Source organism: Acipenser ruthenus, chromosome 10, assembly GCF_902713425.1.
Source record: "Acipenser ruthenus chromosome 10, fAciRut3.2 maternal haplotype, whole genome shotgun sequence".
NCBI classification, from domain to species: Eukaryota; Metazoa; Chordata; class Actinopteri; order Acipenseriformes; family Acipenseridae; genus Acipenser; species Acipenser ruthenus.
Window position 1 is genome coordinate 43,921,562 of NC_081198.1, and position 288,358 is coordinate 44,209,919.

Here is a 288,358-nt window from a genome sequence, read left to right on the forward strand (position 1 = left end):
GTAACCAGGAGGTCCCCGGTTCAAATCCCACCTCAGCCACTGACTCATTGTGTGACCCTGAGCAAGTCACTTAACCTCCTTGTGCTCCATCTTTCAGGTGAGACGTAATTGTAAGTGACTCTGCAGCTGATGCATAGTTCACACACCCTAGTCTCGGTAAGTTGCCTTGGATAAAGGTGTCTGCTAAATAAACAAATAATAATAATAACTAGAGCAGACATTTTAAAAAGAGCTTTAAAACAGACTTTACAGTTATATGTGTAAAAATTTGTCAGGATGTTAACAATGAAAAGAAACATGTACAGGTATGTTTTAAACAGTTGTAGCAACATGTGGGGACGTGGAACGCTATATTTTTCGGAACCCCGCTATATAAAGATGACTTCCAGATTCCACCTACTGCAGCAAACCTCAGATATCAGATGTTTAATAAACAATGTCACTAAAAAATGCACTGACTAATGTGCAAAAACCAAATTGCTATCTGCAAGTGGGTGCAACGGAAGTGGCCTTAAATTTCAATGTAAGGTTTTTCTCAGAAACACAAAGCGCCATTGCTACCAGCTTTTTTGGGTGTACTCTGACGTGATATATTTCTAAAGAAGCTCTCCATAACCATTACCTAAAGTGAGTTTTAGATGAAAGAATTACTGTTGAGAATCTATAGAAAATACCCTGCAAAGTTTCTAAAAATGGCCACCAGTAGTAAATGCTTCACTGAATAATGAGACTTGGACAAATACATTTAAAAAAGCATGACATACAGCTTTAACTAAGCTAGAAATGTGACTTTTTGTGAACCAAAACAAGCTATCGCTGCATGCATAATCTAATGGGAATGTCATATGAGATCAAATGGTTTGTAAATATGAAGTAAAATGTATATGTGAAAACGATCTGTATCATTGTAAAGGCCAAAGGTTAAAGCAATGTGTCATTTAAACTGTTAATATTCACTGGACACCACCATTCATGGAGTTTTAGCTCTGAACCCCTAACTATTGCCGTGTTCACTGCATCAGACATAAATGCTTCAGTCATTCGCTTTATAGAATAGAAACCCTATCCCTAGTCTGTGTCAACGGGGAAACGGGATATAAACCTGGTTATTCTATCATTCCTGTTTGTTATTACAGCAAGACCAGTTATCAGACTACTCTTTCCGGAAAATATAAATCAATTTTAAAATAATCAAAGGTTCCAAAATCTAAATAATCCTTCAATTATAATTCTACTTGTTTGAAACAGTTTTTTTCGAGTTTTTAGTTTTTTTTCAAGTATGTTTTTGTAATCGAGGCCCTAACCTAATGTTTGCAGTTCTACAGAAATGTGTTTGCTAATGTACACGGTAAAGAACATTCCACTACAGTAGGTAGTAGATTGATAATGACAGTAATGAGAGTTCAAAAGTTCAGGAGTCCTGACAGAAGCATTCTTTAAAAAGGCCAAAAGACCAATATGCTTAAAAGTTACACCTAACATGGAGCGTCTGAAGTCTTTTTTGGGCAATTTACTAAAACAGCTGTCTTCTTCAGTGCTAGTCTTTTATATCTTCTGTTTATAGGACCAGATGTTTACTGATGAAAAGAGAGGCTGACCAAAAACACAGACGTTATTTATCCAAGGTGGCCTGTCAATGGGAAAATACTTATTTTCATCCTTCGTTCAGTGCTTCGTTCAGATAATAGATTTCTCCAGCCCCAGCAGGTCAACAACTGTTCTTAAAAAAATGTAATAATGGTGTATACAACTATACACACTTCATTAGTATAGCTAAATAAAAACGGTATGAATTTATGAAGAAATCGATAAGAATAATGTGTTATGAATCATAAAATACCTAACCGCTTCCTAGACAGGTTAGACATGTGTGGTGGGGTGGTGTTAAGCATGTGGTATTATTTTTTCAAATACCACACATTTTAAAAGCCTACCACACAAGCCGTTATAAATTAACATTTTTTTCAGCACCAGTCTCTAAAAATGTTTTACTTCAGTGATCACACAAGATGCATAAGGGTAGATTTTTAAAGCTACAGTATTTACTCCAAAACGTGGTCAGCATGATTTTTTTCATATAGCACCAACGCACACAATACATTTACCAAATCAGAAATAAACAATACAGACATTTAGATTTAAGGATTTGTGAGAAAAATTCTTTCTTATTAATTTTAGAATTGTAAATCATGTTTTTTTTTGTTTGGTTTTGATTCCTTTCACACCAAAATAACGCAAATGACAATTTGGAGTAAATAGATCTGAGAATCTAGAACATAGAGTTTCATGTCGTTTCAGATCTAATAAAATCTGGATAAAAACGCCAGATTACTGGTCAAAATTGTTATTGAGCAGATCTTGTAGGAATAAAACATGACCAGGCACACAACCAGCACTGGTAGTATAGATGAGTTATTGATGACTTGCAGCCTTGATGTTAATCAGAGTACAGAATGATAACACTCCATCAATAATCACAAGTGTCACAAAGAGAATAGTATCATATGTTATGTCTAATATCCCCATATCAAGAGTATGGAATGAAACACCCACACACAGTAGATTTCAATTGTGATTATCTGAAAGTTTTCTTTTAACGCAAGAGACAAAAATATGGGCTGCCCAAACAAGATTCCAACAACACAATACCAGTGACACATTTTTCAGATGGCGCCAGGTGGATTTTGAACTTGTTTAAGAATAGAAATGACTGATTACAGACAGAATGTTTTGTTGAACTTTGTTATTACTGTTGATAAAACAAATATTCTACTGGAGGTGAAACCTCCCTCCAGCAATTTTAACAAACTTCCTTATAACTTCTGCCAGATTTCAATCGGTTTCTAAAGCTCAACAGTCCAATATACAAAATCTACAACCCTGGTAGTATAAGTAACTGATATTGTGCTATCTTGAGTCTTATCTTGAGTCACAGTTCAAACCAGGTTGTTCTTGATCTGCTATCAATGGAAACGAATGGGACTGATTTAGAATTGAAAACAAATCCAAGCTTGCCTAATTCACCAACAGGCTGTTTTACAGTTTTACAGTAGATCATTTCTATAGTTTGTTACGATTGTTTTTGTTATTCTCCAGTATCTTTGAACCTGATTCAAAATAGAGACCATTATGTCAAAGCAGCTGTTCAAAGTCTCTTTTTTTGTCATTATAAACACTAAAAAAAAATAAAAAAAAACACAACATTCACTTTGACACGTAAATTCTTAATCTTTAAACAAATGTCTTGTTGGAAAGCATAACATATTTAATAAAGAAGAAATTATGGATGAAGCCTAGCTAATTGCTGTTGTAAACATCTTCCTAGAAACAAAAATAACAGTACAACAGTAAATGGCAAACAAACTGTCTGAGGTCTACAAGGGAAGGACCCATTGACATCAAATGCTTCCCTGCGTTTCTATAACACAATAAAGAAGGGCTCTCGCATTGTTTATTGTAAACATTTTGTGATTTATCGGACCTTGACAAATAGTTCTTTATAGTGTCACCAGCCTATGACAGAGCTCTCAGCAATATTTTTAAACAGGAGAACTTGCATGTAGACACATAAGCAAAGTGACTTGTAACTCTACTTAATTAGAAGTAAACAGGCATTAAAGGTAAAACTGGTCTGTCCAAATAAGACACTTTCTTTACCAGAAACAGACCATGCAGACCCAGCATGTTTACCAGTAATGAATACAGTATCTAAAGTTGACATAACCAGCCAGCAAGACCATCTCTTCTCTGTGCTTTGCTGCTTAGAGGCCAACTCAATAGACAGCCAGTAGCAACACATGGCCTCTGGAAATGATACAAGTCATGCTGAAGCCCTGCAGACGGGCCAGCAGAAACACACAGCTTTTCACTTAATTATGTTTTGTAATTGTGTTAAATCTTTAAAGCTATGGGACAGGGAAAAGGAAAGAGGAGTGAAAGGAATAAAAGGGGGGGGGGGGGGCAGGGTACTGAAGCATTAAATGTAAAGTTATTGGCTATCAATGGGTATCAACTGTAGGCTGGGAGTTAGTTGTGAACTTTCCATTGACATAAATTAACCCATAAACAAAGGTTTTTATAGAAACAAGATTTTAGGGAATAGAGCCAATTATATGAATTGGTAGTGTTTAAAAGTTGCAGTAAAGCTGATTTTACTTGCTTGCAGTACCAGCATATTTTCTGGTGCCAAGCAACATTAAAATTACCAACTCCCATCTGATAAACAGACGGTACATAGTTAAACTACAAAGAAAGCATACTTCAATATGAGACTATTGTTGTTTTTAAGTTGATACATAATTAAAACATAGTACACATAATAAAAACACATCTTTTGGATGTTAAACTTAAGTCCAGTCTTCTGTTTAAGATGCCACTGACATCATTTCAAGAGCAGGTCACCAGTGTGTCATGAATACATTCCAGTACAGGTCAAGAAAACTCTGGCCTGGTAAATTCTCTCCAGCCTAATTCTCAAAAGCAAGGCTTCAATTCGCCAATTCCTGTACACAAGGCCAGGACTTATCAAGGATATGTAGCATCTTAGTGGAACTTTCCTGGTCAAATATCTTCTGATAATACTAAGCATCCCTAGGATGAATCGGAAGGAAAATATATTTTTTACCAGGGGTATTTCAGATGATCTTCATTAACTTGCTAACTATCCTCTTCTTAACATGGCAAATCACACCAATGTGCGTTCGCAAATTAGTATGCTCATAGATCTATTAATAGCTAGTGTGTGGGTGTTTGGGGGCACACGGTTTGTTATAATAGCCTGTAACTGTGCCTGTTTGGTTCTGCCACCATTATGAAACTATATACAAATGTTCAGATATTTAGGTGTTCAGAAGTTATAAGCCTCACAAGTTTCATTGAAATAAACAAACACCCAAACATCCAAATAAGAAAATGTATAAAAGACAGTTTGGGCACTCATTTGTGACTTTCTACAACAGAGCAAGTTTGGGTGATCGAGTTCGGTCAGTCCAAAATCTTAACTGAGGTTGACTAAGTCTTACTTTAAATCAGGTTTTCTTGATATGAGGAGCGTGTCTGTGTGTGTGTGTGTGTGTGTGTGTGGGTGTGGATGATAGATCTGTAGGTTTGTTATAGAATAGTACCCATTTCCTGCATACACATACATTAATTGCATCTTAACTGGCTCCCTCATGGAAAGACCCAAGCAGTTCTTAAAGGGATAAGTCGACCATACTTGGTTTTATACTTTTTTTAAACGAGCTTATAAAAATGTCATGCTTTCTTTGAAGTGTCTATTCTCTCTTGTCCTTGAATGTTATGATTTAAAAAAGTGCATTTACTCATCAGTGTATTTCAGCCAACAGAACAGAACGTGAAAGCTTTAGACATCAGCCACAGGGTTTCATAAAATAATACATTAAAGCACATTCTGTTTTATATGAGAGCACCTGGGTATTATATCATTCCTTTCCATAGGGGTATGTAGTTCATAGTCAACCAGACACATAAATCAAGTACTGTAGGGTATGGTTATTCCAGTCTTTTAACCTCAAGTTAACACCTAACACCTGTTTTGGACCTAGCTTTGAATGTGGCTTCCTTTCTTTGGCGTTGCAGATGTTATTTCAAAGATATGTTACCTTTAGCATTTTCCTGTGAGTTAAACATCTCATGCATAACTCAGTCTATGTTCCACATTGAGACCTTAACAAGCATACTCTAGATTAGAAATGTATTGTTTTTCTGGCCTTAATTCAGGATGTACAAGAAAGAGCACGTCATGTGTCCACATGACCTGCATTGTGCAGATTAAACACATCTGCTATCTAAGACATTTCAGAAATATTTTAATAGCTGAAAGTACATAAGCTAAAAAGACTTTCCAGTTTTATACAAGATGTTCAGATAATTCTGATAGGAAATCTGATTTGCAGCTCCCAATAGTTGCTTTTCAACCTCACAAAACAATCTTTAAATTATCATCTTTTATTTGGAAAGTAGCAGTATCAGACTTTCCTTAGACCTGAGCCAAAATAACATGGTGTAACAATTTTTTTTTTTTTTTTTTTTGTTCCTGGGTAGTAAGTGTTATTTCCTAATTGCTTATGCCTCAAAAGTATAGAAAATGGCTATTATTCCCCACAAACTTTGCTTTTGTGACCAGGACAGTGATATTTTGAAATTTACCTATTTTCCAGAACATTCCAGATAGATTCAGTGCTGAGTAAACTCGGAGTAACTTCTAGAACTTTCTAGAACTTTCCAGTAATATAAATAGTAGTATAAATACAGGGGCCTTAAGCCCACCAGTTCAGTTTAGTTCCAGCTGCCTAAGTGGATACATATCTGCATTTTTCTGAGATGGCATCAAGGTCATAGGAGACTTCAAAATGGTGGCATTCCTGATGGGTCTCCAAGGTGGTTTTACCAAGTTTCCCTGCTATCTTTGCCTTTGGGACAGCAGGGACACCAAGGCGCACTACCACAGGCGGGACTGGCCACAGCGGACTGAGTTCTCTGTGGGGAGGAACAACGTCAAGTGGGAGCCACTGGTGGACCCCCGGAAGGTGCTGATGCCACCACTGCACATCAAATTGGGCCTTATGAAACAATTTGTCAGAGCTCTAGATAAGGGGTCGGCAGCCTTCAAGTACCTTCAAGACTTCTTCCCTAAGCTGTCTGAGGCAAAGGTCAAAGCCGGTGTCTTCGTCGGACCACATATAAAGAAGATCCTGGAGTGCAATGAATTCCCCAAGAAGCTCACTAGTAAGGAGAAAGCGGCTTGGAACAGCTTTGTCGCAGTGGTTTGGGGCTTCCTGGGCAATCACAAGGCCGAAAACTATGTGGAGCTGGTTGAGACTCTGGTGAAGAACTACGGCACAATGGGCTGTAGGATGTCCCTCAAAATCCATATCTTTGATGCTCATCTTGATAAATTCAAGGAGAACATGGGAGCGTACTCGGAGGAGCAAGGCGAGCGCTTCCACCAGGATATACTGGACTTTGAACGCTGCTACCAAGGACAGTATAACAAGAACATGATGGGAGACTACATTTGGGGGCTGATTCGTGAAAGTGATTTACAGCATAATCATAAATCTCGAAAAACTACTCACTTCTAAATCTTTTGTAGTCATTTTTGTATTACTTTAGTATAAATACATGTTCATTTGGATTCATATGTTGTTTTTTTCTGACTTTATGTGAACGAAAAGACACAGATTCGCCCGTTTTCTCATTGGAAATAGGTACATTTCAAAATATCACTGTCCTGGTCACAAAAGCAAAGTTTGTGGGGAATAATAGCCATTTTCTATACTTTTGAGCCATAAGCAATTAGGAAATAACACTTACTACCAAGGAACAAAAATTGTGTTACATAGTGTAATCGAAGATAAGGAAGACAAGTGGCTTATAAAAGTGTACTTGTAGTTGGAGCATAGCACAATGTAGTAATGTAGTGTGTAAATTACATTTGTGAGTTACTGTTAATTAAATATGGCCCAAACAGACAGAAAAGATGAATTACTGGATATTACGTACCTCAAACCCAATTTAAAAATAAAAAAATATGTGCTACACAAATTTAAATCGCAAAAATAAAGCCAGCTTTTCTTGCAGAAAGGGCCAGGTAAATGCATGTTATAAGCAGTTTCTTGCAATCTGTACACAGTTTTTTGTTATTATTATTCCTGAAATTTAAAATGATTAATTATCCAGTGTGCTTACTAAAGAAAGCCTAATGCTCACTCACTGACTTAAGTGTTCCTTTAAAAAAATAATAAAAACAAAGTCCAATAACACTGGTTAATGTTTCACTGTAACACTTTACGTTTCAAAAACACAAAAATAACAAAACCTTTTTGCTACAATACAACAGGAAAGTTTAAGCCTCATACAAGAAATTAGCACACAGTGCTATAGTTTATGGACTCACCTAGGTCCCCTTTGAGGTCTCACAATGCAGTGAAACAGCAGAGAATGTTTCTGTTTAGTGTTCAGAAAGCTTGATGCTTTGAGGAGGTTAAACCAGCTGTTGTCCTCAGTGTGTCAAACTAGTCTGCAAAAAACAAAATAAAAAACAATACAGAGATAGCATCAATTAACTTTTCATTTTCATAATATTGATTTTGAAGGCCAGTTAACCAGCAGTAAAGCACTTGTATGTAAACTTAATGGATTATCTAATCTGAGTTAAGTACTAATATTTCACAGGGAGACAACGCTCTTGTAAAGTGGACTTCCTGCAGCTGTTCCAAGTTCTGATAATATATTTGTTTATATATTATTAATTAACAAAGATAATTATATATGTTGTTGTGACAGAGCGAATGAATCCGAGTCAACAATCTCCCTCCCGATCTGTGAGGGTGCTGTATAATCGGAGCAGAGCGCCCCGTAATGGATGGTTCGGCAGTTCATTCCAGGGACAGCCGATAGCCAGCCATCCAGGAAAGGGGCGAGGCCACGATGCCAGAAGTGTCAGTCACGGATTGGAGGAGACGTGATTGGCCACGCCACCGAAAGAGGGCGTGACGGAGGGTATTTTGGGGAAGTGGCCCAGCAATCTGTTCCTTTTGATGTGGTTACCACTAGGACAGAGAAAGGAAGTGATCAATTTGTGAATCGTGAGTGTTAAGTGTTTTGTTTGTTTCTAACTGTCTGTGCTTGTCATGATAGAAGGCTAACCTCCGTGAGCTGTAGCTAAACCGCAAGCAATTAAACCCGGACTCCACTTCACCATTGTACATGAATAAACCTGTAAATCACCACTTTCACTAAGAGCACTCACTCTGGACTTGTGACCGTGTTGTGTTGTGTGTGTCTTGTTTAGTGTATTATTATTTTGGGACTGAACCCCATGGTTTGCCTGAGAGATACACATCATTGTGTAGAGCCAGGTATTATTATTTGTCAGCAAATAAAGAGCTTCTTGTGTCTACCATTCCTGAGCACCGCATCACCACTGCACCTGTGCACTACAAACCACTTTGCCTCAGTTGTATATGGTTATATATTGCAATATTACCGGTAGTTTAGGATTTTACCAGTAAACAACAGAGATTGCTATAATATCTGGCCAAAAGAAGATTAGCTTCCTTTCTGAAAAACTGGATTGGAATTACGTATTTACACAAAACGGAAGAATGATCTAATGATGGAAACAAATTCCACTTCTGAATTACATTTTGATATTCTGTGTAGTTTATAGATAGTGTATTAACACCATGTGTTATAACTTAGTAATGAATTACTGGCTTTAATGTGTAGGTCTCTTTGAAGTTAAAATCAAAGCACTACCAGGAACTTACGTTTGTCTACTTTCAGAAAATACCCATGTACAAACACTTTGTTTGCTGTACTATTCTACATCGTTTTCATCGACAAACATATTTAAGATACAGTATCAGGTACTAGCAAGCAGCAGCATTTCTTCAATACAATAAAATGGTGACTAGTGACTAAAAAGATGTATGAAAATGGACTGAAAAACTTGATTAGCACTCCTTAAACATCAATATTTTAACCAAAGATTTTAAATAAATAAATACATTAATCCTGGTAAAAGGTCATTGTATTAAACTGTATTAGGAGAGCAAAGGCAGGAATGAATGCAAAGCAAAAATCAGCTGCACTTTATTATTTGGGGACAGCCTGTTGCCATGGTAACATAAATAAATGAAATTCACACCAGATAGAAGAACATAAAAAGCAGGGAATAAAAAGTGTACCAGTTTCATCCAAGAATGTGTAAACCTCATCCATTTCAGATTCAACAATATCACTATGGAGACCGGTTTAAACCTATGTGTGGAGTTTAAGTTGCTGTCCCCTTTATCCCCATTATGTTTTGAGTCTTCATTGCAGCTGGCCATTGAGGTGTCACTCATTAAGTTGGAGGCATTAGGATAGCCTTGTAGTATAGCTTAGAAAATTAGCCACAGAGATAGGGAAATGCTTTAGTCTTAATGAATAATCACAATCCTAATTGTGTACTATGATTATTAAAAAACAACACATTCTTGTTTTGTGAGCTAAACTACTTTCTTGAGCACATCCTCCTCAAACCTGAAAAACCGACCACCCATGACACACTAAATGGTAGTGTACTAAAACAAACGTATAAAATTATACGTCTTTATATAAGTCTTTCCCAATGTCTTCAATGGAAAACTACTAATCAGGAGATGATCGCTGAAGAATAGAACCCAGGTCTACTCCTAGCAACCAGTTGTGTAACATCCACTCCTATGTGAGTTTGTTGGCAACTCTGAATTAAAACTCTACCAAAGTCAAGCAGACTTTTTGGTTAATGCCTTCATCAGGCTTTCAAATCACATTATCTTGAGAATACAAAAAAAATAATAATGCCACCTTTACAATTCAGTCTTCTAACTTAACATTACCTGCCTCGTTTATACAGAATACGTTGTGATGCTTTGATTTTGCAGTTGCACAGTTAAAACAAGGTCAACATTATGTTCAAGACTTTAATCAAGTGTTGGCCATTGAAACATCTGGCACCCATTACTACACTCAATTCAATGTAAAAACTGTTTAATTAGACTTACAGTAGATTGTCATGAGGCACTAAAACCATGGATGCTGGTCATCAAAAATATAGATGCTGGTGTTAATTATGGCCAACACACTAAACTGATTGGCTTTAAATTACATATTATTTTGGCCATTCCACAATTGTAACACTGAATTTAGTTCTATAAACACAAGTCTCATACCTACGATCAACCCAGTGAAAAGTTTACAGAATGTTTAATGGAATATTATGTACCCTGATGCTAGTACATATAGTAGAATTTCACTTTATAGTTACAGCCTAGTTAGTTTAAAGTGTTTGATGTTTAATTCCCAACCATTCAAGGCCAGAAGAGAGTTCACTATTCAGTGATGTCAATCATCTTCAAAAATATTTTAAACTGATTAAACAATGCCTGACACTTTGTACCTGTTTGTGTTAGTTTAGTTACTCTTGTACAAACAAAGAAAGTTGTGTTGTGTTGCAAAGGGGTCATTTACCTGCAAAGGAATGTAGTAACATCAGTGCTATGTCATTAAAATGGCATGCCTTTGTATTCACAGGTTAACCTTGTCTAAACCCTGTGGCCCACAATTACATGTGACAAAGTCAATGTAATTAGAATTCAACCTGTATAACACACTGTGGGGGACATGTATCAAGATTGACCGACACAGCGTTAAATTGAGTGTAAAGTATCACTCTGCCACGGCACAAATTTTACCCCATCCCGAATGTATTAACTGGCCCAAAATTAAAGAGGCGTGGCGTAAGCTGCCATATTGAAATGTGAACATTCTGCTGGCAATTGGGGCTGCAACGGAGCTGGGATTGTGGCCGGGGTCGCAGGTGCCTGTTCGGCCAAGAGCTCCAGGACGGCCATCTGGGCTTTGAGGTCCATAATGTCCCTCGCCTGCCTTGAACTCTTCACCCTTCTCGACTGCGGAGATGGGGAGCGACTACGGGGGGGCCTGCCATTGGGGATGTCTTGCAGGGGGTCCTGGGACAGTTCATGGAGGAGGAGCTCTGGGGCTCCGCGGAACTCGCCTTCGTGGCCCTCTCCAACCTATTTTTCTTCACCCGGGGCTGAAAAGCCACACAGATGCTGCAGGCCACCTCCCTCTCGAGGGCCAAGGTGGCGTGTTGGACACCCAAGCACCGCGCACAGAGGGTATGCTTATCCTCCTGTTGGATATTTGCACTGCAGGCCGTGCAGGGGTGGAACCCCGACTTGCCTGGCATGAGTTTGGTGTTCTGCATCGGCTGTGCACCGAACACTGCTTGCACTGGTTGTAACGGTGCTCAAGCACTGATTAATAGTGAGGCACCGTGCGTTCACCCACTAGCGCTGTAGCGGAGGGCACCGAACACCGTGCGCACCGTGCGTACTGAGCACCGTGCACACCGAGTACAGTGGGCACCGCATGCCCGTACAGTAGTGTAGCGGTCAGCACCTAACACCGTGTGTCCCGAGCACCGTGCGCACTGGGTACCGTAAGCACTATGCGCACTGTGTACCATGCTGCACCGTGCCCTTGTGCACTGACGCTGTCGCAATCGGCCGATCACCGTGTGCACCGTGCGAACCGAGCACCGTGCGCACCGAGTACCGTAGCACTACGTGCACCACGTACCGTGCAGCACCGTACATTCTTGCACTAGCGCTGTAGCACTGGGCACCAAGCACCGTGCACCTCGCTCATGAGTACCGAGCACTATGTGCACCGTGTACCATGCAGCGCTGTGTCTGTGCACATGAAGCTGTAGCACTGGGCACCGTGTGCTGCATGCAATGAGCACCTTGCGCACCGAGATACTGAAGTACTAAGGGCTATGCGTTCTCCGCGGTACCGAAGCACCAGGGGGAAGCTACGCAATTGTACCTACCCTAACCGCGTGGTCACTGGTCAGCGCGTAGCATGCACAAGGGGGACACAAGGGTCGAAGCCACGGCAGGCAAGTTGAAGCAGACAGCAAAAAAACACGGTAGAATAGATAGATAGGGGAGAGCACACTGTTTGTTTACAAGGCCCAACTCACAGAGGTGGGCAGGCCTATGCAGCCAGCGAGGTCTACTCGACAGCGTGAGTGCGGCAAGGCCTAGCCCCGTGGAGGAGAGCACGGCTGGAAGAGTCACTCAACAGCGGGGATATGGCAAGGCCTAGCCTTGTACTCTCAAGAAAGAAATAGACAACCAGTCACGGGTGACTGCACAGGCAGTCTCTCATACACGACAGACAGATAACAAAGAGTGGCCTACCATGCAAGCGAGGAGGCCGCTGAAAGACAGAAAGACGAAAGGCTTGGTCTTCTCAAAGTCGTTGATTCCGGGAAAGCGGCGAGCCAGCTTCAAGCATGAATGCAAGGGAAATACAATCGACTCGATTCGACTCGAGAAGCTCTTTTCTATCAACACGCTCAGCTCAACAGAGAGGTCTTACCTTACCGTCTTGAGAAGGAAAAAGAGAAATGGCTTCCGAAGGATGACGGTTTTAATCCCTCGGTGGGCAGAACAGAGTGCATCATCCCAGGAAGGGGCCTGTCAGCAGCTCTGGTATAGAGAGCTCAACAATTACCTACCCAGTGGGCAGGCATATCCCATATATAATGTCGTTGGTGGTCGTCTTTGAATTGAAAGGGAACACATTTTAGGCAACTTAAATCAGAAGAATATAATGTAAATAGAATTTTTTTTTCTTCTTTTTTTAAATAAAATGTCGGTTTACTGACATTCCGTGAAATTCGTTGTTTTTTTTATTGTCATTTGTGAATTTCTTTTAAAAATACTGTGAATTTTTCAGGCCCCTATGACTGCTGCCATAATGCTCTTTCGTATCAACTGCTTTCTGACTTTTTCTTTGTGCCCAAATAAGACCAATTTGAAATCGGTTTTATTTGTGGACCCTTTTAGGGCTGGCGCTGTTGTTCTGCCGCTTCATAAATCTCATTTTAATATCACAGACTTCATTTACAAATGAGCCCCACCTACAATTTGCACATGCATATAGTTAAGGTTTGACACGCCTTAAAATGCATGGCTAATGAGCGACGGAGCGCATTTTGGCGGTGCTAACACGGCCTTAACTTGCCAAAAGTGTCATGATACATACGGGGCAATTTTGAGGCCGGCGTAAAATAGGCTCTATGGCTTTAACTCTGTTGCAAATGCTTGATACATGTCCCCCCTGTGATTTTTTCTCCATAGTCTTTCTATTACACACAACCCATGTTGGCTCACACAAGGAGGGGGCTGAGATATGTACTCACATCAGAACACAACCACTAGCGGGATCTTGAATATCCCAAAGCAATTCTTCCCACATGTATTTCCATGCTATCCTCTTAATTACACACCCACTGATGATATGCAGACAACACAAATTAAGCACAATGCAGACGGTTATGATGGTTCCGTTAAGTTCATATTATGAATATGCAAGTAATATGTACCAGATTGAATTGAAATGAACTGGGGTTTAACATAAACTGGCAATTTCAGAGTGTTTTTTTTTTGTTTTGTTTTGTTTTTTTACCAGGAGTGCTGCTTTTGCAAAGAGCCAGGGAAAATGCCACATTTAAAACATTTTTAAACAATGTGTGAGGCCCAACAAAAGGAAGAGTTATCAGTAATGCGCATGTGCAATATTCATGTCCAATATCTGGAGTCTAATGAAAGAATAAGAATGATATTTGGTGATGTAGCTGAAAATATTAAATACCATATTCAAATGTTTAAAAAATGTTTTCCACATTTCTTGATATTTACAAAGACAAAGTACTGTAGGAATTCCTTAACATTGTAATATCAGATATGGAGTGTAGTGTTTGAGGCTTCATAACAGTTACACCTGTACACTTCCTAACTCCCCAGAAATGAAATAGCATTAGATACTGAAGTAATTATAGAGCCAAAATATCATATTCTCATATTCTATGACTGGCATGATAGCGTTTTCAGAGATATGGTAGTTAATAGAAACCATTGTATTTTAATTAGTACTTGAACTACGTGCCATCTATACATGGAGTTACCCAAGCATGGAGTTATTCTGTGTCATTACTGATAACAGAAACTACTGTTACACTGTGTGTGCAATCCTTATCCTTAAAGGTTGCTATACAAGTACAAATTGTTTGTTTGTTTGGTCAAGGTCAGCAGACTATATGAAGTGTTTTCTATTACAGTATACTATATATATATATATATATATATATATATATATATATATATATATATATATATATATTAGAAGCGCAGATTTCTGTTGTGTGCTATGCCCTTGTGCAGTTTTAACAGTACTACAGTATATCTGTCAATATGGACATGATGCTTACTGTACAATAGGAACCCAAATTATATTACACTAAGAAAGTAAAACAGTGAATAGCATGTATGTAAAATCATATAGCCAGCACTGGGCTGGTCTCTGGTTCAAAAGGAAATTGATCTAGTTTCTGTAAGCCTTTGCAGTTTTTTTTTCTTTTTTTTTTTTAACAGACCAGCTGGGTTCAATAGATACCAATAAACAAGTTTTGATTTGATTCTTCCAGGTCATTGCAGCTTTACCAGCAGTGGCTGGAATTTAAAGCAACAGCAAAAAGAAAAGCTGTTTTGTGTGTGTGTGTGTGTGTGTGTGTAATCAGTGAAACACTGTGACAGTCCCGGTCCCTATCACTAGTAGACAAAACAAATTAATTAGTATGGAGTCATCACATTGTATCAAGTCAACAAAACCAACAGATATATATCCACAGCTTAGAACATGAAGTCCAGTTTTTCTTCCGTTAGAGTGCCTCTTCGTGCAGTCTTTGTAAAAACCATTTGTATGTGAAAAGAGAAAAGCCACTGAATAAGGACTTTGTTGAAAGAAGTTGTCTTGTACACTAAGGCTGCTGACCACCATTATGTCCCACAGCAGTGCTGTTCCCTATGGTGAAAGTAGTTTTATTCTTCTTTTTACAAGACATTTTGAAACATTCCTAAATTCAGTGGTTTATAAGGGTAGTTAATGTCTGCCAGGTTTTTCCAAAAGACATCCTGCTGTAAATGTGGCTCGGGCATGGGACTTTAAAATATAGCGTTACACGTCCCCATGTGTTGCTACAACTGTTTAAATAACGTACTTGTAATTTTTCTTTTTATTGTTAACATCCTGACAACTTTTTACACTTATAACTTTAAAGTCTGTTTCAAAGCTCTTTTCAAAATGTCTGCTCTAGTGCACTGATAGTATAAGCATTATTGCCTACATTGTCAAACAGGTAACACAGTAATAACGATCCATGAGGGCAGCAGTGTGGAGTAGTGGTTAGGGCTCTGGACTCTTGACCGGAGGGTTGTGGGTTCAATTCCTGGTAAGGGTCACTGCTGCTGTACCCTTGAGCAAGGTACTTTACCTAGATTGCTCCAGTAAAAAACCCAACTGTATATATGGGTAATTGTATGTAAAAATAATGTGATATCTTGTAACAATTGTAAGTCGCCCTGGATAAGGGCGTCGGCCAAGAAATAAATAATAATAATGATGTGGTATGGAACAGAAAAGCCAGAGCACTTGTTGTTATGTTTTTTGTTTTTGTTTTTTATCACTCTTCCTGCAGTGATTTAGAAGACAGATCTCAAATCCCAATGCACTAGAACGGACATTTTGAAAAAAGCTTTGAAACAGACTAAAGTTATAAGTGTAAAAAGATGTCAGGATGTTAACAATGAAAAGAAAAATTAGAGGTATGTTATTTAAACAGTTGTAGCAACACGTGGGCACGTAAAAGCTATATTTTCAGAACCCCGCTACTTACTCTTTAACAAACTAATTAACTAGTAATAATGAGAAAAGTAGTTCTCACATACTGTGCATTAATGTATTCAGGTATTTAAGCATCAAACATAGTACAGCGCTCCCTCTTTATTTTACTATCACATAAAAAAATGGTGAAATCTTGAAAACTGAATTAGTGAAGGGCCCTTTTACAGTATAGCACATGACAATTTACTGTTGACATGGTCTATCTGAATTAACTGAATTTGTGAACTACTAAACAGTGAAATAACGAGAGAGCACTGTATACAAAAAGACTGAAATCTAACATTGATTTTTAAATACATTATTGTATTCCTGAGCTAGCATTAAAAGTATGGTAAACTGAACATTTAAGCAATAGCAGCACTGGCATAGCAAAGTAGCTTCTGTTATCAAATGCATTTATTCAGGTAAAATGTTTGCGATTTTATGGGTTCAGCTCACAAACCATAACCTATAATGCAGCACATGAAAGTAGTTTATTACCTCAAAATTGACACACAAATAGCGAAAAGCTGTGGGGAAGCTACAGCAAAATCATCATTATCTTCCCTCCAGGGAAGCAGTACAGATCATAGCTTAATTTCCTCCATTCACATTTTATTAGGAAACACCAGGCACAGCTTTGTATTTTGTTTTGAATGATCCAATGCATCAAATTGCTGTAATAGTAGAGTATTAATGGCCCTACCACAGACAAATCTTTTATTCTAGGTTTTCATTGGTAAGCAATGGTTTTATACTCACAACCAAAGCAATGATTCAAATCTACGGTCCTAGTCTACTGATTTAAATCATGTTTCTGTTACTGACACTGCATGGTGGTGTGTTGTGTATGTTTACCTCACCTGCTGCATGTCTCTGGAAATGACTTGCTCATTCCTCATCATTTGCAGTAACCTCTATGTATCCTGTAATAAATGCTCCACTGTCACAGCTTTATGTTATTTAAAGTGTCCTTTAGCACACATGCTGGGGTCAGATGCACTTAGCCAATTTTTTATGGCCAAGTTTTGGTCCTGGAAAAATACAGGCTAGGGGCCACCATGGTATCCAGACAATCAGGTAGGAACCATGGTGTCTCCTTGCATGTACCTTTCCTGAAATTGAAAAGGCACTTCAATTTGTATGGGATGGGGGCTAATTTCCTTAAAACTGGCTCATTTACCCTGCTGTGTGGCCTGCTGATATAACTCCAAGTTATAACGCACAGTTTAACATTATTGATATGCTACTTCTCATTTACAGTGGAAATCTGAAGGTTGTTGAAATACATTAACAACATCAAATGGTGGAAAAAAAGATCATACAGCACAATAAATTACTTTTACAGCAAACACAGCCTTAGCGATTTAACAGTATGGCCTGTTTTTTAACTTACCAAACACTGCCATTAATGATTCTAATAATTCCACCATTAATTGTATTTGATCGGAAAAAAAACCTTGAGCAACTGTAAAAACATCAGCATTCACTTTATATAACCCTGACTGCAACTTTATAAAAGTGATTTCGCAAAAAGAACATTACAACATAAATCACTACAGGTATTCAGAAATTCGCACCACTGAATTCATTGATGGATGCTGATTCAACATAGTTGTGAAGAGTTTGGAAAAGAAACAGCACACGGAGGTCTGACACACTACAGTGAAATTCAGCAATGTTCAGGGCTGTTTTAAGAAATGGATGCCAGCAAAGCAGCTGTCTGCCAGTACACAGCTGGAAGAAAGGGATTATTTAATTTTTTTTCTTACTATTGAGTGCTACCAGTTAAACCATCTTTATTTAATTGCTTTTAGAACAACTACTAACAAATGATTTTAATGTGAGCGGAATTAAGTGCAATTCATTTTTTTTAAAATAAAAATTCCTAAAGATAATTACAATACCGATATATGCTAATTAAGCCATACAAAACAAGAAGTGCACTTCCTTTTCTTCCTTTATACTGATAAATATAAGATATTGAGATTGGTTTGATTTATTTCTTATGATAAAAAAGAAAAAAACAAAATACATTCATGTGAGGAACTTCCACATGGGCAAACACTCATACGCACACACATTTTACTGTAAATCATGAATCCTACAAAGCCTAGTATTAAGCAACGGGGGAATGAACTTAGTATACATTCCCAAACAGGTCAAGAAAATTCAGACTTAAATAAATCACCCAGACCTGGATGAACATCCTTGTAAAGCAGATCTACTGTAGCAAGTACAGTGTAACAGAGAATAAGCCTTCCGATGCAAAGGGGTTAAAGCCTCTTCAGGCTTCACTTTGATTTGAATTGGTCACATGTAAGCTCTCTACAGTGTCAAACTAAAGAAGCTCAGGTGTGACCCACTAAGATCACAGTTACACTGAAAAGCTGGAAATGTTTTGCAACTCACTTTCTCCTGTGGTGTAATCCATAATGGACAGGCTTTTTTGTATGATATGGACTAATTGGGTATATGAAGCAAATGTCCAGGAATTATGATTGTCTGCAGGGCTCCAGACCTTGCCCCACTTCTACTGCAGAAGTCTTTAATGGATGGCTACTGTGTTTTATTGTACCAGGAACACACAGTGTAGCAGAAGGCTGAAGACATGCATAGTTCTCAAATATAATATAGATTATATTATGTTGTACAGACAGCTCCCCAAACTCATACAAAAAATAAAGGGAGGCTAAACTTATTTGGGTCAATTGAAAGTTAATACACACTGGTCTCACTGATGTACAGTATAATACATACATGAATGTACAATTTAGTTTTTATTCATTTAATCACAGTTGGCTTACAAAACCAATAGGTAAAGCTCTTGTCAATTTGGAGCTCTTTATCGTTCATAATTAAGGCAGAGGGCAATAATCTCTCAAATTTACTGTCAACCCACACCCCCTGCAGAGACAGTCATCATAACCCTGGACCTCAGGACCAGTTTACCATTCCTAAACCGTTTACTGTGATTTTTATAATGCGTGTCTGTATTTTACGTTTTAGTCCGTACTCACTTTGCTTACACTATACTTAAACTTGCATGGGACATATGGCAGGTTTGAATCAACCTATTAAAATAAATTGTGTAGACACAGTGTACCTGCACATAAAGTTTATTTTGTACACAGCAACCGTAAGATGTGTTGTCAGTCAAGTAAACACATCGTGAACGTCAATGAAAAGTAACTACAACAATCTACTTAGAAACTATGCCATTCGGCTCATTACAAGCCGCTCGTTAATATTGTTCATTTAGTTTAGATAAATCGTAAATGTAATAAACAGCAGAGGCGTTTTAATTTAGTCAACATGTAAATCAACTCGATTTCTGCACAGATTTATATCTGCTGTAACCACCACACGTTTTTATTGCAAAACAAAAAGGTTGAATTCAATTAAAAGTGCTTTGAATGAAACTGAAAGAACAAACAAACAAACACACACACAAATCTTTGTTGTTTAAAATACTGCATAAAATATAGCATGATAATTAAAGTATTTTATCAAGACTTGTATATTATACTGTATATTGGCTTTATTACTAGTCTCATAAACTTCAACGCATCACCAAGTCAACTAGTGCTGCCGTCAGATGTAATCTGAATGCTGAGAATGTTGCTCTGTATTGGGATGATTTGTCCAATTTTCTGTTACAGATTGTCTAGGATTATGCTGCTTCTTGATTGTAAATGTTATCACATTTTACTAAATATAATTACGTCCCATTGATCTATTATAAAACATTTTCTGTGACACAATAAAGTTTTATTTAACTTACCCAAACTGAGAGTGCACACGCTGTTCTGCAAAAATCCTGAGTTTTTCAGCTACTGCAACTGCTTCTCTGGTCATAAATTGCGCTTCACTCTAAGACCGTACAGCCCAAGAAAAAAAAAAAAGCATTTCTGGGATATTTTGCCCCACGACAGAAATATGCACGATTTGGTGTTTGCGTTACCATCGACCTTATTAGGAAATGTTTTGATCTTTTTTCTTTTTTTTTTTTGCTGCTAAGTTTCAAAACTAGCTGGCGTGAAACTATTTTGACAACAAACGCTTGTGACCTATCAGAGCTCGGGAAGCGAGAGCCAAGTGAAGAAGTAAGGAGTTTTTGAGGCATCCCACCCACTGTAACACAGTGCAGGGTGCTGGATGTGAAAAAAAAAAAAAAAAAAAACTGTTAACCATTATTATATTAAAAAAAAAGAAATAGAATGCATTTTTTTAATATGTATGTTTTCTTTTGTGTGTGTATACCCCTCTTCACTTGGCTTCAAATTACAATCTAGGGAAAATGTATGACAACTGTCTGACTAAATCAAAAAAGATTAAATTATGTGGAGCCACTGCAAATCTGTGCTGATTTCTGTACATATATAGCAGGCATGTCAAATGTCAGACAAATCATAGGGTTATTCCCCTCTGTGATATCCAGACTTTGATCATATTACCAAGATTTCAAATAACAGCATGGGCAATACAAAACTGCTTACTAAGGGTTAAAGGTGCTACACAGCTGTAAATGAGTACACTGGACACTCAGAGCAGGTTTATATGTCTTTGAGGTCCTGAAGCTGCAGGCAGAATAATGTCTTGTGTTTATGAATATGGCAGGCACTGCTGGTAAAAGGGTACGTAAGTCTTAAACATGTCCCAAAGTAATGCTTAGTTCTACACTGAAATATAATTAATTGATGTTGGTTTAGTGTCTTCTAATGTACGTATCCAATCTCTATACAGTATAATAATAAATAAGTCCAGTTTCTTGGCATTCCCCAAAGGTTTGCTGTTGTCCACAGCAGTCAGCAGTTACCTCCTCCCTCCTTTTGTTAATTGATCCCCTGGGAGCACAAGGCTTGCAGAGACGCTCTCAAACCCGTTTTTACAACATATGACAAAACTAGGAGGTCAAAACTGAATTGGGTTAATTTAAAGTAAATATTACAGTTTATTTAGAGCAGGACTTTGCAGCTCTTATCATTCTTAATTACATGCGTTCTAGTTTGGAGCAAATGGCAAGAATCAAGTCCAGTTACTGTAAACCTGTAGTTGTCAAACGCTTGCAACTCTCCTACATCAATCAGTCATCATAACGTATAGGTGAAACAGAAGGACAAATAACCAACTGCAATCTGCTCAATGCCTTTATTTTCAGTTTTTACCAAAAAAAATCCTAGCAATGTAAAATATAGGGCTGTCTGTTTATTGTACTCTTGTAGAGAAAATTGGAAACATCACCAGCTTTACACAATCACTCAGTTGTTAGCATTCACAGACAATAGAAGCTGGTGAGCTGATTCTCCATCTGTCCAACAATATTAATGCAATATTTAACCAGCAAACGGATACATTCCCAGGAAATGTTATATCAAATTAAAAAAAAAGCTTTAGCATAGCCTTTAGAAGTTTCTCAGGCATACTGTATGTGAAACATTTAATTGATTTTTTTTGTATTAGCAGGCCCGTCATGACTTGGACATGTCAAACAGAATGGAATTTAGTTAGCTGGCACTAGTAAACTCCCAGTCCTCTGATCTTAATCAGAACTGAGCACCTTGCTGGTACAAGCAGAAATCTGAACCCAGTGACTATCGGGCATGGAGTTAAAGAAGACATAACACAAGCCCTTAAGCAAAATAAGCATGGCTCTGACATCCATTTTCAGAACTACAATAACAACAAGGGTTTATTTGTGCTTATATGATATGCACAGTATTATTGTAATAAAAATAATTAGAATAGAATAGGGAATATATTCTTTAAAAAATGGTTTTCATGGTGGACAGTGCATGAATTGGCTTCTTCAAGTTATAACAGTTTAATCAGAAATAACTCATAATTAACTCACTTGGTGAGCAATTTACTAAGCTTTACAAACTTGTAAATAGAAAAAAAATAAAGGATCTGCTCAAAATGAATATTAACATTTTTACTTTTTTAAGATGATTGGTACAAATTTAGATTATTGTTATAAGTACTATAAAATGTGATAATCATAAAACATTTTTTAAATAAATAAGAATGTAAACTTTGTGAATAGAGCCCAATACCAACAACACATTGGAACAACATAAATCTGGCCTTCTGTTCTCATCATGGCTGTGCTGTGAAGACAAAGACTGTGCTGCCTTTTGTCTTGAGACCAAGTCACAGATGAATCTAGGTTGATGTGGGCAAGCCACGGCATGCCCAAGTCTGACTTTAATCTTACAATGGCTCAGGAAAGATTTCAAACTTCAGATCTCTTTTTTATATGAATATATTAAAATGGTTTTAAATGAGGTATTGTCGGTTTTTTTCGTCAAAATGTAATTTATGAAATGTATTATATTCTTAAAAGCAGATTATAGCCAAAAGAAATAAAATAAAAAAAATGTGTTCAGAGGCAAGATACAGTAGAACAGCAGTACAGCATATGGTTTGGTCATTTTGTCTGTAATATGGGATTTGAGTCGAGTATGGATGATTAAAACACCTGCCAAATCTCCTGGCTGTCACTAAATCCAACATAATGTATTTGTTGGCTTGTAGAAGCACATAAATCCAGGCCTGTCAACGCTAACTGATGGTTGAATACAATTTAGGGAAGGTTAGAAAAAATGTAAGGCTTGTTGCTGTATGGTACAATGCCATCCAAATGAAAGTATTCAATTTCTTACACAATACAACTTTTAAGTTTGGAACTGTCTCTCATCAGTTTGCAGTTTGTCTGAAATGGCAATGTGGATATCAAGCTGTTATTTCATTTGTTGTACTGTGGATTTAAATACATTCCTGTGGAGAAAAATACCTTAAATTAAACAATTCAGTGTAAAATTAAAAGGTCACAGTCTCCAATAAATGCTACTTAATAGCAACCAAGTCTGATCAAAAAAAAGGAAGAGGTGAATTACCATGCACAATAATCGCAATCCCCAGACAGTAGTTTAAAGGCATAGTGGTACTAAAAAGGTTTCTATTCATACTAAGCACACATTGGGATTTAACATACTTGACAACCTAACAAGACTGTGTGCTGCTCGCCTAATACATCATCAGTGTAAGTAGACAGTGGACAGCTGCAGATCATTGCGGCTACGGCTTTACAAAAGTAAAGAAAATAGCCATATATACAGTACAGATAGACACATAAACCACCTATATAATCTGGAGATTAGGAAACCATAGGCTACAGGAAATATTTTTTGTTCTGCAAATGAACAACCCTCCCCCCTCCTAGCCACGCACAAGCTCTTAGGTGTGACAGTATGTATTCACTATACAACAACAGCCCCCTCTGCTGGTTTAAGAGAAACCGCTGAAGTTTTTGTTTTAAATAATTTGTAGAAGTAAACATTTTTAGAAGTAAACATTTTGTGTAACATAAAAAATACATTGAACCAAATAAGAATGCATCTGGTCTAACATTTGTCATTGGCGCCTTATAGATTAGTATAAATACCGGTATGTCTTTACAGTCTAGCCCTTCAGTGCCAGAGAAAGCACATCAAAGCACCTAATTGAAGGCAGTGGACACCAATCAATTTGTAGTCAGGTCAGCTATAAGAAATTGTTCTGTCTACAAGGCAATGGTTGGTAACAGACAGATATTTACGCCTTAAAATTGTTTTTAAACATTAATGCTATACATTAGTAAAAACAAATATCGTCGTCATCTTGCCTGAACTTCATTTACTTGATGTATGTAGTATGTATACCAATCCCACAATGCATAGTGACAACATAAAAGCTTAAGTACGTGCATTGTTCACCCACAGATTAATATCAAACAAGGGATATGGCCAATTTGTTAAAGGTGCAGATCCTTGCTCAAACGTAAATCCCACTAATCAAACAGAAAATAACACTACTTGCAATGTCAAAAGCCATATGTACATTTGAACTTTAATTTACTAACTTTGGAAAATGTTCACATTTTCAGTATGATTTAAAAAAAAAAAAAAAAAGTGAAACATACTGCATTGGTAATTTTCATTGCACTGTTAAGGGTTTTATTTTGAAGCCAGTGCAAAGACAAAGGATTAAAATAAACCATCAAGGAGCAGTCCAATAATTCAAATTGCCATTTCTTGGTAGAGTTTTAAAAACAAAATCTGAAAATGTGTCTTTGCCATTGCACCTTTTCTAAAACAAGGTGCTTAACATTCCAATTTAAAAAATAATATCTGTACCAAACACACAAATTATTCACAGCAGCAACTGCATTTAATCAACCACTAGCAACCTATAAATTAACTTGAGCCACCCTAATCGCCATGACAGTAAATCGTGTTTAGTAGAGTATATGTACTGTATGTATACACACACTAGCACTGTTCCTCTACATATTGTATAAATAGACCTACTTTCAACACAGTATGATTCAGTAGATTTAAACGTGATCAGAGAGCGAGAGAGAGAGAGAGAGAGAGAGAGAGAGAGAGAGAGAGAGAGAGAGAGAGAGAGAGAGAGAGAGAGAGAGAGAGAGAGAGAGAGAGAGAGAGAGATCAGTTGTTTCCTTGTCTGGTCCTTTATTTAAGGAGTTTTCCAAACAGTGTTTTTTTTGCAAACTTTCCAAACAGACAACTGTATTGAATTAGTTGCATAAACAGAAAATATCTTTCTGGCCCAGGATTCTGTCCATAAAAGGAAAAGTCTAATAAACAGAAGTGATCTGAAGGAAATAAAGAGTATTTCAAGTGGGCCAAAACTCCAATTTTCAATTCAGGTCAAAAAGAATGCATTTTTATCAACCATGCAGTATTTGAAAAATGGTTGATAAATATTTTATGTTTATAGATTTGTTTTTCTCAGCATAGGGTCAAGTTTACTTCTAGAATTTGGCAAAAGCAGTTGTGGTTATTACATTTTTCAAAGGGCTTCTTTTTTTAATGTAAGTAGGTTACTGAAACTGGATATTACAGGGATATATAAGACCACCACTGCTACGGCATATTGAAGCTCATTCACTGTTTCAAGGGACTGACAAAATTACTCAGTCACCCTGAGTGTGACAGCTGCTTTTAAAACAAAAAGAGACACTCTATACACAACATGTTACATTTAACAACTACAAAGACATTCACTTCAGTACCTGTAGAGTCCCAGGTCATGGAAACATGTCAATAATACAAAAAGAACATGCCAAAAAAACTTCATTGACTGCCAATAGCCCCACATTTGCATAGAGTCACTAAACAATATCTGACCAGTTGAATATACAGTACCAGTCAAAAGTTTGAGTACACTTGCTGGAAACTAGGTTTTTTTCATAATTGACAATGTTTTACGTCGTATACGTTTCTGTAAATACTTGAAAATGAAAACATGTTACAATATACAAAACAAAACATAAGGAGTATCAAAGCAATGTTCAAGAAAATCAAAATAGCCACCCTTTGCCTTAATAACAGCCTCACAAACACGAGGCATTCGGTTAACAAGTTTCAGCAGGAAATCACCCGACATGTCTTCCCAGCTCTTCTGCAGCAATTCCCAGAGATGTAGGGCACTTGTGAGACTGGGCAGGCCAGGTCATTAGATTGAGCTGTCCTTCATTTTCCTTCTTCGCCAGATAGTTCTTGCACAACTTTGAGGTGTGTTTCGGGTCATTATCTTGCTGAAGAATGAAGGACTGCCCAACTAGCCGTAATCCTGATGGAATGGCATGCCTCTGAAGTATGCTATGATAGCCATGCTGGTTGAGCTTGCCACGGACTTGGTAAAGATCACCAACTCTGTCATCAGCAAAGCAACCCCAGACCACGACACTGCCTCCTCCATGCTTGACAGTGGGAACCACACATGCAGAACTCACGCGCTCACCCTCTCTGTGTCTTACAAATACTCGGCGGTTGGACCCAAATATTTCAAATTTTGACTCATCGGTCCATAAGACGTCCTCAAACGTCCAGTTTCTGTGTTTTTTGGCCCAGGCAAGTCTCTTCCTCTTATTCTGCACTCTTAACAATGGTTTCTTTGCAGCAATTCTTCCAGTTAGGCCAGCTTCACACAATCTCCTCCGAACAGTTGATTTTGAAACATCTGTACTTCTAGCAGCATTTAGCTGAGCTTGTATTTCAGTGGCAGTTAATCGCCGGTTTCGCAGACTTGTGACTCGAATGAACTTGTTCTCCGATTCTGAGGTCACCCTTGGCCTGCCTGACCTTGTTCGGTCCTCATGAGTGCCAGTTTCTTCAAATCGTTTGATGGTCTTGGCCACAGCAGTTACAGACACTTGCAAAGTTCTTGCGATTTGTCTTAAAGATTGACCTTCATTTCTTAATGTAATTACGGACTTTTTTCTTTGCTTAACTGAGCGTATTTTGCCATTTTCTGCTCCCTTACATTCAGGAATGACAAACTTGTGCCTATGCTACCTATATTTATAGTAATCATGGACCCTCACCTGTTAACAATAATTGGTGACAAAAGGTTAATTAGGTAACATGCTAGTTAACTTGGAGACATCTAACAAAGACACTTTTATAATTAGGCCAGTGTTCTAACACCGTGTTATACACAGTTCAGACTTTTAACTGACCTGGGCTTCAGACTGACTTGCTTTGGGTGACCATTTCATTGAAATGGACAAGATTTACATTTTCATTTAAAAATAAATTTTTTGAATGCAATTCACTTATGATTATCAGCTTATATAAGTACACGTATCATATAATGAAATATTAAGTGTTTATAGACAAGTTTATACAGTTAAAAGCATAGATAATCATGAAAAACCTGGTTTCAAGCAGATGTACTCAAACGTTTGACTGGTACTGTATATATATTTTTTTATATACAAATGGGGAAAAATTGATAATCCAAAATGTTAGAGATACAGTAATTTATCCAGGCCGCACTTGCACATAGCTGAAGTGAGATGTTTACTTTGTATCCATGCACACTGTAAGTTCATGTGCATGCAGATGGTACCAGACCAGACTAACTTTGAAATCTCTGATATTTGACGAGGTATTTGATCAAATCTTTCTTTTGGTTCAAATGAAAATGTAATGTGCTCTACATCAGATAACCTGGTAATCTGACTTGCCAGGTTGGCATTTTCTGATAAAAAAAATGACAGCTGCGGAAACAGGTTTCACATTTAAATAAGATAGTGTTTATACGTTTTCCATATATTGTTTAAATATTTATAATTACATTTCAAATGTTGGCTTTACTACTGTAGATGAAAACGAAGAAAACATGTCGCTCAAAACTTCAGTTCTGAATTTGCTCTGCTAACTTCAGGCAGTGATAAAGCACCAAGCATATTGATGGGAAATGGGTGTGCCCTACATTGGCATTGGTTTAGATCATGCAGTGACTGGCTTGCAATGTGATCCTGGTTCCAACAAAGAGGAATGGCCTTCCACCTCACCACCAGTTTGTTGCGTGGAGAACAAACGTGTCTCCCAAATTTGGGGGAGTTTCAGAGATTGGGGAGTTTCAGAGATTGGGGGGGCAGAACTGGTGCGTGCATGCCAGTTAGGGGTAATATTGGGGCTAACTTGACCACTCATTTGGTTTTGTTTTTTGCAACAGGAATTGCTACAGCAACATGAATACAAACAGAAATACAATCTTTATATGGCAAATCCTGTTATGTTAACTTGACTGTTTCATGCATATAAATGTTTTTGGTTAGATTTTACTTTTTCCTGTATCCATCAGCTTTTATAACTCCCCAGTAGCCACTGTGGTAACTAAACATTAAATTAAAAGCATGAACATTTTTTTTTTTTAATGTGGTATAAATGCTACAGGGTTCCATAAAAACAAAAAACAAAACAAATCAAAAACACACAAATTCATATAAATCCTAGTAAGTATGCCATTTCAGCTTTTCACTCCTAACTTAACAGTAACATTTTGTTTTGCATATTGTGTTCAATCAAACAATTGGAATACCCAAGTTTAACCATCAAGTCCTATATAGAGACATCTTTGCTCTTGATCTCAATTGAACATCCACTTGTCATGAATTATTACATTGTACATTGTATATTATACTGTAACTGCAGGTCCCGAGGCGAACTGGAGAGATGGGCGGGGCCGGCGAGCTGACTGGTTAACAACCCGGAAGAGCCCGCGGGTAGGGGGCGTGGTCAGAGCACTGGAGTGAAAGGGAGAACTCAGCCTGTACTTTTCCATCCAGCGAGATTACCCGTGGTCAGGCTGGGACCCCGCCCCCTTTCATCTAGAGTGTTCCAATCCCCAGACTGAGACACCTGGGCTGGGAGATTTCCACACAGCTGCCATTCTGGAACCTTCCAGCAGGGTGAGGTGTCCGTTCTTGATTGGCTGGAGCTGGCGCTGCCTCCCTACAGCTCTCCTATAAATGGGGATGAGAGCTGGATCCTGGGGTCAGACTGAAAGAAGGAGAACAGAACAAATAAAAGGAGCTAAAGAGAGAAAAAGAGAAAGAGCTAGAGAGAAAAATAGCTAAAGAGAAGAAAGAGACGACTAGTAGAAGAACGTAACAACATAAGAAAGTTTACAAATGAGAGGAGGCCATTCGGCCCATCTTGCTCGTTTGGTTGTTAGCAGCTTATTGATCCCAGAATTAGTATTTGTTTATTTAGCAGACGCCTTTATCCAAGGCGACTTACAGAGACTAGGGTGTGTGAACTATGCATCAGCTGCAGAGTCACTTACAATTACATCTCACCCAAAAGACAGAGCACAAGGAGGTGAAGTGACTTACTCAGGGTCACACAATGAGTCAGTGGCTGAGGTGGGATTTGAACCAGGGACCTCCTGGTTATAAGCCCATTTCTTTAACCGCTGGACCACACAGCCTCCACAGAATCTCATCAAACAGGGGAGTTGATTCCAGACCCTCACAATTCTCAGTGTAAAAAAGTGCCTCCTATTTTCTGTTCTGAATGCCCCTTTATCTCCATTTGTGACCCCTGGTCCTTGTTTCTTTTTTCTGGTCAAAAAAGTCCCTTGGGTCGACATTGTCAATACCTTTTAGAATGTTGAATACTTGTATCAGATCGCTGCGTAGTCTTCTTTGTTCAAGACTGAATAGATTCAATTCTTTAAGCCTGTCTGCATATCACATGCCTTTTAAACCCGGAATAATTCTGGTCACTCTTCTTTGCACTCTTTCTACAGCAGCAATACCGTTTTTGTAGTGAGGTGACCAGAACTAAACACAATATTCTAGATTAGGTCTTACAAATGTATTGTACACTTTTAACATTACTTCCCTTGATTTAAATTCAACACTTCTCACTATATATATGAGCATCTTGTTGGCCTTTTTTATAGCTTCCCCATATTGTCTAGATGAAGACATTTCTCAGTCAACATAAACTCCTAGATCTTTTTCATAGATTCCTTCTTCAATTTCAGTATCCATTTTGGATCTTATTATAGTTTCCATAAGTTTACATATAATAGAAGTCAGGCTTATTGGTCTGTAGTTACCTAGTTCGGTTTTGTCTCCCATTTTGTGGATCGGTATTACGTTTGCAATTCTCCAGTCTGTCGGTACAACCCCTGTATCAAGAGACTGTTGCATGATCTTGGTTAGCGGTTTGTAAATAACTTCTTTCATTTCTTTGAGTACTATTGGGAGGATCTCATCCAACCAGGGGATTTGTTTATTTTAAGAGCTCCTACTCTCTTTAACACTTCTGCCTCTGTTATGCTAAAGTTATTTAAAACTGGATAGAAGTGTGAGCTGTGGCTGACAGCAGCTTTCTTAAGCAATAATTGAAGCTAAAGCAAACAAAAAGTTTAGCCTTGAACCCTTGCCTTGCGTCCTTCTTGACACCACCACAATACAAACAGCTTTGCAGAGATTACTTTCATTAGCATTTTGATGCTGTCTTTAGGAAGATGCAGTGTTCAATCTGATCATCTTACAAAGCAGAAAAGGCTGAAAAGAGAAATGGGCAAATTATACACAGCTTCTTTTATAAATAAAAAAGATTTTTAAAAAATTTTGAAGAACTTTGGCAAGCATACAAAAGACTTTATGACTGACTGATGCTTTAATGATATGTCGTACTGCCAATAAATACCCTCAGGATCTTGGATAATGGATTTAAAGCACAAAATCATTATAGTCAAAACCAAATTGGCACTGAATGGATCTCCACATATTTACTATTTCAATTAACATTAACTGCATTCAGATATTGTATCACAAATTGTTAACTGTCATTTGGGTTTAAGAGATGTTGCCACTTCATCAGTATGTTGGGTTATAAAGCAGATAATAGACCTCTTGGGCCTCTGTCCTTAATTTTGCATCTAATAAAAAATAATATTGACGCTGTTAAACTATTATACCCTGTGGAATGTTTTAAACAAAGGGCAATTGGGAGTTGTATTAGGTGTTGACAAGACTCAACCTCCGCTACAGCAATAATTCTCCGCTACCAATGAAGTTCATACAACTGTGCGTTAATCAATGAACAATGAACATTTGGATAGCATAAAACAAGAAAAAAGGAAACATTTAACATCAAGGTAACACATATTAACTTAAAAGTAGCCTGTTTTTTTTTTTGCACATTCCTACAAAGCAATTTTTTCCCCAAAGCAAAACATTCACTCGGGGAAACACTGTTATCAAGAATACATTCATTTCTGTTTTTACCCCACCCATCGAAAACATTACACCACACTCGCCTTGTTTTTGTAGCTTTGGGTTTGAGTGAGAATCGAGTCGGCTCTGAAGGAGCCGATGCAGTGTGTGGAACGGGGAAGGGACATCTGCCTGCTGCTGCTTGCAAGCGAGGAGGGAAGACCGGCTCAGTGGATACAGCATTGCATACATGTTGTGCACAAATTCAATTAAGCCAATAATTACTGTCTGTCTCTGTGAAAATGCACACACACACAACAGCAGTGGACAACTGTACAATAGCAAGCTATTCTTACATGAGGATCTCTGAAATAGTGTTTTTCTTTCTTTTTTTCCCCCTTCCTTACAGTTTGAGTGTTGTGGTGCCATGAATTACACAGAACGGTTCAATACCACGGTTGGAAAAGCAGTCCCAAGTTGCTGCGTTAAAGAGAAACCACACTGTGGGTCTGCCGTCCAGAGCGATGCCAAAGATAACATTCATTTTTCAGGCAAGCATTGCTGTATTGTAATGTGTCTTTCAATCCAGTTAGGGCTTATTTGAAAAGCTTTTCAGTTGTGTTATCACCCAGAAGTGCTCCTACTGCAACAACATGGCATCCTGTATCAATGTGAACTGCCCTGTGATATATTGATGCTGAACACCATTTATTGATACTGTGGAGAAGTATCCCTTAGGAAATCTCTTTGCAGAAATCTATATTAATAAATGCTGGCAATGTTTGTTCCTTCTTTAGATTTTGTTTGGAAATCATTTTTATAATTTATTTATATTTTTTTTGCATTTTGACTTACGATTGTAAAATATTGTAATGCAATCTTCATCTGTGCTGTACTTTATTTTAAATGCCAAAAGTTTATTTGTTTTAGTACATGTACTACTATTGGGTGTTTTAGTAGTTATGGATTCAATGTTCTATTAACATCAACAAAACCTACTAATTCTTGTTTTTACATTATTCGTTTTTAGGTCATTGCAATGATATTTTCCTGTCTCTTACTGCATATTCTTCTAACAGACTATGAAGAACTGTGATCTTTTCTTTGGGTGTTCTGGTCCATTTTGCATTACATTTGTCCTCCCCGTGACAGTTATTGAACAAAAGGGCTCTGATTTTTACACACCAAAAACAAATACTGTGTGTGGAATTTAACAGTAGAATCGTCGTGTAATGTAAATAACATTTTTGAAAGCTGAAATATTTGTTGACAATCTTCTTTTTTTTTATATGGAGGATTCAAACACGGGTTTGTAGTTGATATTGTACATCACCTGACATTTAAATACTGTATAAAGAATACTTAAAACAAACTCAACTGTAAATAAATGTTATCCTAATAAAGTGTTGATTGCACTTTGTATATTATACTTGATATACAAAGTAGTGTTTGTCATTAACACCAGTGAGTAAACACAACTTCATATTCACACTAAAAAGTCTTTCTACATCTGTGCTCTGGACTGTTTTAAGATAATATGCATTAATTTGACCAGTGTCTTAGCATGTGTATTTAAACAAGTCTTCTCTTGAGCACTTTGAGTGGTAGAATTTCATTGGTAAGGGTTTTTTTTTTTTTATATAAAATTTGGTGTTTTCTTATCTATAGTGGATTAAATACCAGACATTAGGACATGCCTGTGGTTTGTTCATTCCTTTGATTTCTCACTCCAAATTTGGAAATCTGGAGTACCAAGGTATGGTCCTATTTCTAGAAATAGAATATGATTTAATTTTTAGTTTAGCAGAAGCAAACCTTGCACTATTCAGTTAACAAAACAGAAGGCTTTTTATTCCCCACCTGTAAATAACGTTTACGATATGGTATACATTTAGCCTCTTGAGGTAAACCTATTAGTATTACTCACACTTTGACGGTTTTTGTTTTATTTCCCTTTTAAAAAACGACCATTTCAGAAATCGTCTCAAGCGTTTTGAAACTGGTAAAAAATGTAATCAGCACATTAGTCAACAATACACATTTAGGTGTATAGTAATTGAAGAAGACATATGTCCACTATTTGTTTTTACGAGTTTATTCATCGTGTGACTTTTCACTCCATGTCTCTGCGGAAGCTCAACATGACGGCTGCACCAACGAAGAAAAAAAACAGAGTTAATACCATTAATTATCATAATTAGGGCTTCTGTTTTTCGGGTTTTATTAATTGTATTTTTCGGTGCTTATTTTTAGCTATTTTCGAGTTTTATGTAAATCGTTTTTTGTTTTTTTTTCGGGGCTTTCGTTTTTGATATACTGTATGAAATTAGAGTTTTCGGTTACTTTCCAAAATGCTTGAGAATTTTTTTGTGCCTGTGTCAAAATATGTATAGTAACTCGACAGTACTTGCACACTTAAGTTGTACCTTTCTTCCTTTGCTGTCTTTCCCAACGAAATCCCTGTGGTCACGGGCACATTCTTCTGGGGGGTTTCGTGAGTCCGCATTTTTGTACATTTCCCCACAATTCTGTTTTAAAAGCCTGCGTGTCTTAACTGTAATACATCTTTAAATCCCGCTAACTACCCACCATCCTAATTGTAATCTCGTTTTAAATCTCGCAAGCGGAGTCTCCAATAGAAATGTAGGAATGTGCTGTCACTCAGTACTTGGGGCGGGTTTAAAGTATTCAGAACGAATCAATGACAGATACAAGTCAGGAAGGCGGGACATTGCCCAGCAGCACAGGTAAATATATTCATTATTATTTTTGTAGTAGGATTTAAAAAAAAATCTGAAAAGGGTAAAGTCAATGTGAATAGATTAACCATTTCCACAGTTTTTGCGGTGTTTATTGGCTATCCACCGATTTTTTTTTTTTGTATCGCGGGTTTTATCGGTTAAAACCGAAAATCGGAAGCCCAATCATAATCCCAGTCGTAAACACGTAGAGAATAAAAAAGCAAATAAGACGGCAACAATAGCAATAGCATTCTCTGGTGAAAAACCTAAAACCTAAGGTACTGCGCTCAAGGCGGAGATTTCCCGAAGAAAGTGAGCTAAATCAATTGCCTCTTTCATTGTTGTTTAGTTTAGTTCTTTCCACGCTAACTGCCTTTAATGAAGCTATAATTAGCCATTTTAAACCATGGCCGTTTCTTAATTGAATTATATTTTCTGACGACGAACAAATGAGCTAAAAACTATTTTTCTAGCTATACAATCCTTAAAGAAAGTTGATCACTACTGTGTAAGGAAAGGATGTAGTCACTACACTACACACCGTTGGTTTAAAAGACATTCTGTCTGGAGGAGCAACGTCTCTTTTAAAATCTTGCAAATAACACTGCAGAATTAGGAAAGAAACAATTGAGAGGATTAAGTATGCGTTTACATTAAAAGGGGCGCTATTTAAATTACAATCGGGTGATACACAGCAGTGAACCTGTTTTAGAGCAACGAGTCAGTCAACACGCCTTTATCAGTGTTTCATATTTCATCCTGGTTATAATGCCAGGAAAGCGCTAAACTTAGTGTACATAGGATTACTCTCACATGACATGCTGGACTGTTACTAAACTGTTTCATATTTTTTGTTATTGTAAATGCCAGCAATAAGCTAAACAGGTATTTTCAAAACACCTTTATTTGTAGACTTAAGTACTGTGTTAGTGAAAGACTGTAAATATGATTCTCACAGCTGTGCTGGACATTTGGTTTTCTTAACTGTTGTAATGCAATTCTTAGGTTTTCCTGCTTATTTTAATGCCAGCAATGAGCCAAGTTACATCTATAAACATTATGACAGGTTTGAAGTGTCTTCAGGTGCTTTACTTACTATTACAGCAACAAGAGTCTGATTGAAAAAAAAAAAAAAAGTGAATTGTGTTAGTATTTATTAAATGTACTTATTTTAACTAGCAACATTATACTTCTGTTCAAATGCCATATTTAATTATTAATACATTGATAAAAAGTGGGAACAAATGAAATTGGCCATTTTTGAAAACAGAATTTGGTATTCCCAAGAATGGAACAATTAATAGCCCTAAAAGATGGTTACAATTGAAGGCAGTGCAGACGTCAGCGTTTTATGCAGTAGTATAAAGCAATTTTATGCAGGCCACCAGTTAAGCATGCAGTCTATATCTATGATAACAACCGACAGGGCTGCATAGGATCAGAGGATGTTTCAAAATCAGAGGCAGAGCTGCAATAAATGTCGTGTTTAAATTTAAAGTAAATTGTAAAATTGTTGAGATACTTGTGTTGGAATGTTGTTTCAAAATTGTATGATGCAACAAAAATATATTAAAAAGGGTTCATGCGTGGCCGAAGGTTTCTCACTGATAATTTACCGTTTATCAGTCAAAACGGCAATTTTCTCATATCTAAAAAGCTTAGAGGGAATGTTGCCGTTAAGTGTAATTGTAACAGTACACCAAGTGTCATGTAATAAATTAATGTAACAGTTTTTTGTAAAACAAAGTCTTAATAATTCTAATAAAGGCTTGTGCCAACATTTGTATAGCAATAACTTACAAGAGGAATTCCTGTTTTAAAATAATCATGCTGAATATTTTGTGGTTTTTTCCAAGAAAAGCTGTAATATCTTGTTTCCCAGGAGTGGGATATTAAATTGCCCACTGATCCCATTCTGGTTTATTTACTAAACATCTTGGTATTCTTGACTTATATAATCATTTCCTCTTCAAAAATAGAAAAGAGATTTTAATAATCAAGATGCCCCTCAAGTGCATTAACATTCTAAATGGTTACTGCCAAGAGAGGAATGTTGTACCAGTCTTGGAAGTAACTGTTGCAGAAACCAATTCAAATGCACCAAACAAGACTAAAATAAGGTTACTAAAGCAATAACAGGTACCACAAGGAGTAATACTGTTGTACGGAATGTTTTCCTGTAGTGTTCATTCGTTAATGCAAAAGCATCAAAACATCCTTCTGGAATTACATTCTAAATGTAATACAAAAAAAAAGTGAAAAGTTACAAGATGTGCTACACAACATTTAACTTTATTATATACATTCTTCTGTAATTAAATTAATTATAAAACATTGACTATTGCACTTTTGCATACAAAAATACAGAAATATATCCACACTACAAACCTTACTACTCAAAATTGATTTCTCTACATTTCTTAGGGGAAAAAAAATAAAAAATCCTGTTATCGCTTGAGATCAGTCTGTATGGTTTTTTGTAAGTTAGCTATACTGGCATCCAGCGCTGCAAGTCCATTTCTGAAGTCCTGTTCATCACCAGTGTTAAATGTGGATGCAGACATCAGGCTCCAATCTGAATTTACTGACTCTCCATCAAAGGTTGAAAAAGTTGAGTCAACTGCTGCTATTCTACTTTTGTACATCTGCCCTCCGTTTCTTTGAAGCGGTAAGGAGCTGTGAGAACGTTTATTTATCTGAGGCACCTCTCTCTTGTTTCCTGTGATGCTGGTACGAAAAGTGTCCATCGTACCTAAAGGTCTTACTGGAATCTGACCTTCAATCCTGCTCGCAACTTGACTTGAATTTTCTGGTACATTTGATTCACCCGATATGTATGAAAAAGGCTCGATTCTGGAAAAGGTTAACTTCTCAAAGGCATTAGTTAAGGGTTTTGATTCATCACATTGTACTGATTCAAATGCATGGATTTCATTACTGTAATCTAATCTTTTTAAAACGCTGTCAGATTGCAAAGGAGGCGTTTTCTTCCTCACCTCGAGGGCCTGTTTCTTTGAACTGCTGATAACTGGAACATATGTGGTCTCATCTAGTTTTGGTTTATCACGTAAAGTAAAGCAACCATCACTTTCAGATTCTGCAACTTGCCTTGTGATACTGCCTTGGTTGCTTGGTGAAAATCTTTCAGAGGAGGATATAGTACTGCCCTTGTTCCACGATGTGCCTGCAGATTCATTGGCATAACAATAAATACTTTCCACGTTTGAGTTTTTATTTGATGATGCAGTGTTGACTGGTGATGAACCCCACTGGTCAGTCTCTAATGTGTTGAGGAACAGGTGTACTGAATTTGTGACAGGATCTGATGCTAAGCCAACCTTTTGTTGGTTTTCATAGAGTTCTAGAATGGTTTTAGTAAGGTGAGATCCTGCTTTGGATCTGTTATTGTCCGTATTGAGTTCTGAAAGAAGTCTGGTCATACTGCCCTGCAAAGTCCTGTTAAGGTAAGTGAACAGGTAGAAGATGAATGTTTGTTATGTGCAAATAAATAAATAGAAAGTATAAAACGCATTTTTAAAAAAGCCCATTAAAAAAATACTACTACTAATAATAATGGTGCCCCCTAGTGGCCAATTTAATGTTATTCTTTTTACTGTAACACTGATCAGGATATGATCAGTAAACACTGTAAAGACCCTTGTCAAGAAGGTGACCACACCATGATGTTTCTTTACTTATGAATACATGAAAATGTAATATTAACATGCAGGTAAAATGTAGTGATTGAGCTGCATGATTAAAACAACAGTATTTCTCACCTGGTTAACTCTCGCAGTCTGTTGATCTCAGCATCACGCTGTTGAAGACTTATACTTAAAATCTGATTTTCCTTTTCTGAGGCTTCAAATTTAAACTGAAAACTCTTCATTTTTGACAAAGCTTCATCCACATCTACAATGAAAACAAAACAACAAAAATCAAATGTGTCATTAATGCTTTGTGAAAAGCAGAAAGAACAACGGACATCTATGAAGTTGACCCCTTACCTATCCTGACCCTGGCTGTGTCCACCTCATACTGCTGTCTGTTCTGCAGCAGCACTTCTTTTTCCTGCATCACTGTCAACAGCTGTTTATTCTTCTCTCTCTGATCATCAATCACTTTAAGCAGCTCTTCATTCTTTTTCTGTAGCAGTTCCACACTCCTGTGGGCTTCCTTCAACTGGGTCTGCAGTGTCATGTTCATAGACTGCAGTGAAATAACTAAAAAGAGAAGACCATGTATGTTACTGTTAATAAGACGTGTCAGCACTAACAAAATAAACTTGCGTATCCATTTTAAACAAAATGCATAACTATTAGTAAACAAGTACAACTGAATTAATCTAGAAAATGTTAGCAGTAATATACTTATCTTTAATTATGACTAATGGCAAGATAAATATACAGGTACTATATGTTACTTAAATATAAACAGTTTTGTAGTGTTCCGCAACAATTAAGATTAGAATATACAGTAATAAAGGCATATAACTTACTTTCAAAGTTACAGTCCACAGATCTGGATTCTTTTTCTGCTCTCTCTCTCTCCTTTAACTGTTGATTCACTATTCTCAATCGTCTACAGAAATACAAAGGTTAGTTCAGACGTTGCTGTCTTGCCGATTGCTACTTTTCACCCGGTGAATCTAAAAACAGTGGATGTTGTCATGCTTCTAAACTCTGCATTAAAGAGCTCAGCTGGTCTCTGTTTGGCCCTATTTTGTACCTGAACCAGCAATGGTAAATGATGCAAACCAACCCCAGCTGATATTCCTTCCCTAGCCAGCCAAATGTCAATCCCAGTGGGCTTCGACGAAAATCAACAACACTGCAAAACCTTGATTCAACATTAAACTAATTGGAGTATACAAAGGGTTATTTTTCATTACTGTTTTTTATTATGGTAAATTATGGTAAATTAATGTGCTTATTTAGGCACTCAACGACTTGACTGGGGAAAGATAATGTAGGGTTATTTCTTTTTAGCTTAATTATTGATCTTATTGCTTCATTTAAATAGTTTTCTTTATGTTAACATTTCAGGGCATTTTGTTAATGCACATCTATTTTTGTTTTTCGCTGTTCTACATTTTTTTAATGCAACTGTTCATTTTAACCTTTTTTTTTTTTTTAACACAACAGTACTCCAGCTAACATAATCCAGCACCTCTGCACTTAAGCATTTGTATGTCAGCTGACAAGTGTTCAGCTGATATCGCACCATGCCTTTCTTCTTAAAGGCATACAGCCTCTATATATGAACCCAATATCTCTCACAAGCACCTCAGTACATAGTTACGATATCAAAACAAACGGAATACGCTTTTTTGTTTTGTTTTTGGTGCATAGGTATAGCTATTATGTACTATATATCACCTTACAGTACAATAATACAACAAAAACTGGACTGAATGATAATACCCGAAAATAATCTTAATATTTCTTTAATAAAGTTGCCGGTGCAAATATAGTATTAGTTGGTGGATTGCGCTGATCACCGGCTTATTTTGACCCCCTGCATTCATTGTCACTATTTTTGCTTTGAAAATAATTAGTTATTTTTTTTAGCAGTCATTTATAACGTTTTAGCCTCTCAAAGTGCACAGAAAACCCGCCCCTTCAACTCTCCGATTGGTTAAATGCTGTGTCAAGACGTAACATGGCTGTCATGTGGTTCCAAGATTTTTTTTTTTTTTCAGACAGCAATGTGCAACTTATCTAGTCTGCTAGAAGCGCAATCAATCCTTATTGTTAAAGGCACAGTAGCATCTGCAAGACGGGCGGATCGGGTTTTTTCAGTCGGATGGCGACAGACACTTTGCCGGGTGACCCAGCCGGCTGAAAAGGCCTGAGGAGAACCCTGAATACACTCCAAGACTTTTGCAAGAACTGAATATTTAAGGCAAACAAGTAATCACTGCTAACTGATCAAGAACTGTAACTGCATTTGGGACATTTCATATATTAAGAACTATGTTCCTGGAAATGCTATACTGCAAATAGGCATTGGCTCCAGACAAAGTCAGTTTTCTAAGTCACTTTCTAGCTACTGTAGTTTGGTTCTTAAGTGTGTCACTGACCTGCGCAACTGTGCATTCTCACTTCGCTGGGGCTGCAGAGCCAAAGCTATTTCTGCCTGCACGTTTGTACTTCCAATCACAGTAGGTAGCAAAGACACACTCTCCTCCACCTCTCTTATCAGCCGGTGAACTTCAGAGTCAGCTGGTAAGATAAGAGAAAATTGCTACTAAAATCAAAATCATCATTTCGTTTTTATAGTTTTCAAATGTCAATATGAATTATGCAATTTTTATCTGATCTGAGTAAGGTTAGAGTTACAAAACAAATAATTGTGCTGTAAGAGTTTTGGAATAGTGGCCACTGAGGATCAAGCAGAGACCACCTTTTAAAACTACTGGCTATTCTGAGCAAAAAATAAATACAACACCTTGATCAGCAACAAGTGCCTTTAGTTCTCCTAGAAGATATTTTACAGTCGCAACTTTCTTCTTAGTCTGCTCCGGGCTCATCTTCTTAGTCTTTAGAAGCCTCTGGTTATCAAAGCTGGTTTGACAGCTTGTGTCTTTCACTGGTGTGATATCTACACAGTCCAGGTCATCATCTTCGCTTGTATTTCCTTCACTGTGCTCAGACTCAGATTCTTCACTGGAAAGTTGGATCCGAGTTTGTGAATTAATAGGCACAGCAGGTTGACGGTTTTCTGCCTCTTGCTGTTGAAGATGGGAAAGATGTCTCAACAACTTGTGCTCCTTTAACAGCTGACGGTTTGACTGCCCAAAGCCTGCTTCAGTGCCATACATTTGCTGGGGTACACCCTGCACTTCATTTCCACTAGACACAGCAGGTGGTGGGAATGTAAATACAGCTGGAGTTGTATGGGCAGGCTGCATTGATGGGATTGCTGTAGCTGGACCTGCATATACAGGAAAGTAGTTGATCCCTCCTTGTGGAGACCCATGGCTGTATACATCATCATTGGACATGCTCTATAAAGTTTAAAGCAGACATGAAATAGGTGGAAGTTTAAAACTAAGTTTAATACATTCCAAAACACAGCATTGAAATATTTTATATTGGTTATGAAGTCTGCAAGTAATTTTTGCACCAACAAACCATACAGTGGAAGCAACAAATGATTGGTAACAAGATTCTACTACCATAGGCCATAATAATAGATCAAATAACTTGACCAGCTTAATATGACCACCAATTATCATGAGGAAGGGTTAATTTTTTTAAAAAGCAGAATGAGCATTTTCACTGATGCAAACCACATATTGACAGATGGTGTCCTCCAATTTTCTTATCAGTGTCCATCTGTATTCATTATCAAAACAAACTGTCAACTATTCTTGGATACTTACAGTCGGAATACACAGAGGATTAGCTGAATGTTGTGGAGACAAAGCAGGAGTGGAAGTTGTCAAGCGACGGTTAAATACAGTTGAACTTTGTTTTCCTAAATGGGGGAAGAATTAAAAAAACCATGATTATGTTTAAATGCCTCACCTTATTTTAAATAATTCAGACATATATATATACCTGAATCTGCACCTGCATATACTGGTTGTGTAAGGGGAGCACCATGCATTGCAGCCTGGCAGTTCAGTACAGACATCTGTGTTTGAACATCATCAGTCAGGGCTGGCTGAGCCTCAGGGGAGGGCTGAGGGACTGGGATAAACACCGGCTGACCATTTGGAGACTGTGCTGTATTTAAACAGCGCTTTTCTTTCATCACAGGGTTTGTACTGGAAAACAGGTTCACCTTTTCCACTGCAACAACAAAAGTGTCCAAGATTCATTTTTTTAAATCATATTTTTTCATCCAGTTTAGTTTGTACTACATACTTCTACATTTGGATGGGTTTAGTTTGTAGAATTTTATAATGATAACAAAATAATTGAAAACTAGCTACAACTTACTAATATGAATCTGCTTTTGTGTGAGATGAGTACTTGTAATATTAACATTGAAATAAGTGATAATGTACCTCTGCACTACATACCTGCTCCCTTCTGAGTTACAGAGCCAGTTTTGTGGTGGTCTTTCCTTCTGCCATTCTCTCCTTTACCAAATGTTACTTTGGTCTTGAGTTTTGAAGCAGTTACTTTTCCTGGTTTTGAGCATGAAGGCTTTACATCTGTTAAAGGTGTAATATATATATATATATATATATATATATATATATATATATATATATATATATATATATATATATACACACACACTGGTAATAATAATAATAATAAGCTGCTAATAAAATAACCTTACCAGATTTCTCTGTCTGCAAAATGCCTTGTAATAAAGCAGCACAGCGGTCAAGTCCTTTATGTATAGTTGTAACCTGAAAGGGTACATTATTGATTAAAATCAGGTTCCTGCAGTAATACACAGCCACATCATGATTTGGTACTGTGCCTTGAAATGCTGCTACTATGTTACGTAATAATGACCTGGTCTTCAGAGTCTGTGGAGTACAGAGAGTAGCCAGAATCTACAGAGGCAGCAGAGGGTTTCCTCCCAACTATCCTGTAAATAGAGAAGCGTATTTTAATATTTGAGCTAAAATAAACACAAATAAATAAATAAATAAATAAATAAATAAATAATCTGCTCACTTTGCTAGCAAACAAAGTACCGTGTTAATTTTTGGACGGACAAGTTACCAGTACACGTTTGTCAATATTAAACTGTCAGTACACTAAAGTAAGTTATTCAAGTAAATAAAATAAAATTGCGTTATTTGTATTTTTAAAAATGAATGGGCTACAGATGAAGATCTACGACATACTTACCTTTTGTTTCCCACTATTGCCTTGGCAGAGCCTGCAAGCCTTCCTGAAGAGACTACCTGTCAGTAGAAACCCATTTTCAGTATTCTTTTATTTCTTCCTATTCATATTTACAATAGACTTAATCTAGCTTTTCTGAATTTGAATTTAAAATGATACAATTATAGATTCGGGTTTGTAAGAGAATAAAACACTTGTTACTGCAGTTATACGTAATGAGTATATCGATTTTTTTACTGATATAGGCACTACACTATGAGCTTGCAGTACGCGTCAATATAATAATAATAATAATAATAATAATAATAATAATAATACATGATCATTCTTACGGAACCCAAGCAGTTACAATCTTACCTTGCGAGGTTTATTAAGACCTTGTCTTGCCATTTTATTTTCTTATTAAAAATAAATAAATAAACAAAAAAAAAACAAACAAAAAAAAACGCCAGCAAAACTCGGAATAAAACTAAAGAGGTGTACCCTTGAGGTTACATTAACATTACTTTCAGGTTTTTGCTTTTGTAGGAATCGCAGTTTTCCACGTCTGTCGATAAGAAAATAAATAAAAGAGTTTCAAATATCACCGCCAGAAAAGAGTAACCAGTCATAATGACTCACAGTGACAAATATGTGTACGGTAATTACGAATTAAGCAACACATTTATCAAAGAAACAATTGAAACAATTTGTGCAATTTAGTCGAGAACAACACTTCTGCTTTCTATAAGAAACTGCAGTGCTTCTAAGTTCTTCACTTTAATTTTTTTTACTAAACGGAAGTAACTTCACAAACCTTTAAACCAATCATCATATAGCAATTCTGACGTTCCTTTAATATAATTGGTCAGTAGGACGACAAAACTTAGAGAAAAACCCGCCTCCACAGGAATGCCCTCGTCACTTTCCTTTCAAGTGATTGGTGCTGAAGCATTACATTTTGTTTGAAAGCAAAAGGAAGGATTCTACGTTATTTGCGTACATAAAGCCAATGGTAGTTGTGACCACACGCTCATTATGTGGTAAACAACGTAACTATGGAGACAACTTGTTATTATACGGTAAAAAAAAAACGTTGGTTCGCGGCTTCAATCCAGTTGTCCCGCTGCGTAGAAAGCAAGCGCGAAACAGTAAGCATATAAACAACACTGAACTGTTCACTTATATTCTGTAAAGTCACTGCAGTTGTAGTAAATACTGCATATATACTGTGAAACGTGTCAGTCAATCGGATGGTGGATGTTGGGCACAGACAGTACATCATTATCTTGATAAAACCCTGATACCAGGTCTCCTTTCCAGTGGTGTCCCTACACAAAACAGTACAACATACAATCTGAAATAAAAACAACAGAACAACTAGGATAATATTCAAGACAGGGCTAGACAAAGTTTAAACAAGAAAATTAGTGTTGGCAGGTACAATTATTTCAATAAATGTGATGGACCATTTTTTCAAAGCTGGTGCAAGACCCAAGTTTAAATCTAAATTGCACAGACTACAGGGATGGAATGGAAACAACACTCCTATTGCATAGCAGTTGCATCCATTGAAGATTTTGATATGAGCTTCATTAGCCACAGTGTATTATAGGTAATAACAAGCAATCGCTACAAGTATATGGGGTTTGTCTACTGCTGACAATACAAATTTAATTTATGTAATGATGAATGCATATTTTAACAGTCGAATTGAATTATTTTGAATTTGTGTTGCCTTGATGTTTCTACTGTTCTTTGTACTGCTTGTTCACTTTAAATGTTGAGTTTGTAACATTACACAATAAAGTTAAGTTATAGTAAGAAGAATTTAGAACTCTAGAGTATAACATTATGGAACTTGATGGTTTTTAACATGCAACTGTAATTGTTCAATGTACAGTGTAAATAGTACATAACATTACTACTGTTTACAAAAGTATAGACATTTATTTGGTATGGACATTTACTTGTTATTACACCCATAACTCACCTGCATCCAGGTTGGAGTTTTAGCATTGACAATGCCATGTGTTGGGCAGGGTAGCATTCAATGATAAGGGGAGCAGTGAAAAATATTTTTTAAATATTTCACACAATGAAAAGCTGGTTTTCGTTTTACAGAGGTGTAGGCTTTGAATATATGGCCTTGGTTTAAAAGGGAGCACATAGCTGGCTTATGGTCTGTGATATTCAAACACACAATTCTGTTTCATTTTTTTCATCACGTTTATTAAAATGAAAGAAAGCTTAACAACGTCTTTCAACAGCATGTAAAAGTGATTTTATCCTGATGAGTTCATGATCTTCTAAATTGCTCTCAATGGATAAGAATTACTCCAATCGCATTCTTGGATTGTTGACAAAATCACGCACACTAACTAACCCTTCAGTACCAACACTGTAGAAAATGGAAGACAAAACAGTTAAAAAAATAAAATTTTATATATATATATATATATATATATATATATATATATATATATATATATATATATATAATCACTTGAATTCTAGTGAGACGCATTTGTATAAAGATTGTTTTCTGTGCATTAGTTATTGTATGATTTGAAGTATTTTACTTTTAAAAGTATGTTTACTTACACTTCCTTTTCCAAATAAGTTAATGCACGGTCGATGTGCATCTGAGAAATCTCTCCATCAGTGTCTGCTAAGTAAGTGTAAAGAAACCTGAAAAGGTGGTAAGGAATACAGGCTTCTTCGGTTAGGCAGTTAGGATCTGAGGTCAGTATGCAACAGGCATATTTAATGGCATTTGTAATAGTCTGTTAAAAAAGTCAAATGAGAAAAAAATAGCACATATTTTCAGAAAAACATATGAAAAATAAAATTAAAAAAATCGTGATTCATTTTAATTTTAAGATTTAATAAATTGAATCTCAGTTAATCTTGGTTTTAATCAGATATAGATACAATTACTGCATCCATCTCATTTAAGTTTATTATTATTATTATTATTATTATTATTATTATTATTATTATTATTATTATTATTATTATTATTATCTAAAAAACAACCCAGCATAAAAACCCTGTTTTCCTATTTCTGGATTCTCTTTATAGTTTTGTATTTATTTGCAATCCAGAAATGTTGTTCAATTGTTTGAACCAAGTACTTTGCAGTGATCCTCAATTTCTAAAAAAAGTACTTTATCAGGTTTCATTTGGTGTTGTATTGTTGTCGCCTGTAGCAGAAAAACTACTATAGTGTATTTTCAGAAGTGAAAGCATGTTTAGCACGTAGGTGGTGGTACAGCAGACTAGATGCACTTCTGTGACACTGGAACTCACTTTGAGTAGATACAAGTAACCCTCTTTCTATCCAATGAACCGTCAGAAAGTAAAAAAAAATAAATAAATAAACATCCCATTCACAAATCCTTCAGTGCTTTGCTACATCATGCGGTTCTGTGACTAATTTTATATTCAAATGATGACTACACTCATTCAATCCTGGCATGCACTAAAATGGTACCACAGGAAATTAATGATGGTATGCTAAGAAAGACAAGACAGGAGTGCGATTAACATGCGTTAAAAAAATGATCTCCCAAAAAATGATCGCGTTAATCGCAGAAGTTAACTGAGATTAATTGACAGCCCTAGTTGCAATATATTAACTTAATAATAATTAGTTTTTGGCATACTTCAATGGAAGCGGTGTCCACTAATTATCCTCTTCCTGAGGAATTATCATACTTAAATGCTGGAAGTGTCTGTGTTTGTCCATGTTAAGCTGCACCTTCATAGACTATTTTACAAACTGTATAAAACATGCCAGAGGATAGTCTACATAGTACGTATAAAATCACATTGGACAAGTACAAGTCCATATTAACAGACAAAAAAGTAAACAATAATGCATATACGTTTCAAATTTACATTTTCTAGACCAAACTTACCCCACCAAAAGCACTGCAAGCTAAAGCAATAAATTTTAGCCAATCAACTTCTTCGCCAATGTTTCCCACAGTCATGATATCTCTTAAGAGTTTCTCTGGTAGATTGAGTTCCTTCCACTTCTGTGCAAGTTCCTCTGGGTATACTGAACATCTCGATCCAAACTTCAAAGGAGTATTATGACAAAAATAATGTAGCATTATTTTCAAAATGTTTTTGTAATTTCTGATGTATTCTACAATGTATAAATGCGTAAACTGGAATATATACTTTTACCTCTGGAAAAAAAAAAAAAAAAAGTTGAAACATGGCAACATGATACCTTAAATATATATTAGTATATATTATATAAATGGTGAGTGTTCAATGAGGTAAACATTCTAATAAATTGAAATACATCTAGACAATTTTGCTATTAGATTGTCTCTGCATTCAATGTGGTCATTTGGCAGGTTATGTAACCCACAACCTATTTTCACTGTGGCAAAGCATGGAGAAGCATAACTGGGTGCCTGCACAGCCAGCTAGTGCCTCAGCAAAGCATTAACCAATGGTTCCATCAAGGCATTCTCCCTGGGTGTTCCTGGCATGGTAACATTGGCAGAAAAGCACTGCTGGTAAGCACAACCCTTTTGCAATCAGGCCACATGAATGAATGTATTGTGACAAGAAAAAGTAACAGTGGCCCAAATCACACTGGACAAGACACACCTGATCCCTTAAGAAAAATGCACTGGAGTGGGTTTCAGTAGCAGGCCATTCAAATGTTTTGTCCAGTCAGTATATTATGTGACACTATTGTGTTAATGTTATTGCAATCCACTCCCAGCTACACTCATAAGTTTGTATAACTGTGTCCATGGAGTTTGAATGGTGTGACATCATAAGTTTCATCATAATTGGATGGCAATTACTGAATGTCAATTTCTGGGGATATCTACTCCACCTTTAATGGTAGATGCCAGAAACTGATCATATATAAGATAATCAAAATGTAAAATGCCCAATATTTCTATAATTTGTAATTGCTGCTATAACTACAGTTATTGGTGAAGCTGCCACCAATAATACATATAATTCTGTGACTTGAACCACATGTACAAGTGGCTATCCTGGATACAATTCAAATAAAACCTACCTTTTCATGAAGGGTTTTTAGATGATCTATTGAAAACTCGGCATGACTTGGTGATGCAAGCCTTTCAGATTTTATTGGTAGAGGCTGTCCATTGGCTAAAGCAGTAAAGTACCTGCAAAAGTAAAATAAATAAGTAGCAGCAGAGACTACAATAATATTTCACATTATCTTTCCTTGGTCTGTTTATTGGGTTCAATTTTGTAAACACTTTAGTACTGTGCAACTGCGGGTACATTTTGGTCAATCTGAACTTTAAAGTTATAGACACACTTGATTCCCTGCCAGCCCAGGCAACTTCAGACACTAAAGCACACTGACAACTCAGTACTGAACAGTGTTTGTGTTGTATTCCCTGGTTCGTTCCAGCTACGGCTGCCATACTATACATGGGATTTAAATACTAATATTTTCTAAAGATTAATAGACACCCTTATTTCTTTCACAAGTTTTGTTCATGTTGTAATATTGCAAGAGGCTAAATAACTTACAGAGCAGACCAACGAACAATATCTGCAGGCTGGGTCCTAATAGCAGCTTTTGTAAAGGCTTTCAGGATTTCTGGCAGTTCCTCAGGGACGGTGACCTGTTTACCCGGTGGAGGCATTTTCTCACCAAAGCTATAGAATCACACAGAAAAAGAACACTAAGGCTTACAGGACTAGCATTAAATAATGCTCTACATACTACAGGCTACTGGGTTCTGCTGCTGTTATTTCGTTTTTTCATTTTTTCCTTATATCTTGTTCTCAAAATTGTTGAGTGTAGTACTTGCATGAAATCCAAGGTGTACTATTGATATTGAGGTGGGGATTCCAGTATTAACAAAACAATGTATTTGGATTGGAAAGGATTTCCATTATATTTCCATTATGTTATTATTTTATTGTCTATATTATATTACTTAATTGTCTTAATGAATATTAAGACAATTAAGACAACATTGGCTCAATATGTAAGTTTTAAAATACAACCATGCTCATGAAATTTTTTTTAAAAAAAATCTTAAAAACGAGGTGCAGCTAATATCATTTGAACAGAGAAACTTGACCTTTTGCTGAAGTACCGAGGCACTGTAGCCCTACCTTCGTAGTTTCTGAACTTTGCCCCTGCTTTTGTAGTTGTTTTAGATGAGCCTATTTTACTGGATAAGCATATTGTTATAACATGGAGGGCTGTACTTGATATTGCTAAGGTTTTTAGCAGCAAATTGTGGTTTCCATGTAACCATATGACGACATGTATTCACAACTGCCTATCATTGTGAGGTAGCTATGAGCAAATATTGCTGTCCTACATTATTCACACATTCTGTCTACGGCCTATGTAACTTTTAAAATAGTGATACACTTTGACATAACAAGGAGTATCTCGGTGGATTAATCCTGAATATATACTTTCTAATAAATATATGTTACAGTATGGCTCTTAATTGGACATCACCATTTTGTGAACAGTTTGCTTTTTTGCGATGACAAAACAATAACTAGCACACAACTAAAAAATAATTTTATTTGCACGGTCTTACATTTGCATTTCAAATCTGTCATGTGATCAACTGGAATTTGTATTCTAAGCCTGTAGGGCGCCACCGTTCAGCACCTGAAGAAGTATTTTTTATCAGACGCGCTTGACGGAACAAACCGAACACTTTGTACGGCCAGGACTTTAGATCTCTGGTCTTTTTACAAGACCAATCGCTTGCTTCAGGGAACCCAAGCTGCAGTCAGTCACTGATTGCTGTCTTAACAAAGATTGGTCTAAATGTAAGTCAGCAATTATATGTAAGTTTACGGTGGAAACAAATCCTCCAAAATACGTTACCTTCACGTTCAAGTGGAACCATGTTATAGCATTTGTTCACAAAGTAGGTTTAGGGACATTGTCTACGTCCAATGTTGATATAGAGTATAAACACATGTCTAAATTGTGCATGTTTAGACAAAATGAAGACAGAAAAATGTAAACTATGGTAAACTACAAAGTCGCAATTAATTTAATCTTTCCAGTCAACTAATGCTTAATTATAGCCAAAGTGAAATTTACTTACACGGGCTGTTATAAATGACCTGCATTTTTTTAAAAATTTTTTTAGCTGTTTTAGTTTTGCTTCATTGCATGCACAGCATATATTTCACTTGAAATAATAATGAATTATACCAGCTTTTAAATATCAGACCAGAATTAAATATACTTTATAATATTAATAATACGTATATTACTATAGCTGATATAATTAAACTACATGTACCACTAATAATAATGTACCACATGTCATTCACAATAGTCGGGACTAGGGGGCAGCAGAGGACAACAACTGAAGAATAAGGCAGGCTTAGCATTGCAAGTGCAGTGATAAGAGGAAGATAAAAGGAGAGCTGTGTGCTCTTAATGATGCAGCGGCATTGTAATATGGTTGTTGGCTGGGCATATACAGGTAATGCATGCAAGCTAATATTGGTATCCTTGGCTTCTGACAATCTTGAGAATCCAGAGTATGACAACAGGGCCAGATCAGCATAACACCCCAAAAAACGTGTGTCTGCATGAATTCATTGAGATAAAGAAAATGAATACAGTATAGTAAATAAAGTAAGCAATTGACAGGGCCATGTCATAATTTCATCAACCTGTGGGTGAATGATTGTGAGATTGTTGTGTGCTCACAAAAATGGAACAGCGGAACTCTAAATGATTTCTGGCATGATACTGTCAATTGTGTACCAGGGATTCTAGGCAGCGATGGGGTCAAAGCTGGTGCAGGAAATCAGAAAACGGGGTGCAGTAGTCATGTTTCCTGACAAAATGAAGACAAATATAAAATGCATTTTTTTAAAAAAGGATTTCATGTTAACACACCAACCCAGTTTATCCTGTTATATAGAACAATATGTTTAGGAACGCACGCAGTATTATGTGTTTGTGGAGGGGGGGTTATGAGGGAGTGGTGCCCACACGCGTATTATACCAGCTCTCCGCCTTGGTTTGTGAGATGAAGATATGCTATGATATTACACACGCGAAACCTTTTCATACTGCATAGGCTGGTAGTGCATCATTTGTTTTTTTGTCATACAGTACAATAACTCTACAATTGGTCTGCAATAGATGAGCGTAGGGACAATTGAATTATAGTCTGTATTTTGTTTGGAGAATGGACCTCTGCTTATCACCAGTCACTTAGATTGTTATGACATCACTGAATCACTACCAACTGGTACGCATCAAGCGAAGGATCCCTACTCTGATGCTTCATACTATAACTAATTTGGAGTATGCCTCAATTATATATTTTTGAGAAATGTATCTAAATTAACAGCTTACTGTTATGTATCATCAGATTGTTCCATAGGTATAAGTGCATCTCCCTGTGTGTCACATGTGCCGTGGATTGCTTTTGTGGCGCCGGAGCTGCTAGAAAGAGGAGGGTGAAATCTAAACAATAGAGTATTGCAAGGCTGTTCTTTGTAATAACACGGACGGAAACCCACGACTGGAAAACGAACTGCGGCGACTAGGAACACCAGAATATGGAGGAGATCGTGCACTGATTTTTGTAATAATCATCCCTGGATATACTTCGCGTTACCCTTTTCTTAAATCAACAAGGGGAAAGATGAATTTGGCAGAAGCAGCCGAGGAAGGGCTGAATGACTCGGACACAGATGCGTTTTTTAAAGCAGGTAAGAATATTTTCTGTGATATCACATACATAACTGGAAGGAAATGATTTTGCAGCATCCTGTGTAGGCAACAGTGGTGTATAGATGTTTGTATTGTGTACTGTTGAAAATGCTGTAAACCCAATGGTTAAACAGAAAATACAGTAAACGTATTCACTAGGATTCCCACATCACTTTATTAACCTAGCTTTTAGGGTACGTATATTTCATAGCATGGTTTACAAAAATCTTTCGACAGAATACAAAGATCAATTTGTATCTGCAATGACCGGGGGATGGAGAGATGGAACTGGGATCTGCCAATAACGTTCTAGCTGTACATTGTACATAGGCTTGCTATACATGTATCTTCATGTGCTTACACAACATCGTTTTTTGCATTATGATTTGGTTGTAATTGGCTGATTTGTTTTGGAAGCTATGGTTTGGAGGAAAACTAAATCAATCAATCAATCACACACACACACACACAAACACACACACACACACACACACACACACACACACACACACACAAAGAATCTGATAACGATGCATGTATGTAGCCTATTAATAATTAGCGCAATATCCCATGAATGTAAATGCCACATTTCCACCGAATTTCGTATGCAATGTTTTGTTTTTACTGATTTTCACAAATGCAATTGTTCTTTAATCAGTGTATTTGTTACTACAAGTACCAAGCAGCTCTTATTCACAAACCCTTGACAATTAATTGCAAGCTAATCACGCCTTCAGTGATGTTTGCAGCTTAGTATTGAACATGGCACGCCAATAACAAAATAACCACTACAATTAAAATGGATGATAAACATGATTAGGATTGGATAACACCATTTTATTTCTGTTGGTCAACCTAAGTTTTTATTTGGTACTGACATTCTGTTCTGCGCCCCCTGCTGGTAGTTCTGATTTGACTTGAACCACCCTGTTGCGACGGGTTCGTTTAGTTACTGTACAGTCACAAAGATTATGGTATCCCTGCAGTTATGTTTTCACTGGGTCATGTCATTTTCCGCATTCATTGATGTTATTTGATGAATGATTAATTAAACTAATATATTGCATCTATTCCAATAAAGTAATCATCTGTACGTTATTAAAAGATGTAAATGGCTGATCAATTATCTTTTTTTAAACTTCAATAGCACTATTACTACTTAGACTTGTAAGGTTTACCATTCTTATGGTGCACCCTTAGAAAAACAGACTTCCTGGACATTTTATATGGTATATGATTCTCTGCAGCTTTCTCTGGAACCCTACTTGTGTTTGATTCCTTCCCAATTCTATTTTCTGTTGTTCAGCATAGAACAATAGTTCTGTACAGAACCTAAACAAATGTGAACACCTGTAGAAACCATCCATATATATATATATATATATATATATATATATATATATATATATATATATATATAACCCAGGAACCCTAGACTCTGAAAGTGCACTTGTAAGATTTTAAAGCTTGACCTTTCTGCTTTCATTAGACCCAATGATTGACATGTGCTCTGCGGTATGAAAATGAAAGAATGATGCCAAGTGTTCTATCTTGAAACCATCAGATAATTCCACTCACTTGCACTGTTGGCTGTTTGCTGAAAGACAAAGGCCTGCATTTATTATGGTGATTGAAATACCCTGTCACTACACAAGGTGATCCCTCCATGGCAGAGATGAGACCCAGCGGCAGTGCAGGGGAGACCTGGCACGTCACTTTCTAATATCCTGTGGACAGAAAAAGCTATAAGCAGTAAGACCTATCTATCAATAGTGCTAGGGAAAGGACAGTTCTAGAGCAAAAATGATATTAGTTGTCTGTAAGACATGATTTAAAATTTGACATATAAGCTACCTAATTAATGAGCAAATGAGGGTTCCTTATTGCATTTGCAGGACTATCTTAGTGGGTATTGCCCTCTCCTTATGCAGGGATCACTTTCTGTACTTGTAGATTCCATTTGGTTTAACATTCGATTGAAGGCATGAGATGCTCACAAAGCAGATTCCATGCTCTTGGTGGCCTTGAAGTGAATACAGTATACTTACTGATCATCACATGTTTGCATTTATTTAGATTGTTTTCTGAAAGGAATAGCCTTCTACAGCAGAGCATTGTTTAATATCTAGGAACAATGACCATCATGCTTGAGTTGTTTTGATGCTCACCCCTTCAAATGCAATATCCTGCTGTTACACATCTGGACTGGCATCATGGTAATCTGCAAATCCATTATTATTTTACGTTTGAGAAATAACACTGGATTATCATATGGAATAGATATTCCTGTTACACTTTGTGAAATGGTAAAATTGAAATAAAAATAAAATACTTAACTGTTGCTTGTGCTTTTTCACAAAAGAGACTTGCATATTTTAATGTCTTTTGTTAAAAGGAGCATATGTCTATACAACAGTATAAAATAGTACTTTCAGACCAGATGTATCCCAGAAAGTTCCAACAAGACACCTGTATCAAGGTTCTTTAGTAAAATATTGCAGCACATCAGTGTAGTATCATTTTAGATAATTTTATATCAAGCTGGCTCTCAGATGGTAAATTCTATTTATTAAAATGTAACTCTACAATTGCTACATTTTAAACATATGCTCTCATTGAACTTAAATCTGTTGTAGTTTTCCATGGCACCAGTAGTTTACATTGATACATTGTGACATTCCATATCCTGAGGCAGTAAGGGCAACAAAAAGACATGTTTTCAATGTTTGAACCAAATTCAATACATGTTTACACTAAGATAGAAAGGCATTATTTGCCTGGTTAAGCTTGGCTTCTTTTCTTAATGTGAGGTTTAAGACTGTGTAGTACAACAGTAGGCCTATCTAACATGCACACAACAAAGCCTGCATTTCTTCAGCAGCCATATTTGGAGTAGCAAACCACTAGAATATAGATTTCATCTGACGATAAATGTTTACATACCAGTAATATCTGTGCACAACAATAATGGTGTCTGAGTGTCAAATATATTTCCACGGACCCAGATCATTCTAATATGAAAACATATTACTTACCCACTAAGAGTAGGCATTTCAATTCTTCATTTTTATGTAGTCTTTATATTGCATTTTTTCCACAGTGAAATGACTGTCACTAATCTAGCTAATAACTACCAATGATTGGCAGCAGCAGGTTCGTGGATCAATATCAGGGTACTGGAGTTTAGCTAGAAATAGTTCCTGTTGACTGAAATACAGTAGCCGAGATGCTGGCAGTACAACTACTTCAATTGATTGAGTCTCTCACTCACTGATAGTGTCGCACACAGTCTGTAAAAAGCTTTTGAACCTAATGAATTCATTACAACAGTGCACCCATGGCTATAAAAACAGAATTTGGAATTAAGCAAAACTTTTTTTTAAAACAACACCTTAATTTCTGGGATGGAGGGTATTTAAGGAGGCTGTTTTTTCAATGTTGGGATCAGGGGATCATCACAGGAGGAAACGCGTACATTGTGCCTATAGAATCTACACAAATGTGTTTTTGCAGCTGCTTGGACTCTTATGCCCTGAGGAACTGTGATATAAATATCTAGTGGCCTCAATTCTCCACATGATACAGTAAACTCAAGCTTAACATTAGTGATCTGCTGTAAGAACGCATTCGCTTTGCAGTTGGTTACAAGTGAAAGAGTGGTGCAGTCAGGGTGTTAGGAGTACAGTAGTCTAGTTTGTTTAATCTTTTTAAGTTTAAAAGCAGCCTAGTTTACAGTAGATTAATTAGGCTAACATCAGGATTCAACCGCTGCTGTTGCTCACAACAACTAGCACATGGTCACATGCTCTTACAGTTTGTAACACAGAGAAGGCACCTAATGTTTCTTCTGACTAGAAGTTCACTTGCATCTGGAGGAATCAATATGATCTGTAGGCTTAGTTTAAAATAGTGGTGTGGAAACCAAGTCAAGTGAACTTAACGTGTTTCCATTATTAGTGGGAAGGGGTTTTAGAAAGAAAAAAAAAATCACTAACTAAAAAATAATGGTTATTAGTGCAAATGTCAGTATTGCAGATCTGATTACATTTCTTGTGATTACTAGGCTCCATCTAAAATATGGTTTGGCATCCATCCCACATCACAGGAGGACCTCTAGTACCCTGCTGGCTGATCACACATGGCGGCTATACTCTGTGTAACATCATGAATCAGGAACAATGGGGTGCGATTTGTGATTGTCAGATGGAACAACGGCCCTGCTGATGGCATGTCGTTGTCTCCACTGATGGGAGTGTGCTGCATTTGTATAGCAATACAGGCATGGCAGATGGCTAATTGGACAAGATAAACCACTAGGGTAATAGGGAGAGTAAAAGAAGATTTGCAGGGATTATTGAATCATGATCTGACGTGGAAAACGAAAGAAGTTCCCTTAAAAGCAGCAGGCTTGATCTTTTTCATGTCTGACCATATGCCACTTAAGGAGTAATTGTTCTTTTGTCTGTGAGGATAGATGGGATCTCATTAGCTGAAATAACCATCTCATCACCAAACAAAAGTTTAAAGGGAAACAATGAATGAAGGTGATCTCATGTTAGGCACAATTTGTTGTATTTAATTTTATTTAAGACAGTAACAGATATGTTACATACCGTATATAAATTAAACACATGTTTCTGAAAATGACACAGATTTTATTTATTTATTTATTTATTTATTTATTTATTAATTAATTAATACTATGTTCTTTCATGATTCCGTTAACAAATTAGGATCAGAGCTTTATCTGTAGCTGCTATATGTATTGATCTATCTAATAATGAGTTTGTTGAACAAATCTTTCCAATTCTTACAGGCTTTTAGCCCCCAGGGTGTAAAACTTACATTGAACAATATGTGGTATCACAGTTTGCCAAAAAAAACACACACATATTCAGCAGCTACACTAAGTATTTTGTTTACTTTAATAAAACCAAGTAATGTTCCATACAGTAGCAAAGCAGCCTTTTATGTTTCTCTCAAAAACTATTTCTTTAAAACATATTAACTCTGCTGTGTGCAATACAGTACTGAATATCTAGTGTCATAAATTATTACAGCTACTAGGCTTCTATAAAATATGAATACACCTTGAGATATGAGGGTCGAAAGGTTCCTACAAACTGGACAACTTAAATAAAAGCTTGAAGATACTGGTTAGGTATATTTGGAATTTTTTCTGGAAAATGTATGTGTAAAGATGATTAGTACATTTTAAAACCTGCCAGCTTTGACTAACACCTGCTTAGCACTATTACCTCTTATTTACTGCTATTAGTGAGAAGTGTTAAGTGGATCACCTGTTCTGCCAGTTGCTCTAACCCACACAATCCTTTTTTAAGTCTTAATAAGTCTCCTTGGAATTGGGTGTATTTCTTTTCGAGCTTCAATATGCTGAACCTTGTCTAATAAAATCCGATAACATTGGGAATAAACAGATTAGTTCCAGTGCAGCAAAGTGTTGTGACTTTTTATCCTTATTGAAAATTATAGATCTAGTCTGTTTTATTTTAACATAATTGATTTTGCCTTGAATTAAAGGAAAGTAATTGAAAGTTCAAACAAAATATAAACGTGGTTAGTCTTTTAACCATTAACAGTGCAGACAGATGCAGCCACCTCAGAGCTACAGCGTCGGAGGACAACGCAGTGCTGGGCAGCTTACAAGCCCGCAGGTGCCCGGCCAGTCTACAGGGGTCGCTGATGCACAGTGAGCCGAGGACACCCTGGCCAACCTAAGCCCTCCCCACCCGGGCGACACTCGACCAATGGTATGCCGCCCCTTGGGAACTCTCGTCCATAGTCAGCAGTGGAATAGCCTGGACTCGAACCGGCGACCTCCAGGCTATAGGGCGCTTCCTGCACTCCACGCAAGGATACAGATGTTTATCTAAAATATGAATTAAAAGAAGCAAAGAACCAGCAGATTGTCAGGACAGTTAAAGGGGAACAGCAACAGTCTTGATCCATCTAATGTGGTGCAACTGAATGAATTTCTTGCATTGCATTGCCTTTATGAAAGGTAGAACATATGTTGGTAATTAGGCTCATGCACAAGTTCACACTACTGAGAGTACAATCTGCTTTCTGCCTGAAGGGAAAACCATTCTACCGTTTAGTAGAAATCTCAGCATATACAGTTGATTCAAGAGTAAGTAAACCATGGAAATCTGTACTTAACTATGTGTTTCACTTCCCCAAAATATGTACATGCATACTCCCATGCATACATGGAATTTGGATACCATAAGGTTAGATAAATCCACTTTCCAGAATGTCTTTTTTTTGTTAGTGACTTGTGTAGATTCCTTCTCTCTGTACAGTATTTATGGCATCATTCCTTTGGAATGTTCTCCAGACTTGCACATTGCTTTCCATATTTAACTAATTTTGTTTTGTTTTCAGCCTCATGTAATTAACCATTACTCATTAAGTGAGTCAGTCCATATTACTTCAGCTTTACAGAGACATTTTGATCAGTAAATACTTCTGGCCTACAGTCTTATCCATAACTATGGTTAAAGACTTCATACCTTATTAATTGCTAAACCCTACCAGTAAAACTTTACTTTTGTTAGTTATGCCAGAATAAATGAAATATATTGTGTTTAATCTGTTGAGTGAGAATCATAATACATTTCTTTCTGTTTGGCCTTAAATAGTGCTGCCCAAAGAGTGCTGACATGGTTAAACCTCCTTATTGATTTGTATCCATACAGTATCATATTGAATGTTATGGCTGTATATTATTTATGACGGCCTATATGTAAAAAAATCGATGCAGTGAAAAACGAGGGTAACACTGTACAATTAAACCAGCATTGCAAATAAACAATTGTTATAAACAGTGTTCTACCATAACATCAGTGTAGATTTAATCCCTGTAATAATAATAATAATAATAATAATAATAATAATAATAATAATAATAATCCAACATGCAGGCAACATTCATACCAGTGGTCAAATCTTCTTGCTAGTTTTTCTAAATACATGTAACACTAGATGAGCATGAGCCCATAAGATAATGATCACATTTTCAAAAAATTTGAAATTTGCACATTTTATTTACTAACAGTGGTTTCTCAGCTTTGCTCATGTAATTTAAAAATCGACATGTTTAGACTTTGAATGCCTTTGGGTACAGTGTGGTTTAGTTTAGTCAGCTCAGACTGGTTTGGCGTGCAGTTTAAATTGTCAGACTGCATTGCATTTCATCTAAGATATGACCTAGAAGTGATAAACTAAACAACATTTTTGTGAAAACACAAAATCAACCGTGAAACAAGACTATCACCATACATGATATGGAATTCTACTGCATCTACAGTATTGTATTTTAAAACAGTTGTCAGTTTCATATTCAAAATGTAGCAAACAATGTTGTCATGGAAACTTTTATTCTGATTTCAGTTCTGTATACTCTTTCAAAACCACCTTTACTGAATTACAGTAAGGAATTACAACATTATGTGTCGGATAACACTATTGGTGTATGCTCAGCTGTGTGTCTCCTTGATACGGTATATCTTTTTTTGTATGTGACAAATACAGTTGGGAACTCATTGGCCCAATGACGGGACCTGTTAATTGAATAGCTGCATCTGGTTGGCTAGATAAGATATGACTGGTAAGGTTTTTGTGACCAGCTGGCCAGAAGACTGGAGATCACAAAGGGATTTCTTGTGACTGGAATGAAAGTGTCTTAACACAATTGTTGTTACTTATTCCAATGCAATAATATATTTTCCATATTTTCTGGTTAGTATGTTTAGGATTACCTTAGTATTAAAAAAAAAATTCTTACAGAAGGTACTTTTCTCTTGTTATCTTATTGGTAATTCCAAGCCACCATGTAAGAAGATAAAGTCCCTTGAATATAGTCATCATTTATACAAATGCATGTTCAATTGGGAGACCAGACCTTCCTCATCATAAGTGTCATTCATCAGCAGTGAAAAAAGAAGCCATTTGTGCTCCAGTGGCAACTGCTAAAGAGCTCACATTACTATGTTTTGCATTGCTTTGCATTCCAGAAACATGCTTTCCTATGCATGTGGTCTTATGAGTTTATGAAACTGAGAAAGGATGTTTCCGAAGCAGCTAAACCTTATTGGATCAGCTTCTGTAATATGAGTTTTGTCCCAATGCTTATGCATTGTAAGTTTGTTGTACTCTGTTTTGCTGTAGCCTAGTATCCTCAGTTTCTAAGATGAACATATTAAAATCAAATGGCATTTAATACCTGGATTATACAACAGATTAGTCAGTTTATACTGGGATTTAACAATGATTACACAGAGCAATTCTGCTGCGCATTTATAAATTGATTTTTTCCCCTTTCTGGTTTATATCAGATGAATAATTTATAAGATATTCTGGACAGAATTGTTAGTTTTCAATTAAAAAAAAAAACTTCCATAAAAACCCAAAGCATCTGAAATTAGGTATACATTGTAAGACTTTACTGTATCATGACAAATGGGTACATTTCGAATAATGTAATAATTAATATCAAATATGACATTAGCATTTAGTACTTTCACAAATAGCAGACAACACAATGGAAAAATACATTAAACTGTATGGACAAAAGCTTTTACTTTAATTAGGACAGCTTTCTTAGATAGGAGAAAATACACCCAATAAAGTTACTAAACCTGAAATAAGAACGCATACATTTCATCTAGGAGCTTTTAAGCAGTCTTAAGTGCTCTCTTATTAGTTTTTAGAGTTTGAATTAGTTTTTTGTTTTAAATTAGCTTTGTGAATCTTTCTTCTGGACCTGTGTTGATGATTAAAAGATTCTATGTATTTATTTTAAAAAAAAATAAATCTTTTGGGAATAAGTCATCTCGTTTTCATTGTATGTTCCTTAGCCTTCAAAAAAAATAAACACTTCAAGAGGTATATTTTTAATCTTAAAAATGTCTCGGTATAGGCTTACCTCCACCTTGTATTTCGTGTTCCCTTGGGCCTGAACTCGGTATGCCCAGGAACCCAGGCCTTTCTGGCTAGAGCTTCTCATTCTTTTGAAAATGGCAAGACTTCTGTAAATAATGGATGAATGTCGATAACAGATGTGCAGGACATATTTAGCCTCCCATTAAGCCTCAACCATCAGAGTACTTTTTTTGTTTTGTTTAAATGCTTGTTTTAAATAGCATTTTGGAGGTACAGCGACTGCCCAAAGATAGCTAAAACTAGAAACCCTTTTTCCCTCATTAGTATTGCTAATCACCATCCAAATTAGAAAAAAGAACAAGGCATAAAAGCACCAGTGATAAAACAATGTAGCACAGTAATGTTATTTCTTGACTGGGGTTTTTTAAATGCTACATTCCCCACACAGTCAAGTCCCAGCAATCTTTTGTTTCTTCTTCATAATTGGCACAGGCATGTACAGTATTAGGTGCTGTGCGAGCTAACAGTGTACAATAATGGCTTTCCAATTGTTTCCTTAATTGCACACGTTATGTTTTACTGTGATTCATCTCAACCTGTTAAAGTGCTGAACATTTACATCCCTTTGCCTTATAATGTTTTCCCATTGTTCCTCCTTGGTGTTCTGCATCTCATTGATGCATGCAGGTGTGAATCAATACTTCAGGTGTCTGGGGACAGACAGTGATTTACCTGTGTGTTTTATTTATTTATTTATTTTTTTAATCTGAGAGCATGTGGGAAAGGGAGTGTGTTTGCAGTAGCAGGAGGATGTAGCTACTGTATGGAACTTTTTAATTAATCAGTTTATTTGTTATAAATAAACAATAAAAACAATATTGGTTCGTATTGCATCATATCATACAGCCCTCTCCCAGAAATACATTGTACAGTGATTTCCCTGAAATCAGTGGAAGTTTAAGGATGTGACACAGCCCCACACAAACATGCACCTCAAACACTGCCTATTCGGTTACTGTAAGCAAGATTTGCATTTATTGAGGAATAATACAGAGGCTGTTGTTTGATTGAATCCACCCCTGATTGAAGGAACTTATACATATTAATAAACACTTTCATGCATCAGATGTCAATTTGAACTTATCAAGATAGCCTTTTAAAGACATTTTTGATTATGTGTAACAGGATATATGTATATAAAGATAGATTTGTTTAGAAACAGTAATGAAAGTGAAAACGACTATAACACAGAACACAGAATGTGTAACAACACATAATGAATAGTGCTCACTGTACAGTAATGAAAGGGCTGTGCTCACTTAAACCAATTGTTGTGCTTTTTGATGCTGCAAATATAAAGCTAATTAGAAAGTGGTAGACATTATATCCTTATTTTAATTTATTTTAATTTATTTTTTTTTGTGTGTGTGTGGATCGCAAGATCAAAGAGACCATAAGTGGTTACTACCCCTACACACACTTTCCACACTGGTCTGGCCGTTTGCAACGTAAAAATTAGACTTTGCCGCAACAGGCAAAAACATTTATTTTAAATTGTGGCATAGGGCACAGAAATGTAAATATTTCTATGATTCTTTTAAATATATCATTCAGTTGGCAAATCTTTTTTTTTTTTAATGTGCGAGTGCTGTTTTTTTTCATTATTATTATGAGTAAGTATGGATAATAACACTAAAGAACACCAGAAGTTCATACTGCCTGTTTTTTTATGGCCAGACAGTCTGCAGGTATGACTAATACAGGATACAGATGAAATACACTATGACTGATGTCATCATTTGACACAGATGTCATTAAATTACCATGATCCTGATGCAGAAAAACTCTCTCTCTCTCTCTTCCTCGTCTGCTTAAATTGTCTAGCAGCTGAGTAACACAATGGCAATGCTTTGTTTAACTTATGACCTCACTGTGAACGCAGTGTAGTCCTAACAGTTTTTATTTGTCACCAGGTTGTTCCAATATATTGTACCGATTAAAATCAGAACTAAAACAGCATAAAACTCAATGCTCCAGATGTCTGCCACTGATCGGGTTGATAGGGCCCTAAAAGGAAATGAAAGGTAGAGTATGTGAGATATTGGTTTTGGAAAGCAGAGCAAAATCACCAGTGAGGCCTGCTGGGAGCAGCCTAATGCAAATCTGCAGGCTGCCAATTAGCCTGACCTACCTGCCTGACCTTCACTTGCTCCTGCACCAGAAAATTCTTAGCCCCCCCCCACCCCCCCCATAAGTAAGGAGAATGATTCCTTTTCTGGGGTTATTCAAACAGGAAAACCTCAGGGGTTTCACGTTTGTGTTTTCTTTGTCCTTACTTATCTTCACTTTCCTTCATGTTTAACTTTGAAACCTTGAGGTTTTCAACATGTATTTAATTATTCTTAAGGTATTGTGTTCCTCTATATAAGGTAGTTTTTATATAGAGGAACACAATCTTTTCAAATTCAGGTCACAGGCTACAGTATGGCAAATTCATGTGAAGATTTGTAGACATTTGTGCAACAAGTTCAGCATATGTTATAGATAAAACCAAAAGAAATAGCATACCAGTACTAAGCTGTCCATATTTAACCAAAGATAGCAAATCTAAAGCTATTGCTCTGTCAGCCATAATTCAATTGCTGACTGTGACAGGCTGGCTCGCAGTGGTGAGGTGTGGTGACGTCACGGACCAGGAAGTAACTGAAACCAAAACAGTGGATGGGCGGGTGAAGCTGAATGCAATGGCACTCAGCGTGTTTAATAAACAAAACAAATGATTTTTACAAAACACAAAACAAAAAGGCACAAGGGCCAAACGAATAAACAAACAAACAAGTAAGTGTCGTGCTGGCTAATCCAGCACGTTTTAGCAATTGTTAATTATGTATTATTCTCCTCGCGCTCTCTCTCTCTCCGCTCTCCCTTACTCTCCTCTCTACACTCAACACCGCAGCACGGGCAGCTGCCGGTTCTTATACTCTGGCCGAGGGGTTAATTATCTTATTACCCCTCAGCCACAGTCTGCACGCGTTTGGTAAGGATGCATGACTGTCAGCTAGTTAAATAATCAGTAGCTGATCAGTCATGCATCCTCACTGGGTTTTAAATTATAAATAATAAAAGACGCGGCGCTTTTAACTGCGCTGCAAACAAAAATACAAATAATAATACATAGGGGCGGGACACTCCGCCACACTGACCTATCACCCATATAAACTGTGGATTAGGGTGCGGGTTCAATTTAAAAAGAAAGTGTTTTAATATGACCTGCATTGTTTCCCTATTCAATCACATTTCCAGACCTAGACAGCTCCTTATTAAAATAAAAACAAAAATAAATATATACTGTGTGTTGGTCAATGTCGCCAAATACAGCTGAATACCTTTAATACAGACTCAGTGCATTATTTTTGTGGAATTCACCCCCTAGGTGATGGAACCCATGCTTATTGGACTATAAATATTTTCAGATGTAAGTAATGGTTAACTTTGACTGGATTGAAAAAAAACACAGTCAGTGTAATCTGTTTAAACCAGGATTTATTTGAACTCCACTAAGCAGTTTAGCAATACTGTCTGCTAAACTTAACACAGTAAAGCCACATGACTGAATATGATCTATTACTATCATATTCTTTGTTAAACCTTATGTTAAATCTGTATTTTAATGAATAGCAACTTGTGTACAACAAGTAGACAATATGTAGAGTTTCTGCAATACTGCGCAGAAGTGACTCATCAAGAAACACATGTTATTGTTTTGTATACCTACTGAATAACCGTTACTGTATTGCAGGTCTGATTGCACATTGACTAACCCTTTTCAATATACATTATCTGGTTATGAAGACTGCATGCATTATACATATTTTTGAACAGTCTAAACCTGTGCAGTATTTACATACATGCCCTATACATTAATTTTAGTGGAGTTTAGATCACGTTATTAACATCTTATGTTCTGAAACCTTTTCCTCCTACTATTCCCCCTACTCCCTCCTACTATTGGGATTAAATTGTGGTTGCAGATATGCTAGGGAAATAGTGCACAGCGAGGTAAATGTACGTTCTTTGATTCTGTTTTAAATCTGCTAAATGAATATGAATTGTTCAGTGGAACATGCACAGCTACTGAATGTACTACGAGTGTAAAATTGATTCTGTGCAGCTGAAAAAACAAAGTCAAGGTACAGGATAGGGTTTCGAAGGATAGACAGCAGACTGAAAAGGAGGTACAATTTGGGTCTCTTGGAATACATTTTGGCTAGTAATTAATGATGACAGTTCTAATTTCAACACAAAAAAAAGGTTTCAGGTTGACAGCAGTAGAAATATGTACATGTCAGGTCAAAGGAAAAAAAACAGTTTTCAATTTAGTCAAGTTGTGTTTCCAACATTGCAATTTCAGATTTAAACAATTTAATTGGGTAAATAAATATGTAATTGTTGCTCAGAATCCACACAGAATCCACTTTAAAAAAATGACTTAAATTCTACCTGCATCACTATGTGTCCAGAGAATTCAATAATTACTTTTGGGATTTGTTTTTGTTTTAATCCAAGACCAACATAACATAAATAAAACATCATCAATCAATATGTCTCTCTCTCTCTCTCTCTCTCTCTCTCTCTCTCTCTCTCTCTCTCTCTCCATGTGTAATTTCAAAGTCATCCCTTGCGCCGTCCTGTCACATGTGGTTTTAGAAGTGGGATATAGCGCTGCCAGGAGGCTCAGAGCAGTACTACAGGATTTTTTTTTGTGAATAGCGAATTTTTTTTGCGAGGTTTTTTTTTTTTTTTTTGAAAAACAAACAAAAAAAAACAGCACACAAAGAAAAACACCCTTGCTTCCTCAGCTACCTCCTACTGAGGTGCTGAGGCCTCGTTTTATGTCAGGTGGCTGGGTGCTAATTGATTAATTGATTGCTCCCACCTGACGCAATAAACCTGGGCACGGAGGAGAATTTAACCCCATCCCTGCCAATATTTACCTGCTCTGCCACACACCCATTATGACTGAAAACAAACCTGTAACATGTTTTACATAAACAGAATTCATGTCAGGGATGTATTTGTACAGCAAATTCATTGGTGAAGTGAGGGACAGTACATTTACAATAAAGGTTGCACTAAATGCTTCTATTTTTCTTTTGGTATCACTGTGTGCTTGCTTCTCTGCTCCACCTAATGTTTAAATCACCTACCTGATTGTTAAGAAATATGTGTTTGCAGTAACAGCAGTCTAACGAACCCCTGTTAGATGTGTGCTTGACAGAAGAGATCAGCATCATTTCACTCTTCTATCCTCCAGATACCACTCTCACAAAACATTCCTCTAACAACAATGTACTGTAGCTGTTGCTTCTCACAAGTCACCCCTTTCCACCCCTCTAAAGAAATAAATCCTTACCACAAAAGATCACCTGAAAGAATTCTTGTAGAGCTGAGAAAACAGTTTTTCCTCCCAGCAAGAAGATTAAAATGTTTGAAAGCAGAAAGTGAAATGAATCATTTATAATGACTTGACAATATTGCAGAGGCTTTCAGTGATAGCATAAATAAATGCTGAAAACCATTCAAGATTCACGTACATGTACAGGGCAGCAGTGTGGAGTAGTGGTTAGGGCTCTGGACTCTTGACCGGAGGATCATGGGTTCAATCCCAGATGGGGGACACTGCTGCTGTACCCTTGAGCAAGGTACTTTACCTAGATTGCTCTAGTAAAAACCCAACTGTATAAATGGGTAATTGTATGTAAAAATAATGTGTAAAAAATAATGTAATTGTATGTAAAAATAATGTGATATCTTGTAACAATTGTAAGTCGCCCTGGATAAGGGCGTCTGCTAAGAAATTAATAATAATAATTCACAACTAAAGCCACTTGCAGTTGAAACAACCAGAGACTGCGCCTGAGCCGACAAGTGTTGTAGTCAAGTTATAGAGCTCTTCAACGAAGCCAGGTTATAGAGCTTTTCACCTATTCTAAGCCACGACTTGCAATGTTTTTGTTGGGCCCCATTTTAGATCAAACTGTTCAGTATATACTTTATTTATTTGGTTCAATATTGAGTGTGTGTGTGTGAGTAAGTGGCTGTTTCAAAGGTTGTCAGTTGATACAAAGTGATGACCGCACATACTTTGTATATTCACCTTCTATAAACATTGATCTCACCTGCTGGTATCAAGCTAGTGCACCACACAATACTGCTCCCCCAACCGCCTTAACCTTACACAATAAGAAACTATAGAAGAGCACGGTGGCTGTAGTGGTACTAAAATCGAAAGTCATTAATGCCATTGATTACAATATTTACAAAGTTACCATATAGCCATTAACACAAGAAGGAGTCCTGATAGATTTGCTCTATGCTCCTTTTCAGCACTGGTTTGAAAAGTACAGTAATCCTGTCACATATCTACCCTAACCATTTATCCACCATGATCAACCCCTTCAGCAAGGTTAGTTTATTATTGAACAGAGAAGATTAGTTCAGATTTTGTAGATCCTAGCAAAGTTGTCGTACACTGTGTTGTATGTGCTCCGTGCGCTGCCATTGCTGGTAGTGTCATGTGAGCTATTCTGTGTGTTGATATGTAAATAAATCCTGTTAACCTGTGGGGCGTATCAACTTCAACCTCCGTCTTGATCTCCTGCTTGTCACTCAGCAGCGAATGCATGCACCCACATGGCAGACGGCTACCCTGTCACAAGCATTCATTTCCTGTATCTTTCTCAACAAGGGATTTAGAGGAGCTCCCTAATAAAAGCTGAATCTCAAAACAATAACTGTGTGAATATAGTAATTGTTACAGCTGTGTATAATGGTATTTAAAACAGGATTAATTCATCCGACTTTTTACATATCCGCCCTTACTCTGGTCCCACCGCAGTCGGATATGCGACGGATTACTGTAACACTTTTGGTTTGCTATCCCAAAATTGCTATCTATTAAGACAGAAAACTGTTCAAGAAATCAAGGAGGGAAAGTTTGTGTTAGTTTCTCTGAACACTATTGACAAGTCTGAGAAATGGTGCCAGCTATTCAGCAGAAAGACACATTTTAAATTCTGTGCATGTATTTGCAGCAGTATCTTGTGTGGGTGGACTCGATTAAGCTTTTTATTCTCTCTTAATAAGTCAGCCCTTAAGAAAAGGGATTAAATACAAAAGGCTTTCAAGGGTCTTTGCTATAAAGGAGTTAATGTATATTTATAACGTTTTCGTATTTATTCATTGCTATGAATCTAAATGTAGAAATAGATTGAAATTGTCTGTTACCAGGGAATTTGAAAACAACAGGTGCAGTCCATTAATAGGCCTATATATGTATCGATTGTTTTTGAACATGTATTGTGCACTGTACTTTATAAAAAAAAGAATATATTCACCAAAGGTATCAGCTGTAAAGTTACAGCCTATTTTCATCACCATTTTAACTGTCGCTTTACATCACCTTGTGAGCCGATATGGATATCCTCCTTGTAAACTACCAAAACAACACCACGAGCAAAACAAAAATAAATAAATAAATGGTGTTTTTATTACACTGGAAATATTTTCTATAGAGCTGACATTATCACCAAAAATAGTCATAAACAAAGTGACTTAAGAATATTAACCTCTAACTGCAGTATGGCTCTATTTGTGTGTGCCATTACTGTATATCTTCATTGTGTTTGGATGCAGCATGGGTAGGGGAGGCATGCTAGGAAACGCGGTTTGCTATGAAAGTTTAAATGCCGATCCCCTGTTTCTAATGACAGCTAAAGACACGTCTCAGTGCTGCTTCCAGATGGGAGAGCCTCCTAGACATCTAAGCTTTGTGTTCTTCTGCCCACAAAGGGTACACTGTGATTGGCTGATTGTGAACTAGCATTGACAGGCAGGGTCAAAAATAGCCAGCTGTCTTGGGCACTTCTTCCCTGTTGAAAGGTTTGAAGACAATGAGTGGACTTCAGGGAATTTAGCACAGCTGTAGTTTAATATTAAAGGGATCTAATATAATGTGTAGATACCTAGTATTTTGCTACAGTGTTTTTTTTTGGTTTAAAACAGTTTTAGCCTAGAGCTGATTATTAAGTATTAAGTAACTTTGGCAAACGCGTCAAATGTAATTTAATTATGATTAGGTATTTTTAATTTTTAAAGAAACAGACGGTTTACATAATCTGTACATCTGTATGGCTGTTTGTTAGCATAACCTTACACATAAAGTCACAGAAACAGTAGTCCTTTGTACAAAAATAAGTTTCCATGCACATAATGATTTGCTCATTAGGCCAGGAGCTGAAAAGGTAAATGCTGGAAAAAAAGCAACACGGTATTTTTGGAACCGATTTCCGTAGCAGTTAAAGGATACCCTTTGTGCTGCGGAGGAACAGAAGCGCTTTGTGCTGCCACTCACTGTATCTAATTGCAGAAAGATAACAAAAGCCAGGCCTTTTGGATGAGACTGGAAAGCCTAGCACAGATTGGATGTGCACATGCAGAGGGAATAACACTCCAGATGTTGGTGAACAAGGGGATAGAAGCCTGATGATTTGTTTTTTAGCTTTAGAACATAATAGTTTATTGCCATATTGTGTTAATTTGGCTGCCCGTCTGTTAAAATAAATATTTATATGTAACATATGTATGCGTCCATCTTTTGGCCTTTTCTCTCTGTTGATGTTTTGATTATTCTCCTCCTTTGTTCCAGATTGCATTTTTAAGATTCCCCAGTGTTACCTAAATACCTTCCAGTTTTGGTTGTTTCCCACTAGAGCCCCCATTGTATCCCCAACTCAGGGCCTCTCTAGACCACTGTCTAGATTAATGACAGTGTGGTGGTTGAGTTGTGGTGTGGTGGAGAAGTTGCTGTATCTAGGGTCGGCCTTCCCCTTTTCTTTACATCCCATCACTGTCTAAATTCTCTTTGTCTCCAAATGGACAGCTGGATTCATCTTCACTCTAACTGTCCCCACAGTTATATTGCTACACACACCTCCTTTCTGCAGCCACTGTCTCACTTTTTACCCATGGTGAGACACTTCATTTTGTATTTTGCCAGATGCCTTGGCAGTTGTAAATATTTCCATAATTTAGATAATTAAAATAGGTCCCTTTGTGTACCAAGGTTATGAAAAACAACTCTCAGTGTATGTCAGCTTGGAACAGTGCCAATCAAAACATACACTTTGAACTTGTATTATAGATTCTGATTCAGGTATTCAGACATATAACACAATAATCTTTACATATTTATTTATTTTACACAATCTCCCTTTTATTGTAAAGCTTTTAGTATAGGTACTTTTAATATCCTTTCATTTCCTGATATCAGTTGTGAATAAGTCATTCTGCCTTGGGCAACTCACCTCCCTTCACGCACCCTCCTGTCATTTAAAAACATTATTGATACTGTGGTTCAAAGAAAAGTATAGAAATATATTTTCATTACTCCAATCCTGTAGGACATCTCTGAGAACCAAGCAGCATCATTTAAAGATATTGCAATTCTGTAAAGTACTCCTGCATCTAATGGCCCTGAAGTTCTGTACAGATTAATGACAGTGTGCATTAGTTACAGAGGTTTCAAAGGGACCAGTGTCCCAGTATCGGAAACAGACCATTCATTATGCAAGAAGCACACTGTCAGGATCAAAAATAGACAATTCAAGAGTAATAGAGGGCAAACAAGAATGGAAACTTTTACAAGATGATATACAGCTATGGCCAAAAGTTTTGCATAAAATTAACACATTTTATTTCATAAAGTCAAATGAAACCTGCTGAATAATGTTACGCTAACATATTGAATTACATACCACTTTGTAATTTTCTATATACTGTACTTAACGAAAAAACATAAAACATTGAAATAAAACATCAAGTAGCGACTTAGATTAAAGAAGCTGAATGATTAGAACTATTACAGCTACATACCAAATACTGCGAATGTGAAGAATGAGTTCACTCAGTTTGTAACCTGCACAACTCTTACATACATGCCATGCAGTTTATGTTTCATAATAATCAGTTTGCTGCAATTCCATGTAATTAGCACAGTGATTACATGCTGTTTAATAGAACTTCTAAACATTGTAAGCACAGGCTTTAGCTGAATGTTTAAAGTGTGTGTGCACAATGGGTGTAGGAATTTTAGACCAGTAATCCTGTTTCACTGTTTTAAATAACATTCCTTTTTGTTTTAAAAGAGCAATATTATGGACTTTTAACATATTGGATATATGCAGATTACTTTTAATATAACAAAAGATCAAAAGGGAACAGTGTTGTTGAATCTCAGTGTAAATATTCACTAACAAGAGGGTACCAACTATAAACAATAGCATAACCTGCATGATGAGTACTAACTTCTTATGTTGAAGATTGTTTTATTTATTTTTATTTTACTTCATACTTCAATTTGGCATATGCAAATATTTTAAAGATAATACTAGATGAAAAGTTGCTGCAGCTTCCTGTTACCTAACTTCATGTATTTAGAATTCAAAATGACTTCTATAGCTGCTTCCAGAAGATAGTATGACCTACAGCAAAGGTACAACTGCAGGATGCAGCAGTTTATCTGTAGCGTTGCATTTCAAACGCTGGCCTATCATGAAGTCAAGAGGAGAACTAAATGATTTTCAACAAGGTAAACCAAAAATTATGTCAACAAAGCTAATATGAGGTGACAATTAGACAATGGAAAGCACATTAATATGGGTGCTCTAGAGCTAACAATTTGCATGATGGATGAATACAAAATTAAATAGTGCTAATCTGGGACATCAGCTGCTCCAGTTTCTACAAAATTAAAATATTACTGTGCTTTTGAAACGCATAATTACCTCAGAATATCTATTACCACAACATTATGAAACATTTTATGATCCAGTTAACACAGCACGCCACAAAGCCATTGTTCTGACATTCTGATATCTTTAGATATAGTGTCAAGATTATATATATATATATATATATATATATATATATATATATATATATATATTAGATGTCAAAGAACTCTTGGTTCTCAGTGAACACAAAAAAGTGACCTTTAAAGGGCAATATTGATGGGCTTTTACCACATGTGAATATATTGACCAGATGGCCTTGCCGGGGCAGGAAGTTAGATTAGGACCTTCATCAATCTTCACAAGTTTGGATAAACAGCAGTACATCTCAGTGTATGTTGATAATGGTGTTTTTTTTATTTTTGTGTCATTTGCCATTTTCTATAGAAACAACTAAAGCAAGTACCATATTGAAAGTGAGCATTAACAAAAACACATTCAGTTAAATATTTAAACAAGTTTGCTTGATAGTTATCTTAAATGTAAGTATTATGACCCAAACACATCTACCTATAAATATCTAAGGAAAAATGAACTGACCTGTGTAATGCTTCTGTGACACCACTGGTGTCTTATAATGAAGGAAGCTGGAGGCGTTAATATAGTTGATCAAACTATTTACTAATAATTATATACACAGTATTAATTCTATACACAGTTACAGGATAGGAGGAATACAGTATATCTCTGATACATGTCTTTCAGTAACAACCGTGGCAATTCTGCCCCTTGAATAGTAAATGTATCCAGTATCACATCCTCTGGAACTACTCAGGCACATTGGACCCGGATACAATAATGCTGTGCCTATCATCACAACCTGAACAACAATTTTATGTATATTAAATAAAATTGTATAAAAACTATTTTAATAACAGTTCCTTGTAATAAAGTGTAATATCAGGGCAATACTATTGTCAGAGAAATACAGAGTAATTTGAAGTGGAAATCCACAGTTCAAAATAAAAAGGCCAGAAAAGAACGTTTTCTTTTCAAATGTATTCAACAATAAATGCAGAGATGCTGATAAGAAGGTTACAGTGTGAAGGACTTCTTTTTTGAGAGGAAGCAGCGTGGAAAGTCTCAGCAGTGAATGACTGACTAGCCTCTTCCCTGACTCCCAGTGAGGTGCAAGTGGCAGAATGTTGCCATGGGTGAGCCTGTGGCTCTTTCTGCCCCACTTTTCCTATCTACAAAAGACTAGAGGGACAAATCACAAATACTTGTAGTTGCACACAGAGAATATGCTCAGACTACATATAGAATAACTACAGCAGACATGTTGAAAATGTTCACTTCAATAGCTGTTCATGGTTATTATTTTTATAGGAAGATTTAAAGGAAGATTGTCCTTAAACCCACAACTTATGTTTCAGCTAAACACCAACAATAACTAATCTTTTTATTAGTGCCAGCAATGTGTCTCTTATTACATCAAACCAGGGCAGTGGTGATAGGACTCTTGTGCTAATGAAAGGTTTCCTTGCCAGTCACAGACAATGAATTACATTGATCTGGTTGTAATTTGCAAATATCTAGGTACAATGTTGTTGGTGTATTATTTAAACCTGTTGCGAATTGGTTTCTGCAATTCAAAACTTTCTTGTGTTGTTTACGTTTCAATACCAGACAATGCAGCCTGCTGGGGAACTGGGAAAAAGGTTCTACTTAACATTTGTTTATTTTAATATTATATTGTTAATAAAAATAAAAGACTACCAGTTCCTTGCCTAATAAAACTAATGCTGACATACCAAATCTCGACGCTTCACACGTGCTTCCTTTTTTGCTTGATGAAACAACTGCACAGTTCCCCAGTTCTAAAGCACAACAGAAGGGTAGCCCAGCACAGAGCCTGGGTCGTCTATAGCTCTCAGGGATAATCTGTGTATCACCTTACATTTAAAGAGGTGTTTCTTATTGATCATTTCTTTTCAGACAAATGGCTTCCTGTAAGGGAGTCATGGTATGCCATCATGATGTTCTCCATTTTAATTGTAATTTACATAATGTTTTTTGGAGGTTGACATTTGTGGTATTATTTTTGCCAAGATATTCAGAACACTGCATGTCTATTATCTAATAGCTTTAAATCTCACATTAAATCTACTTCTTTGTTAGTCAAAATCAAATGCAGGTCATTCACCAGCTCTTTGGTGGGTGGAGTGTAGCCTGGAACCTGTGATGCACAGATCAGCTGGTACAGTGGCTCATGGAGTTGTCCTGCAGGCTGAGCAAGGATGCAGATATCTAGATCATGATGTACAGTAAACCCTATATTTGGAATTGTATGGTGTATGGTGAATGTTGCATAGGGCTACATATATTATGGGCATTCCCATAATGTTAGGAATATGTATAAAACATTTTCTGCTATCAGATACAGACATGCTCAAATTTGTTGGTACCCTTACAGCTCATAGAAATAATGCTTCATTCCTCCTGAAAAGTGATGAAATTAAAAGCTATTTTATCATGTATACTTGCATGCCTTTGGTATGTCATAAAATAAAGCAAAGAAGCTGTGAAAAGAGATGAATTATTGCTTATTCTACAAAGATATTCTAAAATGGCCTGGACACATTTGTTGGTACCCGTTAGAAAAGATAATAAATAATTGGATTATAGTGATATTTCAAACTAATTTGTTTCTTTAATTAGTATCACACATGTCTCCAATCTTGTAATCAGTCATTCAGCCTATTTAAATGGAGAAAAGTAGTCACTGTGCTGTTTGGTATCATTGTGTGCACCACACTGAACATGGACCAGAGAAGGCAAAGGAGAGAGTTGTCTGAGGAGATCAGAAAGAAAATAATAGACAAGCATGGTAAAGGTAAAGGCTACAAGACCATCTCCAAGCAGCTTGATGTTCCTGTGACAACAGTTGCAAATATTATTAAGAAGTTTAAGGTCCATGGAACTGTAGCCAACCTCCCTGGGCGCGGTCGCAACAGGAAAATCGACCCCAGAGTGAACAGAAGGATAGTGCGAATGGTAGAAAAAGAACCAAGGATAACTGCCAAAGAGATACAAGCTGAACTCCAAGGTGAAGGTACGTCAGTTTCTGATTGCACCATCCGTCGCTTTTTGAGCGAAAGTGGGCTCCATGGAAGAAGACCCAGGAGGACTCCACTTTTGAAAGAAAAACATAAAAAAGCCAGACTGGAATTTGCTAAAATGCATATTGACAAGCCACAATCCTTCTGGGAGAATGTCCTTTGGACAGATGAGTCAAAACTGGAGCTTTTTGGCAAGTCACATCAGCTCTATGTTCACAGACGAAAAAATGAAGCTTTCAAAGAAAAGAACACCATACCTACAGTGAAACATGGAGGAGGCTCGGTTATGTTTTGGGGCTGCTTTGCTGCGTCTGGCACAGGGTGCCTTGAATCTGTGCAGGGCACAATGAAATCTCAAGACTATCAAGGCATTCTGGAGCGAAACGTACTGCCCAGTGTCAGAAAGCTCTGTCTCAGTCGCAGGTCATGGGTCCTCCAACAGGATAATGACCCAAAACACACAGCTAAAAGCACCCAAGAATGGATAAGAACAAAACATTGGACTATTCTGAAGTGGCCTTCTATGAGTCCTGATCTGAATCCTATCGAACATCTATGGAAAGAGCTGAAACTTGCAGTCTGGAGAAGGCACCCGTCAAACCTGAGACAGCTGGAGCAGTTTGCTCAGGAAGAGTGGGCCAAACTACCTGTTAACAGGTGCAGAAGTCTCATTGAGAGCTACAGAAAACGTTTGATTGCAGTGATTGCCTCTAAAGGTTGTGCAACAAAATATTAGGTTAGCGGTCCCATCATTTTTGTCCATGCCATTTTCATTTGTTTTATTATTTACAATATTATGTTGAATAAAAAATCAAAAGCAAAGTCTGATTTCTATTAAATATGGAATAAACAATGGTGGATGCCAATTACTTTTGTCAGTTTCAAGTTATTTCAGAGAAAATTGTGCATTCTTCGTTTTTTGTGGAGGGGTACCAACAAATTTGAGCATGTCTGTATATAGTAAATCACCCTGCTGTATGCAATTATATGATATAATTAAAACATGTATAGCAATTTGAGCCATTACAGCTTTTAGTGTAAGTATAATATAAGAACAGACACAGACCAGAATTAGACATTCCATTCCCATTGTGTACAGGCTTCTTTCAATTAAAGCTCACAGGAAAATCTGGAATGGCTCAAACTGGTATGCAATTGCATAATTTATTATGTTTAGATTCTGTGGAAAGGATGTTACTGCCCTGTTTGTTGAAGTCCTCCTACCATGACAGCATCCAGATCAGGGGCACTGGGACAATAAACGTGGGACAGATAACCAAATGATTTAATCGCTGATTAAAGAACAGCAAGCAAACATACTTGTTATCAAAGAACATTGAAGTTACTTTTACTATAAGTCAATAACCATGCATATGACATAGTCTGAAATAATTGGAATTACTGTAATGAATAAATTGGTTTTTTTTTTATAAGCATATATTCAGAACAATTGTAAGTTTTCTTTCTAGCTGCTTCCTGCCAGCAGAATTCAAGGCATGAGGCCTTTTCATTATTATCAGTCAGTCTCTTTTGTTTAGTTTCCCAGCTATTGTTCCAGGACAATGTGAAAGGGTCCTTTTAAATGCTGTGCTGTTTTGAATAAATAAATAGGGTGACCTTGTAATGAAAAAAGTTGCACCAGTGTTTTTTTTTTATTAGTGCTTCATAATGTTTGTAAGCACTGTCTACAAATCCTTACAGTGTCCAGTGTTTCTATTAACTTTAGGTCTCCTTGACAACCTATTCATGTGGGTGGAAGGTTTGAACACTGATCGATTTTGGGTGGGGTGGGGTGGGGGGAAGCGTAGCCCCAGGGAAAGTTCACAGCCGGTTGTGCAGTTGTACAGTTCATTATCAATATTGTGGATACAGTGGCACACAATGTTATACTTATGCAAGCAGTGACACAAGGTGCCATGCACTCAGGATGGGGATACTTTTTGATTGCTGTGACACAGAAAACAGGAACAAACATTTTCTATTTTTCATTTTCTATATTACATACATATAAATACTATGCAAATTTACATTTCAGTCAAAGTTATTTTAGTGTAGTGTTTTTTATTTTATTTTTATTTTTAAGAAGCAATTATTAAGTAAAAAAAAAAAAGAAAAGAAAAGAAAAGCATAGTACTATGTTGGTATTACTGTGCCATTAGGATTCATAGCAGTATTGGTACAGCTTTCAGATATTGGAAAATATATTTATTTTCTCCAAAACCCAGTGCAATAGACATGAGCTGCACATTTAAGCAGCTCAATTTCCATGATGATTAATATTTTCATATTGTCAAATAATGAAATGTGCTGAGGCTTTTCCCAGAGAGCTTTCATGACATCAGTGCTACTAAATAAACCCTTTCTCTTCCAAATAACAATTTTTTCTTAAACTGTCACATGTATGAAGCAGGTCTAAAATAATGAATTCCTTCACCTTCAGATATGTTATGACTAGAATTACGCACCCAAAGAGCATTCTTAAATGTGTCAGTAAAAATGGACCCAAAGTTCATTTTAAATATTTTTACTGTGTTATTGTAGCTGCATTGAAAATATAGTGGAAACATTTAAGTTATTAAACATATAAAGAAACCTGATCTTAAAGCCCATGCTGTGCCCCACTACCATGTTCAGGTTAATCTAACATATACTTCCTTGTTGTCAGTTTACTGAACTTTTCCATAGTTTAGCCTCCTGTGCCCTTAAGCGGCAAGGAAACATAATACATGATTAATTATAGCACAATATTCAATATTAGAGTAAAAATTATTAATACATTTGGTCAAGCTTTATATTGACTGGGCAATAGTAACCAACAATTACAGACTAATTAACATATTATTACATAGTTAATAATGATTGAATAGATTACAGTTAGGATTGGGACTTGGGTAATATTTTTACAGTGGCTCGGAATTTAAGTGGGTTCCATCAAAAGCTGCTTTCAAAAAAATATGTAAAAAAAAAAAAAAAAATCAAAATGCCGTTATATACAATTGTGAATTTGAGCGCTTCAAGAAAGACTTCTAGTCAAAATGTTTGTGAAAGAATTTGTATTTTTTTAATACTACATGTTCTTGTGACTGGCAGTCACTTCAAAAACCTGCTGTGCATTTAATTGTCCACAGTCATTTCCAATATACAGTAGCACAAAAAATAATAATGCAGCCAAGCATTCAGATATCTTTTTCTCTGATGTTTTACATCTTCCAATTCATGACCAACGCTGCAACCATTTTTAATGTTTCTGGGAAGGTTGTAAAGTATTAATATTCAGATCAAAGACATCAATGTTAATGGTTAGTGTTGGAATAAAATGTCAGGCCTTTAACCTAAGATGGCACTGACTTGCCAAGAATAATTTTGCAGTGTTGTGTTATAAAGACAATTATTATGGATTTGGTCAGTAATTTCAATTTTGAGATAAAAGCAGGTGTGCTGTACATGCAGCTATTTAAAAATATATTTATATCAGATATTATTTGCATAGTTCACGCAGGGAAATGCCCACAAAATGTGTTCTTTTTTTTTTTTTATAAGCAAGATCCCAAACAAATCTGTTGTGTGGTAGCTACCCTTATAGTTTACCATAGTAAAAGCATAGCAAAGCCTAATAAAGCGTAATGAAAGCATGGTAGAGCATAGGAAAGCAATGTAAAGAACAGTGAGGTATAGTACAGCATATTAATAAACATGGTAAACCAGGGTAAATACGTTTTATTCCATGGCTAATACATGGTATTACCATGGTAAAAGTGCAAGAATACACTGCAAAAATATCATGGTAAATTTGTATAAGGGTAGTGTTGTTACACGAAGAAAGAATAGCAGGACTTTGATGCTTTCTCTAGTTGATTGATTTCAAATTGCACACATAGACCATGGTGGCATGTCTTCTGTGCCAAAATAAACAACTGACCCTGAATCAATTAGACATTTCCATGTACCTCTGAGTAAAATGCATGTACAAAATACAGTCCACTACTTAGAAAGGTGCATTATGCCCTTGATATTTACTGTCCTTGGTACATGTGTGATGTACAGTATTCTGTTAATAGATGGCAGGTTTGCAGCACCATGTTGCAGTCCTCTGCCTGTTTAATAGAGATATTCGTGTCAATGACACAGCATGTTGGCTGAAGACTTTATGTGAATTTACCCTTGCTTTAGAATGTCAAAGTATACCTCTAGAGTGTTGCTCTAAATTTGTATATTTATATGCTGGTGTATATATATATAGCTGATTGCAAAGTGCTTTGGAATCATTAAAATGTATAGTTGCTGTGTTTTATTTATTATTTTTCATATACACCAATAAAGATATCGATCTAATTTAAAAGACGTACGCGGGAACTAAATCTGTTTGGCAATTGGAAGCGTATGTGTCTCCCTTCAGTTCCAATCAAGTACTGTAGGATTGAATACATAGGGGGCATGGAGGACCACACAGGGAGCAGATTCAACCTCAATGCAGTGGGATGTGTTTAGTGAGTGATGGAAGAACCACAGGTCTCATTCCTGCTACTTCCATTAAAACATTAAATATATCTCACAATACGCAAATCAGTCATTTTGTTAACATTTTATATATGTTCTCCAATCCATCCAGCTTAGGCTGTTCTTTCTGTTGTCTTAAAGGATTAAGTGATAGAGTACATGGCTATTTTGTGAGCAATGTTAAACAGTATCCCTAATGCGATAGATAATCCCTTCTTTCCAGAAACCTTTGCTAGAAGTGCATAAAGCTGTAGCCTTTAAATATACAGTATATATAAAAAAAATGCCTACAATCTCAGGTGGTAGACCTACAGACAACTTTAGTAGACATTTTTGAAATCTACATTTTTCTACTTTGCTTGGTTTTTAATTAAAAAATGTAAGCAATGATTTAGCTATTTAAAATAAACAAGAACATAAGAAATTTGATTACTGTACCATGGATGGCCAGTTACAGTATCATTATTTAGATTTATACAGTTGTATAGAATACTGTTAATCCACCAAGAACCACTGATTTGTATTAAAATGAAAGAGAAACAAGTGATACGGTTGCTCACACTAATACGAAGTATGCTATTGTTAGATCATTACCCTGTCTATAAACATTACTATGTCTAATAAAACCACAGTAGAATTGATGTTATAATGTAACAAGCTTCCAGTATTACTGAAATGGAGGCAGCCACCTTCCTATCTTAATCTTTGTTAATCTTTGGCTTTTCATTTCCTATTTTGGCTGCCCCTGAAAAGTGTCTCTGTTGTGGAATGCCCAGAGCTGCCCGATATCAGAGGCTTGGGTCTACTCATCTTGCAGAAGGAATTTTCTATTTTCCATCAACATTTAAAAATATGTTTCCAATATTGGAAACATAGATTTTGTTTCTGTAGTACAAGCACTGCAGGAAATTCAGCGCTCAATAATAACATAAAATGACTTAGCGACTGCAGTTGGAGGGGAGTTCAAGACTGGGACAGAAACATGGACTGCAGCCACATGCATTCCACTCGGTGATAGGAGTGGACAAGAAAATATTAGCAGACCGGAAGAACCTGGCTGAAAAAAATTAAACAACTGTACATGGAAAATACTTTGTAGTGTTGTAGATAAAACTAAATTGCTCATGAGGTAAGAGGATAAAAGCATGGACACATTCTTGGCAATATGTTACTGTAATTAAACATAGAACAGTTCCATGCTGTTAATTTCTAAAGCAACGTCTTTCACTGTGGAATTTATCAGATTTTATGTGTATATATTTAGGTTGTTTTATCTTTGCCTTTATAAGAATGTGGGCTTCAACCTTTTACTCTGTGTTAATTATGGTACAGTACCTAAAACCGTTGTAATGGGAACCAAGAATGAGACATGCCAAAATGTGCCGAGTTTTTTTTTTTTTTTGGGGGGGGGGGGGGGGGGGGGGGGAGGTCTTGTAGGACAGGAGGCACTACTTCATAATACAGTAATGGTGTTTATGGTTTGTAGTTTTAACCCCCTAATTTTAAGTAGAAATGCTACTGTATCAGCACTGAGCCATTCCCTGCCAAGGTCTTGCTTCTATTAATACTGTAGAGGCAAGCAGTGAGTCAGAGATTAAGCTGAGATTTGATACCAGTATCTGCAGGATTTCAGTCTTTTGCTCAGGTCAGTTACCATGTAGTAGACACCACTGTTTAGGGGTGGGTTAGAGTACTTGAGTACTCTAAATAATTATAATTACTCGAGCACTCATTTATTACTTGAGTACTCAAAAAAATGTAAATAATATCTCCTCATGAACGCAAGTTCAATATAATGTCGTGACCCGGTCATTTCAGGGTGGCAGATTTTTGTTTAATCTGGTCCTGTGCATTCACGTTATCTGTACTGTTCCGAGGTGGGACCATACCACTAGTTTCGATAGTGTGTGTGTGAGCCTCTGTTGGGTGCGGACCATGAAGCCCTTGCTCTAACCTACAATATTCTTTATCTATCTATCTATCTATCTATCTATCTATCTATCTATCTATCTATCTATCTATCTATACAATCCTGTTGTTATCTCTACTGGACCTGGCAGCCATCAGTTCCTTCGTTTTGTACAAGGAATGCACCAGGGAAAATATCAGTAGGAGAGATTTCATCTTGAAGCTGGCCACAGCGCTTCAGCAGAAACATTTCGATCAGAAAACTGCAAAGCAGCAGGCTGCAGCAGCTCAACCTGGATTCTGTGCTGCACCGAATGACACACAAGAGCTAACACGTTACTTTCATTTTAAATTAAAAAACTACTTTCGTTTTTACAGTTTTGTATGTACATATACCTGTTTACACACTAGTTTATTTTAAAATGTTTATTTCTTTCATTTTGTGAAGTAGTGCTTTATATGTGGTAAGTTAGAAAATAAACCCTTTTATGTTTAATTGTTCATTTAAATACAGCATTTCGGCTGTGCAGATGTTTGACATGATGTGCTTGAATAAAACTTTTGAGTTGTATCGGATAGTTGTCTTTCATTTTAATACTGATTTTTAAAATGTACCATCATAATGACAACAGGTGTTCTGAAAATCTGACACAGTTTCCATAACAAATTACAATCATTTGCAATCATTGTTGTTTTATTATTCCGCTTAGGATAATACTGAAAAAAAATCGTAAATGTGAGCTTGTTAACTGACTCCTTTTCAAACCTAGTAATAATCACGGACCTCCAACTGAGAAACTAATTGACAAAAGTAATGTAGGCCTACATGGGGGTTCTGATTTTCGGGTAATTTTATTTTATTTTTCAAATCTTTTTTTTTATTTTTTAAATCGGGAAGAATTATTTAATGAAAAAAAAACAAGCGAAAATTTCTAACTATAGCTTTTACAGCTTTAGTGGGTTAAAACCTGTACATTTCAATCAAAACACAGGGTAGCCCCTTTGGAGCAGTCATTTCTGCTTCTCCAAATGAGCTTCCTTGTACTGTTCTATTTAGGTACTCATTTGGAGGGGAGGCGCTATTTATCCGACTAGTCTAAAAACCTGTGCTACGGGAGGCGCATTTGGAGGGGGAGGCTCAGATTGTCAGAACACAGGCAGCGGTTTTAGGTATGAGTATAACCGTGGCGGTTGTGGCTCATATGTAGAATAGTACTGTCTGGCATTAGGTTTGAGTACTCTAAATTTTTAACGCTTGAGTACTCAAGCACTAAATTACTCAAACCCCCCCCCCCTCGTGTTTATAATAATAGTGTATGCAGTATAGACATCCACTGCAGCATACACAGTGAGAACCCAAACATTTTTGAAAAAATTTAGCCTATGGCATATCTCTTTCAGGTTTTTAGTGACGAGAAGTGCGGCTTCTTGGGAAGGATAAATATTGGTCTTGAACCTCAGTCATGCACAATCACTTTTTTGACATGTGCTTAGCACATTTTATGTTCACTCCACAAACATTAAGACCTTTAGCTGCACCATAGGAGAGTCTGTCAGACATTGTGACTTAAGAAAATAAATAAACAAATCCTGGTTGTATGATTTGTATGTGCTCATCTATGAACTTTATAATTGACTCAGTGACATTTATTACCGGTAATTTAGCATGCATATTTCTTTTTATTAACCAGGGAAACTCTTATACAACTGAATTAAACTCTGCATTGTAAATCCTTCAGAAAATTGGGTACTATTTTTAGTAGATTCTGGATATGTTGGTTGCATACTATAGTTAAATATTAATAATGTCTCTCTATTTTAAATTAATTAAATCAAGAGTAATTCCTGCCTGTGGTTAAAAAAAAATGAACCTCTATAAAAGTGTGTGTAAGGCTCTGCGTTTTTGTCTGTTAACGTATGTATAACTGCAGGATTTATGATTTATATTTGCCAACGTTTGGCTGAATCAAGTAGAGATTATTTTCCACTTGAACATTTACAATGGATATTGCAGTAGTATATGAAAAGCTGTAGCAAAGCTCTGTTTTAGCAGTTTCTTGGAATAGGATTATCAACTTAATGGGTTGCAAATGCAGAGCACTAAGCTACACCCAATAGTTTTTTTTTCACTATTCTAGGCAACCACTGAGAAACAGAAAGGGTTATACACATTAATGTTGGTGAACATTGTAAAATTATCCCTGTAAATGTGATTGATGGAAAGAAATGCAATCTGATACTACATTATAGGATTATCCAGACCTAGACAATGTTTAATGCCAACAGAAAGCTATAAGCAGGGTCTATTAAATCTATGAACCGGGTAGGTGTGAAAAGCTGATTAATGTAATTTTGATGGGTTTTGTGATCTCCTTGTTGACCAGGCAGCTGATTCTTAATTGACATGACTGCTCCAGAGTGGAGGGATAAACACTTGTAGATCTGACCCCAGTGGGGAGCCATTACAGACAAGATACTAATGCCAGATTAGTCAGTGGGAGGTTACCCCACGTCTTATCTCTCAAATCTCACTGACAGCCCTGACACTGAGGTGAACTCAAAAAGTTAATGCGCCATTAACCTCACTTGATCAAGAGGCATGTCCCTGATTTTCCAGGCAGGTACTGTATGCAACATGTACCAGAAAAAAAAAAAACTCTGTTGTGCAACATTCTAGTGGAATGACTGCTAAATGCTATTCATATTCTCCAATGTTATTGTATTTCTAGTGGCAGTAAATGAGGACATCAATTGTATAGCCACAATATCGAGTTACAATGGAAGCGATACATCGCAAAACTGGAGGAATTTCACAGTTTTTTTTTTTCTTAAAACCAGCATCAGAATGAGATGTTTCCCGGCAAACCATTTTATTTATTGTGTTTTTTACATAAAGATAGATAGATTGTGCCGGCACGAGGCAGAAACGTGAGCCAGGTGGAAGCCATTGTGGTGGTTTATTATGATTCTAAACCCCAGACAGTAGGACCATGGGAATTGATAACACAAGGCTCCTGACACCCAAGTGGAGCACAAGTGCATATTCTGCAGGTTTCTGATTTATGACTTCCTTACTTAGAAGCTGTAAATGATGCCCTTTCAGTCAGCATTCAACTTTTATTAATGTGCCACCTGGGAGGGAAAACACAATTGCTGTACCTAAAAAGGTGTTAATTAATGCAAGAGCATAACAGAACAATCCCCAATTCATTTAATGATAATATATTATTACTGAAAACATTATACGTTTTGTGGCGACATCTGGTAGCAGTCCCGGCACAAATGTAATGTGATTTACAATGTCTGCTTTTTTACTGATGGACTTTTTTTATAACTGTCACATGGTTTAAAAGCAAGAACTGTTTTTAGTATCCCAACTTTAGAATGTGCCTTCATTAGAATGGACCACATCTGTCATGACATTAGGAGCTTCTTTGGCTCTAAAGAGATGAGTGCTACAGTACTATTCAAATCGAAATACCAAACTGAAACAACTTTAACATATACCTGAAACTAAAGTAAAACATGGCTGAAGTAAATTCCAACACTGTTTAAATAAAGGACCCATGTTCATAAAAAAAAATTAAGACAGCCAACAGTGGATTTTAGTCTACGCAGTTTATTTCTGTTAGAAAAAAAATGGAAAAAGGACCATGTTTTAATTATTTAAATAGCAGATGTTTTGATTATTTGACTGTACCACAATGACTATGATAGTAAAGTTGGGTATCAGCCAAAGTGTTTAACTGAATGCTCAACTATAGTTAAAGTATTTGATGGCAGCCTTGCAAGTTTACAGGCCATTCTGTGTTTTACACCATTGTTTATATGTTGACAAAGATCATCCTACCTAATACCATGTCTACCAAATGCAAGGCACACTTTGTGTGTGTTAGAGTGAGCAAGACTTCTAGGTTTGACTTTCACAAGCTCTTAAAAATATGCTGAAAGTGTGTGATTGACCCAGATTTGGTGTGTAAAAATAAATTGTACTGTAAAACATCAACAGAAAAAAGAAGGAACAGCAATATATATATATATATATATATATATTGTCGGTGTGGGTGAGATGTTTGAAAGGATTTTGTGATCAAGGACATTTTTTGTGCAGCAGTATGCAGTTAATTATTATACAGTAATAGTGCTTTAGTTAGTATATGCTTTACTTAACGCAACATCATTCTAATAAAGGGGTAATTTAATCTAAATTATCAATTTTATATTTGAACATTTAAAAGTGTGCTTTTGTTGCATAGCGATGTCAAGTTAAATGCAGTTTTAAAATCAACTTAGCAGTTATAATCATTTCTTGCAAGTAAAACTCCAGTTTCCTGTGTGTGGTTTACCACAGTCTTGATTTTTCTTAAATTCTGGCATTCTGTGCTAAAGCAGTAACATTTTAAACATGCACCAGACTTGGGGTAACTGCTTACCAACATTTAAAAACAAAAAAGCACAGACATGGTTAGAGGTAATTATTAAATATCGCCCCGACAAACAATTCTTCATTTAAAACATTTACTGACTAAATAATTCAACTTGTAATTTGATCCTCTTTTGTATTAACATGGCTGCATATTTTTGCAATTTGTTCTGTTTATGTGTGTGGAAGCGAAGTCAGATTGCATTACAGTCAGTGAAATGTGCTGTGAACCGATCAAGCCACTTGACTGTCAAGCGATGTAATGCATTAATGGTCGATCTCATTTATATTCATAGATTCAAATATCTGGTCCTGATGAGAGCCACCCGTTTCAGAAGGGGGTATCAGAGTACTTCTTATAGAACAGCAGGGGGTTCTCTTCTGAGAATGATATCAATGCCTATTGTTTAACATGGAGCCATTTTGTTCTGTCTATAGATTCCTATAATGGGTTTACTGGTCCCAAGTGGAGGGAATTCAAACTAAAGATGATCTTTGTGTAGTACCAATGACTTCAAACCCCTAGTTATATTATACCAACTTACTGTACTGTATATCTCATTCGTTCTTGTATGAATAGGCCTTTGAATAACAGTCCTCAATTACCTTAAAGCTACGTGGTGGCTTCTAAAAGAAAAAACTTTGGAAATATGTACAAAGAATCTATCTAAAGTAATTTCATAGTGATAATCAATGTCAAACAAGGAAAAAAGGGCAACTTTTCTGTGACCACAAAAACATCTGCTAATAATTGTCTCAAGTTCGAGAAATGAATCAGAAGAGGGCCTGGCTCAATCTCCCAGCTCTTCAGATGAAATGCAGTTGGTAGTACAGAATACGTAGCCACATCGTTTGGTAAATCTTTAATTAAATGATATTATAACGTCAATGAAAGTATGCTGATTGGATGCAATACAGATGGGTTTTATCTTTCTTTTCTGTTCCTAGTAAACAGCTTTGTTTAGGAAAATGAAAACTGTTGAAGCTGATTATATGTTTGGGTTCTAATTGTTTTGTTGACAAGGCCAACATTACTTTGTGGAGCCCAGTCATTACTGAAGATATATTCAACTATATTTTTTAGCTCTTTGAGATTATGTTTAACCAGGCATGTATATGGCATGTACCAAGTAGTTCTGAAGGCGATTTGTGTGTTACGTGTATTTTGTATTGTACTGAGTAAAATGGCAATTTTTAGAACTGTTATTTGCATAGAACATATAATCCCTGGTAAGAAATGTAAAGTCTGGGAAATGGGTAGCAAAAGAGGCTTAAGAATCATCCCAAGTTCAGTAAAGCCTAGCATAGTGTAGTGTTTTTGTGATTATTAAGGTAGCCAGGGCTTTTGGACAGCCTTACTACCCTGAAATGGTCCAGTGAAATGTTGGGAATTTACAGGAGTCAAGTAATGAATAGGTTTTTAACCACCAAAAGTGGTGTAGACAAGTCATCCTGGGCCAGGAAATCTCAATAAAAAATCACTAATTACTCTACATATTAGATGCTTTTTAAAGCCCTGTGACAATAGTTTCAGGTTAGACTATTGCAATCCCATCTGGCCTCCTCTTCAGTGGGGAATGGATGTACTGTATATCCCACAAAACACACATTTTTCTTTAGTCCAAGGCCAGTGAACATGAAAAACAACTGAGGTTATCTGAGTCAATTTGCAAACTGAGCTCAAACAGAGTGTTGAATCTAACATTCTCTTGAGACTCTCTGAAGGTCTAGTTAGTTATTCCTGGAGCAAATTACTTAATCTGCCAGGAGTTATAATTTAAAAAGAAAATGTAATGCACTGCATACAGGGCATTGTGTAACAAATCCTGTATACCAAGGACATCAGGTCGAATAGAATGCTTGTGGCAGAGAAGATTTCGGCAGGGCTACAAGAAGGTGTTTATTGATATACTAACACTAAATGTGCTTTTTTGTAAGTGAAATGAAAAACTACTGATATTTCAAAACTTGACATAAACAACCCAGATTGTTAATTTAATGGCCTCTACACACCTACTGTAAATTGATATTGTCAAATACATTTTTTCCCACTATGTAAAAGTGGAGCAAGCTTTCCATTGGACTAAAAGCGTAGTAAATTTGGCCCAACATGCTTCTTTCTATCCCTCGTATCTTTTCTTTAGATGAAATTGGACATTTCTAGTGAGAAGCAGTCAGCATACATACAGTATACTCAATATTAGGTATCATCTTAAATTTGCCAGTAGGGACTATGTGCACTTTCAGTTGAGGATTCTTAGGCCAGTGTTCTTTACTGTTTACAAATCCATGGCTTGTGTGAATTATGGGTGCAAGACTGTTTTTGGAGGACCATCTAATAACATCTATTCATTTCATTGTAATTGCTTATTTCTGTGGAACTTTTTGTTTCACAAACTTAGGGTCCGAGCTATTTTCGCCTGTTTTTTTTTTTTTTTTGCTGTTGTTAGATTTGTGGCTAAAACTCTTTAACTATAAAGGTTACAGGTACATATCACACACTAGGCTTCCATAAAAAAGTAAAATAGTCTGAAACTCACCCTGTTCAATACAGTTAACAAAAACCACAGAAAAAGGGTGACGCTTTTTAGAAAAAAAATATGATTTATTGTTTGTAAAAAATATTTTAGCGTGACAAACTCAAATCTGACAGTGTACAATGAAACTTCAACATGTAGGGAACATGAATTATTATTTTTTTTTAACAAATTGGATAATAAATAAAGGAATTATGGCCATATACAAAAGGGACCAAAATCAACACAAAATATATATTTATCGGAACATAGGTCCTTGTGCCTTTGATTCCACCATTTCGCTTATTTTGTAAAGATTGTGTGTGAAAATGTTTGTTTACTGCACCAAAGTTGGTCTGTCTTACAGCGCAGCAGTAACATTGCAAAACACTTGCATTCACGGCTATCTCCTAACATGGTCCTCTACCGGAAATACGCAAGTAGGACCTTGTTTTAAAGCACTGACTCTCCTCTTTCCAATGGGGGCTGTCTCTCACAGTGCCTGAGTTAAAAGAGTTAAAGGGCCAGGTTGCCGGCGGGATATTTAACATTGGGCGGACCCTATAGAGTTAAACAATACCAATTTAATATATACCTTTGGAGAATTGGTTGAGTAGAAATAATCGGAACATTTTACTTTAAAAATCAAATTACGGTTTTACCACAATGTCTTTCATATAGGAAAAGGTGATTAAAGGTTGAGGTAATGGACTATTTAATTAACAATATAGCTTTATATTTTTATATGTATACCTCACTTTTTATTGGATTACTGTTGCAGAAAATGCATCTTAATGTGAGAGTTTAAATATGAGTATAATCGTGATGGAACATGATGAACTACTTTTGAGCAGGCTGCATAACATGATGTTGGTTTTTCATAATGACTGACTTTTTTCCTGTTGATCTAGCTGTAAAGTGTAATAAAATTACTGTGGTTGGAATAAGTTTACCTAATGCCCTAGGAACAGAACAACAGAAATAGTTTTCAGTTTGATTAGAAACATTTGTCACTGACATTAGGCTACGGTATTAACAGTTTTGTTTAGACCGTATGTTTAAATAATCTACATGTGTTTTTTTTCCCTTGTTGGTTCTTTTTAATTCAATGCAACACTTCTAGCAGGCTGTGATATACATATTGTTTTCCTTTTAAATCTTTTGAAGCTGGCTTGACAGTCAACACTACAAGATTGATGTAATTAGATCGCTCTGTCAGACTGTTTGCTTTGGTTAAAAGACTGTTTGCCATTTTACTTTTGCCATCATACTGTACATACTCAGTTTAATTGAGGTGTGATGTGTGGGTGCCTTGAGATGAAACTGTTGTCTGTGTATGACAATCAATAGGAAATGTGCTCCAGCTTGTCAAAACACATTTGCACCTTTAATCATTTTCTCTCGCTTTATTCTACTCATTGCTTGAACAGATTCGCTTCCTGAGTAGGAAGACATATTGGACTGTTTTACACTACCTTTATAAACTGGCAGCAAAGCTCGACAGATGGTTGGAAGTTTATCCTAACAGGAAGGAATTTCCCTGACAATCTTTTCTTACTCAGAATATTGTACTACTGATAGGACTGTATGTGGTTTACAGAAAATATTTCTACAGCTGCAGTTTCATATACTTACCAGTATCCAGCACACATGACGTTAATGCTTGTCTCAGTTTAAATGGCAAACAAGTTTTAACAGAGCAGTTTTTCACTATAACCCTGTACCTTCTTGAAATGAATCAACAGAAATTACTGCCCCATTGGAAATAATTGTCAGAAGCCTTTTTTGGTTAACTTCTGTGGGATTGTCAGAAATTGTCATTATGTTTCTGTGTGAGCTAAAGCTTTAAAAACTGAATTGTAAAACAGAAAGAAATAAATGTTTGAACACCGTAAAAAACAGTTTGACAAATAACCTACAGTATAGTTTTGTTTAATTGACGTTTAGGAGGACATATTGAAAAAATAGTTCTATAGAGGATAATATCGCCATCTGGTGAAATGTGTTTACTGGTGATGTGAAACCTTGGATCGGGTTGAAACATGTACTCTTGTATTGTTAAATCATTAAAAAATCTTATTCTAGAAAGGTGCCATGATGACAGAAAGTACGATGCATTAGTAGTAGGTGAGTGAGACATGCTAGCTGTTTTTTGTCACTTGCAGCTAGCAACAGTATAATCTGCAATATACTGTAGTGCAGTAAAATGGCTTGGGTGTAATGGAGGGCTGCCTACTTCTGAGAAACATTTTAATTTCCTGTTTTTGTGATGTGCAGAAAGGCTAACCCAGTTGCTATAGAAACAATTTGAATAAGCAGAGTGAGAAAGATTGGCATACCAGCGTGGTTGAATGGATCTAGGCTAGATCAAGGCAGAGGCTGATAGATAGTAGAGGTGATACAGGAATCTGAAGGAAATTGATTTTGAAATTTCACTGGGTGACATTTCAAGCATTCCTTTATTTTTTACCTCCTTCATAAGCAGGTTGCTGCATACATGATGTTGTAATGGCACTTAAGAGAATACTGTAACAATCAAAGCATCAGATCTAAACCAAAAGGATGTATTTGTTGTAGCAGCTTTGACCATGGCTGAACTAAACAAAGATATATAAACACCTGCCATATGTAGCACATGCCTGCTTAATCTTCTATGCATTTAATTACTTTCAGGTGTGATGACTCTGTGGGCATTTATTGAGGCTTTGCTGCAGAGTTCCACCCAACATCCCTTAAGGAGTTAATGTAGTAGTAATCATAGAGAAACAATTTAAACACTCTTCAGAGTATTCATATAGAATAAGACCCCATAGTGGCCCTGCATCACACTGACGTGTTGGCTGGTATATATATATATATATATATATATATATATATATACAGTACTGTGCAAAAGTTTTAGGCAGGTGTGAAAAAATGCTGTAAAGTAAGAATGCTTTCAAAAATAGACATGTTAATAGATTATATTTATCAATTAACAAAATGCAAAGTGAGTGAACAGAAGAGAAATCTACATCAAATCAATATTTGGTGTGACCACCCTTTGCCTTCAAAACAGCATCAATTCTTCTAGGTACACTTGCACACAGTTTTTGAAGGAACTCGGCAGGTAGGTTGGCCTAAACATCTTGAAGAACTAACCACAGTTCTTCTGTGGATTTAGGCAGCCTCAGTTGTTTCTCTATCTTCATGTAATCCCAGACAGACTTGATGATGTTGAGATCAGGGCTCTGTGGGGGCCATACCATCACTTCCAGGACTCCTTGTTCTTCTTTACGCTGAAGACAGTTCTTAATGACTTTCGCTGTATGTTTGGGATCGTTGTCATGCTGCAGAATAAATTTGGGGCCAATCAGATGCCTCCCTGATGGTATTGCATGATGGATAAGTATCTGCCTGTACTTCTCAGCATTGAGGAGACCATTAATTCTGACCAAATCCCCAACTCCATTTGCAGAAATGCAGCCCCAAACTTGCAAGGATCCTCCACCATGCTTCACTGTTGCCTGCAGACACTCATTCGTGTACCACTCTCCAGCCCTTCGGCGAACAAACTGCCTTCTGCTACAGCCAAATATTTCAAATTTTGACTCATCAGTCCAGAGCACCTGCTGCCATTTTTCTGCCCCCCAGTTCCTGTGTTTTCGTGCATAGTTGAGTCGCTTGGCCTTGTTTCCACGTCGGAGGTATGGCTTTTTGGCCGCAAGTCTTCCATGAGGGCCACTTCTGACCATACTTCTCTGGACAGTAGATGGGTGTACCAGGGTCCCACTGTTTTCTGCCAATTCTGAGCTGATGGCACTGCTGGACATCTTCCGATTGCGAAGGGAAGTAAGCATGATGTGTCTTTCATCTGCTGCAGTAAGTTTCCTTGGCCGACCACTTCGTCTACGGTCCTCAACGTTGCCCGTTTCTTTGTGCTTCTTCAAAAGAGCTTGGACAGCACATCTGGAAACCCCTGTCTGCCTTGAAATCTCTGCCTGGGAGAGACCTTGCTGATGCAGTATAACTACCTTGTGTCTTGTTGCTGTGCTCAGTCTTGCCATGGTGTATGACTTTTGACAGTAAACTGTCTTCAGCAACCTCACCTTGTTAGCTGAGTTTGGCTGTTCCTCACCCAGTTTTATTCCTCCTACTCAGCTGTTTCTGTTTCAGTTAATGATTGTGTTTCAACCTACATATTGAATTGATGATCATTAGCACCTGTTTGGTATAATTGTTTAATCATACACCTGACTATATGCCTACAAAATCCCTGACTTTCTGCAAGTGTACCTAGATGAATTGATGCTGTTTTGAAGGCAAAGGGTGGTCACACCAAATATGGATTTGATTTAGATTTTTCTTCTGTTCACTCACTTTGCATTTAGTTAATTGATAAATATAATCTATTAACATGTCTATTTTTGAAAGCATTCTTACTTTACAGCATTTTTTCACACCTGCCTAAAACGGTTGCACAGTACTGTATATATATATATATATATATATATATATATATATATATATATATATTTTCAAACTCTGTCTGTGTTGCGTAGAAACTCTCTGCTCTGCATAGCTAGAACACATTTACAAGAATTACTTAATTTATCTGCATTTTCTGTGACCTATTTGCAATGAGGCTTTAGTGAAAGGCAAGGCTTTGTGTGATACAACTACGGTACAGACTTTCCTGTGGCTATACAGTATACAGTGACCTTTTCTGATTTGCAGTCACCTCAACAGTTCAAACTATTCTGTGGAGATTTTTTCAGTCTTATTATGTTAACATCTGAGATAAGTGCACTAAGGTTATTAGAAGGTTATAATTGGTATCAAACAAATTGACCAGATATTTATTACAAGAATATTCGTAGTCCTTGACCAAACTGAACCTACACAGCAATTGCTTTTTTATTTTTCATAACATTTAGTTTAACAAAAGCCAAAGATGGGTGGAACAGTACATTTGGTTCGATGATTTAGAGCAGGAGTTTTCAACCGGGGGTACGAGTACCCCTGGGGGTACTTCTAAGAGTCATTGGGGGTACGCAGGACGACTCAGAAATGCACAAATAAAAATGAAAGTAAGAGAAAATAATTATCTTTATTTTCAAATAAACTTTTAAATAAAGTTTCGTTTTTTTCTCTCGCTCCACTCGCTCTCTCCTCTCTAACACCCACCCAGAGTGCAGCGAGCTGCAAGCTTTTATATCGTGCGCCGAGGGGTCTAACTGGCTAGTAAATTATTCCATTACCCGTCGGCCACAATCTGCACGAGTCTATTAATACAAAACAATAACAAACCCTGCGGCGTTTCGCCGTCATATTTATAATAAATAAATCATCCTATGTACTGTAAACCAGTAATACAGAGCAGAGAGAATCTATGAAGGAGTCTGGCGAGGAAAGGCGACAGTGTGCGTATTTCGTGATCTGTAAAGTTTTTTTTTTTTTTTTGTCTTGACATTTTTGCTTATAGAATGCGAAAGCCAACACGTAAAACTATGGCTATTTCCCTTCTCTGCTGTGCCTCCGTCGCAACGCGGTCACTACGCCAGGAATGATTTTGCATCAAGCGGAAATTGATTGTTATCAGTCAGATAATTCATATGATTTAGTATATGGAGAAAGTGCATGACTGGAAATAGTTATTAACCTATTTACTCCATTTTTTTAAATTACATGTTTTATTGATGTGTTGCAATTCCAAAAAATAAGGATGTCTGTTGCTATTCGTTTGTTGCCATGGACACAACATATGCTGCTTATATCTTAATTGTTGTCGACTGTACGCAGATGCCATGGCTTCAGCTGTACATGGTGGATTGAAGCCAGGTGTTGTAACTTTTTAACACCTGGCTTTAACCTACCATATTGAGGATGTTAATTCTAAACTGATTGCTGAAGGGAATTCATATTAATAGCGAGACTTAGTCTCAAAAGCTCAGTGGACTGTATTTGGATCCTCAAAATGATTAGCTGCTGAACTGCAAGGAAAAATAGAGCTAAGAAATAACAGCTGTCTTAAACTATTTTTCACCCTTCAGCACATCAAGATAACACCTGGTACCTCACTATGGATGAGTTTAGAGGTCGCCTTTCCTCGCCAGACTCCTTCATAGATTCTCTCTGCTCTGTTTTACTGGTTTACAGTACATAGGACGGTACCCTTCAACAGCTATGATAATACAGTGCCTATAGAAAGTCTACACCCCCTTTCAAAATTGTCACCTTTTGTTGCCTTATAGCCTGGAATTAAAATGCATTAAAATATTTTTTTTTCATTTATCTACACATCCTACCCCACAACTTCCAAGTGAAAAAAATATTCTAGAAATTTGTAGAAAATTAATTAAAAATAAAAACTGAAATAGCTTGGTTGGATAAGTGCCCCCCCCCCCCCCCCACCCCCCCTTGTAATAGCAATCCTAAATTAGCTCAGGTGTAACCAATCACCTTCAAAATCACACACCAAGTTAAGTGGCCCCCACTTGTGTTAAATTGTAGTGATTCACATGATTTCAGGATAAATTCAGCAGTTCCTGTAGGTTCCCTCTGCTGGGTAGTGCATTTCAAAACAAAGACTCAACCATGAGCTCCAAGGTGCTTTCAGAAGAACTCCGGGACTAAGTTGTTGAAAGGCACAGATCAGAGGAGGGGTATAAAAAAATATCAAATGCCTTGAATATCCCTTGGAGCAGTCAAGATGATTATTAAGAAGTGGAAGGTGTATGGCACCACCAAGACCCTGCCTAGATCAGGCCGTCCCTCCAAACTGGATGACCGAGCAAGAAGGAGACTGATCAGAGAGGCTACCAAGAGGCCAGTTGCAACTTTGCATGAGCTACAGGCTTTTATGGCCAAGATTGGTCAAAGTGTGCATGTGACAACAATATCCCAAGCACTCCACAAATCTGGCCTGTATGGTAGGGTGGCAAGAAGGAAGCCATTACTCAAGAAAGCCCACCTTGAATCCTGTTTGAAGTATGCAAAAAAACACTCAGGAGATTCTGTAGCCATGTGGCAAAAAGTTTTGTGGTCTGACGAAACTAAAATGGAACTTTTTGGCCTAAATGCAAAGTGTTATGTTTGGCGCAAACCCAACACAGCGCATCACCCAAAGAACACCATCCCTACTGTGAAGCATGGTGGTGGCAGCATCATGTTATGGGGATGTTTCTCATCGGCAGGGACTGCGGCACTTGTCAGGATAGAAGGGACAAAGTACAGAGAAGTCCTTGAGGAAAACCTGTTACCCTCTGCAAGAAAGCTAAAACTGGGACGGAAGTTCACCTTTCAGCATGACAACGACCCAAAGCACACAGCCAAAGCTACACTGGAGTGCCTAAGGAACAAAAAGGTAAATGTCCTTGAGTGGCCCAGTCAGAGCCCCGACCTAAATCCAATTGAAAATTTGTGGCATGACTTGAAGATTTCTGTCCATCAACGCTCCCCAAGGAACTTGACAGAGCTTGAACAGTTTTGTAAAGAAGAATGGTCAAATATTGCCAAATCTAGGTGTCAAAGTTGGTAGAGACCTATCCCAACAGACTCACGGCTGTAATTGCTGCCAAAGGTACTTCCACCAAGTATTAACTTGGGGGTGGAGACTTATCCAATTAGGATCTTTCAGTTTTGTATTTTTAATATATAATTTCTTTATCAATAAAAAACCTTAACAGTGTGGAGTATGGTGTGTGGATAAGTGGACAAAAATCCTCATTTAAATGCATGAAACACAGAGGCACTGACGCAACAAAATGTGAAAAAAGTTCAAGGGGGTGTAGACTTTCAATAGGCACTGTATAACCATTATTTTATTGTATAAGTCATTGCTTTGCTGCCATATCAACGCCTTTGTGAAAAACCTCAACGTGTAAACATTATGCATTAAAATGTAATGTGTCCACTAAGATTAATTCTTTGACCTGCCATTTGCTGTGGCAAGCCCTGTGGTATCCAAAGCCTGCAGCTTTTCTACCTGACCTTGGTAACTGCGTTGCAAAATAGAGCTGACAGTGTTTCCATATCATGGTGTTTGTTTGTGAATCTGGATCACTGCCTTCACCATGGCTCTTGACACACTGTCTCTCAGTCAACAACTCCTGTAGCCTACTGTTGTGAAATAATTAAGCAGCAAATGACTTGTGCAGCTGAGATTCATAAATGTAATTGTGATGCCTTGTGATTTTTTGTGTTTGACACTGAGCCACTTCCTTCACTCTCATTTGCTGACAAGATTTGACAAAGAAACAAGCAATTGGTGTCTGTCCCGGGGACGAAATAAAGAAACTAAGCAGAAATGAATAGATTGCTTGTGATGTAGACTGTGGGGAGTCTGGGGATTGATTTATTTTTTGTCGGATGGGGTGGTAAATAACAGTATTGGCATTTTAAATCTTTATTTATTCAATTTTGCTTTAGAGAAAGCCTCTTTATTGCTGTTAATGAACTAAAATGACACAGCATATTAAGTGGCTGTCTTGTGAATGTATTGAAGATACCTGTCAGCCTACAGTGTAAGGTTAGGGAGAAATAATCCGTTTCCATAGCCTGCCTTTTCCTATTAACATAACCATGTATTCAATTAAATGTTCCACTATATTCCCCCATAAACTATGAATGAATTAGATGTGTTAAATATTGTCCAGTAGTGACAAGTTGATAATACTGATATCTTAATGGTAGTAAAGTATCCACTGCATTATTGTCTACTTAAAGACTGTCTCACTTTATACAACACTGGCTGCCTTCCCATTGAAATTATGGATTTTTCTGCTGGAGCCAGGAGAGGTAATATGTTTTCAAGGCTATAATTCTTTCAGAATATCTGATGGGCCTTGCTGAGTTTCCCTTTTTAATGGAGGAGGATGTTGAGGATAGCATGTCATGACTGGAGACAGCTTTTACTTTTTCTTGGCTTTGCTTCTTGAGTTAATCTGAGTTCTCCGTATTCTCCAGTTCCCTTTGGGAGTTTCATGTTTGTGTAGGTAGCCTGGCACCCTTCCCATAAACTATGAAAACGCAATTATAAAAGATAGGGATTAACATTTTGCACAGGGTTAGTAGAATCATATTTGTAAGACATGCCTTCTAAGGTGTTATATAAGTGTGCAGATATCTCTGCTGAACAGAGTAGGTGAAACACTGAAGATCCTTGAAATGTCAAATTACTTCATTGTTACTGTAATGTTCTCCAGTGCTGTGATAACAGATTAAGTAAGACACTAACCGTTGACACAGCCGATACACTAAGCATCGTTTTTCTCTAATCAGAAATAACTCTTGCTGTTTCTTGCCTTATATCTTCTATAATATGAATGGGAGGGAAAGGTTAAGGTTAGTAAAGATGTATTTAAACAGAGATTGCTGTGATTCCTGGCAAGGGGATTGGTCACTCTTGAGTGAATTCTTTCAGGAAGTGTTTTCATGGACCATTATGGTCTTCAGATAATTAACAAATCCAATTTAAGGACCTGGATAATGTAAGGAGGGAAAAAAGAAGGTATTCAGTAGCTTCAGGAATGTAGTTCAGGAATGTAGATTTACAAATTGATGTACAAATTGATCATTTTTTGTGTTATTTCTGATGTCTAAAGTTAAAACCATTACCAGTGTTTTTTTTTTTTTTAATACAAGAATGATTACTGTTAAGTACAGCTCATTTACAAACGAATCAGTCTGATAGAACCTGGCAATAATTGTTTACAGCATTTTATTAAGATGGTTGCTGTAGCAACGCTGACACTGATGGTGCTTGCAAGAGATTGTAATTCATAGAGTGATATCTAGAATACAAATCCTTTGTTCAGGATCAGGATATGCTTTGTAGTTACTTATGGATGACTTCACTGCAGAGCAAAAGTCCACACTGCAGTGTGTACTGCAACAAATTGACTACACTACACCTGATATTGTTTAGATAAGTATTCCTTTAGGAAAGCCTACCTCTGTTGGATATATTACAAGGTCTATCTCAATCAGACAGGTAATGCCACACTAATTTGCATGTCTGGCGACACATCTGGGAATACACTGACGAGGTAATTCTTCTTTTTTCCCCTTTTTATTTATTTTTTATTATTTATTTCTTAGCAGACGCCCTTATCCTTTGACTCTGGTGATAGGCAGAACACATGTGCTATCCCTTTGCTTAGTTTGATTTTTACATTTCAAAAATCACAATTGCATAAATTACTTAGATGTCAAAATCACTTAAGACTCTCATCTGGTTGTATTAAGTTAAACTTTCAGTTATTCTTTGTATGTGTGTTTGTATTACTCCTCCCTTCCATAGTAAGAGGATTCCGCTCCTAAGAAATTCCTTCAGTAAGAGGATTTAATGAGTTGTGTCTTTCAGGGTAAACTGCACTTGAAAAAAAGGAGCTTGTGAAAACTTTTTTTTTAGATTGACAGTGCCTGTTTTCCAAAAAATCTTAGGAGCAACCCATTTCTGTATGTGGTGTGGTGTCTGTATGTATGGGATGCCTGTTGGTTGTGAAAGGCTGAGGCCACACTGAGAGTGCCTCTGCACAGATGCAGTATTGTATACATTACACTAGAAGGACTGCAGGTAAACTGTGTTTCCTATCTGATAATCTAATCAGTTCAAATCCATTTCATATGTTTTCCCACTGGAGTGCTGAGGAACATTCGAGCATCCAGCCATACATGAATGCATTACATGCACCTCAAACATCATGAAGTGACATCCTGTGTGAATGGCTGAAAATGCAGTTTAATACGAATGCGTACGCTTATAAATGCTTTACTTAATTTCACATTTGCTGGCTGCTTCATTTCACATTAACTGATTTGCTTATTGCTTTGAATAGAATGTATTTGACTGGATTCTTGTGAATCCCAGTGAAAATAAAGTATTAACACTGAAAAGCAAGGCACATTATACTGTAGGTCCTGAGTTGTTTCTTTCTGCCTGTTATCTAATATTTAGCTGTTGCATAAGAACCATTTGATAGTCATGCTTCCTATTGTTGTGAAATCCCATAATTCTAGCTAATTGGATCATCCAGGCCCAAGGCCATTCCTCATACTACCGCAGTCTGGTTTCTGTGTGCATTTGCCAGTGTGCTGAGAAGTATCAGCAGCTTGATTGGATGGGGTAATTGCTCTTCAGTGTGCCTGTCGTAGATTTTCCACAGAATTGTGAAGTGGCAGCTCACAACTGAACATCTGTTTACTGGGACATCAAAGTGACATGCTTGCCAGCTTTTTTATGACGCTGAGAAAGACAGGTATGTATTGTGATGAGATAAGTAGCTTTAAGCAGTTTTCTATCAGAGGAAGACTATGACTCCTGTACTGTGATATTACAAATGGTAACCTTTATTACATTAGCATAGACAAATAGTTCAAGATAAATGGAAATTGTTTATGGTTTTATAAAACTGTACAACAAAATTAAATATGTATTTTTAAAATATATTACTGTACAATGTTTGCTTTTTATCTGTTTGAATAAAAACAGAATTTAATCAATTCTGCATTGCTAGCAAACTTTTTCAATAACCAATGTCTTACATATTTACAGATCAAACAGTACAAACAATGCATGAACAATTTATACCGTTATAGTAATTTTAGTTGCTGTTATTGCTCTTAAATGTATTTGTGAAACAATTGTCAGGTTTAACTGACTGTGCTAATTGACATTAAATAAACCACGCGTTTCTGTATCAGGGGGACCCTGATTATTACACAGCTGTAAATGGTGAAGAAAACAAAATTACTTGCTGACGAATGACTTTATATTCTAATACAGTACAGATGTATTTGGATGAGTTGGTCATGCTGTTGGACCGGCAGTGATTTTTAGGTGGTTACCACTATCTGGATTGGAAAGTAATTGGATAACAAAAAGTATATGTGGAAGTGATCCAAGAAGTTTTGACAAGAAACATTTACTTGTTTTGCTTTGGCTTTTTTTATGTGCTTATCGTTGTCAAATAAATTTTTCACTTGGTTAGTCTATACATTGATGGAACAGTCTAGATCAGTTTCATGAATATCAAATCTTATTTTCTTAACTAATGCAATTTTAAAAACATTCTTTAATAACTCACATAGGTTAAAGTTTATGAACCATGCTCGGTATGTCCTCTTGTGGAATAAAATGTGTTTTTGAAGATATTAAGTTAAAAAGAAAAAAAAAAAAAATCCTATTTATCCAAAGAAGAGATTGAACTTTTGATTTCTGGTGTGCTACAGTATCTTTGTTGAAAGGCACCTGATACTTGGAACAACTTGCAAAATATTTTTCTTGGCAAATAAAAGTGGATTTTTGCAAAGAACATTGAAAACTGATTATTCAGTAGATTATACACTCTTGAAGCTTTGGTCTTAATACAGTAAGTTAAAATGTTATGTTTTTGTTATGATGCATATCATTGTTACTACAACAGAAAGCACAACATGATTAAAGTCGTGTAATTGGGATGCTGAGTCGAAAACATCAGCATTTCCTACTCAATCATGTGAAAAATGTCCGGAACTGCAGGAATGAAACAGCTATCCTGCTTTTCTCAAGGTCATCACTATTGATCAAAAAAGTATTTCAAGGCTAATTAATGGTAGATTTCCCAGCACCAGTACCTCAGGGGCTATGTGATGAAGAGATAAAGATATGTTCTTTACAACCTAAATTGTTCCCTTTTTTTTCAAATATTGATGTAGTTTTAGCAACCACTTTTTGATGATCATCTTGTCATGCTCCATGTAGCAATCTATAATAACTACTTTTGACAACCGATGAATCAGTTCACAGTTACTAGTGATTGCTCCACCAAGCAGCCAGGAAACACTGTTTCTGACTCTTGGTGTTAGGCAATTGGATGCAGCCTTTCTTTTTAAGAGCAAGTCCCTTCATTGCATCAATTCTAGACAAAAGAGGAACAATACATTATTTTAATAATACTGATAATGAAATAGAGGCAGAAACCTCATAAAACAGGAAAAGCTCATCAAATAAAATGTGTTTAATTGTTCACAGGTTAAGCATTACAATCATAAACCTATTTTTAGTCAATTAATATAATTTGGAAATGTTATCCCTAAAAATTGACCTGTACCTGACTAAAATAATGTGGTTTTGGTATTTGAAAGAGTATTTGAAAAGTGGGCAACTAGCAAAGGAATAAAAACTGGTGCAGATAACTGGTGCAGTTGTAAGTTTACAGTAGAAAAACAAACATTCTCCAAACTTAAACTGAGGCAGTGCAGTGCTGGAGGCCAACAATGGTCCCTTGTTGATATGTCTAGTTTTTATATGCAGCTTCTATTTACGTTATTTCTTGGCTTTTGCTAAGCTTAATAGCCTGCCTATGCTTTTGGTTAAAAACATACTTCTGTTGTTACAGTATGAGGACTCAGTCATTATAGTGCTAGATCTTCAGTTAGTAGATTAACTTGTTAGCGGTATTGGTTTGGACATATTTAAGTCTTTGACCTGGTTTTAAAATGTTAATAACACCTATTCAAAACTTACTCTAATGCCTTTTGAAATACAGTTATTCCATTTTTATATGAATATCACTGTGTGTTATCTCTGAAGCCAACCATTCACTAAATGCTAATTTTAGCTGCTTTCTTCTTGCCAGTTTCTTTCATTTGAATAGGGCTAGATACTGTGAGCCAGCGAGAGATGTCTCCAGGGAAATTGCTGTAGGATTTCTGTGGGATCTAATCAACTCTTTAATACGTTATGAGCTTTCATTTGCATACCAAAAAATATAATGGGAGTTGATGTATTTTCTTTAACAGATGCTGTTCATGGTGTGCATGTTATGTCATAAGGCTACAGTTGTGTAATTTTTAATTTTAGGAAATACTTGATATTAAAATGTACACAGTGTGTGGGATCTTTTTAAAGTAAGCTACAATACAGTTTAATTTTGGGCATCATTTGCGAAATATGTAATCAACGTATCATTTTTCCTGAAACAAATACAAAACACCAATTTACTAAATAACCCTAACTGTCCATGGGACAACTGTGTTACTGGTTCTAATCAGGTAACCCTGAATGGCTGGCTGCACCATTTTCTCATCTGTACCATTGTGTGCTTTTTAGATGACTGCTGTTCGTTAGCTGTAGCTGGTAGGTATGCTCCATTAGTAGAATTACAGTAGGCAGAATATGTGTAATGCAGATTTGAGAATGAGAAGATAAAGAAAGGGTTAATATGACTTAAACATGATTCCTCTATAAGAGATCTATGTAATGTATAAAATTAATTTTAAAAAAAATAACAATTCCTGCAGCATCCGTATTGGCAATGCTTCACTGCTTTCACACTTTTCTGATTCTCAAACTGCCCAGAGCTGAATTCAAGCAGGAGCAGGCTGGTATAGTATATTCTATATGGTTGCCTGGAGCCATGGCAGGTTGTACAGAAAATGGCATGGAAGACATTCACCTCAGTATGCATCGCAGGTGCACAGAATACCCATGGGAACACCACGTAACGGCTAGTTTGATCGAAAGACAAGGCAAAGCCACCGTTTACTACATCTTTCTTTTTTTATCCTGATAAATTTGCTTAAATGTTTAATTCAGGTTCTTTGGTTTATTCTAAAAAAAAAACATACAACTAGCGAAAAAATAAATAACACTAGCCCTTCTTGATTGAATCTGCAGTGTTTTGAATATCCAGAACGACAGAATTACAGTAATCTACAGTGTACAAAAACATGTGGACTCCACTTTAAAAATCACACATGTGCTTGTAAAGTAAAGTCAATTCCTGCTATTAAAGGTTGCTCAGTGGACAATCAAAGAGTGGTCTTTATAAAAAAGGTGGTACTAGCATACAGTAAAGATGATTGAAAATAATAGGCCTCCATTCAAAGCAGTCCTTCTGTACAGGTGGTCTATAATGTAGGTTTAACATTACTGCATCTGCTTAGGACTATTTTAAGATGGATGTTTTGCTAGGGCTGCTTTAAATTACACTTTTCGGGGTAGTAGTCTTAAAACACATATGTCAGCGCTGATCCAGCATACTATATGCACATGTTTTTACTGAAGACTCATCAGGGAGATGGGAAGCTTGGACTGCACTTCAGCAGAGCAAGAAAAGTGCAGTTATTTAGTCTTTTGATTTATGAAGAATCGTTGGGGATGCATTTAGAGGTTTTCACTGCTTTTAGTTCTGGCTTGGTGTGTACAAGATAACACAGTGTTCTTTGTTCTGTGCAGTGAGAAACGGATGGTAACCATTTGTCCCACATTCATTTTGGTATCTTTGGTTTAGCTTCAGGGGTTGTCTTTATAAACCCATGCAGTATCTTAAAAAAAAAAAAAAATATATATATATATATATATATATATATATATATATATATATATATATATATATATATATCCATAAATAACATTTATTTTATCAGAGGAAAAAACTAGCAGGTTTGTAAAGGATGTGTCGCAACGGGTTACCCTCCTGGTTGTTCTTAATGGTTTTCCCAGGGGCTGCTCATGTGGCAGATTGCACACCTATCCTGCCCTAAAATCTCATTACGACTACTCAATCTGTGTTGTGTTCAGTAACTGCATCACCTGGTTTCCTTTGTGTAATCATTGAAGCAGATACAATGGTTTATTACATTCTGCTTTACATGGCAGGGGGAAGTCATTTCATTGGCAAATGTCACTTTGACATTGACTTTTATATGTGTTTACTATATATTTTTTTCTTTAAAATATTGGCCGTAAGAACCGTAAGAAACCCTTGAGAGATAAATAATGAAAAAAAAAAAATGTAGAGTGCCTCTGCTCTGGAACAACAGGTGTGAATAATGTAGAGAGGTGAAGGGAACCTGTATTAACGCTGTACTGAGGTGTCAATGTTTTACAATTAGATGTAATAATTGGAACAGTTCTTATTTTTAGACCCATATAGAAGAAATAATGTAGATAAAATAAGCTAAACATTTATTTATAAGATAAAACTAAATCCCAACAAACAAATAAAGAGTACCTGTGCTCTGACCTTACACATCTTTTTTTGCAAACGGATGCACTTCTGTTTCAAAACCTTAGTCTTATTAGCTCTAAGCCGCTTAATAGGACAGTATTCAGTAAGACAAGCTGATTCTGGACCAAACCATTCAATATACGAGAAGGGGGAGTGGGGGAGTGTTACACATAGTATTAATAATAATAATCACTGCGTTTAATCATGTGTGTATTAGTGTATTAAACTGGTTGTGAAAATATGTACAGTATTTGTTTATTTATTTATCTTTAATATAAATAGCTGTAAGTCTAGTTGCTTTACAATAATACCTCAATACCTGATTGTATGAATTTGTAATCAATTGGTACACTTGTTAGCCCTTTCAAATGATAAATGGTTCTGTTGAGTGTATGGGGAAACAGGGACTGCAGGTGGCGTGGTAGGGTGGAGAAAGCGGGGGTGTTGGGTAGATAATAGCAACCCCTCACTTCTAAATATAGCACTACACCACTGCCTGAGCTCCCCCTGACATTAATTTTGTGTCACAAGCAGACAATTGTGATGGTGATGACTTTGTGTTACCAACTAATGCCCAGCGAGGGTTAGATTGAGAACAACATGCTTATGATCAGAGATGAAAGGCATAGGAAGCTACTGTAGTGAATGAACACAGTTGCACCACCTAAAATGGTTGCATATCATTGATAATTTAAATGGTGTTTTGAAAAGAATACCACTTATCATCTTCATTTGAAATATGCAATTCAGTATTATGGCTTGCAATGGCTTACTATTCATGGTTTCGTGGCTACGCTTGTTAGGCTTTATAAATCCCCAAAAGAATTGATCTTCTACATAGGATTTCTTCTAGGAAGTATGGGTTATAACACACACACAGACACACACACACACACACACACACACACACACACACACACACACACACACACACACACACACACACACACACTTTGATAAGATTTTATATTACAAATAATAGAAAATAAATGCAGAACCAGATTCAAATTGAAAAGTTAAATCAATCATTTCTATGCAATATCAATTAATGCATGTCCATACTAGGTTTTCCACTGTCTAGAATCACATCTCCAGACCTGCCGTCACTAATTTCAACACAAACCAACCTACCGCTTTTTTTCTTTTCTTTAGCCTGGATCTTTTTTTCACCTCATTAAATGAAATAAACATCAAGTAAGATATATTGTTTCTGAACAATTATCCTTGCTTGCCAAGTAAATATACATGCGATAGATGTCCAAGCTGCCCTCTGACACTAACTTTGACTCTCCTAAATGGGAGACTGCCTTTTCTAACCAACTGTGTGCCTTTTATCATCTGCGGATCCAAAAACAGTGCCAGGCACTCTAACTTTAACTGTAGCCATATATTATTTTTTATATGACAGGACAAAAGCAGCTAACCATGGATTTACAGTTTCTAGCACCACTGTGTGAATGCTTTTGAACTTGCTTTTGAAAAATCTTATCACAAATGCCACACACCTTCTTATTACTACAAAGAGGTTATCTGCAATCTTGTACGTGGGTACAGTTTTAACCATCAATTGCTTTTTTACTAATAAGCGTTGCAAATCTGACACCCTCCAAGTCCAGTCTTTGTTTATTTTTTAATGGCTTTGCAACTGCTTGTTAGGACTATTAGCTTTTATAAAAATATTACAAGCTCTTTCTTTTCTTAATATATGCCAGCAAGCTCTCATAACTTGCCATTTTTTAAGTTGTCAGGCTTTCCTTGAATGTCTATTCCACATATAATAAACAGTGGATATATCTGTAGACACTGTGACTCATTTGGGTGAGTTATTGCTTACTTTAAATGTATTACCAGCACTCAGATAATGTGGGAGTAAACTTTCTTTAAAACCCCTCGTTCATGGCTATGGTAGTGAAGATGTCTCCTGGTCTTTATATCCCAGCTGCCAGATGAGTGATTGTAAAATAAACAGATTTCATCTACTAATGAATGGTTGCCACTGCAATTGATCTGAACTTGAGAACACATGGCACTGTACAAGACTATGAATATGAAACATCTTTATGAGCAACTCAAAGTAGATATACAATATATTTTGCAGTTGTATTTGATTTCTGCAAGCAAACAAACACAAGCAAGTGAGACAAAGTATCCAATCATTAGATTTACAGTATCCTTTGTAACATTTGAAATCCCTGTACTTTTCCCATTTCTACAATTACTACAGTTACTATTATTTCAGGTCCAGGATCTTGAAGGATAAGCATTAGAAAAGAAAAAAAAAAAAAACATCAGTGTTGCCATACTATAATAAAGACCAGACTTATAAAAGTGATTACAATATATTCAGCATTCAACAATATATTTTAATGAAGTGTTTCGGTTACATATGTATGATTAAGACTAATTGTTATGAAATTTATTTATTTTCCCTTTTTAAACTAAAAAGAACTGTTTAGTTACAGTTTAAAAGATTAGTTCCGGTACTGTTTCCCCTCGCCTCAATGATATCTGGCTAGAAAACTGTAAGCAGTTCAACACTAGTGCTGGACCGGTGCTCCGTAAAGTTTAGGTTTTGCGGATACACAGAAAAAATGTAAATGATATCCAGAGGTTTTGAGTTTTTGGAAGAATGTTATAAAACACAAATATTTACAGTACTGTGTGGACTACTGAAGTCTAGTCTTATTTCTTTGTGGGTAGACAGTGTTTGGAAGCAGATTTTTCTTTCTAAAAACGGTATGGTATTCTCCAGTTTTTTTTTTTTTAATTATTATTATTTTAAACAAAAACTGTAATACATTTGTATTTTACCATGCTATTTGTTTGAGAATACACCCATAACTATAAACCCTGAATCATAGTACCATTGAGCAAGGTATTTTACCTAGATTGCTCCAGTAAAAACCCAGCTGTATAAATGGGTAATTGTATGTAAAAATAATGTAATATCTTGTAACAATTGTAAGTCACCCTGAATAAGGGTGTCTGCTAAGAAATAAATAATAATAATAATAATAATAATAGTAATAATAATAATAATAATAATAATAATAATAATAATAATAATAATAATAATAGGTAAAACTCTCTAAACCTTATAGACAAACATTTAACTAATGCCTGGTAACCCCACCAATTACACTGATGAGGGCATTAGCTAAATAATTTAACTTATTTTCTTATTTTCTTATAGACTTAACACTGTTTCCTGACCAGATATTGCAAGTGGGTGGTTTGTGCAATGCAGTTGTATGCATGTGCTTTGGAATGATTTGGCAGGCCTGAGTACAAGTTTCATATTGTAATGGAAACACAGAAAGCCATTGTGGCCGGCTGGCGTGTGTGGTGACGTCACAGACCCCGAAGAAGACAGACACAGACAGCACTATGGTATGAAACGCACTGCTGTGCGTTTATTACAAATTAAAAGGTTTAAACAAAACAGAACAAACAAAATGGCGCAGTGGCCAAAACAAATAGACAAACATAAGACACTCATCCAAACAAGTACCGTGCTGTGGTGTTTTAGCAACAGTAGCAATTGTTATTTATATTTTCGTTTTAGTTTTCCTTTCTCCTCTCTCCTGTTCTCCACTCACCGAACACCCAACCCCGAGTGAGTGAAAAAAATTTTTATGCAGCTGTATCGAGACTCGATTGCTAATCAATCATTCAATTGGAATCTCGGTACATCTGCATGTGAACTAATTATGCTCCCTGTGCTTCCATACTAATACCCATTTTAATCTGCACATGGAGTGATTGTGCAATCCCAATGCCTAAATACAATTATACATTTTAAATCACCCGCGCTACATAGCCCCACATTATATCCCATGCACCACATTAACACACCACATACAACATAAAACACAAAAATACGCACAGGGGGGGCACAGCCATATTTTAGCTTACCTTTGGGACACCACTTTAGCTTAGCTATGCCTGAAAGCTTACAATTAGCTAATGTTATGAAGCTTTTTTATGTGTCATACAAGAAACCAAACCCTTGAGACTTGAAGGGTTTAATACACCGTCTGAAACAGATGGCTTGGCATGGTGAATTGGCTTCATTTAAACTGGTTTTGCTGTAGGCAATAGACCACTGCATCCATGGTTTCAGTAGTGCTGTGAATGTATTTACAGGAAATATATAAAAACTGGATTTAATTTCACAACATCAACATAACTTAGTAGAATATAGCATATACTGTACTGCACAGTATATGCTATATTGAGAGCATGTCATATACAATGACGATTGACTATAGAGTACAGATTGTATTAACTAATAACACCGTAGAGTAAAGATTGGGCAAGGAATGTACACTGCTTTATACAAATACTATTTTAGTTTAAAATTAAATGAAAATAACATTTTATTTTGAAGTACCAGCATACTGCTGCAGTATATGAATGATAATTGGTAAAATGCAACTGCTGTTATTTCATTTTCTTGAACTAATGTTCCCTCAGTCCCTGCCCAAAATATAATTTATGTACTATTGCTTCCACTGCAAGACTCCAGTGGTTTAGGTACTGCGGTACGCAGAAATACTAAAACAGCCTAATATTTGGCATTGCAGCTGACATGCAGGCTGCCAAAACAGTCCTTAAAGAAGACAATATTTAACATTGACAAAGCCGACAATGATGTTTGATATCCGGATACAAGCTGACAGATCTTCACAAAAGTCAAATACACGATTGCCCAAACTTAAATGGGTGAGCACACACGTTCTCCTTTCAGTAATGCAAGTCTGTTGCTTGGTTTTGGTGCCATACAAAATCTACTAAAAAAACAAAACAATGTCTTCACAGAACTGAAAATGTGTCTGCATTTGCAGTACAAACCAAGAGATAATGAGGTATACAGTAGCTGCCAAGCACCTTGTCAGCCAAGAAAGGATAAATGTCCTGGTCTTTGTGCTTTTATACTGCTACTCAGGCCTTGTCAAAGTTTAATAAATGAAAGAAAAAACAATACTTTATCCATAAATTATGAAAGAGAATACTGTAGATGTTTTCTCTTTTAAAAGAGTATTTTCCAGGCTCTGCTTTCATAAAGATTGTATACAAATGATTTAGCGTGCAGTACTGTATATGTAATATTTGGATGCAGGATTCTGATTGTTGCTGTAGGTATTCCTTTACTTGGTAGCCAGGTTATCCCTCCCAATCATGGAACTACATGTATATGCAGAATATATAGGAAGAGTCCATACATTCTGTGTAAGTACAAGGTAGTTTTTATTACAGTACACCTATGCATTGTAGTGAATCTTTTTGTTATACTACTTTACACATTGGGTTTTGTCAGTCTGGCTCTTGGGGTGCAATACAACATTTTGCATTTATACTGGCCCCGGTGACTTAAATAGCAAACATCACATTCTCTATTGAAACATTTTCAGACATCTGTCGGGTAGACATTTTCAGGCAAACCTTATGCTCTGGTTTTCATGACCTCTGCCCTGAACTTCTGGTCCCAGAGGAAGCTAATTCCTATGAAATGTTTGAGGCATCAGATATCATATATACTCATATTCATCCTTGGGTTTTACAGTGTTTTTAGAAAGCAGGATGTAACTGATGGTAATTAAACAGATCATTAGAAAACCTAGATATTATTATTTTTAAGGAAACATTGTATACACTACCATTAGGTGTATAGTATGCTATTTTACTGCATTACAATATATTCGTTTGTGTTGTATGTACATCTCCAGTATATGCAACAGGGTAGTCTTTCAAACACATTTTTGTTCTTTCAATTTGGTAAATAATTATAAAAAGTAGCAGCATCACAAATCATGGTATATCAACTCTTACAAAATATTTTTATAGCTTCAAGCTCTGTGCAAGAGTATGACCTTCCCTGCAACAGAGTCCTTCCTCATAAAAGTCATTTTGAAATGCTCCTAGACATATCTATGTGTACTTTAAAGGACGGTTTTGTATGAATCCAGCATTAGATGGCTCGCTGCTGTTATGAAATTGTGAGTTTTTTCAGCACTGAACATTGTCTCAGAGGGATTTGCCTAGATAAATAAATAAACTGAGCAGTGGTAAATCCTGTTTTTAGTTTCTAATGAGAAAGAAGGGAAAACCCTTCATGCTGTTACTATTACTAATATATAAAATAACAATTTAATTAAAAATACCGCAAATATTTTTACTGTACCTATTCTAATTATGGGACTACTGGAATCATTAAAAAATGACTCTTCAATGACAACTAGCAAGTGCAACAGTAAAAGTGAGCTTATTTATTGTCATTCTTTCTGTTACAACATTAAAAACTACAGGAAGTAGTTTTTTTTATTGATTTGAATGGCAGTCGTATTAAGACTAGCCACTTTTAGACCAAATGAACAGACCCCCACTGTGTGTGTTTGAGTGTATGAGTTTGTCACATCGTTTGCATTCTGCTGTGGTTCTTGAAATGTCATCTGATTTGTACTTCTCTGTTTCCTTGCAGGGTCTTTCAGAAATGATGGGATTAAAGCAGCTGATGTCTTACCTGTTCTAAAAGAAAAAGTGGCCTTTGTATCTGGTAAGTAAGCCATATGAAGTGGTGCATCATAGTAACAGGATGTATAGATTAGCAGCAGTGGCATTGCAGTGGAATCGTTTTGGAAACATACATGGCACAGAGGAGCAGTTTGAGACAGTGGTGTTTAGATGCTTTGGAAATAAATGAAAAAACAAAGTAAGCATAAACATAGGCAGTGTTGTTATGTTAGTTATACTGCAAATTGAAATGCGTAGTCTAGAGGCATTATATAACACACATGCCCCAAATGAGATTTACTTTATATATAATTAGCCTTAGCTGAACTTTATGGGTAAATAGTAATTTCCTCTAAAATGCAACAACACAGTTCTCTGACCTCACTGATTCACTGCACTCCAGGCCGAATGTGTGTATGGAGGTCAATGTGATGTAAGTTGAATGGAAGGAATATTTCTTCCACATAATGTAAAGTAATCATATTTACTTAAAATGATGAGGAAACGCAACCTCTTCAGAGGAGTCAAGAATTGTTTTCATTGTAATTGCAGTTCGGTTGTTCGTTGGAGATGTTTTTAAGTGACTTGTCCCCTAAGTGTTTGATTTGGTGTACCTTTATTTGCCTTTTATGGAGTGGGACTGGAAAGCCTTAGACTTAACATATACTGCATATTACAAGAGGTGTGCCATAGTTCACATGCAACTCTTGTAAACCTTGCATTGGAAACATTGTATTTAGAGATGAAAGGGTTTTTGCTAATACATTTGGTGTACAGGATCTTATTATTTCCTTCACACATTTTTAACCTCTGCAATATGTCCACTACAGGAGGCCGTGACAAAAGAGGTGGCTCGATCCTGACGTTCCCAGCAAGAAGTAACCATGACAGAATAAAGCAGGAGGAGCTTAGAAGACTGGTAACATATTTGGCAAGTGTGCCAAGGTAAAAGCAAACAAATAGTGCTGAGTGTAGTGGGAGCTACAGTGTATAGTGGTCCGTTTTTTTTTTCATCTGTATAAATATGCAACTGAAATGACTATACATGATATATGTTTTTTTATTTGCCATCATAATTTCCTTGTATGTTTAGTTTTGTTAGTAGTTATATTTTAAAATTCTTTTTTAGCACTTGCATACATTTTAGAGTAACCAAAGACATTTGTAATATTGGATCAGGACCTTCTGCAACATGGATGTAGATCATTTTGTCAGTGTCAGTTAAATCATAAATCATTTATATTACGTGGAAAGTGTCCTGTTACACCATAAAGTAGCTACAAATGTGTGCATTTATGAAGCCTTTCAATGACAGTGTAGAGAAGAAAAGTTATTAAATGATTATTATAAATGTAAGTACTATGGGGTAGATGTAAGGATACACGCAAAGTGATTTGCAGGTGCAAATCCCCCACAATGCGACCATAAATCATGTTTAGCAGTCGTAAAGTTTGATTTTAGCAGCCGCTAAAAATGCGGCATATGTAAAGAATGGTGTTCACCTGGCGTTCTGCATCTGCTGTTAAATTTGCATTTTGCCAACATTAATCCATTAAAATTATATTGAAATGCATTCAAATGAAGAAAAGAGCATGGAATTGGGCGGGATCTGGATACTAAGCTGGCACAAACATTATAATGAGATGTAAGGATTTTGCTTTGCCCTGCTGTGGTACACTTCCTGTTGTTGAGGAGAGGCGAAAACATTTTCTGCAGAGAAGGGCAAGACGAAGAGGACCCTGCATATTCAATCTCAGGGTCACTTTGTTTGGGATGCCGGAGAATGCGGTGGTAAAGCGTTATCATCTAACTCCACAGGTCATCCTAGACCTAATAGCTGAATTGAGGGACGAGATAGACCCCAGCATCTAGTGACCGCTATCCCTGCATATCCCTACTTAGCCTCTGGTTCCTTTCAGACCACAGTTGGAATGTCTGGAGGGATAGCCCAATCCACCTTTTCCAGAGTGCTAGGCACATTTCTAGATGTCATGCTGAAAGGGGCAGGTCTATACATATAATTTCCTAAGGATACTAGCATAACTGATGTCGACTGAGGCTTTGCAAATAACTCAGTTTCATGTGACCTCAGCCGTAAGGACTCTTAGCTCTAAAACTTTTCTTTTCTGTGCGCCAAGAGGACTTTGCTGCCCTTACTCTGACATTTGTATTTTCGTGCTCCACAAATGTCATGCAGCGCCTACTGCTCTCTGTACTAACTCCGTCACCTCGGGGCTGCACGTGCGGTCGCTAAATAGGCCGATGCTCTCATTGAGACCCTCATTATCATAATTGCAGACCATTATTTGTGCATGTTGAGTAATTTGCATTGTTTTTAAGCTTACATAGGGCGTAGTACAAAATAAGTGCCTGGCTGCAATGCAATTAGAATTTTGCATCCGCAATTATTTGCACTGTGTCTTTACTTACATCTACCCCTATGTGTAGTAATTCTTTGAAATGAAATAATATAGATTTTCCTTTAGTGGGGAGCAGGAGTGGGACCTTAAATAACTCAAGCTATAATAACTTAAGAATAAACAGCATCATATAAAATCTACCTCCTTAGAAAAGCCCAGGTGACAAATGTTTGATATTATAATTTATGTGCTTTTCTTATTTCTGATCTGTATGTCATCTACTTAACATCTACTTTTTTTTACTGTAACTTAGGCAGCATCTCTGTGTCGTTATCCCACGCAAGGGTGAATATTCCTGGCAACAGGATATAGTGGAGGCTCCTGTGTGTCCATATGTATTTCACACTTATATTTTTAGCTCGAAAACCTTCATCCAATTGTACACATTTTTAACAGTGTCAAAACCAGGTCACAGTAAATGTTTGTTCTGGCCTGTGATTGGTTGGGCTAATGAATGCCCACATTTGAGCTTCACATGAACATTTGTGACAAGTCCAAATGCCTTGGATGAAGGTCACTTTGACTTGTTTTTCCATGGAGCTACTCATGCCTGGAATATCTTCCATAAGAATGTTAATGTTTCTTAAATGTTTCTTAAATAACAACAAACACGTTTATTCCCCTGCACTGTCACACTGCTAATCGCTTCCAGCACAGAGATGCTCTTTTCTCATAAAAGCTGCAAGCAGTAGACACTAGACCTTTTCTGTTCAAACGCCTGCTGTTTCTTTTAGTATTCATATCATTTTTAAAGAGAAGCATATTACAGTTTTTCAATAAAGCCTGTCAAAAGGCAGTAAAAAGTACAACCCCCAAGATAAAAATGTGGGAATGGATTTATGTTTAATCCAGGGAAGCAATATTTATTTATTGCTTTGGTTTTCTATTACATACTGTGTGAATTAATTTTTATGGGCACACACAGGGCATACACCTACCTTAAAGCTAAAAGGAATGTATTATATATATTTCTCAATCCACTTTTCTGGGTTACTTTTGTATGGGTATATTTTTGTCCTTTTAATAAGAGCATGTGTAAGACTTCCACTCTAGTAACTTGCGTGCATTTAAAGAAAATCACTGTATGCTGATCCTTAATCCATTCAGGAGGAATGACAGGATTCAGTGCTGTTCAGTCAAGCATTGATCACTTTTGGCAGTGCTTCTGCAAAGTAAACTTCAAAGCTCTCTGTAGAACAAAGGCTTGTTAATTAGAATTTAAACAGCCACATACACCACAGCAAAGTAACATAAGTGGGCTGCAGATAATTCCTCAGTCTGATCTTTCGTTATTGAAACTAGAGAGGCTATTTTGCTAGTGAGAGAGGGTGAATGTCTTACAATTTTCTTTTTGTCAATCCACTTAAAAAAAAAAATAACAAAATACATACAAATTTGAATAGCTTTGCATACAATAGGGGGTGGAATTGCATTTGGTCCTGTGTTATGAGCTGCTGGGTTTAGCATATTGAAAAACATTTATAGGAATTATCAACATGTGGCAATGAACAGTACCATATGTGAGGATTGTGATGCCACAGTACAATAATTATAATGACACCACTTCTGAGATTTGAAACTAGGAGCTGTTTATTTTTAGAAGCATTTGTAAAGCTTTCAGGATGTTCATCAAATTGGATCCTCTTCAGTACCATACCACAGTGTGTTTTTGGTGTCCACTGGAGTTACCAAATCGGATTCCAAGCATCAATAAACAAGCACCCCAATCAAATTGCAGAGGTCTAAACCAGATGTATTGCCTGCTGTAGACTCACTTCTTGAAATCTGACCCTTTTTTGCTGGAGCAGATTCTGTAGGAGCTGATTTATGTGCATTGCTTATTTGAAAGCATCTCCAGTATCATATTAAAGTGTTGCGGTTTAATGATATGTGCTACTACATGCAGCAAAGCTTTTCCTTTTTTTATTAGTGGGTGAAGACCCTGTTCACATCAAATAATTACACAATTTCTTGAAAATTGATGGAAGATTTCGAATTATTCCCAGCTGGGGATGGGGCACGTATGTATGTCATGCTTTTTACTTATCTCTTGAGAACCACTTGTTGAAACTTGGTTATGACAATTGTCTGTCTGTCTGTCTTTAGCTACCTACATATGTCACACCTTTTTACAAATATATTGAACCACTTATCCAATTGTGTTTCTAACATACTTCCTGTGGAGTAGCAGAAATACATTTTGGGGTAAAATCCTGCTTGGGTCAAAAAGTTTACATATCACAATATTATCTCGCATTTTTTTTCCTTAGTTCAGAATTACTGTCATTTTCAAGTTTGCCATAGACATGCATAATTGTTTTAATGTTTATTTAACTTGTGGTAGAAGCAAATCAAAACCTCTAATTGTAATCCAAGCTTGTGTTTCCTTTCGTACAAGAGGATCAGTGCCTTTTCTTTTTCCTAATATTTGTCTTTTTAAGTAATGTGGTTTGCTCAAATGTTTTTTGTTGGCGCTAAGTGACCCACATATAATTGAAGATAATATGGTTGCTTTTATTGTTAAAATAACTACACACTTATGTGGAAATTACAGTCATTGTATTCTGTGCAACTGTAGCCTCTAAGCAAAAGCAGATTCGTTTCATATTAATTCCAGCAAGTACAATGGTTCGGTAGGTCAAAGAAAGGACTAAACAAAGTATTAGTTATTTAATTTTTTATTGCTGTGAAAACAATGTTTGACAATATCATTCTTAATTGTATCTCATTGTTTGCTTCATCAGCTGTGTGAACAGAAGGATTGTATCACTGGGTTCCTTAAAATAGCCCTAATAAATACAAGGGAAACATTAATACCACCCAATTGAGCTGGCAACTATGCATTGCCTCCATTGACGTGAAGAAGGTTTTTGGTCTATTGCATTGCTAATACATTTCTTTAAACCCTGCCACAGTTAAAACTAACGGTCCCTTTCAAGGTGTTGACTGGAGGAAAGTAAATGATTGTATCCAGGGTATATTTAGTCACACTAGTTGAAAGATATGTAAGAGCTAGACTGTTTCTGTTAAGGAGTAGGGTTTGACACAGTATAAATTGGCTCAGGGACATTCAATGGCAAATCATCCATAAAGTTTGTTTTTTGGCCCAGATAGATTTAGATGGGCACTTGGGATCTCTCCTGAATCAAAAGTTTGAGAACACTCCCCTGAAAAGGACAATTGGAGCACAATGCCATATACAGGTAGTGGACAAAAAAATGGAAATACCAATGTAAAGTCACTTAATAGGGTGTTGGGCCACTATGGTATCCTGCTCTGTGGAGTTCTTGGCGGACCGTTTTTGATGAAACTGTCTGCTTGTCCCCCAGGTTGAAATTTGCAGTCAATTGATCTGCAGTTGCTCACCTGTTTTGCCTTGTACTTTGAATTAATGCACAGATATCAGGATCCTGGAGTATGTGCTTCCGACCACATCACCTTAGACACCGTTGCTCGTGAAACATCAGCAAGTTGAGCTGACTTGGTCTCTGAAGCTCCTGCCAAATGCGCCCCAACAATCACCCCTTTCAGAGTCACTGAGGTCTCCTCTTGCAGCCATGCTAGCTATAATTATAGGCAACCAGGCCTGTCCAGCATTTTTATACATGACCCTAAGCATGCTGGGATGTTATTTGCTTAATTTGCACATGAGCCACACCTGTGTGGAAGCCCTTGCTTTCAATATACTTGGTGTCCCTCATTTACCCAGGTGTTTCCATTTTTTTGTCCACTACCTGTATTATGATTTAGTTTGATTCAAACAGTGTTACACTGCATTTGCCTAATAACAGTGTTTTCCTATTCACAGTGAAGATGTCTGCAAACGGGGTTTCACTGTAATTATTGACATGCGAGGCTCCAAGTGGGACTTAATCAAACCCCTCCTGAAAACTCTGCAAGAAGCTTTCCCTGCTGAGATTCACGTTGCACTTATTATCAAGCCAGACAATTTTTGGCAGAAACAAAAAACTAACTTTGGCAGCTCAAAGTTTATATTTGAGGTAAGAGTAAATGTAAAGGTTTTCTTTTTGCTGTCTTCATGTTTGGGTACTCTGTGTTGACTGTTACAGGTAATATTACATGCCTAAATGAATAACTAGTGATTCTCTGCAGGACTTACATTACAAAAACATTAATATTTAACAATTACTAGAGATCACATAATGTTTTGACAGTGTTTTTGGCAGCCGACTGCCCTTCCGTGGTAGTTAAACATTTAACACTTTATCAATTTTTAAGTAAGGTCTAAAGGAATTAAAGTTATTTGTGGTCTGTGACATTTTAAGTGTTCCATTTAGATTTGTTGTCCCCATCATGTCTAAAACTGTATGATTTCATTTTTTTTTTTTAAATAACAATGATCTGAATCCAGCGTATTATTATTTCACTAACTTTAACATGTAATAATCTTGTATTACTCTAGGAATTAGGTTGACAGGAATTAGGTTGACTGTAGTTGCTGTTTGGTCTAGTTTCTCCTTGGTCTAGTACAGTAAATCACTTTCTGCTTCACCTAGACCCCTTGAGTAAAGGCAGAGTGAAGCTAGGCACTGATCCTTTCTTCAAAGCATGCGCTGTAGGAGCCTTTCCAATCTAATTCAGTTCTTCTAGAGTTCCTTTTTTAGAATTACACATGACCTTCTCTACTGGGTATCAGAACATATTCAAATCAATTTTAGTATTTTGTCCAGGGCTTCACATTTAAAAACCATGCAGTTGTGTTTTAATTAAGTTATGACACCATATATGATTTGCTTGGTTTCTAGACCAGTATGGTATCTGTTGAAGGCCTTACGAAGCTAGTTGACCCGTCCCAGCTGACAGATGACTTTGACGGCTCCTTGGAGTACAACCACGACGAATGGATTGAGCTCCGAGGGTCCTTGGAAGAGTTCATCAGCAGCGCTGTGCACTTGTTATCCCGCCTGGAAGATCTGCAGGAGATGTTGGCCAAGAAGGAGTTTCCTGTGGACGTTGAAGGGTCAAGGAGACTTATCGACGAGCACACGCAGCTCAAGAAAAAGGTGATCAAGGCCCCGGTGGAGGAATTGGACCGGGAGGGTCAGAGGTTGCTGCAGTGCATTCGCTGTAGTGACGGCTTTTCTGGCAGGAACTGCATACCTGGCAGTGCAGACTTTCAGAGCGTTGTGCCAAAGATTGCCAGTCTCCTTGACAAACTGCACTCCACCAGACAGCACTTACATCAGATGTGGCACGTCAGGAAACTGAAACTTGATCAATGCTTTCAGCTTCGACTTTTTGAACAAGATGCAGAGAAGGTAAGGCTTTAGCTGCAGTATAGTTTAATGTTGCATTGGCCATTTAATGAAACCAGTTTTACCCACATGGAAAACATTTGTTGTGTTAGCCGTACTGGTCCAGTTGATGTTAATACTTTACATTAGAAATACTTGATACTTTACATTATAGGGCTTCTGTTTTTCGATTTTTATTAATTTCATTTTTTGGTGCTTATTTTGAGCTATTTTCAAGTTTATGTAATCTTTTTTTTTTCTGGGCTTTTGTTTTTTATATACTGTATTATTGTTTTCGGTTACTTTCGTTTTTTTATAGTATAGTTATAGTATATTTGTACAGTAACTCGACAGTTCTTGCACACTTCAGTTGTACCTTCTTTCCTTTGCTGTCTTCCACAACAAAATCCTTCTGGTCACAGGCATATTCTTCTGGGGTTTTTGTGTGTTAGGCATTTGTTTTACATTTTGCCACAATTTGCAATTCTGTTTTAAATTACATGAGCGTGTAAATACTACCTATAGTACTGTAATATAGCTTTAAATCTTGTGAGAAAGAGCATCTCGTTTTAAATCTTGCAAGCATGTTACAATCTTCAACTACACTGGAATATATACAGTGCCTTGCAAAAGTATTCAGACCCCTGACCAATTCTCTCATATTACTGAAGTACAAATGGTATATTGAAATTTCGTTCGGTTTGATATTTTATTTTAAAACACTGAAACTCAAAATCAGTTATTGTAAGGTGACATTGGTTTTATGTTGGGAAATATTTTTAAGAAAAATAAAAAACTGAAATATCTTGCTTGCATAAGTATTCAACCCCCACACATTAATATTTGGTAGAGCCACCTTTCGCTGCAATAACAGCTTTAAGTCTTTTGGGGTAAGTATGTACCAGCTTTGCACACAGTGTCGGAGTGATTTTGGCCCATTCTTCTTGGCAGATTTGCTCCAGGATGTTCAGGTTGGTTGGACGACGCTTGTGGACCGCAATTTTCAAATAGTGCCACAGATTCTCAATGGGATTGAGATCAGGACTTTGACTGGGCCACTGTAGGACATTCACCTTTTTGTTCTTGAGCCACTCCAATGTTGCTTTGGCCTTGTGCTTGGGATCATTGTCCTGCTGAAAGGTGAATTTCCTCCCAAGCTTCAGTTTTTTAGCGGACTGAAGCAGGTTCTCTTGCAGTATTTCCCTGTATTTTGCTCCATCCTTTCTTCCTTCAGTTTTAACAAGATGCCCAGTCCCTGCTGATGAGAAGCATCCCCACAGCGTGATGCTGCCACCACCATACTTCACTGTAGGGATAGTGTGTCTTGAGGCATGGGCAGTGTTAGGTTTGTGCCACACAAAGCGCTTTGAGTTTTGGCCAAAAAGCTCTATCTTGGTCTCATCTGACCACAAGACCTTTTCCCACATCGCAGCTGGGTCACTCTCATGCTTTCTGGCGAACTCCAGACGTGCTTTCAGATGTTACTTTTTGAGTAACGGCTTCTTTCTTGCCACCCTCCCATACAGGCCAGTGTTATGTAGAGCTTTTGATATGGTTGACTGGTGCACCATTACTCCACTCCCAACCACTGAACTCTGTAGCTCCTTCAAAGTGATTGTTGGCCTCTCTGTGGCTTCTCTCACAAGTCTCCTTCTTGTTTGAGCTCTGAGTTTTGAGGGACAGTCTTTTCTTGGCAGTGCCTGGGTGGTGTGATGCAGCTTCCACTGCCTGATTATTGATCCAACTGTGCTCACTGGGATATCCAAACACTTGGATATTATTTTGTACCCTTTCCCTAATCTATGCATTTGTATTACTTTATCTCTAAATTCTGTAGAATGCTCTTTGGTCTTCATTTTCCTTCAGATTCACAGCCTGACCAATGATCCTTCAACAGTGGTGTTTTTATCCAGAAAATGTGACAGCAACTTTAATGGTTCACAGGTGGAGGCCAATGGTAAGGTAATTGTGTCCTCGTTAGGGCAATTTCTTTCATCGGTGTAAACTGGGAGCTTCCACAGCACAGGGGTTGAATACTTATGCAAGCAAGATATTTCAGTTTTTTATTTTACTTAAAAATATTTCCCAACATAAAACCAATGTCACCTTACAATAATTGATTTTGAGTTTCAGTGTTTTAAAATAAAATATCAAACAAAACGAAATTTCAATGTACCATTTGTAATTCAGTAATATGAGAGAATTGGTCAGGGGTCTAAATACTTTTGCAAGGCACTGTATGTTTTTTGTAGGTATTTCATTAATTTTTTTTCACGGGGAAAAGGGTCAAGTCAATGTCAATTGAGTAACCATTTATTGGATATACACCAATTTCATTTTTTTGTATCAGGGGTGTTTTATGGTTTTTTATCATTTAAAACCAAAAATCAGAAGCCCTAATTATAAAGATAAGCTTTCAAGACTGGATAGATCCCTTCATAGGTCTCAAACTTATGTTATGAACTTGTATGTTGGTCCTTCTTACCCACAGGATATATTGCAACAATTTTTTTTTTTAAATATACACTACCCTCCAGCAAGTTGTTGGGTATTTAAAAAAATTGCTATAAATAGTTTAATTGTGTTAATGGAAGCAAAGTGTACCAAAGGGAACTTATTTGGAAAATTCCATACTGTACCATGGAAAAATATGTACAAACTGGGAACATTTGTAATGCAGATTTACATTTTCATCTATGGTGCCATTTGGTAAAGAAAACAATATACATTTGATCTGTGATAAAAAGAGAATAAAGTTTGTGGTAAAAGTCAAAACTTACACGCAGTAGTTAAACGTAAGATTTAGTTAAAGAAAGATTATGTTTATAAAATAACTGGTGAAGGAAAACAGCTCTGGATTCCAGTTATATAAATATTAACAAGGCATGATGCAAAACTAATTTTAGTCTAAATTTAAGTTTCAGATTGCAAAAACATTCACGAAACAAACCCAAACAAACCCATTTGAATATGAAAAAACTCACTCAGAATCTCAGAATTATGGTAGAGTGTAACAGGGCGAGCAGCCCTGTACATTGTTTTGTTTATTTTATTTTAGAATGGGGTCCCCTTCCGCCCCTGTGTTATTTTGTATTTGTTTATTATGATTTAGTATTTAAATGTATGACGGCGAAGCGCCGCGGGTTTGTTATTATTTTGTATTTTGACGGCGTAGCCGATTTAGTTTTGTTAAGCAATTAAAAAAACTCGTGCAGAAGGTGGCCATCTCCCGAATTAATTAACTGACTAATTTTGTTGCTAATCGGGAGATGGTCACCTTAATATAAAAAGCCTGCAGCTCTCCAGCTCGGGTGGGAGTTCAGAGGAGGAACGAGAGCGGAGAGAACGTGAGAAAACCATATCATAAACATTTAAGTATACTATTACAGGAACAGTGACAGTGACTGCCCAGCCTGACCTGTACAGTTTATTTATATTTTTGTGTTTACCCTTTTAGTTTGCTCTGTGAGCACATGTTCTGTTTTGTTTAAATATTTATTTTATTTTTGTTATTAATAAAAACGGTAGCCAGCCAATTCTTTCTTTGAACTGCAGTACTTCCCTGGTGTCAGTGTTTTTACATCCCTGCTTCTGTCTGACGTCACCGACTCAGTCATCCTGTCACATAGAGTCAAGCACTTTTAGACTGAAACCAGGTTTTAATATTACTGTTTTTAACTTGGATGTATTATATCTTTTTCATGATATAATTATATTGCAATGGATACATCTAATAATAGAAGTCCTGTCTCTATTACTAAACTGATCCAATAGAGAAGGGGCTCCCTGAGCTTCTCTGAATCTTTTTTTTTTTTGTCTTTGCATTTCCCAGAATGGTGTACTTGTAGGACAAGAGCTCCCAAATTATAAATGAAGACCTAATTAAGATAAATTCTCTAATTATTGGCAGTCTCTGAGGTGCCTGTTTGAGGACGAGCAAAGTTAGAGTAGTTAATAATCTCCCCTGTGTAATGCAGCTATTGAGTGCAGACTCATGTTTATTTCTGATCTTATGATACGTTACACTTTCTGTGCCTTACGTTGTCTTTAGAAAAAGTAATGTATAGTATACTGTTTATCATTAAAGCAAAATGACACATGCAGTAAATCTTAGCTAATATACCTCCTTGGATGTGGTTTATGGATTTTTTTTTTAAAGATATTACACTCATAAAGGCCATCTCCCCCTTTTTTCACAAAAAAACAGTACTTGGTTCTTGTTTTGGGTTTGTACTACTTATAAGGAAACAACCTCATTAATAATGTCTGTAAAAGAATGGGTTACAGCTTGACTCAGCCCAGACATGGCTAAAGAAGGGCCTTGTAGTCTTAGACAGTCCTTGGAGAACAGGCAGAAGAAGTGCCAAGGTCCACCTCTTTGCAAATCAGACAAAGGCTTGTGGTTGCCAGGGAGGGTGATGGTTAGCACAAGTTATCACCCAGGCCAGGTTTTAAAGGTGGAATTTAATAAGCCTCAGGTGTAAAAAGTGTACCTCATATATTCTCTTTTAAGAGAACAAATGTTCATTTCTTTAAAACCCTAGGCTGAATTGTTTATCATTGTCAAGTGGAATAAAATACTATAGTCTCATTGCAACTTATAATAAAGCATTTTGTTTCTCAGAAAAGAGAGTACAGAAAGAACTTGTGTTTTGATCGATAACCACTTTGGTATACAGGGACATATTTCAGACAGTTTTTTCTCTTGCACTTTAGAGAGAAATGTGTTTTCAAAATGCATTTTTTAAGATTTCTTCACATGACATTTTAGTTTCTGCTGTGCTAATCAGCTGGCATGTGAAATTAATTAAATATTTAATTGTGTACAGGCTTCGGTCTCGTTTGTTGGCTAAGCCACATAAGAAAGTTAGTCTTTAGTTTTTTACTGCTAAAACTATATTGATTTTTTAATGAGGTACAACAGTAATTATGGAATTGCATTACACAATGGCTTCTGAGAGCTGAATCAGTAATGAATGGGGCAATGGGAGTTTCACACCAGATCTTTGTGTTTGCCACACAACATTTCCAAAATACAAATCTGAGTGACTACTGGTACAGCACTTACCAATATGCCATCAGAAATATTGGTGATAAAATGAAAGACAGACAACAGGGATGTATCTGATGGCGTAGTGTCCAGCACACACTGTAGCGCAATCGCTAATTATATTATATTAGATTAGTAAAGGGAAAACCACTATCGGTGAAGATTTTCAAGCAAGATAAGCAGTAGTGATATGGTGTTAATGTGAAATAAAAGGAGTGATGGCTGTATTTAGATCCACTGTATGTTGATAAATTGAGACAACTGAGTGTTTATATGCTGAAATTACAGTTTCATTCTTTTACAGTGGTGCGATTGTAAAGCAGTAGATTGTTGGGATCCTTTTTATTGTAAAAAGCTACAGTACATGGCTGCATTAATATTGCATGCACGACTCGGTTACATATTATGCACGATTAAATTGCCAAGTGTATTGCTGCTTGGACTGACAAGACTGCAGTAAAATTATAAACTAATACAAGATGTTTTTTTCACAAGTTCATGAAGTAGCTTTTTGTCCTGCCCATTAAATATCCTATTAAAGCAGTTTTACAGACCATGAGGAAAAGGGTTTGATGGACAATTTGGGATTCTGCAACATGAGCAGAGTAACTAGGAGGGGTGGAGACAGAAGAGGGAGATGTCTGTGATTTCGAGGCTATTTCAATCATAGTTCATCAGTATAAGCACCTTGATTTTATTGAACCTCAGGAAGCCCCTCATTTGTTACTGGCTTTATAAATAAACATTTCAGTAATGGTGCCCCACTTAATAATTGTCAACTCAAAGTCGATCATGACAAGCAAAAACATGCAGCTGTCTTTCTTTGACCCATGACAAATAGGCCTAACTGCTGTGGAATCAAGGTTCTTATAGAGGTGCTAGTATTGTCATCTGAATCATACCTCATTTGCTGTTTTTCATTACTGTTGGATAGTTCCTGCATGTAAATGTAACCTTACTCACATACAATTGCAAACAAATTCAGCAGTGTGGAGTAGTGGTTAGGGCTCTGGACTTTTGACCGGAGGGTTGTGGGTTCAATCCCCAGTGGGGGACACTGCTGTTGTACCCTTGAGCAAGGTACTTTACCTAGATTGCTCCAGTAAAAACCCAACTGTATAAATGGGTAATTGTATGTAAAAATAATGTGAAATCTGTATAATGTGAAATAATGTATAATGTGATATCTTATAACAATTGTAAGTCGCCCTGGATAAGGGTGTCTGCTAAGAAATAAATAATAATAATAATAATAAATTGAAGAGCTCAACTGAAGTGCTGCTCAGTATATTTGTGTCAGGGAGACTCACCTCTGGGGTTTTTTTTGTTTCTAAATGTAGATGTTTGACTGGATCAGTCACAACAAAGAATTGTTCCTGAAGGGTCACACAGAGATTGGGGTCAGCTACCAGCATGCAGTGGATTTACAAACCCAGCACAATCACTTTGCTATGAACTCTATGGTAAGTTTTCTTTTTTTTCCTTTACCTGTTTACTGTTACTCTACCCAATTGCATTGCATAGCTTCCAGGAGATTTTGTTGTTGATTGCTTTGACTAAATTATTAATTGATTGTGATTGAGGTTCATTCCTGGATGGCTTCTACAATCTGGTAGTGTGTCAAGTGTGTCAATTTCTAATTATTACAACAACAAGCTTCAGATTTCCCTCATTAACTTGTCCTGGTATTTTATTAATTATATAGGCACATTTTTATAAAGCTGTTTGTAGTGAAACAAAACAAGAAATAAATAAGCTACTGTAGAATGTGTTACCTTCCTCAATGGTGCAAATAGCTTAGCCTTTAAATGTTTATCAGCTAATAACCTTAATATAATCTTTGTATTTGTCACAAAGATGGCTTGGGTGGTGTGTGTGGGTGACTTCAGATCCGGGGCAACACAGCGCTGCTGCGCTCGAACAAAAAATAAATATTTAAACAAAACAAAAGAAAAGGGCACACTGGCCAAAGTAAAACAAACACAGACAATAAGGACGTTAACAAAATGAGTACCTTTCTATCGGGTAGCATTCGCTCTCTCTTTTCTCAATACTGTTGTCTTTCTCCTATGCCCTCTATGCTCTCTCTAATAATGAGCTGGAGTGTGTCTTTTTATATTCTGTGGCTGGAGCCTTAATTACCCATTAAACAATTACCTTGTTAAGGCTCCAGCCGCATTCCCATTTTACAAGACCGGCTTAAATATTTACATATATAATATAAATCATAATAATAACTAATAATAATAAACAAATATATACAAAGGGGCGGGACAATCCTCCACAGTATTACACAATATTTATCACCTGTGATTCGTGATGTTTACATTAAAGTGTGTTCGCATTAGTGACTGTAAGAAAGGAAAAAGAATATTTTGAACAGGTATTTTGTATCTCAGCAGTTTCTTTTAAAGAAACTGTTTGGTGATTTAATTCCTTGTTTCCTGTCCCAAATGTGTGCTGTTTGCACATAAACATTTTAAGTAAATGTTCTCACTGTCATTTCCTTGACTCTTGTCTTTCCAGAATGCGTATGTCAACATCAATCGCATCATGTCAGTGGCATCCAGGCTGTCAGAGGCTGGCCACTACGCCTCCCAGCAAATCCAACAGATCTCAGCCCAACTGGATCAGGAGTGGAAGAGCTTTGCTGCTGCCCTGGATGAACGCAGTACCATTCTGGCAATGTCTGCGGTGTTCCACCAAAAGTCTGAACAGGTGAGCAAACATGTATACTATGTTAACATGGTGAGCAAACATGTATACTATGTTAACATTCTTGAAGCTTAAAAAAGGCAAACTGTTAATGTTATAAGATCAGTTAGAAACGTTTTGATAGGTGCCATTAAATTGAGGTTCTGACTTGTCTGTTTTCAAGCTTTGAAACATCGACAGTTCTTTGTGAATTTTAGGTCAAATGTTTTTGAGAAGAAACTTCATAAATCTGCCCTTTATTAGGCTAATGTAAGGGGGTGTTTTTATGGTTTACTTACTTGTGAATATAACTGTACATATATGTTTTGATAACATTTATTATCACTTTTTAAAAACATATCAATGGATTGTTGATATACTTTTTATTGAACAAAGTGTACATTGACAAGGATGTTTATGGTCACATTTCTTGAGGTCATGGCTAAGTTTTAAGGTCTTTTGTCTGGGGTTTGTATAAAATAAAAACTGCTGCCCGTCAGTTCGCACTTAGCCACTGTAAAACTTAAAGTCATGAAGTAGAACTACTCTGCTCGTTGAATTTACATCTGACCTCATGAGTGCATTTCATTTTGCCTGATTGCGTTTCTGGCCTGATTCCAGTTTCTATCCGGCGTGGAAGCCTGGTGTAAGATGTGCAGTGAAGGAGGCCTGCCAAATGAAATGCAGGATCTGGAGCTTGCCATCCATCATCACCAGTCACTGTACGAGCAGGTCACCCAGGCCTATGCAGAGGTAGGAGCTGACAAATTATCGGAAAATAACAGAAAATGGAAAAAAGACATTATCTATAAGCTTGGTAATGTTAGACATTATATGAAGTATATTTTCCACTTGAGTGCACACATAAACCATGCAAACAAATAGATGTGCCTGTGTGCTTGTGTTCATACAGTATATGGAAATGTGTAACTTCAATCAAACAAACTGAATCTGCTTCACTCAGCAAGATACAGTAACTCTGTTCCCTTGCTGAGTTTATAGTGTCCTATTTAAATAAAGCAGACTATACGTACAAATATGCTCAAAATGCTGAACATGTAAAATATATAAAACAAAACATCTGCTCTTCAAAATATACAAACAAGCCAAAATAAATAAGGAAAGAATGAATATGATTCAGACAGAATTACTGTATCATTGAATTTTCCATATCATGCCAGCGTTAGCCATATTCTTTGAACAGTTAATGCTTGTATGTGCCTACTGCCCCCAAATAACAAAAAAAAAACTTCAAAAAAGTCAATTTTAAGTAACACATTCAATAAATATAGTCAATCTTGAGTTTCAAAGAACTATACACAAAGAGAGGGCATGACTTACAGCCTTTTGTGAGGTATTGGTTACTTTACTGTGATACGGTATATTCACTGAAACCTCTGCATCTTTTATACATAAAAATACATAAAATTAGGAATATCCAGGCTGTATTCCATTGACATTTTTTTTTTTTTTTTAAAAGCATTATGTATGCGCTGCACAGGATATCTGAGTCATGTTTCATATATATATATATATATATATATATATATATATATATATATATATATATATAGTTTGTAACATTGGGACACACTGTATTTTTAAATTGTTTGTTTTCAATGAATTTCTATTATTTCTATTATTTAAAGGAGAAAAAAAACTAGAATAAAAATATTCTTTTAATCATTCTCATTTTGTAACAATAATTTTATATTCTCTTCTAATGAATACTTAAAATAATCTGTTTAGATTTAGTTAAGAGATGATGTTTGACTTAAAATGCAGACAAATGCGGAGCATGTTGTCCAGAAGAAAAAGCTGTTCTATTGTTATTTCCAGGTGAGCCAAGATGGGAAAGCTTTGTTGGATGTTCTGCAGCGTCCTTTGAGTCCTGGGAATTCAGAATCACTAACTGCAACAGCCAATTACTCCAAAGCAGTACATTGTGTCTTAGATGTAGTACATGAGGTACTGCATCATCAACGAAGACTGGAAAGCATCTGGCAACACCGCAAGGTTCGCCTGCATCAGCGTCTTCAGCTCTGTGTTTTCCAGCAAGATGTTCAACAGGTAAAGGCTGCTTTACAGTGAAGGGTTCATGTTCACAATAGGAAGGTGAAACAATAGTACCTTACACACAGTACATATTCTGGCTGCAGCAGAGAAATTTAGAATCAGCATTCTAAGCTCTGTCTCTTCATATCATATTGGGCACTACTTCGGTTCTGCTCTGAGTGACAACAGAACAGAGAATGTGGATGACAGATGCTTTCCTTGTGTTGGGGAAATATTTGATGAAGTTATGATGATGTAGGATTGTATTAATAATAGTGCTGAATGACACATAACACATATTCCTAATATTTTTTGCTTGACAGAAAATGTTAAATGCATACTGCGTGGCTTAGAAAAGTCGAATCGTGTTTTATATTGTTTAGACTTCTGGGGATACAATGAGAACAACAGAACAAGCAAAAACTTTGTTTGTGTCTTTACTGCCACCACCAGCTTTGTATATTTTCTAGGGCAATATATTTTGTAATTGTTTTGCTATTGCATTGTATTTCTTTATATTTATTTATATGTTACATTTTAGCCCAAAGGTAAGAACCCAAACACCAATTTTATACACTTCTAAATATTGAAAAATAAACATTATTGCTATTAAGGTACAGTAGGGGGAAGAAGGTTACCTAGCACCACCTAATATTCTAAAACTGACACTGTGGAGGTCCACAAATAGCTGCTAATGCAAGACATAACAAATCATTCATGGCTGTTGCCAGTGAGTAAATATCCCGTTTTCACTTTCATAACAACAAACAAACCTCTGTCTTGCCTATTAGTATCTTAGTGCGAGAGTAACAGGAAGTCCAAGTAAGGCTGTCAGTTACAGAAGGGCCTTGTCTCAAAGAAGACTTTTCTTTATTTTCAGCTCATCGGGGCCAGGCTCAATTTATGCACGTTTAATTTGAATTGGTTGCCATTACTCATTGTATCTTGACTAAAAGGAATACAGTTCTAGAGCACAGAATGTAGCATTATAAATAAAATAATTCTGGACTGTTTCCCAACACATTAGGAAAGTAAAATCTGCGGTTTGAATGTACACAGTTTTATTGAAAAAAAGACTCAGTGGTCGGCAGTGAAGACTGCTATAGTAATGTTTTCTTAATAATACGTCTGTTTTCACCCAGGCTCTTGAATTCATGTTCAGTTATTAACCCAAAAGCACGAACACGCAACAGTATTGAAAGTAGTGCCAGAGATTCCTGTACCTGTCTCTAATTTCAGCAGTGTTAGAGCTGTGGATGGAAATTATGCCATGGAGGAGACTTTTATGTGGGTTATACAGAGAGTGGAAAAAGATAAGAAAATTGAGCAATTGTGGTGTTTATCCTATAGGATCATAATCTTCAAAATGTTTTATTTTATTCCCAGTAAAGTTCCTTTGCTCTGTTAACTTAGTGTAATTACAAGAATTAACAAATTATGCACCTGTTAAAATTGTGTCTTGTACAATTTCACCACAGTGAATGGTTTATGCAGCTACATTTCCATTGTGTCACCCTGGAGCTAGATTTTACAGGAGTTTAATAGCTAGAATTAAAGAAGTTAAATAATGATTAAACAATCCCCTTGATGGCTATAAATCAGCCTTGCACAGTTATATTAATGGTCCAAGGATATTTAGATATGGTTGTCATTTGTAATGGAGGCTGGGGATTGATGTATGTGGTTTGCTGTTTATATGATTAGTCTCTAATGCTGGCATGCTGTTGTTGCCTTAAAAACTTTCCAGTTTTATCTAATGTTGCAGGAATGTGAGCCAGCTTTCAAGATTAGCAAGTGTTAGCTTTTGTCACATGTTCATTGGCAAGCCAGGCTTGATGACTGATTGAAGTTGTTTCTGTTCGGTAACCCTGTTATCAGTAACAAGCAAAATAAAGTGCAAATCTCTTTCGTTTTAAATCTGTGAGTCACAAAGGGTTTTACAAAGAATATATCATCCTCAGACACAGTACGTGGGTAGTTTATTTAGACATCTCTTCAAAGACATCTATAAGAGTTGTTAAATGTGAGAAGGAAAGTTTGGAAACATGGAGCCATTGGTCCATTATAACTGCCCTTGCAGCCAAGAAATCTGATGTAGTAACATTCCTATCATTTCTCAAGTTTCCTTTTAAAGGAATCTTTTATAGTCAGTAAGGAAAATATGTTCATTTGTATTAGTTGTAAGAGGATAATGAATGCTTGGAATGTTATGGAACCAACCACCCCATATAAAGTGAAGACATAAATACTAGTCTACCAGCTGATAAAAAAGTTCAGGAGGTAAGCTGCAATGTCTTGACTGTATAACCCTTTAGATTCCCGAAGTCCTGTGTGTACCCATTTAGAGCAGTCATCTGCACTCCATGTCTTTTAGTGATTACTAAAAGATATGTACAAACAGCATTAGTTTTGTTGGAAACCATGGTTATAGGATCCAAAGGGATAAATTAGCAATGCAGGAAAGAATATGGAAACTAAACTGCATGCAGTGACTTTATACATATATAGTATAGCATTTTCCTGACATTTAGTAAAATTAGTAAATCATGACTAGCTAACATCAGATATTAAATTGTGTGAGAAATATATGGACATATGTCCTCTTTTTTTAGTAACAGAGCCAAATCAAATTTAAGGATGAGGGTAGGCTTTTCCCCATTGCCTAGAATAGGTCATCTAACTAATGCTTATAAGCTCCAACTATTTGCTTGTATTCTAACTGTTAACAGATTTGTGTATGGAAAGAGGCACTTTCTAGCACAATTTTCCTGGCTCAATCAGCTGCCCAGGGTGATTTTCATGTTAAAACTGCAGAAAATCAATATACATAAAGCTGCCTTCATCCATTGTTGTACAGCTTTATTGTTACTGTAGCTGTTTCGAGGGTTTCATAAATTATTTTATGTACTTTTTCATGTTTGTTTTCTGCATTGATTTCTACATTGATGTTGTAAACAACAATACACACAAAAACATCCTTTGTGTACCGGTAATTCATTACTTAACTCTCACAGCTTATTGCAATTAGAGCAGACTAGAAGTATCAGACTCTTCTAATGGGTTTTCAGATCAATACTGAATAACATTTTCAAATAATTAATAAAAGCCAAGCCTGCCTGAGTGGTGCAGTAGGAATGTCCTTGAAATAAAGATAGGGGACTAAGCTTGTGTGACTTACTGTACCATAGGCCATTTAATAAACAAGCACCATTTAAATTGCAACCGAAAAACAAATGCATACACAATGCATTTGCATACTGTAATCACTGTGATCACTTCAACGTGCTCAGTCATGTAATTGTTTAGTAACGCTCTTTTGTGCTTCAGGGTAAAAGCCACTTATCTGTCTGCAAAATAAAGCTGCCACTCTTTCCCATTCATTTTCCCAAACATTCCCTAAATGCTTTGATTATACTAGAATATCTAAGTATATTTGACCTTAATGCATAAGGAACTCTACTCATATAGTACAGTGGACACTTGCTGGAATAGACAATATTACAGAGAACACAATACAGCTAGTCGAAGTCGATGTAACCTATGGAAAATGGGACCAAGTTTAAATGTAACTGAACCTATTTGAGTTTTTCTGTTGCAGTTCTTTTGTATGACAGTATAGACAACTGAGTGCTAATTTTAATGGGTATTATGCAAAGAAGATCTTACCTCTTTATGCCAATACAGTACTAAGTATCTAGGTCAAAGGACAAGCGTCTATTTTAGAATCCTATTTTTGAAGTTCTAATTAAATTGAGAACAAATTATGCTGGTACCCTCATATGCGTATTTCATAAACACTTTATTATACACACACACAAGGATGAAAAATAATGTCAGGGGCCACTTTTATGGTTTTTTTTAGCACTGACTCACTCTGTGCACAGACCGAATGTGATTATGGGATCTTCTCCGAGAATAAAACAGGAAGAAGGGATAATTGATATAGGGCAGCCATTTATTGTTACGGTCCCCTGAAATTAAACAAATTAATTCGAATCTGTTATACTGTGGGGTTTTACTGTAGTAGCTGTTATGATCTGTGGTACTTTGAAGTAGAACTATTGTTTATGACAAACTAAATATGCCAAAAGATGATGTCTGTGTACATCAGGCTTTACTACCAGTCATATCAGTTTTAGTTATATTTCCATAGTAGTTTGTAAATACAGTATACACTACCTTACAAAATGTATTGGGACAACCTATTGTTGAAAAGATGCTCACACATTATACTGTACTTTGCTAATTCACAATGCTGCCAATGTAGCTGTACAGTGCCATCTTGTGAGCAACTCTGGGTTTATCGTGTGCCTGAGCTTGAAAATCACAATTGAAGAGTATTACGCAGTTGTTTTATTTAGTGTTTCAAAGTGCTGGTGGTTTTAACAATTGCTCTTGCCGTTTTCACTCCAACAACAGGTGATGGACTGGATTGAAAACCACGGGGAAGCCTTTCTCAGCAAACACACAGGAGTTGGAAAGTCACTTCACAGAGCAAGGGCACTCCAGAAGAGACATGATGACTTTGAGGAAGTAGCCCAGGTAAGGATACGGTATTCCAGTATGTTCAAGGTCATTATTTCTCAAGAATTAAGTCTATGTGTGGCATATTTTTGCTTGTCTTTTTCTGCCTTCTGATAGCAGACATTTTTTATATATAAAATGGAGGGCGACATGCTCTGTGGCAAGAGCATGTTACTGCACTGTTGCATTCCAACAGCAGTGTCAGTGGATATACCGATTATTAAAAAAACATTTACAATCCATTCTGATTGTACAGGTACATATAAATCAGGTACAGTAGTCGCCTCGTACAGGAGCTGTTAGTGTAGAAGTATGTTAGCAATGGCAGTGTGTGCAGTCAACAATCAGAATCTGGATATGCTGAAATCAATGCCAGATGAAACACATGCAACAGCAGTGAGCATACAAGTTATTTAACATTTAGAGTGAAAAGGTTTAGTAAACATGTAGTACTAATTGTACTAACTGGAACATATGTGAGATGGTGAAGCACTTGTTTGGCACTGGGCAGAGATTCATCCATATTTAATGCAGGTATAATATTTATAATAATGTATAATCTCTGCATGCATAAAACCAGTATCTGTACCTGTATCTAAAATGAAGCTAAACACACTTAAAATGTGGATTTTAAATAATCTTCACTTTTTTTGCTTTTTTTATTTCTATGGTTCTTGCTTAATTAGCGCTGCAATGCCAATTTACTGTAACTTACTGTAAGATAACAGCTGCTTTAGGTCTTTAGGTTAAAAATTCTAATTAGGTAATTAAGTCCAAGGGGTTAAGGTAATAGATGCTTCAGTAGAACAGTAGAAGACAGGTTTCACAAAACCCAAAGCAGAAGTTTTCCATGTTTTGCTTCATGGAATAGAAAGTGGGCTAATGAAATTGGATTTTAGCCGTGGGATTAGGCAGTGTGGAGCCATTGATTGCTCTCCACTGGGGATTGAAATGAAGAAGACTTCAGTGTTTTCTCATAGCTTTGTGATACTAGTCTGGAGATGCTCTGGGAGGTTTTGATAGGGATGCTGTGTAAGCATTGGTAGAAATTATACTTGAGGATTCTTCAGAGCCTAATAGTTACCATCTGGTGCAGATAGCAAGTCTAGAACTGGCACACACATTTCAAAAACTATTTCTATCAAAACTTCACTGTTTCTTCAAATGTACCATTTTGTGATATGTGGCACATCCCTTAATGTTTTGCGCATTGGATGAGATATGAGCCTTTTTCTGGTTTTAATATATACTGACTAATATATATTTACAGTATATTTATTGCATATAATAATAAAATAGCATTCGTATATGAAAGGCTACATAAAAATATACAACATATGCAATGCTACACACATTGTAATGTTATCCTGTTTATATTTGTCACTAAACATACCCTTTCTAGATTATTGTATTTTTATAAATGGGGTTAGGGACAGAGAGATTTAAATACACACATATTCACAGTGGATAATCGAGAGATCTACAAAAGATTAGACCCCCTAACAGTGGAAATGAGTCCCACTTCCCTGGATTCTAGCATGGAATGTCATTAATAGGCACTGGCAATGTCACAGTTCAGTTAAAGAAAAATAACTACTGTAATGGCAGAGATTTGTATATGCTTCTGAGATGACAATTTAGGTTGTGCCATACTTTAGGGAAAATATTTATTTTTAGGACTTTTGAGGAATATTTTCTGTCCCTTTGAGGTCAAATCAAGTCAGATCATTACTGCAGCTGAGATTTCTTGGATTTCCAGGATACGCATGTGCATTCGGTTTATGAATCCAGCTTGATGCCTGATGCTCCATGTTGCATCTCAGATAAATAAAAAAAAAGTGTTTCATGCCAAGGGTGGGACTACTGTGTATGGATTTACATTGGAGTCCCTCGCAGATGGGGATGCTGGTTAAAATTAACTTAATTGTTTTTGGGTGCTTAGCAAAATATCCCATGTCTGGAACAGCAGAAACAGTCTCATCTATATATATATATATATATATATATATATATATATATATATATATATATATATATATATATATATATATACAGTGCCTTGCGAAAGTATTCGGCCCCCTTGAACTTTGCGACCTTTTGCCACATTTCAGGCTTCAAACATAAAGATATGAAACTGTAATTTTTTGTGAAGAATCAACAACAAGTGGGACACAATCATGAAGTGGAACGAAATTTATTGGCTATTTCAAACTTTTTTAACAAATAAAAAACTGAAAAATTGGGCGTGCAAAATTATTCAGCCCCTTTACTTTCAGTGCAGCAAACTCTCTCCAGAAGTTCAGTGAGGATCTCTGAATGATCCAATGTTGACCTAAATGACTAATGATGATAAATAGAATCCACCTGTGTGTAATCAAGTCTCCGTATAAATGCACCTGCACTGTGATAGTCTCAGAGGTCCGTTTAAAGCGCAGAGAGCATCATGAAGAACAAGGAACACACCAGGCAGGTCCGAGATACTGTTGTGGAGAAGTTTAAAGCCGGATTTGGATACAAAAAGATTTCCCAAGCTTTAAACATCCCAAGGAGCACTGTGCAAGCGATAATATTGAAATGGAAGGAGTATCAGACCACTGCAAATCTACCAAGACCTGGCCGTCCCTCTAAACTTTCAGCTCATACAAGGAGAAGACTGATCAGAGATGCAGCCAAGAGGCCCATGATCACTCTGGATGAACTGCAGAGATCTACAGCTGAGGTGGGAGACTCTGTCCATAGGACAACAATCAGTCGTATACTGCACAAATCTGGCCTTTATGGAAGAGTGGCAAGAAGAAAGCCATTTCTTAAAGATATCCATAAAAAGTGTCGTTTACAGTTTGCCACAAGCCACCTGGGAGACACACCAAACATGTGGAAGAAGGTGCTCTGGTCAGATGAAACCAAAATCGAACTTTTTGGCAACAATGCAAAACGTTATGTTTGGCGTAAAAGCAACACAGCTCATCACCCTGAACACACCATCCCCACTGTCAAACATGGTGGTGGCAGCATCATGGTTTGGGCCTGCTTTTCTTCAGCAGGGACAGGGAAGATGGTTAAAATTGATGGGAAGATGGATGGAGCCAAATACAGGACCATTCTGGAAGAAAACCTGATGGAGTCTGCAAAAGACCTGAGACTGGGACGGAGATTTGTCTTCCAACAAGACAATGATCCAAAACATAAAGCAAAATCTACAATGGAATGGTTCACAAATAAACATATCCAGGTGTTAGAATGGCCAAGTCAAAGTCCAGACCTGAATCCAATCGAGAATCTGTGGAAAGAACTGAAAACTGCTGTTAACAAATGCTCTCCATCCAACCTCACTGAGCTCGAGCTGTTTTGCAAGGAGGAATGGGCAAAAATTTCAGTCTCTCGATGTGCAAAACTGATAGAGACATACCCCAAGCGACTTACAGCTGTAATCGCAGCAAAAGGTGGCGCTACAAAGTATTAACTTAAGGGGGCTGAATAATTTTGCACGCCCAATTTTTCAGTTTTTTATTTGTTAAAAAAGTTTGAAATATCCAATAAATTTCGTTCCACTTCATGATTGTGTCCCACTTGTTGTTGATTCTTCACAAAAAATTACAGTTTCATATCTTTATGTTTGAAGCCTGAAATGTGGCAAAAGGTTGCAAAGTTCAAGGGGGCCGAATACTTTCGCAAGGCACTGTATATATATATATATATATATATATATATATATATATATATATATATATATATATATATATATATATATATATTTGCAGCAGACAGTTATGTGACTCATACCCTGTTCCTTGTTTCCTTGTTTTTTATGGCAGAATACGTACACCAATGCTGACAAACTGCTAGAAGCTGCGGAGCAGTTGGCTCAGACCGGGGAGTGTGACCCAGAGGAGATCTACAAAGCTGCACGGCACCTGGAAGTGCGCATTCAGGACTTTGTCCGAAGGGTTGAGCAGAGGAAGCTTCTTCTGGATATGTCAGTTTCCTTTCACACTCACACCAAAGAGGTATGTCTGACATCGTTCTCAGTTTACCTGATGTCCTTTCCTAATGTATCATACCCCCAGAGGCAGACTGTTGCTCCCCACATAGAGATACGCATATGAGCTTGACAGTCTGGCTGGGAACTGGGCTGGTACAATATGTATGGGGTAATTGTTATAGAATATGAGATGAACCGCAGGAGGTAGGCAGGTACACACATAACTGACATGTGGTTTTAGTTTCCAGTCTGGTGGAAGTGGCTTTGTTAACAACTTCAGTGACATAATTCAAGAGGACTAGGCCTAACATAACCCAAGTACTGTATGTAATCATCAGTCCTCCATTTTGTGAATATGGCTTTCTGCAATACTTTTCTGAGTTTGTTTAACCATAACCTAATGCATTTACCAGGGCAAAGGATAGTTCTCCATTTACATTCTTAAGGACATTCAGCTATTCAGCTCAGTGGTTTGGGGTTTTGTGACCAACAGTTCCCTCAGGAAGAAGATGAGACCATTGAGATTGTTGACTGTGGTGGGAGATGAAAGTTGGTGGGAGTTTTAAAGTGCTGTGCCGTTGACCTAGTTTTATAGTATGATTGTTCTAATGAATTTCATATTTACATACAGCTTGGGGTGTCCATGATTTGTGTTTGCATTATGTGGTGATTATATATATATATATATATATATATATATATATATATATATATATATATATATATATATATATATATATATATTAGTTGACACAGATAATATTTATTGATAATGAAATGCTTTTTTTCTGTGTTTAAATTATTTATAAACAAATAGTAACAGCTTTGTATTTAAATTAGAAATGGAAGTCTGTTTTCACATCCTGTACGGTAGTTAATTGCAGTATGCTGGTCTATTTGCAGAAATTACAGTCCCCAATTATTTTACTTGTCAATATTTTTGCAACATGCGAGTAATGTAGTCAGAAAATAATAGCTTGTGTGTTAACCATTCCTTTAATTACATTGCACAGAAGTCAAAATGAGTTACTCTAAGTCTAAGAAGTAATTACACATTATTTGAATTAGTTCTGATGTATGCATGCACTGATTGCTGGAGTACAGATCAGTATTTTTTAATATCAACAATAAACTGCAGTATATTGTTGGTCAGGAGATTAGGATAATAATGCTGGAATAGATTTTTCAATGTAAGCCCCTGTCTGGCTATGTAGGCTACCCAGTAAATATAACGTGTGTTATTTAGAATAAATTATTTTTGAAAATACAGTTAGTGATCAAACTGAAATCTGTTTTTCCTACCAAATGTTTACCATTACAATTCCCATGCACTCGGCTGATTTAACATTTTGCACCTTAAGTGTTTGTAGTTACTTACAATTGTAATGTTCTGATTATTTATTCTGGCATTGTACAGTATATGCCGAGAGTGGTGGGGCATTTCTTTGAATATGGAATATATAGAATGTTAATTAAAACAAATTCACAGGCATTTAATAAGTTTCCTATGCGGCAGTGATGTAGTGTACACGTGTTATAGTACTTTTTCAATAACATTATTAATATACTCTGAAGATCGAAGGTTTGCTCTTTGATACACTATCCAAATAAGGTTGAGTCCACAATCACATAAGAGCAATTCAATATAAGTTTTTGCATTTAATTTACATTTTTATTCGATCAGTATTTGTGGTTTTATCTTCACATTGATTTATTTTTTCAAGTAAACTGCAAATAAACTGCAGTAGCAATTAGCTAAAGTGAGCCACACATCGCTGAGTATGCAGGAAGACTCTGGAGTGGTTGGTCTTATTTTTCTGAGTGTATCCAAGGATCTTTAAGGCTAATGATGTGGCTGCACTTCTTAAACTTGTTAGACACCTCACGTGGCAAATGGCGTACAGAATCAGGGTATAATGTTTGCTTTAAAGTGTAGGGGGGTATTCGTATACTGCTTTACTGACTCCTGAATGTTCTTCTTACTATTAAACTGCTGGTATTGTTCTTTCATGAACAATGACAACGTTCAGTATTCCATGTTCTTGTATTGCTAATCATCCCCACAATACCTTGACTGTGGTGAGTTTTATGATGGCAGTGGACGTTTATTGCTTCAGTTATTTTATGAATGTGAATGTGATAAAGCTCTTGATGTAACTACACCATCTTTGAGCACAGGGCGCCTCTGTAAACAAGATGGTACATCTTAGTGGAACATCTGCTTTCACAAAGATTAATGTGTATGAGGACTGCAACAGTGTGCAGTGCTGTATGCCACAATGAGCCAGACCTAGTTCATTGTGTATAGATATAATAAAAAATGATGCTTGGAATCCTAAAATAGTAGTACAATAGTACTTTGAAAAAGCAGTGGGTGAAATGGAGTTTAGCTTAGTTAATATACTGTACAGATACAATAAATACCCTTTCTGTACAGCTTCAGTGCACCGAGTGAATTTTCTTCTCTACAAACTCAATCATTTCAAGTGACTCAATGCCCGGCTTACTTTGTTGTTATTGACCTAAGCTTCAAACACAACAACCTCTTTGCATGGATAACTGTCATTTTAAAAGTTTAACACTATTACTGGTATAGCTTACTAACACGCTCATTACAATATTAGATTATCAAATACTTTTTTTTTTTTTATCATTATTATTATTTGTTTATTTAGCAGACGCCTTTATCCAAGGCGACTTACAGAGACTAGGGTGTGTGAACTATGCATCAGCTGCAGAGTCACTTACAATTACGTCTCACCCAAAAGACAGAGCACAAGGAGGTTAAGGAGGTTGCTTAGGGTCACACAATGAGTCAGTGGCTGAGGTGGGATTTGAAAAGTGATCATAAATCACTTTTATGAAATGAAGAAACATACATACTTACATGCATATATGCACACATACATGTATATAAAACAGATAAACGCAAATCATTCACAGTAAATACACCCTCAGTAAATGGCACTTATTTCTTGTTTCTGTGCACTTTCATGTGCTTTATTTGTAGCCTTTTCTTTTTTTTACTGATGACCCCTTCTCCATCATGGCTCGGTTTGAACTACACTGCTTTCCTACAGTCCAGTGTAAAACTCAGAAGTATGTATAGGATTAAGTGGTAAAATAATCTGAAGGTCTGCGTTCCTTCCCACTGGAGACAGCTGCCTTAATTGATCACTGTGGAAAATGAGTTCTGACCTAGATCAATCAATGTCTTTTCCAGACAACATTCTCATCATGAGTTTAAATTCCCTTGCAAGGAATCAACCCCACTTTAGACTGAATCCTTTTCCCATTGATTATCCAACGTTCACGCCACTGTCTTTCTTTATTTACTGTAGATTGACCACTCTTTGAAAAATAAGTGGTAGACATTTACAACTCCTTTGTCTTTCCCTAAATGGTCAATATATTATGCAAAACAACAACAATCCTGATACCCACATAAGAATGCTGTCAACTCTACCTAGCATTTGAAATCATAAAAAAAGACAATTTCATGATAACAAGCCTGAGTAAAGTTCAGTACAATTTTAATATTAATATTATCATCCCTGCATACTTACCTAATTTGTTATATTATGCTAATTTAGAAATAAATCATCTTGTTATTTCAGAACCTCACACAGGTTATTTGATTTCTCCCCTTATTATCACATATGCTTGTATTCAGATTCATTTTAATATCCATGTGTAATTTTGTGCCAACGTGTTGTGATTAAATAGATGTCAAATCTTTGTTTATGGCTGAAATTACTAAACTATTTCAGAGCTACATTTGTAATCCTGAGTGTTCAGCTCAGAGGGACAGTTTCCATGACAACCACTCAAACTGCAAAGCTGCTCTGTATAAACTTTTTAACCCTTGCAGGGAAATTAAATTGCTGTCAGTAATGCTATAGATTTTTTCACAAATATATTCTTCTCTTTAAAAAGAGATGGTTACAGTTGTGATTGTTTGGCTGAAGTACCATTTTGCAAGACCTTTATTTGAATTACAAAGAACCTGAATCTTTTATGGAGCCTGTCAGTTTTGATAATAATGAAATGTATAGAATAATGACCTTCACTGTGGTTAGACAATACTGTGGCTGTATATCTAATTATTTTATTAATTGCTTTTTACTTTATTAAAATTGGGGTAAGGAATAGCCCCTTGAGGTGTCACTGCCAACAAAAGTTGCTATATTGTAAACAGTAAAAGCAAAACATGCAAATTATGTATTTTATATAATGGTTTATATGGATGTTCCTAATTTAAGTGAAACATTCAGCATCAGCTTTCTATCTATTTAATTCTGAAAGTTTCCTGCACAAGTGATAAAGGCTTTTTGACCTAACATTCCCATCTATTTTTAACATGGCATTTTATTTTGTTGTAACCACTACTGGCACACCTATTTACAAAATACCACTATCTATCTATCTATCTATCTATCTATCTATCTATCTATCTATCTATCTAGTTAGTAATCCTGTGTGTGTTCAGATCAGGCATAGTCATAGTTTCTATGGCAACCAGTGAAGTTGTAAAGGTTCCCCGTCCTATAAATCTGTTTTCATGGCAGTGAAATGTGTTGTCGGTCATGGTGTACCGTATATGCCTTACAAAAAAATTGACAGTATGGATGTTTTTTTTTTTTTTTAATTATGGTTATTAATCAGCAATTGTTCAGGTTTAGGGTAAATCTTTTTTTTTTGTTTTTTTTTTGGTCAGCCTCTCTACATAGGAATTGATACATTTGACATTTAGGGATTGATTCACAAGGATCCCTGGTTACTTCATAAATATCTCAGTCAAAAAAGCAAGCAGGGTATGGACCAGACAAAATAATTATGAATGCAGCAGGGATGTAAGATTCTGTTTAATTCTGTTTAAATGTTGGAATGTTTGTAACAAATCAGAACTTATTTATTGGGACCAAGTTCCTCCGTCATTGAGATACTGCTTTAGAACTGTGAATTGAGATAGACTCAAGCTTTCTCTTGTAGCCTCTTTTTTATTACCAGTACCACATCCCGCTCCCTCTTCATAGAAGTATATGCAAACACACACAGAAAATAGGCTTATAAAAAAAAGACGTGATCATAAGTACCTAGTTTTCTGTTTCACAGAGTATGAATTGCTAAAAAAAAAAAAGCAACCTACTTTTACTTTTTACAAAAAAGGAAATTGAATACAAAAGGACATTGTCCGAGGGGACTAAAATGAGTCATACCCTGTTCTGAATTCACTGTTCCGCCAAGAAAGGAACAGTAGATGACACTCCTGATATTTCTGTGAAAATTAGGATTTCACGGAGTGACTTGGTATCATCAGATGTTGTAAAGGCCTGTCACAATTTAAAAACAGAGCATTGTGATGGATTAATATACAGTAGAGGCAATGATTTTGTAAAGGCCACTGTAAATAAACAAACAGAAAAGATAATAATCTAAGAGGCAGATCTAATCACAGATTTGTTTTATGCCAGTTGCATGGAAATAACTGCAGGATATGTTCTAAACATTAATTGTAGCTAGCATATAGTACACACTGCTGCTACGCACCACAGCCCACTAGGGGGGGGAGTTGTATGGAATGAGAAGGTTAACTTTGGTTGTTCTGTTATTCATAGCTGTGGACATGGATGGAAGATCTCCAAAAAGAGCTTATTGAAGAGGTGTGCTCTGATTCAGTGGATTCTGTACAGGATTTGATCAAGCAGTTCCAGCAGCAGCAAACTGCCACGCTGGAGGCAACCCTGAATGTCATCAAGGAAGGGGAGGACCTCATCCAGCAACTGAGGTGAGACAGCCATTATAAGCTGGAGCCAGGGGCTCCCGAGTGGCGCATCCAGTAAAAGCACTTGCGTAGAGTGCAGGATGCGCCCTATAGTCTGGACGTCACGAGTTCGAGTCCAGGCTATTCCTTTGTCCAGGCATTTCCGACCGAGGACAGGAGCTCCCAGGGGGCGGCGTTTGATTGGCCAAGCGTCGCCCGGGGGGATGGACGGTTAGGTCGGCCAGGGTGTCCTCGGTTCACCGCGCACCAGCGACCCCTGTGGTCTGGCCGGGCACCTGCGGGCTTGCTTGTAAGCTGCCCGAGAGCTGCGTTGTCCTCCGACGCTGTAGCTCTTGGGTGGCTGCATGGTGAGTCCACAGTGGTTGGCTGACGGCACACGCTTCGGAGGACAGTGTGTGTTCGTCTTCGCCCTCCCGAGTCAGCGCAGGGGTGGTAGCGATGAGCTGAGCATAATAAAATAATTGGCCATTCCAAATTGGGAGAAAATAATAAAAATAATTGGCAAAAAAAATAAAATAAAACAAGCTGGAGCCAGGGATGGTTGGCCCATTGGATTGTGAAGTTTTTTACTGCTGGGTCACCGGTTCACCGGTGTAGACATCTCAATGGAGTTCGTAATGGATAGGATATCCACTTCACAAACCATCACGGTTGACGCAGCTGTTAACTGAGGATTGGATGAGCATGGAGACCGATCTACTCTCTTTCAGAGCAGTATAGGGGAAGCTCACCTTGCCATTGCCCATGCTTCACCTACCCTCTACACTTCAGTTTTCAATTAGTTTAGCACCTTCAATGCTCTACCCTGCTTGTTTTGATCTCAGCTGCCGTAGTGTGTCAGCTTTGTCAGGGCTGAACATGATGCATGTCAGGCGTTTTTTGTCTGTTGGCTGTCATGTTTACAATAATTAAAAAAATGAAATAAAAAGAAGCATGCGGAAACTGAATTGACCAGTCCAAAACAATATGGTAGAAAGTGGCAATAAAAAAAATGATCTAATACAACTATAAAAATAAATTGTAATCGATATATGTACAGTACAGAGCTTCAAACAAAAGCAGTTATCTGTTTAAGGAGAATTGTACATATTGTTTCATACACACATCATGTCTCCGAAAAAAATATTTTCTTTTTTTACTCCTAACAAAGAAATCTTCATGAATTGCTTTTGAAATTTATGGCAAAGCAAAGTGAAAGCACGGTAAAGCACAGGCACACTGGTATGCTAAAGCATGAAAGAACTGGGGGTGTTAAACGTTTAAAATGTATCATATTTGGAATGTTGATAAAAGCACTGGAAAACCATAGTAAATGCATAGTATAAGCAGGTGGTATGCATGGTAAAACTACAAAATTTACCACGGTAAACTTCTAAATGAGAAAATAATAGCGAGATTTGATCAAAAAAACAAATGGAGTGCAGTATTACACAACGTATTTCCATGAAACACAAGCATGTGAAATGTTTTTTTTTTTTAATGAAATTGGTCCTTTTCATGCTGAGTATGATATTCATTATACACTTTGGAAGCCACAATGACAATAGATGTGGAAAAGTAATAGAAAATGTCAGTTTCACCACTTTTACTGTGCCTAAGTTTGACATTTGTAATATAAACTTTGTGTTTATACTTGAGTGCTGCCTTAACTCAAAAAGGAAATTGTGTCATCTAACGCCAAATTGCAGGCAATCAAATGCAATCAGTGCGGACTGATGTACCTCAGGTCCTTGTTAGTGTTAGAGGGTCAAATTTCAGTGTACAGATAAACAGGCACATTCTTTGTCTTGGATATTCCTGGTCTGTAAATTCTGAGCATTAGTAGCATCTTTGTTAGCCGTTTTACTGCACTGTACTGCACTGATTAAAAGGCTTTCTGCTGTGGCCTCTTGCTTCTGCATTGTTTTTTTATGTTTTGCTTTTTTTCCATCTTGCTGCCTTGCCACAGGGACTCCGCAATGTCCAGCAATAAGATGCCCCACAATAGCTCCATCAGCCACATTGAGAGTGTGCTGCAGCAACTAGATGAAGCCCAGGGACAGATGGAAGAGCTTTTCCATGAGAGGAAAATCAAGTTAGATATTTTCCTCCAGCTTCGTATTTTCGAGCAGTACACCATTGAGGTAAGAGCTGGCTCGCAGAGATAAAGCAGTGAGATTTACCGAACAGATGGGGAAGATCTCCCAGGAGATACTGAGGGTTCATCTCCCTCTCTCTGGGATGGATAGGCACAGCTGGCAGAGACACAGGATGTCTGGTAATAGCAGTGTCTTATTTAAATAATGCATTATTTTGTTGTAGCAATATTTGGTTTCATTTTGATTTACTTGAAAAAGTTAGAAAAAAAACTGGTAACAGGGATATGATGCAGGTGTCAGTAGTTTACAGAGAACCAATTGTGATACTTTCATTGCAACAAAATATTGAAAACATCATAATCTCATAATACTGTATATGGAGGAACCTGTCATATATGTATTTATTTTTTTATTTTTGTATGTGCAGTAGGAACAATGGATTTAGCTCTGATCTTTACAGCTATGACATTGTATGTTACTAACTGATTATAAGATGGTGTAATAAGTCATATTTTGTAAGGTTGCATTGTACGTTTAACCTAGCGTTTGAAAGCATAAAGGTTTAGAGAGATGAAACAGGAAATGTCTGAGATGAGGTCAGCTTGTCCAGATTTTTGCTGTTGATGAGGCAAACCTTTCCCATAGGATCATATCTAAACATTTGTATAGAATACATCTAAAGTGCCTTTAGGAAGGCATCATGCAACACAGCAGCCTAGCCCTTCTGATTAAAAAAGAGGTGTGACTAGTCCTTGTGTCACTGGTGCAGAGTTAGTTAAACCCGATTGTAAAAAAAAGATTGCTATTATGTACAATTGACCGGAAAGAACAAATGAAATTAGGTGCCCAGATAAGCCATAATTAACAATTGCATATTTCCTGTATGTTGCAAGCCTAGCTGGCTTCTTATTTTACCAGGAAGTTTAGTTAAGCCTTTGTGCTAGATAACACTGGCAAGAAATAGGCACAATCTCAAACATTACAAAACATTCATCCAATAAAGAAGCACACCTCCTCTACACAATTAAGATGGATACATTACAGAAAATATTATTCAAATTATTCAAAGTAACACAAGGTTGTGTTATGCAGATTGTTTTCCTGATTACAGTTGAAGACAATGTTACTGTACATATACAGTATCATGTCTGCAAATATCTGGAATATGAACATGGTTTGCTCACATATCTAAAATCAGAGCTAAAACGTACAAGAAAGGGTTGTACTGGTAATAGGTAATGTTCTGCTTCAGTCAGTGGTAAAAAGCTTTGAATTTATTCACATTTATTTTGTATTAGGTCCCATTTATATCATTACAGAACTGTTTGTGTATGTATGCCTTTTGTCCAGACGCTCTGTAACTGATGCTTGACACTTCAGACTGAGTAACTGGATATGAGAACCTAGAGCCCTGCTTTAGCCCTTGACTTGTACATTAAGGAATAGATCATTTGCGATACCTGTGAGCACTGTTTTGAGACTTAATGGCATGTTTTGCTTTAGGTAACGGCAGAGCTAGACGCCTGGAATGAAGACCTCTTGAGACAGATCAACGACTTCAACACAGAGGACCTCACCCTGGCTGAGCAGCGTTTCCAAAGGCACACTGAAAGAAAGCTGGCAATGAGCAACATGACTTTTGAGGTCATTCAACAAGGTCAAGACTTGCACCAGTATATCATGGAGGTCCAAGCTTCAGGTAACAGACAGTGACACAGACAGAACGCCATTTGTAAATGTGAGCACTATGGAAGGGTTAAGGTAGCTAAGTTTTTAAATGAGTTGTGGAAGTTATGACATGGCTGTGACCTCTTGCAAATCCACATAAAACAGTATGAGCAAACAGACAAGTGTGATAGAGAGGAACTTACTGTAAGACTGCTGTGGTATTATCTGACCAGATGTTTTAGTTCAGCAGCTGGAGCTAACAGATTCAGGTATTAGGTTAAGAAAAACTAGAAGCTGCAATCCTCTTATGCTCGTTGTTTATCCATATTTTAGTATAAATGTTTTAACCATCAGAGGAAAGCTAAAACCCTTGCATCTCCATTCAAATGGGTTACCGTGCAAGATCTCAATAGGCGCAAGCATGATAGTTCCTGAAAATAGATTGCGGAAAAGTTCATTTATTTGGATTCAAACCAAACGTCATGCTGAAGTGTAGATGAAGCATGGTAACAATATTACAAAGCAAAAGCTTGACAAATATTACCCTTTTGCCAAGATTCCTGTTATAAAGTGGTTTTCTCCCAAACTGTGACATTTCTCTACCAGACGAGAATGATAAAATAAATATTTCATTATGTTGTACATTTGAGAAAAGTTATGCTGTATTTAAGTACAACTCGATATAAAATGTGTTCAACAATAACCATTTTAAGTGCTTTATTGACAGGTTTGATTGGGTCTATTTTGATGATCTAAATAGTGGCATATCTAAACAGTACCATCTTTTAACGCCATACTAATCCTGCTGGTGTTTTCCACCAGGGAAAACACCAGATCTCAATGCAAGATCTCAATAGGCGCAAGCATGATAGTTCCTGAAAATAGATTGCGGAAAAGTTCATTTATTTGGATTCAAACCAAACGTCATGCTGAAGTGTAGATGAAGCATGGTAACAATATTACAAAGCAAAAGCTTGACAAATATTACCCTTTTGCCAAGATTCCTGTTATAAAGTGGTTTTCTCCCAAACTGTGACATTTCTCTACCAGACGAGAATGATAAAATAAATATTTCATTATGTTGTACATTTGAGAAAAGTTATGCTGTATTTAAGTACAACTCGATATAAAATGTGTTCAACAATAACCATTTTAAGTGCTTTATTGACAGGTTTGATTGGGTCTATTTTGATGATCTAAATAGTGGCATATCTAAACAGTACCATCTTTTAACGCCATACTAATCCTGCTGGTGTTTTCCACCAGGGGAGGTTTACAGTTTTACTTCATACAATAGAAACACAGTGGGATTAAGTTAGGTTTTTACTGTACATATCGCCATCTGCCATGTAGTATGTTGCACTGCACAAGTTTCTCTGGTTGTAATCTGTGTTTTTCTATTAGGAATCGAGCTGACTTGTGACAAGGATATGGACCTGGCAACACAAGTGCAGGAACTGCTGGAGTTTCTTCACGAGAAACAGCACGAGCTGGACTTGAATGCTGATCAGACCCAGAAGCGTCTAGAGCAGTGTCTTCAGCTGAGACACCTGCAAGCTGAGGTCAAACAGGTAGGATACTACTGCTGTCATCACAAACATTACCTGTAGCTAAACAGACCCTAAGAAATAATACCTGCAGCAACTACAGTTCACGCCACAGAGTGCAGCCACTGCTTGATTTCTGCATTCTTCAAGGACCATTTAGTATATAGAGAAGGCCCGGTTATTCAGTTATTGTTGGTATAAACCAATGGTCCCCTCTGAAATGATTTCTGAAGTGACTTTTCCTTTTATAGTTTCCACCACTAAAAGTGACTTATTTATCATTTTGAGTTTAAAAGGAGGCTGTGTGGTCCAGCGGTTAAAGAAATGGGCTTGTAACCAGGAGGTCCCGGTTCAAATCCCACCTCAGCCACTGACTCGTGTGACCCTGAGCAAGTCACTTAACCTCCTTGTGCTCCGTCTTTCGGGTGAGACGTAATTGTAAGTGACTCTGCAGCTGATGCATAGTTCACACACCCTAGTATCTGTAAGTCGCCTTGGATAAAGGCGTCTGCTAAATAAACAAATAATAATAATAATAATAATAATAATAATAAAAGCTTTCATCTTTGTCACAAATTGTATTTATAAAAACATGATATACACAGTTTGGTTGCTAATATATCTTCATATCCAGTGTGTAACCTCTAATGTGCTGGGCCTGGAATTTCAAGTACATTTGAAGATTATTTTATGTATGTTGAACCACAGTGTAAAGTGGCTGCTCGGATTGGAGCAAACCACTGAAGGGGAAGAGCCACTGTAGTGACGGCTTTGAAGACAGATAGCTGAAATTCCTCTGTGGAGTTGATCAGATAAAGGGATTTAACTTTGCATGGAAACATCGCTGCTGTTCTCCCTGTCCAAAATAAATATGGTTCTGGCTCTTAAGGGAACCAGAGTTTCAATAAAATATGTTATATCTTGGTGAAATACAACCTTGATATATTTATTTATACTGGATAACTCCAAAAGGGACACATCTTAATTGTCCATACAATCCTGTTTTTGAACAATGCACCAGTCTCCCTAAGAGACACTGATTAATGTTTATAGTAGAATTGACTGGACATGATCAAGGGCTGTGTAAAGGAAAAGGAATTTGATAATAGGAGAGATGTGCTTTATGACTTGGCTCGCGGACAGCCTCCCTCGCAGAGGTGAGACCGAACCAAACGGTCTCCAAGGCTGGGAAGCAACTGATACTTCCCCTAAGGGGGATCTAGAGCTGGGGGTCCCTCTTCTGGTGTGAACCTTCCTTTGCTGTCTTCCACAATGACATCCTTATGGCCACAGGCACATTCTTCTAGGGTTTTTGTGTGTCTAGGCATTTTTTTTTTAAATTCTCACTATCTAACTATTATTATTATTATTATTATTTATTTCTTAGCAGACGCCCTTATCCAGGGCGACTTACAATCGTAAGCAAATACATTTCAAGTGTTACAATACAAGTAATACAATAAGAGCAAGAAATACAATAACTTTTGTTCAAGCAAAGTACAAGTGTGACAAACCACAATTCAATAATACAGCAGATAATAGTGATAGTTACATCAGGATATGATTAAATAGTGATAGTTACATCAGGATATGATTAAATACAAAGTACTACAGGTTAAACACTTGGCAGATTACAGTATTCTGAAGTACAGGATTAAATGCAGTAAAATAGGGGGCAGATAAAAGCAAAATAAAGCACATTTACATGAAGGGTGATAGTGTCCCAGGATACAAACAGAGGAGTTCTACAGGTGCTGTTTGAAGAGGTGAGTCTTAAGGAGGCGCCGGAATGTGGTCAGGGACTGGGCAGTCCTGACATCTGTTATAGCATACTATAATATAGTTTAAATCCCTTGAACACAACATCTACTGTAATTATAATCTCATTTTAAATCTTGCAAGCGGGGTCTCCAATAGAAATGTAGAATTTGCTGCCACTCAGTAGCTGGGGTGGGTTCAAAATATTCATAATGAATTCATAATGTTTTCCAGTGTTTATTGGCTATACAACTATTTCATTTTTTTGGTATTGGGGGTGTTTTATCGTTTTTTATCGGTACAACTGGGGGAATTCAGAAAGCATTTTATTCCAACGCGTCAATCACACATTTTCTTCTGAAAAGAGCATACATTTGCACTTGTGGACTGACTCAAACAACTTAATAATATCCAAAGGCTCTTGAATTAAGTGTATTTCATTAACTTCAATTTTCCTTTCAAACAAAATGGTGCTTATGACACTTTGGAGGAAAAAGGTTTTGTGAATTTCCCCCAGTGTTACTAGTTATGTAGAACCCTCAGTGGGGCATTTTGTACTAAACATTTCCATAATCTAAATTCAATAATAAATTCTACGTACTGCCTTCTGCAAAAAAATAAAAACAAACATGAAAGCAAGCGCTGTTAGCTGTGGGAACGTTTTTGTTTATTTTTTAGGATTTAAGGGGGGGAAAGTTGCATTATCTCAGAACAAAATTGACTTTTACTGCTGAAAAAAGAATGACTTTTGTGACTTTTAACTTTCCTGTAAATATTTAATAAACCATTGAACAATAATTATACGGTGGCCCTAGTAGAGCTGTTTGAGGAAGGTGCAATCACATACTGTCAAAGGTGGGTCTTCTGGAAAGACGGTGATTTTAAAGGCTTTTTCTCTCACGTTTCCAGGTGTTAGGCTGGATTCGGAATGGGGAATCCATGCTCAATGCCAGCCTCGTGAATGCAAGCTCCCTGTCTGAGGCAGAGCAACTCCAGAGAGAGCATGAGCAGTTCCAGCTGGCCATCGAGGTAATTGCTCTAATAAAGCAAATTGTTTCAATATGCATGTTCAAGCATTCAAGTATATGTAGGTATCTATACAAAGCATACTGGAATTAAATATGCTCTAGTCTGTTTAAGCTTTTTAGAACAATATATTAACTATACTGTATATATTATTTCAACACATTATTTGCCTGTATTCGTTTTGGTGAATAGGTGGCTTTGAGGGTATACTGTACTTTTTTTGTAGTTTGAAAGCAAAGTCATGCTTGTCATGGAATGGATTTAAGAAGGAAAGAAAATAGCTATGGCTTGACCAGTTTTGAACTGTGTAGGATTTACTGTATAGTAGTTTTCAAGACATATATGAAAGTCTGACTATAATAAGCTGCTCTTAGCTGGCCTGAAATATATATGGTATATGATCATATCTGTAAGCAAAAGCCTGCTGGCAATTACTCCCAGACTCGGATGCCAGTGATTTAAGAACGTTTCCAGGAAATGCGTGACAAGACTATTGCATGTATATATTTTAATATTGGTAAAAGTTACGGTTTAATTTGATTTTGATCCATATTGTTTATGCTAATATGAATACTAAAATAAACTTTGACTTGTCTTTTTCATTGTCTACAGTACAATACATTTAACAGTATTGAGTGATTAATAGTTATGGATGAGGGTTTATACCTGTAATAAACTGTATATGTGACACTATCAGGTGTTGTTTTTCTAACTGTACAAATGTCTTTTATATATAATCATTTTGCTAAAATGCAATGTAAACCAGCATGTTTACTGAAAATTAAAATGTGTTTAATTTCTTGCATCTCCCATGCTCACACCTCACCCTTTTTACTACACGCCTGGCATTTCTACACTCGTCCGCCCCACACAGTCCCTCTTTCATGCCACCTCTCTCCAGAAAACCCACCAGAGCGCTCTCCAGGTGCAGCAGAAGGCAGAGGTGTTGCTGCAGGCTGGGCACTATGATCCTGATGCCATCAGGGGCTGTGCAGAGAAGGTGGCTCTTCACTGGCAGCAGCTCCTGCTCAAGATGGAGGACCGACTCAAACTGGTCAATGCATCAGTAGCTTTCTATAAGACCTCTGAGCAGGTGAGTGCTGTTGCCACCCAGTGGGCTATCTTCATAAGGCATGTCTATGAATATACAGCTATGGTCAAAGGTTGCATCACCCTATAGAATTAACTAATTTTGCTTCATAAAGTGCTGAATAATGTTACGTTAACATATTGAATTACACACCGCTTTGTAGTTTTTCCATATACTTAACGAAAAAACTGACAACAATTGAAAAATGTGACATTTCGAAATCCAACATGAAATACTGTACTACTATTATGGTGTCCGGTAGACTTTTTCAATATCATTTTGTAGTCTTTGATTACATGATTTTAAATACAAGATCTTAATTATGTTCATATAGTGTTTTTTTTTTTTTTTAATGATGTTTCAATCCTTAGATTCTAGGTGATGCAAAACTTTTGGCCATCGCTGTATCTAGATTACTACTTCACTGAATGTAGAATGTAATGCATCAGGCAGTATGCATCATTACTGCAGTAATTGTAGTAATATCTGAAGAGGTTTTTTCAAAGGAGATGGCACAGTACAATGAATCATGATTCTGACAGGTATGCAGTGTACTGGAGAGTTTGGAGCAGGAGTACCGGAGGGATGAGGACTGGTGTGGAGGCCATGATAAAATGGGAGCCTGCGCTGAGACCGACCATGTCCTCCCTCTGATTAGCAAACACCTGGAGCAGAAGGAAGCTTTCCTTAAGGTACAGTCCTGTGCTGAGATTCTAACCCTTACCACACTGCAGTTCTGCTTTGATTCAATATCTAGTACTATATGGTGTTGACTCTCCTTTTATAAGCAGATTTAAAATATTAAACTAAAGTAAACTGCAATTATCAACTGTTAATATTGCAAAACTAGAAAAGAGACACCAAAAAAGCCTGCTTTAAGCAGTCAAATTTGTGCCTAAGTTATAGTTTTATAACTTGACAGAACTTTTTTTACTGCCCCCCCTTCCAAAAAATTGCAGTACTGCTATAACGAAGCTTCGGCTATAACGAACCTGGCCCCTGGACCCCAAATAAAAGAAAATTAAAAGAAAAGATAATATAAACACACACTGTCAACATCGCAGTCTGTACGCTTTTGTCTTAATAAAAAGCATGCGCTGTGTAACTATACCTACAAAAACCATGTTATGTTGCAACAAAGCTGGAAACTATATTGATCGTTTGAAAAAAGTAGTAACGCAGGCATATCTCTGTCGTGAATATAGGTTGTCAAAAAGCATGATTAAAGAAAAAAAAAACAACAACAAAAAAAGGCTTGGACCCCAACAGGTTTGTTATAGCGAGGGTGTACTGTACTTATAAAGACATTTCTAAGCCTGTCTCAATGTGTTTAACAAAGTAGCTTTAGATTGTTTTAGATTTAGTTTCTGTTTTGTCTGGTATGACCATTAATGTGGTAACGAGTTCTCCTTGTCTGAAGTGCTTTGATAGATTGTAAAACATTCTCTGGCAGGCCTGTACATTAGCACGAAGGAATGCAGAGGTATTCCTGAAATACATCCACAGAAACAACTTCAGCATGCCTGGAGCAGCAAGTCACAGCCGAGGTCCTGAGCACCAAGTAAAAGGTGTGTGTATGTGCTGCAGATTAGAGTGAGAGTGGAAGCTTTACTGTTGATTCACTGGCTAGCAATACTGTGGCTCTGTATATTTACAGAGATAGTAACTGTATTATGAGCTTAATTGTGCCCCTTTCCATAATTTTGAAGCTGGTGCGTTTGAAATCTGTAGCTTACACATGTAATTAAATTGTCCTTGCACAGGCAGGTGTTATGAGTGGCTTCCCTTAGCATTGTACCAGCTGTTTTGTGCTATGTGAATATCAGCCAACTCATCTTTTTAAAAGATATTTTAGTTATAAACACAAACACATTCGAACGAATATCAGCCATCATGTTTTGAACTTTTGTAACTGCAGCTTGTTATACAATATGTGATCTCGTCTCAAAGCTAAAGCATTATTGAAGTTTACATTTCACTGAAGTGAAGTATGCAAGTGACGAGTACACACATGCATCCAGACTGTGAAAATGTAACTGTGCCTTTTCAACCTGTTCTCTCAGCAATTCTGAATGAGCTCCTGCAGAGAGAGAACAGGGTGCTGCATTTCTGGACAATGAAGAAACGCAGACTCGACCAGTGCCAGCAGTTTGTGGTATTCGAACGGAGCGCTAAACAGGTAAAGCAACTAGAGTCAAGTCAGTCAGGGATCTATTTCTAATATGCAGTTAGATTGAAAGGCTCTTGTCGTTGCAAGCGTAAGACAAACATGGTGATTTATTCTAAAAGTTTTTTGTAAATGTTCACTATTTTTTTTTAATTATTTGTTTTTGGGTAATACAATAAAGCCCCAAGTCACGCACGAAGAATTTATATGTCAATGAGAGTCTTAAAATGAAAGTTTGTTTTGACTTCTGTAACAGGCCTTAGACTGGATCCAGGAAAATGGCGAGTATTACCTCTCCACTCATACTTCCCCTGGGGAGTCAAGTGAGAGAACACAGGAACTCCTAAAAGAATATGGAGAGTTTAGGATCTCAGCCAAGGTAAACAAAAACAAAATAGATACAAATGATGGGTTGTTGAAGTTAGTTTCCCTTACAAACATGAGAGTATTTTTTGTGATATATTGAAAATATATTTCCGATGATAGTAAAATCTGAAAATAATTATATATCTTGACATCGATGCTGTTTTTTGGAAGTTTATTATTTTAAACACATTTTTATAAACAAATAGAGGGGTTGTTTTATCTGGTGAAAGTCTGCTTGACTAATGTTTAGATTTACTTTTAATCAAATGTCTTTTTTTTTCTAAAAGGAATAACATTATTTAACTTTTCTTATGCAACTTAGTTGTTTCTTGCTAGTTATCATTCATTTGCTTGTATTAATGATCGTATAATGTCCGATCCATGTAAAAAACCTGAGGTTATTGAACAGGAATCTGAATATTCTCTCCCTTTAGCAAACTAAGGAGAAGGTGAAGCTACTCATTCAGTTGGCTGACAGCTTTGTAGAGAAAGGACATGTTCACGTTATTGAACTTAAGAAATGGGTTGCAACGGTGGACAAGCACTACCGAGACTTCTCATTGAGAATGGGAAAATATCGATCCACCTTGGATAAAGCTCTTGGCATCAATTCCGAGGTAAGTCTTTGTTCTCTTTTATTATCTCCAGCAGAACCAATGCCTCTGAATTACTTCCCCCTTGTGCTGCACTTGGCTGTAATAAACTGGAGCGAGACATGATTCTCAGGGTTTGCCAGCCTTTATGAAATAAAGATGTCTTTTGCATATGACAGATATTCCTTTTTATCGGATATCTGCAGCATGCTTTCTTGACAGTAGCTTCCCCTTTGAGTCAAGAAGGACACAGCAGATCTTATAATTCAAATGTAACATCTCAGTAACACTTCCCTGCTTATTGTACCACAAAATAATGCATAAATATTGATCATTGATATGTGTCATATCCTACCAGATCTTATAATTCCACCTAGCACAAAAAATCAAACCTCTTTTTAAACTATATACATACATTTTTTATACAGGCACTTTTAGGACTTACTTTAGCAGGGTATTTTAAGTACTGGAGCACAGGGATGCAGTTTCATGACCTTAATACAAGTACTGTATCTTAAAAGTGTTTATGCATTGTGTCCTACAGCTACGGCCAAAAGTTTTGCACCACCTAGAATTTTACAATTGAGACATAATAATACTAATAATATATATATATATATATATATATATATATATATATATATATATATATATATATATATATATATATATATACATGAACATAATTTTGATCTTTTATTTAACATCATGTAATCAAAGACACTACAAAATGATATTGTGAAAGTCTAACGGAAGCCATATTAGTAGTACAGTATTTCATGCTAGATATCAAATGTCCCATTTTTCAATGTTATTGCTGTCCATGGACTCCTGCTGGGATTACCATAGCGTTCCTGTAGCAGCTGTTTGCCAGCACCTCCTCACAAGGAGTCAGCGGACAGCTTTGCTCAAACAGTAAAGATCCAATGTCTCCTGCATTTTATTATTTTCGATTTCATTAGGTTTTCTTTTTATTGAAAGGAAGCAGTATCCTCATTAGAGTAGAATGCCCCCCTGCCTTGGATCAAGATCCTGAAGCGTGGCTATCCTTGGGGCTGATTAGAGATCCCAGCCCAGCTTGTAACGCTTTGAGGCAAACATACAAAAGGGTCAAAACATTAGACTGTGATCATTCGCACCTCCTATAATGCATACATATCTTACTCCAGTTACACCAACTCTGAACCTCACTATTGTAAAAATAGCCATTAAAACTCTAGCCCATATTGAGTTTCCTTTTGCAAAATGATTAACTGTGACCCTGCTTTCTTAAGGGAAGGTTTCTGAGTTATAAAATCATGCATCTTGTTATTTGTAGGATAATAAAGACCTGGAGCTGGATACCATCCCAGCTAGTCTCACTGACCCTGAAGTCAAACTGCGGGATGCTAACCATGAAGTTAACGAGGAGAAGAGAAAATCAGCAAGGAAGAAAGAGTAAGACTGCAAAGGATTCTTTTTTTAAAATAAATGTATAATTGAGGTAGAGAGTCAAGTATAATATATTGTATTTATATAAGTATACTTTACATCTGGTGTATGTGTTCTTGGTTTCATTTTTATTACTTGAATTTGTTTATTCAATATGTTTTAACAGTTTGTTCTCTTTAATCGAATATGGCTTCACTCTGATTAGCACTAATTATGCCCGAGGTAGTCTAGGATTGATGCTGATTGAAGTTAGTGAAACCAGCTGTTTTATGTATTAAGAGTAGATCAAAATAAATGGTTGGTTTTAAGCAACAGATCAGTTTTCTCCCAAACTGATTTATTGCAAAGGCAACCAAATATAATGTAGTAATACATTTATAGATTTTTGCACAAGATTGTGCAAAGCATCAGTCAGTTTCGCCCTATTTCCCTATTAAACGTAGAAGGCAAGATTTTCTTCAGCATTATTGCTCATAGATTGTCAACTTACCTATTAAAGAACTGCTTAATTGACACTTCACTACAAAAAGCGGGCATTCCAGGTTTCCCAGGATGCTTAGAACACATCATTGTGATCTGGCAACAAATTCAATCAGCTAAAAAGGAGAGGAAGGAGCTCCATGTGACATTCCTGGATTTGGCTAATGCATATGGTTCAGTGCCACATGAACTTCTTTGGGCAGCATTTGTTTTTTTCAGTGTACCGATGACAATAACAAATTTAGTGAAAGCCTACTTTGGAGATTTGCAATTTAGTTTTTCAACTTCAGAATTCAGCACTACATGGCAATGCCTAGAAGTTGGAATAATGGCAGGATGCACCATTTCTCCACTGGCTTTTACCATGGCAATGGAAGTAATCATCAGGGCATCAAAATGGGTAGTGGGAGGAGAGCGCTTGGCTTCTGGAATGCGACTACCACCAATTCGAGTATACATGGATGGCATGACAACCATGACTACAACAGTAGCCTGCACTAATCGGTTATTGGGCAAATTAACCAATAACATTGAATGGGCACGAATGCAATTCAAGCCCACTAAATCAGGAACATCTCTATAATTAAAGGTAAAGTAGTAGATAAAACGTTCTTCATTAATGGTGAGGCAATACCAACAGTGTCTGAGAAGCCAGTGAAGAGTCTGGGGAGATGGTACAATGGGGATCTAAAGGATACAGTTTGTGTGGGAGAAGTTAGACAACAAGCAGTGGAAGGGTTGAAGAGCATAGACAGCAGCGCTTTACCAGGCAAACTAAAACTCTGGTGCATTCAGTTCGGTCTACTGCCAAGGTTGCTGTGGCCACTGACTGTGTACGAGGTTTCTTTGACAAGCGTAGAGAAGCTGGAAGCTTTAATCAGTTCATAGATCAGGAAATGGTTGGGAGTTCCCCGCTGCCTCAGCAGAGTGGGACTTTATGGTAAAGGAATACTGCAGCTACCAGTCTCCGCTCTAACCGAGGAGTTTAAGTGCGCCAAGGTCAGACTGGAAATGACATTAGTAGAGTCACGCGACAAATGCGTAAGGGAGGCAGCACCTGTGTTGAAAACTGGAAGAAAGTGGACGGCAAAGAAAGCTGTGGAGGATGCAAAGGCTGCCCTTTGAATTGGTGATATCATGGGGCAAGTTCAGCATGGAAGAGGGGGTCTTGGTCTCAGTTCAGCTTCTCCTACATGGCACAAGGCAGCCCCAGCTCAATGGAGGAAGTTGGTAGTCAACGAGGTGCAAAAGCAGGAAGAGAGGATGAGGTGTATAAAGGCCATTTCCCAGGCCAAGCAGGGAGAATGGATGAGATGGGAGAGTGTGGAACAACGCAAGATTGGCTGGCAAGACCTATGGTCAATGGAACAGAGCAGGATCAGTTTCCTCATCAGGTCAACATATGATGTTCTCCCATCACCACAGAACCTAAACCTCTGGGTAGGAGAGGATCCCTCATGTCCTTTGTGTTCATCACCTGCAACATTAAGGCACATTTTGACAGGATGTAAAGTGGCTCTTAGCCAAGGACGGTTTACTTGGCGCCATGACCAGGTGCTGCGATGTTTGGCCTTAGCATTGGAAGACAAGCGTAACATGACCAATAAGTTGCCACCTGTTCCATCAAAACATTACACACAAAAGACAACATTCCTCCGCCCAGGAGAGAAACCACCAAGAAAAGGTGTTAAAACCAATCCTCGCCCAGGACAACTGGAAGCTGCTAGAGACTGGAAAATGCTGGCAGATGTTGGTCAACGGTTTATTTTTCCACCTGAGATTGCCACCACTAACCTTCGACCAGATATTGTCTTCTGGTCTGGATAAGCATGCCTTGTTCACCTTGTAGAGTTAACAGTGCCATGGGAGGATGCTGTAGATGAGGCGTATGAGAGGAAGAAACTGCGGTATGCTCAACTAGCCACTGAAGTGGAACAGCGAGAATGGAGAGTCCGGGTTTACCCAGTGGAGGTGGGTTGTCGAGGATTTGTGGCACACTCTACAACCCGGTTTCTCAGAGACGTCGGATTCAGTGGCCAAGAGTTGCGTCGCACAGTGAAGAACTTATCTGAAGCAGCAGAGGGGAGCAGCAACTGGCTGTGGTTGAGACGGAAAGATTCTGGCTGGGGATCTCAAGTACAATAGAAAGGAAAGCTGATGTAAGTAAGCTGGGCTGAGTTGAGTGGGGGACGGAGGGGGGTGATGCTGGGACGCCAGAATCACCGTCGAGCCCTCTTGAGGTGACGTGGGCTAGTCGACGAAACACCGAGGATGGAAGGTGCCCACTTGAAGACCCTAGAGATGTACCTTACTTAGCTCAATCCAGACGGTTGTCATGCTGATGCGCTGGGGAGACCGCACTGTGGTTGATCCCTGGAGCCAACATTGCAGCCATTGTGTGTGCTGATGCGCCAGGGAGGCAATAAGCTGATCCCTGGAGCCAGCATTACACTTCAGCCATCAACACCAGACAGAAGGATATCTACATCATCATATGGAAGGAAGCGCAAATGGATGGAGACACATATGGATCCCATTGGTTTACTGTAAAGCTACGTCTTAGTTGGTGCTTATCTTGGCGAGAGCCGAGTTCAAATCTCTCGTGTATTGGAAATCATTTTTGAAAAACTATTACATTTGTTAATTTGCATTAGCAAATCTCCCAAGACAAAAAAATGCATAGAAAATTAACCCAAATACTGGGGATGGGGGAAGTTCTGCACATCAGTGTAACTGATAAAACGGATGCAAATATTTGACCACCATTTGTTGTGTGTAAAGCATTTTCTGAATAGAAATACTTTCTAAAGACTACAGAAGATGGACACCAAAACAACCTTCACATTCTTTTAAAATACATTTAATATAATTGAAAACGTAATTGTTTTCAGTTATTGTTGTGCAAACTGAAATACAGTTTTATTTCTCAAGGTTCATTATGGCTGAACTCCTTCAGACAGAAAAGACGTATGTCAGGGACTTGCATGAATGTTTAGAGGTAAGTAAATTCCATCATGCAATATGATCTTACAGTATTGTGGCAGTAGGTTGTGGAAAAATATAAATACATATATAAAGTAGTATAATTTAATAATATAAACAAGCGTGTGTGTATATGTATACACACACAGTACAAAGTGACTGTTAGTTAAAGGGATACAGTAACCTTGACCTTGAAATAAGGGCCTCAAAACACAAATGTACAGCAATCAGCTTTAACTGAGTTTAATTTCAATTTTATTTCTTTCTTTCCAGACATACTTTTGGGAGATGACGAGTGGGGTGGAAGAAATTCCACCTGGAATTATGAATAAAGAGCACGTCGTCTTTGGGAATATTCAGGAGATTTATGAATTTCATAACAAGTATGTTGACACAGTATTTTATGACAATAAAATACAAGTGTTTATGGTGTGAAGCATAATAAAGAAATGCCTGTAATTGAAGTAAATAAAACACTTGAAAAACAATAGCCTGAATGAAAACTCCTACTCCACCCACCTACTTTATAATTTGAATGGTAGCTGCTTTCTTTTGACACAGTTGATTACTGTACGTTCTATGTGACATGTTTCATAATTAAAATGAAGCTCTAAATATGTTATTCCATTTTTTAGGGCATATTGTACAGTAGAAAAAAGGATATAACTCAGAGAGTTACACTGCTAGTCAATGCTCAGATTTATATATTATCAGGCAGGCATTCTAGAACAGAAATGTAATTTTCTTCAGATAGTATCTGTCATATTATCTATATGTGTGTCTTTCTACAGTATATCTAGCTTTTGAGACAAACTTTACTGACATTTTGTATTATACGAGTGTTGTAATTCAAACATTGTAACAAATATCACTGTTTTTGATTCTAGCATCTTTATCAAAGAATTGGAAAAATACGAGCAACTGCCTGAAGATGTGGGCCATTGCTTTGTCACATGGGTATCTTTTGTTTTCTATCTGCTCTTTAGGATGGTAGTGCTTGTGAAAGGGGTGGGGTAAGGGAGTACTAAGTCCTCCGATTGGTCCACACGATTGGTATAGCACAGGCATCCCCAACACTGCTCTTTCATGTACCTTCCCTAATCTTGTTCACCCTCTTTCAAGGTTAGAAGGTTGCTCATTTAATCCATCTTTGAAAGGAGTGATAACCAGGGCTTCAAATTCCATTTTCATCCCACTTCTTAGTACAAGCAACATTGTCACTGGTCAGCGTTTTGGTTCTTTACATATCTGCATTACAAAATACAAGGACTTTTCTAATTCAGCTCTACTGTACATTACAAGTTACTGCTGCTTCCTTAGTCTTTAGTGCTGTACTTAAAAAATCTGCATTTTCGTGTGGTCATGTTGCTATTGCTAGTAAGGCAAGGCATTAGCACTTGACTAGCACTCCTTTAAGCAAAAGGTTCATTTGTCACTGATCTTCCTCGATCAAGAAGTTGTTTGCAATTCTTGCAACAAAATATTTTTGGAATCTGTCAAAGACTGTAATTGTAAGAACACCATTGATACCTGGGGGATGTATGGTTACCTGTAATATGTTGGCATAAGGATACTAATACATCTTTTTTTCTATGATGTTGTAATTGTAGTATTTTCTCTTTTTCTTGCAGGCAGATAAATTCCATGTGTACGTAACATACTGCAAAAATAAGCCTGATTCTAGCCAGCTAATTCTAGAACATGCTGGGAGCTTTTTTGATGTAAGTGGATTTTCAGCATTAATTAGAGTGTTTTTTGGTCTGCCTAATGGACTCAATCTAAAAATATTTAAGTGGCCCTTCTGGGTTGCATCAATAAAAAAATGTGATGTAACCTGATGCCTGTGTTACATTGTTTATTTGAGTATTGTACTGTTACCTTCATTGAATACCTTCAAGATATTATTAGGCTACTTTGAGAGCATGTTGCATATTTCAAGTTTCCATACTGTTTGTTTTTAACCTAGGCGTCGTTTACTTCTGTATGTTAATATGCTAAGAAGGAGAGCTCAACAGGGAGCCTCATGCTTTTTTATTTACTTGTTCCTCCCACAAGCTTTTTTAAAATCTTTTTTTTTTGTTTTAAGATCTACAGTATTGTATTATCCCTCAAGTAGAACATGTGGATCTGGATGTTCTCCAATTCACCCTTTCATCCTGCAGATGGCGCATCACAACTGTTTTTGCATTTCTTGTTCTAAGGGACACACTGACAAGCTGATGCTCACAAGCATGCCTTAGCTTTGATATTTGCATTCAGACTACATTAAAAAGCTTTACTAATAAACTATTGATGAATACCTCCATAATTATATATATGCATATTCCAGGTTTACAAATGTAATGCTGTCCTTGTTCCATTTTTAATGCAAACCTCTGACAGAACTGCAAATATGTGAGAGAAGATACACCAACTCAAAACAAATATATAAAAAAAAGACATGAAACTGATTCTGATCTTTTTAATTGCATCTTATTTTGTGTGTTTTAACACCTCATGGTCTAACCAGTTTAGAAGTAAAACAAATATTTATAAATTGTGGTGGCATAAGCCAAGTTTAAAGGGTAGAGCTAGACTGTAATAACCTTACACTGGGACATTTAAGGTGCATTGATTTTTTGCTTTCCTTTCTTGAACTGATGTGAAGTGAAGCTGATGTGAAATGTAATTGAATTTTAAATATACATTTCCCGAAGTCATTTTGTAATGTATGTAATATATTATTTGTGTTTGTTTTTTCTGTTTTTATTAGGAAATACAGCAAAGACACGGCCTGGCAAACTCGATCTCCTCTTATCTAATTAAACCAGTTCAGAGAATCACAAAGTATCAGCTGTTACTGAAGGTAAAAAAAAAAAAAAACTTTGGCTCATGTCAGTGGGTAGGGAACACTAATTAGCCCAAGTCCCACTGGAAACTCAAAGCAACATCAAAGTGCATGCTTGCCTGTGATCCTCTTTTCCTGCCTATTGGTGTGTTTATAAAGAATGTCAAAATTAAAAAAAAAAAAAAGAAAATCCAACTGTTAGTTATGAAACCACATAAACACTGTATTTATATTGTAGGAGAGAACTTCGCTCGACTAAGACAGACTATGTGTACAACGACTTTTGGCCAATGTTCCTGTGGCAGTGTGCCTCGCCCCTGTGTGTATTTTGTGTTATATTTTGCGTGTGGTGTGTTAATGTTGGTGTATAGGTATTGGTGCACAGGATATAAGTGGGTCTGTGTAACACGAGTGATTTAAAATATATAATTGTGTTTAGACACGAGGATGGCACAATCACTTCACGTGCGGATTATCAGGGGTATTTGAATGGAAGCACAGGAAGTGCACAAAGTAGTTCATGTGTAGATGTACCAAGATTCCAAATTGAATGATTGATTAGCAATCGAGTCTCGGTACAGCTGCATAGAAGATGCAGTGTTTCACTCACTCGGGGAGAAAGTACCGGAGAGAGTGAGGAGAAAATAATAATAATAATAATAATAATAATAATAATAATAATAATAATAATAATAATAATAATAATAATAATAATAATAATGGCAATTGCTACATCGTGCTGGATAACCAGCACGGTAATTGTTTGTTTAGTGTTCGTCCCTGTTTGTTAGTGTCTGTTCATTTTGTTTGTCTGTTTATTTTGGCCCAAAGCGCCGTGTTCTGTTTTGTTCAACATTTTATTTTCGGTGTGTTAATAAAACACTGAGCACAGCAGCGTCTCAGTTTCTCCCGCAGTTGCTGTGTGTTTTGGTTTCATTTCCTGGCCTGACGTCACCCCTACAGCCAGCCTGTTCACAGTTCTTTTTCTAGAATTTTGGTGTGATCATACTACCATTGTACTATACCTTTCAAGAATTTACAAATGCGGAAAAAAACATTTCTATTAAAATGATGCGAAAGAATAACCTTGACTAACAGGCACAAATGCTTTCTCAACAGGAACTTTTAACATGCTGTGAAGAGGGGAAAGGGGAAATTAAAGATGGCCTGGAGGTGATGTTAAGCGTGCCTAAAAGAGCTAATGATGCCATGCATGTCAGTATGCTTGAAGGTAAGTCTTGAAGGATTTTTGAAGGGAAGTATAATTAGGGGCCCTTACACAGTAATGTATAGCACATGAAAATGTACACACACAAAATACTGCAAGCTATTGCTAATACCTGCTGCACAGGAAGTGAATCTTGTTTGCATGTACAGAAGGATAGGGGTTTGTGAGTATTAAAGTGAATGTGTTTACACTGACAGGGTTCGATGAAAACCTGGATGTTCAGGGTGAGCTTATCCTCCAGGACTCCTTCCAGGTGTGGGATCCCAAGTCACTCATTCGGAAAGGACGAGACCGGCACTTGTTTCTCTTTGAGATATCGCTGGTGTTTAGCAAAGAAATAAAGGACTCCTCAGGACGCACCAAATATGTATACAAGAACAAATTGCGGGTGAGTTTTCAACAATATATATATATTACACACAAACACATTAATAGATTTAAATAGAAATAAGTGTGTGTAGTTGCCATAGCATCAAAAGCCTATACTGTAAGTACCTCCACTGTTTGTTTTCAAACACACTTGCTCTTGACAAAGGTATGTTAAACATACCAAAATGCTGGGTCTTTTGAGCAAAAACTATGGATGGATGGATGGAGGCAGAGCAGAGCCCTGCCTGTAAATAGTGTTGGGGGTTATGTGTTGATGGTGATTGGCAGGGATGGGGTTAATTCTGGCATTAAAACCTCAGAAAAAGAGGAAGCTGTTTCAAGTGGAATTATTTTCAAATGGCCGTTGTTGCCAGTAACAGTTATCAGTTAGCAACCAGTTTTGCCTTTGCTTTTGTTTCCGTCCCTCCTGTTGCAGTAATTTACAAAAGAGTACAAGAAACGCTTTAAAGTTTAAATTGACCAATGGTTACCCAATTGTTCCATTCTAACATCCGATTTAATAGAATAATCATTACCTGTACATTTAAATGTGAAATGCATATTTAGAATGTTCCATAAGCCGACATGAATGCATGTTTTGTTAAGAGTGCTTTTATGGAGGTTATAGTGCAAAATGTTTATTAATGTGCTGTAAAAGTGTGGAACAGGCAAGACAGGCAAACAGGTGCTGAATGTTTAAAGCATGAACAGATGGGACATTTTTACACCTTGATCACTGTTCACTTTGATAATGTACTAATGACTAAATGGTATGTCCTTCTGAATATGGGCCATCTGTTGCACAATTAATGAATATGAATAAAACATAAAAAATATATATATTAATAGTATTATTGTCAGTATTAATACATATTAGGTTAGCAAAACATATAAACCATCTAAAAAGTACATAGAGCTGGTTTTGTTAGCTTTTTTTAATACCATTTTTTATATATGGAATCAAGTTAAATGTCACCTTGTTTGTAAATTTATGTGTAGACTTCTGAACTGGGGCTGACCGAGCATGTGGAAGGAGACCCCTGTAAGTTTGCTTTATGGGCTGGAAGAACTCCATCGTCTGACAACAAGACCGTTCTCAAGGTACATTGTATACATCTAAAGCCGTATTATGAATGCAAAGGTCTTTCCTGGTCTGAATACGAAAAATGCTGAAATGATGAAGTTTGAATTTCATCATTTGCTTGCAAAAAAATTGCAGGAAATTGTGAGCCATTGTGACAAGGTCTAAATGATCTGGTAATAATGACTAAAATTCAAGGAATGTGACTCAACATTATCTTACCGGTCACCTATTTGGATCCAGCCAACGCTGATCTCCTGGCTACAGAGGAATGAAATACCCTCTTACCTCCAGGACAGAGTGGAGTCACAATAACCTGAAGTGTTTGGAAACCTACATTGATTCTGCAAGTGTTTTATCTGCTCTGTGGAGAGATCTTTAGTGAACTTTAGTGCTGTCAATCTGCAACCTCTCATTTGCGTCCAGAAGGAAGCTCACAAATATTGCTCTTACTGATGAGTTGTGCCTTCTAGATGGAATGTTTCTTGTTAATTCCTAATAAAATCCTATATGGAACCCTAATTGGCACAAAATTGTTCTGATTGTTGAGATAAAATGTATACAATATAATATATCCTTTGTTTTGGATTACCGTTGTACAAGTAGTATTTTATTTCAGTACTTTTCTAAATATTGAACTGTACTTGCCCCAAAGTCACTGACACATGCTTTCATTGTATATTTTGAATTTTCAAACTGCAGGCATCCAATATTGAAGCAAAACAGGAGTGGATTAAAAATATCCGTGAAGTTATTCAAGAGCGAATGATTCACCTTAAGGGGGCTCTGAAGGAACCTATTCACATGCCCAAGACACCAGCCAAACACAGGAACAACAGCAAAAGGTGAGCTCATTATTCTGCATCCACACTTTATCAGGCTGATGTTTATGGTTATTTTCTTAAGGCAAAAGATGAACATGATAGGATTTATGATGTTATAAAGTACATTGAGCATTATGCATGAGTATCTCTCAGTTTTAAAAGACACTCTCCATAGATCGGTCTGCAGGCATTAGAGTGCATTCTGCACTAGACAGTGTCCCTTTCAGAGGCAATATTTAATTCTGTGTTGATCACAGTTTAGGTAAATAAACAGAATGGCACAGCATGTGTTAAGTACTACTGGATAGGGATTATCGGAAAGAAAACATGGAAAGCATAGGGTGTAACTTAAGAGACTTTTCAAAGTGTAGTTCAACTGCGCAATGATGAGGGGAGCAGTGAAAATAGTACTGGAGCTAATAAATGGTAGGATAATGGATTTTAAAACCTTAGGGACTACATCTAACTAAAGTCGGCATTAAGTTTGTTCTGTGTAGTTTGGTAAGGATGCACAATAACTTCATGAATCTCTGTTTTCTGCTTCTAGGGATACCGGAGAGGACGGTGACAGTCAGGGAGATGGCAGCAGTCAGCCTGACACCATCTCTATTGCATCGAGAACATCTCAGAATACAGTGGACAGTGACAAGGTAGGAATGCTTGGGTTAATTAAACATATAAAATAAGTTTATGCTTTAAGGTCAACTGAACACGTTTGTTGTCATTCCAAAATAAAACAATATTTGTTTCCTGAATAAACAACCAAGAAACCACAACAACCCCTTAAATGTGTCGTACTCCCTATCAAGGTCTCAACTGAGACCCAACCATTCCCTGTCTCGCCTCATATATACTGAGTAGCAGGAGGCACCGCCCCTTTTTAGTCAGTTGACACACAAGTGACAGCCAGAGAAGTTAGAAATGGGGTTTCCTATAACTTTTCTTTGTTTAAAGCAGGGGCTAGATCAGGTTACTTCAGCATAGGTAAGTTAAACATATGGCCTTTACAGTTTAGTTTAAGGTAGAATATACATATTTGTAATCTAAATATAAAAAGGTTAAGATCGACAACCACTACTTTCTATACACTCTTTCAATGAGGAAAATATTTTAACTTATTTTTAGTTGCAAAAGTCTGCTTCTACAAATAGGAAATAAAAATATTAAAGTAAAAAAGGCAGCCATATCCGTTACGCCTTTAGAATTCAATAAAAATGATGGTGCAGAGAAAGTCTGATAAATATATAAATTAGGATCCATTTGTCTCCTAAGAGAACTCTGTAAACTCAGTGTTGAAGTCATTTCTACAGGGACAGCTTTATTGCATCATTAAAGTGAGCACTTTGATAGGTGCTTCATCTTCATAACTATAACTAGGTTTCTGTCTTGTTCTTCCCTTTCCCTAACCCCATCTTTGGGAGGATCTCTTACCCTCAAGAGATTCTCATTCGGAGAGGCAGGCTGATGCAGCTGCCAAGTGTGCTATTGGTCTGGCTTGAAGCCATGTTGATAAAGGCAGGACTTACTGTACAGTGAGGTCCAGATGTACTTTCTCTTGTTCTTGTTCTATATCTAAAAACATCTTGTAAACATGAAGAAAATAATTGACTTTAACTGATGCAGAGGAGCATGGAAGTGTTATTAGTATAATCGTGTGCTGCAGAAACATCAAATGTTATGACAAAGCTATAGTAAAATAAAGGATAAGTAAACTTTGAAAGTCTTTTTTGTGTAAGGAGAGCATTTTAATTGGTTGATATTTTAATTTTATGATATCACAGTACTTGATATCACAGTTTTGATTTTCATATTCTGAAAGTACAAATATAACAACATAAATGCATCGCAAAACAGAAATAGAAGCTTCTCCAATTTCAAGGATTTAATAGGTAGAACTATCGGACTGGGAGGGTCTTTCCTACAGACTTGAGAAATACCTGAAGAAATACTGATGCGTCCGCTGTTGCAAGAGTTTAGAAAAAGGCTGACCCTTGATCCCCAAGCAACTGCAAAATGAAATGAATTCAATAAATTGTTCACTAACAGAGAGTGAGCATTGCCTAATGAAGTCATTATTGGATACAAACAGTTACTGTTACTGAATCATCAGTGTGCCTCCAGGAACCCAGACCATTTCTGCTCATACTTCCCCTTTTTCCCAGACATTCAAAGTAACCGCTCCACTGCAGCAAAGACTGACTCAATCAACCACTCCTTCCAATTCCGACATATTGGACAACTTTCATTTCTGTTACTCCCACACCAAACAGTTGGCTGTCATGTGAATGCCATAGTACTCTTTAGAGCTAGATATACAGTAGGCTTGAACCAGAGAATTATCCAACCAGCTGTGATTGAAACAGGCCCAAATTTAACTTGTACTGAATCCAACAAGTGCCCATTTCTCAGGACGGAACCTTTTTGTTTTGTCCCTTCTTGTGCACCCCACCCATATTGTCTCTCGACTCTAACAGCAAGTTATAATAATGTTCATTTCATTTATTTTTTAAACGCCTGCTTCTGAGGGATGGAAAAGTCAGACTGACAAAACAAATGTCAACCACAACTGCAAATATAACTAAAAAAATGCTGTATAAGGGAAAATGAGGAATGACTGTTTTTCCTCCTCCAGCCCCACCACAGTACACTTCATTTATCCCACACAACTATAGTATAGTGCAGATTTCCATACAGGCACTACCTGCCAAAAGTATTAGGACGCTAGTCCAGTCTTTTAGTTAACTTTTTAAAGGAAAAAAAAACATGTTAATAAAAAAAAACAAGAAGCAAAAAAAATAGGATTTGAGATACGCTTCAGGGTGTTCCAGTGCTAGCTGTCAGTGGGCTGCATGGTAGCTTCTTCGAAAACATCTTGAAACACATCTTAATGGAAGTCATTAGTAAGTCTCAAGGCCTGCCCTTATGGTGACGATGTCTATCATATTTCGTACATGTGCATACAAAACAAGCTAAGATGAATCAATAATGCAGTTACTGTTCTATCTGTGGAGTCACTGCTGTGTAATGCCTATTGTACTACAGTTGCTGTGTGTCAAATGCATTACATTTCTCCTGAAAAAACGTTAAAGCATGTGTGTTTTAAACCACAGTTTCATTCTGCTTTCACAACAAACCGTTTCTATCCTCATCACTGTTTCATCTGTAAGTCACAAGATAGTCCTCATGTGCATGTGGTGTTGCCCCAAGCATTGTCTGTTACTTGTAGAAAGTGTGTGGACAGTACAGGTGGCTGAGGATACATTTTTGAAGAAAATTGTTGCTGTTGAGATTATAGGGTCTGTGTCTAAGAAAGGCATAACTGAACAGTCCTTTTAGCCCTAAAAACTGAAAACTACACCATGCCAAAGTGGATGATTTTCAAACCCTCAAGGGAGATTAAATCTGTAAGTAGAAAAAAAAAAGAATGAATTGAAGTGTTAGGGTATTGTAACATTTTCTTTTTTAAACCATTATATATCAGCTTTTTAAAACCTCTTTGCTAATAAAAAGTTATAGAACTTGATGATACTTAACTTTATATAACAAATATGCTAGTCTTTTATTTTTTGAATTGATGAGGGAAATTAAGTTTCTGCTGTGCTTTATTATTAACAGAATACTAAACAGCCGAAAAAGATCATATGCATCATTCTCTTTGGATAATAAATACAATGGGTCCTATAACCTGCCCATATTTCAAATAGTTGCCCTTAAGAGAACTATACTGCATTATTCATTCACTGATTTTTCCATCGTCTGGGGTACAGTGTCATTTGCTATCACTCAAGATTTCGTAAAAAGATTTTCTAAAAGGCCTTTTATTTTCAGTTTCAAAAAAGAACAAAAAGACAAATGAAAGTAACAAAGAACGTCTTAAAGGAACTTCAAGACTTCAAGGAACTTCAAGAAAGATGTTGAAAAAGTAAATAAATAACTTTTGATCAGCTGTCCTAACTGGAACGGCTATGGTTAATCTTTCTTAATTGATACTAAAGACAGGAAGCAGGCTATTAATGTGTACCGAATAAGGTCACATAGCAGTTACAGAGGCAAAACCATCTCCATAGTCCTACTGATAGATTTTAGAGCTGCTACCCTTTTGCTATTCAGGGATTTCCTGTTTGGATGCAGCAGGGCCTCAATCATTTAGATTTTGCTTCAGTGTGGTTTAATTGAGATTTAGACTGTAGGGCTTTTTGTTGCAATAAAAGCAGTAAGAATTGGACTAATCTTATTTTGAAAACCGTGTTGAGGTTAAACTCCAGACACCAGTTTCTTTCTAAAATAAATAAATCATTTCAGAATGAAAATTTACAGCAGTTCATTGTTTACATGCATGGCCTTGTTCCAAAATGATTTAACACACTTCTGCTGTACATGCACAGAAAACTGCAGTATGCTCCCTTATGGGTCTTTTAGTTAATCCCAATCTAGGACACTGGCCCACTGTGCTGTAATAATAAAACATGACTTATTTAATTTAATAAGTTCAAAATGTTATGCTTTGAGTTATGTCTTTCTGTAATCATACCTTCATATTTTGCTCTTTTACACGTAAAGTACATTTCATTTCATACTGCATGTCACTTAAACTGGGATATTTGAATTGAAAGAGGCATTTTCAACACAGCTCAATAGGGGATTCAAACCAGGACCTTAATTACGTAATTGAACACCTAGCTAAATTAAACAATAAAAACCTGCTTGGAGCACAGCTCTACTACCCAATTCAATAATTAAGGACATGATTGGAACATGGTCTTGGACTGGAATGGTTGGGATGGGATTGGAAGTGTCACAAGTGATCTCAACTGGTCTAATACCCTGTTCACACTGTCTAAATGTCCACACATGTTGAAACAGGATTGTAATGAATAGCACAGAGAATAATGTGTTTGTTTTCTTACCTTGTTAGTTTTCACATTGGTAAAATAAAAACTGCAAACATCACCTCAATGAAGACTGTGCACCCGTTCCATTCAAATTTGTATATGTATGTATCTGTATTTAAAGTTGCCTAGCAACCAGTCTCCCATTTTCATTTCCAATGCCTAATACAGAGAACTATCCAGGTAGAATATGTTGGGCACATGTGCCAGTGGAAAATAAGCTTTAAATTCAGTGACATTTCAAAGATAAATATGTGCGCTGGACCATATAATTGAATATTGGGTTGTTGGCATGGCTACTAAATGCATTTTCTTTATTTGTCGCTTTAATCAGAAGGGGAGGATTAGTGTTGTGCGAACACATGCATTATCTCAGCTGGCGTCAAGGCTTTTATCGGCAAAGATGAATATACAGACAATAACAATACCTCACAAATATAGGAAATAAAACACTTTATTTTTTTCATGCAGCTGATATTTTAAAGTTGAGAGATTTTTATTTTGGATGCCAGTCCAAATCCTTAGGAAATAATGATGTGGAAGGATTTTGTATTCAGGTCAAGATTATATTTCAATCAGCTGTTAACTACTGTTAACTTTTTATATTTGAGCAACACAAGAGTCCCCTACAATTTTTTTTACAGTGTCACATACTGTCTTCTCCAAACCTGGCCCTTAGTAGATCAATAAAGGTCAATATTTTGTGTTCTTAAAAATAGTAGAGGTTGAATTTTCCTTGCGTTTTTTTTTAATTCTTCTTAAAATATACAAGTCCTTGCCTCTAACAATATACAACCTTGTACACCTGTAACGAGAGTTAGAGTATGCTGGTGCCTTTATGCAGTTGTTAACAACAGACAGACACTGAGACTGGAATTAGTTAGAGCTGAACATAAGATCAATATATGTGATCTGTGTTAACTTGCTGTATTTTTATTATTATTATTTAAAAAGCAATTTAATTTTGTTTACATAATTTAACAGGATGTTTAAAATAACTTTCCACAGCTTTATAAACCTTAAAACACTTTACCATGTCCTGTTTCGTGCAGACGGACCAATATATTTTTAAACCTACAATTTTACTGTGTCTGCGTATTCTCTGTAATTACTTTTCAGCGAGCTGGAGCAAACGGGAGTGCGTTTAAATCTTGCACTGCAACTCATCCTTTTATTAAATATATAAATTATATTTATGCTATTCTGATGACATGCATTTTCCTTAACAGGTTAGGATCTGGACACTAGAATAGTACACATGTGTGTGACTGGATATTGTTATAATGAAAACTGCAGTTGTGGTATGTTTTTGTTCCAGTACTGCAATGAAATCTTATTAAAGTTACTTAATATCTTTCTGTGAATATACAAAGACAAAGCAGTGCCAGGCTGTGAGGGGGGCTGTGTGGTCCAGTGGTTAAAGAAAAGGGCTTGGAACCGGGAGGTCCCCGGTTCAAATCCCACCTTAGCCACTGACTCATTGTGTGACCTTGAGCAAGTCACTTAACCTCCTTGTGCTCCGTCTTTCGGGTGAGACGTAATTGTAAGTGACTTTGCAGCTGATGCATAGTTCACACACCCTAGTCTCTGTAATTCGTCTGCTAAATAAACAAATAATAGTTATTTGTTGCATTCCATGCAGATTATTACCCAGAACAGCCACTACGTTTCACACACTTCCATTGACTGGTCTGTTAGATGTGCGTTTGGCCCCAGCAAGGGCTGCAGATCAAAGCAATCTGTCTTGGCTGCTATAAAAACTGGCGTGTCTGTGAGTGTGCGTGTGTATGAGGGAGCAGATTTGACAGAGCCTAGTGAAGTGGAAAACTGCAGGGGATTCAGGCAACAGGTTGGCAGGCATGAAGGACCTTCTATGGGGTCCTAGGATAACAATAAGGACTTTTAAGAAGGTCACATCACATCACTGGCTTTTCCTCATTATTAGGTAAGATAGATATGTAGTACCGGTAAAAAAAAAAATTGCTAAAATGATCTAATCTGTTACTGAGAAAAACATAAAACTTTAGACATCTGATATTATAAATCACTACTAACAGCTTTCAACTAACATAAAATAAAGTGTATTGCACTATAGTGGTACTGCCATAAATGGATTACCTTATTTTACCTAGTATATTTATATTGAAAAACAATTGTCATGTTGTTACGTAATGGATGTATGCTTTTTATCTTTATAAAATAACACTAATGTCTTAACTTTATTGATTAAACGAAATGAAAAAAACAAAAAAAGACCTTATATCAATAACCTCATCATGTTTTATATATTTTTCTGGTACGTTGTTTGTTTTTTTTTGTTTTGGAAGGAGATCCCTATTTGGGACACCACGTTGCATATTTATACAACAGGCATGGGCTTTTTGCTATAGTATAGAGACCTCTGCTATTAATTCATGGGTATTATAATATTTATGTGCGCACTATACAATATATTACTGTGCTGATAATGAAATAACCCATTCTTTATACAAATCTGAATTATTTAATAATAATCTGTCATTCATATTCCATAGAATGACAACAGTCAGTGAGAATGGGAACTCTGTGCTTTGGTTCTGCTTTGTGTTGAAGATACTTTACCATCTGCAGTTAATATCACTGATTTACGTAATGTATATAAAAAAAAAAAAATCTGGGTTACTGCCGAAAGACTAACACTAAAACAGATGGAGAGATATACGACCATACTTCTATAGATAGTGCCAAGATAAGATACGAGTCGCAGTGCAAGAAGTGCCCATTCCAGGCATTACTATTAAGCTAAAGCTTTAAGCTTGGCTTGAACTGCTGTGCAGTGGAAGTCTTATTCAGCATGATTGTTATATTTCTCAGTCTATAAGTAATGTATGACTGCAATTATGATATTGTGTGGGGCCAGCCAAGTTATATAACTGTTGCTAACTATTGCACAGTGTAGGGTTCATTTTGAGCTTTACATGTTGGCTTCATTGGTCAAAGCTATACGTTAGGAATGGTCGAGGTTGAATTTATTGGGCGTTTTCTGTAATCCATTATTCCTAATTAGAAATGTACAGTGCCTAGAAAATGTTGTTTGCATTTTGGCAACAACAAATTAATTCGCTATTAATTCAAAATATTGAAAGTATATTTCTACTTTTAAGTAAAAAAGCATTAGTGTTGAGCATGAAATTGGATTAACCTTACCCCAATAAAATGAATCTGCTTAAACATGTAAGCTTCTAACTCTGCAAATATTGATTGCTTGCTATAACACAGTTTAAATCTGAGTTATTATTATTACTATTTATTTCTTAGCAGACGCCCTTACCCAGAGCGACTTACAGTTGAAGCATTCAAGCAAATCTACACAAGATTAGTGGACTTGAAACTAAAAAGAAAACGTTAGACTTGCATTGCTATTTTTATAGAACTCATTACACAGACCCTTGACTTTTTCACACGGATACTAAGAATGTAGCGTTGCTCTTGAGATAAAAAATGCTACCATTCAAAAACTGAAACAACGTAAACCTTAAAAGTAAGAAGATAATTTAGCAAATATTGACAGATTTAAGGCCCAAACAAAACTGCTGTCATCAGCTATAAAGGGAGACATTTGTTTTTCTATGTGTTCTTAAGAACCTAGCTATTGAAGAATATCTTTTTGGAACCACTTTGCATTGGTAATTCATATAAAAAGTTATTTCACATACTATGGATGTAGATCATAATGACCTAACTTTGATGTAGTCTGTGTCATGCTTATTGACATACTGTAAGTTCAGGAGCTGCTCTTCCACTTTTATTGCCAGCCATAGACATGTGTAACCCTGACTAGATCAGCCAAATTTCCATTATGAAAAAGATCAAGTTTCTTTTTGTATTGGTGCCATTGAAAGACTTCTAGTCACAACTTTCTGATGGCGAGGCACAGCTGTGCACTAGAAGTTGCTGGAATCTTCTTATTACAGTACTTACTTCAATATAAAACAGGGGCTTTTCATTTATTTAAATTGTCTTGCATATTTATATATCTTATAATGATAAATATCATATATTAACACATTTTTACATTCATGTTGAAATATACTGCAGAGTAGATTAAATAATATCTGTATATATTTGTGAAATGGCTGCCTCTGTTTTAATGTTTTTTTCCAAACTGCTGTCACACAAAAAAGACTCCCTCTCAAAAAAGAACTGCAATCTGTGTACATTAGCAGAGCAGCAGAAAGCTGACTTAAACCATTGTAGGGTCTGTTTTATGTAGCCTCTAGACATGGAATTGGGTCTCATTAAAGAATCTCCCACTATGGGATTGGCTTTACGTATTTATATTGGTTTCCTGTTTATGCATTTCAGTTTCCTGTAATGAAAGTACCCAGCGTTCAAGGGTTGTGCTTTGGGCACAAAAAAATCTAAAAATAAATAAACAAAAGCACAAGCTCAGGGCTTTTTCCTAAGTGGCCATATTAAGATGTGTGCTGCAGATGGTGAACAATTGCAATTAAGTGGAAACATTAGTGCTTGGAAAGGCCACTGTCTGCCAAGTGAAAAAAAGATGTACTATTGTGCTGATTAGCACAACCACATGTTTGGAGTCGCCTAAAACTCCATTCCAGTTTTTAAAGTCTTTATATAAAAAAGCAGCTGAATTTTGGCTTTGGCATCATCAGGGAAAACATCTGTAGAATTTTCAATAAAGCGCTGATAAAACAAATGGTGGAATATTCTAGTCTTTTACAATATTTATCTTTACATCGGAGGTATATTTTCTTAATCTAATCTAAATTAAACATTTTAATATTGCACACTGGCAATTTATGTACTTCTTGCATAACTAGTCATCATATGTGTGATAAAGAAGAGTTGTAATACATGTCTTCAAGTACTCAACCATAGGCTTCACAAAATAGTCACTCTCTGGTGCAGCTTTCCCCTTGCCCGAACGGTGTGCATCAATGGCATTGGTGGTAACTGCTCTTTGCTGCCAAATACAACCAGAAGATCTCATTGGCATCATTGCTCAGATATTTTCCATTGGATGCTGCTACATGCAGTTTGTCTTTTTTAAATAGTTGTATTTAACAATCATTAAAAGAGTTTAAATTAATAACAATTTAAGTTACTAATATAGCTGATTTTAAGGTTGTTTTTAAAGAAGCTTTCCAAAACACTATAAATGTTTTTTTTTTTTTTACATGATACCGACATGTGCAGATTGTTACTTTTACTCTGTCGTTGTCAAAGTACAATGCATGTTACTTAACTAGATAGTCTTTCATCCAGATGGGGTGTGGAAGAGGCCAAGAGAAAGCCATTCTAAAGCAATCAGAAGATGCTGTGCTGTATGAAGACGATTTAGAGTTCTGTGAAAGGAGTTATGCTAGCTTGCAAAATGAATGAAAATGGACTTGACATCACTGTAGTAAGTGAATGCAAGTAGACAGGAAATGGGAGAGGCACAATTGAAGACAAAACTGTATTTGTGCCGGGAGAAAACATGGATTCTGTAGAAAGTGTTTTGGACTGCAGTAATGCTAATAAATCCAGCAGAGTCACTATTATGATTTTATGCTGGTTTAAACCAGCCACATCTGCATTCCTAAATGGTAACACAATAGTGACTGAGGTGGGACAAGTATTAGATAAAGACAACAAAAAATGCGATACCTCAAAATGTTTCAATTTAGAAAAACAAGTTTCAGTTTTATATATAAAACAATAAGGGCTTGCTAAAAAAAAAAAGTGTTATGAAGATGTTTTATCTTTATGTGATCAACATATTCTTTTGGAACAGCACAGAAAATAAAAAGCAAAAAAAATTAAAATAAAGATAAAGGCCTTTCAGCATTTGCTAAAATGCTGCATTTGCATTTCAGTAGGCTATTTGCAAATATTTGCTGAGTAATAGGTCTTATAATGTCCAAAATTGGAAGTCCTTCTAACAAAGGCGGATTGATGGTGATGAAACACATACACAACAATATATTGTCATGGAAACACATTGCAGCATTCTCTCTGATGTACCTGCCTATTTATTTTTTCACTACAGTTTGAAGCAATACTGAAATAGGGTTTATACAAAAAGGACACCCAAAAAACATTTATTTACCAAAAACACAAACAATTTGTTTATATGTTTTAATATGAAACTACACAAACATACAGCTCGTGCAACCTAAAAGTATGGCTATCAATCTTAATCGTCAATGCTTATGAGGTACCTGCAGACTAGTGTGGTATGCTGGCACAAGAATAAGCTTAATTCAAAATTGATTTTTATTATAAATGCCACAGGGAAGTACTTAAGATTTAAGAGCTGTGGGAGTATCTCTGGAGAGCAGACCTGGATTACTCATGCCCAGCTCAAGTGTTTACCTAACCACACTGAAGGGATATGAAGAGGAGAAAACCCACACTATTGATGAAAATGCATGACAAGCACATGAATGCATAAACTTTTTCTTTGGGGAGGGTTTTGGCCAGCACACTGCAGATCAATATTTCTGTATTTCCATCACATGAGCAGACAGGGTTACTAGTCTTGCTGTCTTCCAGCCAATGCATCTCATCTGTTAGATGTCCGGACATTTCCAAGTTATTTTCAAGTTATTTCCAATTTCAACTTGTGACCTTTTGATGCCAGTTGGGGAAAAAAACAATTAACTGACCTTTCAACACCATAAAAACATTTTTCAATTATCGAGTTACATTGAGCATGGAATTAAATTACCATGTTCAGAAGCATGTGTTTTATTTAATCACAAATGGAATAATCCCAGGATTACAAACTGGCACAAATATGAAAATGCAGCTGTTTTTTACAGTGTTATATTGTTGGAATAGCTTTTTTAGCGACAGTACCATAAAACATATGACTACTGGACTAATGATCCCCAGGGTAGGGTCAATGATAAGAATTATGGATTTACGGTATGCCATATAAATGTAGCATATACAGAACTTGGTGGTATCATTGTCACATGATTTTCTATAAATTACTCATGTGCTTTTGTATAAAGGGGAAGGATTTTAATCAGTATCATTTTTGTTATTTTGTTTATTTTGTTGTTTAATTGTGGCACTGCCCACCACCTCCTGCATGCCTGACAGTGGCACACACTTTCTGCCCAGTATCCCAGACTTGCCCCCAAAGTTGAGTAAGAAAAGTACCTAATATCTATTATAAACAGATATGGGGCACACCCCTATCATAAATGTATCCACACAGACTACAAAACCAGCGCAGATGTAGAGTAATATTCTATGGTTATTGTTGATGTATCTAACAGGGCACACGGTTCTTTTTTAGTTCTTTTGTATGGGTCATTAAAACAGCAACGGTAAGCTAACAAAGGATACATGCTGATTACTGCTTGCACTTTCAGTCTGCAGCTGTTAGGCATTGCTTGTTAGACACTTAGAAATGATCTTCTACTACAGAACTTGTCTTGCTGCATAGTTAAACACAAGACAAATTTGGATAGCAGTTACAGTTTTTGACCGCTTTGGACCACACCTTGTTTGAGCAAATATATATTCATTGCTTTTTCCTGCTTTTTCTTCTCTGGACAGCTTTCTGGAGGCTGTGAACTGACGGTGGTTCTTCAGGACTTCACTGCGGGGTGCAGCAGCGAACTGAGCCTTCAGGTGGGACAGACGGTGGAGTTACTGGAGCGGCCGAGTGACAGGCCTGGCTGGTGCCTCGTGCGGACCACCGATCGCAGCCCTCCTCAGGAAGGCCTGGTCCCGAGCAGCACTCTCTGCATATCCCACTCTCGCAACAGTGTTGAGATGGAATGCTTCTTCCCATCCGGAAAAGGTAAACTGTTTTACAGCTCATTTTGGATGACCTTCAGCATGGTTATATAAGACATTTGAGTGCTGTTGCTCCAGGAAGACTTTGTGGTAAATGTATAAAAATAATTGTGGTGAGCCATTATGGAGTAGAAGGTTCATGTTGTTTACTCAGAGTCCACAAGCTTCCAAAACTGCCTGGGGCTTTTGTTTTAATTGGTACCTGTGACCGGGTCTTACGTCACGTGCGTGGCTAGCTGCTTTTTAGCAAAACAGAGAGACAACACTTTGTCCTGTTATTTGGCAATCGCCCTGCTACAGTACCTTTAATTTTTTTTTTTTTATCTTTCTTTTGAATAGGTTTGCACTTCTAATTGTTTCTGTTTTGTGACAGCTGTTAAAAAAAAATAATAATAATAAAACATTTTAAAAAAATTATACATCTCTGGCAGGCAAATGTAAGCAAGTATTATTTCTACATAGGCCATTTTGTAGATTCAGTTTCTATGGGTGCATGTTACTGGTATTGTCAAGCCAGGCATTTAATCACACAACAAAATGTCAGGGTTTTGGCTCAATGACTACAAATTATATATATACAGTCCAGTAGTCATTTGGTCAAATATTTACTTTAGCACTGTTGCATTGTAGTTTTCCAAAACAAATGAAGTATTTTTTCTTCTAGTTTTGTAAGGTAACTCAAGAAGCCAAGAACACAAATCTTTATGGGAGTTGTATTATGATTTGTGGCCTGGTAGTAAGAATGAAACAATCATCTCTAGTCTGCAGAGTATGGCGGATAAATTAATTTGTTTAAGGGTCAAAGTTTCAAACGAGTCTGTGGCAGGTTTAAAGTTATTTATTGCACTTTGTTGTGTAGTTTTTTCTAATAGTACATTCTTGCATAATAAGGGTTAGAAGATACACATTGCTTAATAGTGCTGCCTTTGAGTACAACAGTTTTATAAGTTGATGACACTTTGTCCTGTTATTTGGGGGAACTGTTTGTAACAAGAGTTTTGTTTAAAAAATAAATAAATAAATAAATAAATAAATAAATAAATAAAAGTGGTGAGGTGAGGTGTTATACAGGCTTTTAGCTGGCTGCCTGCAGTCAATAAATTCCTACATTTAAAACACACAGTCTTAGACTTGAATATAAAACTTGAATACCTTACCATTTTTGTGGTTGGAGCTTTTGTTTTTGAGCTGTAAATGCTTTTAAAGCTACAGTGTATACAAACAAGTTCAGTTTTGCACTACAATATAACACCAAAGTGCCTGTTTACTAGACTTTTCAATAGTAGTTGAACCTCCTGTGCACTATACTTTACCTAAAAGCATGACTTTTTGACTGACCAGTTTATTTACATTCCCCAAAGGTTCTTTAAGCTATATGGTAACTAATTTGTACCTGCCCACTGTAGGCATTTTAGAAATTGAAATCAAAAAAGGAATTGTACCAAATAGCGTTTCATGTTATATTGATGACATTTTAGAGGAAACACCGATGTCCACAAAACATTGGCTTATAAGGAAAAACAGAATAGTAATATTAGACAGATGTTTCCAGTTAACATAACAGACAACAGATAACAGACAAGCTCTCCTTTTAACCTTTTGACATCATGTTTATGCAGATCCATAGGCTCTCTTTAAATAACCCCCAGAGGAATATGATGCCAGAGGCAGGGGGAGAGTTCACAGAGGCAGTACATGTGAGTTGTGGTATCATCCATGGCCAATCAGGATAATCAACAGGGAATCCTAAGGGTTTTATTATTCCAACCATGATCAGGAGACTGGTGGAGTGCAACAAGATGAAGGGGAACATTTGACGGCTTCCTACCAATTAACACAGTAAATTGCTTGATCCTGACACTTAAGCAGCATTGAAAGGTTTTGTAATGTTATATAATTCAATAGAGGGGGGAAAAATATAATATATAGGCTTACTGATATATGGTTTTATTTCTTCCTCTTCTTACCATTAAATCGCAGGTGATTTGTTAGTTCTAACAGATTTTTCATGTGTCCATAAACTTGCTCTACATAGTTTCCAGTATTCTTGTTGTGCCTGTAGAGCAGGGGTGCCCAATCCTGGTCCTGGAGGGCCGCTGTCCCTCCTGGTTTTTGTTGCAACTGTGCCCTAAATTACTTAATTGGACCAATTAAGCCCTTATTAGACGCTTAATTGGTCCAATTAATCAATTTAGTGTACAGTTTGAACAAAAACCAGGAGGGCATCGGCCCTCCAGGACCAGGATTGGGCACCGATGCTGTAGAGGGCGCTGTTTAGCAGTTATTCTGTCACTCTTATAATTAATAGTGCTAGCTTGTGTTTGTGTTCTCTTCACCTTTTTATCTCATTATCAGGAGAAATAAAAACTCTAGTTCTCTACTTTCTCCAAGTTCTCAGTGCCGGAAAAAACATAATTGAACATTAATTCAAGTATGTTTTCCTATAAATTATTTTCAATGTTATTTACTGGTTTTAAATTCATAACACTGCCTAGAGTCAATGACCTGCAAAATCAGTTGAACATGGGTAAGGCATTCTAAAAAGGCCAAACATGTTGTTGTCGTGTGTCGCCCCCCCACGCACACACAGCCACAGCAGACAATGTACTTGGGCATATGTTAAGTTTTAAATATTTTTTAGGAAAATAACCAGTCATTGTTTGCTTTCTGTCGGACACCGGATTTTGCCTTTTGTTTCATGGGGAATTTCCTGCTTTCGCCGACAAAGTTTGTTGTACAAGCAATAAAAACATCCCTTCCAACAGATTGTAATTCAATAATATCAGACTATATTTATACCTGTGTGAATGGTTCCATTGAAAATATTTAGTTGGATGAACAAATAAATATAGGAAATCAAGCACCTTTGAACTAAAACCAACCTGATCATGCTTAGTAAGGACATGTGGGTTAACATTGGTTTGTTACCAGTAATCTTGATATAGTTTCTCATCCCCGTCACATAATCTTGTCCCCTACATTGGATAAAATCGGATTCTCCCACAGATAAACTACTATTAGTAGAATTGTCATAGATATAGTAGTGACAAGCAAATGATGATGATCATTTTTTTAATTTTTTTTTTATTTAAGTGAACTTTGTTGCTTCTCAGCATGAGCATTTTGAACAGATTCACGATAACTGCAAAATTCCAGACTTTGTTGTACAACTGTACTCGGCAAACACAACAAGATTAATGAAAAGATCTGACATATATCAACTTTTATTTTCTGATTAAATTTAAGGCAATCTAAATAGTCTCGATATGTTTATTTCAGATTACTGCACAGTAGTCAAGGGTTAGAGAACCCTAACGAATTCAATGTAATGCTGGCCAACAGCTTAGTATGTTGCTTCTCTAGGCAGAGTATCTTCCTGCTTCCGCTTTTTGATTGTCATCTTTCTCAAAAAGAAGTGTCTGCCATGTGTTCAGTCGTTCTTTGTTAGGCAATGCAAATCATTTCTTTATAAAGAGACAGTTACTGTTGAGAGAGGTAGATTTTAAATGAACTTTGTGTGTATTTGTGGTGGGTTGCCCTACCCCTGTGCATATTCTGGCCCAGATATTCGAAGCGATGCGCAATTCCCTTGCAAAATTTGTGCCTTGCAAAAATTAGTGCTTTTTCACAAAAATATATATTTTCCAACACAGGACATTCAGTTGCGCGAAGTTGGAAAATAGAAGTTTTTTGCTCAATTCGCAAACGTGTTTGTGCCGCAAAACCACCTGCATATTCAATACCAATCTAGCAGAAATGCGTGAATGCGCAGAATTGGGCAGCAGTGTGGAGTAGTGGTTAGGGCTTCGGACTCTTGACCGGAGGGTCGTGGGTTCAATCCCTGGTAGGGGACACTGCTGCTGTACCCTTAAGCAAGGTACTTTACCTAGATTGCTCCAGTAAAAACCTGACTGTATAAATGGGTAATTGTATGTAAAAATAATGTGATATCTTGTAACAATTGTAAGTCGCCCTGGATAAGGGCGTCTGCTAAGAAATAAATAATAATAATAATAATAATAATAATTGGAATACTACACGACAATGGACTGTTAACAATACCCTGCCAAGCAGCTATCATAGGTGTACAGTACATACCAATATTCCTCAGACGAGTCTACACTCAAATGTAACCTGCACATGGAATGCAGAATCAAAGCTCAACACACATCGATAGCATTTGCACCCCCGAAGTTGCATGCCCACCCCCACAAATATATAAATAAGCTACTAAATGGAGAAATGAAACAATGGACCACAGGATAATGTAGGCTATTCAACAAATAACTTAAATAAAAATATATTGTAGAGACTTGCTAACTGGATAAGTGTCAACATGAAGGAGACGGACAAAATATCTCTGTAGCATCAAACTCCACTCTTTATTTTACAGAAACGCGCCTGTCAGCTGGTGTTCTGAGTAGCTCTGACCCGTGTTCCTTACACTATACATAAACATATTTACAGAAGTGTGGATTACCATACTTACCTCGGAAAGCGCCTGCATTTCACTTCAGTGATTGGGTGAGTGAATGCTGGAGTGATGTGCGCGGATTTAAGGCTTGCTTTTTAAAAGCGTTATTTTGTCCGTCGCAGAACTGGTTTTGTGCTTGGCTCATAATTTCAAACATGGCAGGATCTCGCAAATTGTCAGCCACTCCTGCCAAATTGCGCTGTGCATACATTATATTTGCGCAAAACGGGTTGTGGCACGCAAAAAGAAGTTTCGAATATGGCACATTTTGCGCATAACAGCCATTTGTGACGCGCATAACCCTCTGTGCGGTGCGCAAACCTTTCAAATATCTGGGCCTCTGTGTTTTATCTGTGCTTTATGTACTGAGCTCACAGTCTGCACATGAACTACTTTGTGACACACCCATGCCCAAATACTAATACATATTTTATCTGCACGTGAAGTGATTGTGCAATCCCTGTGCCTAAATACAAATAGACATTTTAAATCACCTGTGCTACACAGCCCAATTTATACCCTGTGCACAAATACGTACACACCAACAATAACACACCACATACAACATAAAACACTGGGCGTGGCACCCCACCACAGTAATATTCAGACCCAGTGGGATGTTTAAACAGAATTCAAGATACCAAAGTGTTACAATATTCCACCATGATGGTGAAATTCCATTCAAGTTGAAGGTTAGGGTGCAGGTGGTGTACTGCTAGACCACACTGCATTCTGGGAAGGGCTGTTTTATTTATACGGATGGCTGTTAGAATGGAACAGATGTGGCACAAACCATAAAAGTTAAGGATTCTTTTTTTTTAATGCTTCCCTGCAAATATAGAAATAGAGGATATTTTGAAACACGATTGGCTCCATTTAAATAAAATGAGATTGTCAAACAAAATGAAGCCAAAAAAATTAACAGGAAAGAGATATGGACTTCTGTAAAGAGAGAAACAATTACTGTATATGCCAACTGTAAATTGACTAAAAACCAGTCCATGATAAACTGTGGAAAAAGGGAAATTAATTACTTGTTTTTTCTACTTCTCCACAGCAGACAAATGTGAAAACTGAAATGAATAAAAAAATAAGAAAGCAGAAATAAAATGCACACTGGTATACATTTGGACATATAATCACAATAATACCCTCCAGACCTATTGGGTTTTAACACTACCAAAACATAGTCCCTGTGTTGTTTACATGTCTCCACCTTTCTGAAAATGCTTCACTTTCAATTTCAATGAGTGTGGTTGCTATTAGTATCCATGTTCAGATATTTGCCTTCCTTTTTTCTATAATGTATCTGCTGTTTTCCTCTTCTGCACCTCTCATGTTTAAGTAGGTTGAATGCCTTACTCCCTGAGTGGGTGAAATTAGGTTGTTGTCATTGAACCTAACTGGAAAGAAAACACTTTCCAGTGTTATATGCCCCACTTTCCTACTGCAGCAGAAGGCTAGGTTATGAAAGCGCTGCAAGAGACCATCTGTCTTTCTCAAAGATTTTTATTGGCTACTATAGGACGCTAAAGCCTGTGTACAGTAGGTATCTAGTGACAAATGGTGTGCTTTAACCAGGCTGTTGAGCTGTCTCAGGTAGGTGGGTGTAAAAAAAGCGCTGTACAGGAACTCTTCTGTTTCCCCTCTTACCTTTTTGTACATAAGCTCATTTGCCTGTTTCTGCTTCACGTAAGTCTAGATTTTCCTCATCCACAAGTTGTCTGGGGAAAAAAAAACAGTATGTTTACAGTATGAAAATTGGTTTTCAGCAAAAAAAGCAGCGTCAATAAAGCAATCAAAGGAGACTGTGATAATATTATCAGATCTAAAAGGAATATAAACACATTCTTACTACTGTTAATAATGACTAGATGAGTACAGGAATCTTGTTTTTCTGGAAATAAAACTGGGACACCTGCAGTAAAGAAAAATGTTTTGCTCTACTTTCCTCATATCGCTCCTGCTCTGCAATCTGTCTGCAGGAATAGATGACATGTTGTACCCAAGAGCCAATTAACAACCTTGCCATGGACTAGAATTCAAGGGTTTTTCAAGATGACCGCTGTCATGGAAACACAAGTAAAACCTTAAACCTGTTCACTTTTCATTAAAACTCAAAACTAAAGCACAGGAAATACAAAATCCGCCTTTTTTTTCACCTGTGTGTCTGGTAGTATTCTGTGACCGATATAATATAGTGTATATATAGCAAGGCTGACAAGCATCTAGACATTGCTATCCACACAGAGAAGTCATTTGCTAACCGGGAGGTTCCTGTTTTACAATGTGGTTGTACCTGTAGTCCTCAAGCCACTGAATAGCAGTAAAATCTAATTTACACAATAATACATATTCACATATTTTTATTGTAAATTATGGAATTGTCAAAATTACAATGCACCTTGTGTACTGGTGTCATCCTGTGCAACATACTGCACAATTATGAATTTAGCAATATATATATATATATATATATATATATATATATATATATATATATATATTAATTAATGTATTTATGTATCTTATTGTATAAGATGTCATCTTGTGCATTTTGATAGTTATCTTCCTAATTTTTTCACTTTTTTTCTTGCTGAAGCTCTGCAATGCCTCATAACTGGGCAAATGCTTCAAATGACTAGTCTGCAAAAAGCTGAAATCAGTGTCAGGAAAAAGCAGGATGTTGCAGGATCCACAGCTATGTATTGTTAATATGTGGTTCTATATACACGTGTTGTAATGGTGAATGCTTATATCTTACTTTTCAGTTCTAGATGGTCTTGATATTGTTGTCTTTGACTAGTAGTTTTATGTCTGTGCAAAGGACTAATCGTGCAGTTGTAAATCATAATTGCATTTGTCTGGACTTATGGTACCACACTAATGGTACATTTTACTTTTAGAGTACATACATATTTAACATATCCACTAGTTATGAAGTTATGTGCTAATAAACATCTTATATGATTCACTTTTTCAGTGTGTATTGCCTGGTAATATAAGAAGCACTAAACATTATATTTGCACACATTTTGCATACTCTACTGTCAATGACAGCCAAATATAGTTGAGGCTTTGTTAGTTCCGTAAAATACATTTACAGTATTATGTAGGAGTGAACCGTGCTCCCGGGAACAGTATGTAACAATCAGGCTTTTCAGGAAAATTACTAGACAAGGAACAAAAATAGCTTTTAGGGACCTTCAGGGCCTGCTTTACTGTCATATATTGCTTTAAAAGACCGATTAGAGTGACATTAGTCAGTGAAACTAATATAATTAAAAGAAATGGAAGTTAAAATTTAACGCCAGATATATTTATATTTATAGTCAGTAACTGCAATTTTGCTTGTGGCCAGCAGGCTGGCTTCCTAACTCAGACAGGACAGATATATAGTTTACAGATTCATTATTAAAATGAGCTTTGATAGTAAAAGTCTTAAACATTTATTATTATTATTATTATTATTATTATTATTATTATTATTATTATTATTATTATTATTATTATTATTACTACTACTGAGTAACTGGCTGTCTGTTTAGTTGGTGGCAACACTAGCAGCCACAGGAGACAAAGAAACCCAACCATGTATGCTGTAATGGAAATTATTTTTATGAATTCCTTTCACTTGTTAAACAAGAGATAAACAGTTAGAACTAAAATTCCACTATTGTGTGTACAATGTGGAATATCTTGTTCATCTCAGTTCCGTCTTTATTTCTACATAGTCCTGCTCCCTGATAGAAAAGTCACAAGTACTGTAGCAGTTGTGAATAAGCCCCACCCCTTGTTCTCTGCAGATCCACCCCTAACTAAAAGGTAGCACAATCACATAGTAAACTAGGGAGACATGGAGCAGTTGTTTCATGCTTAAGCTAACATCGCATGTGGATCTTTATTGTGTCCCTGTTGGTTTCACCCTGCCATGAGTAGCACCAGGGCAGAATGAAAAGCGGGAGGTGCTGGTCCTCTCAGTCCTGTTTTGGTCGGATCTTGTCAACATACTGCTGTTGCTGTGTTACAGGTCAGTAGATTAGACTTTATTCTGCAAGAGCTTTAATCATATTGAAATGGGTGGAAGTGTATATCCTTGCTGTGATTTCCTTGTATGTGAGACTTTATGTGAATGCAAATATAACACAACATAGGTGTGAAAAAACATCCAAGTAAAAAATACATTAATATGTTGTGTTTTAAAGCTAATTTTGTTGCAGAGGTAAACATCCCATCAGAGGTAAACATTCCATCACTCAGAACTAGTTTTGGTTTAAATGTGATTTAGACAATACCACAATTACAAACACATCGACTTCCACCTTAAGTAGATTGTCTAAAAAAAATGTTCTTCTTACAAAACCTTTACAATCAGATTCAGTACAAAAAATAACAATCCATAATATCAAATATGGTGGTAATAGTGTCTGCTTTCTTAAAGCAATTGAATTTATGAAATTATTGTTCAGATACTATTGCTACTACTAAAATTCAAATATGAAAGTGTTTCATGAAAGACATTATATTGTCAGCTTTTTTATGTTTTTATTTTTTAAATCATGTCTACTTTTAACTTTTAGGTTGACAAAAAAAAAAAAAGTCCAATTTTATGTTTTTATAAATTCAGTTTCTGGTCAGGCCAGACTACATTGATAAGGATATTGAAGCTCTGTACTCGATTTGCATTAAAATGTCTTCATTCACTGTGAGTTTCTATGTAAAGGTTTCTCTGTTTTGAAAATTCTTTAACATGCATGCTTATATTGAAAGCAGCAGGGGGGACATGACAGCAGTTCAATGCATGTGGTGTCATGCTAATTAATGCCCAAAGTATAGTTTCATTATCCATTGACAGAAGAAGACTTTCTAAACAATGATTTATAACCAGGAATGTCATGGTCACAAGAGATCACACAAAAAAAAGGCCACAACCCAGCTGCAGTAAATTCTAATTTCCTCCTACATTGCAAGGATTGCTCTGAGGCTACAAAAAAAAGAAGTAGTCGGAATGTAGCCTGTAAAATAAAATAAAAAAAGGCGGGAGTTTGCAACCATGTAGAATAGGGTTTTAAATAGAAATTATTAGTCTGCCTTACCTTGCAATTTGAGGCCAGGCTGGCATTGTTGGTTCATAGGTGATTTTGTTAAAGACCCTTATTATGTGCACTGCTAAAACGGAGTAGGGTTACATTATAGTGCACGGTATGTGTAAACTGTCCCACAACTTTAAATGTCTGGTCTGTCATGGAGCCCGAGTTGCAGCAAAAATAATATCCACAAAAACTAAAAAAAAAAAAAAAATCCACATAACTTAACCCCCTGAAGAAACTAATCAGTTATCCCCACTGATTTCCACCCTGGTGGATCTTTCACAGAACTTTAATTACACATATCTGTGTGTGGGAAGGGGGGATTCTAAACATAATACCTGATGTGAGCAAAAAAAAAAAAAAACTTTATTGCACTTCTAAAGGTTTTTTAATATTTATATTGAATTTTCAAAACAAGAGGCTGTGTTGAAAACAGAAACAGGGTCTGTTGTACTGTCAACAGAACAGTGTATTGTATCACCTAAGGGAACTGATACCGTACATGTTTTTTTTGCATTGCAGTACTCCATCTAGCCTTTGAAAAACACATTAGATTTAGATTCTCTTTCATCTGCTGTATATTAAAGATATCTTTGAAGTTAAGTCTTGAGGAGGTATATTGTAAAACACTGGCAATCGACAATATATCTCAGTATTAAGTTTACATTTGTCAGGAAAGGGGCTTAATAGTGCTCAGTTATTTTGTAAGCATATTTCTTTAACTAGAGAGGAAAAACATCTTTTTAATAAGACCCTCAAAACAAACAAACAAAAAAAAACACTCTACACACAGATTCATAACTTAGTGACATTTTAACTTTTAGAAATTCACTTTCAATTTAATTTTGAAATGGGCCAGTTATATTGAAGAATATGCAGGCTAAGCGTGTCTTATGTTTACTTTTGTTGCCACGGCAACACTTTAAAATATGAGGAAATGAAGATGACAAAAAGTCTCTTGCATACTGTGCTTGTGTTTTCCATTAAAGGCATTTAGAAAAAAGATTTTTTTTTTGTGCTATATAGTAAACAAAAGAAAATTGGCCTCGTACTTTTGGGAGTGGTTAGGGTTATATCAGGGTTGAGGTCAGGCAATCATACAGTTAAAGAGATAATCCCTTAACATTTTCAAGTGTCATTTTAACAAGTTTAACACATATTTTCAGTTCTGCTTGTTGACTTCAATGCCATTTTTTAAAAATTTATTCTACTTTTGTTTATTATCATCATGTGAATGACAAAGCCCTGTCTGAGTTTGTTATCGTTTAAGAACAAATAGTTCTGGATAATAATTGTTACTGGTACTGATGTCCCTGTTACTTCCTGACTGCTCGTTTGTCTGTTCATATTTCAAACATGCAAACATAATTTGGTATGGTCTCAAAACAAATAATGCCATGCTTCCTGTTTAGCCACAAAAAGGTGTAGCTGAATTTTAACCTTTCAAACAGCGGCTGCATTTTCTCCTATTTATTGTGTTGTATATGCTGGGTCAAGGTCATTTTTATTTATTTATTTTATGTTTGTTTTACATTGGAGCTCCTATTTCTTGGTGGGGATTACCAATACCTAATTTCCATGAGCACAATCTCCGAGCTAATCCGGGTTCTCACACATTCCTCCTGAACTCACGTTGAGACGCTACCCGAGTTGAGTGAAAAGACTGTTTCCATGCAATGCAACTTTGACAGATGTTTGCTGTTTTTTCCCAGCAAGACTTGCGGCTAAGGTCACAATCTGCCAGTTCTTTCGCAGAATTGCGGCTAAGGTCACATTCATTTGTTTACAAAACCGAAAGGGTGGATGCTATTGCTTTGCTTCCGACACTCCTTTTTTTTAGTAGCTTTTTGTTACTAAAAAACGACACAGAATATTAAAGCACGGAGAAACCAGAAGCTCACTGTTGATTAAATGTTTACGCCCACTCGTCACTTCATTGGTCAGTGTTGTGACCTACTTCCACCCATCCAGCTTTGGCCCGCTTTGAGAAAGGGTCCAAAAAAAATAAAATCAGGGGCAGCTTGGATTGGCAGCCAATGTGGTTTGGCTAAATGAACATGGAAACACAGTGTCAGAGTCAGCAGGGTTTTCAACCCGGGTTGAGTGGTGCATGTGAACGAGGTATTAGACATCCCAGACGTATGTATTGCTCAACAATTCCATATTGATCCTGTCTTAATAATCCCTTCCCCTTTTGAGTTTTTTATTCCTTATTTTTTATTCCTTTTCACTTTTCTTCTGACAATTTAATGTTAAATACATACTTTATATTTCTCAGTGTTTGCATGTAGTGGAATACTTCGGTGCAGAAGCTGGTCTTGTTTTTCAACAAATGGCTGTGTAATATTTTTGTATCAACTAGTAGGACATTTTTCAACTGCAAGACTTATTGCATAATGTATAAAAATGAAAATACTGTATGAAAATATTGTTACCTCTGCCCTGTTAGTTACATTTATAATTTTTAATAAGCATGTGGTAGTAAATGAGAACAGATGTATTGGGAATGTCATGGTAGCTCTGAGAAGACCAGGGATTTATTGTCCAGGCAAGATGTAAGCCACTTTGAAATGAGGTGTTATTAATGTTTTACTCGGCATACTCTTTGGAGAACCCCTCAAAAGTTTCTGCCAGTGGGAGAGCAGGTCCTGAAACCTCTGGAGTAAAAGCATTCACAGTGACCGCTATGAAGATATGTGGAACAGAAACACTGTTAAATACAAAAGATTGTCTTTTAAGAAACAAGGAGGCAAACATTCTGGCCTGTGTCGCCTTCAGTGTACTGAATTGATATAATGTCTAAACATAATTAACATGTTGTGTGATTTAGGCAAACCCTGTTCGGAGTTATTGGCAAAGACAAAAGTCAAAGGTCATTCCCTGTGACGGAGAATAGTTGTTAAGTATGTGGCTATTACAACTTAAATAGGGCAATGATCCTTGTTTTACCTAACGCTGCAATGATCTGTCTCAAAGTGTATTGATTTGTTGTTTTTCTTTTATAGAACACAAAGGAGCTTAATTGCTCCTCACTATGCCCTATAATGGCATTTATGTACATTTGGTATGCAACCATCAGTGGTATCAAAAAACTCAAAATAATCACTTTTCATTTTTCAGCCTGACTTGCCATTAGGCTGGTTAAATTCAATTACCAGTGTCATTTAGGATAATATACATGAATACAGGAACACAGCTAATGACAGGATCTGGTAGAGAATTACATGTTTGGTAATATGATGTTTTTGAGTAGTTGGATAGTGCTGATGACAGATCATTTTTATTTCAGGTACAATCTAACACATAAGCCCATTTTTTATTGGGCTACAGTTCTGCATTCCACAGTAGGTTATAAATGTCATGTTCCAGGTAAAATGGCATTTGCTGAACTTGACAATGTTGTTTATATAACCTTATATTGCTGCAGGTAGTTGCAAAATAATGACTTTGGCTCAAACTCTGCAGACACTTTACCTTATTAGCGTTCAATAGCTGCACATTACAACCAGCGTCCTGAGAAATTCTGGGTCTAAAATTATCTACCGAACATGGGATATTTTTATTATTATTATTTTTAATTGCTTTCCCCACAAAGCCGCACCCAATTCACACTAGCGTAGACTAGGGACACTGCAGCATTAAGTATGAAAACAGCCTACTTTCTTATCAGTTGAATGCTTTAAAAAAAAAACGTGACATAGTTTTATTGATTTTATATGTACTGCAAAATATGCAATGCATCAAGGACTTGTAATTATTATGTGTGTGAACCACAAGCAGCCAGTATTATTTAGGTATTACAATGTAGGTGATATTGGAAAGGCAGAATTCAAAGAAAGCTTTCTTGCTGTGCAAGTGCTGTAAGAGCTGAGCTACACTGTGCCTCTGGTTTCAAACCCTAGTCTGTATTTTAACTTTCCAAATATAGTATTGAATTGTATATTGTGGTTTCTGGGAGAGATAAAATAAACATGCTAAAGACAAGCAATTAAAAAAAAAAAAAAAAAAAAAAAGTATTGAATGAGTATTTCTATTACTTGATCCAACACGACCAACAGAAAACCAGTATTGGCCACTGCTGGAAAATATAACAAGCCCTATGATTTACATTTTTGTGCCGCTGTCCTTAAAGAAGTGGTAAGTGATGTTTTTTGGTTATTTTAAGAAGTTTTATTTTTAAATAATTGCGCCCAGTTATCATAGCTTTTATTTTCTGGCACTTTTTTTTTAAAAAGCAGCTAAATAAACAGTGGTGCATAATTTAAAATGTAATCCCAGTGTAGTTCTTCAAAAGCCAAAAGCAAGACATACAAATAAATACAATTTAAAGCAGAACCCAAGTGCAATATCAGGCAAACTAAGCAGTGATTAGTGTGGGTTACTTTGGTTTGGGATCAATAATACGGATTTACCAAACCTATTTGTGAAATGAATACTCTAGAGTGAGTCTCTGTGTCTTGAGAGTATTTGGTAATAATAAGTTGCTTCAGGGTCCAGTTTTCCACTAGGTCCCATAGTTTACGCCGTGCCAGCTGTATTGAAACATGGCTTATCTTTGTTACAACAGAACACTATGATAAGAAATGGGGAAATAAAGCACAGCCTCCTGATCTTTGCCTTTCACCCATAACACTGAGGTTTAAATCCTGCCAAGGTCATAGTGCAGAAAGACAGCCCCTCTCCGGCAGCTGCCCTGGGTTTAGGCCATGTACAGTACAGTATGTTCTGGTGTCCTCGACCCCGGTCCAAGCATCCGCAACATAAGACCAGCTGGAGCATATACTGTGCCGTCTCATCTTGGAGAGGACAAAACAAGGGAGAGTGAGAAAGGAACGACGGGGAGTCTGTGTACCGACTGGGGGAGAGCGGCATCCTCCTACATGTATTTTCCTCTAACTTTGACCGCATTCCATTCTTAGTCTTAGGGAAACTGACATCCTGCACCAAAATAGGTCTTTAAACTCCACAGCACAAGTGTTTTTGAGTTCTTCTCTTTCTAGGGTAGAGTGCATCGACCCAGACCAGGGCTGTTCTTACCTCTTCAGAATGTGCCTGTCTTTCTAACCTCAAAGCCCTACTCAAGAGGTTCCTTTGGATACAAAGAACTGCCTCATTGTTACGAATCAGTAATTCACAAACCTGACTGTGGCCATGTTGAAGGTATATACTGAGTATACTTTATAAGGTCTGTTCCTAATTCATTGTCAGATATAGAAATAATTAGGGGCTACTGAACAGTACATTTGCTATTGTATAATGTTTACCGCTGCACTACCAGTACTATAAAAATAAGTAAAATGTCTGCTCTTTATGAAGGAACTTTGGTTTGCCATTTGTTGCCAGAGTTTGTTGATCTTTGAATTTTTTTCTATTCATAAAAAAAAGCTATCCATGTCAACGCTGATGCGAGCATGTATCGTCAGCAATTAAGGATATTTTATTATTATTATTATTATTATTATTATTATTATTATTATTATTATTATTATTATAGTGCTTCTTAGCAAATACAATTTAGTGCTTTGTCGTGTTATTCGGTAATGTTGTTTATAGAATTCACTACCTGCAGCCTTTCTTTTGGTGTTTTTTAAAATGGTCAAATAAATATGACATACTTTTTACATAACAATTTTTAATTGCATATTTTAGTGCTAGACTGAGTTTGCCTGGAAATAGTGGCACCATAATAGTACCAAATTCACATTCTGATTGTTGCTCACAAAATATTTACCATCAAGGCAGATGTTCAGTGGATAATTCATTGCAAAGTCATTGGAAGGAGGCATTTACCATTATTTAATTTAACAGACAGCAGGCCTTGATTTTGAAAAGGTATTGAGGAATTTAGGTTGGGAAGTAGTTGCTAAACTGAATAATTGAGTGTTTTTTTTATGCTCTCGGATTGAGTTTGACATCAGATAAAACCTACTGTTTTTGGAATTCACTCCTAACTCCATGAACGGTACCAGTTTTCCAATATGTAATTGTTTATTTTATAAACCAAAAAAATAAATAAATGTAACTTTGAATGATATAAGGTTTATTGCTAGACTATGTCTCTGGGCAAACTGTCATAAACACAAGTCTGCCGTTAAGGCAGAAGAGCTACACTATTATTTTCCATACATGGTCCTTTATAAAAAAAAATGGTACAATTGCCAAGAAAGTGACTTTTTGATTAAAATGCCCAACAAAATATTGCTTTGTTTATCCCTAGTTAGGTTACAGTCAAATCAGTTCTGCATGGCCTTATGTTTAAACACAGCAGTTGACTCAGTATTTGACATGTATCTGGCTGGGTGAAAAGCTTTATTCTGTAGTGTGCTAGAGCCCTGCCTTTATGAACTCCCTTTGTGTAAAGTAGGGTAATGCTAGAAAACAAGTGACCCTGAACAACAGAGAGTATGATCTGGATCTTGCCATGAACAGAGCAGTATAAATTCTGAAAAACATCTCGCTTTGACTTGGCTTGGCAAATCCCAATAGGATCCTGGTGGAGAGTAAGAACAATATGAAACAAACCAAGAAATACCTCCCATAGTGAAATGTATAAACGGTTTCAATATGTTTATTACATTGTGAAATATTGGTATAAATACCCGGATTATAGGATTTCTGAGGATCTGTGCATGTAATTAAGAATGTGGAAAAATACAATAAAGCAGTTTCCACACAATTTGTTTTGTTAAAAGAAGAATAAAGAGCAAATTGACCACAGCTGTCACACGTACCTATAATGTATCACCCTCTAAGATGATATATTTCCCAAATTAAGCTTATATGACTTATCTGAACAGAATGGCCCACTGTATGGTACTTCTTTTAACTATACTATACAGCTTGCTAGACTTCCTGCTTGCCTTAACCCTCTACTTTACAGTATACATTTTGGAGGCTTAATATTTTCCTGCAATTTATCCTACAGGAAATGGGAATCCTGATTTTAAAGATAAGGTCTTAATTTTTTTAGACAGGGAGGCATGGGGTGGTGAATGATATAAACAGGAACTGCTGCTTGAAGTGGAAATTGTGTATGGTTTGCAATGCAGCTACTTTGGCACTCAGTGGTATGGTATGTTGAGTTTCTGTTGCCTCGGGAATTCTGTAATATAGGGAGCACTTCATTTGTAATTCAAGGATTCTCCACGGATGGACTCCTGTGAAGGATACCCACAATCCCCTAGTGTACAGGTGTCAAGGCAAATGAGAATTGATAGTTATCACTGTTGGTTGTCCATGAGTTCTGCACGTAAGAGGTTGTTTTTTTTTTTTAATGAAATGTGCTGCTCAGTCATGTGATAGTTAATTGGAAGTGCATTGAACAAACATGCCATTCATGATTCATAATTTGCCTCAAGAGGAAACGCGCACCATGTTAGGGAAAAATTATCATGTGGTTGTGTTATGTGTTTCAAAAAGGTGATGAGTCTTTTTAAAACAATATCAAATAATGACCAATACAGTACTTTCAATTCCACAATGTGTAGAGATTTGTTTGTTGTCAAAGAGAAATTAAACCAGTTACACTTTATATATAAAGTATATATTAGATCTGTACAAGCATACTTTTGAGAAATGTCTGCTAATTGAGAATAATGTACCTCCTTGTTAGAGTGTAAGCGAACCTTTTGATATGATATGTTTTGTAAATCAATTTGTCAAAGCATCCCTTGTTGTACAAATGAAATGCAAATACTTTGGGATGGAAATGTTCTACATATGTTGGCATTGGATAATATGAAATGTACGCTACCTAGCATACTGATTTGACAATTCTATTAAGTTCTGTCCACCAGAGGATTAATATCTTAAATGGTCTTGTAGTAATATGAAATAGCCATATACAATTCAATTAAACAAACATTTCAACCATAACTTCACATACCGCATTGAAGTTTACAAAAAAAAATAAAAATCTGAAGACCGACAAATAACTAGAAAGGAGTTGTCGCGGCACTTCATTTAGGGTTGACACTATAACATTAAATATTGAATGCAAGACTAATAAGAATCTATTGAATTATTCCTAGGGTTTTATTGATATTTAAAATGCTATTCTTTAACCATAAAGATAAATGGAGTGTGCTAAATCATTGACTTTGCAATTTGAAGTAATTCATTGTAATGTTTTGTACGAGTGTATTTCCCCCTGCTCTTTCTGCAGCCTCTGGTAATTTGTCTGTTGTTTCATTCTTTCATAGCAGTTGTATAATAATTTGTTTATCAAGGGACTGAGAAATGCATACATGGGTGGAGTAAGCTGGATATCTACAGCAGGAAGTATGTGAAACCTGGTTAGATATTGGCACAATTCTATTCTGACAGTGACCCTGATTAACTGACAGTCACCCTTCAATTATCACTTTAGGCAGCCCTATAAAACAGCCCACTCTTCACAGACTTTTACTCCAAGACATGGTATCTTCTATTTGTTTTTGTATTTTTTCAAATGCCATTTTATAATAACACTTTCATTATCCAAACTTCAGTCTTGCTCCCCAGTACTGATCAGGTCTCACAAATTGGCACACGTTGTTTTTTCTGAATCATTCAGTTCAAGATCAAGCAAATTATTGCTTAGCCAGGGTTAAAAAAAATATATATCTGTGCTAGTTTGCCATTAAATTAACTTAATGGGCAACAAAGTGTGGTGATATAGTAGTGTGGTGTTGGTTGAAAGAAAAAAACAAAAAAACAAAAAAAAAATGAGGCATTTCTTTAACCATATGAGCAACATATTTTACAGGATTCCTCAATACAATTCATTTTACACATCACTGTAGGGAGTCTTACAAACCTGTTTTTTTTTCAGAAAGTTATTCTGTTTCCACTGAAAATGGAGGGAAATCAGACTCTGTGGCAAATCTGCAGCCACATACTTCACTATGTTCCATACCAACAAGTTCCCCAGGCCCCAAACGTTCAGGGAACACACTGAAGAAATGGCTGACGAGTCCAGTGCGCAGACTCAGCAGTGGCAAAGCTGACAGCACCGTCAAGAAGATACCCAGCAAGCATAAAAAGAGAGATGTCAGGAAGAGCTTCGACTTGGGGTCGCCCAAACCTGGAGAAAATGAGAGCGCACCTCAAGATGACAGTGCAGACGAGGTACTTGTGTTGCTTTTATTCTCCTTTAGTGAGCGTCTACAAGGCTATGGAGAGGTTCCATGTTGGGTATTATACACCACCATTGCTATACATTCAGTGTTCAGGATACATTGAGACCCCAGCTCGAATATTTTTTTTTGTTCTGAATGTCTGGCATAGAGACAGGTTAATGCTTATGTTAAAATTCAGCTTGTGTTATGTGTTACTACACGTTTCATTTTAAATTGTTAATTATACTATTGCAAGGCTTTGCATAACAGCATTTATGTGAATTCAAATACCTGTAGTTTTTGGCATGGGTTGCCAAATAGTAATTACCATTGCCTAATCATTTACATGAATCATAAGAGATGAATTTGATAGTTGACATTTTTTTTATGTATGTGTTTTTTTGGTAAAAGCTGAGGTCTTATATTAGTGATTTTTTACCAGCAGCGGACATCAAGGGCTGTTTAGTGTGGCAGGACAACGTAATAAAACAATAATGAATAAAAACACTGAGGTCAGGCTAGGCATTTGCCTTCACTGACTAACACAGAGAAACACAGATTTAACACGCAGGCTACACTCACTAAAACTCCCTCTCCCAGACAAAGGATTTATCCTTCCCTAGATACATGCGGCCACTCCCCAATTAGCATCAGTTACCTAACTGGGGAATGATCACACCTGTGATTCCTGGCAGGGACAAATTTAACCCCATCCTTGCCATCCTTAGATTCCCACACACCCACTATTTACAGCAGCAGGACTTCTGTCCTGCCAAAAGCTGGTAGCCACACCTATAGGCATGCTAGACAGGGATCCTGCGATGCAAGCTGTCAAACATTACACCTTGTTCCCCTTGTCAGCTATTCATATGCTCTACTATACATTGTCCTTGGCATATATGTGAACTGGTCAAGTGATTTTTGAGTTTGCAAATACTACCAAAACTTATTTGTAAAACACCTGAGGATTTTGTGATAAGAATTCACCTGTTTAGTGAATTGTACAATCCCATCTTAAAAATAATTCTGAATATTATTCCTATTTACTTTTGTATTATTATTTTTTGGTTCATTCCATTGAAGAACACAATGTCCAAGCGTGTTATTTGAATTTTAGTGAACTTACCTTCTTGAATAAAATTTGGATTCAGTAACTGTGAAAGACACAAATAAGCGATTGTTAGAATGTAATCATACTCATTTCCTGTTTCTATTGCCCCAGCAGTTGTTGTATTTATCCATCTTTGTGTTTCCGGACGACATTGGGGAATATGAAAATATACAGGGATGGAAATAAGACTCCTATTGCATAGCAATTTCACCCATTCCAGATTTTACAAGGAGCCTGATGAGCCTAGTGAAACATGAAGCCATGGAAGGCTACAATACAGTTCCTTAAGACTGAGATTAACTTAAAGAAGTAGAATGTTAATGCAGATTTAATTTTGTTTGACTTTATTTATAAGAATCTTTAGGGGTGCAATAATTCTGACACCTATCTTTTTGAGAAAATAATTTTATTACTAAAAAACTTTTAATAAAAAACTTTTTCTCTGAGCAATTGTATTAGAATAAAGGAATATGGTTTTCCCATATATTTGAGCATAAAATATAGCTCATTACCTGTGTTGTTTATTTTATATATATGTGAGACTGACTTCTGTATACTGTAGGATTTATGCATTCTGTACAATATGTAGTTATTGCAGGACTAAATGGATGTGGAATCTCCATGAAACTAAATGGTTCCACTTAACTACTCTATAATCTCTCTTTTCAACTGTAAAAAAAAAAAAAAAAAAAAAAACACAGACTACAGATTCAGTGTGTTTCTGGGCTTCAATTGTCATAACTTAGGACTGCTCGAGTTTCCATGTGGCACTGTCTGTACTGTAGAACTTACAAAGAGCCACTGTGAAGCAAGGCACTGCTAAACCCCTGAGACAGGCAGCTGATTAGGTCATTGCAATGGGTTTCATTAACTGGTTTTAACATTTGTTACAGAAGGGGAGGAGAGATGGTAATTTATCCAAGTCCTCTTCTGGAATGCAAAGTGGAGGAGAAGAGGAACCCGATGAAGAATCCCATCCCCCACTTCCTCCACCAATGAAAATCATAGAGAACGACCCTCAGGAGGAGATGGTATGTCGCCACTCTGACCATGCACATTACATTACGCTTTCTGTGGTTCATTCTGTAAGAAAATGAAAAAAAAGGTCTGATTTAAAACCCTCCATGGGTTAATAATGAGGTTTAGACTTTTCAAGGAAGAAATGTTTAGTTTCGATAGACCTTAGTCACATTCCATCTACAGTGTCATTCAACACAAGTTCATAATCAGTCTCCACCTGTCGCTTCTTTCCAATGTGTACCACATGCTGCTAACAAGTGAGTTTGCTGCTTAGTTTGTCTCTGCTGTCAGTCCTTAGCAGTATTAACCATACACACTTGTTAATCCTGTGTTCTCTTGTGTTTTTATATATTCTAATCTGGTTTCAGCAAGCAGTCTCCCGCCAGAAGCCTTAATAATGCACAGCTACATTGTTGTTTTTATTCATTATTAGAGATGCAATACATTTATTAAAATAACTTAAAACGTATGCCCTATTTATAAAGTACTCAACAAGTTCGTGAAGCTGAATGTGTAGTAGGCATTCAGTTTCAGTTGTTAGTGTGACGAAATGACCATGTTGCAATGCTTTCTGAAAGGCTTACTAAAAAGCTATGTCTACTTGAATCCTGTCTTCAGTGTTGTATGGCCATCCAATTAAGAAATAAGAAACAAGGTTCCAGCATGATACCGTGTATCATGAGGGATCGAAGTATGTGAATTATAAATGAAAGATTAAAAGATTATTCTCTTATTTTTTTTTTTGAGTAATTAACCTTGTGCTCATTTTACTCTTCTCTGTGGATTCTCCATTCTTCAGCTTGCAACACCTTAATAAAAATGTCATCCACACATCTTGAACAAGTGCAGTTGGGTAAACACTGACTTTATCACAAACAAAAATATAAAACTTCAAAACTATGGACAGAATATTATCAGATATGACATAATACACTGCTGCAAGAGCATTTAAAATGATTCTTAAAGTACAGCAGGAATTCAAAAGGTCCTGTTTTGTGTATGAACAGTATAGAAAAAATTAACTCTAGCAGGCATCAAACAAGTTTATTGTGACTAAATTAGTAAGTCTTTCCAAAGCTTTGCAACTAATTGAAAGAGACATCCCCAAATAAAGTTAAACCGAGTATAATAATATTTTCTAGGTCTCTGGACTTTTGGTTGTGCTGATTGGCTAACCAAAGCTCCATGACAATCTGGATCTATGACAACAAAAAACTGTGAAACTGTTTGCACTCTCAGATCATATTGGCAAGATCTTTTGCTTCTCTAAGCTTTGTGTGAGTAATTGGCTTCCGATAAGGGAAAATCATGAAAAGAAATATTAACAGTAGCTGTTGGTTTTATATCAGTAATGTTATGTCTGCTGACATTTTGTGAAGTTTATAACCTATGGCCAAAATAATATTTCCTTCTGTTTCTTACCACTCCAACAGGCAGCAATTACATGTGCTATTCCTTACAAGCCTTCCGCTAACTCTAACCCCCTTCGCTGAACTCTGATCTAATCACTGCTTGTGTTTCTTTTTCCCTATCCCTCTTTCCATCCTGCTAATTTGTCGCTCCTTTATCAAACTGTGCCGTGCAGTCTTCCTCATTGCTTACTGCTCGTCAGTGCTCTGCTGATGTCCCCAGTGCTGCGGACCTTGTCAGTGCAATAGAAAAATTGGTCAAAAGTAAGCTGGTAAGTGTGGTGCTTAAACAGTGGGGATAGAATAGAAGGTAACGAGGTCTGGTTTCAAATTGTAATGAAGCGTGAATTAGGTTTATTGATATAAATTTACCTTAAGCCTTTTTGTTTATTCGAGGGCATGTCTAAGGCTTCCATGCATCACGTTTTAAAAGAACAATATTCTGTTCTGTTACAGTATTCTAATTTCCTCTACACTCAAACCAAGCATGGTTAGGACAAAAACCACATTGGTAGTATCAAAACAAAGATTTTCATAGTGTGTATTAGGGATTTATATCCTAAGTCTGAAGAATAGTTACTGTTATAGTCCTCTGTTGTAATTTTTGCATACAACGTGATAGGAGGATGTTTAGGTACGGTGGATAACATTTGTGTAGCTTGGTGCATGGTGCTGACTTATGAAATACAGTATTACGGTCATGAGGGCATTTATGCGAAGCTGTGTGGTCTGTTTCTCTTCATTCATCATACAACATTATTGCTAATGTGTTTAAATGTGCTCCCTTTCTTACAGTTCACACATAATAAATGTTTGGTATATCCATATATACATGTCATCATGAATAACTGTTTTAAATTCCAGCTGAGTTGTTTAAGATTATCAACATGGAGCAGTTCAAACAAATTGGGTCTTATCTGTGTTTTTCCAGACTTCAACTTGATGTGTACTGAACAATTTTATATACAGTTTATATTTATATTTCAAATGCTGATCATGTTCTCCACTCAATACACTGGCAGTTGTTAGTCATTTTCTAAACTGCTCTTTGTCAGCTTTTTTTTTTTTTTTTCCAGAAAGGGAAAACGCACCAGATAAAGTTACTAAACCATTAATAATACACTGCTCAGACATTTAACTTTCAAGTTGCTTCTTATTTGTTTTGGAATTGGAATTGTTTTTATTTTCCCATTCAGACATAGTGTGCTAAAAGTAAAATGTGGTAAAAACAAGCTCCTGAGAAGCTAAATACCATGAATATTAAAACTAGTGTGTGTGGTGTTTTTTTATTATTATTATTTGTTAACTGCAAATTCATGCCAGCATGAACGGAGACCTCCTTCAGCTATGCAGATGCTTTGATAGTTACCAGGTAGATAGTGAACAAACTGTGATCGGATATATTTTAAAAAGTACAGTATCCCAACTGGAGATTTGAACATGGACATTTTTTTTGTTTTGTTTTCTCATTTCACAAAATAATAATAAACTACAGAACAAATATACCCCAGTGATTCTTGCTAATAATTTTGATAATGTGATCGTACCAAATTATAAATGCATTTGATCCACATTAAAACTACTTTTAAGTCACTCCTTAGTAACCATGGTATACCCCCCCACCTCCCCCCATTCTGCAGCCGTATCCATATCCAGATCCAGATCCAGAGGCGCGGCAACCCACATCACAGCCAAGAAACCCAGAGATGGAGCAGAAAGCCAAAGCTTTACGAGGAAGAATGTAAGTTAAAGCTCGTCTATCACTTTTGCCAGATAGGAGAAGCTGGTATTGTAACAGCAAAGTTATTGTAGTGAAACCAGTGTTCACTGGCATCGTTTTATATGTAATGTGAGAAGAAGGTGCCTTTTTAAGTTCTGTTCTGTTCACTATTCAGCATGACGTGTGGGAAAACATTTGGCTTTAACCTGTTTTTGCATAAATAAAACAGTTTGGTCATAATTAGATGCTTTTATTCTTGGTTCTTTGTTTGTTTTGGTTATTTGCTGATTACTTGCGAAAAGTCTATGAGGTGGAGTATGTCATATCAATTTTATGATAGTCCAACACGATGTTGGCTTTCAGCAAAAAATAAACTTTCTTGCTCAGTAACTATTCACAATACCTTCATTGTTTGTTATTTCACGTAACAGTGGAGTGGCGAGTAGCAAATTGCAAGTTTTGTAGTTCTCCATATTCAGTGCTATTTCTGGATTAATAAAAGTCTTTGTTTCAAAATCTGAGAGGCACCACTTTTTGTAGCTCCTTTTAAGCAATATACAGGCTATATATTAGAAACATGATGAGGGTCAGTTGAGAAGCATTCTATAGGTGCTGAAGAATTTGTATTTTAAACAGACTTCTAAGCTGTTTGAATACAGAGCCAATATCAGTAAACCTGTAAAATATATGCATTTGTTAAATTGTTTACAATATTACATATACAGTATATGAATATAGTTGTATGCCCAAGACCAATAGTTATTTCTTGCACTACACTAGATCTGCTGTTTTAGAGTGGATTATTTCTCCTAGAAGCCTTTACAATGTTGAAAGAGTTAACACGTCAATAATCATAAACATAAATATGATAATAATTTTAATCAAGTTACCTAATTTAAATATGTTTGTGTTTCATTCATACCTACAGCACTTAATCATGTAATATACCAATTCAACCAGGAATGGAACAGCACATCCAGTTGATTACTCCAATGTCTCTTTTTGATCTTTTTGATCTTGGTTTTGTTTTATTTTATTTTAGGTTTGTACTTAATGAGTTGATACAAACAGAGAAAGACTATGTCAAAGACCTGGGCATCGTAGTGGAGGTAAGTTGGGTTTTTTTAAGAATAACATTGGCAATGTATGGGAATATGTGAACAGTGTCCATTTTATTTCTGAAAAGCAACTTTGTGGTTTAAAGACTCAAAAGCACCATTAGACATAACATTCAGATCAAATGAACATCAACAATTGTTGGAGTCAATCCTTTGTTATATATTTTGTTAGCCCTGAGGGAGCATCCTTGGGTCTCTTTGCCTTGTATAACGTGCTACATACTTGCCTTTTGTGGATAATTTTACCAATACTTTTTCTGTTTGATTCTAAATTAGTTTTATTTCTTTTTTTAACATCTATTTTTACACTATATCCGGTACAGCTGATACTGAACTTTTGATACTGGCACATCAGATGTGAGGCACCATCAAATGGCTGCTTGTTGTTTGTTTTTTCAAACAGGGTTTTATGAAGACCATTGATGAAAAGGGCTTCCCTGAAGATGTGAAAGGAAAAGACAAAATTGTTTTTGGAAACATTCATCAAATTTATGACTGGCACAAAGAGTAGGTTTTTGCCATCAACCTTTATTTGACATAACAATTCATTGTACATTAAACACTTAATACGATAATACGTGCCATACAATCGGACATTCTATTAATAAGCTACATGTTACCTGAACTACCCTGTAAAAAGGTATTATCGTACATAGCACATATCAAAACATCACATAGGTTAAGTATGTCATAGTTATTTAAATGCATGTACATGATATTTATAAAATGCACCATTTCGATCCATTGTTACCACACCGCAGCTGAGTTATAAATTGATAATCTGCTTGCAGTTTTTTCCTGGGTGAACTGGAAAAATGCCTTCAGGACCATGATCGACTGGCTGAGCTGTTCATAAAGCATGTAAGTTTCTTAAAGCAGGCTTTTGCACATTCTGTGAATTTTCACTAGACCTAGCAAAACGGAATTTACATAAGCCTGAATGTTAATTTAATATAAAAGTAATCCTTATATTTACAGGCAGGTGTCACCTCACCATGCAGTTTAGGGTTGCTTGGCAGGATCTTTCAAACATAATGTCAACATTCACTTGACTGCTATATGAATTAAATACTAGCATGTTTATAGGGTGTTGTTGCTGACCAATTGTGGTTACCGCTAATGTGTTGCATTATGTGTAGTCTAATCGATTTGAAGTAGGTCAGTTATTAAACCTGCCTGCATCTGTTTTGTTACAGGAGAGGAGATTGCATATGTATGTGGTGTATTGCCAAAACAAACCCAGATCAGAGTGTGTGGTAGCTGAATATGATGCCTACTTTGAGGTAAGCTATTTTTTTTTTTTGCTGTTATACTTGAAGAGTGCATTGTGTTTAAGAATACATTTTTACCTCTACTTGCATAAAAATGTGATCACGCTTTTAAATGTAGCATTATGAATAGACAGATCTTTTACTACATGCCAATCCAGTACATCGGGAATGCTAATTTAAGACGTATAATATTTCTATTACAAAAACAAATAGTTTTAGGCTTGTGTTACTAATGTTATAAAAAAAATATATATATATTTTCTTTTTAATTGCATAGGAAGTAAAGCAAGACATAAACCAGAGGCTCACAATCAGTGACTTTCTTATAAAACCAATCCAGAGAATAACAAAGTATCAGCTGCTTCTCAAGGTAAGAGCATTTTCATATATATATTTCATGATTATAGTTTTAATAGCAGCTATACTATATGGAAACAAAATTTGAATCACATTATAATCTTATGTGCTATTTATTAGATCAAACACATAGTAGGTCAGGCACGCTACACTTAATATTCTGTGCAAAAAATGTAAAAATTCTGTATTCTTTGGTTCAGGACTTCCTAAGGTTTACTGAGAAGGCTGGAATAGACTGTCTGGATATAGAGGTATGTAATTTGATTTTTTTTTTAATCTATCATCTCAGACTACTCCCTGGTTTAATAATAATAATAATAATTCTTCTTCTTCTTCTTCTTCTTCTTCTTCTTCTTCTTCTTATTTTAATAAATGCATCAAAATAATGTGTTCTGCAACTATCAGAGGCATGTTTAGTCACCTAATAAAACTCATGTATTTAACTTAATTATAGCACAATAGAACTGCAAGTTATCAGTTGTAATTGAGTCTATGAAATGTATCCTTGTAGCTTAGTCCCCAACATGCAAATCTATGTAGCCACTTCCTTGCAATAATGGAACAGACTAACCCCCTTGATAGCGCTGACACTTACTATTACCTGTACTGTATTCTGTTTTACCAGAAAGCCGTTAACTTAATGTGCCTCGTTCCTAAACGTTGCAATGATATGATGAATCTCGGACGTCTGCAAGGCTTTGAGGTAATGAATTGACAAGACAGTCCGCTCTTTATGTTTTTCAAGTAACTGAAAGGACTATAAATGTTGCATTACCCTAGCCCTTGAATTTCATTAAGTTTCTTATTTCTTGAATGCTATTAAGATAAGATCCATACATTCTAGTCAAGGTGAGATAAGGTGATTTGTATCTGTGATAATGAAATCTGCACCAGAGACAGGGATTTAATCCTGTCTGGGGTGCTCTGACAAATTTACCACCTGGTGCTAATGGGCTGGCCACAGTTGCTCCTGATTCCTTTCATTTGCTCCCCCTAACTTTGATGAACCAACCTTTTATTAATAGCAATTAGAGTATATTTCTTTTTTTTTTACTTGTAACAGAAAAGCAGATTTTTGTTCTTTTTTTTTTTCTAGGGCAAGCTAACTGCGCAAGGTAAGCTGCTGCAGCAGGACACTTTCTACGTGGCGGAGCAGGACTCTGGAGTACTGTCCCGCAGCAAGGAACGCAGGGTCTTTCTCTTTGAACAGATTGTCATCTTCAGTGAGCTCCTCAGGAAAGGCTCCTCAATCCCAGGCTACCAGTTTAAGAAAAGTATTAAGGTAAATTGTAGAAGTACTGTAGCACCCATATTATCCAGGCTAAATGCAATCTGATTAACGCTGTTATTTGATCAACCTCCTATATTTTCTTCTGTAACACACAAAATAGGTACAGAAATCTGTTAACACAGTGTTATTATTACATACAATATCATACTTACTAAGCAATATTAAACATCACATGACAAACAAATTCACATAAAAAAATCCGCCATGGAGTATGTTTTGCAAATTATCAACATAAAGCAACTCATGTCTCCACACTTAGCGACTAAAGTTCAATGGAAAATGTACAAAATGATTTGGTCCTTCTGCGTTCATCCATAATAGGCAAATACCTGTATCCATTAAGCGCAGCACACTGTATCCATATAAGCATTTGTTTTATCCTATGTAGATGAGTTACCTGAGTATGGATGAGAATATTGACAATGATCCCTGCAAGTTTGCTCTGTATTGCCGAGGTTCTTCAGAGCGGGTTACACTCCAGGCTGCCAATCCAGACATTAAGCAGGCCTGGGTTTATGATATCAGCCAAGTTCTGGACACCCAGAGGGATTTCCTGAATGGTATGTAGCATACAGATACTATCCTTGTCTTCAGGATTGTTAATTCAAATAAAATATGCTGTGTCTTTGTTTAACCTTTACTTTTGTCCAGTTCACTTGTTATAGAAGTTTACACACATGTTTTACCTGTTAGGTAAAGGCCAAAGGCAAAAATAGCAATATAGCAATGAGGCAACTATGTAGGTAATGAAGGCTTTGGGCTCATTTATCAACGAAGAAAGGAGCTAATGGGTAATTCTGTGGGCTATCCTGAGTTTTTGAAAGGTAGTTATAGGCATATGACCCCTTTTCTAAACTTGTTTTGCTGGAAAGTAGTTTATGTAGTTATGTGTAAAAAAAATGATGTCTTTGTAATGTTATTGGTTTCTCATTGCAGCCTTGCAGTCTCCGATAGAGTATCAAAAAAAAGAAACATGTGCCCATTCATTAACGAAATCCCAGCCCAGCTGTAGGATATCCCAGTCGAATAACCATCCCCATTCCTCAACCCCAGTCGGACCTGAAAAACCTCCAAAATCCAGCCGGAACCCATCACTACCACCTTTAAAGATATCTACCTCTAATGGCAGCCCCGGCTATGACCACCATACATATAAAGACAGGAATGAACAGGGAAAGGTCAGTCATTTAAAACAAGTCATCTTGAAAATAAAAGAAATAGACTGATATCCAGGACCACTTTTTAAAAGAACTATCTGGGGAAAAGGGGTTTGGTTAAATGAATATAAATTACAATGGTATACAGAAGTTACTGTTTTAGACCATCCAAATTAACGTTGCCCCATATCCACACCATTTATTATGAACGTTTTCCCAAAACACATTTTTCCACAGCTTGAAAATCTACTAAATTGGGCAAAAATGATCCAATTCTGTAACATACGTAACATTTTGTTATTATTTGTCTAATTTTTACAGAATGATATAGCTGGATGTAATGGGGCCTCATCTACTATGATGGTGACCCAAGACTACAACGCACTGAAAGAGAATGAGATATGTGTCATTCAGGGCGAGATGGTGCATATCCTCGCCATCAACCAGCAAAATATGTTCCTGGTGTACCGGCCTGCAAATAATATTTCCCCAGCTGCTGAAGGCTGGGTTCCAGGCTATATCCTGGGTCCCATGAATAAAACCTTCACAGAAAATGCTGAAGGAAGCATCAAGTAAGTGACACTTGGCTTCCCTGGGAGCACTGTATGGATTTTAGAGGAATTGAAAAAGATGATGGAGTTCCCCTACTGCTTTTACCCACAATCCATTGGAACAAACTTTTAAATGCTGGATTAAAGGCAGGGGAAGTCTTGTTTGACAGCTCTTTTTTGTTTATTTGTAAAATAATATATAAATAAATACATGGACTTTTAAGACAGTCACAGCTTGTTTCATGTTAACAAATCTTACAAGAACGTGGAACTGACTGGACGGTTTTTATTTCTGTTTTAAGTTTTGAATGTTTTGCTTCATTTAAACATTTGGCAACAATGCCTTATGTTGGACTGAGGCCTGACTTTCCAAAATGAGAGTTGTTTTATGTTGTCTATGGCAATTTGTTTGTACAGCTTTTTTTATTATTTTATTTCCTTTTTTTCATGATTTTAAATATGTTGTCAGTATACTGTAAAAATATATTTTGTTTTTGTTTGCCAAGACTCTTTTCCGTACATTCCTGTATAAAGTATTTTGCACTATTTAAGAAACCCATATTAATGAAGTCAGGTTGTGCAATATAATGATAGTCACAATGTTCATCATTGTACCTGTAATGTAACTAAGAATTTAAATGTAGTATTTTAAATATGTAAAATACATTTTCAACTTGAGCATGATTTAATGAGGCAAAATACATTTAACTTGTTTTGCTTACTAAACCTTCAAAAGTGATATTTAACAGCTGTGGTTAATAGTACACATACAGAGCATTAGGCTTCCAAATTACAAAGTTGGGTCTTTTTAATGTTAGAAACTTAGAATGTTAATAATGTTTAAAGCATCAAAATCAGTTTCAGCCGTTATCAGACAATATTGATTAAGTTTGTGAACCTATAGTTGTTTAAAAAGTGATGCAGTTTTTATTTCATAATCTTCAACGGTTTGCTTTTTAGGATTTATTTAGCAGGTGTAACACTTTCTCTAATTCCCCAAGCAAGTTAAAATATATTAATACAATACATCATTATTGTGGCTGATCATTACGTACTGATTTACACCAAACCCTAAATGATGAACCATTTCCTGAATTGTAGACTACATTAAATCTGGACATTTCTTCCTCTTTGAAAATGTTTTGTTGTATGTTACTTTTTATAAAGCGTACCCCTTTTGTGAACTAGCACATAGAAAATGGATTAGTGGATTACCAATGGGCTGGAATATGTGATAAAAACTTTTTTTTCTTTCCATTTAGATTTGTAGTGTTGCGGTATTAACATGAACACATTCAAATGGATGAATAGTTAATAACCTCGCAGACAAAAATCTTCATTCGCAAGATGGAAAGATCTACCCAATTTGCAACCACTAGTAAAAAGAATATATATGTGTTTTAAAACTATGGTCACAGGAGAGCATCTACCTTCGTCAAATTGTGTTGTTATAACAAAGTTATACAGTGCCTGCAGCACCATGCTTTTTTTTTTTTTTTTTTTTTCTCCAAGAGTTACATTTACAGTTTTCCCTTCCTTTGTAATTTTGTGGCCTGGCTATGATGTTTAGCTTTTTTTTTAAAGCTTTCACTACCAGCTAAAGCTTTTTATTTTAAAGAAATATGGATGATGTCCTGTACCCACCCTCTCCTCAAAGCCTGTGACCCCTAATTTTACTGGTGCATTTTTTGGTATAACAGGAAGTCTCTTTCTTGGCACACCCTGCGTATGAGAAAAAGAGCAGAAAAGGAGAGCAGTGGCAAAAGTGAAGCAAAGGTAGAAAAAGGATCTCGTAAACCCAAGGAAATTCTGAGCAACAAGGTCCCTGTTAAAGTGAGTAAGCAGGCGTTTAGGGACCGTAGGCCACTTGCCTCCCCACACTGTTAAACAGCTTGGCTTACTGTGCACGTCACTGATAAAAAAATAATTTAAAAAAAAAAAACATTCTTCACTGGTTTTATAACACAAAGAAATGTTGACTAATCTTTCCGTGATGGAACCGCAAGAAACTTTCAAGATTGTGTTTGCACAGATGGATTTTAAATGTTACCAACTTGTTAATGCCTCCAGCAAGTTGCCATTTTAAGATTTTCTTTTCATGTTTTTGCAGGGATTTACTTTTATAAATCACAATGTTATTTAAAACATTTTTTTGTGCAGAAAGCATGCTACCAGTTTCACTTTATTCTTTATGAATTGAACAGACTGACCGACGACTATTTATAAAATGGACTGAAAAGTCTAAGATGGTCTTAAATGGTTTCTTTGCATAAAAAAAAAAAATCATAAAAGGTATAGGAGGTGATCTATCTATTTTACCCATTCTCATTTTTTAATACAGTTTGGTAGATATAACCGCATGGAAATGCTTGCTAGTTAAGAATTTGTTTTATACTACACATTATTGGGGATTTTTTAAAAATATAAATTATGGTCCTTTTCAAACATGATTCTATTTCCAAAAGAACCCAGTTCACTTTGAATGGAAACAAAGACAAAAGAAAGAAATGCAAGTAACTCAATTCCTTTTGAAGTCACATCACAACTTTGCACTGAGACAAACACACCAAACGCTGTTTGTATGCCAAACAAACCAGATTTAGCCTCTTTGGTTGGTCTCAGTTCAGTTCAATTAAAATAACTCTAAAGTGGTGAGTTCATTTGGAATGTTGATTTATGCTGTCAAAGGAACTGAACCACAATCCATTTGAGGTTATCATACACTTTAGTTCTTGATGAAGGTAGAGGTGGACTGTTAGGTTCAGCCCTCCATTGGGACAACAATAAGATCAAATCCAGTATCTTTTCAATGGGGCCTTTCAATAGACTTTCTGTCTGTTTTACAAAACTGGTTAAACCTGTTGGTGAAGAAGCCTGTTCAAGTTCTGTAACCTTCCTTTATGTTTTAGTTCAGTACATACTGTATAAAATGTTTCCCATGTTTTGAGAACACTTAAAGAACAAGTCCCTTGCTCATCCAGGCATATTAATGCAAGTACTCTGCAGTCTCAGCTCTAACTTTGCTTTCTCTCGTTCCGCACTACAGGAATCTAACAGTTCTGAGGAGTCAGATTGTGATGAACTAGACCCCAAAACTAGCATGGAGGTAGTAATGTATATCAACTCAAAATGCATGCAGCCCATGAAGACCTATTTTCCTATTTTTATCCCTCCATAATTCCCATGAATCCCACTTAGATGCTCTGCACAAGTATCACCAGTAAAGTTTCAGCTTCAGCCTCAGCTTGACACTAGAGAAACCTGAGGGTCATCAGTTAGTTGAAAACAGCAAGACTCCAGTTTGGGCTTTTCATCACCCTGTCATTTAGGAAACTCACCCCTCCTAACCACTCCCCAACCTTAAGGCATGCTTAACCAAGACCTAACTCCTCTCTAAACTCAACTCATTTCAAATGGCAACCAAGCTAGCAGTGGTTCAGGTTGCAAACATGTGAACTACTAGTCCACCAGTGTGCAGGGCCTCCATGCTGGGAACGCACCCTTCTCTCAGTTCTCTGTGTTTTATTTGAAATGACCAATTTCATTATCTATTCCTGGGAACAAAATGTTAAAAACTCCATTTATGTATGTAAAGTCAGTGTTTTTAAATTAGTATGTCAATGGACTGGTTTGTTTTTGAACAGCAAGATAGCACCTGAAGATGGCTACCTGCTGCAATGTTATAATGAAAATAAACACCAAAGGAATGCTGGTAATACTTTGCAATAAGAGGTAGTTATTTGGATAAGAATTGGAATAAGGCAGTTCATATGACCAAGTGACAGATTTATCATTGGAAATCAACTTGAAATAGTAATTAGTTCATACAGTATGTAATTGCATTTCAATTCCCACCTCTTGTTGTAGATTGTTACCAGACTATTTATTTTTCCTCCTCTAACTTGCTTATAAATTATCTTCAACTGTACACAAGCTGGGATTTCAAGCTGTGAAAATGAATGCCGATAGCAATTTAAAGCAAGCAGAAAATATTGGGCCCATGAGGGATTACTTGTTCCAGTTTTAGGTTACACAAAGCTGAAATAACCTATTTAAAACATGCTGTTTTTTACTTTACATCAGGAATTGTATCTTGATAAACATTGTACACAAAATACTTGGAGTTTCATTCCAACAGGCCACACTGTTCAGTTGTTGACCACATAACTGCTACATACTATTGTTATGCTTATGTGTTTATAATGTGGATCTACATCGGCCACGCGAAACTCACCTGTCTACAGATTAAAAGGCGACAATCTGTTTTTAATTGAAAACACTTGATGATGATTATACACACAGCGCAACCTAATTGTGTGATTTAAAAGTTTAACCGGCTTTCAATTGAAATGTGTCAGTTCAGAGACCTTCCCTAATATATATATATATTTATACTCCACTTATTTTAAATATATTTTAAACATACCTATGTGTGTGTAAAAAAAAAAAATGTTTGAACAATAAATAAAATATGTGCTCTGTCTTATGAGAATTTCTGCAGGTTTGGAGCCAAAACAATACAATGTAATAAGCAGTTACATTTTAAATATATTTAAAATATAAATATATTTGATGTAGAATTATTACATTTGTGGTACATTTCAGATACAATCTAAAATACAATGTTCAGACATTTACATCAAAACTGCTTTTTAAAAGTGAATTAGTTTTTACTGTATGTGGCTTTCATACAGTACATTGTGCACATTAAATGGTAAAGAAGCTCAGATAAATATGGAACAATGCTGCCACCTGGTGTTGATGGAAACCGAATAACTTCTGTTCATTTGGGTAATATGCTTTGGTTTTGCCTTACATAGGCTTCCAAAATGGCTCCTAGGAAACCATGTCAGCTCTGGTTTCACTATGCTTAAATTCAACTTCATCTCGGGACTCCACATGTTAAAAAAAATAAAACAATGACTATTAAACATTGACTATATATATATATATATATATATATATATATATATATATATATATATATATATATATATATATATATACAGTTAAAAAATATACTTTGCTTGATTAAGCTCGTAGAGACGAAGTTGGTCGCACACTCAGAAATCTCTTCTTTAAGACAGCTGCAACACCTGATGAAGACATACTGTATGTGTCTACACACATTGTGTTTTGTTTTGTTTCAATAATAATAATAAAAGTTTCATAAAACAAGCGGAATGTTATGTATAATATTAGCGGTCAAGTCTTAAAGAAGAGATTTCTGAGTGTGCGACCAACTTGATGTGTATGAATACCTTGATGAATTTATATATATTACACTTACACATACACACAGTGCTCCCCCTTTGTAAGGCAACCCTTTATACTGCGGAACAGGTTATAAGTCAGTACGGTCATTGCTCCTATTACATATAATTAACCAATGCTGTCCAGAAACACAAAGATTAATACAACTGCTGGGGCAATAGAAAAAGGAAATGAGTATGATTACATTCTAACAATCGCTTATTTGTGTCTTTCACAGTTACTGAATCCAAATTTTATTCAAGAAGGTAAGTTCACTAAAATTCACAATAACACGCTTGGACATTGTGTTCTTCAATGGAATGAACTGAAAAATAATAACAATAATAAAGAGTAAATAAGAATAATATTCAAAATTATTTTTAAGACGGGATCGTACAACCGATGAATCCTTATCACAAAATCCTCAGGTGTATTACAAATAAGGAGTTTTGGTAGTATTTGAAAATTCAAAAATCACTTGACCACGTATATGCCAAGGATATTGTATAGTATAGTATAGTAGATCGTATGTATAGCTGGCCAGCTACCAGCCTTTTACACAGAGGTTTGTATCCCTGGGATGACGGTAACCACATTGGATTTATCAAATCCACAGGAATTGTAAGCCCTTAATGGAAAATTGGAACAATCAGTTTGTGTAAGTGGCCTTTGTCGACACAAAGTGTGTTAAGGAACACCAAAGGTCAATATGTGGATCCTTCTCTAAAAGCTGATGCAAACACTGCATTCTGTATAAAGGACAAGGGTCTACAAGATGGGAATTTGCTCACAAGTGATGACCAAGAATGATATATTTACTATGGAAGTTGCTTCCCCTTTTTCATTTGCAGAAATTAAATTGTCTACTGCGACATCATTATTTTTGCAATGGGTATTGAATTACATGTAGTCCCAGTTGTGCAATTTGGCCCATTAAAAACTTTCCATCCATTGTTTTTAATGTGAGCACCACCTTTAAACAATATGTCACAATATTAAACAACACACTGAAGCCTGAAGAAGTTGTTTAAAGATGGACAAAAACTCCTAAAATGAGCAAAATTGCACAAGTGTATCTATGATTTGGCCCAGGTTTGAGTGAGATAAAATTCATGATGGTCATTCATAAGCCAACGAAATAACCAACAGCCATGCCTGCGTAAAGGTTTCACTTACACAAGGAACATTTCTGTTTAGCCATATTTGTGTTGAATGAGACACAGCATGAGCCAGATTGCAGCAGGGATGAAGAAACATTTGCTCTAATCAACATTTGGGCCGACGATTCAATCCAGAGAAGCTTGGATGGATGCGTCCATAACAAGCTACTTCCAGGGCATTGATACACGCATTGTATACTTGTGTCTGTCATCCAGGTCAACCCTGCCTTATCAAAAGCAGTGTGAAACCGTGTACCCGACCCGCATACCAGTGTGAAAGGGGCTAGTTGTATACCACATTTTCCCTAGCGTACCTGTGAACTGATCAATCACTCTGTATATGTTTACTATGAAAAAAAAGTTAGAAAAACTGTGCAATAACATAAAGCCCTTAGAATGCATGTAATGGTTTCTACTTTTAGTTGGCACAATTTGACACCACTAGTACCAGTATACATTAAAGATATTATACTAAAATGTGTCAATGTATTTTATTAACAGTTGCACCAGAATTCCTAATCCCGCTTGCAGATGTGACGTGTTCTTTTGGTCAAACAGTAGTACTGTGCTGTAAGATCTGTGGACGTCCAAAGCCAAACATAACCTTGAAAGGACCTGACCAAAATCTGGTTGTTAACAACATTCGCTTCACTATAGATATCAGGTACAGAGTTAATATTAAAGTATTTCCTGTGCACTTTTTAAACAATAGATGACTTGAGTATTAACAGAAGTGCATTCATGTCCTAAGACACAGGGCTATATTTTCACTGTTTACTCTCTGATTAACCTCAAACAGCTATACACACTATAGTTGTTTGCTTATCAGTTTTATATAATTTACAGGAAATGTTCTCCTTTCAAAAAATAACTTAATCAGATTGGAGTAAAGGCTTTGAAAATATGGCCTATAATGTCAAACCAGTGCTACTATGAATTACGAAAGGTGTTTAATGTCTACTTTGTTGAAGACCTATACAGGCAAGACTATATTGACAAAAAAGCCCAGAAGATTACAGGACTGATTTTTTTAAACCTATGACCTTTGCTTAAGAGTTTTGTTCAGAAGCCAAGCCCAATTTGAGTGGGTTCAACCCTACAGTATATTATACATAAACTTGTTTCATCCCTCTGATTTACCTTAATTCCTATAAGACTGTTTTAAGAACAAACCAAGAGCAAACAAGTAAATGAGGGTACACAGCGGATTGTTAGGTAAAACCAAACACAGAAATACAAATTACTGCCAATCCTGCTTTGCAACTGGGCCTATTTGAAAAGGTACATTCAAATCCAGGTTGTACTACGAATTACAGAATAATAAGGCACTGTAGAATGAGTTATCCTCTTCAGTTGCATTACACAGTTAATGTAAAGTCATCCAAGAAATATTAAGGACCACATGACAATTGCAAAGAACAGGGTTTGCTGGAGATTAGTCACGTTGTTGAGTACCAACTCGGAAAAACCTGGACAAAGGCAAAGGCTTGCTTTAATCGTACTGCATTTTAATGAAATTACAAGAAAAGCATGTGTTTCTGCAGTCATGTCATGAGTGCATTATCTTTAAAGCACAATGAATAGACTTGGCAGATTTATTTATTTATTTATTTATTTATTTATTTGTCAATTAACTTTACAAGGTCTGTTTGGTACTTAAATATTTTTTTTAAATAAATAAATACATTCCAATATTTATCTAATAATGTACAAGAAAATATATGTTGTAAATGAATAGAAATTATATCAGAAATGGGAAGATTGGTGTTTTCACTGACATGGATATAGTATATGTATCTATTTTGTTTGTTTATGTTGTTTGTTTAGATTAAATTAAAATTGTTTTGATAAAAAACAGCAACACCATGTACTGTATACTACTGTGTGAACTAAATTATATGGACTAAGCAATAGACCAAAATGTGTAAGCTCATAGTACTTTGTACTGGTTTTTGACCATTGCATATTAAGAAGTCTAAATACATGTTATCTTTGCTTGCTAAATGGTTTGCTTCTGACCTATTAAAAAACAAATTTTGTTCCAGGGATACTGGAGAGATCTTGCTGAAGATCTGTAACCTGATGCCTCAGGACACTGGCATTTACACCTGTGTGGCAGTAAATCAATATGGAACTGCATCCTCATCAGCATCAATCAAAGTACAAGGTTGGCATGGCGATCAGTGGGAACCTGTGGGGTTTGCTTACAGTCTGGGTTGCAATTGGCTTAGAACGTTTTGTTGCCCCTCATCAGGATTAACAATAATTGAGAGCTCTTAACTTTGAGTAGGCCTACTCTTCTTACTCCTCAAAACATTAAACCAAGAATCAGGCTTGTTTCTGTTACGTGTGAGTATGATACTCTCTCTTGCTACAGGTGTTCCTACAGCACCAAGCCGACCCGAAGCTCAAGAAAGAGGCTGTACCTCTGTGATTCTTCGTTGGTTACCACCAGCTAGCACAGGACACAGTGCCATTTCAAGTTACACTGTGGAATACAGAGAGGAAGGTATTACAATTTATTTTCCAGCCTGGTTGCAAAGAAGATAAAAAATAAATGCCCTTAAGCCTTTAAATTACACAGAGGGCCTGATTTTCAAAGCAACTCATGTTAAGTAAATCTCAGGTAATGATGCACTGCCCTAAATTTAATTTAAGATAAAATACAAGGCAAAGCAGAATTATACCTTTAAAAGTAATACAAGTCAATACATTTACAAAAAATCCATTAACTAAGTTTTAAAAACAGGCTCATTATGTGGTGTCCATACTCTTTCATATAATACTGAAAGAATACATTTACTTTTGAACCACTCCTTCATTTCGCATTTGCTTAAAAACATTTACAGTGCAAATCCAAAAATCCAATGACCATTTTCTTTGCAATAGATTCTTTGCCATGGCAACAGTGTGTTGTCTCAACCCTGGACACCTTCCTTTTGATTGAGGACCTTACCCCAGGAGGACAGTATCAGTTCAGAGTCAGTGCCAGCAATCCCTGGGGGATCAGCGCCCCAAGCGAGCCATCAAATATTGTAATGCTCTCCAGCAATGGTAAGTGGTGTTCCTTTGATTGACACAGTGCTTCAAACGTTTTCTTCTGTACATTTTACATGGAATTTAAATGTTATTATAGTTTACTCTAACACATGGATTCAGAAATCTGCATAATTACACAATTTCTTCTAATTTTTAGACTCTTCCTGTGATGGAACAGGCATTCCATGGAAAGATAATTTTGAATCGGCTTACATTGAACTGAGTGAAATTGGGAGGTAATATGCTCTGTAAACCCTACTTCCATCCATTTATCTAATGTGATTCTGCTCTGTTTTCTGGTGGAGTTATGTATTACTTGTATTGTAACACTTGAAATGTATTTGCTTACGATTGTAAGTCGCCCTGGATAAGGGCGTCTGCTAAAAAATAAATAATAATAATAATAATATTAACTTAGAGATACTGTAGGTTGTGTAGTTTTGCAGTGGCCACCGATTTTAACTTGTATTAATGTATGGCTTCTATCGGTGATGTACAAACAAAATAAAATCCATTATTTTAACATCTAGTATTACTTTTCTACTATACATGGTATTATATTATCCCAAAGAGATTTAGTTATTTTTGCTAAAGCTGCCATGCTCCAATTTCACAAAAATAATAACACTACCAAGAAAAAAAGGAGAGCTAGTCTGTCACATAAAGTGCAGTTTTATCACTACTGAATGACCTTCACACCCCAATTAAAGTTTTGCCTCATGTTAAATGCCTTATGACCGCTATGTTTCTGTGTTTTACCTGTATCTATCTGGTTTCAGGGGCAGATTCTCAATAGTAAAGAAATGTGTGCACAAGGCTAGCAAAAAGGAAGTCGCTGTCAAATTTGTGAGCAAGAAAATGAAGAAGAAAGACCAGGTGGCACATGAGGCAGCCATAACACAACATCTGCTGCATCCCCAGTTCCTTAGTCTTTGTGACATCTATGAGTCACCCGGCAGCTTTATATTGGTTTTAGAACTGTAAGTATGGGATGCCATCAGTATCATTATGATCAGGTTTTATATTCTTAATAATTTACGATTATAATATAATTGTTACTATCCAAATACTAATGTAGTTATGTTCTTCCAAAGTAATAGAATTAAGGATGAATTCTACTTGCATTTTTGTATAGTTTCAAAATGTATTTGAAATATCAAGGTGACAGCACCTCATTCAGATTTTTTGTAAGCATTATTCGTTAATACATAATTAGGAGTTTATATTTAGTATTTTCTACTTTTAAATTCTGTATGTTTGGCTTAAAGTTAATAGGTAACAATTTTAACATTTTCTATCTGCTGAGTTTCATTAATATATATATTTTTTTTAGTATGGAAGATGGACGGCTTTTTGATTTCCTGATAAACCACGATGAACTAATGGAGGAAAAAGTGTCTTTTTACATCAAAGATACACTGGAGGCAATCCAGTATCTCCATAACTGTAGAGTTGCACATTTAGATCTAAAGGTAATGCTCAAAGAATGCTCAAAAGAACCAGGATTACAAACCGGCATGTTTTCTGAATAAATTATTTAGAGAAGTTATTTTACAGCAATTTTGTTTACTAAGTAATATGTCTAATGTTTCTTGGGGCGCTTTTTATTTTTGCTTTAAAATCTAAGTTTACAGTTTAGATGCCAATTATATTGAAAGTGGTTACTAATCACTATATATATATTTATTATTTCAACAGCCAGAAAATCTTTTAGTTGATCTCCACATTCCAGTGCCTCGTGTCAAGCTGATTGATTTTGGCGATGCCATTCAGATTACAAGCCAGTACTACATTCACCCTCTGCTGGGAAACCCAGAGTTTGCTGCTCCAGAGCTAATTCAGGGATCTCCCGTTTCACTGAGCACGGATATCTGGAGTCTCGGAGTCCTTGCATATGTTATGCTAAGCGGGGTCTCCCCTTTCTTGGATGAGAGCGTGGAAGAGACGTGCATGAACATCTGCAGACTTGATTTCAGTTTCCCTGATGACTATTTCTGGGGAGTGAGCCATGCTGCAAAAGACTTCATTAAGGCAGTCCTTCAGGTGAACTCTAGAAAGAGACCCACTGCTTCCACTTGCCTACAGCACCCCTGGCTGCACGCTCCCAGCAGTGCTTACTCCAAAAACCCCTTGGATACCTCTCGACTGGCTTCTTTCACCGAGAGACGCAGACAGCAAAATGATGTCTGTCCTGTAACAAATATCAAGAGCTTCATGACTAGCAGTATGGGCCACACATTGTAAAATGTTTCGGATACGTACAGCAGGATGCAAGACACTTACAATAGCAGGTGGAAAGGGGCCTTCTACAATAGAGTACATCATAAAGGTTTAAGACAAACATACCTTTTTCATAAAACATATGCAGTTTGGGTTACTTCTGTGTTTTATTTCAGTCAATTTGTGTTACCCAAAACATAAAGAGCAGTACATAAGCAGGGCAAAATCACAAAGGGATAAACTATACAAGTTCTGTTTTAAGGTTCAACTCCAGTTTTCTTTTTTTTATTTCAGGGCTGTTTAACATGAAGTGTGTAAAAAATTGTAATAAAAACAGAATTTAAACACAATACCAGACACATGAGTCAGCCAGAATACCTTCACAGTGGTGGTAAACCAAAGGTTCCATTATGAGACTTCTGTACGTACAAAGGTGTTTGATCAGTTTCTGCAAGAACAGAAGCACATACAACTCTTTGACATTATTTAGCAAGCAAAAGTTGAATTTAATTATGTACTGTATTTAAGTATGTATTTATACATATGTATTAGTTTTTTTGCAGATATAAACAGTCTAACCTTTACAAAACTGGTGGTGATATCTATAAACTCTGGAATGTGTAGAAAAAGAATTGGTTATTCAGGTAGAATGTAAAATATGTATGTATTTGACAGTATGAGGAATCCGACATGACTTATGTAGTATAGGGGCGGTTACTCTTTTCTAATGCATAAGCCTAACCTACAGAAGACCTTAAAACATGTAATTACACTGAAGCCTAATAAAATCCCTGTACCCCTAGGCATGATGATAAAGCAGATGAAAAAAATGAACTGACTTCCTAAAATGACTTTGTATAAATCAAAGCTACATGTGCTGGACTTACACAAGCATTTCCCCAAGCGAATCTCCTTAAGAGATTCAAGACACACTATTGTAATTGAACCTACTTTTTCTGAGCCAGTGGTAAAGGCACTTCATTATGATGTGAGGACTGATGCTTGGTTCAATTAACACACTGATTCTGTAAACACTGGATTGAGGTGACTGGATTTTGAATTGTAATATCATAATTACAGCATTTGTAAATAATATACCTATGAAGAAGTCACAATAATAATAATGTATTTCATTTAGAGATGGTTTTGCAGACCACAATGATGAGAGAGTTAGGTACATGGCTTATTGAGGCTTTAGCATTTGCAACTAGAAGAAAACAACTCCTGTGGTTCTATATGGAGGACAAGGTGATTTGTGTGTGTATTGCTTATTCTGTTGTGGAATGATTTGTTTAAGCATTTTTATACTAAATCATCGTCTGTAAGGGAAGCTATGTGAAACCTGTCTTCTGCAAGCTTTTTTGCACTTACAATATAAAATATGCTTCAAAGTTTAAAACAAAGCATAAGCCTTTTATACCTCACTATATATATCAAAAAGGGTGCAAATAACTTTCAGCCTTAACAAATACTGTATTTTTAGTTTCCAAGAAGATCTTAACTTATTTTTATTATTATTATTGTTATATTGCTTTGTCAAATGATGCTGTGCATAGCCTATTTCATTTGTAATTTAAGAAAACATATCGTGGTGTACTAAGTTCTGAAAATGTCTAGGGACATACGCATAAGACATTCATGTATTACTGAATAGGTTGCCATTGTTGGCCTGCTTTCTGTTTTTCTTTCTAAACCTGTGTACAAAAGTAAACAAAAACAGTGTATACATATGTAGTGTTACTTATTTAAGCTGGTTTTGATGTAATACACCAAATGCATATTGATTTTAAATACCAGCGAATTGCAAGGGTTCTGATTTGCTGGTACATCAATAGGGATATAAGCAGTAAGTTACCTATTCAACCATGTAAGCTTTTTCCATTGCAACATACATTAGGAGTTTACTCAAACTGTGTACTGGTTGCCGCATTTGTAAGAAGTGGTACAACATGTTGTACATGGTTTAGCTTCTCCATTTACAAAATAAACCTGCAAACAAAACCTTTATTATACCACATGCATTGGCTGTTTGTTACTGAATGTTTAATAAACATCCTTGTTTCTCAAATGTCTTCAATTGTTTTTGTTTTATACATACAGTAGTTGCAATTTAAAGAAGGCAGGGACAAGAGGATTTATTTCTTCTGCTCATACAAGAAATGTTGTATGCCCACTGTAAATAACTGAACTTTCAGTTTGTCTTGTGGAAATGACGCGTCAGTTGCATCTTTGCATACATTTATATTTTATGGCTAATTTACAGGTGGGGGCAGGATGTGAGGTAAAACTTAGAAGTACAGTGCCCAAAATAGTGTCTTCGCGGGTGTACAAATTGCAAGGCCCATTTATATGGGTAATATAATTGGGTACAGGCCAGTTCCCATATTAAGAACCAAGGCTTTTAAGATTACCTATCTCAAACGCCGAGGTGCTTCACCTAACACAATACTCAGACACGTCAACTGCTTGCTGCTGTGAAACTGTCAACAAACACACAGTCCCAATAGCAATTCTTCTTTAAATTCGCGTTCATGAATGGCCAAGCCCAATTTAGTCCCAGTCGTGTCTGAAAATAATAGCCAGCCGTTTGTTTATGTCACAAATAGTATAAATTTATATCCGTTTCTACATTTTTTCTCCCTAACTCCTACAAAGTAATTATATGCATCCGCCCAGAACACATCCGGGTTATACGTCATTAAATAGCGACGCACAGTCTCCACGTGAAAGCTGGAGAAAAAAATCGTGATTTTAAGGAAGTGTTGGAACTCATGAAAAAAAAAAGTATCTAGAAATGGATAATCTAGAAGAACTAGTTATGCACTTGTACGAAATTCAAGCGGTTAAATTAGGCCAGTTCCAGTTGAAGAGTGGCATTTGTTCACCGGTTTATTTTGATCTAAGAGTGATCGTTTCTTATCCAGCTGTAATGAACCAGGTAATTATTTCACAAGCTCTGAGCACGCGTCGTTTTTACTAAATCAATATTAAGTCGTATTTAAGGTTTACTTTGTTTTGTGTATAATTTGCCATTGCTATAAATTGTTGCAATACGTACTGTGTAAAGCTAACTTAGCTGTGTGCAGTAAATCATAAATCATGTTCACAATATGGCGCGCTATGTGAACTACGTTTTCCCCAATTTGGAATGCTGTGCAAGTAGGCTTGCCAACTGGCACCGCACAAGTACCGGACCCTAAGGTTTTTTTTTGTTTGTTTTTTTTAACTCACCTCTAAACCACAAATTAATCAATTTTAAATCAACAAGCAAAGTGGTTGTGAATTGCGTGAGCGGCTTCAATAAATGTGTTTAATAATTGTGGCGGTGATTCTATCTGGAGAGCAGCATAACAACATATATTAAAATTGTACGCGGTAAACAATATCTATCAAAGTAGTGCAATGCCGTCGTTTTGGAGAGTCTTTTTAGTTTAATCTTTTGGTTAAGTTTCTGTTTATTTAATATTTCTAACTACTTCACAGTAAGAGAAATACAGCAAATCAGCAATTCACACACTTTACATGTTAAATCAAATTTAACATAATGTGCCGTTTAGAGAGGCGAGTTAACCTTATAATAAATAACCTTATAATAAATGCAACTTGTTTAAATAGGTCTCCAGCCTCCTCTTCCAATGTGCAAAGAATAATGGATTGAAGTATGAAACCGTGTGTGGCGTCCCATATACAGCATTGCCATTGGCCTCAATCATTTGTTTTTCCAACCAATTACCAATGCTCATTCGGAGAAAGGAAGCAAAGGATTATGGTATGTAACTTTGGATTTCTTCAAACAATTACATACATATATACTCTGCCATATAGTACAATGCATTATACACAATAACTAAAAAGGAAAAACATAGAAATAAAAATAGCTTACACTCTTGCAGCAACAGTTCATGTAAATAACATTAATGATAAAATCTACCTCCTTCCATATATGAATATTTCCCCGAGCAGTGTTTTATGACATCATGACAAACATGCTATTAAGACCTGCTGCTATTAAATAAGTTAAAATGGTCCCATTGCTGTATGTGACTTTCCTGTTATCTTGAAGTAATTTGGGGAAACTTAAGATAATACATATGGCTCTATATTGAAGCATTAAAAAAAGAAAATACAATATAACACTAGTATAACAGCAGCAGTTACATTAGTCTATTTAGTTTCTTGCCTTTTGCGCTTACTTCACACTAACTAAACTAATATATTCAAAGGAACGAAGCGGCTTGTGGAAGGTAATATCAATCCTGGAGAGACTTGCCTCATCATTGAAGATGTGGTCACCAGTGGATCCAGTGTCATGGAGACTGTGGCAGTCCTCAAGAAAGAGGGCTTGAAGGTTACAGATGCCATCGTGCTGGTTGATAGAGAGCAGGGCGGCAAGGCCAGACTGGCAGAGGAAGGCATTCGTTTACACTCTGTTTGTTCCTTATCAAATCTGTTAGATGTTCTTTGCAAAAAAGGAAAAATTGATGCCGTAGTGGTACAGAATGTCAACAAATTTATCCAGGAGAATAGCACCTACAAATTCACAAAACAAAATGGGTCAGCCCCGGCAAAGAAAATGTGTAGAGAAATGAGCTATGGTGCACGTGCTGAGCAGCCAGGAGTCCACCCAATCGCTGCCCAGCTGTTGAAGGTGATGGAAAAGAAGACTACAAACCTGTGCTTGTCTGCCGATGTCACCGATTGCAAAGAACTTCTCCAGCTGGCTGACACTATTGGTCCGCACATTTGTGTGCTGAAGACTCATGTTGACATCTTGCAAGATTTCCAGCCAGAGGTGATCAAGGAGCTGAAAGCCGTGGCAGAGAAGCACGAGTTTTTGCTGTTTGAAGATAGAAAGTTTGCAGACATTGGGAACACAGTGAAACACCAGTATGAAGGTAACACTTGGACACTCTTTGACTTGCATACATATTTAAATATATATAAGGCCTGCTGTGATCAGTCTGTTGTGTACAGTGCAAAAGGTAATTGTCCACATATTTGGAAAGTATATTACTAAAATTATCTATAATGTGTTCATTCACTAGGTGGTGTTTACAAGATTTCCTCCTGGTCTCATATAACCAATGCACATGTGGTTCCTGGGCCTGGAGTGGTGAAAGGACTGAAGGAGGTGGGAATGTCTCTGAATCGGGGATGTCTGCTGATTGCACAGATGAGCTCCCAAGGTTCATTAGCCACTGGGGATTACACTAAAGCTGCAGTGAGTGTGTTTTTTATTTTATTTTATTTTTTTTGTTATGAAAGAAAGGTCTTATTAATTGTGTAGATAAAATGTTATACAATCAGCCCCTTGGTAACATGTCATGTAATGTGCAAAGTTATTATCTGCCTGTTTGCATTAACTTTGCCTTTTATCTGTTGTATTTATAGTATAGTACAGTGTTATATATTGAAAGAAACAAAGCTGTATTTGAGATTGTTTGGGGGCTTCTTGATTTGAAAATGTCATTGAAACAATGTTACTGTAATAATTTGGTTATATGAACCAACTGAACACCACCTAATCCCAGTTAGTTTGGATAAGAGTTTTTAATGTATGTTGGACTGATTCTTGCTTAGATATTTAGTGAATACTGTATTTGCTATAGTACTTTTTTTTCTGTCAATGCACATTTTTAAAAATATTTTATGTATTTTCTGAAAAATGTTTAATATCCCCAAAAAATCCAACCCAAAATTAAAATGAAAAGAGAAATCCGTCATTAAAATGTTAATTGTATAATGTTATGGAACAAGTATTCTTCTGAATCGGAAATGATCCTTGTGCAGTTATTGGTGCTCACAAAGAATGCAGTAATATATTCTGGACAGCACTAAAGAGTTCAAACTTGTATTTTTTCACAGGTTAAAATGGCTGAAGAACATTCTGATTTTGTGTTTGGCTTTATAAGTGGCTCAAAATTAACTAGCAAGCCAGAGTTTCTTCATATGACACCTGGAGTACAGCTGCAGTCAGGAGGCAAGTAGAGGTTTGGTTTTGCTTGTTTTTAAAGGGGTAATTTTGTTTTATAAAATGCTTCTTTTGATTTACTGGTATGTAAACCGCAGCACACAATGACAAAACCGTTGGAGAAGTAAAAGGAATGGATGATAAATGGTAGAAAAAAAAAACAGATCGAAGGTATCATTAGCTGTCTTTAAAATGTTTATACTCGCTAATAAAATCTGTTCTAGGACTTCTAAGACTTCAGATGATTCACATGTGATGGAGTTGTGTGGATGTTTATATAGAATGTTGCCTACAAAAAAAATTCTACTGCTAGCCATAAAAGATATAGTTTAGGAAATTATGAATCATTTCACAAACTGGTTGGGGGAGGAAGTCTTAAACAGCCTGATACATGTTGTTGCATTGGGTCTATTGCAGAACTGACTGCTTTACTTGTGACTATTCCACATAAGTACCTGTAGCCTTCCTTTGTTAGTGTCACAAACACTATATAAAATCTATAAAAAAGATGCTGACTAGTTAAAAATGAACAGTATAGCTAAAACATGCCTAATTCTCTTTCAGGAGATGGTCTGGGCCAGCAGTATCTGAGCCCTGAAGAAGTCATTGGTAAGAAGGGCTCTGATATCATCATTGTGGGAAGAGGAATTCTAGCAGCCTCGGATCGAGTGGAAGCTGCACAGACCTATAGAAAAGCAGGCTGGGAGGCTTATCTAAAGAGGCTTTCTGTGCCTGGAGACAGCTGCCATAGTCAGCAGAATGAGAGTTGATACAAAAAATGTCCTGCAGTATAGAGGATAAGCGACCAGGTTTATAAGGCAGAACTACTTTCTTTCGGCACCACCTTTCTATGCCTACAACTTAAGGGAACAAAGTATTTTATTTTTTTTATAAAAATACTGCAGACATACTACTAATGTAAAGTTAAAAATAAAATCTGTACTAATGAAAATGTGCTGCCTTCCATCTGCTTTTTTTCATGAAGCAATTCCCAACTTCTTCCTGTTAAGATTAAATAGAGAGATTTCACTATTTTCCACAAACACCAATATATATGTACCTAAGTCAGTACCTAAGACTCACAATACTGTTTATTACTTACACTACCCATTGCATAAAAAACAATCCACCCAGTTATACATTGTTTCATTTGATTTCAGTATAAAGCGAATTCACATTAGCTGTCTCTTCCACTGCTTTGTCCTCTCATACTGCATGGATTTGTTAGAATAGTCTGCAGGTAAGCTAAAATATACTCTCTAGGTGAAATTGTCACTGCAAATTAACTTTCATTAAGGGCATCGATTATTTCATCACACTTTCTTATTACACCCGTTTCATATTTTCTTAAATTACATGTATTTTCATATTGTCCCTAAACCTTGGCTATTTAACTTTACTGAAGGGTGATTTTTAACACAGCTTAATAAGAGAATGTGGAAAATAAATCTATGGTATAAAGTAGAGAGCAGATGGTGTCAGCACAAATTTGAAGTCACTGTCACAATTTATCTAAAACCTGGAAATATATATCAATCAGTCAATCTTTATATAGTGCCTTTCATAGTGAACCACCATCACAAAGTGCTTTACAAGATGCAGGAACAAGAAAATCCATAATACTTTAAATACAGAGAAATGCATAATACATGATAAACAGTAAAAAAAAAAGCATAATACATTAAATACAGTGGGAAATGCATATTATTATTATTATTATTTATTTCTTAGCAGACGCCCTTATCCAGGGCGACTTACAATCGCAAGCAAATACAAATACATTCAAGTGTTACAATATAAGTCATACAATAGAACAAGAAATACAATAATTCTCAAGTGTGACAAACCACAATTCAATAATACAGCAGATAATAGTGAAAGTTACATCAGGATATGATTAAGTAGTGATAGTTACATCAGGATATGATTAAGTACAAAATACTACAGATTAAACACTTGGGAGATTACAATATTCTGAGGTACAGGATTAAATGCAGTAAAATAGGGGGCAGATAAGAGCAAAATAAAGCATATTTAAATGAAGGGTGATAGTGTCCCAGGATACAACAGAGGAGTTCTACAGGTGCTGTTTGAAGAGGTGAGTCTTAAGGAGGCGCCGGAATGTGGTCAGGGACTGGGCAGTCCTGACATCTGTAGGAAGGTCGTTCCACCACTGCGGAGCAAGGGTGGAGAAGGAGCGGGCTCGGGAGGCAGGGGAGCGTAGCGGAGGTAGAGCCAGTCTTCTAGTGCAGGCGGAGCGGAGAGATCGAGTGGGGGTGTAGGGAGAGATGAGGGTCTGGAGGTAGCTGGGTGCAGTCTGATCAAGGCATCTGTAGGCTAGTACAAGAGTCTTGAACTGGATGCGAGCGGTGATCGGGAGCCAGTGGAGCGAGCGGAGTAGTGGAGTAGCGTGGGCGAAGCGAGGTAGAGAGAACACCAGGCGAGCAGCAGAGTTCTGGATGAGCTGGAGCGGACGGGTGGCGGACGCAGGGAGGCCAGCCAGGAGGGAGTTGCAGTAGTCTAGGCGGGAGAGTACCAGGGCCTGGACCAGGAGCTGGGTAGCATAGTTGGTGAGGAAGGGTCGGATTCTTCGGATGTTGCTCAGGAAGAATCTGCAAGTGCGTGCCAGAGTGGAGATGTGCTGGGAATAAGAGAGGCAGGGGTCCAGGGTGACTCCAAGGTTTTTAGCTGAGGAAGAGGGAGAGTGTGGTAGATTCCAGAGGAACAGAGATAGAGAGATCAGAGGAGGGGGAGGAGGAGGGAAAGAGCATAATACATGAAATAGCAGCAGCAGCTAATAGCAGATATCAGGCTTAACGAGCATGGAAAGCAAGAGAGAACAGATGGGTCTTGAGAGTTGGTTTAAAGCGAGCGACGGTGGGAGCACCACGCACCAAAACTCGGATACCTGCCACAAATTTCAAGTAAGCTAGAGAAGTATAGCGAGTTATTATTATTATTATTTGTTTATTTAGCAGATGCCTTTATCCAAGGCGAGTTATAGAGACTAGGGTGTGTGAACTATGCATCAGTGAAGAAAGCTGCAGAACTGGTATGTTCACAGAAATTTTTTTTCAGTTGTCCTTGTACTAGTGTAGGAAATGCTGCAGCTTATAAAGGATTTTTCATTACCGGCACAGTGTGTGACACATTTTAGCCACAAGAGGGAGTAGGAACATCACGCCGGCAAACACGAGTTCTGTAGAAGCTCTCTTGACTGATGTCAGTCATTTAGAAGTGGCATCTGTCTGCTGCAGATTGTTCAAGATGGTAACTTTGTAGTTCTCTTCTATAACATTCTCCAAAAACTAAGTTTGTAAAAGTGAATTATTTGCATGAGATGTCACTATAGTAACTAACATTGTATTCTGGAGTACAGTATCAATGAATGCATTTAGATAAATACCTGAAGAAATATTCACACTGATCATTACCCTTTTGTCGGAAATGACACTGCTTCTGTCACAGTGTGGGTAGTGGTGGATTTGAAATAAAATGTCAGGGATTTTTTTCCCCAAAAATATTGAGTCTATATATACAAAGATTAATTTGTACTACATTGCACAAAGTAACATGCATTTTAGTCTGGAGTGCAGTATCAAGTCATTTATGTTCAGCCTGATGACTTCCCATGTACCAGAAAAAGTCTGTGGGTGGTGGCTTTTAAATTTTTTTTTTTTTTTTTTCCAGGAATTGCTGGGATACTATAGCCCAATATATACAAATGCACATTTCATTTTTGGCTGCTTACCTCAAATACACAATGTACAGAGTCTGGTAGAGACTATTGAGCAGGGCAGCAGTGTGGAGTAGTGGTTAGGGCTCTGGACACTTGACCAGAGGATCGTGGGTTCAATTCCCAGTGGGGACACTGCTGCAGTACCCTTGCGCAAGGTACTTTACCTCGATTGCTCCAGTAAAAACCCAACTATAAATGGGGAATTGTATGCAAAAATAATTTGATATCTTGTAACAATTGTAAGTTGCCCTGGATAAGGGCGTCAGCTAAGAAATAATTGATACAAGATTGATGTAAAATTAGACTATTCTGGTCTAATTAAAGTCGTTATGCTTTAAATAATTGTTAAGGCTATCTTTAGTACAGTAAATTATGCCAAATGTTATATATTTCAGTTATTATATCAATCAGGACAACTATCAAGTAAAAAAAAATGAACTTGCACTTTATCAGAAGGGAATGATTCGTCATCATTAAGCATGCAATAGAAGTTTGTTCTCTACAATTCTACATTTCAGAATTATTTGCCAGTACCAGCTCTCTGTCCATATAAAGATGCTATATGAAACATCGTTTAATGTAGTATACTGCAGTACATACTATAGTATAGAAAACAAGAGTGTTTTGGACGATACTACTGCATCTGTTTTTATATGTAAACTGTCCTCTGAAAAAATAAAAGCTACCAGGCCGACAGCAGGACAGCGCGCGTCAAAACAAAGTGATTTGCATGCAGGTAAATTCATCCATACAGAAAAGCATATGGTATCATATAAATATAAAATAGTGCTTGTGAGTCACTTCCAGACCCCCAAACCTAACACGCATCAGCTATTACTAGAGACCAAAATATGCTTTTAATTGTGTTAAATATAATGGAGGTTTACGCATTAAGCTTAGGTCCATGCTATAATAATAATAATAATAATAATAATAATAATAATAATAATAATAATAATAATAATAATAATAATAATGTGTACTATATCCCGTCACGTTTAATGCTGAAGAAAGTTGTGTCTGGAAATACAATATTAATAGTACAGTAGCCGATTTAATATGTGATAATAATATGCAAAATGTAGTTTTTGGGGAAAATCACATTATTTTGACACTTTAACGCTGTCATTTCAATGTCCAATAAATAAAAATTGGATATAGTCTCTAATTATTAAAATTAATGTTTAAAAGTAGCCTACAAGGCACAACATATGAAATATTGAATCATAAAAGCACACACACACACTTTGCATATGGCTGTAAGAAAAAACAAATTCCATGATAGAGCCTATCAATTTCTAACTGTATGCATTATGAAAAATGTATACTGTATTCTACTGAGTTCATGAAAACACAATGCTCTGCAAATCCAACGAACTCTTACTTAGAAACTCAATGGTTAAAAAATAACTTGAACATAATCCCCGATAAAAAGAGGTTAAAACACGTTATATTATTTAATTTTACAATAAACAAATTAAACGTGTTAACTTTCAACAAATAATAATCTTCTGTTATTTAAACCATTTATACAGTAATTTAAAAACATTATTACTCAATAGTTTTATACACACACACACACACACATATGTTTAGTCCTTGTAAAAGTAACTTGTTTCATTATTTTTAAACAAGTAGTTCGTTTTTATTTAATCTTTTACACTCCTCGGAATTTGTTTTCGGCCTGCGGCTCTGGTACCAGGAAGGTGACATAATTTGCAAGCCGCATGGAAATCTTTGTGTAAATGAGCGGCTGCAGGTGGGTGGAAAATGGCAGGTGTTCTTTTTTTTTTTTTTTTTTTTTTAGCACAGGTTAATGAATCTCCTCTACCTTTCAATTCTCTCTTCTATTCAGTTTTACAATCGCCCGAGCACCAGGATCCGCAACACAAGTATCCTATCAGCTCCATCTACTATAATTAACAAACCAACACAGAGTTAGTTTGCATAGAAACCAGGTTGAAATAACCAAGAGAACTTAATCACCTCCCACTGCCCACCCCCAAGTTCCTGTGTCAATATTTGACCAGAGCAAACGCACCGTGTGACAGGTGTGCAGGAGAGGATCCTCTCACTTTAAAAGCTAATATCCTTTTTTTTTTCTTCACTTACCTTTTCTGATAAATGGAAGGGCTGTTATTTTTTTTATCCTGGCTATATAAACTCACTCTTTGTGCATTATAGGTTCATTTTCCCTTAAGATCCGGGAAGAGAAAGGTGACTTTTCTCCCAACTTGGAGTGAGACTGTACCGACGTGTCACTCGGTGGGAAAATAGGTAAGAACATTTTTTTTGAGATTTATACGCTTTCTTTTGACCTTCTAAATACGTTTTGACCTTCAAAAACGTTCTTTAAAGTTGTTGCATTCTTCAGTATATGTTTAACACCACCTTTGATTGACACGTACTACCTCTGTTCATTTTAGGAAAGCACTATCACCCAGACACAACGTCAGTGAAGACTCCAACTTGTACTGTCCTTGGAAGAATACTCGGGGTTAAACCGGAACTTGTTTAAAAACTGTATTAGGAATATCTTGGACGTCCATACTATGGCTCCGTTCACAGAAGAACTCGGCAAAAATGGAAGTTGGACTACCGTTAGATTGAAAAGCAGATGGTTTTCTGTATTTGCCTCACGTTGAGCCTGACGTACAATACCTGAAGCTGAAGTTTTGTTCGTTCGGCTCGCGTTAAGCAGGTACAGATTTTCTACAAGTCTGCAACACGAATACCGATTGAATAGATACCTAAATTAAAAGCAACACTATACAGAAAACTGAACACCTGGACAGGTATTTTGTTGACTCTTTAACAACAAATATGTGATAACATAGAATAAGAGACGTGATGTAAGGACACTGTCAGTTTAAAAGTATTCACTGTTCTTGTGTAATTGCCAAGAGCTTCACTAAATAAAAGATCGATTTTTTAAAATATAAAATTAAAACAATTCTAGTAAATAACTGGACAACTGGACATGCCACCAATTTAATTTAATTATCCCCATACTTTATTTCGATAGGCATACATTTTGGAGAAAAAGCTTATCATATTCAACTATCTAACTCTGTGAGACACACTTCCCGGTGCTTCTATATATATATATATATATATATATATATATATATATATATATATATATATATATATATATATATATATATGTATATATATATATATATATATATATATATATATATATATATATATATATATATATATAGATAGATAGATAGATAGATAGATAGATAGATAGATAGATAGATCGATCTGTTTAGAAACTATAGCCAGACACTTAGATTGAACTTCTTTACCATCTATGCTTGTTTCAGGTCCAGAATGTCTCACTTGTTTCCGTGAGAGGCAGATATTTCTGCTGTCTGCTAAAAACAATGTCTATAAAAAATTTTAAAAAATTTTGGAAATGTAATTGGAGCCTATTGGTTTCATTAAATCTGTTAAAAGCTATATAACAGTGCTTTGTTTTTGTTTTTGGAGTGGGTTTGTTTTGTATGGTTTTCATGTCACTATTTTTCCTAGAGTATGCCGAACAGGTTAGCACAAGCTGCAAAGTGGTGTTTACTCCACAGTATTTTGAACCATTTTATTCCACAATTAGTTAGTAACAGCTAAGAATGCCTTAAATAAATAACTAAAAATTTAGTTTTGTAACTGCTTTTTCTGTTTTCTCTGCTTTCTGACATTACACATTACCATTTAGGGCACTATATCAGTAATAGTCAGCTTGTGAGCCGGACTTCCTTCTCATCTTCCTTTTACCTTCATCACCCCAGTATAAGCTGCTCCGTATTCCCATATGCTGATAACCACCCCCTTTATGTGCCCCTCCCAAGTAAAGTCAATTGGTGATTTTGTGATACTAAAATCTAATGTAAAGCACTTCACTTGTTACCAATCCCTTGACATGTTATCTACAAGGGAAAGACCTGTGCATTAAACACTTCACTATGGACCCTATAAAGTGCTTTAGAGTATCCCCTTGTCTTTCTGTGTAGTCAATACATTTTAACATACCTACCTATATGTTGTTAAAAATCACAACCAACCTAGAACTAGAAACAAACCATTTTAATTTGGACACACTCAATGGAATCACTATTGCAAGAAGTCACTTCTTGAGGATATATTGAATAACATGTATCTGACCAAGTTGTTCTCCACTGATTCATGGCTAAAAGTAAGGGTATGGCTACACTTGTGGTACATCTTGTTCATAAAAATGATTTGCATTTATTTGAATATCAAATGGAGGACTGCACCTAAGTGAAAGGAGGTGGAGCAAACCCAATGGTGTACCATAAATGTATCTATTGAAGAACCACATGATTGACACCATACAGAAAACTGGTATCTCATGCCTTCTGGGATGCTTGGAGCAAACACTGTGATCTGGCAACAGATTCAGTATGTAAAAAAGTAGAAGGAGCTCCATGTAATATTCCGGGATTTAGGGAATGCATGTGGTTCAGTGCCACATAAGTTCATTTATCACTACTTGGCGGTTTCTCAGTCGGGGTCAAGGCAGGTTGCACCATTTCTCCACAGACCTTTACCATGACAACGGAAGTCATTATTAGGGCCTAGAAATTGGTAGTGGGAGGAGAAAGGATGGCTTCTGGCATGCGGCTTCCACCACTTAGAGCATACATGGATGACATGACCACCATGACTATAATGGTAGCCTGCAACAATCGGTTACTTGGCAAACTAGAAGATAACAACAGATGGGCATGTGTACAGTTCAAACCCGTCAAGTTGAGGAGCATCTCCATCATCAAAGGACAGGCAGTAGTGCACTACCGGGCAAGCTTAAAGTCTGGTGCTTTCAGTTTGGTCATCTTCCAAGGTCGCTATGGCCGCTAACTGTGTATGAGGTTTCCCTGTCAATAGTAGAGAGATTGGAAGCGTTGATTAGTTCATAAATTAGGAAATGGTTGAGAGTTCCATGATGCCATAGCAGGGTGCCACTTTATGGTAAAGGGAAACTACAGCTGCCAGTCTCAACTCTAACTGAGGAATTCAAGTGTGCTAAGGTTTGGCTAGAAATGACACTAATGTAATTGCAAGATGAGTGTGTGAGGGAGGTAGCACCAGCAGTGAGAACTGGGAGAAAGCGGGCAGCAACGGACACTGTGGAAGATGCAAAGGCTTCGTATCAGAGATATCATGGGGCCTATTCCAGACGGTTGCCATGTTGAGGTGTTGGGGAGGCCACACTTTGGCTGATCCCTGGAGCTAGCATCATCGCCATTGTGTGTACTGATGCACCAGGGAGGCCACAAACAGTTTGATCCCTGGTGCCAGCATTACACTTTAGCCAACCACACCAGGCCAATAATAAATTCACGTTACCTGGCAGAGAAAAAGTGCTGAAGGCTCATATATTGCAGTGAAGCTAAGTCCTGGCTGGCCCCCACCACCACTACTATATCTTATTTTATCTTGACGAAAGCTGGCTCCAATAATAGCATCAAGTGTGGATAAATATTGCTTAAGGAAAGCCAAGATATTTAGTAAGGAAGCGAAAACTAGGCAACAAATGCCCCACCCCTAAACATTTATTTACACTAGGATAAATAAAAATAATTGTGCATAAAGCAAAAACATTTACTTGAAAGGCATACCTTGTATGTGCTTGTTTGTGAAACCTTTTTGTTTCTAAATGTTAGGCCTTCCAGGGTCTCCTAGAAACTGAAATGATAACTCTAAGTTACTATGGGAACCAGCTCCAAGATGTGTGGCATGACATTCAGGCAATGAAATACAGCAGATCTAACATGTTTAATAAACACTTTCCTGGAACAGCGTAAAACATTAACTACAGCAGAGCAGAGGTCAATAATCTGACAGAGAACATCTGTCACTTGAACCACTATGACGTCTCAGACTTGGCTATTATTGATATTGCCCTAAACATAAAAAAACAAACAAACAAAAAATCCATTTAGATTAAAAACTAGAATACAACTGGAAAATAACCTCATTTTAATACTACTACTACTACTACTACTACTACTACTACTGCTAATAATAATAATAATAATAATAATAATAATAATAATAATAATAATAATAATAATAATAATAATAATAATAATCATAATTTTGTATATTTTTAATATTATGAGTACTCTACCTACCACATGTAACATTGTACTTTTGTGTTTGCCTCATGTGAATAGTGGTTGGTTATATTCACATAATGAAATAGAACATGACCTGTGATATGCAAATAAAATAATATTTGCATACATTGTAATGTTTCTAATTCAGACATTTCATTTTAACCAAATGTCCATATAAGCCTTTGGTTTTGTGCTGAAACGATTACATCAGTATAAAACAGTAAACATGAACCGAGGGGGAAACATGTTCATTAAACAGAATATATAAGGTGGATACTTAGCAAACTCCTAGCTACACAGTAGATGAATGGGCAAACATTATGGATGAGTACAAATGTTACTTCATTTGGTGTTTAAAAAGGATATCTGTAAATAAATAAATAAATAAAGCTAAACAAGTATATTCAGAACACCCCCAGCCTCAGCTGTAAATACAGATTTAGAGTCATCTACTACATCTGTGTCAGGACCACTCTCAGTAAAGTCTGTCAAACTACAATGCATCATAACTATTTCAGATGAATATTCACCTTTGCATGTGACACTTTTGTGTTGTTTACCGACTTGTGTGTCTGTATTTGCAACCTTGCATTGCATTTAAATGACAAAAAAATCGACACAAAGGCCTGACGCAGTTTGTTTGCGGATTGAATTTGGTATGCAACAGTATTTTATTATATTTAAATAAGGACTACACGGCAAAAACAAAGCACATTCTCCCATAGAGGGCCCTGGAAGGATTGCAGTAGGCGAATGATAACCAAAAAACTATGAAATATGCAGGGAGCTTATTCTTTTTAATGGAAAGCGCCTCCCCTGCAGTTATAACCATAAGATTGGCATCTCTGCAGGTCTTCTTTAATACTACGTGTTAAGTTACGTGAAAAGTAGGACGGATTTGAATAAACAAATTAGACAAGCCCTCATGTTTCATATAGGGAGTTGTACTGCCACCCCTTCTGAAAAATACCCAGACAAATGGATTGAGCAAGAAACAACAGGCAGTAGATGCTGTATGTGTTAACAGTACAAATATTTGTTGTATAACAGGCATTATGTTAAGATGGGATCATATGCCTTAAATTAAGACTACATTCAAATAGTTCAAACACCAAACACATTGTTACATAATTCTAAGAATAAACAGAAGTAAAATAACAATATAATACAGTATTCCCTTGTTATTTTATTAGCTGACAAGCAATACACACACAAAAAATCACGAAATATAGAAGGCAGTGAATAAACTGAATTCGGGAATTATGTATTCATGATGTCTTTGTTTGGCCAGTTTTTCCCATTGCTACAGAATAATGCAGGTGCCGTGGGAAATGCATGAATCAAACTGGAGTTATTGCTGTTATTTTACTGAGTAGCTAACACAGATAGTGTTTTGCTGTAATACATCAGTAAACATCTGGTATTCGGGGAAGCCTTTTTGTCACTGCTGAAAAGGTAAACGACTCACTGGGTATCTTGTTGCAACAAACAGCTAAATATGTGCAGGTTTTTTGTTCTATACAATGAACCTGTATATTGCAAAGCCCCCAACCCAAACCCAAATGAAATACATGGGAAATCAATAAAATCAACTAGCAGCGAACAAAAAGCAGGGTACCTTCTCCTTGATTACTGTGAAACACAACACAGAAGCCGTGGCTATTATTAAAACAAGCAGCTGTGTGAAATGAACACTCAGACATGTTTCTTTGTCCTGCACCTGTCTATGTTTATCTACACATCACCAGATATTTGTTCTTTGCACTGCAAACTAAACAAAACTCAAAAACCTGCATCCGGGTAAACTCCCAAAATGCTAACTTAAACCTCCCTGCTTACCTCTGTTTACTGCTGTAACCAAGGTGATGCAGTTACTAAACTTGGGCCATTCGTGGTGGATTCATCCTCCAAGTTGGTATAACTAAAGAAGCAAGGGACAAGTTCCTAATTCAACAGATTTACATAAGAACATCACAATATAAGAAATTCCACTTGGCCCACCTGTGCTCGCTCACTTTGATGCCAGCATGGTCAGATAGCACTCAGGAGGGTTAATTATATGCCAATATAAAAGCATGTTTAAAATGTACATCCAAGTAAGCAATAACAGTAGTGTATGACTTACATTTGGAGAAAGTAATTTTATTTCCGTGCTCCTCATAATTCTAACAGCAGTATTATTAGTAGTATTTAGAAGTAGTTTGCCAATATTCTCAAGTGAGACATGTAGCATGGCCTTTTAAATTATAATCAAGGACTCCAGTTCTGATTTATATTAGCAGAAACACAAAGCCAGTCAGAATTTTAAAAAAGCCTGTCTTACCAAAAATCATGGAGAAACGAGATGAAATGATCATAACAGCAGTTTGTTAAAAATGCAGTATGTTATCTTATTATAGTAATGTGTTTCTGCAATTACATCTTTGAGTCTTCCAGTCTTTTAAAGATAATGTATTCCATTTACAGAAAGCAGACATGCAAGTGGTTAAATGGGAGACAATTGACGCCTAGAGGGGGTGTGCTGTTTAACAGACAGGATCATGAAAGGTGGCTCTAATGAAATATGCAAATGTCTTTAGGCAGTATTTGTAGTTCCTTTTGTATACCACAACTCTGCCTGGTGTTCTTCATACATAAGAAAACTATGAAAACAGTCCTGCTAATAGTCTAAAAGCAATCTCCTGTTAAATGTACAATTATACAACCATTGCACCATAACAGAAACCTTTCAGAGAGCAGATGTTACGTGGAAGAACCGTCAGCGCCTGTTCAAATTTGTCCTTTAGGGGATTAGTTTCTATGGCAGCAACAAAACACATGGAAGAGATCATTTTGCTGCTCATTTGTGTCTACTCTGTTTAAATAGCATTTCCCATTATTAGGCAACATCATTTGCCTGGTAACCAGCTATCTTGCATCACCTACACTGTTCAGAGCAGTATGTCATTTGTCAAATAATATTGAATCTAAAATGGCTAAATCTAGACCACATGTACATTCATTGTACTTGTCAAACAACTTAAAATATAAATGTGTGCTTTCCTAATACATTTGATGTGAATTGTCGCTGTAAAGTCTTTGTAAAGAATTGTGCCAGAAATGGTAGCCAATTATGCTACACTTGTAGTTGCCATAGTGTTAAGTTAAATGATACAACTTCAGAAGATTTCTTGGTTGGTAAAATATGACACATACTGTATCTGCCCATCAATCTCTTGATCTGGTTTACAAACACTGGAGACACAAGGAAGCAAATGAGAAACTGTCATGAAAACCTTGTGCGAGTTAAACAAGCTTTTACCACACCCCAAAAACGTTTGCACACCGAGTGGGAAATGAAAAAAGACTTCTGAAATGTAAACTAGAAATTTACAAGTAAAATAGATCTAACTGTTGGTAGTTAGAAGGTGAATCATTAACTACAGTGAAGACATATGCAGAGGATCCTCATAATCCCGTAATAAGCGCACAGTAATTAAGGTTAAGTTTAGTCAAATGCAATCTGAAACTTCTATATAGCAGCAACTTTCACGTTTCATGTTTTAACAATGTCTAGCAGCAGTGTTAATGTCTAATAGATGAACCACATTTATTTTGTTGCTATTTGTGTATTTTATACACAAGAAGAGAATCACTCTAATAGAGCTGTTATTAGTTCACTGCATTACATATGCAATACGTTATTTCCTTTTCCTGTTTAAGGGGAAGAAGAGAGTTAAGATGGTGATGTACCTGTAAAGCCAGACTGCTGCAAGATAAGCTGACTGTACTATCAGAAAAGCCAACTTCTGGTTAAATAACACCCTTTGCAACGGAGGCTGTCAGTGATATGTGTTCGTTGCTGTCTGCACCAGCATGCTGTGCTTTTCTTTGCTGCTGCATCAGTGCTTCTCCATGCTGCACTTGTTCTGTCTGACCTTGTCGCGCACGGGAAAAGGTCCCGGGCTCGCTGGGGACCGTGGAAAACTGTATTCACAGTCAATTTGGGTTAAAACATTATTGTGAATCATTTCGAAAAAGACTGATAGATGCACTGCATTAGCTACACTTTTTTTTTTTTTTTTTTTTACATTATTTAAATATGTATTTACAACAAACTATAATTACTGTGCTAAATACACGCTCTTAATGTATGGTGTTTCATCCTCACAATCACAACACGTCAGGAAGTAAGTATTTGTAAATATTACAGTATAATGGTTAATGAACCAATATTTTGAAGTGTATCTCATTTTAGTTTATGTATGCATCTGTTCAATGTGTGCATGTGAGGGGGTGCTTTAGGTAACCATGGCAAGTGATGCTTTTTGAAAGGGCAATAATTCTCACACGTGGAAAGAACATGCATTATAGCATTCAAGTACTCACTAAACCCATGTTTGTTTGTTTTTAGAATTGAATATGTAATTGGATCAACAAGGTATTCAATTACTATAACATGTACTGTTTGAAGTAAACTTTTTTCTGAGAAGGATTTGTGTCCTAGTATAAATGTAGGTAACATGTAACACAATTTTTGTTCCTGGGTAGTAAGTGTTATTTCCTAATTGCTTATGCCTCAAAAGTATAGAAAATGGCTATTATTCCCCACAAACTTTGCTTTTGTGACCAGGACAGTGATATTTTGAAATTTACCTATTACCAATGAGAAAACGGGCGAATTTGTGTCTTTTCGTTCACATAAAGTCAGAAAAAAACAACATATGAATCCAAATTAACATGTATTTATACTAAAGTAATACAAAAATGACTACAAAAGATTTAGAAGTGAGTAGTTTTTCGAGATTTACGATTATACTGTAAATCACTTTCACGAATCAGCCCCCAAATGTAGTCTCCCATCATGTTCTCGTTATACTGTCCTTGGTAGCGGCGTTCAAAGTCCAGTATATCCTGGTGGAAGCGCTCGCCTTGCTCCTCCGAGTATGCTCCCATGTTCTCCTTGAATGTATCAAGATGAGCATCAAGGATATGGACTTTGAGGGACATCCTACAGCCCATTGTGCCGTAGTTCTTCACCAGAGTCTCAACCAGCTCCACATAGTTTTCGGCCTTGTGATTGCCCAGGAAGCCCCGAACCACTGCGACAAAGCTGTTCCAAGCCGCTTTCTCCTTACTAGTGAGCTTCTTGGGGAATTCTTGCACTCCAGGATCTTATTTATCTGTGGTCCGTCGAAGACACCGGCTTTGACCTTTGCCTCAGACAGCTTAGGGAAGACGTCTTGAAGGTACTTGAAGGCTGCCGACTCCTTATCTAGAGCTCTGACAAATTGTTTCATAAGGCCCAATTTGATGTGCAGTGGTGGCATCAGCACCTTCCGGGGGTCCACCAGTGGCTCCCACTTGACGTTGTTCCTCTCCACAGAGAACTCGGTCCGCTGTGGCCAGTCCCGCCTGTGGTAGTGCGCCTTGGTGTCCCTGCTGTCCCAAAGGCAAAGATAGCAGGGAAACTTGGTAAAACCGCCTTGGAGACCCATCAGGAATGCCACCATTTTGAAGTCTCCTATGACCTTGATGCCATCTCAGAAAAATGCAGATATGTATCCACTTAGGCAGCTGGAACAAAACTGAACTAGTGGGCTTATATCACTGAAAAGTTCTAGAAAGTTCTAGAAGTTATTCCAAGTTTACTCAGCACTGCATCTATCTGGAATGTTCTGGAAAATAGGTAAATTTCAAAATATCACTGTCCTGGTCACAAAAGCAAAGTTTGTGGGGAATAATAGCCATTTTCTATACTTTTGAGGCATAAGCAATTAGGAAATAACACTACCCAGGAACCAAAAAAAAAAAAAAAATTGTTACACGGTGTTACTGAATAGAAAAGAGCCACTGACATACTGTACACAGGAAAATGGCATACTTACAATGAATAAATAAATAGTACATACCCTGCAGTTTTGATCCCATTAAGTCTGCTTCAACACCCCCAGAACCTTTTTATCTAATTTAAAATGTGCTTGAAATAAGTGTAATTGACACTCGGGCCCCAAGTGAACTTGCACTGACATTGGGACCCTACAAATATTAATTCTTTTGGAATGATAAATGACTGGGGGTGGGCCAAACCTGCTCTCTCTTTAATAAATAAGATGTCCCACAAAGGCATTGGTACCAGTGGTTATATTTTTTAGAACCAAAGCAGAACAACTAGGTGGTATACTTGCTCTTACTTTTACTAGAACAAAAAAGGTTTCTGCAATTGTAACAGCCAAGAATTGTACAACCGTTGCAGTCACCTTTTTGGAGTATATGTGGTGTCATATTTCTGACTGAACTTCATAGGGCTTGAAAAAACGGTTAATTTAAAAATGAATGAGAAATAGTACAGCATCCCACAATGAAAAACGTTGTAATCTCTTTGTAGCAAAGATAACATTCAAAGTGGGAGGGTAACAAATTTACATGTCCACCTTTTAGTATCTAGAATTTCCTAGTAAAATAAGGGCTGTGCTGACGATGGGCAGAAACAGATATAATCATTCAAATACTAAAACAAAAGATTGTCTGCTGTGAATCTGCCTGCTTGTCGGTAACTCTGCTGTGAATCTGCCTGCTTGTTGGTAGCTTGCATTAGCCAGGCAACAGAACAAACACACATCAGTTCCAGAAAAGGCCTGAATATACAGACAAAACAATATTCATTATCTGTGTTTTCTGTTCTGGAAACGTGTGTAGTGGTGGCATTGTCTGGTTTGTGTGTTTTTTTAGCAGAAGGAACTGTTATTATTATTATTATTATTATTATTATTATTATTATTATTATTATTATTATTATTATTATTATTAGTATTAGTATTATTATTATTATTATTATTATTATTATTATTTGTTTCTCTAACTATTATTTTAAAATAAATTCTCTCTGTAGTGCTGTAGTTGTAATGTAGTGTGTGTCCATATTGTATACATGAACATTAATAATATCCTATAAAAAGAATAGTATCATATTCTATCAATAAGTTTTTGACTTTGAAGAAGATAATTAAGATACACGTGATATTATTGGCTTTAATGTAGAAGACAAACTTAAAGAAAGTAAACATGATTGATTTAATGTAAAGTGCATGTCAAAAAAAATGTTTTGATTTGATTTTGATATAAAATTAATTAGATCACATGGGGTACAAACACAGTAGTTTGATGTAGTAATTTTGCTATGTATATAATAATAATAATAATAATAATAATAATAATAATAATAATAATAATAATAATAATAATAATAGTTATTATATGAATTGATTCAGATTTGTTTTTTTTAGAGCACTGCATTTTACAGCCTCCTACTCATCTGCCTTAACTACACTGTAACCATGATATTGTAATCTTCTATAATAATGAACAGCAGTTCATTCAGGCAAACTGGCCATTTTAATCATACTGCTTATGCACTGAGAATCTTTGTCAATGCTACGCTTAACGACAATAAATGACAGGTCCTGGAACGCTTTGATCTGCTAAGTAAAGCTGCTGGCGTCAAGAATATAATTGCGATCTGTTAGAAGTTGTCTAAATAAGGCATGTGTTACAATTATTAACAATCATGCATTTATAATAAATGCACCACCCTTACAGATGTATGTACCTCGCCAGCTTGTTTATTTAATGTTTAACAATATAAGAAGTGACAATACCTGATGCTTAAAGAGGTTATAACATGTAATTGTTTTGTGTTATTTGAATTTTTCTGTCGATAACCAGAAAACTAGCAAGTTGACTGAGACCTGATATCCAGAAGCTGGACTGTATAGCCTTACCCACTACAAGGAGAACAAAGGGTAGACATACAGCAGGTGATCCTTAATCTCTGGTCCTCCTGTGTTGGATATGATTTCTTAAATATTGTGCAATCCCATTTATATGATCTTGAACTGAACCAGTTGCACAGCACAGGCTAGTGACCAAAATATTCCTGTAATGTGGTGAAAGACAACTTGTTGAATTTAAGGGTGTTTCCATAATAATGTATAGACTTTACGTTTTGTATTTATTTACTGGGGAGGGTGGGGTTCCTTGTCTTCCTTTCTTTACAGAGTGATGTTTTAGCACCTGGTGATGTGGCCTCTTGCAGTCTGCTAAATATTTTATCACTGATTTTAAGGTCATGACAAAATCTGATTTAGCCAGTTGTTATTAAATATTCTTAGAGAGAGGAATGCATTCTGCTGGACAGTGGTCTCCCACAGAAACAGGCAATTAGAATGATCGTACTTCGTTCTGAAGACCACCAGTATGGATCTGTGTGAAATCCACAGTTTTCACATCAGAGTTAGGGCTGGTTCAGTATTTTCAACATTTTCTCATACTCCTTTTTCAGCCCCTAGCTCCCCCACCCAGGTGAATCTATAGCACAATTATCAAGATTTTTACAAATTGGAAAAGATGCACAGGATACATAGTGCAAACCCCCTCCACCGTCATATGTTTTGTACATTTGTGAACATGTTGAATGTGTTCAACAACCCCTTGAAAATGTGTACATAAAAAAGTGTTAAATTATAAAATATATTCTTCTTTGCTTTTTGTCCCATTAATTGGTCATTGTGTCTTGTCTCTAAGACAAAGCTTTGAATGTTTTTTCAAGGTATTAAATCTTACATCTGCATTTCTAGGATTATGATGTATGCACTTAGCTAGTTTTTACAACACCTCCTACATGGTACTACATTATGAGGGAATTATTTCTCAGGAACACCCAACAAGCAAAACTTTGAAATTCAAAACAGCTGAGTCATAGTGTAATACCAAGGGAAAGCTACAGACAAGGGCAAAGTTTGACAATGTTTTGGACCAATTTAAATATGCAATATAAATTAAATATGCAATATATTGGAACACTATGTTGAGGTATGTTTCAGTATATTGAAAAACATATATCCTATATCTTAGAACAGCAAAACTATATATTTTTAAATATATAGTTTAAATATATTGCAGTATATTGTAATGTAGTATTACTAAAATATATTGCAATATATTAGAACAAACATTTTTTAAAAAGCAATTGCACAAAGCAGTATGAGACCTTACCTTATTTAAACTCTTATTTAATAAACAATGTATTACATTTGAATCACTGTCCACATGGTGGCACTGTTGCTAAGGCTACTGAACAGTTCTGCTTTCATTTTTGGATTAAAATGAAGCCCAAGATGTACAGTATAATTGGCAGGATAATGAAGCCTGTATATGTTAATAATCTTGAGATTGCTCGTACATGAACATGCAGCAAACTGGAACATCTTATAATGCAATAGAATAAAATTAACTTAACCCGAGCTGAAATTACTTTATGTACGTATGTATTTAATGTATTTTCATGCAGTATGTCATACACACACTTCAAAAGAGCAAATGGCTACAAGATACATCCCCAAGTCCATTAAGTCAGTCACAAAGTTTGCTGGAATTAGTGGAATTCTGAATTGCAGTGCATATAAATGTCACAAGATGTCATATGCGCCTGTAATAACTGACAGCACAGGAATATCCCCTAGAAAGTGTCCTGAGGACATCCGATGATTCTTAATGGTTAGGTTTAGGGTTAGGTATTTGGTTTCAGGTTAAGTTTAACGGCAGGGGTTGCTTAAGGTTGGGTTAGGGACAGGGTGGCTTGATTTCGTAGAGTTGTCGAGATCTGGAAGTGAAAGGTGGGAGTGCTTAGCAAATGCCCTAGAATCATCTGATGCCCTCAGGACACTTTCTAGGGGATATTCCTTTACGCTGCATAATAACTGCAAGCTGATTGGTAATTTTAAGTTACCGTACCACTCTGAAAGCAATTTTCAGTTCGCAATTCTCAAGTGTTTTTTTTCCTGCTGCTAGCATTTTACCAGAAACACCTATGGAATTAGTCATTTCAACAACAGCTTACTGTAAATACAGGATGATTAATAAACTATAGCCATAGCAACTTTCAGTGTTGATATACTTGTGGACTTTGTGGTCATGTATGTGAAATCTGCCCCATGATTAATAACATGTTTAGCTTCACACTATAGCGCTATTCAGTTTTACATTTTATTCTCCATGTTGTGGTAACAGGTGCTGTATACCTATAAAAAACTGGGTCTGACCAAGGAGAATAAATACCTACTAATGTTTTATGACTGCAATCATACACATAAGTAATATAACCCAATGTCTCCAGCATATTGTTGCATATCCTATTATGTGCAACGTTTAGTAAAACGGTTAGGCATAATTAGTATACAGAGTGCATCTCTACTCTACTGCTATGCATTATTTTCCAGTAGGCCTAATTTGTTCACTTGACCTTCATCAGTGCTACTAATGTAAAAAAAAAAGAACTAAGAATGCACTAAATAATACTATTATTAATACAATATAATATAATGTAATATAAAAGGAAGTTAGAAAGGCCAAGAGAGGGATAGAAATGAGCATTGCTAAGGGGGCTAAAACCAATTCCAAAATATTTTTCCGGTATTATAACAGCAAAAGAACATTCAAGGAGGCGGTAAAATGTCTAAGAGATACAAATGGCAAAAACATAGATGAAGAAAAAAAAAATAGCAAATATATTAAATGATTACTTTTCACAAGTTTTTACAAAGGAGGATACAAGGTTTAAAAGGCATGTCGTATGCAGACAGGCTAAAATAATTGAATCTATTCAGTCTTGAACAAAGAAGACTACGCGGCGATCTGATTCAAGCATTCAGAATTCTAAAAGGTATTGGCAATGTCGACCCAAGGGACTTTTTCGACCTGAAAAAAGAAACAAGGACCAGGGGTCACAAATGGAGATTAGATAAAGGGGCATTCAGAACAGAAAATAGGAGGCACTTTTTTACACAGAGAATTGTAGGAGTCTGGAACCAACTCCCCAGTAATGTTGTTGAAGCTGACAGCCTGGGATCCTCCAGGAAGCTGATGATGAGATTCTGAGATCAATAAGCTACTAACAACCAAATGAGCAAGATGGGCCGAATGGCCTCCTCTCGTTTGTAAACTTTCTTATGTTCTTATATTCTTAATACTGTATAATATAATATAGAATTTATAAAAAGTCAATTATAACAGTGAAACAAGGTATATCTGTAAGTATATATATATATAAAATCCTTTCAGAAAATAGGAGTACATTTCACAGACTGGAGTAAAAGCTTTTAAAAATACTTTTTTTTATTTTCAAGCTTGCAAAAATGACTATTGTGGGAAATACATTTCCATTAAGATTTAGTGTAGGAAATGTAGGTAAAACATTTTGCATTTGTGTAGTCTGTTTGTGTAGTTACTGTATTAATGAATGCCATTCCCCTAGCTCTGACGAGCCAATAGGAGAGCTTTATGTATGCATTCGGAATAGCTGTTCTAAAGACCCTCTCTTCAGTTAATCTCACAGAATGCAGTTATTGTCCTGTTTCCCAATCAAACTGTTGTGTCAGTTTGTTGCTATTGAAGGGGGCTGTCAATCAAACATGGTGCACTAGGCTCTATTTTGATGAGTCAGAACTGCTAAGCCCTTCACAGCAGTTGTTTCAACTTACAACAAAAGTTTGAACTAATGCTGTCTTTCAGTCTGGCATTGCTGAGTGGGCAGAGGTTGTGCACATGCTGCATTTACTGGGGGGCCTGGCACTATAAAAATACTAAAGGGTGGCTTGTCCCTGACATTCACTTTGGATCTGTCCACTTCAGAACGTAAGTACTTTTGTGGTATGAAATAAATTAACACTGCAATAACTGATCTGCTTATCTGATATATTGCTAGTTACCACTATTTGAAGTAGAATGTCATAAATCCCTGAATATTATATATATCATGGACTTAAGAACAAGTGAAAAAGATGCCTATTTAAAAAAAAAAAATCCATTGAAAACCCCCAAAGAGTTGTCTTACCTTAACATTACTTTAATACAACAATCACTGTATTATACAGTAATTCAACACAAGTTTTCATTACAATTATTTGAGATAGATAGATGGATATTGAGATAGATATGGTGGGAGAATGAGGAGGTTTAGGAAAGTACAGTTAATTTAGATTACAAAGTATGCTCGTTCTTTTTCAAATACAGAAGGATCACTGACAGGAGCAAAAATGACCACACAACAGATGGAACAAACAGGACAGTGGAAAATCACTGTATGGGAGGAGGAGAACTTCCAGGGAAAACGCTGTGAGTTCATGATGGAGTGTCAAAACATCATGGAGAGAGGATTTCACAAGATTCGCTCCGTCAAGGTGGAAAACGGCCCGTAAGTCTGTCTTTCCATCTCAGTGAAATCACAGGCTCTAACCTGATGTGTAGAAAGTCAAAAGAAAAGTTGCATGCATTTTCTTTCTATTTGTTACTGTATGTTGAAAACTTTCTAGATAGTATTCAGATACGTATTGCATTGAGGGATTTTAATACTTATTACCTTTTGATATTAGAGTAAATACTGGTAGAAAATGTTCGGATAAGTGGGTACTGTACTGTAGTCTGGATTTGTCACATTTTACTTCTCGCCAAATGTGAATAGGGGAATGAGCAATATTAGGCCCTCTATCAGGATATATGTAATATACAATAATAATTGTATATTATTAATATTGACCTTCCAGCTGGGTAGGATTTGAATATCCTGAGTACCTGGGCCAACAGTTCATTCTGGAGAAAGGTGACTATCCTCGCTGGGAGGCTTGGAGCGGGAACAGCGGTTACAGAACTGAACACATGCTGTCCTTCCGACCAATCCGCTGTGCTGTAAGTGTGTCAAAGAACAATAGGTTTGAAAATGAGCATTACTTTGAAGTAAGTGTTAAGGCAAAGGCACATTTTAAGAGGGATACAATTACTAACAAGAAACCACTCACAACAACAATTTAAATGTAAATGCAATTATGAGCATATAACGCAGAATAATATTTTAACAGCTTTTTACTGTGGGTTAATTTATTTATTTATTTATTGTTTTGCAACCACTTGTAAAATTTGTTGCTGAGTTCTAATCCATATGTATTCATAAAATCATACTCATTAGTGCACTGCAAATGTTTCCTTCAGTACTTTTTCTATTGTTGTAGCTGTGCAAAGCATTGTGTGGTTCTCACCTCTTACAGACCTTTTTATTAGTCTGTGTGACTGTATTAAGAACAAAGTCAAACAGGAAAGCTGAAACTAAACATCTAGCCCTGAGCATAGCTCAAAGCTTCTATCACATGCTAGAGCTAACAATGGATACAACTCAGTATATGAGCAACATCCACTCTGTTTAATGGAATCAAAAACAGTCCAGTAAAAAAAAAAAAATATATATATATATATATATATATATATATATATATATATATATATATATATATATATATATATATATATATTCAAATGTTATTTCAAGCTGCTTACTGATGTATTTGCTTCCATATGAAATAAATCTGGATTGAGATTTATTTTTGGGAACAGACCAGAAAGGTTATTTTATTTGGGATGTTGCTCTGCATTCAGTTTTCTAACATTAACTATACAAATGATAAGAATGCATGGTCTTCAGTAGTAACAACATACTTTCCCTTTGCTTCTCTTTAGAACCACAGTGACAGCAAGGTGACTCTGTATGACTGTGAGGATTTCCAGGGTCGCAAGTTTGAAATGTGTGATGATTACCCTTCTCTGCAAGCCATGGGATGGTGCAGCAAGGAGGTTCCTTCCATTAAAGTCAACTCGGGGTCGTAAGTGTTATCACATTATTATGTTGAATACATTAAGAGGTTTTAATGATACTTTTAGCTATGGCAGACATGGTACAGGGGGAACTAACTTACTAGAGTCAAACCTGTATTTATAGCCACCTGAGCTAAGTGGTCAACTGCCATAGCAGCCAGTAAACTCCAGAACAGATTAACTTTTCAATGCATGTGAATGGCAGAGGCCCCTTGAATAAGCAGCCATGTCTCTTCAGTTAAATCATATTTCACTGTGGTTCATTTATTATCATAAAAGTTGCTCATCAAAGGTAGCAACTGTCCACATAGGGCTAAGTTGAAACAAGCAAGCTCAAGGTGAATTTGATCCTTCAGAAGGTACAGGTTATTGCATTAACACACGAACATTCTTAAAAGGGTAATTTTGTAAATGTACTCAGTACCAGGAAGGCATTTTGGTTCACAGGTATTTTACAGGTATATTTTCTTTTTGTTTTTTTACAGTTGGGTAGCTTACCAGTACCCAGGATACCGTGGATACCAATACATCCTGGAGAGAGACAGACACAATGGAGAGTACAGAAACTACAATGAGTACAGCACCCAGGCTCACACCAACCAAATCCAATCAATTCGCAGAATCCAGCACTAAATCCGACTCATACTGCTCCTGACAACAATTGTGTATTTACAATGGCATGAAATGTACTACAATAGGAAATAAAACCATTATTCAAACTATGGAAAAGAGTGCTCGTGACCATTCCTTGCTTTCAGATAGTTTCTTTTCAAAGTGTACAGCTATGGCATCACCTAGAATTTTAGGAATGAGACATAATAATAATTAAAAAAATAATAATAATTTAGATATTTTATTTAACATAATGTAATGAAAGAAACTGCAAAATGATATTGCAATGTCTACCAGAAGCCATAATAGTGGTACAGTACTGTAAATAACAGTCAAATCACAGTATGGGATAGATTATATACTGTATATATATATATATATATATATATATATATATATATATATATATATAGAACTACATTTGAAACAAGCAGCATAATGATGAAAATTCAAACAGAACATTACAGTACATTAGAGGCATATATGACATATTGTGTAGCTCTTAGTGATCTTTATTCTATTGGTATATATGTTTTTGATTTACATCTATGCATGTGGAGGACAGAGCTGGATTGTTAATTCACTATAAGAAAAAACAAAATATAATTATAAAATTTTTTTATGTTATGATAAAATATATGATGTAATATATTCCAGTTCATAATATTCAGGAAGACATTTTCAATATGCTTTGTACTGAAAATTATTATTATTATTATTATTATTATTATTATTATTATTATTATTATTATTATTATTATTATTATTATTTTTGTTACTTTTTTTCTGTAACTCAATGTCATTTTTTGTTTACCTCAATAAATACTTTTACAAACTTTGAGAACACAATGTAATCCTGACTGAAAACAATGACACTGGGTTACTATAAACTACATGTTCTAAAATAACAGCCTGACCGCATAATAGTTGTTTGACTTTGCAGATAATTTTCAATGGAGTGCAAATAAACTGTAGAAAAAGTAAAAATAATAATATAAAAAGCCTTCTGCAGGTACAGTGATATCAGGTATGTTCTTCAACAACTAACGGGAGTCCACATGCACAATTCCTAACCATGGTTAGACTACAAGTCCATTGTATTGATCTGCTGTGGTGTCCAACAACATGACTTGGCCCTTGGTTACTGGCTATCACTGATGTTGAAAGAGCCCAGTACCTTATGAAGGAACAGATTTACATTTGCATGAGCAATACAAAACCCTGATACTGTGGGTTACGCCAGGAAGCTGCTTAAGCAGTGGTAAAAGTGTATTCATAGGTAGACAGGCGAATTTGAAAAAGAAGTGCCACTTCCCAGTGGTTAATTGAGGAAATGCACAAAGGAAACCTGGAGCAACTATATATATATATATATATATATATATATATATATATATATATATATATATATATATATATATATATATATATAACCTTGTTTCACTGTTATAATTAACTTTTTATAAATTATATATTATATTATATTATATTATATTATATTATATTATATTGTATTAATAATAGTATTATTTAGTGCATTCTTATCTTATTTATAGCATTGATTTGGGTCAAGTGAACAAGTTAGGCCTACTGGGAATAAATGCGTAGCTGTAGAGATGCACTGCCTAACGGTTTTACTAAACGTTGCACATAATAGGATATGCAGACTTAAATTATGTTTGCTTATTTTCTGTCAACTAAACCACTACTGATTCAAACCATTCAGTTCATGCAGGTACTGCTTGTAAGTGCATCCGATTCTTCGTTCTCTCCTAAACATATTGGTTTATTCTCCCACTGAATCATTCCAGCAGCTAGTCTTCAGGTTAGCCACGCTGTCACATCCTGCTCAGAATTCAGATGCTGTTTATCTTTTACAGTGGTCACATCCTTGTATACACTTGGCATAAGGTAGTACTGTACAAATTCCAGACACACACCCATAAACTTAGAACTTTGCTGTACCAAAGCAGTTAAAATAAATATTCCACACCCTGACCAGGATACCTTCATAAATATTTAATTAACACACCTTTCACAAATACACTTTCCTCTCCTGAACGATTTAAACCTGTGTATGTATTTAGTTTACCTTTACAGAACTCAGCTTCCTTCAGGAAGGAACTGCCTCTTATATTATAGCATAGCTAAACATTTTGGTTGAATTCTGAAAAATAATTGTAAAGGTAAGTACTACTCTTCATAAAGTTAACATTGTATTTTATAATATTTCGTCCTATGTAAATATCATACTGTTGTGTTTAAATTCAGCATTATACTACAAAATAATGATGAAGATTTAGCAACAGTGCATATGCAATAGCTGTCAAGGGTATTATTTAATACTGTAGGTAGTTCATCACTGTGTAAGTATATTAATTAATTTTATGGATTACATAATAACAGATCCCAATTTGTTTATCATATTTTGTATTTTACCAATGTCTTTGATACATTTCATGTATTTAGATGTATTTTAGAATTCATAAAATCAACAAAATCTTTAAAATTCTGTTTTAATGATTCAGTTTGATCTACTTAGACAAAATAGCAACTGCCAAGAACAGATTCATATATACTTTAATTGATAAAAAAAATAATAACAATTAAGTTTTGTGAATAAAGATATTTGACCCATATTTGACTCCTGTGCACCCCGAGACCACTTTCAAACACAAAATATCTCGTTTTCAATCACTTGACAACACCCACAATTGATGTTTTTTGGGCACTTTTAACAAATCTGTCCTCCTGTCCCGTTGGTGGAGGATAATTTACAATCATCCTCCACCAACGGGAGCACCAAACAAACGAGCAACACAAATAATCTTTGACTCAAACAGCGACTAAGAAAAAAAAAGCATACCCCATTGAAACACATTTTCCTTAAAAATACATTATTTTTTTTGCAATTCATTATCTACCCATTTTAATTCGCCATTCCTGAATGATCAAAAACAAAATCATATTTAAGATTCTTTAATATTTACTTAATGTAGCCTATGTTATTATTATTCATTAAATTCACTTGCAATTTAAACTTTAACACCCGTTTATTGTCTTTTTTTTATTACAGATACTAATATCCATGTATTATAAAAAAAAAAAAATAGATAGGCTTCAGTGAGTTAATGGAAAATAATTGCATCTCGGGTTTCTGTGACAGTTTATAAACTACTCGACCTAACGGTCTTGTGGTTTATGACGTCACATAAACCCTAGATGGAATTATTTTCCAGTAACTCACTGAAGCCCATCTATTATTTTCTCTATATATGCAAGCCTGAGAGTAGAATTGAGTGTTCAGCTATTCCTGAAACACAAGCACTGGAAATGATGTCATTGTTGCAGTGCACCATTGCATACCCTCAGGCGATTGGCTGGATTGAGGTGCTTTGACCAGGCAGACATACCACAAACGAGTGTGCAATCAGTGTGTTGGATAATAATGGATGGCATGTATAGTTTTATTTTGTTCGTTTTTTTTCTTTCAAATGAGATAGGTTTAACTGCAGTTCTTTGATGCCCTCAACCAAATTCGGTATACTGTATTAAACAATGGACAAAACATGTACAAATAATTCAGATAATATTGACTGTATATTTTGAAAACTTTACTTGAAAAATCTCCTTCATGCTGGGCTTGTTTTAAGTTGCCTGCGATCCTGTTTAAAGACTCAGGCAGCTAAAGCAAGTCTGGAAAGCAGGAGCAAACTGCGTTTGGAAATACAGAAAGTAATATATTATTGTATAATTGTGCTCCTCATCAATAGTATTGTATTATTCAGCATTTCTAAATTACAAACCCTAGTTATCTTATCTTCATTAAAATCACTATGTAAGGAAGACAAACCAGTCTTTTTCAATGTCATCATTGGATATGCTTGCCTAGCGGAACTGAGGCACCTGGCCAGACAGCCATTGTTGTCCTTTTATCTTCTGAAATCAAATTGTTGAACTCAGGTATATGGGCACCACCTTACTTACCAAAGTGGACAGGTCAGAGGGAAGGGTCCAGATTCCTGGTACTGGGCATTACCAGCACATGCATTGTTTGTGTAACATTTTAAACAGAGAAAAGTTATATTAAAATATACAATACATCTGGATGTTTATTGATCCCATAAACTGTAAGTCATATGACTGTATTATGTACACACAATGAAATGATGCCACATCATCGTAATTCTATGGATTAAGTTACACCAAGCCATGCTGTATGGACCTCAAGGGGTTTAACTGCTGAGAATTGTTTTTCAAGGGTCACAGAAAACAGAACCAGGGGCCACGGGTGGTATCTGAGGAAAGGCATATTCAGAACCGAGGGGAGAAGGAGCTTTCTCAGGGAAAGGGTGCTGAAACATTGGAACAGGCTTCCAGACAGAGTTGTTGAAGCAGACTATCGGATCCTTAAAGAATAGACTGGAAGCTGTCATGAACAATACTGTAAAACCCTCTCTGTGACCATAATAAAATCTTTAGCTAGCCGCCTGGAGGAAGGGCAGTCCTTTTAGCCACAGATTCCCAGAGGTTTTCTACTTGGTTAATGTTTTGTTTTGTTTTTCCTCTCCTAATGGAGTGCTAACGGATCACGCTTGTATCAAAGCGAGAGAGCATAGGTGGGCCGGATGGACTTTTCTCGTTCTAGAATTTCTTGTGTTCTTATGATGTCAGTATTTTATGGTTAAGACACCTACCTGGCTGAGCTATTAAGAACTATACAGCGTCTTGCAAACCACTTGTCCAATTTTGATAAAACTGAACATTAGCATTTGTTATGACATGCTATTATAAATGCTGAGAATGTAGGCCATGATGATGTAAGGGTCTTGGGATCTACCTCAGGTAATGTCAAAAACACTCCTGACCTCAACACCTCCTTGGATGGATGTAAAAACCTTTCTTGCAAGCCATTCCCACTATAATAATGGCACTACAGCCATGACACTTGTTGGGTGGCATGCATTTATAAAATGACAATCATTTTTAAAACTTTAAAAGCATAAAAACAAAACATGAGTCAATACGATCAGTATTAAATGGCGTGTGTGTCCCTGCATGTGCAACTTCCCCTAGAAAAGCTCCCTTTTTGTATCACTTGAGCCCACTCCTTACAGTGGACCCATTATTCCTCAGGTAAGCAGTTGGAACACTATCTAGAACTCTTCTTTATCTTCAGACATGTCCTTCAGGTGGAATAATCTTTTCTTCAGACTTGATAAAATAGAAGTACACTATTTTACAGTATTCTGTAAAATTTGACGCTACTACTACATACACCAGTCAATTTTGTTACAATTTTTAAAGTAAATATAATCACTAATAACTTTGCTTTCAAAGTCTAAAAAATGTTGTATAAAGTTATGTGAAACACGTGGTATCCCACACAGGGCTACTCAAACAGTATGCCAGTATCTGATTTATTTATTTGTTTATTTTTCCATGACTCACTATTGAAAACTAGAGGTTATTTTAAATAACATAACACGAAAAACATAAATTATTGAATACCAGCTGGTTTTAAACATTGTGTTTATAGTTAACCTTATAATTCTATAGCCATCGCCCGATTTTATTTTATTGTTAATTTAATGTAAGTATTGCCTTAGATTTTCCGTCTTTTTTTACAACTGAACTGTTTGCCTTAGACCTATTGCATAATTTGACTGGTATAGTCTATAGGATTACATTTATGTCATGATTTCTCGCGACTTTATCATCGTTTATCCTATAGTAAATCATTATTTCAGAAAAGCCACATATAGATAATGACTAACCCCAGTTCCATGCCAGACTGGAGACACTTTGTTACTGTTTTCATAGATGCAATGAAGCAGAATTTGAAAAGGCAAATATATTTATTCCGATGCGAACCACGCGATTCTGTTTACAAAGAGTTAAAAGGCGGAAAATCGAACGGATCTGAATAGGTTTCCATGTCAAACACTTCAATTCTCCATAGTAACTCTGATCTTAACTCGGAAACTTTATTAAAACGCGATGGATGATTGATAAAGCAGAATTTCTACCTGCTTTTTCTATTTTTTTATTGCGGAGACTGGGCTAGATGACAGATTTAAATTGCTCTTTTAATTAAAGCGATGCTTTAAAGGAAATTACAGTCTGAATGGTGTCCCAGAAATGGGGTCTGTGACTGTTGCCTAGAAACTTTATCAATCCGTTTCAAATTTATTCCAGATCACAGTTCTGAGATAAAGTTTAATAAAAATCCTCTCCCCAATGAAATCCGGCCCTTTCAGATCAACCAGCTACAATGAAACCGAACTGTGGAGCAAACCTTATGCTTAACATGTATCTCCCAGGTATTTGTATTGTTATTATTATTATTATTAGTAGTAGTAGTAGTAGTATTAATATTATTATTATTATTACTATTATTTAGTTATTCATCAACAACTTAAAAATAGCTAATTGTATGCGATGTTGTATTATTATTATTGGTAATAATAGAAAGAGGTGCTTTGTGATCTATTTTCTCTTTCAATGAGCCGGTTTTAAAACCTCTCGTCTCACTGACGGAAATCGGATTTCCTTTTTCCTGAACGCGTTTCCTGATTTCACCTTCAAAAACTCTGAAAGGAAACTTACAAAAGAAAAAAAAAGAAGAATCAGCAAATTGAACCACAAATAAAAATAAAATAATAATAATAATAATTGAATAATATGTTGTTTTAAAATATCACATACAAATATAATATATATATATATATTTTTGGTTTCATAAAATCATCCACTGCATATATGTATTTTGAAAGAATTTTGTTTTACCATCAATATATTAGCATTTGTACATTTTAATGACTTAAAAAAAAACGCGTATTTTGTCGCTTTGAAAATATATGTAAAATAGTTAGTAAAAACGTACACATACATTGATATTGTATAATATATGGTAATATAGACTCCTTTTAACGTATCATTTTGTTTTATTTTATAGACCATGGAACGGAACATTTCTTGAAAGACGAGAAAGCTTCCTCATGGTCGCCCATAAATCCGGGAGTGCAGAAAGGCAAGCTGATTTCAACTTTAACTTTCAGTTATATATATATATATATATATATATATATATATATATATATATATATATATATATATATATATATATATATATTTAAGTGTGGTTTTGTATTTGAAAAGCTTTAAAAATCCACAAGGAAGTACTGTGTCTTCGCAAGGGCAATAATACAAATGTGTTCAGTGGCAAAATAAACATTATGGGGTTTAATTAATTTTCGTTTATAGGCTAACGTAAGCTATAATTTAATCAATTTTCATATTCAAATGCATTTGTTTCTAATTTCTTTTTAAACCCATTTAATTTATCAAGGTGTATCTCTAAACGACTATACTGGTGACGAATGTATACCAATTCATGTCATGTAATATGTAATAGATATGCAATTGATATTACATTTACGTTCAATTATTCCTTGTTACTTTCCATTAACATTTAAGTCAGATTAACTGTATTTTCAATTAAAACATGTAAACAATGGGGAATTACATATTCATCATATGATCCTGTAACCAAAACAAAATGAGCAGTTTCAAAAGGATTTTGGTCCAAGCATAAAATACTAATAATTTACTATAAACAAAAAAAGTTTATTTAATTTACATGGGATAAGCAATTACATTACACTGTATAGTATTCAAAAATATATTTCTAAAATTGTGAACTAGCTGCATAATTTAGTAGTGCGGATTACTCTTTAAACATAGACATATTGAGATAAATGCAAAACTAGGATTACATTTCACTTGATTTACAGTTTGATCATAACTCAGTGTGTCTGTGATGATTAAATCGATCAATAAACAGCAATAATAAATAATAATAATAATAATAATAATAATAATAATAATAATAATAATAATAATAATAATAATAATAATAAAAACACTTTGTTTTACAAACTTTATTTTCAGTGGATAAACCTCATATAAAATAAGTATATCAGCACATTCAAAAATGTTATTTACATTTATTTACGTCTGTGAAACATTTGTATGTCAGGACCGAGAGTGAACAATAATAAATTCGATTTAGGTGCGGTAGTTGTAACTGAGATACACAGACGTCATAAACATACCCTGTTTACATAATACAAAAATACGTTTTGCTCACTCAAAACTGGATGTCTAAAAGATTAATTTTGAATCATTTATATATTTTAGAATTTGAACTTTATATACAGAACATCTGACTGTATTTTGAATAGTGTATACTGTATTGGTTAATTGATTTAAAACTTGATATTGTGGTTACTCATATGGTTTCCAGTGTTAATGTGCATTACAGCTGTATTAGGAGGAAATCTGATAACGCTTAATATTGCGTGGCGTAAATTAATATTTAATAGATATGCAATTCCATATTAAATTAATGTTAAATTAATATGTAACAGATATGCAATTGATATTAAATTTACGTTCAATTATCCCTTGTTACATTCCATTAACATTTAAATCAGATTAACTGTATTTTCAATTAAAACATGTAAACAATGGGAAATTATTACATATTTTCAAGGGTAACAAAACGTAATATAAATGGACGTGATATGCAATTACATTTTCAATCGACATTTGGTTAACATTTAGGAAGAAACCAGCTATTGCATATTTATTCAATATTAATTTAACATTAATTTAATATGCAATTGCATATCTATTTCATATTAATTTATGCTGCGCAATATAAAGCGTTACCGACAATCTCTCCAGCGAAGATTCACTTAATATCCTGCTGTAGTAGTGGTCATCCAGGACAGTGTTTATTATAAAATATTGCTGTTTTTTTTCTAGGCAGCGGACAGATTCAACTATGGCAGTTTCTGCTGGAACTCTTATCTGACAGCTCCAATATAAACTGCATTGCCTGGGAAGGAACTAACGGGGAGTTTAAACTCACTGACCCGGACGAGGTAGCTAGGCGATGGGGTGAGAGGAAAAGCAAACCGAACATGAACTACGACAAACTGAGCCGAGCACTCCGCTATTACTATGATAAAAACATCATGACCAAAGTCCATGGGAAACGTTATGCGTATAAATTTGATTTCCACGGCTTGGCACAAGTCTGCCAGCCTACGTCAACCGAGCACTCTCTGTATAAATTTCAGAGTAATTTCACCCCGATCCCCTTCTCCGGGATCTCCAAACTGAATCTCGTAACACCGGGAGTGTCTGCCTCTGGGTTCTCCTATTGGGCTGGATCCACACCGACTCTATACCCCAGTCATAGCTTGCAACCACCGGGACCTTTCAGCTCTGTGACTGCCTCTCATATCAGCGGTATTAATAATATTAACAATTTAAATAACATAAATCACCATTACCATTAAACTCACATTGTGTCAGGCAGCATCACACTATTAAACTATTAAGACACTGTAGCATCATTTGTTTATTTGGGGGTTATGTGTACAGATCATGTTAATAAAAATACACTGTGGTTGTTTTCTTTAAATCTTTATGCTGCTTATGAAGAATGGATTTTAAAATGTTCACTTTTTTTCTTTACTCAGAAAATCGCTTTCATCAATGTCTACTGTTTGCAGCATGTATTGCCAGTACGACAACAGAAGAAGTACTGCATGGCATGCATAATTAATGTTCTAATATTAAAATATTTGAGTTATGTAAAATCTGTATGCATTGATCACGTTGGTTCTTGTATAGTTATAACATCGGTGTAGTTTAGAGCATGTCAAATTAAGTGTTAAGACTTTCACCCATGCTCTGTTCATATATATATATATATATATATATATATATATATATATATATATATATATATATATATATATATATATATACACACACACACACACACACACACACACACACACACACATATATATATATATATATATATATATATATATATATATATATATATATATATATATATATATATATATAACGTAAAGCCTCTCATACATCGAAGATTGTGTTGATGCAGCAGAGTAGTTGAATGTGTAGATAAACGTGGAAACAATCATGACATTATTATATTTATAAATTTATTTCAAAAAGGGTTCTAGCGCCACCTGGTTTATGCACATAAAAAGCCCTAATAAACATTATTATGCTTTTGTGTTATTTCCAGTGCTGTGGACATGCTTATCACATTAAAATGGTCCATGCTGACGACCCCCCATAAAAATGATCAGTACTGTATGTTTATGAGATTTATACAGATATGTTGATGATATGCACATTGTTTTTTTTTTCCTAAAAAAATCACCCTTTACCTGTAATGCATATTTAAACATAAGTCCTAATATGTCAAGTGCAAATACTTGTTTCATTTTAGTTTTTCTTCAAGACTAGTATATGCATTGTATTTCTTACAGGATTTGTGTTTCACAGTACTGTATGTTTATTATGATATTGTTAAATTATATTATTTGTTGAACAAATTCCACCTTGTCTATAATTTTAATATATCTGTTTCAATATTCACATTAATATGCATGTTTGCTATTCAATACATTCTATATATGTATTGTATCAAGCAGTCAAGTACAGTGAATCAGACAATCTGAGCCAGCATTCGTATGGTAAAGTTTATGGTACTGATATTACAGAATTCTGTTTGTTTGTGTCTTCGTAATAATTGTATTATATCATGTGTGTGTACTTGTCATTGCGTAAAACTATTAGACATGTATGTTATAACAGTGCAGATTAAACAGCTTCTTTGTGTGCTATTCATCTTTTACAATTCTGAATATTGCAAATCATTTTATTTTATTTATTTAGGGTTACTGGCATGCTGTAGTATTTTTACTATTAGGGGTTGAATTTTTTATATATATATATATAATTTCCTATATTGTTATGTTATATCATTATATTTGATGAGCTTTAAAAATGATCATGGTAAAGCTTAAGGTTGTAGTCACTCCTACTGTACTCAACCTTACCCAGCAGATTATTAGCATACAACCAGTATAATAATCAAATACATACATATCTTCTACATAGTGCTTAAATACTGTTTCCGGACTTACTGTGATAAAGCACTGATAATACTACTAAAGACGAATTAGTAAATACCAAATAAGCATTATGCCTTAAAACTAAAAATAATAAGTATAGTCAATATAGTTAGAATTTACATCCAGCATTATTTGATATTTAGCCAGGACTGGAGCCATGCTACAGTGGCGTTCTAGGTTTGTGTTTCAACCAGTTTTTTCCCCCTGTCTTTAATCTATATTGGGAGTACAGAACACTCATTGTAGTTAAACCATATTTAAAGTCTGGCCCTCAATGTCTGTTCCAGTCCTTTGTTCCAATCAAATCCTAAATTGGTTAACTGACCCTTAGCCAATTCAAATAACTAATTTAGGACCTGGTTAGAAAACAATATCTAGACTGGAAAAGATCTCTCGGGTCAGGGTCACCACTGTGTTATATTCTTTTGACAGCATATCAAAAACATGGACTTGATGGCAACACCATCTGGGGAATTGATATTTGGAACTATCAACAGTAATATAAATAAAACTAAAAGGCTCATTTTTCAGTAGAATGCAAGAGGTCCTATTGCAATCTCACAGAATCCCTTGCATATTGTAGGTATGATTGAAGGTATATTACTGTGACTGTGCTCATAAACTGGAGCCCGGATTCTCACAGGAAGTCTTGACCTCACTCTGTGCCATCATATTCCCAAAGGTTTGCATCAATTTCCGCAGTACTAGATTCTCAAATATATATATATCTATCAGTGCAGCTTTGAATTCCTGTAACCATACTGCATAATGCTGTGTTTCAGAGAGCATGCATTTTACAACCTAGAATCAACATGAATATTTAATATATTTAAAAATCATTGGTTATTGCACTTACTGTATAAGGGATTTTTCTCTTAATAGGACACATTATTTTTAATGCATTCTAAGCAAAACATGAATCTGGTGACCATGTCCATCCATCAATCAATCAATCAACCAACCAATCAATCAATCAACCAATTAATCAATCAATCAGGCTAATTATCTAAAATCCATACATTTAAAAGTGTGTATGGTATTGTCCAATGTCAGCTACTTTATCAATCAAACTGCACATGTATTTTGCAATGCCATCTGGTGGGTATTGGGTGAATTTGAATGAATTTAAAAGTGGTGAATTTTAATGTTGCAGCCCTTAAACTGAATTATAATCCTTCTGTCACACCCCCACCCCCACCCCAAGGCATCACTTAAAAGCACATTCTCATGTTATTATTATTATTTATGCACAACACTCTAAGTTCTTCATAATAATAAAAAGCTCATCCTTTTTTAAAAAAAAACAAATTTACTTGTATTATTCTTGACAAGGAGAATACCGGTACTTAAGTTAATCAATGGTTTTCCATATTAGAACATCCAAAACAAATAAATGAATGTGCTAAAATTGGTGTATCAGTACTGGCCAAATGCAGAATTGAAATTGTATGTAGCTGCTTAGTGTAGCTAGACACCAGGAGGTGCTGCTGCACTATAGATGAGAAATGGAACTAAATAGTGTAGCAATGATTACAACGAAGGATTCTGCACTTTGAGTCATTATTATTATTATTATTATTATTATTATTATTATTATTATTATTATTATTATTATTATTATTAGATGTAGTAGAATTAGTAGTAGTAGTTGTAGTAGTAGTAGTGTTATTATTATTATTATTATTAGTATTAGTATTAGTATTAGTATTAGTATTAGTATTAGTATTAGTATTAGTATTATTACATATACGTCCTGAGAGAAACAAATACTTATCGTACAAGTGTTACCTTGTTTGCTTATTTGTGCTAAAACATGGTATTTAACAGGAATGCAAACTATTTTGTTTCTGTGTACAACATTTCATAGCATCACACTTCTTTGATATCATTTTACAAAACATATTTTCTTTTAACTAAAAACCTGTAGATATTATTAACATATTTCAACTGCCCATTTCTAAATACCAAGGACTCAGATTAGGGTTATTCATTACTGTCAACAACCAATATATTTATATCTTTTGTTTAAATTGAAATGATCCTTAGATTAGCCGATGACTTTCCACATCAAAATATATCAGGCATAATAACCTAATCCATTTGAATTGAATGAGCTGTGCCTGCTGTGCAAACATGAATACATGTTAAAATAAAAACTGAGAAGAAAATCAAGATACAAAATCGAATTTAGATGCCTTAATACCGGTAAGTAAAGGAATATCATTTGCATTGTTTTACATTGTAATTAACTTGACAAAAACAGTGTGTGTGTGTGTGTGTGTGTGCGTGTGTGTGTGTGTGTGTGTGTGTGTGTGACTGGAATATAAATGACACTATCTCCTGGGAGGTCTGATGCTGATGTCAGCCTGTGTACCAACAAACACAGAATGCTTTTAGAACCTGTGGTTTAAACTGTGTTGGTTTCCATAAAATCAATACAGCATTATAGCAGGCAATTGGAAATGGCTCATCAAGTGTTGGATTTGTTTTCAGTTAAAGGAACCATACAGAAGATAAATTGCGCTTTTCCACTCTGACTGTAAATGGTGGTGAACCCAGCTGAATCTCCCTACCGGTGCTCACCCAGTATCCCTCCCATATATTCCCACTTGCTGACTGGCTAAACCCTGGTGCAGACAACGGTCTCCTGGACTGCCAACAGCAGTACTTGCTCCTGGAAAAGGAGCAATAACTGACTTCCCTCTGAGGGTGGATGGCTGTGGAGAGAGTTTTCAGGTTCCCAGAATTCTGGCACATCACTTAAAAGATCTAATTCTCAGGTCTTGTCATTGCTAAGCTCCACCATGATCCTAAATTGGATGAAGAAACCCCAATGAGGGAATTCACCAAGTAGGCATCTGGCTACTTTCTAAAAGAATCCATGGCAACAAGGATGACTTTGTTAACCCAATCCTTTGGTGTGTCAGCACTGCAGAGAGGTCCATCCTCACAGTGAATCACCCACTGAAAAGATAAAGCTTGGTGTCTGGTCCTGATGATGAGGTAGTGCATGGCCTGCACCTTGCCTATCAAATGATATTATTCCACTAAGACTGTTTTGCAGTTAATATTAATGTAAGTACTCAGTATATTGAAGATTAAACTGTACATCATTATCCAAATTGATACTGTGCATCAATATCTGTAGTTGATGATCCAGATTATGTGTTAGCAGATTTTCAGACTATCCTGAGGGTTACTGCATATATACTGTATATATATATATATAACAAAGTTTTCAAAACGCTGCAGTATTTAGATAATAAAATGGGTCTCAGTCTTGTGCATAACCCTGAAAATATATATTTAAAATAAAATAAGCACAAACTACTTATGTAGACTGTACTGTGGGGTATTCATAAATTGATATTCAAGGTTGAGTGTTCAAGTCAACAGCAGTAATCATTTTAAGATGCATCCTGCCAATAACAGAAGTTAACAGACATCAATAAGAGCAGAGGAGGAATCCAATTTAAAAAGCAATATCGATTTGTTGTATAACCTCTGCTCAAGGACTGATTTTTCTCAGTAGTGGTGGGTGTTTCTATTGTCTTGAGAATGCCAGCTGGGCTGAGTAGCACTGAATTGGTGTGAATTCAGAACTCGAGAATGCATTGTGGTGTACAAACCAGGTATATTTGCTATGTTATTTAATGACCTTGAAAATAAAACAAACAAAACACATAAATCAGCTCAAGTGCAGTGTGCAAAGAAAGAGGTGGCAGGTATATGAGAGAGGGAATTGAAAAGGTGACCAGGAATGCACAAGAACACTTACGTTGAGCAGAAAAATGAAATGCCTAAAAGTATTTTTGATGATGCAAAAATATTAACATAAGGTTAATTAACCTAACACCCAACAAATATTTATATATGTTTTAATATATTCCAGCATTCAGCCCTTCTGATTTATTGGTAACAATGTGAACAACAGACCCATACTGTATTTAATAACAAAGCACTCTTTGCTTCAATAGTATTGGTTTAATTTAATTTTGCTTTGAGATGCATTTTTTCTCTTCGTTAATCTTGTCATAGAATGTAACAATAATGGGAAAATGGTTATTCTGCCTTGTTAAATTGCTGGCGGGATTTTTTTTTTAACATTTTAATTTTTAATCAAAATTAGCATCTGAAACCACAAGATCCTTTGATGTGGCAGGTGAGAGACAGAAATGTACAGTAACAGAAGGCTATTCCTGAATGCAGCCATTAATATTATATACTTCCATTTTAACATCACAAACAGGAGTGCATGTCATAAAAGGACTCAGATATAATCTGTGTCTGACTGGTTTCCTTAAGTTTTCCATGTGCGCATCCACAGTTCAAAAAATGTAGAACACATTGAAAAATAGACTGTTCATGAGCTTTTTATTGTCATTTCTGAAGCAAACTAATGGTACATAATATGTATGTACAGACCTACCCACACAAAATCCCAGTTTAGCTCCTAAGCTGCATGCTCTCTTTTTTCAAATTACAATCACCCATCTCTAGGGTAGGGTTACGTAAATAAGCTGGAAATGGCTGATAAGCAGAGCTTAAGTCAGGTGGATAGAAATTGTTAATCCTACGGCTGCTCATTAGGGACATTTCTAATGCAGCTTCTTGAAAACAAACCATATAGGTTTCTTGAATGACCAGAACTTGAGCAGGGATTCTGTGTTAAGCCTCTGTAGAAGAACATCCCCTATGCAGTTGCAGTACTGCATTTAAACAGCATAAGCTGTCTCGAAAAAAACACCCTTCCCTAGGATTACATTTTAATAGCATTTTTAAAGTACCACGTAACACACCTATGATAGCTGTGTGCAATTATTAAATGCTGCATACAATGTCCAAGGAAGTGAAGCTATACTTTTTTACTGGCAGAGCCTAGTTACAAGATAAGAATCTTCACCAGCATCTCAGAAAAGAAAATATAAGATCATTGAAAAGCTGAACAAGAAACAAATAACATTTCTTACATTCTAAACCAGATAATAGAGCAGAGTATGAAAAGGAGTGACAGGAAAGCAAATAAAAATTATTTTTTTTAAAAAGCAATCCATAGGAATATGTATTAATATGATGTCTTAAATGAAGCATGACATGTTATAAAAATACAGCCAATAAGCATGCTTTGGATTATATATAAGAATAAAGGGCACACTAGAAAATGACCTTTGTCTCATCTAATCAATATAAAGAGAATAAAAGTGTTGCTGATGCCATTTAATCAGATTGTTTGACCTGGAATGTCTGGCCACCTTTCCAGTTCCAATAAAGAATAGTATTCTGAGCTAAACCAGCATGATGACCCTTCAATCTCAGGAGACTGAAGGAGGCTGCTAATATTAGAAATCAAAGTTATATTTCATAAATATTAATGGTATGGGAAAGGTTTGCTCTTCAGGGTACAGTACCTTCTTTCTCATCCCCAAGAGCAGTGCAGCTGGAATTAGCTTGAAATGTCAAGAGAAAGCCACCAGGAATATGCTGTGGAGAGTTTAAGTCTTTAATAGAGGCCTTCTTTAGTGACTGAAAGGCCAATCTAAAATAACTGAGAACAATCAGTGAAGGAGAGGAAGAGAGTGCAGAGGGCATGTGTACGCATGAGGCAAAGTGGAGGTGTAAAGTAGATGCCATAGGCTACTGCTAACCAGCCATCCAGATCTTTGATCTCTAAATTAAGGGGAAAAAAGGAATTACATTAGTAATTTAAATGTTTGAGTTATTTATTTTGTAAAGTTGTTTTTTTTTAACTTTATTTATTTCAAGTTGAATTGCAGGTTTCCTGTGTTCGTGGCTGAGATTTCTGAGGGTGGAGCAAAGCATTGGGCTTCGGTTTTTTAATGTGCTTTTGCAGGATTGCAGTTTGTTGGAAGGTTCGCTGCTTGTTTTCAACTAATGATGGCTGATGGACATCAATAATTTTAGGAGTTAAGACATTGGAAAGATGTGAAGACCATTCTTGTTTGTTGGATAGAGATGGAGCCAGTAATGTTTTATAGAGGACTTGTTTTTGTGACCTGTTATAGCCATTATTTCATGGGTTTGTTGTGGTTCTGACAGTTGACAGTTATACTAGATGTTCTTTTTGGTGGATTGATACCTTACTGTACTTTATCTGTAATGGCATTTCCTGGCCATCAATGCCCTCTTAAGCAACCAATCAGAAGACAGCATTCCCGTTCTATTCATCTGACAGGTTTATAATACTGATTATTGCACTTATGAAACTGTGATTTTCATCAGTGGAATGAAATTAGATCTGAGCCATTGCTTTTGTTTTTCAATCATATGACTTTGAGAAGCCAATCAGGTTGCAGAAAATGTCCAAGACATTTTATAAATCTAGATTAGGGTATGCCTAATGTCAGTTTATTTGGGTTCAATATTTATATTGAGTCTCTCCCTATTTAGTGGGGTCTTCTTGGTTGTTTGTAGAATACACTCTTTATTGTAAAATATTTGATCTGTTTTGAAGATGCTTGATTTAAAAATGTTGTTCTTGCGAATATCTTTTATGATACACCTTTTACATATTTTGAAAGTGGTACCACAGATAGCATACTTGAAGATTCTGCATCAACATGCCTGTTAAACGATGTACTGTAGTGTGGAGAAAAGTATTTTATGGACAACTGAAGTACTGACACTTCAAAGAATTCAAGTTGCTCTGCTGTGAGTATGACTCATTGTAGTACTTCATGGTTTTACTGCATCGTGATGCAGAACATTGTTATACAACAGCAGTAGAATGTGCACAAATTAATCAAATGACTTGCTCTTTATCAGGATCAAAGTGTTGCAATGCATGTGCTCAGAAATCACTGGTGTACTGTATATAAAAATGTAAGTCAATAGCATATGCAGGGCATTCTCCTGGTGCAAACAGCTGCAATTGCGAGTGTCACTGTACTTGGTCAAGTGATAACATTTAACATATGTCTGAAGAAGAAACACACATTTAATTATTTCAAAATCAGTACTGTATTAACACCTTTCACACTTATACATTTTTCATCTTACATATTTAGAAATATGCCATATATACAATAAATAATATTTCAATTGCTTTCTCATTTGCTCACCAAACTTTATTGTCTCTCCCTCATAAAAACTAATTTGACTGTGATATACCATATTAAAACAGTAGCAATTGTAGAGCATAGTAGAAACATAAGAAAACATAGGCAAGCATAACAAAAACTGCAAACTTAAACACAGTATTAAAACTAATAAGAAAGACATATAGTTATTCTTACATAACCAAGGTTAAATATAGGTTGAATATTATCTGAATCAGGAGGAGCTTATGACAATATGTTTCGGTACAAACATTATGATATGCTGGTGCCACAAATGATGATGAACTTGGAAGCTCAGAAAATGCACTTTTCTACGTGCAAAGTATTTACCACCACCTGAATGTTTAAATAATATTTTTAGTAGCTAGACTCCCATTCATTTTGTATTATCATGTATATTTAACGATTTCCTATGAAACTGTAGATGCCGTCCACAGAACTACTTTTGGTTAATCCATACTGTGCTGTATGTATACAGTACACTGACTATTCTTTGTGATAAATATACCATTACTGTATATTTATATATACTGCTGAATTCCTGTCAAAAAGTCTGTCAATGTGTTCTGTTTACAAGATGACAAACTATGATATTGTAGTCTCAATATAGCATCTTCAAATACTGAAAATTATTTTCAGTCATTTTCAGTCATTCAATGATTTCAGTGAACACATGTTTAACTATGAGATTGCAATGTTAGTTTCCTCAGATCAATTCAGTTTTGTTCACATTTTGTTTTGTTTATTATCTAAAAACAATATGCATGCACTCCCAGGTAGGCTCTCCTCGCAATCCTATGATACAGAAATCTATCATTTTTATACATGTGTTTCCTTCTCAATAAACCATAGAATGACAGTGATGAAGAGCCAAGTGTCTCAGCTACTCAGCATACAAAATATTCCAGATGCACTGTCCCATCACTGCATCCCAATCTTCATACACACCTACAGAAATTCATTTCTTACTTTTCTCACACAGTCTTTTAACTTTTTCAAGACACTGCCAAATTAAATAACTATTAATGTAATTTGCAATGTTTTGGGTTGGTCCTGGAACTATTAAATCTAGACACAAAGGCTATTTTGGGGCTCTCACTTCCCAATTAACAAATATGTCAGTAACAGATTCTGTGCTGCCTACCCCTGGTCTAGATATGTGTAAAAATGTTAGTGTGACATACAGTTGTAAGGACTGATGGGTGGTCGGACAGACGAACTCTTCCATGTACCCCCAGAGTCAGATATTCTCAATAACTAATAGGAGACGGTGGTCCAGTGGTTAAAGAAAGGGACTTGTTACTAGGAAGTTCCAGGTTCAATCCTAGCTCCGCCACTGACTCAGCCTGTGTAACCTTGGGAAACCTCCTTGTGCTCCGTGCTTCAGATGAGACGTAAAACTGAGGTCCTATTGTAAGTGACTCTGCAGCAGCAGTTGTTGATGAAGCATAGTTCACCCCCTAGTCTCTGTAAGTCGCTTTGGATAAAAGCATCTGCTAAAATGACTAAATAATAAATAACAATGATAACTGCTAACTTCTCTCTCTCTAAATAAGAAAAGTAAAAGTGACTGTACTGTACAGACAAGACGTGCACCCATATACCCCCAAAATATGTTACAGACTCGTAATAGAAGTACTGAAACATTTAGAGCTGCCTTTCATCCAGATTGAGCACATTCAGTAATGTTGACCACTGACAGTTTGATCTTCAGTCTCAGTTTACCCGTTCATCCCAGGCTCTTTAAGCTGATTAGAAGCCTATATATAGTTACAGCTGAGTCTGTTGCATTAGAGCTAAATGGAATTCTTGAAATTACCTTGTGGGAGAGATTATTCGCAGGTTATTATTAGTAAACAACACCCCTTATCTCCCCCTGTGTGTTCCAGATCTTCTGCCTACAAGCTGTCTGCACCTGCAATATGCAGAGTGATTCATAAACACAGCACCATGGGAGAAATAAAAACTTTATCATAGAACATGTCTTTCAGTTTCAGGTTTGCAATCATGGTGGACAGGAACAAAAATTCGTGCCAATTACAAAGTTTCATGCAAATGGACGGAGCTCAATTAGAATATGTTCTCTAATATATATTTACATGGTATACAGGTCACATTGACAAACCTATTGTGTATAGACCTTGAATTAACATTTGGAATTGCTTATATCTAATTCTGAAACATCCACAGATTTTTTTTTTGCTTGGAAAATTTGCACTGGATTAAATGCTTGGTAAATCTGGCCCATTTATTTGTGTATACTGTATACCGGATAACAACTGACGTGAAGTCTTATATTACACTGCCAGGCATATTGTATGAAGTATTTGAATGCTGATTTAATAACTACACAAGTACATATGCTATAGCTCATTTATTGTGTTTTTTACCAACTTCTAAAAAACATAATGTGTTTGTCCCTTTAGTGATTAAGAACATGTCTAATTAACTGAAGAGGTCAAACAATTCTATTCTAGATCATGTGAATACTTCTTTTAAAATGGAGGGTGTTGATGCTGCCCTCTGGCTAGGAATCTACTATTAAATGTGACATCATTTGGATCACTGATGCTTGCTTTCAACATATTCTAACATATATTCTGTCGTTGCTGTGGCCTTGATAAATGCAACAACTGACGCTTACTGAAATAATAACTGAGTTGTTTTGAAAACCTGACTGGTATTTGGCATATGCTGTGGAATTCTGAACAGCTCCTGTAAGGTACTGCAGAGTTATACTGAATATATGTATAAAAACAAACCCTTTGAGTCATCCAGTAGTCTTTTTAAAATAGGTAGAGAGTTATTATTTGAAATGAAACATGTTGCGCTCCCAGCCATTGTTCATGCTGTTGAATGGTTCTTGAGACTTGCATCCAGCTGTGTCCTTCACAGGTATCTCCATAACAGCCATTCAGTATTTCTATACTCTACTTCTTGTATTGCTATTTTTGCTGTATAATTTGGTAACCCATTTGGATTCCCCTTTTTGAGACAGCTCTGTTACTTCATAATAATTGCACATTGCTTAAATGATCTTTGAGAAGGTTATATATTGAGGCATATTACTGTCTGACATTGTTATTCAGAGTTCAGTAACCATGGAAAATTGAATATGTGTGGCAGACTTTCAGTGGATTATTTTACATACACATACATACATACATACATACATACATACATACATACATACATGCATACATACATACATACATACATACATACATTTTTGTCATACAGTAGCTGCAGTGTTTCAGAAATACATAGATTTTTATCTCTGGACTTCTAACATTTAGTTTTTTCAAAATTCTTACAAAACATAAAGTGACAATGCTAGAAGTGTGTAAGGTTTTCATTTTACTTTATTAGTTTACTAAAAATGTGGCCACACCCTCACAATATCCGTTCTGCAGTTCTAGCCCTGGATACAAATAGTTAGGCGCCCACATTCATGTCCCTCTCAATCGATTTTCTTCTACTCACTTAACATCTAACCTCACAAGGTCAATCACATAACATGTCAACTGGTTCTGCTCTTTCTAAACACTGAATACTTTGTTGAGCTGATTGTCATCACCAAAAATGATACATTTCCAAACACTATATATGGACACACATACCCTTACAGTACTGCTGTCTGTGTTCACTTCTGGTGCATTGCTGCCATCTGACAAATGTGAAGTTAAGACTGATTTAAAGATTTTTGGCAGTAGACAAGAGTAGAAAAGATAGTAACGATTGACTGGCCACTACAGAAAATAGCACTTAAAACATATTTTAACAGTATACAACCTCTTATAGAATATATATATATATATATATATATATATATATATATATATATATATATATATATATATATATATATATATATGAATTGCACAAAAAAAATTATTGTATTGAGAAATCAACCTCAGTTTCTCATGAAATAATAATATGCTGTTTTTGTATAATAAATGTTGAAATACAGCAAAACAATTAAAGGCGCTATTTGTCTTTGGGAATATAAAGACGTTTGTGCAATTACATGCTAAATGACTTTGCTTGCCTTCCTGACTGCAAAGCTATGTATATATCCTTTAATTGTTATTGTTACAAGGTATGCCTCTGCAGTATTTCATTATACATTAATCTAGCCTACAGTTGCTCAGCGTGATGCACACTCAGTAATATATCGGCTGCTATGGTTACGACAGAAATGCTTCTGCAGTGTTCTGACCGAGCATCACAGCTCTAACAGACTGCACCAAATTCCAGCCAATCAGGTACAAGAACACGCATACCTTGTGCCATGTCCTTTATTAATAATTTGTGTAGAATTTCTAAATTCAAACCTTTAGTGTATAGAGATGCAGCTTGAATGAGACCATGCAATAGTCATTAATGACCTAAAAACAGGAATAACTGCACGATTAGACATTTTAAATGGCGAAGAAGAGACTCCACGTGTAATCTTCCAATGTGCAGCTGTCCCAGGAGGCCAATTAAAGTTGGTATAAATACACGTGCTGATTTACTCATGCTATGTGAGACATAAACAATATTATTATTATTTGTTTATTTAGCAGACGCCTTTATCCAAGGCTACTTACAGAGACTGGGGTGTGTGAACTATGCATCAGCTGCAGAGTCACATACAACTACGTCTCACCCGAAAGACGGAGCACAAGGAGGTTAAGTGACTTGCTTAGGGTCACACGATGAGTCAGTGGCTGAAGTGGGATTTGAACCGGGGACCTCCTGGTTACAAGCCCTTTTCTTTAACCACTGGACCACACAGCCTCCTCAATACATGTACAATATGAATTGCCGAACTGTGTATAGTCATATATGTTAGGGCTCACTGCTGGTTTAAAAAGCACGTGATGTGCTTCCCCATGTCAAAATCAACAGAAATATAAATATAAATTTGTCAAGATTGTTTTCTATTATTGTATAGCCAAGAAGCTTTACATTAATCAAAATGATTGTTTTATTACAAATAATGACATTGCAGGTACAATTTACACTTAATTAATCATATAAATTTGACTCCTAAATTGACATTAGTAACAAGAAAATAGTAAAATAAATAAACAAATAAATAAATAACAAATTATAACTTCTACTATACTACTACTGCTACTACTAGGACGACTACGACTACTACTACTACTACTACTACTACTACTACTACTACTACTACTACTAATAATAATAATAATAATAATAATAATAATAATAATAATAATAATACAAATGACTGTTGAATAAGCAAACTTTGTTTATAGTGCTTTTTTGGTGCAACTAAATTGGTAATACAACATAAGCATTAGCATGTTTGATGAATTTCGAATTATCAGGAAAAAAAATCACCTAGACATTCTTTTACTTTGGAAATAGAATTTAAATCAAGGCAACTAATCATACAGTATTAGAAAAAAAAAATGGAAAGGATTGTGAACCGGGTATTGTGCCATTTACTGTACTCCGAGTCATATACCAGTACCTAACATATATGTTGACAAAACACATTATAATACATTTTTTAGGTTTTTTGAGGGTTGACTCCAAACTCAATGAACTTTTTTTTTCTTTTTTCTTCCTGTGCTCTGGGAAGCACGTGATATCTGTTTATGACTCACATGCTCGGATCGACATGCACGAGGTCATTTCAGCACCACGGTCAGCGACAGAAGCGAAGAGGAGTACACATGTCAAGGACGGCCTTAAAAAAAACAAAACGAATGCATGAATTCAGAAATATATGATATTATTAACTTTATGTATCCTTCCAAACAAATTTAGAAAGCAAACTAAATTATGCGTGTATGAACTTTTTTTTTGACATTTTACTTTTTCTATTTTATTTTTTTTGAGGTACACTGTTGGCTGACAACCTAATGTAGCCAGTACTTGAGTTCACCCCCAATAGTTAATAAACCCATGTATTTTTTAGAAGCAAATGATGACTTTTACTGATTGCATTAAAGGATAAGCTTTACAAAGCGGATGAACTATTGCTGTCCTAACTGTTGAAATTATAATCACATGCTTACACTAATGCTTTATGTTCCAGTTTTCAGGTAAACACTTTACTAATAAATTATTATTATTATTATTATTATTATTATTATTATTATTATTATTATTATTATTATTATTATTGGAGTAAAGTAACCTTATTTTGTGGAAACAGGGCTAAACGTGTAAATAGTAAAGCACAGTATTGCAGAGTTAAATAGTTGTTCTTTCAATGGTAAAGTTGATCTTAAAACCAATCTATAGCGTTCTGAACAAAAACATATGATATAGTTATATAATGAATACAAATCAAATCTCAAAGAGTAGCCCATTCCATTAAAATATACGATGCACTGCCAAATGTGCCATTAGTGACCAGTGCACATGGTAAAAGGACAAATGCAAATTCTGGATTCAGTACAGCTCGACTGTACTGAAACAAAGACAATATCATTAATGGGGATAATTTTGCTAATTTCCCAACAATAATCCATACATAATAAATAATTTTCTATATTGTGTGTGTGTGTGTGTCTATATATATATATATATATATATATATATATATATATATATATATATATATATATATATATATATATATACACAATATAAAACAATACGTTTTATACATTTCAACAGTATTGGCACATTGGACGGTGTAGTAACACTTTGTTGTAAAATCGTACATTCAGATAGACAGTATGAGGTTTAGTAATGTGCAATACGTCTGTTAAAGGCCAGCACCTTGGGTAGCTCTCTTTTCAATTCCGAAGATGAACACTACTCGCTATCATTCACTTTCCCAAAATTGAAATAAATATATAAATGAATATTCTAAACATTGACAGGCTAGCTAAAAATTTGATTGTTCCACTGCAGCTCTGCGTTACCATCCATTTTAAAGCCACATTGAAAGAACATTTAGAATACACCTTAGGCATGCATTTGTTTAACCACTCCTTCCCGTATATCTCCCAGTGTACTGTGATTCACAGTAGCATAAAGGGTATTTATTTTATATTGATATGCAGCACGAAATATCTCTTATCACTCAAGGGATACCTCTATCTATTTTGATCCACAGGCTCTAGTGCACATTACTTCATTGTAACCCTTTACCCCACAGTCCCGATCACCGCCGTTTTACTGGGTGCTGCAAAAAAAAAAAAACTACTCTGTCCATTTTTTAAAAAATCTTTCTTTTTTTAACGGTCAAGATTAGTAGTCCAATGTCCATTCGCCTCCCTGGTTTCCCCTTCATTTTTCAGGTCCTGGAACACCTGAGTGAAGAAATGCGGATCGGAATTGATCATCAGCATGTTGGCACTCATTTTGTCAATGACCTGCAGGCATCGCTCCCAGAACACCTCCTTGTTGGTCTCCACTAGAAAGGGTTTTAGTGGGTAAGAAATCTCGTTACCCATGTACGAGTAAGCCAAGTAGAGGCAGGTCAGAAAGGTGGCTTGAAGTTCATATTCACTAGCGATTTCGTCGCTTACAGCATCTCTGCAAAGTAAATAGACGAACACCAGGTTAGCAGGGGTTATGAAGCCCTGGTCCTGCCAGCCCTGAATAAGTAGGGATCGGTCCACATTTCGGAACCATAGGATGATCTCGTTGGGGCTCAGCTCCTTCAGTTTGTAGCATCTTCGGCACATAAACTCGCCTAGGCAGCGCAAAAGCTCTCCGGTTGATGCTTGAACAATCACTCGTCTTGGTGAAATCACTGATTTGCTAGGCTGCTTTTGGACAGAGATCAACTGTTTGCCATTCTGTATTACGTTGTGATTTTGATTCGTCTGTAGGCTCAGGTTAGGGACAGTGGGTACCGGAACCGCGAGTGGTCCAGGTTTCTGGTCCCGATGTGACCCTTTCTGATCTGGACTGGGTTGCTGCTGTGATTTTATTACATTTTCGTTATTCAGCTGCTCGACAAGGTTGTTGTTGACCTGCGAAGGTGGAGGATTCGGATTAACCTTCTTGGCACTTTTCTTCTTGGCCGTGGCAGCCACCAGCCTCTTCCACGTAAGGGCTGAAATGATCACTGAATGTCGCTTCAGGCTTTTCTCCGTCTTGCCATTTTTGCTGTTGGGGATAGCCGAGTAACCTCCGTCCTTCTTCTCATCCAGTATCCCTCCCTTACCCGTTCTCGGAGATAAAGAGAGTACAGTGCCCATTGTTTCTGATATTAGCTAACACCCAGCAACCTGACAGTGCTCTTTCTGTTGTTTTGCTCACTTCTTAGAAGGACGATCAGCCTGTAAAAATAGAACCGCTTTAGTGTCAAACCCTGAGATTCAATTCCATTGAACATGAATTAGTCCACTGGAGATACAGTGGGGAGCGACTGCGGGAAACCAAAGTCAAAGTGCAGCTGAGATTCAGACAGGAGATGTGGCGCTTTCAGCCACTGCTTCTGCTCCAGCCAGACGAACCCCCAGCTTCAGACGGTGAGAGAAAGGGGCTGGTCTGTTGTATTCGTTGCAAAGCAAAAACAATCAGCGTGAATCCGCAAAACGGGATTAGCCGTTATAGTGTAATGAGTCAGCCAACCTGAAGAAGATATTTTACGATTGACAGCCCCCTGTACCAATCATAAACAGCATTGGCCACATCATATTCCAACATTACAGCAAACCATTTTTATCATAACACGGCCGAACATACAGTTCTATTTTAGAGAGCTTGTCTTTATTTTGCTTTAACCTACCCTGAGAAGTGGATATTTGTATTTTTTTATTTCTTTAAATATTATGATTATTTAATTATCATATTGTTAGGTGTTATTTATGTCTGTCTTGTGCTTCCAAATGGCCATAATCTTAATGTATTTTTAACATATAGGAAATTAATTATACCAGAGAGCATCATGGTTTATAGTAAACTTCTTTTAATCTGGTAACTACCACTTTACTTAAAAATGACTGAGCTGATATTGTCATTACTACATGCAGTAATGACAATATCTAGATCTAGATCCATCTATCTATCTATCTATCTATCTATCTATCTATCTATCTATCTATCTATCTATCTATCTATCTATGTGTGTATATATATATATATATATATATATATATATATATATATATATATATACATACATACATACATACATACATACATACATACATACATACATTTCAACTGTCCTGTTGTTGCACCAGATGTGTCTGTTTCCTAGTATTCTGGTGGCAAAACCCTTTAGGAAAGACATGGCACTAAAGCTCAATTATGTGTGAAAAGTGTATGATATAGTGTGATAAAATAACTTTTAGGGTGACCCCCTAATTCACTACAGAATTTCTGAACATGTAACTGTTTTAAGATATGACAAACATGAAGCAAATTCCTCAATACAATAGATCCATTTCCATTGTCCCACATTGTGACTGGTCCAGTTCAGTCTTCCCCAGTTGTAACATACTGTTTACAATGGTTTACAATTTCAAGAACTGAAGACTTTATTTTACCAGGTAACAATCTTAAAGCCATGTTTTGATAGAGGCATATCCTCTAACCTGTCACTAACAATGTCCCTGAGTGTCTGTACCAAAGACTAATTCAAGTATTGTTGAGTGCCTTTGCCGTGGCATGAAATGACAATGCAATTGCAGTCTCTGTTTGATTAGGGCTGTAACACAGAACACTAGATTATTATTATTATTATTATTATTATTATTATTATTATTATTATTATTATTATTATTATTATTATTATTATTATTTCTTAGCAGAATGACTTACAGTTGTTACAAAATCTCACAGTACAAAGTATCATATTACAAAATATCACATTACAGATAAGAATGGTTATACAAGTGCAATAAAATCTGTAGAAAATAAGGTCAAATTCAAATAAGAGTAAAATAAAAAATACAGTAAATAATTACATTTAACAGCGAATTCAACTAAGAGCAGTTAAACTTATAGTAAAATATTTGCTTATAAGAGTAAAGTCCACGTAGTAAGTATGATAAATCTTTTTTCACCAAGTGGCCTTTTTATTACCCTAACAACAGCAAAGTGTTTATGTTACCCATGTGCTGGAGTGAGTTTATTACTTGATGTATTGTTACCCTGCAGTTGTACTATTGTTAGATTGTTGCACCACCTGCTGGCAACACACAATGCATTCACATGTCCACTCTCAAGTCAAGAATAAATAATTTCCCCTTCTTAAAAGCTTACAGTACCTGATGAGGTTTATGGCAGTCTTGACGTAGACTGTACAGTAATCGCCTTGACTTCTGTCATTTGTCATTTGTCATGTTGTTTCATGTTTCTTTTCCTAAAGGAATTTTAGAAACAATGTCACACATTAAGCTACAGTGCACTTGAAAAAAACCTGCATTAAAAACTGTCAATTGAAGAACCTTCCAACCTCTTATCCCTCTTATAAAGTTTGTTCAGGTTTTTATCTGCGGTCGCCCATCATGATAGAAGCTGACTTGTAACAGGAAACTGCAGCTACATTTTGTAGTTCATTCTTGTTTCTTGTCCAACTGCTTGAGAGCCACATGGTTATGTTGTGTGTGATGGGAGGAATGCTACAAGGAACTTATCTACAGCTGAGAAAGTCATTACAAAATGCCTAAAACTAGACACCCCAGAACTGTTGCCAGTTCTCCCTGTATACAGACATATACCCCTATGCCATTCACCCTTATAGATGGGATGAGTCCCAGGAAGACCAGGTGACCATTGTTAAAAAGTACAGGAACACAGGTATGTTATAAAATGCTTACAAAAAAATGTAGTATGTAATTATCTTGAAAGGAATCCTGCACTGTATTAGCGCTTTTTATTGATGTGTTGACTCGAGCTGTTTGAAAAGTAAAAGACCTTTTAAATAACATAAGAAGGGAGATGCAAAACACAGTACATCAATAAGGGGAGATAACCTACCACAATAAAGATTATATTAAAACAGACTGTTTACAGAATACAACAGCAGCAATGTATTTAGTTAGGATTGTTAATTACATGGATCCATTCAACATGCTACAAAATAAATAGTGAGGCATTCTACAAAACACAATAAGGGCAAATGGAATATCGGTAACTAGCTATAATGTAATCTATAAGCAGAATTTATTAATTATAAACTATCATTTAGATTCTTGAAGGCTTTCTTTGTAAATAATTAAGAAGAGCGTTCTAGGATGGACAAAAGAATGTTTCTGTGACGTTCAATTTGACCTCATACCATTCGAGCCCAGAAAAAAAAAAAACACTACAGGTGGTTGATGGTATTGTGTGGTTTGCATCTCGTTTGGGTGATGGCATGGCCCATCAGGTTGTTAAACACTGAAAAGGGGTCTACTCCTACTCTGCATTGTGCTGTGCTGTTGGTTAAAATAACCCATTTGGAACATAATCTTTTAAACAGCCTTTTATCTGAACCAAATATGCAACATGCCCAGCTGTGCAGATCAGTCATTCAGCATTTCTGAATGGTCTACTGACCAGGCCTAGGCATGCACGGCCATTTGTCCAAAGTGGCACCCTGTTCTAAAAACAGTTTGCACTGTATAAAGCCCATTCCACGTTACGTGTGTTCCAGTTTGGAGCACACCCTCCTGCATTGTAATGTAGGCTGAAAACTTAGTGTAAGACGTATTTTTAAAGTTAAATAGCCAAAAGCTTCCTAAAGGAACATTTTAAAATTAAAATTCCATTTTTTAAAAACTCATAAGGAGTGATTGCCTGAGTCCCCTTAATGTTGCTGTAACACACGTACTGTGAAATGGGGCATAACAATTTAGGAACATTAGCATGGAAATAATACAGGTACAAAATGTTTATGACAACAGTTGGAGAGCAGTAGAACGTATCTACACTACAAGCTCTCAAACACATTTCCTGTTTGTCATCGCTCTTTTTAAATTAAATAATGTCTATGCATTCTCATAACCTTCTATCGCTGTGACCTGACGTTACGGAATAAGTAAAATAAAACAAATTCTCTTTATGTTGTCATTTAGAGTTAATGCTAGTCTGCCCCTTGTCATATTCAAATAATTACTTTTTTTTATGATCATGAGTCACAAAAGGTTCAACATTTGCATTTCAGCTCTTACTGCATTTGCATTTTTCTATACAGTTTGAAGGCCTTTCAAACTGAAGGCTAGAACACATTGTGCTCAGGTTATAGAGCTACCAGCATTATTAGTTTGATACTGTCAATGTAAGTGAAATGACACATCATGTTAATGAAGAATAAGAGTAGCTAAAACAGCAAGGTCCCAGTTAAGAGACTTGGGGATATCCAAGTTAACCGGTGTGAAATTGGACACAATTTAATACAGCAGGCAGAGCAACTGGAGGGCAATGCCTGACAGGCTAAAACATGATTTAAGCCTGTGACATGCTCCACTAACACCGATCAGCTCCAAACACATATTTTCTAAATAGCCCTACACCCTGTGGCATGCAAATTAGACTTGGTCCTTTGATTCCCTTGGAAGGCTGAAGGCTGTGTGTACCTGAACATTGTTGCTGATCAAGTTCACCCACAATGCTGAATTATCTCTTTTCGAGATGATAATGCAACCATGGGATTGGTATTATCTGTGGGGCAAATGTGAGAGACTTAAGCCATCTCCCTTGGCCAGCACAATCCCTCTTAATCTACAGTACTTGAGCATCTCTCAGATTGTTCTATTAAGACATGTATTCCTGAGGAAACTCCAGGCTGGCATTGTGTCAAAAGGCTTACAAACTCACTATTACTGAAGGTGGGAGTACTAAAAAATTACCTTAATTGTCATAAATCACCCAAATAATCTCTATTTACGTGATCCTGGTCCTTAAAATACTGTATTTCTCTGCAGTTTGATAACGTTCTTAGTTGAAGAAATTGATTACATCAGCTAATATGAACTAACATACACCAATATAAAGTCCTTAAATTTTTTTTTCTTACTTTTATAAGCCCCCAGACTTCCTTTTGCAGGATTTCATGGGGCGACAACACAAAATTATACGGTTCGTACAAATTCACCTCTTTGCAAAATAACAATTAGTGGTTCCACAGCTCCATCTCCTGCTCATTGTATGTCAGTGCAGTATTATTATTACAGTTTTCTTTTTTTTTTTTTTTTTTTTAATCGAAAGTGCTTCTTAATATTTCCCTTCTATGTTACAGTGTTTGCAACCATTCACAGTGGTTTTGCCTATACCTGGCTTTGCACCAACTATTGGCTTGTCTGGGGAATCCTAAGTGCAGGGACTCAACAGTCTCCCTCGTTCCATTCAAATCATGTGACAACATGGCCTTTCAACTGTCTATATGTAGAGCAGGTGGGGCTCAGAACCCAGAACCACTGACCATGATTGCAAACCCCATGGTATGCTGCAGTACAGGAAATTAAAATGACATTTGAATCTACGTACCCTTTAAAAACAAATTCAAACCAATTTACTAATATTCCCAGTTTTTTTATGGGTATAAGAAACATTTTAAGAAACAAAAACATAGCAAATTGATGAAAAATGAATAGATATAAATAGCGATTAAAGCTTTATACACATATAAAAAATAAAAATAAAAAAAAACAGAAGAAAAAAACACAGATGATGATCTTATCTACAGTTTGAGCTTTGTTCCCAATACCAAAAAGAATATCTGTCTGATATTTCCATACAGTTATATTACAGCTCACAGACAACATCCTGTTATTTTGAAAGAAGGCAGTAGGTGGCACACTTCTCAACCCTCATGTACAGTATTCCTCAGTAGTGAGTAATTGTGACGGTCGCGTGGCTGCTGAGCAGTCCTGTCAGCAGCGGCCTTCACCACTTCAGCCTGATATTTAATAATCCCAGCTGTCCGTCAGTGAAATAATAGAACCCAAGGCCTCTATCTATGTAATATTCACCATAATGACAGAATGCTCCTTTCAACTCACTTACCAATGCCAACAATTCAATCACAGAACAAATGGCAATTATACCTACCCAGCTGTTACTACAGGAAAAGCTTTTCATATTAAAGGTAGCCATTTACCCAATTTGTCAGCATTTTGTCGTTGGAGTTAGGACTGAAATAAGAGGACATAAGTGTCCCTTTTGTGTTTGTAAAATCATCCTATAATACATATAATACAAATTGCCTGCTATAATACATATAGAACTGTGAGGTAGTAGTGTAGTGTTCCAATCTGCTGTCAGTCTAACACTACCTGCTTTATTTGTACATTTAGACAGAGAAAAGGGCCTGCAGTACAATGGAGTACTCTTTTATTAAGGGTTTTTTTCCCATGCTGGTTCCTTATGATAGATCTCAAATTGGCATGTGGTTATTGCAGTAAACGGCATTGCTGAAATAGCAATTAGATGTAGTTTCATACCTTGTGCTTACACTCTTAGAAAATACTAACATTCTATATAGAACCATTTGATTTTGAGGGGATTTACCAGGATTTATATAGTATCCCTGGGAACAGTTTTTTGTAACAATATAACATCAATTAACAAAAGTTTATTATTATTATTATTATTATTATTATTATTATTATTATTATTATTATTATTATTATTATTAAAAGCAACTTCACAAACTAATAACTTTGTTGAATATGACTTTTGAGAAATGAAGATGTCTTTTCAAAAGAAAAAAGAAAAACGATTGTATTGCTGTGCTTATCGTAACATTGTCCATCATTCTGTTCAGCACAGGCTTGAGTCCAGAAGCTCTGAGTTCAGAAGCAGGTGGACGGCTGTTGAGATCAGAGATCGGCAGCAAATAAGACTGCAGCTGTGGGGAAAAACTCAGATAAGATAAGCTTGAACAGAAATTAAAAATATGACATGAGAAAAAAAGAGAGTAATATTACAGATCACAGACAGGCTTTCATATTTCAGGACTGGTCACTTTGAAAACCTTCTGAAAAAAGGGGACTGTTTCAACAGGAGGATTTGATGAACACACAAATCATTAGACAGGGACCCTCTTTAGCTGTGTAACAGGCTGAGCTGTAAGAATGTAAACCTTTTATAGTAGAAATCATATTTATTTTCTAGGACTTTGGCACTGAGAATATTGATTTGAAAATGAGATGTTTAGCAATTTTCCAATACCATTGTTTAAAAAAAAACACATTGAAGCACTTAAGGTGGTGTAAATACATTTCTGTGCTGTGTATGTATTTATTTTTATTTATTTATTTTATGTATCTTAGGTTTTAAATTTTGTTTTACTTGTGGTGCATAGATATATTTCTTCCATGAGGAGGTCCCACTGGGATTACAGACTAGTTTTAATTAAATTGGAACGTCTGGTCTCCAAGTGTATTATGTTAATACTTTCATTCTCAGTTTAACCCTAATACACATACTACCATAGTTTGTTTCTAGAACTTTAGTTTCAGATTCACATTTGTTGAATATTTCTAGAGGCATACTAGATGCAGCTCAAATCTTTCTGGCCCAAAGATCGTTTAGAATTGGTATGTAGTACTTTATTTAGCTGTGAGAAAAAAAATCCAATAATCTTGCAGCTATAATTAAGAATTCATGTAGAAACCAAGGGAGGTATCTCCTGACAAGCTACTAACTACAAATCAGTTTACAATTATAGACACTGACAGCTCCCTAACACAAATAGCATCTGACAACACTTCACTGATATGCTACTGTGGACAGCTGGTATTTCTAGGGAGCATCTTCCTTTTTTAGGCTTTTTTGGAGGGTGAAAGACAGTATTAAAAAGTGTTTTCTTTTTCCAGTTTTGCAAATGGATTCACAACATCCACTTTTTCTAATTCTTTGCCTGCTGATGCATCAGTTTGTGTTGTGTTATTATAAATTATAACGAGCTTCCATTCGTTAAGGGTAATCAATTCATGACCTTCGAAATATTTCACCCCACAAGGATTCAAAGGACTTCAAGGGCAAATACAGTACGAAAAGTCAAATACAACAGTTGTGAGATTTTGAATTAGCAGCTGACTTTACTACAGAAACAATGCAGTTTGATTTATGAAAGATACTGTACACCTGCTGTCTTTCGTAGCCTTGCAGGTGTTCTTTCCACTTTAATTAGACAGTGTCGCATCAGCCTAGGTAATATTCATTTTTATCAATAGATGGCGCTGTTGCCTGCATTGTTGATGCTGCTAATACTGCTGCTGCTGTGTCTGCCTTGCTTGTGGTACAGTATCGTCTGGAGTGATGACTGGTTTATACCAGCAGACAGTGCTGGCCCTGTACATTGAGACAGGGTTGTGTTTAATGCTCTGTTGCTGCCAGGATAAACAGACACATCCCTGATTATATTTAAGGAAAGCGGTTCATGAAAGGCAGCCCTGCAGATAAATGTATTAAACATCACTGCCGTTGTCATCGTCTCTGCCTTTGAAGGAACGCTACCCACCGTTTCCCCAAAATAAACTTGCTCCCTCTTGCAGGCCTGGGAAACTCACTCCATCTGCCACTGGAAAAATATTCCACACTTCATTACGGTGCAACATGTATTCCAGTTTGAACGGTTTTGATTCCTGTGCCATGTATTTAGCTACTAGGAACTGGATCAGCGTTGAGGGACCAAATGGCCTTCTCTCATTCATATTTTTTTCTTATGTTCTCAGCTCCTGTTTTCTATTTTCCATCTGTTTCATTATCGCCTGTGTTTTTGTGTACTGAATCTCATCAACTCCCAAATTACCTCTGTTGTCAGGAGATTTCCAGTTGAGTCCCACAGTATATGTGACCTTGAAGAATACATATTTGTAGAGTAAATAAGTTTAACATACAGTAGTTACAGTACTGAGGTCCACACCAAATGACAGAGGTGTCTCCAGTCTAACCTTGCAACATTGACATGTTTTGTTACCACAGAACAAACCAAACCTGGAGAACTATACATATATAATAATTAGTACAACATTCAGGCTTGAGAAGCAGTTTCATCTTTAATTCACAGCTTACTCACCTGAACACAAGTGCTTTGTGAATACCGTAGACATTCTGCACTACTGCACACAAATGCCTGTTCTTGCTCATTTACATAACTTATGATTTGCACAAACATTCAAAAATGTCTCTGGCCTTGAAAGCAAGTGTCTACTGTAACATTTTGTTTTTTAATACATGGAAAATACTAAAGAGCATTCATAGTTAATCTCCCAGCTGTGTGCCAAGGTTAGTGCATTCCTATCGACAGGTGGTTAAAGAAGCGGTCATATCAGAGGAGCTCCCCCGTCTCTTTCCTATGTGCCACCCCCAAACAGCCTGAGAGAGAAGTCTTGTTTCTCTGCCTCAGCCCCAGCCAAACACCTGGTCTAAAATCAACAGCACATGTTGAAAAGGGCCAACATCTCTCTGTTCCATGCTGGGGATGATGTCATTCCATCCCTCTATGGCTAAACACTATGACTTGTCAAGAGAAAAAGCCACAAAAAAAACTTACTCTGGAAGTAATAAGGAGAAAGAAAGGATTTATTTTCTGGGAAACAGTGGTCTGTGAGCAGTGCTTTTCAGATTGCACCTGCTGCCAAACTTTAATAAACAAAGGAAAATCATTACAGCCTTTTAAACCTCTGTCCGCATCCCTAGCGTGATCAGGGACTATTTACGGGTGATCCTGTATAAGGACAGGCTACAAAAAAAAGGACCTTCACAACCATATCATTTTCAAACAGTAAAGTACTTATATATATATATATATATATATATATATATATATATATATATATATATATAGAGAGAGAGAGAGAGAGAGAGAGAGAGAGAGAGAGAAGAAGAAGAAAAGAAAAGTAATGCTTGTTAATCCATATTTTCCCTAATAGGGATTGAATTTGGTCTTTTCTCTTTTCCATCCAGTCTATGTGCTCATAATGACAGCCAAATCCTCCAACAGAGGGCAGTGTAGGCTGGCAAATCTTTCATTTGTTTTTGGTTTATCAGATACAGTAGGTGCAAAAAGACATGGCCATCTGATGGGGGGGGGGGGGGGGGGGGGGGTAGGGTTAGGGTTAGGGTTCGGGTTAGGCATCTTTACAGGAAATTTCAAAAAGTGAGGCTTGGATGGGCATAGAGAGAGCCCTAGATTAGTGGTCCCTTCAGGGCAGAACTGAGACATGCTTGTGGGGGAATGTAAGGGGAACCTCACATTGCTTGTGCTATCCCTGCTCTGTGGATAAATATAGAAGCCTTCGCTCACTAGTGTTGTCAATATACAGAAGGTGCATTCATTTTTACCCATCAAATTGATCAACAGCAATGTAACATATAATAGGATAACTGAATTGTAAATAAATGTCAGGAGTCATTGTGATATATTTTATACATTTTACATTCTAAACTTAAGAAGCCTATGGCAATGGAATGTAAAAAGCATAGAAAAATCCAAATAATTGTTCATTCTTTACAAGGACTTTTCAAAATGCATTATCCCTAATCGTTTTGTAGTTACAGTATTTTAAGATATCTAAACTGCAATTTCATCTTATCCTCGACAGTTTTGTTTTTAGTTCTGTTATCGCCTCTCATCAGGGCTCCTTGAAGTTGTTTTTGAAGACATGGCGACAGCACAGTTACAAAGTGATCAGCCAGCGAGTAACATCTGAAACCCATTTCCAGTAATTTAAGAGAGAACTATCAGCCCTAAACATCACTCGTTTCCATGGAGCCAGTGCAAACATTCTCTGTGCGCATCATCCCCATAAACAGCGACCAAAAATTCCAAATGCAAATGCATGCATTCAATTATAAACAAAGACAAAAGCTGTGCCTAAAATCAATAAATAATGGAATCATGACATTGGGTAATTTTATGACATGAAGGGCATTTACCCACCCAAGCTGGAGGGGTATGACATTAAATAGTCTCAAACAGAAAAGCAAAAGGGAAATTCTGGCTTGTGACCAGCTTCTGCAGTTTCTCATCCATCTTGACTAGCTGTGGTCACTATGTGAGTAGACTGGGCCCCACAAAGGGGTTCAGAAAACTTAAAACAATGAATCAGAGCTTAGAATCCAAGATGATCTAAAGCTTGATTACACTGAAAGCTAAATATATGTACATGCATTGTAATCAAACTGTACAAACCTAAAGCTTCCTATAGACAGTCATACAGCACAGTGTGCAATTTTATCATCAAATGTGTTCTGTGTGATGTACAAAATAGCAATACTCACCAACATGGCAGACAACGGGGTTCCATCAGACACATAACATGCCAGAACATAGAACTGGATGGACAGAAATGTGCAGCAGGGAGCATCATTAATATCCCTCAGCAACAACAGAGGAAAGCAGCATGTTGGGTCAGCAGGACTGAGAAAACAAAATGCGGGGGTGGAGAGACGCCATTGGGACACGACTGGCAACAAAAGGTTACCATGTTATAACAAAGATGCTGATTTTCCAAAGTGCAACTGCGGGCCTGGAGTTAAAAATGCTTTCAAGTGTATTGAAGTATAACAGAGTCTACGGGACAGGGGATTCCAATTGCATTAGCCAGTTGCTTCTTGGCTATATTCAAAACTTGAATTACATTTAAAAAAGCTTCTGAATAATACTCATTTGCCTAGATGCTTTAGCATTCCACTTGAACTTTTATTTTGATTTGAGTTCTGTGAGAGGTCATTGTCAGCAGCTGGCCATTCTCGTTACACACATGTGGTTTTGGTTGAGGAAGTCTTGAACAGCACAATGGGTGGAAACATTAGCAGGGCTGGAATGTAATGATATAGATACGAAAATCCTTTCCAAATTACACATACGTGATGTATCCTAAGTAGCATGTTTTAAATAATTGTTTAGTTTGTGAACCACATTCATGAAGATTGTTTATGTTATACTGGTAATTCAATCACAGATAGTAAAGTAAAAAATACTTTCATGGAATATGTTTAGAAATATTTTATTGTTCAACACCAGAAAGTTTAAGAATACACAAAGACAATGAGATACATTGGTGGAAAAAGTTAAACTAAACTAAAATACTTTAAATTGTCACTTTTATACATATGAACATACAGGGGAATGATTCCTTCTTAACAGATGATGTAAAGGTAGCATGGTACTCTAGCTGGTATGAAACTTACAGGTTTTGATTAATTTTAGATTAAGTCATTTTAAATATTTTTACATATAGAAAATACAGTTGACGTGATTTTACACACCAACCAAGTTTTTGTTTTGCCTATAACATTGTAACACTTGAAATGTATTTGCTTACGATTGTAAGTCGCCCTGGATAAGGGCTTCTGCTAAGAAATAAATAATAATAATAATAATAATAACATTAGCAACAGCCTATTTAAAGACCCATTCTGAAAGGTATTATTGACCACACAGCAGTCTTCCTTGTGTCAGCAATGGGGCTGTATGAAAGTCTGTTTTTTATATGAACATAACATGGATTATGACAAGGATACTCTTTCTAATTGAACTTGAGATGCATTAGACATTGATATAATACATCCCCTCACCATTATCTTTGAATGTAGAAGGGTAGTAAAAACCATATTTTTTAGACTTCACAGATGATCTTAGAAAAAGTGGAAGAATTTTGAAAGGTAGTGTCTCAAATTACTATTGAACTCACTTACCAATACATTGGAAAGCAAAAATAAAAATAATAAACACTGTGAAAAATAATGCAAATAAGGAACAGCAATATGCTCATACAATCTGTTTTCTTGCTGGGTTAATGGTATTAATACTATAAAAACAAATCACTAAATGACTTCCACATTGTGGGAGCAGGAGTTCTGCAAACTATACGTGGCACAATTAGTGATCAAAACATTTGGTATTGGGCAACTTCAAAAGCATGTTAGCAATTAAGTAACTCAGACAGAAACTCATATCCAATAGCTGTATCTGACAAAGTAATTTACATGACTTAAAACCCCAAGAGTTCTTCCAAGCGACCCACATTAGTTGAAATAGCCTGTGACATCCATCGAATTTCTTCAAATCGTTTTTTAATCATAAGGAAATTAATCCACATGGTTTCATCATGGTGCTACTGGGTTTATGGAATCCATTCCTAACTTTACAC

General features: G+C 36.3%; 7 protein-coding genes across 21 annotated transcripts in view; 4 read left to right on the forward strand and 3 right to left on the reverse strand.

Annotated features, from left to right (window-relative positions):
- Positions 1-33,425, reverse strand: part of LOC117408899 (myosin light chain kinase, smooth muscle-like) — a 97,124-nt gene extending 63,699 nt beyond the window's left edge. For 2 of the 4 annotated variants that reach the window (XM_059032339.1, XM_059032337.1), the window contains exons 1-2: positions 20,090-20,371; positions 7,919-8,041 (exon numbers count right to left, since the gene is read on the reverse strand). The gene's annotated coding sequence lies outside the window, so the exon portion shown is untranslated. Of the gene's footprint in view, positions 1-7,918; positions 8,042-20,089; positions 20,373-33,264 lie in introns of those variants that run through there. The other 2 variants (XM_059032338.1, XM_034014330.3) reach the window with 2 other exon arrangements.
- A 1,438-nt stretch (positions 33,426-34,863) lies between these two features.
- Positions 34,864-43,149, reverse strand: ccdc14 (coiled-coil domain containing 14). 2 transcript variants are annotated; one of them, XM_059032342.1, is made up of 13 exons: positions 42,756-43,149; positions 42,402-42,457; positions 42,060-42,135; positions 41,878-41,950; positions 41,612-41,746; positions 41,157-41,378; positions 40,967-41,061; positions 40,030-40,588; positions 39,662-39,803; positions 38,078-38,160; positions 37,587-37,802; positions 37,359-37,491; positions 34,864-37,035 (listed from the first exon to the last, which is right to left on the reverse strand). In XM_059032342.1, exons 1-13 carry the CDS (start codon positions 42,786-42,788, stop codon positions 36,027-36,029), a joined length of 2,832 nt encoding a protein of 943 aa, XP_058888325.1. In that variant the 5' UTR covers positions 42,789-43,149; the 3' UTR covers positions 34,864-36,026. The 2 variants fall into 2 exon arrangements, with proteins under 2 accessions (XP_058888325.1, XP_033863672.3); XM_034007781.3 differs by having other exon boundaries at positions 34,866-37,035; positions 41,145-41,378.
- Positions 43,150-50,432: 7,283 nt separating this feature from the next.
- Positions 50,433-221,129, forward strand: LOC117408998 (kalirin). Of its 11 annotated transcripts, none has more exons than XM_059032343.1 (60): positions 50,435-51,116; positions 109,736-109,810; positions 110,598-110,712; positions 115,996-116,188; positions 116,954-117,466; positions 123,833-123,955; positions 125,019-125,210; positions 125,808-125,939; positions 127,026-127,256; positions 131,661-131,783; positions 135,581-135,772; positions 141,366-141,535; positions 143,481-143,655; positions 145,114-145,309; positions 146,683-146,849; positions 149,493-149,612; positions 150,484-150,702; positions 151,242-151,391; positions 152,153-152,267; positions 152,763-152,878; positions 153,123-153,245; positions 153,667-153,849; positions 155,144-155,262; positions 158,668-158,734; positions 158,992-159,101; positions 159,606-159,675; positions 160,350-160,439; positions 161,471-161,563; positions 162,665-162,776; positions 162,971-163,161; positions 164,142-164,243; positions 164,926-165,068; positions 165,595-165,697; positions 177,497-177,743; positions 196,116-196,411; positions 198,409-198,543; positions 200,118-200,213; positions 201,582-201,682; positions 202,704-202,770; positions 203,183-203,286; positions 203,571-203,640; positions 203,976-204,062; positions 204,328-204,420; positions 204,608-204,658; positions 205,033-205,110; positions 205,504-205,689; positions 206,087-206,258; positions 206,635-206,876; positions 207,177-207,427; positions 209,107-209,239; positions 210,453-210,512; positions 212,898-212,925; positions 214,321-214,483; positions 215,865-215,986; positions 216,197-216,328; positions 216,709-216,873; positions 217,016-217,094; positions 217,638-217,838; positions 218,192-218,330; positions 218,557-221,129. In XM_059032343.1, the coding sequence occupies exons 1-60, from the start codon at positions 51,050-51,052 to the stop codon at positions 219,100-219,102; spliced, it is 8,934 nt and encodes a 2,977-aa protein (XP_058888326.1). In that variant the 5' UTR covers positions 50,435-51,049; the 3' UTR covers positions 219,103-221,129. The 11 variants fall into 11 exon arrangements, with proteins under 11 accessions (XP_033870422.2, XP_058888326.1, XP_033870388.3 ...); XM_034014497.3 differs by having other exon boundaries at positions 50,436-51,116; positions 198,406-198,543; XM_059032344.1 differs by having other exon boundaries at positions 50,436-51,116; positions 150,511-150,702; positions 198,406-198,543.
- A 648-nt stretch (positions 221,130-221,777) lies between these two features.
- On the forward strand, positions 221,778-226,001 carry LOC117405240 (uridine 5'-monophosphate synthase-like). Its single transcript, XM_034008149.3, has 6 exons — positions 221,778-222,016; positions 222,694-222,847; positions 223,302-223,973; positions 224,124-224,299; positions 224,944-225,058; positions 225,614-226,001. Exons 1-6 carry the CDS (start codon positions 221,873-221,875, stop codon positions 225,817-225,819), a joined length of 1,467 nt encoding a protein of 488 aa, XP_033864040.2. The 5' UTR covers positions 221,778-221,872; the 3' UTR covers positions 225,820-226,001.
- Positions 226,002-246,499: 20,498 nt separating this feature from the next.
- On the forward strand, positions 246,500-249,343 carry LOC117413403 (beta-crystallin A2-like). The gene is made up of 5 exons (XM_034022556.2): positions 246,500-246,607; positions 246,986-247,166; positions 247,516-247,657; positions 248,480-248,622; positions 249,100-249,343. The coding sequence occupies exons 2-5, from the start codon at positions 247,009-247,011 to the stop codon at positions 249,245-249,247; spliced, it is 591 nt and encodes a 196-aa protein (XP_033878447.1). The 5' UTR covers positions 246,500-246,607; positions 246,986-247,008; the 3' UTR covers positions 249,248-249,343.
- A 5,992-nt stretch (positions 249,344-255,335) lies between these two features.
- On the forward strand, positions 255,336-258,988 carry LOC117400718 (protein FEV-like). The gene is made up of 3 exons (XM_034001012.3): positions 255,336-255,549; positions 256,185-256,259; positions 258,059-258,988. The coding sequence occupies exons 1-3, from the start codon at positions 255,501-255,503 to the stop codon at positions 258,595-258,597; spliced, it is 663 nt and encodes a 220-aa protein (XP_033856903.3). The 5' UTR covers positions 255,336-255,500; the 3' UTR covers positions 258,598-258,988.
- Positions 258,989-272,283: 13,295 nt separating this feature from the next.
- On the reverse strand, positions 272,284-275,822 carry LOC117404183 (cyclin-dependent kinase 5 activator 2-like). The gene has a single exon (XM_034006960.3). It carries the CDS (start codon positions 275,516-275,518, stop codon positions 274,547-274,549), a length of 972 nt encoding a protein of 323 aa, XP_033862851.1. The 5' UTR covers positions 275,519-275,822; the 3' UTR covers positions 272,284-274,546.
- Between the last annotated feature and the right edge of the window lie 12,536 nt (positions 275,823-288,358).

Coding starts and splice junctions, on each gene's coding strand:
- LOC117405240 (XM_034008149.3), top strand. CDS start 221,873: ATGGATAATCTAGAAGAACTAGTTATGCACTTGTACGAAATTCAAGCG. Junction 222,848..223,301: donor AAAGGAAGCAAAGGATTATG/GTATGTAACTTT, acceptor ATATATTCAAAG/GAACGAAGCGGCTTGTGGAA. Junction 224,300..224,943: donor GGGATTACACTAAAGCTGCA/GTGAGTGTGTTT, acceptor ATTTTTTCACAG/GTTAAAATGGCTGAAGAACA.
- LOC117404183 (XM_034006960.3), bottom strand. CDS start 275,518: ATGGGCACTGTACTCTCTTTATCTCCGAGAACGGGTAAGGGAGGGATA.
- ccdc14 (XM_034007781.3), bottom strand. CDS start 42,788: ATGGCAAGACAAGGTCTTAATAAACCTCGCAAG. Junction 42,136..42,401: donor GCAATAGTGGGAAACAAAAG/GTAAGTATGTCG, acceptor CTCTATTTACAG/GATAGTTGGGAGGAAACCCT. Junction 40,589..40,966: donor ATCCTCTGTGTATTCCGACT/GTAAGTATCCAA, acceptor TAAACTTTATAG/AGCATGTCCAATGATGATGT.
- LOC117400718 (XM_034001012.3), top strand. CDS start 255,501: ATGAAACCGAACTGTGGAGCAAACCTTATGCTTAACATGTATCTCCCA. Junction 255,550..256,184: donor GCTTAACATGTATCTCCCAG/GTATTTGTATTG, acceptor TTTATTTTATAG/ACCATGGAACGGAACATTTC. Junction 256,260..258,058: donor AAATCCGGGAGTGCAGAAAG/GCAAGCTGATTT, acceptor TTTTTTTTCTAG/GCAGCGGACAGATTCAACTA.
- LOC117408998 (XM_034014497.3), top strand. CDS start 51,050: ATGAATTTGGCAGAAGCAGCCGAGGAAGGGCTGAATGACTCGGACACA. Junction 116,189..116,953: donor GCTCAAAGTTTATATTTGAG/GTAAGAGTAAAT, acceptor CTTGGTTTCTAG/ACCAGTATGGTATCTGTTGA. Junction 196,412..198,405: donor AAGATGACAGTGCAGACGAG/GTACTTGTGTTG, acceptor CATTTGTTACAG/AAGGGGAGGAGAGATGGTAA.
- LOC117413403 (XM_034022556.2), top strand. CDS start 247,009: ATGACCACACAACAGATGGAACAAACAGGACAGTGGAAAATCACTGTA. Junction 247,167..247,515: donor GTCAAGGTGGAAAACGGCCC/GTAAGTCTGTCT, acceptor TTGACCTTCCAG/CTGGGTAGGATTTGAATATC. Junction 248,623..249,099: donor ATTAAAGTCAACTCGGGGTC/GTAAGTGTTATC, acceptor GTTTTTTTACAG/TTGGGTAGCTTACCAGTACC.